The sequence below is a fragment of the Salvelinus alpinus genome, chromosome 20 (genome assembly GCF_045679555.1).
Source record: "Salvelinus alpinus chromosome 20, SLU_Salpinus.1, whole genome shotgun sequence".
Taxonomy (NCBI): domain Eukaryota; kingdom Metazoa; phylum Chordata; class Actinopteri; order Salmoniformes; family Salmonidae; genus Salvelinus; species Salvelinus alpinus.
Genome location: NC_092105.1, coordinates 40,328,037 through 40,614,770, shown reverse-complemented (window position 1 = coordinate 40,614,770; position 286,734 = coordinate 40,328,037). Strand labels below are relative to the sequence as shown.

Below are 286,734 nucleotides of genomic sequence, written 5' to 3'. Positions count from 1 at the left end.
CTTTTGAAAAAAGCTTGGCGTGAGATTTGCTATGTGAATTTCATTGCCCCCTGGCACAAACCCTAGACAGGGGACTGGGGGTCCACCCCCAGGAAGATTTTACTGTTTTAAAGCTAATTTCCTGCAATTCTTCATATTTTAACATGGCTTATGCCTATGACCAGTGTAAAAAAGGATGTGCATTCAGGATGCTTTGAATATTAAATGAACACTCAAAATTCGACAGCTTTATTACTTTGAGATTTTGGGGGGGATGAAATGTAAAGTATGCTAACATTTAAAAAACAATTAATTTCTCAAAATCACCCACATTTCAAGAAAAATCTAAAGAATATCAATATTCAGGGGGTTTATGTCTACTAGTTGAGTACGCTTGCCATCATCGTACTCTACACAGACAAAATATGATGTGTTTACGAGTTGTGAGTCCCTCTACTAAATACTAAAATGTCAACAATTATATCTGATTCCTGGAGCATTTAATATCCAGCGCTTATTTGTATGACTTATTCAAAACTGTCTGTGAATGGCTGCAAAAATACATAGCCTATCAATCAAATGTATTTATAAAGCCCTTCTTCCATCAGCTAATGTCACAAAGTGCTGTACAGAAACCCAGCCTAAAAGTCCAAACAGCAAGCAATGCAGGTGTAGAAGCACGGTGGCTAGGAAAAACTCCCTAGAAAGGCCAGAACCTAGGTTAAACCTAGAGAGGAACCAGGCTATGAGGGGTGGCCAGTCCTCTTCTCTCTGTGTCGGGTGGAGATTATAACAGAACATGGCCAAGATGTTCAAATGTTCATAGATGACCAGCAGGGTAAATTTCTGATTTCAAATTGGGAAAAAGTAGAATAATATAATAAGTGTGGGGAATAACAGTTTTGTTCTTGCTGACAAGCACAGTAATTGCCATATATTTTAGCCCATTGTTAAGAATGAGAATTGTTCTAGTGATCAGACTAAATAAAGTAAATAGCTAATAAAATCTCCTGAAGACTACATGACATAAATCTACCCCTACACTCAACCCAAATTATTTTCTATTTATTGTCCCTCCTCTAGAATCAAATTATACTTTTGGGTTCACAATCTGTTTGACTAAATTATTTGTCATAGTTACAAATCACGTCACCCTACCAAACTTCCCTGCTAAAACATACTCTAGTGCAGGTCTGTCTGTCTTCTGCCTTTTCGTTGTCACAGCCTAAATGGGGGGGGGGGGGGGGGGGGCAGACGTGACAGTACCGGTACAGAGTCAATGTGCAGAGGCACCGGTTAGTCGAGGTAATTGAGGTAATATGTACATGTAGGTAGAGTTATTAAAGTGACTATGCATAGATAATAACAGAGAGTAGCAGCAGTGTTAAAGGGGGGATGGACAATGCAAATAGTCTGGGTAGCCATTTGATTAGACGTTCAGGAGTCTTATGGCTTGGGGGTAGATGTTGTTAAGAAGCCTCTTGGACCTAGACTTGGCGCTCCGGTACCGCTTGCCGTGCGGTAGCAGAGAGAACAGTCTACGACTAGGGTGGCTGGAGTCTTTGACAATTTTTATGGCCTTCCTCCGACACCGCCTGGTATAGAGGTCCTGCATGGCAGGAAGCTTGGCCGCAGTGATGTACTGGGCCATACGCACTACCCTCTGTAGTGCCTTGAGGTCGGAGGCCGAGCAGTTGCCATACCAGGCAGTGATGCAACCAGTCAGGATGCTCTCAATGGTGCAGCTGTAGAACCTTTTGAGGATCTGAGGACCCATGCCAAATCTTTTCAGTCTCCTGAAGGAGAATAGGTTTTGTCGTTCCCTCTTCAAGACTCTCTTGGTGTGCTTGGACCATGATACTTTGTTGGTGATGTGGACCCCAAGGAACTTGAAGCTCTCAACCTGCTCCACTACAGCCCCCTCGATGAGAATGGGGGCGTGCTTGGTCCTCCTTTTCCTGTAATCCACAATCATCTCCTTTGTCTTGATCAAAGGGAGAGGTTGTTGTCCTGGCAGCACTTGACCAGGTCTCTGACCTCCTTCCTATAGGCTGTCTCGTCGTTGTCAGTGATCAGGCCTACCACTGTTGTGTCATCGGCAAACTTTATGATGGTGTTGGAGTCGTGCCTGGCCGTGCAGTCATGAGTGAACAGGGAGTACAGGAGGGGACTGAGCACACACCCCTAAGGGGCCCCTGTGTTGAGGTTCAGCGTGGCGGATGTGTTGTTACCTACCTCCCGCTCGCCACCAGGTCTGCGTCTCACCAAACGGCGTAGTTTAAGAACATTGTGGGTAGTGCTAAAAATAATGACGTTATATCTGAATTGCTACATCTTTATGTACCTTCACCATTGAGTCTCAATGAAACAGTAATGTAGGTTTCTCACTTATGGGTGGCACAAATTGGGATATGGGGGAGGGGAATAGGCAGGGTATATGCTAATTGAATACTGTAGTAAAAACTAGTGTTTTTAAGTCAGTTAAGAACAAATTCTTATTTACAATGATGGCCTACTCCGGCCAAACCCGGACGATGCTGGGCCAATTGTGCACCGCCCTATGCGTCTCCCGATCAAGGCCGGTTGTGATACAGCCCAGGATCGAACCCGGATCTGTAGTGATACCTCTAACACTGTGATGCAGTGCCTTAGACCGCTGCGCCACTCAGGATCCCTTACCTGCAGGGAGGCTCCTGGTAACAAATCTGAGGATCATCTGTCATTCTTTGGCTCTGCCAAGAGTCAATTTGTGTGTGTACATCTAGACCTAGCTACCTACATACATCTATTTCTCCTTCCTTGACATGGCTAGAGAGGAATCCACTCTGCAAAGGATAACCTTATTATTCTCATCTCAATGAATATACTGTCCTCTTTTGGATTTTTATGGTACCACAGTGGACCACAAAGATAATCATTAGTAATAGCAAGTATTGTTTCCCCAATTTAAAAAAAATCAAACAACACAGAGTGACATTGATGTTCTTTATGTTTCATAGCAGCTGAATACTACTCCATCATTGACATCACAACAAGGACAGCTAACTCTGTAAGTATATTGGTCTGTCTATCAATTTACTATATAGGTAAACAGATGTCACCACCATTATGAAGAATTGTATTTTTCAGAAATTGAGAGGCACTGTATATCTTGACCAAGTCTAACAATACAAGATTTGAGTCCATTTTCACCAATGTGGATCCAGGGAGTCCAAGACTATTTACATCGGTCATTGCTGTTCACAGATATTTATACCTAGAAAGCGAGAAATTACACTTGTGAAAGTTGTGACACTTTTCCAGATTATGTCATGATATATAATTCAGTCAAGTTACTGCTGAGTTTAATTGAATGTCTCGTCAACTAATTGTCCATATCCCTCTGCTCTAGGGCTTATGAGACCTCTAAAATGTACCGTGACCAGAAGCTGGGAGGAGCTCTCATTCAAAATAAACAACTGAGGCTTTTGCATCGAGAGGAAGTGTATGACAAAATCAACGGGGTAGGGAATTTATCCAGTGACCAGGTACACATCAATTACTCTAGCTAGTTAATCCTTCAGGAAGTATTTGAAGTAAAAAAGTGTTTGATGCCTTTACAAGGAAACTAACTGTCCTGAATTGTATCTTGTAGGGTAATCTGGGGACCTTTTTCATCACTAATGTTCAGATTGTTTGGCATGCCAATATGAACGAGAGCTTCAACATCAGCATTCCCTACCTTCAAATTGTAAGTGTCGTAAACAAATGAAGTAATCGAAAAACCAGCTGGCATGTCCGGCCTAACAAATTACCTTTTGAGGTATTGAAAGTGATCAACTATTTTCCTTATTGTCACCTCTCTTCCCTGTAGCTTTCCATCAGAATAAGAGACTCAAAGTTTGGCCTAGCTTTAGTGATACAAAGCTCTCAGCAGGTAATTGGGATCATTTCAAATGTAACCGGTAGCATTTTACTTACTGTGTACCATAGAATTACATATAGAACTAGTAGTTTAAAAGCATATATGGTATATTTATGTAGTATCAGCTTTAAAAGATGACAGAAAATACAGAGAAAGTAACTTGGCTTTTGCATGCCATTTACTGTTGTGGCATACTCCTGAATACATATTTTTTTCTTTGTTTGGAGACTGGAGGATATGTGCTTTGATTTAAGATCAACCCGATGGTAAAAGCTTCAAGATTCAGTTAAAGAGATCAACTCACTCCATCTTTGGAGTGGACTATGAGATGGAGAAAAAGGTCATTCTATATTATACTGTACCACACTTTTTCTTATCCCAAAAACAGTTCAATGCGTTATGACTTTGCCATGTTTTAACAAGACATTGAATTATGAATTTGTGTGGCGTGATTCTCCTTCAACTTTTTTCTCTCTCCCAACAACAATTCCAGCCTCAGCCACTGGAGGAGATGACGGTGGACCAGCCGCCTGATGATGTGGAAATTGAGCCCGATGAGCAGACTGATGCTTTCACTGTGTGTGCTTAGACTGTCATCCCTCCTCTGGGAATCCGTTATTTGTTTTCACACTCTGAAAATAGCAGGTTGCTAAGTCATGTTACACAACATACCGCAAACATGGCTTTATGTTGCCTAGTGCCTATCGTGTTTATACAGACTGAGGTGTACTTTGTCAAACAGTTTGAACACATAACCTCCTATTAATGCCATTGTCATAACTGATTTCTATTGTTTGCTTCTAAGGCTTACTTTTCTGATGGTAATAAGCAACAAGACCGGGAACCTATGTTTTCCGAGGAGCTGGGAATTGCAGTTGAGAAGTTGAAGGAGGGGTTCACACTTCGAGGACTGTGGGAAGTTATGGGCTAAAGCATGAACATTGATAGGCGAGTTAGGTGAACATAGTTCCTCAAATCCATCCTTTCTTTTACATGACACAATTGACACACTACAGTTTAAGTTTGAGTTAGAGTGGTATTTTTTACAGGGACAGTGCACATTAATCAACGTTTCAGTAAAAGTGTTGGTTTTAGCCAGACGGTTGTTTATAAGCATTTGTAAAAGTACAAAATATTTGTATATTTACTTATAGGTCTGATGTATATAATAAAGACGTAGACCTGATGCATGTATGGGCAACATGTAAGAAAAATAGTGTGCCATAAATAAATAAAAATCTACATAAGTGTAGTGTTTGTGTAAATGTTTATTTGTTCAATTAAATAGAAATTGTAAAAGAAAATAGTTGAATTGTGTTGTTGTTTAGATGTAATAATTAAAACTATCTAAGTAAAGTAGGCAATTGTTTGACCTTTCTTAGTTTTGAGAATGTCTTAACTGGGTTTTTGAAATGAGTTGAAGACATAATCCAGTGGCATGTGGGGAAAACTGAGTCATTTGTTCTTTGGACAATGATCTAAAGGCTATTTACAAACGTGCCAGAGGAGCTCATGTATTTTACAAATGGTTCATGAGGACAGACTGTTGTATCTGCAGCTGCTCATTGACCCTGCCTATGAGGAAGGTCAGTCCTTCGGGAAATATACTCACATTTAATAATAAAACACGCTCAATGAGTCGCACACAAATAAATCCCCAAAGATTTTCAGGACTAAAAAGGATCATAGTAATTGATATAAATAAAGGTATAATAACAGCTTCAGGGTACTCTGAAGTTCACCATCTTTATTTGAAGTCTTATATACTATTTTACTCCAATCATGACAATCACTGGTAAAACATAAATCATTTTGTAAGTGATAAAGGGGAAAATCCTAATGATTCATACAGGATGTTGCACTTGTAATTGAGTTTGGGGATGTATGCTCCTCACTACACAGAACTGCACCAGTCACTTACAAATGCAGTGTGTGTGAAGTAGTCATATAACAATAACTGTTTGCCAACTACCACTGACAAGGGTCCACAGTTGTTTCTTTCACTCTGTGACAGCTGTGTGATGCGGCCAACCTGAATTCTTCCTCAATGGAGTGAGTGGCTATATTTAGGAGGGCCGTAGTTATATTGAAGGGTCTTCAGACCTGGGGCTCTATACTGCTCAGTCCAGTCGGGACAGTGTGCCGAGTGCTGCATCCTCCACGGTCTTTGTCAAGTCACGTTTCTTTCAGCATGGATCCGAAAGCTGTAAGGGAAGATTTGCGCCTGTTTCAGAGCACCCTGCTCCAGGATGGCCTGAAAGAGCTACTGAACGAGAACAAGTTTATTGACTGCATTCTAAAAGTGGGAGACAGAAGCTTGCCGTGCCATAGACTTATTTTGGCAGCCTGTAGTCCTTATTTCCGAGAGCTTTACTTCTCAGGCGATGCTAAAGAAATAGATAAGGAGGTCGTTCTGGAGAATTTGGACCCCACAATCATGGAGATGATTGTGAATTACATGTATTCAGCAGAGATTGACATCACAGATGACAATGTGCAGGATATCTTTGCTGTGGCAAACCGTTTCCAGATCCCCTCAGTGTTCACAGTGTGTGCGAATTTCCTACAGAAGAAGCTGTCCCCGGGTAACTGTATGGCCATATTCAGAATGGCACTGGTGCTCAACTGCCCCAGACTGGCATTGGCAAGTCGAGACTACATTGCAGATCGTTTTGAAACCCTGGCCAAGGAGGAAGACTTCTTAGAGCTTGCCTCTCATGAGATTTTTGCCATCATAGGAGCGGACTCTCTCAATGTAGAAAAAGAGGAGGTGGTGTTTGAATCCCTGATGAAATGGATTCGAAAAGACAAGGAGAACCGTGTCAAGACTCTAGAAGAGGCCTTTGACTGCATCCGTTTCCGTTTACTCCCAGAGAAGTACTTCAATGAGAAAGTGGAAAAGGATGACATCGTCATGGCTGACCCTGAGCTCCTCAAAAAAACCAAAGTGATCAAAGATGCCTTTGCTGGGAAACTCCCTGAGAGTAAGACAGGAGAGTCAGGGAAGGATGCAGTCAACAGTAAAGAAGGAGAGGATAACAGGTTACCTGGTTACCTGAATGATATCAAGAGAATTGGTATGTATGCCAAAGATCTCGTCTTGATGATCAACGACACTGCTGCAGTGGCCTATGATGGCGTTGAGAATGAATGCTTCCTTGCTGCAATGACTGAGCAGATTCCACGCAACCATGTCAGCCTGACATCAAAGAAAAACGATCTCTTCATCCTGGGAGGCTTGTTTGTCGATGAAGAGGATAAAGACGCTCCATTACAATGCTACTTCTATCAGGTAATACGCTTTGCGTTTTCATTCGCCACAACTGATCGAACTTTAAATCAACACTATTTGTAACACCATGACTTAGCAAGGGGATGATCTTTCACCACCAAACTTTTCTGTCATCGGAAATAGCTTGATTAATGTAACCTTCTAATATCTGGGTATTTTTTTCAGCTGGACATCCTTGCTGCTGATTGGATAGCTCTTCCCCCTATGCCCTCTCCCAGATGTCTGTTCAGTATGGGAGAATTTGACAATCTCATCTTTGTTGTAGCTGGTAAAGATCTACAGTCCAACGAATCTCTTGACTCTGTAATGTGCTATGATGTTGAGTAAGTAGGATGGGTTCATATTCCTATGCTTATTTCCTGTCACTACATGACTAAGGAGCCTGAAACACATTTGATCCTTTCTATCTGTTCCCTAGGAAGCTGAAATGGGCTGAGACCAAAAAGCTACCTCTGAAAATCCATGGTCATAGTGTTGTTTCCCAGAATGGATTGGTGTACTGTATCGGAGGGAAGACGGATGACAAGTAAGCTTGCTCTTTATACAAAACACACCTTGTCATGTCTAATTGTTTGATACTTATACAGTAAAGGCATGCAATAGTAGATCCATGATGTAAAATAAATTTGTGTCATTTTATAATCCTCACTGTGATGTTCCATCCTTGTTTTTATCAAAGCAAAGCCATCAATAAGATGTTTGCGTACAACCACAAGAAATCAGAGTGGAAGGAGGTGGCTGCAATGAAAATGGCAAGATCCATGTTTGGGGCAGTCGTTCACAATGGGAAGATTGTGGTGACTGGAGGGGTCAATGAAGAAGGTCTCACTTCTGCATCTGAAGCATATGACTTTGGAACCAACAAGTATGTGCCTTGACGTTGAAGTCTGTATGATTAGCAACAATGTAACAAAGCCATTCAATTAACAATGATCCCCATTCCAGGTGGGCGCCATTCACAGATTTCCCCCAGGAGAGGAGCTCAGTAAACCTGGTCAGTAGTGGAGGATTGCTGTATGCAGTTGGAGGCTTTACCATTGTGGCGACGGAGGACGACAAAGTTGCCCCAACGGAAATCATTGACATCTGGCAGTAAGTAAACTAGTACCCAAATTGAATCCCATGTACACTGCTGCCGTCTTTAGAGATTGGTCTATATTAAAAGCTCCTTGATAATGTCTAACGGTGAAATGGTGCCATTGCCACAATTGTTCTGTGCCACAATTGTTCTGTGCCAAAGGCATAACGTCAAACTTCTTTTTTCTCCTGTGGCAGGTATGAAGAGGATAAGAAAGAGTGGACCGGGATGCTCAAAGCGATGCGTTATGCCGCAGGGGCCTCCTGTGTGTCTATGCGTCTCAATGCAGCCAAAATGCCCAAATTGTGAACAAGAACACAAGTACTGTACCATCTAAATGTAACATGAAGGACTGCAAAAACAATGTATTTAGATTGACTTTCATCCGGATCCTTCATGATCTGAACGCACCATAATATACTGAACAAAAACATAAAACACAACATGTAAAGTTTTGGTCCCATGTTTCATGAGCTGAAATAAAAGATCCCAGAAATGTTCCATACGCACAAAAAGCTGATTTCTCAAATGTTGTGCACAAATTTGTTTACATCCCTGTTAGTGAGCATTTCTCCTTTGCAAATATAATCCATCACCTGACAGGTGGGGCATATCAAGAAGCTGATTAAACAGCATGGTCATTACACAGGTGCACTTTGTGCTGGGGACAATAAAAGGCCACAATATAATGTGCAGTTTTTTGTATTCGAAGTCATGTGAAAACCATAGATAAGGGCCTAATGAATTTATATGAACTAACTCAGTGAAATCTTTTAAACCTGCCTGTCTTTGTAAAGAAACAGTTTGCACCCTACAGCTTTTTTGTATTTTATTTATGTGGGACAGATTATTTGGATGTATCAAAACAATGCTATTTCTTATTACAAACATTCACTATTGTTTGACAAACGTTACACTTCATATGATACAATCTCTTGGCAGGAGGTGAGATAACTGCATGTCCACTCTAGGATTCGGAGTAGGCAATAAGGAGCACTTGATAAACATCTGATGCTTAACATCAATTGTCAATGATCTGCCTGCAAATATACATTTCCAAAGGCAGACTTTGTCTCTCACATCAGTAGCAAAAGCAATATAACACGTGTCATTGATTCAACATCTAGGTGCTTCAGGAAAGCTCAGTAACTATCTTCTTCCTAAAGTATTCCTTCCATGCATCCTGTGTGGAGAGCTCCATAGAGTTCCATTCAAAATAAGGGATCTGTTTAAATGACATTACCATTAATCAGTGATGTAGAATGTTATATACATTAATTCCACTTTTGAGGACAGACATTTCACACACATACCTGGACAACATGGTATCACAGAATCTCCAGATGTCTTTCTCATCATGGTTTCCCCTTTCATGTGACGAGACGGTTTGTAGAATGATTTGGAATCCAAGAAGTCCACAGCAACACTGAGTAAGTGAAAAATGAAAAAAGTCCTTGTTCAGCACCTATGAAATCCCCTTCAATGTGTTTACCCATGATAACATACATCAGCAACACTTTTTCAACCAAAAGTTCTGAAATCAACCAATCAAGTTTCCTACTGTTGTGCCCCTGGAGGGACCTCACTCCTCTCCTTCCCTACAGAGTCAGAACCCCAGCGGACCTTCACATTGTCAGATATCTGCAGCTGGCTTTGCTCACTGTAGGTCACTGCCTGGTGGTGTCTGTCCAGAACACATTCAAAGTCTAGGGAGATCACAAGAAATACAGCTCACAACTAGAACAGGTGACACATTTGATTACCTTTTGAGTTTAACACCAATCCGCTCTGGACACCAGCCACACAGCCCGATTCAGCTCCGTGAGACACAGGCGGATCCGCATGTTTTGGGCGTCAGGCAGGGCTACCACATAACAGAGAGGTTCTCTTATCCCATTAGCTTTATCTGAAAATGCCGTTTTCAGATAGTAGGGGATACAGGATGCTTGCTTTGTCTTCATTTGGATATTTATAATATAATTATATAACAAACTTTCTAACTGGAAATCCAGCTTGGCAAGGAAATCCACATTGACGGTTTCTCGAATCAGGTCCTCCGGGAAGAAATCACCCACAGGCAGCAGATGGGCTCAAGTACCAGCAGATTGGGGTCAAAGAGACCTGGAGGAAGAAGATCAATTAATTTGTCTGGTCCTTTTGATGAGTTCCAAATACAAAAATGTAACATAAACCACAATCACTTACTGATGAGGTAGGAAGTGCTGAATGCAGATGTCAAACAGCTCATCCACCCTTGCTGGATCATAATTCAGTACAGCAAAGTGCAGCAAGGTGGCATAAAGTTGCTGAGTAGTGAATAGAAAAAAAAAATTCTGGTATGGACTCACATTCTATCCGTCTCTACATACATACAGGCAAAAGAACAGTATTCCCTGATGTGAAATAAAATGTAATGTCTCAAACTACCTTGTTGATGTGCTCCATGGTCACGCTAGCTATGCGGTCCATTAATGGCATACAGAGGTGACTAGTCATGGTCAGAAAAAGGGCCATCTCGGGCACATTGGCCCAGATATCTGGTTCTCCAGCCTCCGGAGCGTAACCATGGTCTCCTCCAGCAGAATCTCCTCAAACCATTCCCCTGACATGTACTTGAGCTCCTCCAACACCAGGTCCAGGCGCTCAGCCTTGCGCAGGCGCTCATTCACGCAGCGGTTCAGTGTCTGCAGCAGACACACATACTTGCTGGGCGTGTTGTGTCGGTAGGACGGGTCATTGCGCACCCACTTAGCGACGGCCATTGCAAAGGTTCATTCAGATTACACTGGAGCAGCACTGCCTCCACCCATGAAATTACGCCTTCGTCGAGTCCAGGTGAAGGTAGCATGGTCACTTCATATGGGTAGACACTGTCCTGCACGTAGCTGTGAGAAAAAGTTGTATTAGCATACTTTGTATAGTATGCAATAAGAATGACCTGCCATACAGGATCATAGTGGGCAGAGATAGATCTTTAGAATAACCACTCACTGAACTAGGATGTTCCTTAATTTAGTGAAGAGCTCTGGACTCTGGTTATGCAGCAGGATCAGGGTTTGTGTGATCCTGGATATCTCAATGGGCTTGAAAACATGTAGGTTCTTGTGGACTACTGACACAAACCTGTAGAGAGATAACTTGCTTTAGTTGTATTGTCTAAATACAACTTTCAGACAAGGCTGTAACAGAGAATTAACTTACTTTGGAGAAGATGCAGGTTTCTACACTGAATCTCCCCCAGTGTCTCTGCCACAGCCAGGGCCTGCTGGCATTAAACTCCTCTGCCTAAAGCAGTGTTGTACTCTCCAGCCTGAAAGAGAAGTACTTATCAATGAGTTAGTGTTCTGCCCTGCCATAGGGCCAAGAGAAACAAACAGCTTGGTGAAGGAGAAAGGGTCTGCGCTTGAGTTCACTAGTTCCATTAGCCTCTGTTTTGCAGCCAGGCTAAGTCACAGTTATTGAAATGGAGTGACTGGTAGAGAATCCTGCAGAGACATGTCCAGAATAATTTTTATGGAATATCAAGGACTTATAGACTACTGGAAGTGATTTTTTTTGTGTACCTCGCATCATCAATTGTGGAGAGTTTTTGATTCAAAATGTCAGTGATCTGACCCATCAGAGGACTGTTCTGCAGATGTTGAGCACTTAGGCATACAGCAAACTTGGACAGTGATGGCATCAAAAATCTGCAAAACAGTGCATTTACATCTGTACACCAGCTCACAACCCCATGTTAACAGATAATGCTTCTGCTGTATTTAATGGAGAATTTTTTTTTTTTTCATGATTTACCTGTATAATCTAAGCCAAGCCTCAGACCAAATGATGAACAAGACAATCATATGGTTCCACATTGAGCCATCAAAGATACAAGGTTGATGTGAAAACGTTTTTTAAAAACATTTCAGGACTGAGATATATACACTTACCCACCTAGCCAACATCTGTACCTGAGAACATTGTAGAGCGTGTCCACCAACGTGAAATCATCCATGAGCTCAATTTTGTTCTCAGCCAGCACCCGGAGAGTCATGAACTCAGGGTGGCTTTTAAAGAACTCACCCGTTCTCAGCATCTGTGGCTTCTCTCTCTGGAACTGCCAGAGCATGCCCATGGCGCAGCCAACATGGTTCACAGTCAGCTTGGCCTTGTTCTTGCCCACCACCTCCAACACTTGGTCTTCACCTTAGCAGATGCAAAGCTGCTCTAGAACCTGGTCCCGGTTCACTGCACCCCCCATGCAGAAACCTGAAAAGTAGAAGCTCCCAGTCACAGCTTGGAGCCGAAACAAGGCCATGGAAGCATAGTTCAAGTGAGAATGGAATGGAATGCCACATCTTCAGAAAGTAACTCCTGCCAAGATCAGGCCCACATAACTTAGAATCCACAGGGAAGGAGAGATGCCTGCATATTCCTTATGTTCCTTTGGTGAAACATCTGTAGAATGAGAGCATCCAAAATATAGCAAAGATAAATACATATCTCCATAAAAAACAAATAATGTGAAATGAAGTACATACCTAAACCATTCATTCATGCATCCAGCAACAATGTCACAAACACAGCTGACTGACAGTGATGGTGTCCTTATTTATATCTAACCAGCATGCCTATACAGTATAATTATAATATTACAAAATAATATTCTTGGCAAATTCTTATCCCTCATCATTGGAAAATCATGGTTTTGATTTATAGCCGATTAAACGCAACGACACGATTTACGAGAGTTGAGAAGCCATTCGTGTGGGCGAACTAGAGCTCCGACGTCACCTCAAATTACGTTTTTATCAAAACCTACTGATTTCAGCACCCAAAGAATAGCCCGAAATTACACACGACATTGTACTATCTACTTGCGGGCTATTCTTTCGGTGCTGAAAACATTCCTTTTTTATTATTTTTTATATATAAACACGTAATTTAATATGACGTTGGAGCTCCAATTCGCCCACACTATTCGCTCCCAACTTCATCGTAAATCATAGAGTTGAGTTTAGTCGGCTAGCCTTAGCAGTGACAATTATAAAAGCGTGTCATGCTATTCACGTAAGGACAGGACAATGTCAACGTCCGTCCTGTTACGAAAACATCTAGCCGTTTAAGCGTTACGCTTCGACCACACCGACAGCGTTATTTGCGCAAAATAGTATGCAGCATCATCTGGAAATGTATGCAACAAAAGTTCAACATTCACCTTCTGAAACCATTTCTGTCAAGCCATTTACACATACAGTTTCACACAGAACGAACTGCAACGCAATGCTGCAAGGCAAACGCAGCGTTTCATTGGAAATTAAAGTAATTATGGTGTACCAAAACGCAATGTCGGTGTGTTCAAAGTGTTGACTGGTGTAAATCTATTTTCGTTTCCGTTTGATCAAATTGTGAATTAGCATACATTTGCATAGTTTCATTAGGGAACACCTACTCTGTGAAATGCATGTGTGCAATAACTAAATTCGCCTTTGCACTCCTAATCAACGCAATTTTTGGCAAAGAGTAAAGACTGCAAAACTTAGTCCACTCTGTTCTTAAAAGATTCTAGTTTTGGGAACAGAAAACTGTATTGAGATCAAAGGTTTCGCCGATGAGAAAATTTGCAGAATTTAGGCCAAAACCATCTCATTCCAGCTTCTCTCACTGGGCTTCCCACTACCCCTCTCACTACCATGTGGTAATGAGTGGAAACACCAAACGAAAGCTTCACATTTATGCATCCGGTGAATTTTTTTCATGTAATTTTATTTATTTTATTGCAGAAAAAACAGTATACGCACAAGAAGTATACAAACAAACAATGATAACATATGCTAAGGTACAACAAATTACAGATTAAACAACGACTTAAAAGAAACACACATATTGATTGTTTTAACAGCTTTCTTATTCGAAGAATGTAGAATGGTCTTAATGTACTGCTCGAATTCCTTATAGAAAACACGGAAGAGTGGTTTTTTATTATTGTATTTACATTGATGAATATGACATTTTGCCATTTTTCCCCCCTTATTATAGTTAAGGAAACCGAGCAGCACATTCTTCCATAAAAAACAAAAGTCATCAAGAATATTAACAATTATAAAACTATGAATATCTTTCCATAATTTCTTTACATGTAGACAATGCTAAAATAAATGCTAAACTGTTTCTGGATGCTCAACACAAAAAGTACAGTTAATGTTAATGTATTTTTGAGTTTCTTCAGGTAATGATTCGCAGGGTAATACTTATGGATCTTTCTGAAAGAGACCTCTTTGACCCTGTTAACAAGCAGGTATATGTGTGGTAATAACCAGACTTTTTCCCAACATATATTATTGGCAAATGTATTCCAGTAAGTTGTGACAAAAGGAATGGATACAATATCCCTTTGAAATAAAGCACCTTATATATCTTTTGTTCTGAGGGAGCAAGGAGAAACACATTTTTCCTATTGGAGAGTCAATTGGATTAAGTGAGGGTAAGTCTGTTACACCTCTAAACAACATGAGAGTTCCAGATGAAATAGCATCAAAGACTATGGCGAACTCTCTACTGGTAACAGGGATATTGTAACGAGATAAACATTCCTCATAATTGAGTAACAATAATCCTGCATTACAAAGTTAACTCGCCAGCAGGATATGATTATTGAACCAGTTCTTAAAAAATAAAGACTTGTTTCTATACAAAATATCCTTATTGTTCCAAATGAAATACCTATGTGGGGGGAAATTATGCTTATATATTAACGACCACTCTAAGAATACTTGTCTATGAAAAGCAGATCATTTTGTAGGAATCTTATCAATGTTATAGTTACAAAGTAACATAAAATTGAAGCCACTGCATCCGGTGAAATATCTGTCTCGTTGTTGTGTCTGTGAAATTTTACCGTAATCCATGATCAAGTCCCTCATTATATTACATGTAATCATTTTCTCCCCTAGTAGTCTATATTGTATGTACTCTACACAAGCAGCAGGTAAACAATAACTGAAGAAAAATGTTCGTTTTTAGTGTTATAAGCAATCATCATAACACCCAAAACCAGCCAGATGTACCAGTAGACTGTCCGCAGGCGTGAAATGTCGTCTTCTGCGCATCTTTTTACCCAAAATGCTTTGACGTTTCCCGTCGCGCCATCTTTAGAAAACATTGTGGAAGAAGCGGTAGCTAAATGAAACTCGATTTCACCTTGTTGAGAATAACTACCGTGAGATATTGGCCAATTGAGCTAATTTGTGTAGGTCAACTCTATGATGTCTACGCTATTGTAAATTATGTCAATTTTAAATAACGTTGAATGAAAGGGAAGACTGAAATCTATCAAACAGTTAATAACGTTAGCGAGCTACTGCTGTTAGCTAGCAGGCCACAATCCGCATGAGCACAAGTAATTCCCTAGCAAGCTTGCTAGTTAGCGTGGACATTTCAGTTTGCATTGTGTTTACTCTAACTAATTATTAACGTTATTCATTCATGTTGATCAAGCTAACTAGTTTTTATTTCCTTTATCTTGCCCAGATTTTGCGCAGCCTGGTTTTTCTGCCAATTAATTGGCTAATACGCTATATTAGCCTGTAGAGATGGGTAGTATGGTTGTATTTGTAAACAACTAGCGGCCTACGCTAACTAGCTAACTAACAGCAAAAAAAACTTGTTTCAGCTATAGAAGTTTGATCATGGGAATCAAGGTTCAGCGTCCACGCTGCTTCTTTGACATTGGCATCAGTAACGTGCTGGGTAAGAAGGCTTAGGTTTTCATTTGGTCTAACCATCCCGTTTATCATATCTCTGAAATGTAGCTAGAGACGCTTTACTAAAATATGCACTGACATGAACATGGTTTATTTTGCAGTTGGCAGAGTTGTGGTAGAATTGTTTTCTGATGTCTGTCCCAAAACATGTGAGAACTTTCGATGCCTCTGCACAGGTAATTTACTTTTTCTTGCCTTGGTCTGACATTAGTGTACCATCTTTAGATTCTGTACATATTGTCATCTCTGTTTTGACTTAAACATTGCTTTCTGTGTAGGCGAGAAAGGAATTGGAAAAGGTACACAAAAACCTCTGCATTACAAAGGATGCCTATTCCACAGAATTGTGAAGGACTTCATGATTCAAGGAGGAGACTTCAGTGAAGGTATATGAAATATGCCTTAGCCTTAACCAAAGACAACAGTGGAAATGTTTTTTGTTGTTGATGATATTCTAATATCTATATTCCTTCTGTAAATCAGGCAATGGAAAGGGAGGGGAATCTATCTATGGAGGATTCTTTGAAGGTAGGACTATTTTACAGATAATTTTGTTAAATATTCTAATCAAAACCATCCTCAAGAACTAATGTCATGTCTGTATCTCAGATGAAAGCTTCTCTGTCAAACATAACAAGGAGTACCTCCTGTCAATGGCAAACAGGGGCAAAGATACCAATGGATCACAGTTTTTCATGTAAGTCTATCAATGTTTACATTTTTTATTGGCCTTGCTAGAATCAGTTGGTCATTCATTCATGAACCTAGCATCTTGAGTGAACCTAACTTACAAAAATATGTTTTACTCTCATTGTAATCTTCTGCTCCATTTTTTTTATTGGTCTACAGAACAACAAAACCCACACCACACTTGGATGGGTAAGTATAACATTTGTACAAGTATTGCAACTTAGTTGACCATTTGTATCTGCTTGAATTGTCTTTTGATAATAAGAGCATGTTATATAAATGGTGATCTGTTCTTTGTTGTTATCACCTGTCATAACTTGCTTATTTTATTCTAGTGTACATGTGGTTTTTGGCCAAGTGATCTCTGGACAAGAGGTCGTTCAGACAATGGAGAGTCAAAAGACAGATGCCGGCAGTAGACCATACTCTGAGGTGAAAGTTATGAACTGTGGCGAGCTCATTCCAAAATCGAAAGGTTTGTAGGATTCCCAAAAATTTGGCAAGTTGTTTTAAGCTTGTTATTGCTTTAGATTGTAGGTCTTGGACTGTCTTATCGTCAGGATCAAAGCTTTTAAAGGTATCCTTAGCGCTCATTAAGTGTCCTCTACTATTTACAGCAAAAAAAGAAGAGAAGAGAAGACAAAAGGCCATCTCCAGTGGCAGCGACAGCTCAAGTGACTCTGACAGTTCTGATGCCTCTTCTGAATCTGCGAGTGACTCTGATAAAGAATCCAAGAAACGGAAGAAGAGGCACAAGAAAGAGTCCAAGAAGAAGGACAAGAAACAGAAGAAGAAAGATAAGAAAGGGTTTGTACTGAAAACTGTTTTAATGTGCTTCATAGCATGATAACTCCCACAACCACCTTCATTAAAGCATAGGTTTGAAGTCTGGTCTGTAATGTCTGTAGGTCTGAGCCCGGCAGTGGTGATGAGAAAGAGGAAGAGGTTACGTCTACGGTACGACCAGAGGAAATCCCTCCTATCCCAGAAAATAAGTTCCTTATGAGGAGAAGTCCTCAGCAGCAAAAAGAAGAGGCTGATGCTGGAAAGGAGAGGGAAAAGGCTAGGGAGAGGGAAAAGCCTAGGGAGAGGTGAGTTCATGGACAAGACAGAACAACATTTCATTCTGAATCTTTACAACTGGGAGCTATATTCATTTAGATACCTTTTTGTTTTGTTGCAGAATGTTTAATTGTCAGTCAGCATTTAAGAGGAGACTTCTGATGACAAGATCAGGCAGGACGATTAAAGGCAGAGGTCCAAGAGTAAGTGCACTATCAAACAAGTACAGTACTATCATACCATTTCTGCAAAACAAGGATCTAGAAAGTGAATGTCAATTTAATCTTTTACTTGCAGCGGTACCGAACTCCGTCACACTCCAGGTCAAGGTCAAGGGATCGTTTCCGACACAGCGAGACTCCTCCACACTGGCGCCAGGAGATGCAGCGTGTACAAAGGGCACCAAGAGCATCCAGTGGAGACCGCTGGATCAAGGGTGACAAGTAAGTCTTACCTTTTTTATTGTTCATATTTGAACGGTGAGTGCTGGACTGATAAGCTGATTTTACCTTTAACAGCCTGATCTAATTACATGGCTTCTCAAGTATTTCCTAATTTCTCCTATTGTCAAAAGGGATCATCAGCCAAGGGCCAGTTATTTAAGTTTTATTCAAAGAGTTAACTTGGATTCTGTGTTTGCTGACTTGTCTCTGTATTTTTGTTGTAGGGGTGACATGACAGAGGTCAGGAATGAGAGTGGCAAAGCTCCAAGAGGAAGAGGGAGGAAGACTTCTGAAACCAAGCATGAAAACACTGCTGAAAACTCCAGTCAAAACAGAGAGAAGGAGAAGAAAGGTCGCTCTCATAGATCCAAGAGCAAAGAAAAGGACCCTAATAAAACTGAAGACAAGCATAACAAACACAAGGCAAAGAAGGCCAAATCTCGAAGCTGCAGTAGGAGCAAAGAGAAAAGTTGTAGGTCCAAAAGCAGAGAGAGGGATCAGAAACATGGCAAAGGTGATGATAAGAGGGGCCGCTCAAGAAGCAAGGACAGAAACCTAAATAAAGAGAGAGCCACAGAGTCTGTAACTCAAGACTGTGATAGAAGTAAAGAACGCGCTAAACCCACTGAGGCTGACATTAAGAACAGAAAGGAGACAAAAGGAAGAAACGGTGAGAAGCTGAGGACAAAGTCTAGAAGCAAGGAGAGGAACTCTGGAAAGAACCGAAACCGATCTAACAGCAGAAGCAGGGACAGGGGGAGACGTGCCTCATCTCGAGACAAAGAGCAAGCACGGGACAGAGAGCGAGGTAGGGAGCGCAGTAAGAGCATGGAAAGACAGCACCACAGAGAGAGGGAGGACAAGAGGAGAGGTAGATCCAAGAGCAGAGAACGGACAAGGAGTCCAGACAAGAATAAGAGCAGGGACTCGCGTAGAGGCAGGCGCTCCAGGAGTAAGAGCAACAATAGAGACCATAGCAAAGACGGTTCATCTCATCAGAGGAAGAACAAAGACAGTGAAGACACTCACAGACGAAGGCGGTCCAAGAGCAGCAACTCAGAGAATAAAGGAAAGGACAGAAGTAGAAAGAGCCCCATCTCCAAGAAGAAAAGGGATGGCAGCCCAGAAAAGGAGTCCTCTCACAAGTCCAAAGATGCAGGGGAAAACCCTGAGCGGAATCAAAAGTCAAAGAGCCAAGAGAAGGATAAAAACCACAGCAAGAAAAAGAAGTACAGCTCCAGCTCAAGTTCTGATGACTGATTAGTCCACTAAATGTTCATTCCTGTCCATCCTTGAACATACAAATTAATGCGCTGATGCCTAATAATGTGTGAGGTTCTGCTGTAGACCTATTTTAGACACTTGTTAGATATCACAACAGACCCAATTCTGGAATATTTGTACAAATTAAGATTTCATAAGATTTGACAGCGGCTAAAAGCCATTTTATGTTTTAGTTATTTTTTTTCCGCTGTCAGGCTAATTTGACAAATGTTGGGAATGTAATGTTTATTAATGGTTGAGTAAGGAAGTGACTGAACAGGTAAGTGTTGGAAGGAACATTTTTGTCAGGTTTTATTAAAAATGTTCTCTTTCAGTCTGGTCTCGTACTGAGGCGACGTATTTCCATTGTGATAATTATAATGGAAGGGATGAGTTTGTCTTTCTGGGCTATATGCCTGACTCAAGTAATATTACATGTATGACTAATCATATGGTTATTTTCAACATTTTGATTGTTTAAATTACCAACAGTCTCATTGTGACAGAACATATTGTAAGTTCAACATATTAAATGGTTTTGTAAAAAAAAAAAAAGACCTTTCCTTTTTAGTATTTTCTCTGATATTTAAGTGGAGATGTCAGAGAAGGCTCAATTTGACTTGAAAGGCAGGTAAGAGTGCAGACATTTTGTGAAATGATTGGGGTGTTAGATGCGTATACCGTTTAGTTCTTTTTTTTTTAACCTGTTTCAGGGAACCAGAACTTTTGTCTTGACCTCAGTCTCAAATTCGTTTTGTATAATTGTATCCATTTTTGTTTGTATTTTATGTTCAGATTTTCACCCATTACATCTTTCAAAATGTTTAAAATTCCTCACCGGAGCAATGTGTAAATACATTGCTGTGAAGTTCCATGTTAGTTCATACTAGGTGTTAAATTCCTGGGCATGACTTTCCTTTAAACTATAAATGAAAACCACTGGCTTTGTAAAAACGGTCCGAATTCAATATTCCCCAATGAACCATGTTTTAAAATAAAAGGATATGGCTAAAATGTTTGTTTTATTGCCTATAGATTGTTTATTATAATGTTTCACAGAAGAGTGACAACTGATACAATAGATATAAAGATAACATTGACACGTCACATTTTAATCTGGGTGAATCATATGTATTAAAATGAAACCGAACTATATATCCTGGTCCCAGATCTGTGCTTTAGCCTCTTGACTATCTTTGTCATGTAGGTACAGATCTAGGACCAGGCTAGAAATTATCAACATTGTTTCCCAATTTGTGCACTAGTTTTGATTGAATTGTGTGTATGTATATTATGTAAAATAACAAAACTAAAAATCAAATTTCAGAGACATTAGTTATACACTCTACATTTCCATATTTCTGAGATGAATCATCTTTGAGCGCTGAAAAGACTGCAATCATCCCACTAGGTCAGTCAAGAACTTGCCTATCAAGTGTGGGTTTTTTGAGTGTGAAATAAATTACAAAATGGGGGTATATCATAAATGCTTAGGAAATGCTGAATTCCATTGGTTTATTGTTTTTCTAATCATGCTTCACCTGACCATGTTACTCTTTTCAACAGACGTTTACCATGTGAATCCAAGTCTTTTCTTGGATTGCTGAATATCACATGTCTCATTCAGCTCTTTGACGTCCTGAGATCTACTGCCGACGTAATTGGGCATCTGGACACCAGTGTCATCTTGAACCAAGTAACTTGGTCTCACTCCTCCAAAGATGGGGCCAAGACCACCTCCAATTCCCTCCCTGGCAGCTTTGCGGAGTGGGTGAATATTTCTCTTGGCCTCGGTGGCTGTATCGATCACATTCTTTGCATACTGCTGGAACTGCTTCTCCTCCACAGCAATGAGCTCTGCATTTTTGGTCTCAAAGTCCTGTTGTTGCTTTCTTATGTGCTGTTCCTTGGCACGTCTTTCAGCCTAAACAGCAAGATTTCAAATGTTAAATGAAATCTTATGTTGCTTCATTAGAAATGTTGCTGTTGCTGACACATTCCACTACGTGTCATTGTGAAAATAGTTGACATACCAAAAATGATCAAGAATTGTAATCATGGAAAGGCAAAGTGCAAATCAAATCCAAGCTCACCATTTGATGAATGTAGACGTCTTGTAAAGTTCTTCCATCCTCTTTCATTTTCAGTGCCTTCAGGTGTTGTTTTTCAATAAATATTCTGTCCGCTTCTTTCTTGGCATAAAGCATGTCAGTGGCTCTCTCGTTGTGTTCTCTTTCCTTCTGCTCCTGTTCTTCTTTCTGAAGAAAAAAACGAAGCCAGTGTCATTGTGATAAGTCGTTTTTTGTAACATATAGGCCGGCATATTCATTGATAAATATTAACTCTGAGTTTAATTTTGTGAGAATAATATTTTGAGCTCCCGATTGTCCCCTTGCTTGTGGTAGGGTGCACATGCTATACCATGGCTTCTCTGTGTGAGGCAATTGAGTTCAGCATAGCCATCCTCTTGTCATCTTTCTCCTTCTGCTGCTGTGCCTGTCTGGCATCCCGTTGAGCAATAGCCTTGGCGATGAGTTCCTCATTGTCCGTCTGCTCTTGCTGTTTTGCAGTTAGTGTTTTCATGATCCCCTCCCTGTGCATTTGGACCTCTCTTAGGAGGGAAAAAAGGCTTATGTCCATGAGACTTCCAGAATTGTAAGACTCCTGTTGACTAGTGATGCCACAGCTATACTAATTTCTTATTGTGGGACTTCAAATGTTTTCTCGAACTGTTTACTTTCTCCTAATATGTCTACTTACCTGAACATCTCTTCCTCTTTGTCTTTCCTCAATTTCCCCATTTTTTGTTTTGCATTTGCAAAAAGCCTCCTGCGCTCCTCCTCCATCTCTTGCTTTTGTGCCTCTATTGCTCTAATGATATCTCTGTTAGAGAGATGCTCCTTTAAATACAAATGCAGGATTAATTAACACACCCCCCTGAATCTTGTGCAATATTGCTCTAGTGAGTGTGACATTTGAACATTGATAACATCCAAATACCTTACCATGTGAGCTTTCATGGTATTTCTCTTCTGCTCCTCTTTCTTTTGCTCCTGCATGCATTGCTCCCACAGAAAAAGCTCTTTTAGTCGCTGGAGTTCCTCTGCCTCTTCCTTGTTTTCCAGTTTCTCCCGTTCTCTATTCATCTCATGTTCTTTTGCCCTAATAGGGGGAAGATACCATTCATCATACTAAACCATTGAGAGCATTCAGTCTATTCTATTTGGACTACATTTAAATTAATTTGACTCCATGGTAGAGTATATGGTAGTCTGTGGTATAGATATTCAATTTCGTTAACTGCTGCCAGGTTGTTAGGTTTCAGTGAGACTTACTGCTGTTTTAAGTCTTCTGCTGTGGCCTGGCTGTCAAGCTTCCTCTGCAAAGCTTTCCGCTGCTCCTTTTGCAAAGCTTCATCCTCTCTACGCTTAATGATATCCATGATTTCCTTGTCCACATCTTTGGAGGTATCCTGCTTTCTCTGCTTCAGTTCTATCTGGGCCTCCCTTTCCTTCAGGACCTCTGTCAGCAAGAGTGCACTCTGGAAGAAATAACAATATTGCATTTATTCAATTTAACTCAGAAGTGCACATTATAAAGAACACAGCACGTCTTCAGATGAAAAAAATAATTGCAGGAGACAATTTTAACTTATAAGAAATACAAACATGAAATCCTTTCACACGATCAGTCTCGTAGTACTGTTGAGTTTTGGCCTTTTCAATAGCTTCTTTCCTCTTTTGCGCCTGATATTTAGCCTCCTCAATATCCATCTGTTTCTTCTCCTCTTCTTCAAGTTCCTCCCGAATCCTCTTTGCCTCCAGTTTCTTTTGTCTTTGTCCCTATGAAGTGAATGGCACATTTTACTCAAGTGGGTTGTGTAGAGGGATTGGGTTAAATGCAGAAGACACATTTCAGTTGAACGCTTTCAGTTGTACAACTGTCTAGGTATCCCCTTTACTTTTATAAATGTTTTGCCTAATGTTTTGTATGAGACTGTGATCCTGAGGCTGCCTGTGTGCACATGCACAGAGTAAGACATGTATAATAGATACCATTATGCATTATGGTGAGAAAAAAAAACGAACAAAGATACTTACAGCTATTGTGTTAGACCAGAATTTCACCACCTCCTTGGACCTCAGGTGCATAGCTTCTCGTTGTTTGGTTGCTTCCTTTAGACTCTCGTTGTATTTATTCCCTTGATTCAAACTACCTTGAATTCGGAGCCATTCGGCTTTGGGCAAAACAGTGACATGTCGAAGATCTGGTGGTTGCATTGCTTTTGTCCCCTCAACTGCTAGCGCTGATAATAGGAGAAATGAAATGGAGAAAAAAAACTATGCTTATGGTATAACAATGTTATGCTGTGGTAGGCTATGCATAGATTTTGCGTAAACATTTTTACACCGAGCAAAATATGCAATATTAGCTACACTACAGTAACGTTACAAACCCATACATGCGTCAAGAGAGCAAATAAACGAATAGGCTATGCAAGTAGTCAAACACACTTGTTTTGCTGGACCCACTCCTTCGACCATACCGGACAACAGTCGCAGTTTCCATTTGGTCTGAATGTATTTTGGTTTCAATCGTATGAATCTAAAAAGAGCATTCAGAGCTCACAGAAAGTTGCATGGAACTTTTCTTGTCTCTAGACAGTTTTACAACGTCGTTGTGTAAAAAATTGTGCCTTTGACGGAATGTTTTCTGTAGAACTGTATCCAGTAACGATGGACACATTTGTTGCAATGTATCCTAGCAACGCTTTGAGGCCGAGACCAGTTGCGGAGACCTGGGAACACACAGAGACCAATCAGAATACGAGTGATCGAAGAACCACTGTCAAGTAAAAAAAAAAATCCATTATCTCCCACCAGATAGTGTCATTTCTACGCGGGAAAATAAAGCAAAGATTGTCTAGACTCAATACAGATGTAATATGAATGGCTTTGGATTCTGAATTGTAGCCTACTCAGATGTTATTTGGTGTAATGTTATTCCGTTTGATTATTATTTCTTTGCTGTTGCAGCAAATGTTTTTCTTAACTTTTTTTAATGGAGAAATGTGGCTTGTGAAATTCCTAGATTAATTACATTTGTTTTACATTTCACACATTTCTGTTGATGGTTACATTGTATTTCATATGATTGCCTACATATCTAGCTATTTGAATTGTCTATACATGTATTCAATACAATACACAGACCACTAGATAAATAATTTCGGCTAAGTGCACAGATCGGCTAACTGCTTAGCCATAGAAAGACGGTAAAAGTAGGCGTGGTGTATCACACAAGCGCTTTATTCGAGGTAATGAACAGAGAAGGGCCTGTCATGTGATAGGCTTAACACATTCAAACACCCCAATTAGACTAGCACAGACTTTGAAAGCTGGCTCACTAAATTTGAACTCATATTCTTGAGAAATCAGCTACAATTATATCACGTTTAGGAAGGGGAGGCTTGCACAGAAATTCAATTGTTCTTCAGTTTTGAATAACATTTTCATTTTAAACTCAGTCAGCAGAATTGTATCACTACTGTACAACATTGCCAGGTGATGATTGTATCGTATTTCTGGTCCGATAAGTTATATCAAAGTCATTTCTGTGGTTACAGCAGACTGAAGATGAAGCGAGACATTTCACTCGCTGTTTAAATCTGGTTCATATCAATAAACTAAGCAGACCAGACCCAGCTGCTAATGCATTGGTGCCACCCCTTAAGCAAACAGGAACTGTGACAATTTTTTTCAATGGTTAACGGCCTGAGTGGGACCTCTTAATTTATCCACCATTGTTGTAGCCTATCTATGCTTCTCTATCTATGGCCTCTCCTTGTTGTTTCAGCATCCACGTCAGAAACTGGAGATGAGAAGAGGCGGGTTTACTTTGAATGGGGCAGTCCTTATCCGAAATGTTCATTCAAAACCAACTGAATTGAGAACTTTTCAGTGTCTGTCCACCAGCAGCTTACGTAAAGGTTCACTCGTCCATCTATCTGGGAAATTGTCCGCAGCTGTTGAGAACAGCAAAATGGCCCCAATATCCATTAAACGCATTTTAATCAGTGAAACTGTTGATCCTTGTTGTAAGAAGATCCTGCAAGAAAATGGAATCCAAGTTACGGAGAAGCAAAACATGAGTAAGGATGACTTGATTGCAGAGATCAAGGTAGGGGCTTACATATTTTCCTAATTTTGCATCCATTACATTTTTGTTGCACGTTGTCTATCTAAAATGTGCAACAATACCATTTCACAGTTGGTATCAAACATAATACGGAAAAAGTATATCGCGTTTGGTCATTGGTTGAATAACCGCGTGTCTCTGAAGTAACACGCAACGATTTCTGCGTTTCAGAAAACATATATTATTTAAATCAATTGCAGTTTAGATGATAAAAGCAAGGTCTTGCTTGTGCGTTACTATCCTCTGGTGTCGATCATTAGTACCGCCTTCTTGGGAATCTGATGCAACTGCGCCAGAGATTTACAGATTTCCCTCGATTGGCCGATTTTAACACCAGGATCACATTTAGACCGGGGCTTTTTATTTTCTCTACCTAGTACTTGCAAAAGTTGGACTATACATCAATTACACCAGCCCAAAGGCTGCTAATCTAATGACACCATGTAATGCCCAAATCAATAATTTCATTGAGTTTGATGCATGCACAAATTACAACTATAAGGTCAATACTAACTACTTCAAACTACTCCAATGAACAACAGATGATTGTCATTTTGTCTGTTCATTCTCTCCAGGACTATGATGGCCTTGTCGTTAGATCTGCAACAAAGGTGACAGCTGATGTCATCAATGCTACTGGTAACCTCCAAATCATTGGAAGAGCTGGGACGGGTGTTGACAACGTGGACGTGGATGCTGCCACTAAAAAGGGCATCATTGTTATGAAGTAAGTGTAATTCGAAATAAGTTGAGTTTATGCATCGGTGTATAGTTTCAATGCAGTTATGTTTTAAATCAAATCACCACAGATCTGTTTTTTCCCTAAACATTAGACTATGGTGTAAATTGTATTTTCTAGTACACCAAGTGGCAACACTATCAGTGCTGCAGAGCTGACATGTACCCTTTTGATGAGCCTCTCAAGGTAAGACACTACAACAGATATGCAGAGGTATTCTGTTTATTTCATTGCTTTGCACGATATAGAAGGTATCCTGACCCCTTGACTTCTTCCACATTTTGTTACGTATTATTCTAAAATGTAGCATTTTTATCTACACACAATACCCCCAAATGACAGCGAAAACAGGTTTAGACATTTTTGCTAATGTATTAAAATTTAAAAAAAACATGCCTTATTTACATAAGTATTCAGACCCTTTGCTATGAGACTTAATTGAGCTCAGGTGCATCCTGTTTCCATTGATAATCCTTGATGTTTCTTCAACTTGATTGGAGTCCACCTGTGGTAAATTCAACTGATTAGACATGATTTGGAAAGTCACACACCTGTCCTAGATAAAGGTCCCACAGTTGACAGTGCATGTCAGATCAAAAACCAAGCCATAAGGTCAAAGGAATTGTCCGTAGAGCTCAGAGACCTGTCGTGGCACACATCTGGGTAAGGGTACCAAAAAATGGCTGCAGCATTGAAGGTCCCCAAGAACAGTGGCCTCCATCATTCTTAAATGGAAAAGGTTTAGAACCACCAAGACTCTTTCTAGAGTTGACTGCCTGGCCAAACTGAACAATTGGGGGAGAAGGGCCTTGGTCAGGGAGTGGACCAAGTACCTGATGGTCACTCTGACAGTGCTCTAGAGTTCCTCTGTGAAGATGAGAGAACCTTCCAGAAGGACAACCATCTCTGCAGCACTCCACCAATCAGGCCTTTACGGTAGTGGCCAGACAGAAGGCACTCCTCAGAAGGCAAATGACAGCCTGCTTGGAATTTGCCAAAAGGCACCTGAAGACTCTGACCATGAGAAACAAGATTCTCTGGTCTGATATAACCAAGATAGCACTATTTTGCCTGAATGCCAAGCGTCTCGTTTGGAGGAAGCCTGGCACCATCCCTACGGTGAAGCACGGTGGTGGTAGCATCATGCTGTGGGGATGTTTTTCAGCGGCAGGGACTAGGAGACTAGTCCGGTTCGAGGGAAAGATGAGCGGCGCAAAGTACAGAGTTCCTTGATGAAAATCTGCTCAGGACCTCAGACTGGGGCAAAGGCTCACCTTCTTTTTTTTTTTTTTTTTTTTTTTTAAATTTTATCCCCTTTTCTCCCCAATTTTCGTGGTATCCAATCGCTAGTAATTACTATCTTGTCTCATCGCTACAACTCCCGTACGGGCTCGGGAGAGACGAAGGTCGAAAGTCATGCGTCCTCCGAAGCACAACCCAACCAAGCCGCACTGCTTCTTAACACAGCGCGCCTCCAACCCGGAAGCCAGCCGCTCCAATGTGTCGGAGGAAACACCGTGCACCCGCCCCCCTCAGTTAGCGCGCACTGCGCCCGGCCCGCCACAGGAGTCGCTGGAGCGCGATGAGACAAGGATATCCCTACCGGCCAAACCCTCCCTAACCCGGACGACGCTAAGCCAATTGTGCGTCGCCCCACGGACCTCCCGGTCGCGGCCGGCTGCGACAGAGCCTGGGCGCGAACCCAGACTCTGGTGGCGCAGCATAGCACTGCGATGCAGTGCTCTAGACCACTGCGCCACCCGGGAGGCCCTAAAGGCTCACCTTCTAACAGGACAATGACCCTAAGCACACAGCCAAGACAACGCAGGAGTGGCTTTGGGACAAGTGGCCCAGCCAGAGCCCGGACCTGAACCCAATCTAAAATCTCTGGCGAGACCTGAAAATGGCTGTACAGCGACGCTCCTCATCCAACCTGACAGAGCTTGAGAAGAATGGGAGAAACTCTCCAAATACAGGTGTGCCAGGCTTGTTGCATCATAACCAAGACTCAAGGCTGTAATCGCTGCCAAAGTTGCTTCAACAAAGTACTGTGTAAAGGGTCTGAATACTTATTTAAATGTGATATTGATGTTTAAATTTAACAAATTTGTTAGTATTGTGTGTAGATTGAGGGATTATTTTTTTCTATCCATGTAAGAATAAAGCTGTAACGTAACAATGTGGAAGAAGTCAAGAGGTCTGAATACTTTCCGAATGCATTGTCCTTCTCATACTTTTACAGAAAAGTTTGATTTAACTCCATTCAAAATCATTATCTTCCTAGACATGTGCCACAAGCAGCCATGTCCATGAAGGCAGGGAACTGGGATCGTAAAAAGGTAGAATATTTTGGCTTCCCTCATTAGGAGTTTCATTTTGACACACAAAGCAATTACTGTCGCGTGGTCTACCCCAGTGTTCAGCCATTCATCACTAATCAAATCTGATCTTTAAATCTGTGGAGTCTCACGCTCCTCAGGGACCTGGATCAAAGTTGTGTTAATGATTTCGCAGTTCATGGGTGCAGAGATGTACGGCAAAATACTTGGAATAGTTGGACTTGGAAGAATTGGAAAGGAAGTTGCCACCAGAATGCAGTCCTTTGGCATGAAGGTCAGTTCAAAATCCTGTGAAAAGCAGAAACAATCTTTCAAAGCTGCCTACTGTAGTATTATCGTCTACATACTAACTGAATTTGCTTTCGATAGACCATCGGCTATGATCCAATCACTCCTCCTGAGGTGACTGCTACCTGGGGGGTGGAGCAGATGTCCCTGGAACAGCTGTGGCCCCAGTGTGATTACATCACCGTCCACACGCCCCTCATGCCTTCTACAGCTGGTGAGTTTTACAGAAGGGTCACCATGTAGTACTGGAGGGTGAAAAGCGCTTTTCCACTTGAGGTAAAGTTGTTTCTCCTAGGTCTACTGAACGACACCTCATTTGCTAAGTGCAAGAAAGGTGTAAAGGTCGTGAACTGTGCACGCGGGGGCATCATCGATGAGGATGCTCTCCTCAGAGCTTTGGAGTCTGGACAGTGTGGAGGGGCTGGCCTCGATGTTTTTGTTGAGGCAAGAATATCACATCACTTAAACCACCCAAACATTAAGTTCCATTTTGGTATTACTTGTCTACCCCTGTATTGACATTCACGAACATCATGGTATTCCCTTCTTTCCCAGGAACCCCCAGAGAACCGTGCCCTGGTGAACCATCCCAATGTGATCAGCTGTCCTCACCTGGGAGCCAGTACAAAGGAGGCCCAGGCACGCTGTGGACAGGACATCGCTCTGCAGATTGTGGACATGGTGATGGGCAAGGGCCTGGTTGGAGCAGTGAGTATAAGGGCACAGGGAGAGACCCAGATGCAGATACGGGAGGCAGATGGTTCGAGTCTCTGATATTTATTGTAATCTAAGGGGAAGGCAAGAGAATCGTCGTGGACAGGTAAAAGATCATAAGGTCAGAGTTCAGGAGGTACAGAGTGGCAGGCATGCTCGAGGTCAGGGCAGGCAGTATGGTCAGGCAGGCGGGTTCAGAGTCGAGGCAGGCAAGGGTAAAAAAACGTGAGGACTAGCAAAAGAGCGACTCGAAAGAGCACAGAAAAACACGCTGCTTGACCGGAATAAATACCCAGGGACTAATGGGGGGGAAGTGAGTTCTTGACTTTTATATTACAGTCAAGCAAATGCCTATTGGTGACCGATTTGTAATGGGTTCTTTCTTTGATGGTTTCACTGTTGCAATAGTTAAAAAAAAACAATGCTTTCAGACCTTTAACAATGTAACCCTCAACTGTTCAAAGTATTGTGATGGTTTCATTGCAAGAATGTATATTCAATATTGAGTCATACTTGGCAACACAATTTGTTTTCCACATTAAGTGTTGTAAAACCGGTTGCCTTAATTGTGAAATTTAACGGGGAAAAACAATGCAGCTCAATACAATAGATCTTGATTATCTTTCCAAAATGAAGCACAAACCACATTTGATTGGTCACATTACATGTGGTGTGTGCACAGGTGAATGCCCAGGTTTTGGCAAGCACATTCTCCCCGGAGTCTCACCAGTGGATCAAACTAGGAGAGGCCATAGGAGTTGTGCTGAAATCATGCACCACCTCTAAACAGCCCTTCAGCCAAGTCCTAATCACAACTCAAGGTAAGCACTGCAAGGCATTAGATTGTCCTTATATCCTTCAATTGCTTCATTTTTTCTGAAACTGCTGAACAGGCTTGATAGATTAAGATTTTGTTGAAAAGCCTGTCAACATTTGATAACCAGTCTTCTCAGATCAGTGATTGGAAGGGAAAGGAGACATTGGAAGCCATTCTGGCATACAGGTATTAGGGGCAGGTTGTGTTGTGCTCTTTGGTTTGTCTCCCTCTTGTGGTATAATCTTGTATATCAAACTGAACATGGTTTCTTTTTGTTATTATCACAAACTAGGAGACTGCTTGAAAGGTTCCTCTGGTTACATGACTTCAGCAGTAATGGTTGGATTACTTACTGATGTGTCCAAGAGTTGCCCCAACCTGGTCAATTCACTGACCCTGGCCAAGGAATCTGGAATCATGGTAAAATGGCCCCCATTGACACTTGGCTAAAGGTCATATTCTGTTAATAACTTGTGTAATAGAGTAATTTATTAATGTTGTCTTGAGTAACATAAGATTATTTATCAGAGTGACTGTTTTTAAATCTCAGGTAACCAGAAATCACAGTGAGGGTCTGACTCAAGGTGCATGTGAGGTTGAGATCTCTGTCAACGGCTCCAGCTACAGAGCTACTGGTTCAGTCCAGGGAGGCGCACTAGTCTTGTTGGAGCTGAACCACAGCGTGTTCCGACAGCCTGTCTCTCTCAGTGGCAACCTGCTGTTCTTAAAGGCTGCGGCTTCTCCTCAGCTCATGCCCTCCGTAACCGGTGAGAAAATCATTTGACATTGTAACCTCACGATTGACTTATCGAGATCATAGGAGCTATACTCTCTATGCAGCGCCAGGTATAGCCCTTTTTTGCTACTTGAATGATACATTTTTTCAGTATGCAATCTTAACCCATACTTTTTCTGCCTTTTCACATCAGGATGTGTTTACACTGAACTAGCACATGACAGCAAGCTTCTCTCCAGCTGTAAATGTCAGATGACCAGAATAACTTAATTTATTTTAAACTGGCTGTCTCCCACTCTTTCCTCAGGTTTGCTGGCCACGGCAGGAGTGGAAATGGAGTCATTCAGTGCCCCTGCAGCTCGTAGTGGAGATCAGTGGTATTGTGTTGGGTTATCCTCTCTATTGGGGGACCTTGGTGCTTTAAAACCTTTAGTGAAAGAAGTAGCACAGCTCTCTGTGTAAATGGCGGTGATAGCATTGTTACAATGCTGAGGGACCAGTAGAGCATTCCAATGTCTAAAAATCTAACCACTGATTACTTAATGAATCAAAATGGTTTCTTGGCTTTTTAACATTGCAATACTTGGTTTACAACACAAACACTTAGAAGTTACTAAAAATGCACCTCTGTCATTTCTATTGTAGAGATGCTGGCTATATGTAGCGTTTAATAAAAGTGTTACATTATTACACTGGTTTATATTTTGTTGTATTCTCTATTTGCCTGTTTTTGGTAAATGTTCTCAATGTAAACACACCAGGAGGAGGGTAGCTGAAATGGGGTAACAAAAAACAACTCCTCTCAACTCGCCAATAAACTCTAATCCATTTGCTGTGCATCCTAGGTTTCTATGGTGACTAGTCTATTACTAGTATTTGGTATTCCCTTGGGTGCAATAAAGATAACATCTGCTATGTTATTGACTACCAGCCTCTTAGTAATTTAGATTAAAAAATATATATATTTAATACATTTTAAACCGTGAAGGTTGAAGTCAAATTTCCATCACTTAGATGATTCTAAATTGCAGTGAGGTTGTAAACCACAATCGGTGTTAGTCAAGGTTTGACGTCGAGCTTGTTCATGGCACCACACTACAGTCTCGTGTTAGACTATGCAATCTAAATCAATATTCGGCTAAAACTGCCATGGCAACGAAGGAGACTGAATGGGAAGTGGTTCTTTGCAGTGGGGGAATTGCTCAATTAAATTTAAATAGGCTGCCAACCATATCGTTGTTTGGTTCACTTGTGGTATTGGAGTCTCCTTGTGCGCATCGATGCTGTCTAGGCTCATTCTCCGTGGTAGGAGAATGCGTGTCCAGGAAATAACTGGAATACTAATAAACTAAAGCCGTCTGCTTGGCTTTATTATATGGGAAGCTGACTGGAGTAACATGGAGCAGGATAACAGACAGCGACTAATTATACACAAGGAGAGAGAAAAAAAATCGGACAGGTGTGCTGCCACCGTCCTGAGCTAATTTAAGGTAACTGTCTGCGAGTCCTTGTCAGAGCCCTCAAACAAAAACACTGCGAGCGCCGGTTTAGTACAGAACGTGCCATTATATGGTGGCGTGAACGAGGGACTGTTGCGTTGAAAATTAATGATTGGAATCAAGTGATTTAGGAATAGGAAGTTGTGTGCTGCTGAATATGACATGATATACTTAATTTCCCGTCCTCGTAGCCTACTCATGCGTGGATAGATATAAATAGCCCTAATGTTTTAGCCTATGTTTGTAATAGTGTGACTGTACAGATGAACGCCTATATATATATATATGCTGTTTAACCTTAATGCTGTAAGACTTTTTCCCCAAATGTTCTCGTCAGGCTTGTTGAATTAATGGGACACCAGAAATAAACACCCCAAAAAGGAAATGCTAGACATTATCTTCATTTTCTAGCCATCATGTCTGACAGAGGAAAATAAAGCTACATTTATGATTTTTGCAGCATCCCCCAGCCGAATGAGCTATTGAATGTGCTGAAAGAATTCTACATAGGTGACATTCACACAGATCACCCTACAATGTGCCACAGGACAAGTATCTCACTGTCACAAGGCAGCTTTGTCAGCTCACCTCTTATTTTAAAGTCATGTTCACAGCTGACATGAAGGCACGGTCAAACAACCTCTTCAAACTGACTGGGATTGATTATGAACTTCTGAGTGCTTTGGTGAACTACATAAACACTTCCAGGGTGAGCATCCCTGAGACAAATGTACAGAGCCTGCTGGAGGCAGCAAACCTACAGTTAAACTCTGAAGACTGCTTGCAAGGACTTCCTTATACGCTTCCTGGATGTGGACAACTGCCTGGGAATGCACTCTTTTGCTGTGCTGCACATCTGCCCTGAGTGGGAGGCACGAAGGGTAATGCTCATACAACAGGAGGAGTTCTTAGAGGTGGACTACGACAGGCTGAGTTCAGTCAACGTATGGAACGATGAAGTTCTCCTAGATGCTGTGGTCAAATGGCTCACCCATGACTTTCTTAACCGTGTTGATCACATTCAGGGCCGACTCTGTTGTATCCATCTTGAGCTGGATGAGATGCACTTCAAGACTGCCCTGGATGGACAGAGACTGTGCTTACTAGGCAATGAGGGAAAAGTAAGGTCATTTATTGTCCACGCTTTGAAGACCAACTGCAAAGAGACTTCAACAAGCAGGAAAAAACTGTCAAGGATGTATGTTATTAGAGGGAACTATTGACATCCACTCTAAAGTCCACATATGGGATCCAATAAGCAACATATGGGTGCAAGGAAAATATATGACTGACCAGATGAGAGCTATATTTGTGACGGGGTTATAAAACCGACTATTGAAGCCCTCGACACAGTTTGAATTTATAATGTGATTTCGATAAGTGCACAGAGGGATGCCCCATGATCACTGCCAGATACTACCACTGTTCTGTTGCTTGACATGGCTGTATCTATGCTACAGGGGGGGAGCTATACAACTTGAGACTGAATTCTATGACCCCTTAAAAAAGAAATGATTCCCTACAGCCAACATGATTCAAAGTATGAAAACATAAATAGAACAACTATACAGAAAGGAGTTTGTTACAATAAGACTCCTAGGCAAACATGTAAGCCTGTGTTGCTCTATTGCACTGTCATTGTGTCTTGAATTTGTCCATTTTACATGGTTGTCTGGGCCACTGATTCTCAGCCATTGACCTGTAAATAGTGATTTAAGTTATTCTGCACATTCAGATAACATGAAAAATATTTCACTGAGTACTAATGAAATCATTGTTTTGTCATGTGTTCCGCTGTTCACTCTTCATGATAAAAGGCTTCCTCTTTGAAAGGTGTAGGAAATGCCACTGCTTGTGTCATAAATGGCACAATATTTGTGACCGGGGGCCACTATGGATCCAGAGGAGGCAGCACCTATGAAAAAAAAATCGGGCCATTGTCACAATAACTCCTCATCCAGCTATGACACATTTCAAAGGAAGTGGACATATATTTTCATTTGTATGGAATATATTTAGTCAGGAAACTGTACTTGGGAGGACAGACTAGGATGAGATCCAGAGAGAGATGAGTGGAGGCAGTTGTCAATGATGGAGAGGATGGAGTGTGGTGCTGTAGTGATCAATGGCTACATCTATGTGAGTGGGGGATATTCCTATTCAAAGGGGACTTATCTGCAGAGCATTGAGAAGTTTGACCCTGAGCTGGACACCTGGGAGGTTGTGGGAAACCTCCCCAGCCCAGCAAGCACACACGGCTGCATTTGGATTTACAGTGTGTTGTGTCTTTCAATGTACTTTTACAACAAACCTCAACTAAATCCCATGGATGCAAGTCCTTTGTGCCATACTAATCATGTGTGACAGGTGCTAAGAATCTTTATACAAAAAGTTACATTATTTAGAGCATCTTTATAACCATTTGGCCAAAAACAAATGTTCAGTGACAAATGACTGCTGCTGGTTTAATATTACAAAAAAAGCACAATTTTCAATCAACTTACATTGAATGGCTTCTAACACACTGGTTCTCATGCACTTTAACACTACCATTTGTGTACTTTTATACTGGTTAACCTGATAAAGCACTGATATGCACAAATGCACCGTTTTTAAACAAATCTCTACACTTGAAGGACACATGTCACCAGGTGGGTATCAACCTTACATCTGAATCTTAGGGTTTGGGCTATGCACAATTAATCAGTTTGCAAATGTGGAGACATCGGATTCTGAATGTTTAAAAAAATAATGAACTAAAACAACTGTTTTGTGGCTGATTGATGCGCTTCATGCACCTGATTTTACTTGATAAATGTAACGTCCATCTACAAGATGATGCACATAGATGTGGTGGTTGTATGTTCATTGATTTTGTAGAGTGTGATGTGTGAATTCTGCCTACTGTCCAAATATTTTCTAACAAATCAATTAACACGTGTAAATAAAAATACAATATTTACCAAAACCTTTGACCGTAAGGTACTTCCGCAGCAGTCAGGTGGCGCTGTAGCCCTGGCTGCAGTGCAGAAAGCAATTTGTTTTGGCCCTCAATGTTCTCCGTAGAACGTGCTTGCTTGCCAACGTGATTTAGCGTAGTGTGGTAGAAAGTCTTCTGGAGAACCAGCATCTCTGCAGGTAGTAGGTCAATTTATCACAGTAAGTAAATCTGTTACAATTTAACAGCGGTAGATATTCATATACAATGCATTGTATTTGGTAAAGAACCCTCCTATCTTGTATTTTTGAGGCCCGTGGAGAAAATAAGCAGTTGATCGCTAGCAAGCTAACGAGGTAGCACACAGTTCATGTAGCCAGAGAGGAAGAGGCGAAGCGAGATAATTTACTCTGCCCAAAATCGGTCCACGAAAATAAGACAACGAAGTGAGAAATTTGTGTGGTCAATAAATGTCGAATTTGGTCAACAACAAATGTAATTGCTAATTTACTACGCGAGGCATATTTGGTAAAATAGAAGTTTCGTAATGGTTAGGTTGTTAATAATCCACTGATCTAAGTGGTCGCACGTGGCATTTCGGCAACTTTGAAAAACGACCTTATATTGGAGGCGTGTGAACAACAGGCAGAACTATCTGCCCTCGTTGGCTAGAATGGACCCAGCTGATCTCGCCGCCTGCCTGCCTCCCATATTTGAGGACATGTATTTCCATTGTTAGAATTGTCACTCGACTATCTTGTCCATATAAGAACATCTTTGATGTAACTACGCGTTGGCCTCACTGTAAACTGCATCATGGTGTAAACTGCCCTTTTAGGTCATGTACTTGTTTGAATTTAGAGGCTGTTACTGTAACTACTAGTAAACGAAAATACTTCATACAGTATGGGCATTATATAATGCTAGCTAGCTTGGTAGGCTGGGTAACATGACTGTCTTTAGCCAGGAGTGAAAACGTGGGTAACGCTTCGATCACACCGACAGTGTTGATGTATTTTGGCACACCAGAATTACATTAATTTCCAATGAAACGCTGCGTTTACGTTGCAGTGCGTTGGGCGTGGTGCGTATGTTGGATTTATCGAACGTATGCGTCAAACTGTATGCGTAGACGGCTTGACAGAAATGGTAGCAGAAGGTGAATGTTGAACTTTTGTTGCGTACATAACTGACTTGCCTAGTTAAATAAAAATGCATATCCAGATGATGCTGCGTACTATTTCTCGCAAAAAAACTGCGGATGTGTTCGAAGCTTAATTAAGCAAAAGCTTTTCTCAATGCATACGTCTTGCGCATGCATGTCCGTTGTGTAATTAGCTGACATGCCTAGTACTTGTATTTAAAGCATTTCCCTTTTGGTTAGTGTTGCTTATTGATTTGTCACATTTTGATCTAATAATTGTGTGACTTATTTTTTTCAGACACATCATGGCAGAAGATCAAGCAATGTCTGAACTTGAGAAGAAGGTGGCACGACAGATTGAGGTATATTGTCATAGCAAAATGTATTCTACTGTAACTGTATAACAAAAGATGGTGGTATTATACTGACAGCTAACCTGGATAATGCTGGTCAACCCTGATTGACATGTTTTTCTTTATCTTCAAAGTACTACTTTGGTGATCACAACCTTCCAAGAGACAAGTTCCTCAAAGAACAGTTGCAGCTCGATGATGGCTGGGTGACCCTGGAGACCATGCTGAAGTTTAACAGGTTTGTGCAATTTACTTTTATTTGCTCAATTGGAATTTGGGACTTAATTCAGCCTGTTATTTTTTTTTTTTTTTTTAGATTAGTTGCTTGCTTATAACATGATTCCTAACTCTCCCCTCTATTTTCAGACTGAAATGCTTGACAACCGATCCCAACGTAATTGTTGAGTCTCTGAAAAAATCCAAGTCTGGCCTTTTGGAAATGAGTGAGGATAAAACAAAAATCAGGAGAATTTCAAGCAAGCCTTTACCAGAACTGAATGACGAGTACAAAGATGCCCTCAAACACAAATCTGTGTACATTGTAAGTTGGGGTTTCCAATATTTGAGATGCCACTGATTGAGATCTTACAGCTGTTTTGGAGAACAAACATGTCAAACATGTTCTATGATCTCCCAGAAAGGTTTTCCATTGGAGACAACGCTTGATGAGATTGAGGGGTGGCTGAAAGGGAAAGGCGTCATAGAAAACATTCAGATGAGACGAAACTTGCAAAAGAAGTTCAAGGTAATGTGGCAGGAGATATTTTTTCCCAGTTAAGGTTGAACTTTTTGTAATAATAACACACAGCATCTCCATCCATTTTCAGGGCTCAGTGTTCCTGACTTTCGACACTGAAGAAGTATCAAAGCAGTTCCTTGAACGCACAGACACCAAATCATTCAAAGAAAATGAAATGATTGTACTCTCAAGGTATGTGGAGGCTTAGCTACCATTGCCAAGTCTCTAAGATGACCTTTTGATACTGGTGAAAAATGTATATTAACTCTGCTCTTGTTTTCAGAGAGGACTACCATGCAAAGAAAGCAGAGGATAGAAAACAGTTGAAAGCGGAGTCAAAGGCTAAAGCTAAACAGTGAGCACATTACTGACACTTAATAATGTTATTTTTGTCTTATGGTAAAGTAAATTGTGCAAAATTAACTGTTTTATAGAGACAAGGACGAAAAACAAAAACATGCAGAGGAAGAGGAAATGGTAAGATCTCTGGAAGTGCAATACTAAATCATTGTATGTTTTAAAGGGGGTCGTCTTCATTAGGACTAAACATTTTGAAACTGGCGTCTGTTCTTATTGGGCTAGTTTGTGTAGTACCCCCTCCAATTCAAGATGATTTTCTCCTGTTCCTATTGAACAGGACCTTTTGTGTGTTGTTTTTCTTCCCTAAACAGGGAGGTTTAAAGTTGCTCACTAGTGGTGCTCTGCTTTATTTTGCATTGTAGAAATCTCTGGACGAGCAGACCGGATGCCTGCTGAAGTTTTCAGGCAACCTTGACAGTGTTTCAAGAGAGGACTTTCACGAGGTGTTCTCAGGTCATGGTCAAATCAAATGGATTGATTTCATCAGGGGTGCCAAAGAGGCAAGAATTCTAATGTAATAAACTATTTGAACCACCCTTCAGTTACACAAATGAAATTGTCATAGGAAATAATGATCATTTATTATTTTAAAGGGTACTATCTTGTTCAGAGTGAGTGCTAAGGAAGCTTTTGATAAGGCCAAAGAAGCAAATGGAGGAAACTTAAAAATTAAAGACAAAGATGTTACGTGGGAGGTGGTGGAGGGAGATGCTGAGAGGGAAACTCTGAAAAAGATCATTGAAGACCAACAGGAATCTCTCAACAAACAAAGAGGCAGAGGTAACTGATTTCAGGGGGGGGGGGGTGTAATATTTCCTGTCTAATCTGATGGAACATTTCCTTTCGCTCTTTACAGGTGGCCGAAAATCAGGTGGGAGAGGGGGGAGAGGAGGACGAAGGGACAGGGGTGGACGTGATGGCAAATCACACTACCAAGGCAGAAAGACCAAATTTGATGATGGTGATAATGATGATGGTAAGAGAGTTATGTTAATCATGCAATATCATAGGATTCTGGTGAGACAAATGTCTCTACCAATCTTCAATGAGAAAATAAACATTGGAACAATTTTTTCCTTTTAACTTCCATTTCTCTAATAGCACCTCCTAGTCCAAAGAAGCGATCACTGGAAGGAGCGGGCAAAGATGCTGATGCTCCAGCTGCAAAGGTTGTCAAAACTCAGAATGGTTCTTAGAAATGATATGTACTGCACATCTCAATGTAATATTGTATTTGAAAAGAAACTAACTGAAAACAGAACAACTTTATTTCATTCCAGTGGAGGCTTCATGAGAACTGTAGAAAGTCCACCTTGATGTCAACTTAGAAAACAATTTATAATGCAAGATTGGAAACGGTAAATTTCTACCCTGAACAATTTTTTTTTAATGGGTTTGTCTTATTTAATATGGATTTAATTTGTTGACTGCATCTGAACATATAATTTCATTTCAACAGGAGTGTATTATGCTTGTTAGTCACCTCCATACAAAGACGTGCATGTCATTAGAAAGTTGTTCATTGCCATTAAATTTTTCCTCAATTATTTTAATCGTGTATACTGTTGAATCCTAAAGCCCAGATCTTGTTCCTTTCTAATTTGCTTTTGTGAATAGCCAATAAAATTTGATTTTTAAAAGTTAGATTCTCGGGCCTATTTTCAAAGCGCATGGCGTCAGACTAATTTAGACTTTTGTCAACATTACCCCTTAACGATTTAGATTTTTGGAACTTGTAGAATGCTGGCAAGTCATATCTTAGCTCTGTCAAGGAGAGAAACACGGGCAGGATTGATTTGTGTACTTGTTCGGCATTTGTTACCTGCTATTACTTCCAAGTTTTACTCCTCCGTCACTTGCTTTCTTCTGTATGTGCTGAAATTCGGCAAAAAGAGAGATTGGACAACCACTTATGACAGAAGTTGATGGAGTAATACACCACGATTGAGTGTTCTGACAACTTACATCTCGTGTTGTTTTGTGACAGGAATATACTGCTGTCATTGCCATAGTTAAAGCGGTCCTCAAACTGCATGTCCATAACTTTTTCTTTTCTTTTCGAGAAAGCGATCAAGGTTTCTCAACTTTTTTTGTTTAATTTGAAGTGAAAACTTGCCTTGGTTGTGTTTGGTACCAAAAGGGGATTCATTATCACAGTGTCATATTCCTTGGCATATCCATGGGCTCTCAGGAAACGCATGTACACTGGATCAGGTCTTAGAATATCTCCAGTGTATTGTCAATGTCAAACCCAACACACAAGGCAAGTGGTTAGATAATACTCCAGTATAACTTTTCTTCAGTTTTATTTTCTTACCCTGCATCAAGCATTGCTGCACCAATGTTAAGAACTCAGCATCCCAAATCTGCAACCAATTTGCCCTTGATGTCATGTGTTGTGGATTGTATAAAGCATATTTATTTTTTATTTAACTAGGCAAGTATGTTAAGAACAATCTTATTTACAATGACGGCCTGGCAAAAGGCCTTCTGCGGGGATGGGGTCCTGGGATTAAAAGAATAAATACAGGACAAAACTACATAAAGAGAGACCTAAGATGACAGCATAGCAAGGCAGCAACATAACATAGCAGCACAAAACATGGTACAAACATTATTGGTCACAGTCAACAGGGTAGAGGCAACAATGCAGCCACAACTGTCATTAAGAGTGTCCGATTGAGTCTTTTAAATGAAGAGATTCAGATAACTGTCCAGTTTGTGTTTGTTGCAGCTCGTTCCAGTCTCTAGCTGCAGCGAATTGAAAAGAGGAGCGACCCAGGGATGTGTGTGCTTTGGGGCCCTTTAACAGAATGTGACTGGCAGAACGGGTGTACATGCTTAGGAGAAATGTAAATTACTTAAGTTAGACAAAGCAATTTCAATTCCAACAAAATTCCAATCTAAGAATTGGAATGCCAACAAATTGGGAAGAGCCAGTAGTGGAGGTTTTGGCAGATCTAAACGTAATGCCGATATGGATGCCTCTGAATTTGACGTTACAGCTTGGCTAATGGGAAAATGCTGCCATACAGTGGATTCGGAAAGTATTCAGACCCCTTTTCCCACATTTTGTTACAGCCTTATTTTAAAATGAATTCAATTGTTTCCCCCCCCCAATCTACCCCATAATGACAAAGCAAAAATAGGCACATTTATTACAAATTAAAAACCTAAATATTACATTTACATAAGTATTCAGACCCTTTACTCAGTACTTTGTTGAAGCACCTTTGGCAGCGATTACAGCCTGGAGTCTTGGTTATGATGCAACAAGCTTAGCACACATGTATTTGGGGAGTTTCTCCCATTCTTCTCTGCAGATCCTCAAGCTCTGTCAGGTTGGATGAGGAGCGACGCTGCACAGCTATTTTCAGATCTCCAGAGATGTTCGATCAGGTTCAAGTCCGGGCTCTGGCTAGGCCACTCAAGGACATTCAGAGACTTGTCCCGAAGCCACTCCTGCGTTGTCTTGGCTGTGTGCTTAGGGTCGTTGTCCTATTGGAAGGTGAACCTAAGCCCGTCTGAGGTCCTGAGCACTCTGGAGCAAGATTATCAAAGATCTCTGTACTTTGCGCCATTCATCTTTACCTCGATCCTGACTAGTCTCCCAGTCGCTGCCGCTGAAAAACAACCCCACAGCATGATGCTGCTACTAACATGCTTCCCTGTAGGGATGATGCCAGGTTTCCTCCAGATATGACGCTTGGCATTCAGGCCAAAGAGTTCAATTTTGGTTTCATCAGACCAGAGACTCTTGTTTCTCATGGTCAAAGTCCTTTAGGTGCCTTTTGGCAAACTCCAAGCGGGCTGTCTTACCTTTTACTGAGGGTTGCTTCCGTCTGGCCACTCTACCATAAAGGCCTGATTGGTGAAGTGCTGCTTAAATGGTTGTCCTTCTGGAAGGTTCTCCCATTTCCACAGAGGAGCTCTGTCAGGGTGACCATCGGGTTCTTGGTCACTTTTCTGACCAAGGCCCTTCTCCCGATTGCTCAGTTTGGCCGAGCGGCCAGCTCTAGGAAGAGCCTTGGTGGTTCCAAACTTCTTCCATTTAAGAATGATGGAGGTGACTGTTCTTGGGAACCTTCAATGCTGCAGACATTTTTTGGTACCCTTCCCCAGATCTGTGTCTCATCACAATCCTGTCTACGGACAATTCCTTCGACCTCATGGCTTGGTATTTGCTCTGACAGGCGTATGCCTTTCCAAATCATGTCCAATCAATTGAATTGACCACAGGTGGATTCCAATCAAGTTGTAGAAACATCTCAAGAATGATCAATGGAAACAGGATGCACCTGAGCTAAATTGAGTCTCATAGCAAATAATCTGAATACTTAAACAGGAATATCTTATTTACTTATTATTTTGTATACATTTGAAAAAATGTCTACACCTGTTTTTGCTTTGTCATTACAGGGTGTGTGTTTGAGATTTTTTATTTAATACATTTTAGAATAAGGCTAATGTAACAAAATGTGGAAAAAGTCAAGGGGCCTGAATACTTTCTGAATGTACTGTATATTTTTCTACTAACCTGGGTCTTACTTTCTTTGTCCCCGATTGGGAAAAAAGTGTATTTTAAATGTCTGTCCAGTTGCAGGTTGTTTAATCTCACGTTGGCAGATTGTGTGAAGACTGATAATCTGCCAGGATTGAATGGAATGTGTGAGATCCGTGCAGCATTAGTTCTGTTTTGGGGGTTTTCGTCACTGGTTATATGAACATATCAGGGCGAAGGCGGGGATTTAAGTTCTTCGCATGTGTGCACCCATGGATCTCTAACACAGAGGATAATCACGCAGCTGACCAAATTACATGAGATTTTACTTCTGGGTTAACAGATCACAGGTGGTTCTACAAAAAAAATGAATTCAGAAAGATTAAATACACAATTTGTATCGAGTGAAATGCCTCTTGCATGTGTGTAGACAAAAGAAAGCGAGCGAGAGGTTTTTCTCAGCCCAAAATCCATCCACAGAAATAAGACCAAAAAGTGAGGAAATTTTGTATGGAGGTCAATAGCTAGGTTTCCATCCAATTGGCGACAGATTTCCATGTGAATATTAAAAAATCTGCATTAAAAAGGTGCCAAACTGAAAATCATGTTTTTCATCAAATTTGTTGTTATTTTGATGAAACCAGTTCATAGTAGGTTGACCCAGGTATGAAAAATGACAAACTGGTACATTGACATAGTTGATCATAAAGTTACTGATTCCTCCCTCCGGTTAAGAGCATTGGTTCAGTAACCAAAAAGTTGCTGGTTCGAATCCCCGAGCAGACTAGGTGAAATCTGTTTGTGCAAAGCACAAACCCGAATTGCTCCTGTAAGTTGCTCTGGATAATATTGCTAAATTACTAAAATGTAATGTAAAATGCTTGGATTCAGGAGGCAGGCATTACTTCTGGCTTTATGCAATGTCACGTAAAGCCGAACATTTTATACAACAATGGTAGCGTATTATAAGCTTAACTACACTGAATAAAAATGTGTTGGTTTCATGGGCTGAAATAAAAGATACTAGAAATGTTCCATACACACAAAAAGCTTTACAAATTTGTTTACATCCCTGTTAGTGAACATTTCTCCTTTGCCTAGACAATCCATCCACCTGACAGGTATGGCATATCAAGAAGCTGATTACACAGGTGCACCTTGTGCTGGGGACAATTTAAGATCCCTAAAATGTGCAGTTGTCACAAAACACAATCCCACAGATGTCTCAAGTTGAGGGAGAGTGCAATTGGCATTCTACCATAAACCGCCTCTGTGCTTTTAGAGAATTTGGCAGTATGTCTAAACAGACTAACAACCGCAGACCATGTGTATGGCGTCATGTGGGCGAGAGGTTTTTGATGTCAATGTTGTGAACAGAGTGCCCATGGTGGTGGTGGAGTTATGGTATGGGCAGGCATAAGCTACGGACAACGAACATAGGTGCATTTTATCGATGGCAATTTTAATGCATATAGATACCATGACGCGATCCTGAGGCCCATTGTCGTGCCATTCATCCGCTGCCATCAACTAATGTTTTGGCATGATAATGCACAGCCTTCTGTCTCAAGGATCTGTACACAATTCCTGGAAGCTGAAAATGTCCCAGTTCGACGTGTACGACAGCGTATTCCAGTTCCCGCCAATAAATAATTAATGATAGACATTTTAGGAAATGTAACATCTACTCTGCACAGCTTCCCAGGCAACCACTGCAGCAGAAATGTTGCGATACAAAATCAGCTATCCCAAGGTAAAGAAGGGGGGGGGGGGTATGCTGTGAAGACAGACCCAACATACTGTAGGTCATAGTTATTCATTTCAGTCACACAAATTCCAATTAAACATTGGAAAGTTTCACAAAACGGTGCACGACCAAATATAGCATATTTCGAATTGAGTACTTCAACACATTGTAGAATAAGTAGATCACTACATCAACAAATGTGATAGCATCATAACTCAGAACAGTAAATAAAAGGAAATTCAATTCACTACCCATTTAAAATATTTCCCTTTTCAAAAACATTACAGGCTACATACATCTCCTCTTCAATGAGGTCAGCATTGATCCAGAGCCGTATGTGGGGAAGCTGTGCGAGCTGTCCATCCCAGGACCCCTGTCTTTCTTGTGTAAGGCCTGACAAGGAGGCCATAGCTGGATTTGTCTCCCGCTTCAATCTTGGCAGTGACTGAAGCTAAGTAGGTGACTGAGGCTTGCTTGTTTGAAGCGGGGTAAATGGGTACGCCTCCTCTCCCGCTCCCCATCAATCTCTGTAGTTGGTTGCATTTCCTAAAGCCTAAGTAATTCACTTTTACTTCATATGATATAGAATTTTTTTACTTTGGTATTGTTTTTTTTCTTCAAGCATTCGGACAGGAGATGAGTGCTAATGTGTATTGCTGCTGTTTGATATTAAATCTAATTTTATTGGTCACATACACATGGTTAGCAGATGTTATTGCGAATGTAGCGAAATCCTTGTGCAAAGTTTCCTAAGGACTAGAAGCGAGGCAGCCCTCCCTGTCGGCGCCATATCCAACAGTCTATGATCATCTCTGTTGACCACGAGAGCATTTTGCAGAGAAAATGAGGTGAGGCATACTACACTGCTCAAAAAAATAAAGGGAACACTTAAACAACACAATGTAACTCCAAGTCAATCACACTTATGTGAAATCAAACTGTCCACTTAGGAAGCAACACTGATTGACAATAAATTTCACATGCTGTTGTGCAAATGGAATAGACAACAGGTGGAAATTATAGGCAATTAGCAAGACACCCCCAATAAAGGAGTGGTTCTGCAGGTGGTGACCACAGACCACTTCTCAGTTCCTATGCTTCCTGGCTGATGTTTTGGTCACTTTTGAATACGGGCGGTGCTTTCACTCTAGTGGTAGCATGAGACGGAGTCTACAACCCACACAAGTGGCTCTGGTAGTGCAGCTCATCCAGGATGGCACATCAATGCGAGCTGTGGCAAGAAGGTTTGCTGTGTCTGTCAGCGTAGTGTCCAGAGCATGGAGGCGCTACCAGGAGACAGGCCAGTACATCAGGAGACGTGGAGGAGGCCGTAGGAGGGCAACAACCCAGCAGCAGGACCGCTACCTCCGCCTTTGTGCAAGGAGGAGCACTGCCAGAGCCCTGCAAAATGACCTCCAGCAGGCCACAAATGTGCATGTGTCTGCTCAAACGGTCAGAAACAGACTCCATGAGGGTGGTATGAGGGCCCGACGTCCACAGGTGGGGGTTGTGCTTACAGCCCAACACCATGCAGGACGTTTGGCATTTGCCAGAGAACACCAAGATTGGCTGTGCATGATGAGTAGGGCACATAAATAACTTTTGCCGTTAAATTCCAATGTACCGAATAAAACATACAAGTTAAATGGATTTCCATCGCATTTAACTCTGATGGTTTTGTCCCCAAAAATGTTTTTGCGTTATAGCGAATGTGGTTTTGGCAAGTGCGCTCTGCCAACAACTTGCAGATACAGTGCAGGTAGGATAGCCTACATGAGGTTATTATGGACAAAAGAGCAAGATCATTTTTATCTGTCAAACAGTAGCCAAGCATCGATCATCACATCTGCAGAATAAGACCCTCTATATTTATTGGAAAGGAGCATCAGTCGCATGCACTTCCACCACCTTGTGAAGTTTATAACTTAGTTTATCTGTAGCCTAATAAACTGCATGCTTTCCCAAGTCATAGCGGGAGGACCACACACACGTGACTCCAAGTTTACTTCGATATGTTTATTATATCAATATTTGCACAAGAAAATGGGTTTCCATCACCATTTCTCACCACTAATTTTACCGACAAAAAGATCCCACCTTGTCTAGCATATTTTGTTTTGTCGACATTTGGAAAGTTTACATACCAAATTTGCTGTTTCCGTCAGGCCTGTTATGACATTTTTTAATGTCCAATCATTCCTATAGAGGACTGCTTTTCTGAGTGCCAATATGACCAACCGGTGGCTTCAAAGCCTGTCGTTGGCCAATACGCAGGATCAGCAATCCAGGGTTTATATATAAATATATATATAAAAATTGGTTAAAATGCCATCTCATGTGGGAGATGTATGTAGATTTATGGTGCTTTCAATACAACTGGTGCTGCGTTCAAAACAACTGGGAACTCTGAAAAATATGACGTGAAATCATGACATCAGGTCAGAAATGGGAGCTCTGTAGAGGCCCGAGTTGGATGATCATTCAAATAAAAATTCCCAGTTGTTTTTAACGCACTGAATCTGGAAGTAGTAGATTTCCCCAGTTCAGTTGTTTAGAACTGAGCATGAGAATGAGAAAAAAACTACGTAAAATCGTGACGTCAGTGATCTACAGGTATGAAAGTCGGAGCTCTAGAAATATGCCCAAGCTATTACACAGATAGAATCTATGGATAATCTTAAAGGAGATCTCCTTTACTTTATTGCCAGTTTACATCAAAATATGAAGCTCAACAAAATATCGCAGAGGGAAAAGACTTCCTGTAGAAAATATCCCTTAATAAACGATTCTTGAATTTATTTTCTAGTAAACTTATGCCATTCACCTGGATATCGCTAACAATTGGAGATATTCCAAAATATGCATTAGTCTGAAGTAAAGATTTTATCCTACTAGGTATAGCTTTTATAACAGTGTCATATTCCTTGCTTGAAACCTCAAAATTGTATATTTTCATAAATTCTCTCTGTGTAAATATATTCCCACTAATACTAACTAATTGGCTGACAAGGACAATGTTTTTTGAGAACCAGAACCAGTTACAGTAAAATAACATCTTGTTTATATGTAATATCGAACCATTATTCCATATAAAACATTTGAGGTGAAAAGTTGTGTTTATACAGCAAAGCCCAGCACATTAAAGCCTGCTTGTGAAAAGCCGCCAATTTCACAGGAAGTTTACCAACAATATAGGGACATTATAGTAAAAAATTAAGCCCTCCGAGCTTCTGAAAAACAAAATGAGGTATAAAATTCCAGAAAATATGAAGATTTTTTTAGTACCTTTTAACCCAGTTGACTTTTGTTATCTGATTAAAGAGAGTGAAGTCTAAGACATTTAGACCGCCATCACAAACCCTGTTGGTGATAACATCTCTTTTAATCTTATTTGGCTTGTTTTTCCATTTGAAGTTATACAATAGCCTATCTAAGGTACAGCAAGTGGATTTGGGAATATCAATAGATGAAAAAAGATAGGATGCACAAAATAGCCCCTCAGCTTTGAAGACTTAAATCCCTCCCTAACCATGAGGATATTTTTTTGTTGTTGACAGATTCAGTTACAGAGTTCAAATTAAAGTCATTCACAGCCTTAAGAATTCTGGTGATCTTTACACCAGATCTTTACAGTATCTTTTTCAGAGATGTTACAATCTGCTGGATTGACAGCTTCTTTCAGAACAAACATCTCACATTTGGAAAGATTTAATACCAAACCTGAGATTTTGGAGAACTGCTTCACAATATCCTATGTTAATCTAGCTTGTGACACATTTTTCAAAAAAAGTGAGGTGTCATCCACCAGTTGGGATATCTTGATCTCTCTGGCCTGGAATGTAATGCCTTCAAATTGACTTGAAAAACTAATGAGCCTAAGATTTGAGATACTAACAAAAATTTAAAAAAAGGTGAGATTGGACAACCTTGTCGTATTCCTTTGTAAACGTTAATCCTTGAGGATGTTCCATGACAGAGTTTGATACAGCTATTGCCACCATTATACAGAGTACTAATAGCATCAACAACAAAAAAATGACCAAACTTCAAAAGCTTAAGACAATCAAAGATAGAATTGTGACTTAAGGTATCAAATTCTTTCTGAAAATCCAAAAATAAGATAACAGGGAAGTCATCCAATAGATCACAATACTCAACCAAGTCTAACACCAACCTCAGGTTATTAGATATATGGCGCCCGTTCATAAACCCTGATTGACATTCATCAAGCAGATCCTTCAAGCAAGACTTTTCGCAAAGATTAAGGCTATAATTTTGTAGTCGTTATTTAGGAGTGTGATTGGACAGCAATTATCAATATTTAAGAGATCCTTGTGTGGTTTAGGTTAAAGAGTAATAACCCCTTGCTTCAGAGAGGCAAGCCTCAAAAGGTTATATATAGCCTCAAAAGGTTTCAAGTAAAAATGGTGCCATTTCTTCAGAGGTTTTGTAAAATTCAGAGGTTAATCCATCACAACCTGGAGATTTGTTATTTTTTCATTGAGCAACCCCATATTGGATGTCCATAATGGATAAATCTTGACAACAAGACCGATTGAATTCTACACTAACCGAGTTAACATCCTCTATAGAATCAAGGAGATCCTTAGTCACTCAAATTGTTATCTAAGGAGTAAAGATTCTCATAAAACTTAGTGGTAAAGTCTGATAACTCTATCCTTTTATTTATTTAACTAGGCAAGTCTGTTAAGAACAATTTCTTATTTACAATGACGGCCTAGGAACAGTGGGCTTAACTGCCTTGTTCAGGGGCAAAACGACAGATTTTTACCTTGTCAGCTCGGGGATTCGATCTAGCAACCTTTCGGTTACTGGCCCAATGCTCAAACCACTAGGCTACCTGCCGTCCCAGTGGTAACCCCATCCTCAGTGGTAATCCCATTAATCTTAAATTTCCGAAATGTGTTGAGTTCCCCTCTCCTCTTTTCCGAATTAAAAAAAGTATACTGTTCTTTTCGCCTTTTTCACGCTATTGTTTTCTGGATTTTATGAAGGCTCCTCTAGCCTTTCCTCATAAAATGTATCTAGTTGATTCTGTAAATCATTCAATTTAGCTTTCTCATTAAGATCAAGATGCTCAATCTCTGTGATATCCGCAATTGTCTTGAGAGTTCAGCTACCTCACATCTCCTTCTTAAAGAAAGACGTTTTCCATAAGTAACACAGGCTGAGAGGATTTGAAATTTCAGCAGTTCCCAATATTTCCCATATTCTGCATTAGATGTAGCTAAACTCCAGTAAACAGAAATTAGATTCTTAATGACATTTTTTAAATCATTATGCAATAACAATGAGTTATTTAATTTCCAATAACCACCAGAGTATTTCTTACCATTACTGCACATTCTTATAGTCAACCATATGACTTCATGATCCGTCAGGACTGCAGGTAGTATTTTTACATCTACAGTGCTGGGCTCAAGACTAGAGGTCGACCGAATCAGGGCCGATTTCAAGTTTTCATAACAATCGGTAATCATAATTTTTGGATGCCGATTGCGGCCGATTACATTGCATTCCACGAGGAAACTGCGTGGCAGGCTGACCACCTGTTACACGAGTACAGCAAGGAGCCAAGGTAAATTGCTAGCTAGCATTAAACTTATCTTGTAAAAAACAATCAATCTTCACATAATCACTAGTTAACTACACATGGTTGATGATATTACTAGGTTAACTATCTTGTCCTGCGTTGCATATAATCAATGTGGTGCTTGTTAATTTATCATCGAATCACAGCCTACTTCGCCAAACGGGTGATTTTAACAAAAGCTCATTCATGAAAAAAGCAATCGTTGCACTAATGTACCTAACCATAAACATCAATGCCTTTCTTAAAATGAATACACAGCAGTATATTTTTTTAAACCTGCATATTTAGTTAAAAGAAATTCATGTTAGCAGGCAATATTAACTAGGGTAATTGTGTCACTTCTCTTGCGTTCATTGCACGCAGAGTCAGGGTATATGCAACAGTTTGGGCCACCTGGCTCGTTGCGAACTAATTTGCCAGAATTTTACATAAAAATGACATAACATTGAAGGTTGTGCAATGTAACAGCAATATTTAGACTTAGGGTTGCCACCCGTTCGATAAAATACGGAACAGTTCCGTATTTCACTGAAAGAATAAACGTTTTGTTTACGAAATTATAGTTTCCGGATTTGACCATATTAATGACCAAAGGCTCGTATTTCTGTGTTTATTATATTATAATTAAGTCTATGATTTGATATTTGATAGCGCAGTCTGACTGAGCGGTGGTAGGCAGCAGCAGGCTCGTAAGCATTCATTCAAACTTTACTGCGTTTTCCAGCAGCTCTTAGCAATGCTTGATTCACAGCGCTGTTTATGACTTCAAGCCTATCAACTCCTGAAATTAGGCTGGTAATACTAAAGTGCCTATTAGAACATCTAATAGTTAAAGGTATATGAAATACAGATGGTATGGAGAGAAATAGTCGACGCCTCATAATTCCTAAAACCTAAACGTTCTTAACTGGGAATATTGAACGACCAGCTTTCATATATATTTTACCTTTATTTAACTAGGCAAGTGAGTTAAGAACAAATTCTTATTTTCAATGACGGCCTAGGAACAGAACTGTCGTTCTGCCCCTGAACAAGGCAGATTTTTTACCTTGTCAGCTCGGGGATTCGATCTTGCAACGCTCTAACCACTAGGCTACCTGCCGCCCCATATGTTCTGAGCAAGGAACTTAAACGTTAGCTTTTTTACATGGCACATATTGCACTTTTACTTTCTTCTCCAACACTGTGTTTTTGCATTATTTAAACCAAATTGAACATGTTTCATTATTTATTTGAGACTAAATAGATTTTATTTATGTATTATATTAAGTTAAAATAAGTGTATATTGTTCATTCAGTATTGTTGTAACTGTCATTATTACAAATATAATATATATAATCAATTCTTGATTGTAGTGAACCATCTCTATTACTCCATGTGTATTGTTTCTCTCTCTCCAGGGTTTTTAACTCTCCATATGTCAATTAAGTCCAGGCTTTGGCAGAAATTCACCAATTTGTTCACACCAATGTTAGGCCTATGGGGCAATCTATCAGTCTCATTAGAATAAACCATATTAAAATCTCCACCAACTATAATCTGACTGAATGGATATTTTCTCAGAAGACTTAAGAATTTCCTCTAGAAGAAAGTTATTTGGAGGACTAGAACAGTATCCATATACATTAAACAACACAAATAATCTGTCCATGTGGTTGATGACCGCTACTAGCCAATGACCAATGGTGTCCACTTGAGTAAACAAACATTTCCCTTTGAAATTGTGTGCTAAAATTGCAACCCCAGCTCAATGATTAGTCCCGTGGGCCAAAAAAATGTCACTGCCCCACTGATTTTTCAAAAAAATTGTTCTCTTTGCATGAATGTGTTTCTTGAACAAATACAAGATCTGCGTTGCAGTCCTTACAAAAAAATAAAAAAAGTTTCTCTCTTCAACAGGTTTCGTATCCCCCTGGCATTGATTGACAAACTTCAAGTCCATATAAACAGAATTGAAAGAAAAAATCCTATGCAATCTCAACTCTACCCTCTCTATAAAAGGTTGCTTCATATATGTATTAACAGAAGTCTTAACTTGTAAACCATAACACCACAATTCAAAACTAGAACGCTCAGGTTGCTGTGGGGAAGGGGCTACCTTGTAAACCTACCGGCAGAACAAATCACCCCGGTCGTATTTCTTTTCCTTCGGCGAAGAAGGCTCCGATTCCCCTGTAGTATCCACCCTTTCCTTGATGTTCTGCCTGTTGGATGAGAGGCCACAACTTTGCCTTTGCTGCAGTCAGGTCCTCACCGAATCTAAATTATCTCTTTCAGAAAGGCGCTTTCCTTTGCTTTCTTCCAAACGGCATCTCTCGCGGTGCGATGGCATCTTGTTTCTTCCCAATACGATCAGCGACATCCATGGCCATATATCAATCGGGGAAGTCCGGTGCCACACGGTTACAGATGTCTCTTACTATGCGCTTCACATTCTCACCCTGGTCCTCCAGGACACCGTAAAGACGTAGCCCCCACCTTCCCCCGTATCGCTCTGCTTCCGATAAGCGTTCTTGCATGTCGGCAATGGTCTTCTCCTGTACAGTGCATTTATCAGAAGTATCAGTGTTTGCAAGTTTAAGCTATTCGATACTCTTGTATGCATGATTCAGAGATGTCAATTATTTTTTGGTGTTTTCACGTATCATTTTCTCCAGACCATCGACTTTTTCGTTTATCTTTGCAGAGACAGCATCGATTATGTTGTTGACCTGGAGTTCGCGCCAAGACAATTATTTATGTGTCTTTTTGGGTGCGGGACTATTGACTGGATTTTCAGAATCAACTGAAAGTTCAAATTCCTAAATGTCTTCTCCTGGGGAGTCAGGTGGCGTTTTTTCTCTGGTGTATGAGTGGTCAGCTAGCAACTGCCGTCTCCTCCCTTTGCTCTTTCGCACATTTTTTTTCTTCCATTTTGCCAAGTTTCAGATCAAATTAGCGGTATACTGAGCGTTGTTCTCTATTGTGTTTACTATAAGCTATACTATAATGTTACATTTAAGTACATTTGAGAGGGGATAAGGTTACTCGGAACAAGCTAAAATCTCGTCTGCACTCGGTAGCTGCTGCCTGTAAATGGAATCCCATAGGTTTTATTTTTTACCTTCTGCTGACCAAGTTTGAGCTAGACTTTAATCAACAAAAGCTGCAACTCACAGCACACCCATCGTCAGAGCCACGGGGAGCATGTACAGAGACAGAGTAACACTTCCGCATTAGTGGGGTCTCAATGAAAACAATCCGAAGTGAAACGGACGCTACGAAAAACTGTACCACTATGAACATCGAGTTTTTGCAATACAAAATATGCATAACATTTTCGTATTCTATACTTAGTCCACTAGTTACTGCCACCATAAAGAGTGTATTGTTATTGGAAGCACTGGAATCGTCTCTAGTAGGATTACTGTAATCGTGGGTTCTGACATTGTCACGGTTGATCAGCTGCCTACGGGACAGCAGTAGCCGAGACTACGACACAGTTAGTCACTTGCCAAACTTGGTGCTGATTGGCAATGAAGTCGCAGGCCAATGTGGTTGATTGACTCCTATGGAACCAACTGAACACTATAGACGCTGAACACAACTCAACACAATGTTATTATCGAAATGTATCGCGAGAAATCACGAGAACGCACCAACAAGACAACAAAAATAAATTTGTGGAAAACAAGCAGAGTGAATGATGGCGGCGTCGCTGGTTCGGCGGGACAAGAATTCTACTGCTGCCCATTTAAAGGCAGATCTTAATTGTACTGACAACACCCCTGGTGTCCGACAACTTCAAGAACTACTTGATTGTGTTCTTAATCCAGAAAAGCCAGCGGCAGACACAGAAGCCCTTGACTGGTGTAAATGTCTAATAGCAGGAGGAGAAGGTTTCGAAGAGTTCTGCAAAACGGTCCGGTCCTATGACAACGCTACTTTATGTGGCTTGGTTTGGACAGCCAATTTTGTGGCATACCGCTGTCGGACCTGTGGCATTTCTCCTTGCATGTCACTTTGTGCAGAATGTTTTAATAACGGCGATCACACAGGCCATGATTTCAACATGTTCAGGAGCCAGGCTGGTGGGGCCTGTGACTGTGGAGACAGTAATGTCATGCGAGAGACTGGGTAAGTCTTTAGGAGCGTTAGCTGGCTGATAGCTAGCTAGCTAACTAGAGTGTAAGTGACAATTTCTAATTAATTGACGAGGCTTAATACGTGGCATTATTTGACTGCAACTGACATTACCATTTCCCCCCCATTTTTAATAATGTGGTATGGCGAGTTAACTAGGTTGGCTAACTAACTAGGCTGTTAATGATGATGGCTAGCTTGCGGGCTAACAGCTAGCTAGCAAAATTCTACGTGGGAGTGTCAATTTGTAAAATATGTAACAGTGCGGTTTTGAAAGGTCCCTCCCTGCCTTTTATAATTGTACTGACATGTATGTTGTCACTGAGCATGCCATTGCTGTGCTTGATAAACCATTGACTGTTAGATTTAGCTACACAACGTAAGAAAAAGTGTTGTCTTTATGGGGCACTAGTTACAGTAATTTGGCTAACTAACAGAACATCAGAGGATAGACTCAACCCCAGCAATCTAGTCAAGTGCACACCGCTTTGAACAATCGCTCTGAACCAGACAGCTATTTTTCCTGTTGTATGGTAGATAACTCCCTACAACAGATGTAGTAATGTAAATACTGTAACTTTTCTGCAACGTTTCTAGGATAATGACACATTTTCCAAGCAGAATAACTTAATCACTTCTTGTGACATGTCATTTCTTCTTTGATCCTTACTCCACAACATTTCTCTGAGTTTACTTTTCTGCTGTTATTTTGTTTGATGGCATAACAGTTTGTTCAAGGCAGCCAGATATACTAGTAGCTTATATTAAAATGCACATTTTGCACTTTCAAAGGAAGATAAAATATACTGCTAGTGTTTGTTAGATAGGTTGTTGAGTAATTGTTCCCAAATACTTACATTTATTTTGGGTACTTCTAAAATCTAGATATATGCATGTGTGTTGTACTCTCAGATTTTGCAATCGGCATCGGTTAAGAACCGGGGAGAATGTCCCCACAGTCCCCAGAGACTTACTACTGATGTCAGAGATGGTCCTGCCTCGCTTCATCATCTGTATCATACAATACCTAAGGGATGGATACACTGAACCAGGTGAGAAAAACAGCATATCTCTGTCTACAGGATACTCCATTTTTTTATTTAACTAGGCAAGTCAGTTAAGAACAAATTCCTATTTACAATAACAGCCTAGCGGGGAACAGTGGGTTAACTGCCTTGTTCAGGAGAAGACCAACATTTTTTTCGATCCAGAACCTTTTGGTTACTGGCCCAATGCTCTAACCACTAGGCTACCTGCCGCCCCATGCTCTAAAGGCACCTTTCATAGCCGATTGCAAATAAACAGCCCTCAGATCAAAATATTTTGAGATATCTTGTTCTTTTACAACTTTATCTCATGTAGGTCATTCTGCTTGTTTTCATGAGCCTATCTGACACACTTCATAACTTTTATCTTATCTTGCTCTCAGACACATCAACTGAGAGGGACCTACAGAAGGTCTTACAGCAGCTGGAACCCCAGATCTCCTTCTTAGAAGAACTTACGAAGATGGGTGGGGCAATGAGAACTGTACTGACAAAGATCCTAACGAATCAGCAAATATTCAAGGACCTGAGCATGGGTAAATATGTATGTTTCTACTCTCTCATTCAGCCCTTGGTTGAATGTTATTCTGACCTATGGTGGGGAAAATGATCAAAATGATAGTTAATCAGTATTGCAGAACTCTATACTGAAGTTGGGCTACTAATGCTTTAATACTTCACGTATGGCATTGGTGTGATGCTAATGAATGTCTAATTAGTTTAATAAATATGTCATGTGTGAATATGCCCTGTAGGTCAAGAGGATAATGTATATGCAAAAATGAACTACGAGAAGTACCTGTCAGCGCTGAGGAACTCATGCCTGGTGTCTGTAGAGGAGAAGGCCCAGTCTGGGGCTGCAGAGCCCACTCTCGGGGCTGAGGCAGGGGCTGGCGCAGGGGCTCTGGGCTTACTGGGTAAGACCTCATCCCCTCTTTAGGAGTTGGAGCTCAAAATAAGTCAAAAATAACATCCCTCTTTATTTATTATGGAAGTAATGTTTCTCAATGACTCATTAAACAAGGGAATAATCAGCTAGTAGCTGCTTTCTGTCTCTGCTCTGTTTTCCTTAGGAGCTGAAGCACCAGCCAGCCCTGATGAGTCCAATAAAGAGGTATGTGAATACGGTATCAGAATAGTTAGTCTCGCTCCTCAGTATTGAAATATAGATGTTGTTATATTGCTTCCTATTGTCTTTTTAAAGGAGGATCAAGATGGGGGGCAATCTGTTGGACAGAGAAAGAGAGTTAAACTTAGTGGCACTGCCAAAGGTAATTCACATAACCTGCCTAACATTCTATTTAATGATGAATAATGCACAGATATTTTATGTGAAAGTCTGCATTACCATGGGACCAGTCAGTTGTGTTATTTTCTTAGATCAATCCATTATGGACTCTCTAAAACACAAATGTTTTCTGGAGGAGTTGCTGTTTTGGACAATAAAGTATGAGTTTCCTCAGAAGATGGTTACTTTTCTACTGAACATGCTGCCAGATCAAGACTACAAGGTATGTTTAATTAGGTTAAGTGTAGTGCATAGATATTCTAATTCCTAAGGTTTATGGTGTATTGGCACTGCTGCATTCTTGCCTAGAGAAGCTGTTACAACAGCAAATGCATAAAATCACCCGCTTGTCATCCTTTTGTAGATCACCTTCACGAAAACATTTGTTCAACATTATGCGTTCATTATGAAGACACTGATGAAAAGCCAGGAGTCAGATACCATGTCCAACCGCATCGTACATATCAGTGTACAGCTGTTCAGCAATGAGGAGCTAGCACGTCATGTCACCGAGGAGTGTCAACTTCTAGACATAATGGTTACTGTCCTCCTCTACATGATGGAGAGTTGCCTTATCAAAAGTGAACTTCAAGGTGAGCTATGTTTGAATGGCCATACTGATGAGTGGATTGTTTCATTCATGAATCTAGTGGGCTTCTCACACTACTGAGCCTCGTGTCCTCTCCCTCTTCTCCTTGTTTTCAGATGAAGAGAACAGCCGCCATGTTGTGGTCAACTGCAGCGAGCCTCTGCTGAAGAACAACACTTACTGGCCTTTAGTTAGCGATTTTATTAATATTCTCTCACACAAAAGTGTAGCAAAAAAATTCCTGGAGGACCACTCACTGCTCATGCTGTGGATGAGCTTTGTGTCCTTCTTTCAAGGTAATTCCTTTAATTTAAGAATATGAATAGCAGTGGTGATTCAGTATTTTCCTCAGTCATTGTCCCAGGTAGAGTAGCTGGTGTGATTTGTAGTGTATTCGTTATCTATGCGAGTCATATACTATCACCTGTCTCTTAATATATCTGCTTAGTCATATGATGCAATGTTAGGCCTCTGGGATTCTCTTCCATTGGTTAGTCACTGCTTTTTTTTTTAGTTGGTCCCTATTTGCTCTAGCTAAGTAAGCATTTAAGGTCTACTACGCCTGTTGTATTTGGCGCATGTGACAAATAAAATCTGATTTGATTTAAAATGCATGTTATGTCACATCCAACTTAACTTTTACACTGCCTGACCAAAAGAGAATAATGGTGCATGTCTCTATTAGAATTATAGTCTGTGTAGCACTCCTGCCATGTGTCCACCAAAACCCTAAAAATAACCCCTAGCCTCAGATACTGTGGACTGGAGTATCCGCTTACTGAGGGAAGGTGCATAGAGCAGAGTGCCACTATGTTATTTTATGCGTATAGACTGCTCTGCCCTTAAGTACATTCTTACAGATTTATCTGGATGTCAACAAAGATGTTTGACAGGCTCACCTGCCTTTGTGTCCCTTAAGCGGCTTTCAGTGAACGACACCACTAATAATGCTTCATGTTACGTGATGACTTGGTGAATGAAACCACTGTAATAATGCTTCGTGTTACGTGATGACTAACCATGAAAGCGCTCCTCTGGTCCTGTAGGTATGAACTTGAATAAGCGGGAGTTGAGTGAGCACGTGGAGTTTGAGTCCCAGACGTACTATGCAGCATTTGCGGCAGAGTTGGAGGCCTGCGCACAACCAATGTGGGGTCTCCTCACACACTGCAAAGTCAAAGTGAGTCCAATATCCCTTGTTCAATTTTATTTTTTATTTTTTTTAGTGTGGATCACGTTTTAGCTATTTGACGTTCCAGTAATATGCATGGAAACCGTTAGGAAAATCATTACACTATGAATAATTGTTTATTTGCAGGAGACACAGGAATACACCAAGACGGTGGTGCGTTACTGCTTGGAGACTCTGCAGATCTGGTTTGATGCCATTGGCTTTGTGGACGAGGTAACTCAGCAAATATGCACAACAGTCAGGATGCATTTGTAAACCAACATTTTCCTTTAGTGTTTATATCTCGTCTCTGTTTCTCTGTAGCCTGCTCCAAATCAAGTGACCTTTCACCTGCCACTGCACCGTTACTACGCCATGTTCCTAAGCAAGGTGTGGCAGATCTACAACCCTTTAAGTTCTGTTCCTGGTGCTTTAAGCCCTCTTTGTAGTGAGTTGTCTGTGTCTATTGTCTCATAGGCAGTGAAGTGCCAGGGGCTTGACCTGGACAGTCTCCTCCCACACCAAGAGATGCTCATGAAGATCATGGTCCATCCACTCCAGATTCAGGTATTGCACCGGTACAGGCCATTACACATGTCTTTGCAATGTCTTGACAATGGCTCAAATATCATAACAGGTTGTGTGGTGAATAACGTCACACAATGTCTGAAAAGGAAAGGCTGACTCGTACCCGAACAGTTGTTAGTGTCTTATAAATATGATAAGGAGGAGGTGACTGGCTATTTTAAAGGGTTCCTATGTGACTACTCTGGAGATTACCTTAATGTGTTGTCGTGATGTGACTACCATTAATGTGATGACTGCTGTTCATCTAATAATTACCTCCTACGTTTAATTATTACTCAAATGAATCATGTAACAATTATTTAGTAATTTGGGGCACCACGGGAAAAGTTTATTTAATGAGTTACCGTTTCCTGAATTAGCTCAAGAATATATCGATATCATACCAGTCATCAATGAATCATTTCCTCATATCAGTCTCTGAACGTCGCATAATCCTTGGATATCTGCACGAACCTTAGCCTAAGTGATGTATCAGCGATACACAAATTGTCTTAATAATTTATTTACTAACTAAACAATCACAGAATTACATAAACACACAAGGTATAGGTTATATTGATTACTAACATAATGTATATGAAAGTCCCTAGTGGACTAACCCGACATGACGGCTTGTTACACAGTTGAAAGGGGGTGGGGAAAGATTATGAGCGGGAGAGACAGAGCCTGGACATATCATACATGCATGTGGATGCTATGCTCATGGTAATATGAATACTTGCACATGAACGACCGCTCATTAGAAAATAATTGCAATGCATATACAGTTGAAGTCGGAAATTTACGTACACTTAGGTTGGAGTCCTTTAACTCATTTTTCAACCACTCCACAAATGTCTTGTTATCAAACTATAGTTATGGCATGTCAGTTAGGACATCTACTTTGTGCATGACACAATTTTTCCAACAATTGTTTACATACAGATTATTTCATTTTATAATTCACTATCACAATTGCAGTGGGTCAGAAGTTTACGTACACTAAGTTGACTGTGCCTTTAAACAGCTTGGACAATTCCAGGAAATGTCCTGGCTTTAGAAGCTTCTGATAGGCTAATTGACATCATTTGAGTCAATTGGAGGTGTACCTGTGGATGTATTTCAAGGCCTACCTTCAAACTCAGTACCTTTTTGCTTGACATCATGGGAAAATCAAAAGAATTCAGCCAAGATCTCAGAAAAGTAATTGTAGATCTCCACAAGTCTGGTTCATCCTTGGGAGCAATTTCCAAATGCCTGAAGGTACCACATTCATCTGTACAAACAATAGTATGCAAGTATAACCACCATGGGACCACGCAGCCGTCATACCGATCAGGAAGGAGACGTGTTCTGTCTCCTAGAGATGAACGTACTTTGGTGCGAAAAGTGCAAATCAATCCCAGAACAACAGCAAAGGACCATGTGAAGATGCTGGAGGAAAAGGGTACAAAAGTATCTATATCCACAGTAGAACAAGTCCTATATCGACATAACCTGAAAGGCCGCTCAGCAATGAAGAAGCCACTGCTCCTAAACCGCCATTAAAAAAAGCCAGACTACGGTTTGCAACTGCACATGGGGACAAAGATCGTACTTTTTGGAGAAATGTCCTCTGGTCTGATGAAACAAAAATAGAACTGTTTGGCCATAATGACCATTGTTATGTTTGGAGGATAAAGGGGAAGGCTTGCAAGCTGAAAATCACCATCCCAACTGCGAAGCACGGGGGTGGCAGCATCATGTTGTGGGGGTGCTTTGCTGCAGGAGGGACTGGTGCACTTCACAAAATACATGGCATCATGAGGCAGGAAAAGTATGTGGATATATTGAAGCTACATCAAGACATCAGTCAGGAAGTTAAAGCTTGGTCGCAAATGGGTCTTCCAAATGGACAATGACCCCAAGCATACTTCCAAAGTTGTGGCAAAATGGCTTAAGGACAACAAAGTCAAGGTATTGCAGTGGCCATCACAAAGTCCTGACCTCAATCCTTCAGAAGATTTTTTGGCAGAACTGAAAAAGCATGTGCGAGCAAGGAGGCCTACAAAACTTGACTCCGTTACACCAGCTCTGTCAGGAGGAATGGGCCAAAATTCACCCAACTTATTGTGGGAAGCTTGTGGAAAGCTACCCTAAACGTTTGAACCAAGTTAAACAATTTAAAGGCAATGCTACCAAATACTAATTGAGTGTATGTACATTTCTGACCCACTGGGAATGTGATGAAAGAAATAAAGTGAAATTATTCTGACATTTCACATTCTTAAAATAAAGTGGTGATCCTAACTGACCTAAGACAGGGAATTTTTACTAGGATTAAATGTTTAAATATATTCGGCTAAGGTGTATGTAAACGACTTCAACTGTATTTACGTGTGGATGTTTCTGTTGAACTCGATCTGTCTATGGGAAGTGGTTAAATTTATGTCTGTTTGTCCACCAAAGGTCACAATGTCCTTTTGTTGTAGGCTTGTTAGATTGGGTACATCAGGTGTGTACCACGTGGTGTTCAGAGGGATCTTTATTTCCCAATGTTCGTTAGAATAGATACCTCAGAGGTACCTATGATGGTGAGAGGAATTTGTCTTCCCTCTTCTTGGTCAATTGTCCTAGACTATGTTACATGCAGAGCTGCAGACTGTGCATGTTTTAATCTAGTCTTCACCTTTGTCACTCGTTAAGAGTTTCAGAGGGTCTTACTATTTTCTGGTCTTGTACGTTTAACCATTTCCAGCCGCGTAGCCACCGCTCCACGCTGTCTGTTCTTGTACGTTTAGTTACGAGTCCTTTTAAGTACACTGGTTGGAAAGGCTATGTCAACATGATGGAACCATGTCTGTGCTCACGTGGGCGTGGTTATTGACTTGGCCCAGGTTTATATGAAAAGCCATTATCTCATTTAGAAGGGTAAAATCTAATTTCTATCTTTTCAAAAGTATTCTTATGCTTAATCATTTCTTTTTTTTACAACATTTAGTAGCAAACCTGATCACTAAAACATGTACACTTTCAGAGTTAGTTATCTTGTTATACATTTTCTGCAAGGTATTTATGATCCGGTTAAGTCACAACCCCCCCCCCCCCCGGTAGGGGTGTGGGTCTGGCGATCTTAAAAAAAATATAAAAAAAATACATTTTACCCCCTTTTCTCCCCAATTTTCATGGTATCCAATCGCTAGTAATTACTATCTTGTCTCATCGCTACAACTCCCGTACGGGCTCGGGAGAGACGAAGGTCGAAAGCCATGCGTCCTCCGAAGCACAACCCAACTGCTTCTTAACACAGCGCGCCTCCAACCCGTAAGCCAGCCGCACCAATGTGTCGGAGGAAACACCGTTCACCTGGCCCCCTCGGGTAGCGCACACTGCGCCCGGCCCGCCACAGGAGTCGCTGGAGCGCGATGAGACAAGGATATCCCTACCGGCCAAACCCTCCCTAACCCGGACGACGCTAGGCCGATTGTGCGTCGCCCCACGGACCTCCCGGTCGCGGCCGGCTGCGACAGAGCCTGGGCGCGAACCCAGAGATTCTGGTGGCGCAGCTGGCGCTGCGATGCAGTGCCCTAGACCACTGCACCACCCGGGAGGCCCCGGTTCTGGCGATCTTTGATCCTCACCAAGGAGAGAGAGCGCTGTAGAGCTGATTCACTGTAACCTGATCGTTTGGCTCCTCACAGGAGAGTCATGACAGTGTGTTCAATGTACTATGCACAGCAGGGATGGGGAAACTTTGATGGGAGTGGGGGCCACTATCTGAACTTGTCATGAAGGGCTGCAGTGGCTTGAGAGTCCACATACCCACATTCATTACCATGCATGCAGTCAGTCGGCCCTAGCTTTTTGGGGTCCCTAAGTGAAATTCTGTTGGACACCTACGACCTTGCGAGCAAAACGTTTTAGCGGCTCCCCTCTTGACAACGGAGAGAATAATAATAAAACATTTTTTTTAAACGTTTTATTTAATTTCCTGCAATTTTGCCATGGAGCATAGAGAACATGTTGCATTTGTAAAGTAAGTTTGCTGCAATTCTACACATTTTGCCATGGGGTGGATAGAAACATTTGCTGGGCTGTCCACACCACTCTCTGTAGCGCCATGCAATCGAGGGTGGTGCAGTTGCCATACCAGGCAGTGATGCAGCCAGTCAAGATGCTGTCAATGGTGCAGCTGTAGAAATTTGAGGGCCCATTTCAAAATCTTTTCAATCTCCTTCACAACGTGCATCATGTTAAGTCCTTAGTGATTTGGACACTGTGGAACTTGAAGCTCTCGACCCGCTCCACTGGGAAGAGTTTGAGGGAGAGGTTGTTGTCCTGTCGGCTGTCTCATTGTCGCTGGTGATCAGGCCTAACACTGTCGTCAGCTAACTTGATTGTGTTGGAGTCGTGCGTGATCACGCATTTGTGGGTGAACGGGGACTACAGAATGGGACTAAGCACACCCCTGTGGGGCCCCAGTGTTGAGGGTCAGCGTGGCGGAGGTGGTGTTGCCTACCCTCACCACCTGGGGTCGGCCCGTCAGGAAGTCCCGGATCCAGTTGCAGAGGGAGGTGTCCAGTCCCGAGGGGACTATGGTGTTGAGCGCTTAGCTGTAGTCACATTCTCAAAAGGCCGCCAGTTGCCCATCCCTTGTATACAGTATGTAGTTAGCATTTTATGTCCCTCGTGTTTTCTTGTAGGCGAGCCTGTCAGAGATTCACAGTAACATGTGGGTAAGAAATGGTCTCCAGATCAAAGGACAGGCTATGACCTACGTGCAGTCTCACTTCTGCAACTCCATGATCGATCCAGACATCTTTCTGCTCCAGGTAAAGACTACTTACCTACTCCTGGTGATCACAACATTATGGACTGTTTTGAATGCCGTATACTCAATTGTATAATTTTCCTTCCCAATCTGTCGACAGGTGTGTGCGTCAAGGCTTGATCCCGACTACTTCATCTCTTCAGTGTTCGAGAGGTATAGTCTGAGCTGTTGTAAAAGTCCTTGCAATTTGTCATTTTTCGCTGAACTTAAATGACCTTGTTTATCATCACCCATTGAAAACTCCAGTTTTGAAAGTCAAGATGTAACAAAACAGAATTTAATAGCAGTAACTAGGGCTGTGGTGGTCATGACATTTTGTCAGCCGGTAATTGTCATGCAAATTCAAATCAAACTTTATTTGCCACATGCGCCGAATGCAACAAGTGTAGACTTTACCGTGAAATGCTTACTTACAAGCCCTTAACCAACAGTGCAGTTCAAGAAGAAGAAAATATTTACCAAGTAGGCTAAAATAAAAATGTATAATAAAAAGTAACACAATAACGAGGATATACAGTGGGGCAAAAAAGTATTTAGTCAGCCACCAATTGTGCAAGTTCTCCCACTTAAAAAGATGAGAGAGGCCTGTAATTTTAATCATAGGTACACTTCAACTATGACAGACAAAATGAGAAAAAAAAATCCAGAAAATCACATTGTAGGATTTAATTTGCAAATTATGGTTCAAACAGGTGCCATTACCTATTGCAGATGCAGTCTTCCCAGCATGGTGCAGGTCTACAATTTTGTTTCTGGTGTCCTTTGACAGCTCTTTGGTCTTGGCCATAGTGGAGTTTGGAGTGTGACTGTTTGAGGTTGAGGACAGGTGTCTTTTATACTGAAAACAAGTTCAAACAGGTGCCATTAATACAGGTAATGAGTGGAGGACAGAGGAGCCTCTTAAAGAAGGTCTGTGAGAGCCAGAAATCTTGCTTGTTTGTAGGTGACCAAATACTTATTTTCCACCATAATTTGCAAATAAATTCATAAAAAATCCTACAATGTGATTTTCTGGATTTCTCATTTCTCATTTTGTCTGTCATAGTTGAAGTGTACCTATGATTAAAATTACAGGCCTCTCTCATCTTTTTAAGTGGGAGAACTTGCACAATTGGTGGCTGACTAAATACTTTTTTGCCCCACTGTATACAGGGGACACCGGTATCGAGTCAGTGTGCAGGGGTACAAGCTCGTCGAGGTAATCTCTACATGTAGGTGGGGGCGAAGTGACTATGCATAGGTAACAAACAAACAGCGAGTAGCAGCAGTGTATTGGGGGGGGGGTGTAAATTGTCCGGTGGCGATTTTTATGTATTGTTTAGCAGTCTAATGGCTTGGGGGTAGAAGCTGTTGAGGAGCCTTTTGGTCCTAAACTTGGCGCTCCAATACCGCTTGCCGTGCGGTAGCAGAGAAAACGATCTATAACTTGGGTGACTGGAGTCTCTGTCAATTTTTGGGCCTTGTCTCTGACACCGCCTATTACATACACCTTAGCCAAATACATTTAAACTCAGTTTCACAATTCCTGACATTTAATCCTAGTAAAAATTCCCTGTCTTAGGTCAGTTAGGATCACTACTTTATTTTAAGAATGTGAAATGTCAGAATAATAGGAGAGTGATTTTATTTCTGCTTTTATTTCTTTCATCACATTCCCAGTGGGTCAGAAGTTTACACACTCAATTAGTATTTGGTAGCATTGTCTTTAAATTGTTTAACTTGGGTCAAACGTTTAGGGTAGCTTCCCACAATAAGTTGGGTGAATTTTGGCCCATTCCTCCTGACAGACCTGGTGTAACTGAGTCAGGTTTCTAGGCCTCCTTGCTCGCACATGCTTTTTCAGTTCTGCCCACACATTTTCTGAAGGATTGAGGTCAGGGCTTTGTGATGGCCACTCCAATACCTTGACTTTGTTGTCCTTAAGCCATTTTGCCACAACTTTGGAAGTATGCTTGGGGTCATTGTCCGTTTTGGAAGACCCATTTGCGACCAAGCATTAACTTCCTGACTGATCTCTTGAGATGTTGCTTCAATATATCCACATACTTTTCCTGCCTCATGATACCATCTATTTTGTGAAGTGCACCAGTCCCTCCTGCAGCAAAGCACCCCCACAACATGATGCTGCCACCCACGTGCTTCGTGGTTGGGATGGTGTTCGGCTTGCAAGCCTCCACCTTTTTCTTCCAAACATAACGATGGTCATTATGGCCAAACAGTTCTATTTTTGTTTCATCAGAGCAGAGGACATTTCTCCAAAAAGTACGATCTTTGTCCCCATGTGCAGTTGCAAACTGTAGTCTGGCTTTTTTTAATGGCGGTTTAGGAGCAGTGGCTTCTTCCTTGCTGAGCGGCCTTTCAGGTTATGTCGATATAGGACTTGTTCTACTGTGGATATAGATACTTTTGTACCCTTTTCCTCCAGCATCTTCACATGGTCCTTTGCTGTTGTTCTGGGATTGATTTGCACTTTTCGCACCAAAGTACGTTCATCTCTAGGAGACAGAACACGTCTCCTTCCTGATCGGTATGACGGCTGCGTGGTCCCATGGTGGTTATACTTGCATACTATTGTTTGTACAGATGAATGTGGTACCTTCAGGCATTTGGAAATTGCTCCCAAGGATGAACCAGACTTGTGGAGATCTACAATTACTTTTCTGAGATCTTGGCTGAATTCTTTTGATTTTCCCATGATGTCAAGCAAAAAGGTACTGAGTTTGAAGGTAGGCCTTGAAATACATCCACAGGTACACCTCCCAATTGACTCAAATGATGTCAATTAGCCTATCAGAAGCTTCTAAAGCCATGACATTTTCTGTAATTTTCCAAGCTGTTTTAAAGGCACAGTCAACTTAGTGTATGTAAACTTCTGACCCACTGGAATTGTGATACAGTGAAATAATCTGTCTGTAAACAATTGTTGGAAAAATTACTTGTCATGCACAAAGTAATGTCCTAACCGACTTGCCAAAACTATAGTTTGTTAGCAAGAAGTTTGTGGAGTGGTTGAAAAACCTAAGTGTATGTCTGACTTCAGCTGTAGGTCCTGGATGGCAGGAAGCTTGGCCTCAGTGATGTACTGGGCCATTTGTACTACCCTCTGTAGCGCCTTACGGTCAGATGCCGAGGAGTTGCCATACCAGGCGGTGATGCAACCGGTCAGGATGCTCTCAATGGTGCATCCTGACCAGTTGAATGGTAATTGACCGTTAATTAGCATCTCCAAGCTGCTGATGCACGCCTTCGGAATGTCTAAATCTATTTAATATACACCATCACAATAAATCCATTATTTATTTTAGGCAGGTCTAAAGAAACATTGTGATATGAATAAAATATATTTCAGAATAACCGAATGAGTCGGCCTACTGTATGTTATCTGGCTATGTGCCATGCAATAGGTTGTAAGCTAGTTCCTTTAGCTGACAAGAAAATGCTTAAGTCCTGTGCCATTATTTTATGTTTTTATTGTAAGAATAATATAATTGAATTTAGCTGAATAAAATGGAAAGGATATTTTTTCCATTCAGGAGTGAGTGTACATTTGAAGTGGCTATGTTGCGTGTAAAAGTGATCATTTGAAACAGGTCCTATATGCTAGATTTTTGAATTTGGAACATTTTGTTGTGAATGATACAAACCTTAATGTCTTAAATCAAAACATATATGGGTTGCATGATGCAGAATGGCCCATTTTTATCAAATGGGTAGGAGCAGGGGGAATAATACGTTATCCGTATGTACTCGAATAACGAATGGAGGCCACTTTCCTGCAGTTTAAATCATACGAGGTAGGCCTAAATATAGTAGCTGCTGGGATCCTCTGTTTAGTGGCAACCATCAACTTTCACATGATTGCACATAGACATGTCTGGGCTTATACGAACACGTCTTTCACTTCATGCATCAACCACTGTTTAAGGAGCATGCAGCCTGCATTCTACTCAAACTCTGTATGCCATGGGATCCAACCATGTTCCTGCAGCTACCCAGTGCTTAATTTGTGAAACGAAGTGAAATCTGTTCGGGAACATCAATAGTAACATGTTTTCACAACACAACAATTCAACTGTTGATAGCCCCTATCTCTGTGTGCTCGAGAAAGGGGAGGAGATGGAAACGCACGGTTTTGAGATTCTGTAGTTTAAGGTGATGTCAGCCAATTACTTGGCTATTCAAATGCAAATTTACTATAATTGTAGGGTAACATGTTGACTAGACTGCTCGCGCTTCTGCCATCACCCACATGTTGATTTTGTTATTTTACCTGAAATGCACAAGGTCCTCTACTCTGATTAATCCACAGATAAAAGGGTAAACTGACTTGCTTCTAGTAAACTCTCCTCCTTCAGGCTTCTTCTTTGGACTTTATATGATGGTTGGCAACCAACTTTAAGGTGCATTACCACCACCAACTGGAGTGTGTACCTCAGTTCATCTTTCAATCACCCACGTGGGTTTATGTTCCTAAAAACCAATGAGATGGGAGAGGTGGGACTTATAGCCCGTCAAGCATCACAAATAGAACCAAGTTCTATTTTAGCACCTGGTTACGCAGACACTCACGAGCATTTTGGGTGCTGTGATTTGAATAACATGTATGTGTACATTTATTTTGCAACGCACGTGACGCAAGCGGTGTGGTCAGCATGTCACTCTATAAGCTGCCCTGCCCAATCAATGAACCAACGGCATTGCCTAGGCCTATATGTTCTCTCCCAACGTTTGGAGTATAGCATAAGGTAACCAGTTCATCCAGTGTGTGTATTATAATAATACAGTCCACACTCAAAGGCGATTTACTAGAATTTGTTTAATTTTGGACTATAGGCTAGATCAGACTTCTTAAATCTTAGGCTATGTATTGTATAACGGCACAATTATTTTAATTCATTTTTCTTTTTTTATCTGTTGTGGACTCATAGCTTATGCCTATGGGTGTTCTACATGAAATGTCTTAAATGCTTTGAATTAATCATCACCTTAATGCTGTCCATTTCGTTGTTTGTCTTTGAAACAACATCCATTTTGTTTTGGCTTTGAAACAACATCCACAATGGCCATGTTTTCTTCTGTTTCAACCTGTTGTTGAACGTCTTACTTCAAATTATCACAGTGAGGTCCCAAAAAAATGGAGCTAAACGGTGTGATTTTAAAAAGCATGATACTGTTTTAACGTTAAATGTTTGTTTTTCGATTGTATTTGCATTGATGTTAGGGAGACAATAGAGCCCTGAATACCAGGTCGTTAGCGAGTTGGGTACTACCAACGCATGTCCAGAGTGTATACGAGGAGATGGCTGTGTCACGTGAAATTTGACTGCTGTCATGACTACCTGTGTGGTGGGAATATGGTCACCGCAACAGCTCTATCAGTAACATGTATTTCATATCCAGATTCAAAGTGGTGGACCTGTTGACCATGGCCTCTGTGCACCAGAATGCAGTACTGGACGGTGAGCAGGAGAGGCCAATGCTGGAGGGAGCCTTGACGTTTCTTGTCATCTTGTCCAGTCTTCGCATTCACTTGGGTAGGTGCAGATGCATTCAGGGGAGAAGGAAATTGTACATGAACGACATTTGGAATATTTGTATCATCCTGACTATATTGGCGTTATCCGTAGATGCATGAATGAATATTTCTCCCTCTCATTGATAGGCATGGCAGATGATGAAATTCTCAGAGCCGAGATGGTCTCCCAACTGTGCATGAACGACCGCACCCACAGTTCACTGTTGGACCTCGTATCCTCACTGCTTTATCAGCCTCTAATTCACAGAATTAATTGAATATCCTAACCCGTGGTCAGTATTTTCTCATTGAGTTTGTAGCTGGCTTTTTAGTCTCTGGATTTTGTAGTGTCAGTGGTTGTCAGTGGTAACTCTTTCTGAATACCCTTGTTTGTTCCCTTGCTAGAATGTGCTAGAATTGGAAAAAGCACCAATAACACTTTGTTTTCACCAGAACCGCCCCCTGTTATTACATGTGAATCTGATTGTGATTGGTTTAATCAATGTAAAATTCCATCTTTTAACACACAGCCAACAGTCTTTGTGTTAACATTTTTTGGGGTCACATTTATTATGCTGCACATTTGCCTAGGTGCATACTTTCCTTAAGTGAATATTCAGATTCCTGAGAATCCCAACCCCAAGAGTGGGATCGTCCCGGGAAGCTGCAGCTTTGAGGAGATGCTGTCTGCTGTGGCTGACTTCAAAGCCCCCGTGTTTGAACCTGGGGGTTCCATGCAGCAGGGCATGTACACACCTAAAGGTAAGTTGTCCCTTTTATCTCATCGCCTGGTGTGAATTCACTAGCTACAGAATGGAAGCAAATGGAACATAACAGGGAGGGACCTCCCGGAGTTTGTCCAATGAACTCGTTTTTCTTTTTTTCTTGCAATTGTTTTTTACTACAGTGCAAAAGTTTTTCTACGATGTGTGACTAATGCTGTCCAAACGCTTTGTTGGATCATCACCAAGCGTGTTGTTTTCCATTTGAACATAATCACAGGTGCTTTTTCACCAGTCTGCCTTGAGAGGGCACTCATGCACCACAGTTGACTATAGTTCTACCCATACAGAACTAGGGACTTGCACAATTCACAAGACTAATTCAAAACAAGGTCCATCTGGAAGACTTTGTTATTGTGATGCCCTTCAGGCAGTTACATCTATACGCTTTGTCTCCCCTGTTACCAAATATAGGGCATTGCCTGCAGAGACCTGTGTATTTTCAAGTCAATGGCTCTTATAAAGCATTGTGCGTTTATGATATCAGATCAGGATTTGTCTCATTAGGTGTCCTATCCTAATATCAGCCCTGTGACTTTGTAGTTTGAGCCATTTTGGCCCAATGTCCAGTTTAAATGGGTTTTTCTAATGGAGACCTCACCTCCTATACGATTTGTTTTGAGGCCATTCTCTGCTGATATGATTCTTCTGTTGGTTGGTAACAATCAGAAGAGCGTTAGTTTTGTCATAGGAGGCATCAGATTGTCTTTGCAACTCCACATTCACTGTCATTGCACATTCCACTTGGGTGGCAACCTAACACCACTTTCTGATAGCTCAGTAGAAGAAAAAAAGAAAGAATGACTTGTATGTCAGTGACTTTTGTTTTAGCGGGTGTTCCTAAAGGATTTCTTTCTGTTTTCCAGAGGAGGTGTGGGAGAAGGAGTTTGACCCCATCATGGTGGTTCTCAGAACAGTCTACCGTCGTGATGTCCAGTCAGCAATGGACAGATACTCAGCATTGTAAGTTAACGGTCACGAAGCTCATCGCCTCCACCTGGAAGTGAATGGTTTATTACATTTTTTCAAAGCATGTGAGTAGTTATGTATTCATAAATAACCATTCAAAACCCTATGTATTTTAACAGTACATTTAGTGTCTTTTTATATAGTTCTGGTTTGTTCAGTTCTGCAGTTGGGATGGTAATGTTTGAACAGCCATGCCAAACTGAGTGGGTGGATGTCATGCCCTGTTGCCCTGTTGAATCCGCTTTTCCCTCCTGCCCTTGAAGAGAGTGGTTAGGCGAACAGTGAGAGGGGGTTTAGGCCAACAATGAAGAGAGTGGTTAGACCAACATAGGGAGGGAAGAGGGGGTTTAGGCCAACATAGTGGTTAGGCCAACATAGTGAAGGGAGGAAAGAGAGTGAAGGGAGGAAAGATAGTGGTTAGGCCAACATAGTGAAGGGAGGAAAGATAGTGGTTAGGCCAACATAGTGAAGGGAGGAAAGAGGGGGTTTAGGCCAACATAATGAAAAGCGGGGTTAGGCTAACATAGTGAAGGGAGGAAAGATAGTGGTTAGGCCAACATAGTGAAGGGAGGAAAGAGGGGGTTTAGGCCAACATAATGAAAAGCGGGGTTAGGCTAACATAGTGAAGGGAGGAAAGAGGGGGTTTAGGCCAACATAGTGAAGGGAGGAAAGATAGTGGTTAGGCCAACATAGTGAAGGGAGGAAAGAGGGGGTTTAGGCTAACATAATGAAAAGCGGGGTTAGGCTAACATAGTGAAGGGAGGAAAGAGGGGGTTTAGGCCAACATAGTGAAGGGAGGAAAGAGGGGGTTTAGGCCAACATAATGAAAAGCGGGGTTAGGCTAACATAGTGAAGGGAGGAAAGAGGGGGTTTAGGCCAACATAATGAAAAGCGGGGTTAGGCTAACATAGTGATAGGGTTGGTTCCAATTAGTTCTCTGTCGAGTAAAATCAATATTTCAAGGCAAACTGTAATAGAATTGAGGAAATCCTTCCCCTGTTAGATTTAGGTTGGACGTCTCCGAAGACAAATGTGATGGTTGGGGTGAAGGAGATAGTGTTAGGTTAATTTCCTGAAGATCTCTTTAAGATGTGAAGTAACTAAATGTACAGAAGTGTACTCCTGGCAGCATTTCTTCATTTGAAATAGCAGTTAAAGGGCAAGCAAAGCAAACATTGGTAATGGATTTAAGTGCTTTTCTTCCTCTGGTCTCTTCAAAACCAAATGTAGGCTATATTGAACAAAGGCAATTTAGATATCCAAGCAATTCTTTCAATGTTGAACAAGAAATACTGATTTCATTTCTGTTTTGGTATTTTTCGATTATCATTTCATCACGTTGAAAGAAACCATTCTGGTACGGAATGTAGTAAACCTGATGTCATGACCACACGATAGCTTATTTCCCACTTGACGCAAGTTGATATTTCCCCAACTCAGTCTGTGACATCAGGCTTATGTTACTGGTTCACACTGTTTGAATATGATGGATTGCCTGTCAGCCAGGCAACGTTTTATATAACCGCAATCCTGTCATGGCTAATAGTGTGACACTTTCAGCCGATTGGCTGTTCCATTGCATAGACTGAAAGATTTTGTGTGGTCAATTACTCTAGATTATTTAGTGTCACATTTATTACCTATGCATTTGTGATGTTGAATGGATATCTATTGAATATTGTTTTCAATTGACTGTATTACTGCATGGAATTGACCTGATTTGTTGTTGTACCCAGCTTGAAACAGTCTGGGATGCACACGACAGGGAATCCATGGCCACCGTACAAAGAGCGGACTCCTCTGCACCCATGTTACAAAGGCCTGGACAGACTGTTGCACTGCAAGACTCTTCACATTGTCATCTTCACTCTGCTTTACAAGGTGACCCTTCCAACTGCTCTCTTCATTCATATTATTCATTGCTTAATTTGTCATGCAAAGAAACACCTGTCCATCAAAATGTAATTGTTTGATATAACTGATGGTGAGATTGCCCTATGATTTGAATTTGGCAGAACTGTAATGTTTTGTTTTAGATCTGGCTGGATCACTCCAACATGTCTGAGCATGTTCTGTGCATGGTGCTCTACCTGATTGAGCTGGGCTTGGACAACCAGGTTCAAGAGGACAAGGAGGAGGAGGTAAGATGTATACTGGCTTGATCACTATCTGACCTTTAGCCACTCGAAGACATTGTTGGTAACATGTCGGGAGTTTAGGTTCTATCTGCATTTTTGTCAAAGTTGTGTTATTGACATAGCCTTGTTCTGGTCAATGTTCTACCTATATGGTACTCTAAATACCCCAATTCATGTTAAGTTCAAAAGAATACTAGATAAAAAAAATAGTTCACACTGTTTTTAAAACCAATGAAGGGTCAGAACTTTAAAACCAATTATCTCAATATTTTTTTTGCAGATAGAACCTTTTATAGTCCCAACTTCTCAATGTGTTATTTTGTTTTTAGTATTATTAAGGGACCATCAAGGTGTTCTCCACATTAATTTGTCTCATGTACTGTGACTAGGAGCCTTGCATTGAGGAGCACTGCCATGACAGCTGGTTCCCAGGCACCAACCTCCTGTCCAACCTGCACCATGTCATCAACTACGTGAGGGTGAGGGTGCCTGAGACTGCCCCCGAGGTGAAGAGGGAGAAGGATCCCCCTCCCAGCACCAGCGCTCAGGCATCCAACTTCGGCCAGGTCAGATAAACATCTGTCTCTACCCTGTCTGCACACCGGGTGGTACTGCCACTACTTCTGTATTCATACTACATTTCATGTTCAGAGTGGGCTCAGAATTGCTTGCCTCAGGGTAGTTAAGGTATAATGTTCATTCAATGCGTTTGGTATATTGGCTGTTTTTGTATTATGTAGCCTGTCATATCCTCTTCCTGATGCGGAGAGGTTGCTCTTTGGCGGGTCATGTTTTAGAAGCATTTTACGTATGTTGGTTTGCCGTACTTTTGCTCCACAGAATTCCAGGCGTCTGACAGGGAATTGGAGAGAGGTAGCTGTTTGCATTGGACTGTTTGTTTGGTCATATTAAGAAGAGGAAGACCTGGTTGATTTCCTCAGGGCCTTGGAGTGTGTTCTGTTCTGACCGTTGTGTGAAAAACCTCATGACTACGTTATTCTCTCCTCTGTTATATTTGTGTGTCTTATGATTTTTAGTCATTGAGGTTGCACTCTGCCTTGGTTTGTTTAGTGCTCTGATGGGGTTTCCCTCTTGACTGCTGAAACTACACTGAACAAAAATATAAACGCAACATGTAAAGTGTTGGTCCCATTTTTCATGAGCTGAAATAAAAGATCCTGGAAATGTTCCATACGTGCACCAAGCTTATTTCTCTCAAATGCTGTGCCCCTGCCCAGTCATGTGAAATCCATAGATTGGGGCCTAATGAATTTATTTAAATTGGCTGATTTCCTTACATGAACTGTAACTCAGCAAAATCTTTGAAATTGTTGCATGTTGTGTTTTTTAAATATTTTTGTTCAGTATAATGTGAGTCTGGGTAAATGCTCTTTAACTGCATGTGACTTTGATTGGTGGCGCTCCGACTGGGCTGTATGATGTATGTTTATTTAACAGTACTCCGGTCCTTTGTCTGGGTAGGTAATCACAAGCGTTTAAACATTTTTCGTTTTTAAAGTTAGGGGTTGAATTTTCTCTCAGCATATGAACTAGCACTCTGCGCTTCTCTTAAAGTCAGCCAAGTTTTTTTGTTTTTTTATTTTTAAGGGGTGTTTAATGTGACTTTGACATGTTTGCTGTGGTAGGTAAGCTACTTTCTAAATGTAATCTGTTACTAGTTACTTGTCAAATTGTAATCACTAACATAACTTTTGGATTACTTTAGAGTTTGGCTAATCTGATTACTTCCCATTAAAGGTCAACTGCCCCTTAGAACCAACTTCTCTGGTTTTAAACGGCCTATGTGGAATTGAAGGAATTGTTCGTAGAGCTCCGAGACCAGATTGTGTCGAGGCACAGATCTAGATCTAGGGAAGGGTATCAAAAAATGTTTGCAGTATTGAAGGTCCCCATGAACAGTGGCCTCCATTCTTAAATGGAAGAAGTTTGGAGCCACCGAGACTCTTAGAGCTGGCCGCCCGGCCAAACTGAGCAATCGGTGGAGAAGGGCCTTGGTCAGGGAGGTGACCATCAACCCGATGGTCACTCTGACAGAGCTCCAGTGTTCCTCTGTGTAGACGGAATAACCTTCCAGAAGTACAACCATCTCTGCAGCACTCTACCAATCAGGCCTTTACAGTAGAGTGGCCAGACGGAAGGCACTCCTCAGAAGGCAAATGACAGCATGCTTGGAGTTTGCCAAACGGCACCTAAAGCACTCTTGGACCATGAGAAACAAGATTCTGAGGTCTGATGAAACCAAGATTGAACTCTTTGGCATAAAAGCCAAGCGTCATGTCTGGAGGAACCCTGGCACCATCCCTAAGGTGAAGCATGGTGGTGGCAGCAGCATCATGCTGTGGTGGTGTTTTCAGCGGCAGGGACTGGGAGACTAGTCAGGATCGAGGGGAAGATGAACGGAGCAAAGTACAGAGAGATCCTTGATGAAAACGTGCTCAGGACCTCAGACTGGGGTGAAGGTTCACCTTCCAACAGGACAACAACCCTAAGCACACTGCCAAGACAATGCAGGAGTGGCTTCGGGACAAGTCTCGATGTCCTTGAGTGGCCCAGCCAGAACCCGGACTTAAACCTGATCGAACATCTCTGGAGAGACTTGAAAATAGCTCTCTGTGACAGAGCTTGAGAGAATGGGAGAAACTCCCCAAATAAAGGTGTGCCAAGCTTGTAGTGTCATACCCAAGAAGACTAGGGTGTAATTGCTGCCAAAAGTGCTTCAACAAAGTACTGAGTAAGGATTCTGAGAACTTACGTGGTATTTATTTTAATACATTTGCTAAAATTCCTAAACCTGTTTTTGCTTTGTCATTATGGGGTAGTGTGTTTCTTTTATATATACACTGCTCAAAAAAATAAAGGGAACACTTAAACAACACAATGTAACTCCAAGTCAATCACACTTCTGTGAAATCAAACTGTCCACTTAGGAAGCAACACTGATTGACAATACATTTCACATGCTGTTGTGCAAATGGAATAGACAAAAGGTGGAAATTATAGGCAATTAGCAAGACACCCCCAATAAAGGAGTGGTTCTGCAGGTGGTGACCACAGACCACTTCTCAGTTCCTATGCTTCCTGGCTGATGTTTTGGTCACTTGAATGCTGGCGGTGCTTTCACTCTAGTGGTAGCATGAGACGGAGTCTACAACCCACACAAGTGGCTCAGCCTTTGTGCAAGGAGCAGCACTGCCAGAGCCCTGCAAAATGACCTCCAGCAGGCCACAAATGTGCATGTGTCTGCTCAAACGGTCAGAAACAGACAGATTTTATTGGGTTAAAATACGCTCATAAATTATATACAGCCATCCACAATCCGTAAGGCGCAAATACCAAAATTAGAGCGCAGCAGTGTGATTCACATAATTTTGCTATGTACAGGTCAATAATAAGTGATATCTGTATCACCAGCAGGCTACACCACTGCTGTCATCCTTATCTCCAATTGGTTATTCAACTTTGATGTATAATCTTTGTTCTTCCAATGGTGCAACTATCTTGGACTTTAGCCTACAAAAGCCTTTTCCTGTTCTTTCCCCGCGATGCATCAAAATGCATTTGGTGTGCCATCATAGTGGTCGCTGACTTGTGGTCACTTGCTCAGGCAGGAAACAAACTTAACTTGTTAATTTATTTATTTTTAATCTTTAAAAAAATGTAAACATCCTTTCTGAATTCAAAAGTAATGCTAGAAGTAATCTAGTTTTTCAAAAGTATCTAATCCGATTACAGTATTTCTGCTGGTTATGTAACGGCTTACATCATCTGCATGTATTTAGTGACCGCCATTATTTGAACTGCAGGTTTGGGAAAGTGTGTGTGTCAGAGATCTGATGTGTTTTTCTGCTGTTGTAGAACGTCCGGGAGGCGCAGGTGTTCAGCCTGGTGGCTGAGCGCAGGAGGAAGTTCCAGGAGATCATCAACCGCAGCAGCACCGAGGCCAGCCAGGTGGTGAGGCCCAAGAGCAGCTCTACGCGCTGGGTCCCGCCCGGCACGCCTCCCCAGCTGGTCACAGAGATCCTGGAGATCCGCGAGAGCATGCTCTCCCTGCTCATCAAGCTGCACCAGAAGCTATCGGCCAAGCAGAACTCTCTGTCGGCCACTTGGCTGGAGGATATGGAAACCAGCAGCCACGCCCACGGGGATGGCATCACTGCCATCGAGCGCGTCCTCACCAAGGCAGCCACGCGCAGCCGCCAGAGCAAGCGCAGCATCCAGGAGATCTGTGGCAAGGTCTCTCCTCCTGTCGCTCCCAAGAAGAACAGCCCCACTGACAAGAAGACCATGGATAAGGACGAGAGGTTTGTTACAGGCTCCCGTCCTGTTTGCAAAACCATGAACACCAACTTATCTGTACCACTTTAAATGAATACAATGTTTAAAAGGTTATTAGCCTTTGAAATGAGTCCCTCTTTTGAAGTTGTTCAAAGGGCTTCTGCAGAGGGATTTTGTATTTTGTAAATCCCCTTCACCCCACTGTGGAGTCTGTTTTGAAATGAAGATGAAGCCGGATTTGGCAGTTCCGCTCACATTCACCGGCCACAACATCCTTATTCTCTTCCCACCACTAAAGATGATGGAATGGGCTATAAGCACTCCATGATGACCTATTTTTGGGTTGACTAGACCCGCAGACGAAGGTAGCATCTCTCGCTCGTGGTGGTGCCAGGGCGACTGTGGGCCAGCCAATGGCAGAGGAAAGCCGAAAGGGGTGCTGCACATTTCTCAGGCGGGCCGTCTGTGCCCCTGAAGCTGTCAGTGGGAATTACTGAGCTGTGGCACTCCTGTCACAATTTGTTTATGTCCTCTTATTAGGAGTCTCTATTTACATTCAACCCTGCTCTCTGGAAGTCTGCACAGGCGCTACAGTCTGCCACATTAGGGAAATAATCACCTTGCCAGCCCTGCACCCAGTCACATACTGTAACCTTATTCAAATCAGACTCTTACTTTGTATGTATTGTGTCCAATGCTACAAAGTTCATCTTATACTTTATACCACGGGTGTTCAACTCTTACCCTACGAGGTCCAGAGCCTGCTTGTTTTATTTTCTATCTGATAATTAATTACACCCGTCAGGTGTCCCAGGTCTAAATCAGACCCTGATTTAGAGGGGAACAATGGAAAAAGGCAGTGGAACTGGCTTCGAGGTCCAGAGTTGAGTTTGAGGGCTTTATAGTATGCCTTTGTGGTAGCGTCTGAGGGGGAAAATGAGCATCTGTGACGGTCAGACAGTCACTCTGGAAATGAGAATGCACTGGTGGGTGAGTAGTGGTGATTTAATGGCTAGTCATTGAGAGAAGGGCTTTCAGTGTTATATAAAACCAAGCGTTTCCACTTACCCACAGAAGCTGTTGCTATAGAGATGGGTTAACCCCTTCAGTGTGTAGAGAATAGGCATTACTCCTGCATCAAAATAATGGAAGTCTGGGCCATATGCCTCGGCACTCTATTTTAAGTACATTTTGATTTGAATAGCGCGATAGGATGTTTATTTGTTTTTGTGTGGTGGTTTCAGACTTTCCACGCTATGCAACACTTTGACAGTTACGTAAAATGGATTGACTGATGTATCATGATGACAATTTTCTATGTAGTCTTCTATGCTAAGTTTATTTTTTCCTGGTCTTTCAGGCGTCAGAGGGCTCGAGAGAGACAGCAGAAGCTACTGGCTGAGTTTGCCTCCAGACAGAAGAGTTTCATGGAAACAGCCATGGATGTCGGTAAGGAGTGACCCGCCCCCCCCCCCCCCCCCTGTTTGGTCCAGCAGCATTTCTCATTCTCAAAGCTTATTCATGTTGTTCCCTCATCTATTAACTATTCTGAATGTTTGGTCAGTTTGTCTAATACACAGGAAAGTTGATTATTCAGAACCTGTCCAAGCTTTTAGATGTACTGATGTATGGTCAGATTTGTTACATGGTGCGCTATTATATTCTAGCACTTGGATACAGGGCCTGGTTCTCTATAACTTTCAAGTGGACTCCACTCACGTTGAGGATGTATTGTGCACACGTTCCATTATAGTCCTTGAAGGAAAGTAAAAAAGATAAAAATACAGCTTTGCTTTTATTTATTTTATTTTTTAATGTCAATGTGGCAAGGTGACACTGGCCACAGCCTCCCTGGTTTCCCCAGGCCTGTTAGGAGCAATGAGAGGAAAGCACTCCTCTGAGACTGGAGCCGTGCTGGTTGAGGGCACTGCGGATCAAAGCACTAATAGTGGGATGGACTCACAGGGACCACCCTGACACAGCGTGATTAGTGGATGAATAATGGTCTCTGATCAGAGGGAGCACTTAGGCAGGGCTACGGATGGGCCTCCGGCTGAGCAGGCTAGGACGCCTTGTGTGCAGGGCTACATCCCAAATGGCATCCTTTCCCCAATATAGTGCACTACTTTTTACCAGAGTCCTATGGGTCCTGGTCAAAAGTAGTGCACTATAAACTAAATAGGGTGCCATTTGGGAATTGTCTCTAATCTCCCTCAGGCTAACTGCTGTCTGGCTGGCTACAAGTTTCACATACACAACATCCACCTCACATACCTCTACTGTATTGGCACAACTAGGGGCAGACAGAGATGCGCATTAACTTCATTGATAATTGTGTTTTCTGATTTTGTCAAAAGATGTAATACAACTAAATGTATTGGCTATATGCTTGAACAATATACATGGAGAATGTGCACTGCCGTTGAAGAAATCTACCACAGCTAAGACTCTTGTGATTTGAGTTAGTACTTTCACTATTTTTCTTATTTTTTTGTAGGTGTCTCGGCTGACATTAGCCCACATTTATTGAACGGATTTAGCTTGTGTTTGTGTCTTATCAGTATAAAGAATGGTCTTGACTTCTCATGGGCTACATTTGTTTCACAGATTTAAATCAAAGGTCACAGATAATATAAATATTTGCACTGGAATTTTTACCAGACAAATTCGTCCAACAGTAAGAGCATCTGTTCAAGCATTAATCTCCCGGTGCTGCTTTTAAATAGAGTTTGTATAGATAGCTGTACCGACAATCACGCTACAATATTGACTGTAGGATTTTACACGTGTGTGTATAGTAGAGAGAAATAGCATAGCAACTTAGCAAGGCGGTAGTCCTGCATAGCAACACGGGTGTCCTTGTCTCCCAGCCCTTCTCCAGCTCTGTGTGTGTGCTGTGTATACTGAGGGCCTGAGGCCTGAGTTGTTCCATTGACATCTAATGCAAACTGTTTATTTCCCCTGGAACACACTGACCTCTCCTGAGATCATATTGCACCCTGAAGCAATAAATCAATTCCAACACGGGTTGACATTTCTACGCAGAATCTACTGTTCAAATTGAACACGGTCTTTAACATTTTAAAACTAATTTCACATCAGTAATTAATCTCTAGCGCCATGCCAATCCCTTGGACAGAGGAAGCAGAGAGCTGAAGTGTGGTTATTGGAAGCATTGATGCTAGGCACAGTCCGATGTTTGTATTCCTTTCCACTACAGTACAGTGAGTGGTGCTCTAATGCACACATTAGGTGAAGTGGTAATGTGCGTACTAATGCAGTGACAAGGTTGTCTGAAAGCCTCCTGTGCTTTTGTCAGTGCCTATCCTATTTACCCACCCTTTCTCATCCTGTATTTGAGAAAATGCTCTTGGGAAAATACATGCTTTTTCACCAAAGTGGAAATGTCGAGACTTGTGTTTGCTTCTCTCTAATAGAACTAGTCATTGATTTGCTCTGAGTTAGTAAAGAACAAGGTAATTGAGCATGGTATTATTTCTAGGCAGGAATGTGAGCATATCTGCCGGTGACCACCTCTAATGGCATTTTATTAGCACCCGGTTTTAGCCGGCCCCAAAGACTGCAGAGTTTCACACCACATTACCCTCCTAAAGTTTTATTTTTAATTTTAATTTTTTGCACATTGCTTGCCAATATCTATTCCAATGTGTCTTCTCGCTTTAAGTTTAATGTCAATTGATCAGAAAATCTGTTAATAATGCAAAATTGCTATCCAGCTCCAACATATCATCTAGATACGATGCATTTTCTGATGAAGCTTTTGAATGTGGTTATTAATCAAGTGTTTTATTAAAGACCCAAGAGTAACTCTTTGTCTGTCAGAATCCCCGGATGCTGAAGCAGCCATGGACCTGGGGGCCTCTGAGGTGATGGAGTCTGAGGTCCTCTATGACTGTGTGATCTGTGGCCAGAGTGGCCCTTCCACTGAGGACCGGCCCACTGGCCTGGTGGTTCTCCTCCAGGCATCGTCAGGTACTACTGCACTGTATCCCCCTCAGTGTGTCACACATCTGAATTAATGGCCTACACCGTCTGCCTTTCTTACCACTGTCCTGATTTGTTGTTCAATTTCAACCACCTACAAATGAACTGGCGATACGGAGTCAAATTAAAGGTAGTGTATTTCATTGATATGAAAATCTACTTCCCCCCCTTAGCACAGCCCTTGCCTGTTAAAAGATACACCGTTATTCATGGAAGCTTAGCACCAGCGTATTGGAAAATCACATTTTAATAGGTAGGTTAGCTGTTGTTTTAATTGGCTCATTTATCATTCATGTTGATCCCTGGCCGAGTTTTCATACTGCCTTTCTATGCCGTGCTGCCGGACAGGATCATTCACTGTCATGAAAATAGACGGGATGTTTGATTAGTAATTAGTTGCGGTTTGGGAACGCTCGCCGCCTCGAGGTCAAAAGAACACCTTATATGATCTGCCACCTGCTATTTCATATTAGCCCTCTCAAAAGACAGTGTAAACACTAAGTGAATTATCTGTCAGATCTTTATTGTCCTTTTCATAGCCTTAATCATTTGAAGCAGATTTTTTTTTTTTCAGGCTGCCACTGATTTACTGAGTGGATGTTTGGGAGATTAGCTGTCATTATCAACTGACGTATCAGTCACTATCCTCTGTTCCTGATGTGGAAAGGGGAAAATATCTGCGTTTGACTACAGGCACGCCTAAAACGTGACGTGTTCTCCAAGCAATCATTGCCCTTGATTTGTTTTATATAAATGTTATGTAGATCTATAAATGGGAATCTGAGAGCTCATTACTCATGCTAATACATTTATAATAAAGCTCATTGTCACTCACTGCGAGCCCCCGTGCTCTGATTTTTGTTTCAGTGCTGGGACACCGATGCAAGAGTGACGAGACGAAGAAACTGCCTACCACTGACGATGAGCACATCTACCCAGCGGACACGTGCGGGGCGGCTCACGACGTCAGACTCGCTCTCATGCAACGCTTCTTCAAAGATGTAGGTGTCTTGACTGACGCACCCAGTCACTTAAACACACACTCTCTCTACCTCGCACCTTCCACCCCCCCACTCTACTTCTCGCTTGTGTCCTTGGCTTGGAACTAGCTAGTAAAGCCTCACTGAAGCGTTTCAATGTAAGCACTACCGTTTTTCTGAAGTCTTTCTCTAAGCCTATTTTATGCACATAAAGAGTGGATTCCCATCATGCATGTTGAACCGTTTCCTCCTGAGCTGGGTTCAGGTGATTCAGCAGCCCAGCCCCCAGCCCAGTGTTCCAGCCTGCCAGTCTGTCAGCAGCTCCAGACTCCAGCAGCCAGAAAACAGAGAGAATTGGTCATGGAGGATTAAGACCTCCTGACAGAGCTTCTCCTCCCTCACTCCTCTACCCCTCTCTGGGAGCTTTGAGGCAGTTAGTCAGCGTGACAAAGAAACACTGCCACAGTCTTCGGGTGTTAGCTGCACTGCTGTTCTGCCATTTCTTGTCACTTTCTCCAGAAAAGGCTCCTCCTGCCTTTTTCGCACATAAAAATGCTGCTGTAGAAATGTAGTTAAATCAACTTCTTGTATATATTTCTGTCAAAGGAGGCTGCTGAGGGAAGGACGGCTAATAATAATGTCCGGAACAGATTGTATGGAAATCATGTGTTCGATGTATTTGATACCATTCAACTCATTCCGCTCTAGCCATTACCACGAGCTCGTCCTCCCCAATTAAGGTGCCACCAACCCCCTGTGGTTTCTATTCTACCGTTATGGAACTTAAGAGACTCTTATTTGTCTTGAGCTGTTCTCTTGTCTGTTTCGCAGAGTTCCTGTCTGCAGTCGGTCTCAATAGGCTGGGATGGGGGTGTATATGTGCAGACCTGTGGACACACCCTGCACATAGACTGCCACAAGTCCTACATGGAGTCTCTGCGGGTAGGGGTATCCTTATGAAAGTATGGATTGACATAAGGGTCATAACATAGGACAGTCCTACCTGCCCTGTTTCCTGTAATAATCACACATATTATTTTTATATATATATATATATTTGTTTTACCCAGAATGACCAGGTGCTGCAGGGCTTCTCTGTGGATAAGGGCGAGTTCACCTGCCCGCTGTGCAGACAGTTTGCCAACAGCGTGCTGCCTTGCCGCCCGGGCCGGAGCACCGAGGTGGTCAGCTGGCACATGCCCACCAACAAGAAGACCGCTGTGCTGGTGAAGGAGGTGGAGGACCTGCAGGAGCAGCTGGGGCTTTTCCCAGTAAGCACCACTGTAAGGCAGAGAGATATACACCGCTTCACCCAAGTCTATCCCCTTGACCCCGATCACGCCATCTTAACACTTCCGGACAAATGAGACTGACGCCAACAGTATTGTAGCTGTTTTGGTGTTACTCCAGTTTGGCCTCAATACATATTTCACCTGTCATCTCCTGCCAAACATTTGCTATGGTTTGTTTCATGTACTCTCCCAATGATTTGCAAATGCATACATGTAGGTGGCCATTTATGTCAATATTACCATAGTCAACAACATTTCAAAATGGAGATCCTGCTTCGTCACTTTGCAACCTTTCCCTTCCAGACGGAGTCCAACCTGAGTAAAGAGATGGAGTCGGTGATCAAGGACATCAAGAACACCACCCAGAGGAAGTACATGGACTATGGCAAGAACCCCGGTTCCCCTGACAACGACTTCCTCTTCATGTACTCTGTGGCCAGGTGAGGGACATGACGCAGTCAAAATGTCACCACAGACTCCTCTGAGATGCTTCAAAATAATGAAACCAAAGAGAAACTCCATTTATCACAGTCATATGGAGAATTTTCCATTTCCAGCTCCATGAGACTAAGTGAAAGTGCACCTGGTAACATATGGTGTGAGTCGTGCAGGCCTGGGAGATGAGCAATGGCCTGTGTTCCCGTGGCTAGTGACCCCTATGCGTGATCCAATCAGACAGGGAGGTCCTCCTCCTACTGCTCTCTTTTATGCAGCCCGCTGACTCTAGTCTTGTGGCCTCTGGCCAAAACACTGGCTACCTGGCCTGTCTGCTCCTCTCCTTTTGTGCTCTGAAAGCCGGCTCCCTGCCTTGCATTACAATGACTGGGCACAGAAAGAGAACTGCAACATTTCCTGAGTTTAGCCTAGTTGTATTTTTGTTTTGTTGCATTTATCCATTGAGCGCACTTCTTCGCTTGAGGGCCGCTTGAAAAGGCTTTTGTACAATATCTGTAGTGTACAGTCGGAGCGTATTGAATTTTAGTCTTTGTACCTGCACCGGATATATAGATTACTTGGTGTTTTTTGAAGTTGCTCGGTAGCTGTGAATGTTTTTTTGATTGGCTTTATTCATACCTCTGATTGTACTGCAGTGTGGGGCTGGAGGTGTCGCTGGAAATTCTTCTAAGCAACATTGGCAGCTTTGTCAGTTGACGCTGCAGTAAAATGGTATTGACTGGTTGGTTCCACCATCCTTTATTACCTCTGACTGTATGGGTTTAACGCTCTGCCGTTCTTCGACTGATTTTTGAGCTCTTTTTCTCCAGAGTACTTATTCACAGTTTTGTTGCTTCTTGTGTTTGGACACGCTCCTCTAAATGACGTTAAATGATGCTTTTATCATCGTCTGAAATTGATAATGCGTTACAGGGACTAGAGAATGGAACTGTCATTTCTATTCTCTCACCATAGGCAAAGGGTTGTGGGATGCCCTTGGCCCCTCCCAGTCTCCTCCCCCTCACCTTTTTCTCTCAACCTGTGCCCTGCAGAGAGAAGTCCTTGCTCCCTGTGTCTGGGTGCCTGTTGGTTTTCACAATTTCAGTGAACAGCGCAAATTGCCTGAGCAGTGGAAAATTCCTCTGTCGGAAGGGCGCTCTTATCAGTAGCAGCCAGATGAAGCTCGGCATGGCTGCATTATCTATGTGAAATTGCTTTTTCTCCCAGGAAGCCCGAGGATTTGCCCCCACCTCCCCAGCCTACGGGAGGAAACGTCCAGTGGCAGGATCAAAACAACCCCTGTTCAGTCTAATTTAAGCGACACCTATCTGCTTTTAATATCAATTTATTCTCTAATGGTCTTACTTTTTTTCTTTATTTGGTGGCAGAAATTGAAATATTAAATGAAATGTGTTTGGATATGCATGGGAAATTCACAGCCGAGATTATACAAGGGAAACTGGATGGAACAGCTTTTATGCCAATGGACTAGCTATTTACATTTTTTGTTATTGATATGAAATAGCTGGTACAAACACAACAGACAATGTCTGCTACATCTTCTATATCTGATATTTCTTATAAAACGGGTAAATAGAGGTTTAGTCAGTAACATCACCAGATATTGGTGATAATTTCGCTAGTTGAGCCCTCCCGTCTTAGGCCGCTACGAGCCCTCCCGTCTTAGGCCGCTACGAGCCCTCCCGTCTTAGGCCGCTACGAGCCCTCCCGTCTTAGGCCGCTACGAGCCCTCCCGTCTTAGGTCGCTACTGCAATAGCAGGTAGATGACATGAAGGAATGTTAATAGTCCACTGTTTTGTCCTGTTTCTGAATGGGGGGGATAAACTCCTGTCAGACTACCTGAGCTAAAAATGGCTGTGAAAATGCCCCAAAATCTTCCTCTTGTCCCACTAAGCCCTAGCAGTTGACTGTGTGTGTACTTAGTAATGGTTGTTTTCCTCAGGACAAACCTGGAGCTGGAGCTGGTGCACCGTGGAGGGAACCTGTGTTCTGGAGGAGCCAGTGCTGCAGCCAAGCGCTCCTGTCTCAGTGAGTACACCACTCCCCTCGCTTCTCACTAGATTAACATGCATGAAGCCTCCTTCCGTCTACTCGGTGCTATATGAAGTGTGTTGCCCTCTACTCGACCACTAAGCTATAGTGTACATCCGAAGTTGACCTTGTGTAAAGCCATTGACCCATGTTTCGTATACCAACAGTTTGAAATATTTTTTTTAGATTCAAAGAGATTAGAATGAAGCATTTTACTCTTTGTTCTTTTACGATAAGGTCCATTGGAATTTAGACTGATTATGGGGACTTGAGGGAATCGGAGGTGGTGGGAAGCCTTGTCCCAACGGCCCTTGTGTAATAAAGTGTCTGAGGTGAGATTGAAGCGGCTCGTCCATGTAACCGTTGGACCGTTGGTAAAGATTGTCGATTTAGCAGTGGTAGGGAAGGAGAGATGAGACTCTTTCTGCCGTCAGGGTAAATGAAGCAGACGAACGTGTCAAGTGCTGTTTTAGTTGATTGTGTGGCAAGGGTGGTCCACTCTGGGGTGGACTGGAAATGAAGACCGAGTGATGTCGCCGTCTTGAGCGGTGTGACTGCCCGCTGTGACAACAATGCCGAAGACAAAGCCTCCGACATTGGTGGTCGATTGGAGGACGACACACACTTATGCTCAGAGGTGCAGACGAAGATGCGAGGTTCTGATTTTTGGATGGTTGACTCAAGATGCCCAAGGTGTTTCTCCTTGGTTCTACTTTGTCTGTCATTTGAACTTGACCTTTTTTGATGTGTTTAACATTATGTTCTATCAGAGCTGAGCCTGGGGATGAGAGCAGTCCATTTTCCTGCTCTGTTTAATTAGTCTGTTTAGTGGCGATAAATTCGTGCTGCTCTCTGCTCTAGTGAGACGCCTGTCATCCTTGAGTGGGGCAAAAGAGATTTCACACTAGAGGACTGTCGTTTTCTGAGCTACATTAACTTGTGTAGCCACGCCGGCGGCCACATTTACTCAGTTGCAGTACATTAGTGTTGCCACTTCGTAGGGAATGGGATATGGAAGGGGGTACAGGGGACATGCGCTAACTACTACAACCCAAGGGGGTTCCTAAGCCCATATCCCACAAGGCACTTATATCGTTTAGCTGATGAGGATGTCATGGGCTGGAGAGTGGAGCCGGCACTCTCTCTCGTGTTAAATCAACTGTGGAGAGTCCACCTTCAAATGGCTCGCCTCTGGTATAGCTGCCATTTTTGAATTAGGCAAGTCTAGTGATGTGGTCTTTACAGTGAAGATGGCCTTCAACGTCCAATGCAATACTGTTATGGTAGGTGTCGGCCTATCACGATGAGATGTGTCCAAGAGAATTTCTCATTTGAAGTGTTTGTCTGCAGGAGGGTGGGTGTTAAAGTAATCTAATCCCAACATAAGTCACACAGCCATTACAAATCTATATCGGAGGGATGACAAGTGCGGGGGTAAAGATCATAGCAAATAGCATGAGCTTTAATAGAAAGCAGAGCCAGATCAATATCTGACGGCAAACTGAATACCTCTCTTTTGGTGCTGTCAGACCGTGTGTCTGTGGGGGGGTACAGAGCACAGGACATCGCAGCAGACTGGGAGAGGAGAACAGGCACATACCAGGCAGGGGCTGACTGATGGAAGAGGTGTTAGCCATGCGAGCAGCAATTGAAGCCTGGTTCCCTGCCAGCTTGAAGGGCATTGGCTGGTGATCCTTCCTACCACAGTGTCACTCTTCACATATCTTCGTCCTCTAGCGGAGGGACTCTAACCCCATCTGACAGACGGAGGGACTGAAGCAGAGTCACTCACCTCCTTCGACCTCTGGGTCATATCCTGCTGCAACCATGTGTCAGCTGTAGAGGGCAGTGTTGCTCTAGTTTGACAGCCGTGTGAGCCAACTCACCCGAAGGTCCACATTGCAGCACTGGAATTCAATGTTTTGCTGCATTACAGCTCTGTCATAACTATCAGAAGAAATATATATATTGGGCTACAGGTCTGTTGGATGTAAAGAACTGTGTTAGTATTTCAGACCACTTGGTTGTTCTTCGTGAGAGAAAGTAGCCAACATGATCGCAGGTCTCTATATTAGGAACATATGGTTTGTTATTGTATGCTTTTACAGGTGTAATTTTGAAATGTAGTTTTTTTTCTCCAAATTTCAAATAGACATTTAACTCTGGTTCTAATGAGCACTACCTTAGTGGGCCATTAAGGAGAAGTAGATGTCATGAGTTTTTTTGGTGTTAATATTAAAGGAGGACATTGTTCCAGGAGGAGATTACATTTTGTGTGTGTGAGAGCGAGAGAAAGGTTTGGCGCTCTTCATGTTCCATTAGTTCCACAGTGAACAGGTGTGACTCCTGAGCAGAGAGGATAGCTGGGAGCGGAGTAGTGCCGTCTATCCATCTGGCCTGTTTTGTCCCAGCCGCTACCCAGTCAAACCATTACGCTCAGTGCAATCAGTTCAAGTCAACTGCATCTGTCATTTTGATACACTCATAGCTTGGTGTTCCAGTAGGCACTGGCCAATGGACATGCAGGTGGCCAGCTACAGTTAGCCGTCTCATATCTGCTCCAGTGTTTTGATCTATCTGGCTGACCATTTAAATCCATGTGTTTTTTTTTTTTTTTTCTGTCTTTCAGATCAGCTTTTCCATGTGCTTGCCATGCACATGCGTCTGTACAGCATTGATTCTGCGTACAATCCCTGGACCAGGTTGACCCAGGTGGCTCAGAGAAGAGACGAGTGAGTGACGGCCATCCTAAAGCTACACTACACAGACATTCGGTACTCTACTCTCACCTCTCCTCGCCCTGCAGGTCCACTACACACACTGAACCCCCCCCCCCCCCCCCCCGAGTCGTGCAGATCCACCTGACATCCCTACACCCCTCTCCTAAGTCCAGTTTACCCTAACAGCCCATTCAACACATACGCAACACACGCACCCTTCCTGTAATCACAGTGCCACTCTCCCCTCACGCTAAACACCACCATCCCCCCCTGGCCCTTGCAGCTTTTCCTCTAGACAAAGAGGAGCCAAAAACCGAGAAGGCACCATGCGTGGTTGCCATAGATACCAATAATTGCTGCATCTGGCAAATTACCGGGTGCTCGTTAGAGAGCGAAACGACCCCGTCACGATCACTGCACCGAGAAACAACCGCACCACACATCTCAGCCCTCCGCTGCCCAGCCTCATCTTTCACAGGTTCAGAGAAACAGAGAAATGTAACAAAGCACAGTCTCCCCTTTATTCATGCTCTCGCTACAGAGCTTGTTTTTGTTGGTCAGACGTGCTCTGTCTTGAACAGTTTGGCTTCCCAGGTTCAGTCTTGAGAGCTATTAGCATCCCAGTCGTATAACACTTAGCACTATTAGGTGACCTAACGACCTCTCTCCCTCCCTGTTAGCGGTGGAAGACAGCTTTTTACACCTGTTACTATTTAAATGCTCCGAGCCAGGCAGGAGTCTCAGAGGAGCAATTTTGTGTTCAAAATCCCTTAGAGATTCGGAAGGCAACTATGTCATTGACACCCTGCCAGTCGTGTTCCTCTATTTAACTAGGACAGAGAACGTCGATGCCCGTGCCTTCCTAGTCTGACTATAACACAATCTGTTTTTCATAACCGCTCTCTTATGTCCATTTATGTGGGATGCCTTACATTTAATTAAGTCTCATTTTCAAAAGACTACATTGCTCATGTGATTTTATTAGTCATCTGGATTTGACTGAGATGTGCAACATATATTTCGTTGTGTGGGCTGTTCACTGTAGGCAGGTCTTTTTTTGAATTTGATGGAATGAAAGCAGATTGCTGCGTCATAAAGGTTTTCTTCTATTGCACGCTAGAATTAACCGGCGAGTGCCTTCAAAATGGAATGTATTATTGTGTAAGTGCACCTCCCTTCATTCGATGTCCCCGGAGGTCTTGAGTGGAGATGGAGGCTCTCTATGGGCAGCCAGATGAAAAGCAGCCATTTTAAATGGAGGTGGCAATCAACAACAATATGTGGCCCGGGTTGCATTATGGAAGTGGGTCAAGGGATATAAGGGAAGATGCTTTGCTTTCTCCCACTGCATTAAAGTGGGGGACTCCTCGAGGGCAATTGGAAGTGTGACGTCATTGCAAGTTAAGTGCACAGCATATTAAGGTCAACCACAGGAGGTTGGTGGCATCTTAATTGGGGTGGACGGGCTCGTGGTGAAGGCTGGAGCGGAATTTGTGGAATGGTATCAAACGCATGGTTTCTGTGTGTTTGATGCCATTCCATTTGCTCCATTCCAGCCATTATTATTAGCTGTCCTGCCCTCAGCAGCCTCCACTGAGTGCAGCGTATACAGTATATTCAAGGGAGGACTTTCTTGGCCCTGAGAAGATAAAGGCAATGGGCATCTACGGTGGGCTCAAAGTATTGGGACAGTGACTCTTTTTTTTGTTTTGGCTCTGTACTCTTTGAAATGATACAAAGTATGCACTTTAACCGCAGTCAGTCAGCTTTAATTTGAGGGTATTTTCATCCATATCGGGTGAACCGTTTAGAAGTTACACCACTTTTTGTGTATATATAGTCCCCCCATTTGAGGGACAAATTCACTTGTGTATTAAATTAGTAAAAAGTTAACTATTTGGTCCCATATTCATAGCACGCAATGACTACCTCAAGCTTGGGACTCTACAAATTTGTAGAGACATGCTATCTTCTCACCATTACAACAACAGGGGGGTTTATGATATTTGTGATTCTAACTTTCTCGCTCATCATTATTCAGGATTATCTGTAGTCATGACAACATCCACATTAATGTAGAAGTGTTATTAAAGATGACAGTCTGCACGTTAACCGCCATAGTCATTTATCATTTCAAATCCAAAGTGCTGGAGTACAGAGCGCAGAAAACAGCAAAAAGAAATCGCTGTCCCAATTTATTTTGCACCTCAATGCATTTTAGCGTGCACATTCTCTCTTACCTGCACCTACCAGTAGTTATTGGGAATAATCAGGGTGGAAATTGACAGAATTGAATGGGTAAACCCAGCTAGGGGTCCACTTAAACAGCGATTGCTAAAAATATATTCTGTTGAACTGGCAAACTGATCTGATGTCTCTGCTCTTTCTATTTGTTAGTCCCATCCAGTCTTGTCCATGTCCTCTTTTGTTTGTCTTTTCCCCCTCCTTTCTCTTTCACTTGTTGCTGCTGTTGTCAAAGTTTTTCATGTACAGTTTATAATACAGTTCTTTGACAGTTGGTGGGGCAAATAGAAGCAGTAAAAGGAATTTGAGTGATTTGCCATTTAAAAGTTATATTATGGTAGATCAAGAAGTTTTCAATTGTTATAGGCTAATGGAGAATTCAAGATGAACAAGTTAAAGGTGTTCAATATAGTAAACAATAATTCTGATTTACTTTAGTAGGATGGATTAGAAAAGTACCAGATACCAGGAGTGGTCTTCCTGAACGAAGCACACTAATAAGCTTGGGCCATAGCGTCTTGCACATACCGGCGCCTACATGCAGTTACGAAAATAGCTCTTATCTTTTGATTAGAAGCTATTTCTGTTCAGTCACTCAGCATCGCTGTTTCTAGCTTCCTACCTGAGGGACAGACTGAGGTGTATTCCCATTGGTTGGAGATGTCTTTGAGCCAAGGTTTGAGGTGCGTTCTGAAAGAGCAACACAGCACAATGTTTTGAATGGACATTTTAATAATAACTGTTCAAAGGATTTACCCACAATTGTATTCAAATTTAAACCGGAAGGTGCATTCCCCCTCCTAATTCATCCCGTCCCGTTTCCACCCATGGGAAAAATAAGATGTTTTCAGACCCCTTGACTTTTTCCACATTTTGTTAGGTTACAGCCGTATACTAAAATGGATAAATCATTTTTTCCCCTCATCGATCTACACACAAATACTCCATAAAGACAAAGCAAAAGCAGGTTTTTAGAAATGTTTGAAAATGTATCTAAAAAAACGGAAATCAGTGAAGTATGTATTCAGACCCTTTTACTTTGTTGTAGCACCTTTGGCTTACAGCCTCGAGTCTTCTTGGGTATGACACTACAAGCTTGGCACACATGTATTTGGGGAGATTCTCCCATTCTCTGCAGATCCTCATCTCAAGCTCTGTCAGGTTGGATGGGAAGCGTCGCTTCACAGCTATTTTCAGGTCTCTCCAGAGATGTTAGATCGGGTTCAAGTCCAGGCTCTGGCTGTGCCGCTCAAGGACATTCAGAGACTTGTCCCGAAGCCACTCCTGCATTGTCTTGGCTGTGTGCTTAGGGTCATTGTCCTGTTAGACTGGGGTGAAGGTTCACCTTCCGAGGTCCTGAGCGCTCTGGAGCAGGTTTTCATCAAGGATCTCTCTGTACTTTGCTCTGAGTTCAATCTTAGTATCATCAGAGTCTTTAGGTGCCGTTTGGCAAACTCCATGAATGGAAACAGGATGCAGCCGAGCTCAATTTCGAGTCTCATACTAAAGGGTCTGAATACTTATGTAAATAAGGTTTTTATTTTTTATAAATTTGCAAACATTTCTAAACCTGTTTTCGCTTTGTCATTATGGGGTATTGTGTGTAGATTGGGGATTTTCTTTCCTTTAATCCATTTTAGAATAAGGCTGTAACGTAACAAAATGTGGAAAGTTAAGGGGTCTGAATGCTGTACCTACCTTGTTTCAATGAATACTTAACTCTTATCTTAATGCGAATGTACTGTATGTTTTTCAATATGTCTTAGTGTTACCTCAGGTGTGTTTTTCTCTACAGCTGCCTGGATGACGAGAGGCCAGAGGTCCCCATGCTGTTCAGAGACTGCCCATCCCTGCTCATCATCTTTGTGTTGACCATGCCACAACCACTACGCAAAGGTGCTGTCACTAACTATCCATCATTTTTTTATTAAAATATATATATATATATTTTTAAATCAGACGATGGACGTGAGGGGAAGGGGAGTTAACGAGGCTACAGAGGGAGGTTTCTCATCGGTTGGGTCAGAAAGACAGACCGTTATCAGTCCTAATCATGACTGAATGTAGGGAGAGTTCTTATCTGTTCTTCCGTTCCCTCTATTTTTGGCTGTAAGGAGCAGAGTGACATCGCCCTGTTTATGGAGGCTGTGCACCCTTCACATGCCCTTCATCTCCAGCTGAGTGCTTCCTGTTTGATCTCCTCCAGGCTCAGCCCTGTGCCCGAGGGGAGGGCCACTACATTGGAGCCCAAATTGCAGCAATCATAGGCCTACTTAATGGGTGCCATGCCATACAAAGCTGTGCTGAACTGAACTGCCTGAATCCATGGACACTGAGGCGGTATGAGGCCTAAAGATCTATCCTAGCATCAAAATGGGGGAGAAATTTAGAATACTCTGAAATATAGGCTATACTTAACTCTGGTAAACAATATACAGTACAATACAATTGTACATGGTGAGTGAAAAAGAGCCTGAGATAGTATTGGTGAGTTGATATAGCTGTGACAGTTTTTTTTTTTCAGAGAAAGCCATTTCACAGCTGTTAGACCTCTTCTCCCTATTGACTGATTAACACCTCCTTACATTGCCCTTCAGTCTGTCGGGGAAAACTGCCCTCAATGTCTTATGCACTTTTAGATGGACTTTGTGTCGTCTTCAATTCCACATTGATTAAGCCAAATAAGCATCATTACGGCCCTCCTTGTGACATGGAGAATTGATTTTTAACACATCACTATGCGAGATGGGTGTGAATGAAGTATTGTTATTATATCCGTGGCATGGAGATGGAGGTCAGGACATGTCTGGGTTTTTCTCTCATTTAGAGGGGATAGGAGGGAGAGGCGGGGGGGGGGGTTCCTAACAGCCTGTATGTCCTTCATGGCAGTAAAGGTTGGTTTTTTTTGGGGGGGGGTTATATGCTGACAAGCAACACAATGGCCAGTCCAGTGGACCTGTCACCACCACCACTTTCCTAAGGAGGGGGAATTGTTTTTCTGTCGGTTCAAATCCAAGACCTGCTCCAAATCCCAGCTCCCACCTGGCGGGCCCGGTGCCCCCTGCTAATTACAAGTCTATTTGATGAGCCTTTATAAACACCGGAGCGTTCCTCTGGAGACCAAACTTAACCTATTGACTTGTCTTCTAGCCCAATAAAAAGGTTTAATCTCCTTTGAAGGCAACCTGATTGTCCAGCTCTTAAAGGTCATTCTAGGCCTCCTTTAAGTAATTCCTTTTACTGTTGAACATAGATGAAACTGCTGTCTATTTAACAAGGTGTTCAAAGTAGTCACTGGGAAGAGATAATGTACTGTATGCCTGTATTAATGTATTGTTCCACTTAGTAATTCGTCTGTGGAGAACACATCTTGGCTGTTGTGATTTCCTGTTTTTGCTGATTGCTTGGATGCTCTATCCATGCCCATAATTATTGTAAAAGGAAAAATGCAAATGAAGGGCGGTAATTTGCATATTCTTCCAAAACGATTAACTTTGTTGCCATCATATTCCTGTTTTTATGATATGCAGATTTTCATCCATGAGTGGTTCTTCGAATGAGAATGGCAACAACTTTAATTATGAATCCATTATTCTTCTCAAAACAATGAAAGTCTGACCAAGACTATGTAGCGCGAGTATCCCAACACTATACATGGGTGTGTCTCCTCTCTCTGTTCCTGCAGAACACTTCATCTGTCTGGTGAGGATGCTGTACAACCTGCAGTACACCCAGGCTCTGGCATCTCTCTCAGCCAAGTTCAGCCCCGAGGAGAGGCAGGCCTGGAGCACGTCTGGAGCTCTCAAGAAGGTAATGGACATATCACCCACCCTCCTCACCGTACTGCTGCCTTGTACTCTACCAAGTTACCTTAGGAAAGTTCCCTTGATTGAGAAGCCAATGCAGGCGGTGTCTCTATACTTTCTACCTGTTATTCCCAGGAACTGTTTACAGCCGTAGCAAATGAGTGTGAATGCAAATAAAGATTAAGCCCTGGCCTAGTTAATTTAAGCAGTTTGGGCTGTAGATGTATCGATCATCATTATCAAGGAGAGAGAGATTACCGGAGAGGGCTGACATTAATTGGCTTTTCATCTTCAGTCTATTAAATCTGTATTAGCAAGTGGCTGGTTGGAATGTAAATGGGCAAACAGCAAAATGCCCACCCTTTTAGTGTTTTCTATCTATTGGGGCGCTGCTGAATGTCTTCCCCCACTCCGTCACGAACAATGCAGCACTGTCATTTAAGACCGCTCGGAAATCCTCATTGTTAACACGGGCCATATTTGGAGGGATGTCGTTGTATTTAAATTGCAGTTGATAAAAAGACGCCAAAGTCTCAACCGAGATCCCGAGCCCAGAGGAAGGAAATCCTGACTCCAAATTCCTCCAGCTATAAATCTAGGACTGAGAACGCCAGGCTAGATAAGACTGGCTGATGGTTTATATTCTCCCACCGTCAACTTGATAAATGCTAGCAGCTTTACTCCATATAGAATATTAGTCAAACCAGTTTAATTTTATCAGAACACACATTCAGTAATGTCTTGGCTCTTATCAACGGTGAAATATTTTATTGCATGAAAATGTGTCCTCGGCTTATTCTGCATAAGATATTATACAGTGCTGCACATTTTTGAGGGGGAAATATGCACACTGCAGCACATCTCAAATACTTGACATTTGACTGCTTGAATATCATGTGAAACGGTTCCAGTGGCACAAGCTGAATTGTTTCAAAGTAGTGTCATTCTATAGTACTCTGTCACCTCTACTTTTTGACTTTTTCTCACACAGAATGCTTTCAATGCCGAGAAGTCCTATGACGCTCTTCTCAGCCATGTCATCGGTGAGCTGTCCAAGGTGAAGACTGTGTATGATGTGAACACTGAAGTGCCGTCTATGGTAAGCCATATAGCGTTTGGGGTTTCAAAACCAAGCTTCCGAACTCTGTGCTTGGCTAGCTCCATCTCTCTTGGTAATCCCCCCCCCTGGTTTTCTCCTCTTTTCTCTTACATGATAAATTGGCCATTACCCAGAACAACAATGCTTTGATATCTGTGCTCTCTGAAGGAGATGTATATCACCCCATTATCAGCCAGCTGTTGAAAGGTTATTGATGAGGCATTACTCCTGTGCTTCCTTCCCCAGCTGAGCTCCAGTGTGTGGTCCCCACACTCCATAGAGTACAGCCTCCAGCAGTTCTGCCTGCCCTACCTCCGCCTCTCCTGTCTCCTGCAGCACCACCTCTTTGGGGACAAACTGTCAGGTTGCCCGGTACTGTTACTGTTCCATATCTCCGTCTGTCTGTCTACCTACCTGCCTGCACCGTAGCAGCTCCAACCCCACGGCTTTAACTAATACTGACCATTTGTTTCTTTTTCAGGAGGTAGAGGAGTTCTCAGGCCTCGCCGGCTGTCTAGGGCTCCTGGCCCCGGCCCTTCAACCATCCAACCCCGTCTACAGTGCCTCGTGTCTTGACTGGACGGTCAACGCTTTCGACCTGATGACTCAATGGTGCTCTGAGGTCACGGGGCTCTCTGACACTCAGGCAAAGAAATCAATAGTAGGTTTGAGGCTGAGCACTTAACGCCACCAATCGTTGTGCTCCATTATAACGTCTCCAAAGCATCAATGGTGGTGTCATTTTGTGTTTCACTATTGTGTTATAAAAGAGTATTGACACCATGTGTGAGCCATGGCATTTCAGGCCCTTTATTTTAGCCAGTGCTGCGTATAGCCCCTCTACTGTATATTCAGTGCTGAATATAGCCCTTGCGAGAGTAATGTTTTTCCCCACCCTGCCTTTGTCACTCGGCACAGACCTTTGCTGCCTTACATCACAAGATGAAACCTCACATCGCTTCACACTGCCATTCTGGATTGTTTCTACCTTTCAACCCACAACATTACACCCTGGAGTTGAAGTGCATACTGAAAAATGTGGCATTTAGGAACTCTTGACAAGTTATTCAGTAGAAGGCTTTAAACTTACTTTAATTTCCTATATTCTTAAATCCCTTTTAGTAACAAGTGGAGAGAGACAATGCCCCAACTGAAATGAATGTACAGTAGCTTAAGTGTTTCTTCGGGGTGATGCTTAAAGGAGCAGGATGAAAGGGCTATGTCATATTTTCTTCAATGTCTAAAGGTTGCCGAGGCGACCTGATGAGTCCGCTGATTAAGACTCTATTGACAGGTTAGAGAGCGCAGAAGAGCACATGGCTAAATGAAAGGGACTTCAGAGTCAGCTCTTGCGGAATTGGTTTTGTTCTTAAGTGATGAGGCAGCTGAAGGGTAGGCCTACCATGGACAAGGCACAATAGTGAGCACCAGCTCCTATGCATCCAAGCTGTTACAATGGATTGCCTAGGTCACAAAGTTGCAGTTCAAAATTGGACTGTTGTGACAAACATGTTTTTTCCCCTCTCCATCCAGACCTTGCTTGTCCAGGATCCACAGTGGGCGTCCCCCCACCTCCTCCACTTACCTGACCACTACAACATCATCTTCCAGTACTACCACAAGAAGGCCTGCACTGCCTGCAAAAAGGTGCCAAAGGACCCAGCACTCTGCCTCGTCTGTGGCGCCTTCGTCTGCCTCAAAGGGTTGTGCTGCAAGCAGCAGGGGATCTGTGAATGTGTTTTGGTGAGTGGCCCTGCTTTTTCGAAGGCCATATTAGACTACAGTGGGGAGAACAAGTATTTGATACACTGCCGATTCTGCAGGTTTTCCTACTTACAAAGCATGTAGAGGTCTGTAATTTTTATCATAGGTACACTTCAACTGTGAGAGACGGAATCTAAAACAAAAATCCTGAAAATCACATTGTATGATTTTTAAGTAATTAATTTGCATTTTATTGCATGACATAAGTATTTGATCACCTACCAACCAGTAAGAATTCCAGCTCTCACAGACCTGTTAGTTTTTCTTTAAGAAGCCCTCCTGTTCTCCACTCATTACCTGTATTAACTGCACCTGTTTGAACTCGTTACCTGTATAAAAGACACCTGTCCACACACTCAATCAAACAGACTCCAACCTCTCCACAATGGCCAAGACCAGAGAGCTGTGTAAGGACATCAGGGATAAAATTGTAGACCTGCACAAGGCTGGGATGGGCTACAGGACAATAGGCAAGCAGCTTGGTGAGAAGGCAACAACTGTTGGCGCAATTATTAGAAAATAGAAGAAAATAGAAGAAGTTCAAGATGATGGTCAATCACCCTCGGTCTGGGGCTCCATGCAAGATCTCACCTCGTGGGGCATCAATGATCATGAGGAAGGTGAGGGATCAGCCCAGAACTACACGGCAGGACCTGGTCAATGACCTGAAGAGAGCTGGGACCACAGTCTCAAAGAAAACCATTAGTAACACACTACGCCGTCATGGATTAAAATCCTGCAGCGTACACAAGGTCCCCCTGCTCAAGCCAGCGCATGTCCAGGCCCGTCTGAAGTTTGCCAATGACCATCTGGATGATCCAGAGGAGGAATGGGAGAAGGTCATGTGGTCTGATGAGACAAAAATAGAGCTTTTTGGTCTAAACTCCACTCGCCGTGTTTGGAAGAAGAAGAAGGATGAGTACAACCCCAAGAACACCATCCCAACCGTGAAGCATGGAGGTGGAAACATCATTCTTTGGGGATGCTTTTCTGCAAAGGGGACAGGACGACTGCACCGTATTGAGGGGAGGATGGATGGGGCCATGTATCGCGAGATCTTGGCCAACAACCTCCTTCCCTCAGTAAGAGCATTGAAGATGGGTCGTAGCTGGGTCTTCCAGCATGACAACGACCCGAAACACACAGCCAGGGCAACTAAGGAGTGGCTCCGTAAGAAGCATCTCAAGGTCCTGGAGTGGCCTAGCCAGTCTCCAGATCTGAACCCAATAGAAAATCTTTGGAGGGAGCTGAAAGTCCGTATTGCCCAGCGACAGCCCCGAAACCTGAAGGATCTGGAGAAGGTCTGTATGGAGGAGTGGGCCAAAATCCCTGCTGCAGTGTGTGCAAACCTGGTCAAGAACTACAGGAAACGTATGATCTCTGTAATTGCAAACAAAGGTTTCTGTACCAAATATTAAGTTCTGCTTTTCTGATGTATCAAATACTTATGTCATGCAATAAAATGCAAATTAATTACTTAAAAATCATACAATGTGATTTTCTGGATTTTTGTTTTAGACTCCGTCTCTCACAGTTGAAGTGTACCTATGATCAAAATTACAGACCTCTACATGCTTTGTAAGTAGGAAAACCTGCAAAATCGGCAGTGTATCAAATACTTGTTCTCCCCACTGTATATCTGAAAAAACAGCATGATTTTCATACCGTGTTTTAAAAGATGTCTTATTCATTGGGTGGCCCGATGTGCTTAATTTTTAGGTCATTGATGGATATTATTGCTTGCTTGCTTGGGTGGTGCTGCTGTGTGTGCAGATGACTGATTAGGTGAAGAGATTGTTTATGTCTGTCTTTAGCACTCTCAACACTGTGGTGCAGCAACAGGCATCTTCCTATTGATCAACGCCTCTGTCATCATCATCATCCGAGGGCATCGCTTCTGCCTGTGGGGCTCTGTTTACCTGGATGCCCACGGAGAGGAGGACCGCGATCTACGGTACGAACACACTCCATAGACACATTGCCGAACACTTCTTCAGTTTCATATCTCACACAATGATCTTGTCAGGTTCTCACTTGAACGGTTGATGTGGTGCGGACTATGCTGATAATTGAAGTGATTTACTTACATTTTTACAATCTTTTTGCAGTCGTGGCAAGCCCCTGTTTCTATGTGTGGAGAGGTATAGAGTGCTGCAGCAACAGTGGGTTTCGCACACCTTCGATCACATTAACAAGCGCTGGGGACCTCACTACAACGGACTGTAAGGTTACCTGAACCCACACCCTGATGGAAAAGAATCTCTTTGACTTATGTGTCTGCCTCTGTTAAACATATAGGAAACTTATCATGTGATATAAGCAAATATGCAGTGAGTGTCACTGCCACAGCTTTGGATTATGTGGATTTTGGTGTACAATCATGCCTAAAGACTAACTGTGTGTGTGTGTGTGTGTGTGTGTGTGTGTGTGTGTGTGTGTGTGTGTGTGTGTGTGTGTGTGTGTGTGTTTATTTAAGTGATTTACTGTGTGAATTTCAACAGGGAGAAACCTGAAAGCAGAACTTTGCCCAGTTAGTTTGGAAGAGGTTTTGAAGACAGACAGTTTTTTTTTCACCAAAAAATACTCAGATTCTGGTGGATATTTGTACACTCTGAATGGCTTACAGGTTGAGTTCGAACTACTCGATATTTGGAGTATATAGAATGACAGATTTGCCCCTGGTAAGGTTAATGATTATCATCTTTGTCACCATGTACGAATTGATGCATATCCCTCATTTTTTGACTTCATACTGCTGGCATGAGTTTAAAGCTCTTGATAAGTATACCAATGTTATTGCAAATTGTGTGCTCAGTGTGTGTGTTGGGACATTCTGGTAGGCGACACAAGTCCGCTCATCAACAAAGAGTTTATTGCAGTTAAGCAAAGGCAATTTTTTTTTACATTCATCCTCAGGTATAATTTTTTTGCTGCAGTTTAAAATTCAACGTTTTTAATATTTTTAATAAATGTTGCTGCTCATTGTTCCAATAAGTAATTTTACCTTTTGTAAAGATTATTTTTGTTTTCTTTTTCTAAGAAATTAAAGTTTTGTTTATGGTAGATGGCTGGCAACAGGTTGTTGATTCCAGCTCGCTGCAAGGTTGAGGGAGACAGTCATCTCTATTGGTCTTTGCAGTCCTGCCTTTCATTATGCCTCCGGCCCGGGTCCCTGAGGAAACTCAATGCCCACTCACCAGTCTGGCCACAGTAGAGTACACAGAAAAGACTGTTGTGGAGTATATCTGTCCAATGTAATTGGCATGCTTTTCCCAAAATCTCCATTGCTCAGAATGTCATGTGCAATGGGATTTTGCTAAAGTTAAATTGAAATATTTTTATTTCAAAGTTATTGTACTGATATGGCTTTCTTTAAGGGAATGGGAATCATTTCATCCTTTGTGCTGGTGAAGAATTTTGCAGTTTTAGAGTACAGTTTCATTTATTTTTTTGGCCTGATTTTCACATTTCCTTAGTTTCTCTGTAAAGTTATAGTAAATGTACATGGGCTCATAATGCAAGATCCCATCTTTAAATAACCATTGGTAAAGACAAGTCATTGGGAAATTGTTGAAGATGATGATAGATGTAATTGTAGGTGGTTTTGCAAAGTGTAATAGCGTTAATCTTAACAAATTTGTCATTCATTTAATCCACACTTGTGGTCCAATGATATCATTTTCTATACTTTCAAATAACAGTTTATTTGTATGCTTTTGATTGCCAAAAGTTATAATTACAGTGTATTTATAAGGAAGACTATTTCCCTATGCCTAAATTTCTCCAAGTTTAAATTATTATCTTAGGTCATGGATGCATTCCAATGTTAGACATCAGACTTCAACCATAATACACAATGTATGCATGCCATTGTTTTTTCAGTCACACTTTAGTCACACTTTTTGAGTTTTGGGTCTTAAATGCTTAGTTTAAATTACAATGTCACCAACTGGATGAGTAGATGGCCTACTTATCCACTTGTGCGTGCAAGATAACGTTTAGTGAAAAACAGCACATTCAAATCCTTGGGTGATTTATTCTGGTGAAAAGTATTTTGTGAATTGCTGGTCCACATCGTGCTCGAAGGAGGAATCTTTTCGGGAATATTTATTTCCATCCACGCATGCTGCTTATCTGTCTACTCTGAGATTCCCTTCCCTCTTTTTTGCCAGTCCCTACTTTGTAGCCTACATGACTGCAACAAAATATCCAATGAGTGATGGGTGTACGTTCTAATTGAAAGTTCTTTGTTCTCCTGTATGAATGAAAATCAGAAGGAATACAGTACATTACTGTAGGTGCTGATTCAGGCTTTCTGAGTTGGATCAGAAAGTGTGACTTGGACATTTATTGCAAATGTAACATATGTTAATAAAATATAAACACACTGACTCGTTTATCTTCATTCTCCATGCTGATGTCATTTAGATTCGATATGGAACAAATATATATCCTATTTTTATTCTCCGGTGGGTTTGTGTTGTCGTTCCATTCAGATGATTAACATAATTGGCCTGCAGCAAAGCCCCTTGTGCTTCCTTTGTCTACTCAGGCCATTAACTATGATTTCTCAGGACCTCAAGTTGAAATTGAGGTTAGCTCCATGGTAACCGTTAAAGATGGACTATGTAAAAAGCACTCAATTTACTGTTTGAAATTAGGAAAACTATTAGAATTTTTGCAGTTTGTGACAAAACAAGCAAGTACAGTGTAGAGAATCATTTTACCATCGCAACAGCGCTGAAATATATTTTCCCATAACCAAAATTATTGTATTTTCAGCTGTTTGAAGCTGGTGCACACAACCTAAAGTAAGCAAAGAAGAATCGTTAAGAACGGTAAGCATAGAAAATGGTGCACATAGCACAGATCTACTGCTGCTTAGACTTGCTTGCATTGAGTGACCGATCTAGAACTACCTTTTCTCTGTGAATTTGTTCGGGTTGCCCAAAAAAGTTAAAATATTGCCTCAGCACTAACATGTACATCCTGCTCTTACAGTCGAGCTGGGAGAAGAAACTAAACTGTCCAAAATGGAAAAGAATAATACACAAATATTCAGCCACATTTGTATTTCATTTTTGTGAAATGTATTGTTAGTGCTTACAATGTTTCCATGTACATGATCACATATGCCTACTACATCACAAGAAGTCAAAACACATACTGTAATCGAAATAAAACAGATTACATCATTGATTAAGATTGATCTACTTCTTGTCACAGTGAATTTTGTCTCTGGGTATTGTTGCAGAAATGTGCAGATAGAACATTGTTCTGGGACTGGGAGCACTATGGATCATTTACTCATTGGTTGCTTTGACTGAATATATGATTTAATGTACAATTTGAAATAAGAATTTGTTCTTAACTGACTTGCCTAGTTAAATAAAATTAAAATAATAAACTTCACCTATACTTTCAGTCTCTGTGGCCTGTGGAAAACATGTCTTTGTAGTTAGAAATAAAGGATGTTGTGCAATTTGGTTTGATATAAAACCACAGACATCTGTGAGAATTAAAGGGAAACTCACGTTTTAAATGAGGAAAAAAACAACTAGGCAGAGTCCTATTCACAATACATCATTGCAAGCCAATGAGGGTATTACATGCCAAATAGGAACTATGAATGACAGCAACATATTATATTGTGCACTGGATGAAAACTGGGTTGAAGTTTCAAAGACAAAAGGCCTCTCAACGTAATGAACAGTACTGTACAAAGCCTCTATGTCATGGCATCATCTCTAATTAGTGGAATTTGTCAGACATGCAGATGATGCCAGCAGGGAATCCTAAGAGTTTCAACATTTGTTAAATATTTAGCTAAACCAAGGCCTTTTTCTAAAATGGAGCTTTTCTCGCACGCTCTGATCACACGAGCACTGAAATACCCGCCACAGGCATCCCTACATTTGAGGAACTTGTTGGTTCCGTGCTTTGGTAAGATCTTATTTGAACCATTTTTTGAATTTGTAAAACATTTTGTATGTGCTATATTACATAAGCCTAAGTAAGACACATACAGAATGTGGAGCAGTAGCTTGCAGAGCAAGTAGGTTAGGGTATATTATTTCCTCTCAATTGCTTATCAAGTTCCTGTTAATAATTAAACCCTTGACGGGTGATTGTGGTTAGTGAGAAAACCGAGAAAATCAGTTCGGATATGTCGCTATGGACGGTAAGATACAGAGAAAGTGTATTAATTGGATGATGCTTGTCTACAATATGCTAAACACGTTTGTCATAGTGTAGTTACAAACGTCGGAATGTCGTTCATTATCTCCGCATTCCTGAGATGGGGATGCCTGCGTTTGAACTGGCCATGTCATGTGTCGCAAATTATCAAATTGAAAGGAAAATGTGTTGTTAGTAGTTTTTTATGGCTGTCAAGATGTTTTATAAGTTCTCATTTGTTTCAGAGTCTTTTCTATCATTTAAAACATTTCCAGGGTTCGGGTTCACAAATGGAAATACTGACGCAGCAAAGACAGGGTAAGGCTTTTATAAAAAATATATTCAAAATACATGACTGCAATATTTTGAAATTAAATGTAAATAGTCTGAAAGGAAATAAAGTTATTTTTTTCTTTAAGCAGCTGTACCAAAAACAAACATATGATTACAGTACCTAGCAAAGAATAAATTGGCTGACATGAAGATTACATAGAGGCTTTAAAGGCCCATTGCAGTCAAAAACGTGATTTTCTTATGTGTTATATACACTGAGTGTACAAAACATTAGGAATACCTGCTCTTTGCATGACATAGACTCACCAGGTGAATCCAGTTGAAAGCTATGATCCCTTATAGATGTAACCTTTTAAATCCAGTGTAGATGAAGGGGAGGAGACAGGTTAAAGAAGGATTTTTAAGCCTTGAGACAATTGAGACCTGGATTGTGTATGTTTGCCATTCAGAGGGTGAATGGGCAAGACAAAAGATTGAAGTGCCTTTGAATGGGGTATGGTAGTAGGTGCCAGGCGCACTGGTTTGTGTCAAGAACTGCGACGCTGCTGTGTTTTTCACGCTCAACCGTTTCCCATGTGTATCAACAATGGTCCACCACCCAAAGGGCATCCAACCAACTTGACAGAACTGTGGGAAGCATTGGTGTCAACGTGGGCCAGCATTCCTGTGGAAAGCGTTTGACACCTTGTAGAGTCCATGTTCCGATGAATTGAGGCTGTTCGGAGGGCAAAAGGTGGTGTAACTCAATATTAGGAAGGTGTTCCTAATGTTTTGTACACTCAGTGTATATTTCCACACTATGAAGTTGGAATAATACTGTGAAAATGATAATGCCCTTTTAGTGTAAGAGCTGTTTGAAAAGTGCGCCTGAAATTTCAGCCTGTTTAGGTGGGACAGAGTTTTGGCCTGCCTGACATCACCAGGCGGTAAATTAGTCAATAGACCAATAAGAAAGAGAGTTCCAAACCTCTCTGCCAATAACAGCAACTTTTTGCTTTTCCCTCCCCACTCAGACCACTCCCAGGCAGTCCTTGCACAATTTTTGCTTGAGAAATTGCTGTTTGCTAAGAAGCTTTTTTTCTTAGGCTTGGCTACTGCCTTTTACAAACTCATGTCGCATATCAACATAAATTATCAAATACAGCACACATGGCATACATGTACAGTATTGACAATAGGGTGTGTCGTTTTTACTCACTGCTCAGGATACATGGAAACACTGAGGAAAATCACCTCAAGGCAAAAGAGTTTTTCCACCTACACGGCAGGATATGGTGAGAGACCAGATCAGATACTCAGTTCTTCCCACTTTGGCTTTCACCACTACATATCATACAGTTAGCCTTAGCCTCCTACTGTACAACCATCCTGAAGTCTCGCCAGTTTACATTCTGTTTCGCTACACGAAACGAGAGTGCAGCGTTCAGGATGGTCATGGATCAGGCTATCATACAGTGTCCTGTAGTATGATATTAGTGTTACATTAGTACCTAGTGTACCAATGGCAGCACAGAAGTACTTACCTGTAAACGATGAGGTTTGAATAGAGGGATGCAACACATTTCATCTCCACCACTGTAATCTCTCCATGACTGTGGTCACTGGTCAGACAAGGTTATTGCAAGGACATGACGATTCAAGTTTGACACGTTGATGGAGGTTTACAGTACTGTAAAGCCCCTTCATATCCCCTTAACAGGGATTAAAGTTGGGAAGAACTGAGTATTTTTGCAACAGACCATGTAAAACTTACCAGTCAGCTTGGGATATAGAGTATGTGTGAGTTAGATTCTCCTCTTACACCTTGCACTCTGGTTCCAGTCCAGTGTGGAAGATGCGTGGATAATTGCAAGATTATGTTATAGTACTTGTAAGATTATATTATAATCTTTGTATTGCATTAGAATGGTTGTTTTATTCGACAGAATAGAGTATTCTGTTGACTATTGTGGGTGTGTGTTCCACTGAGGATGGGCCTCTGAGATAGCACTGACAGAGGAGATTTACGATGTCTTTGGGTAATAAAGCCTAAAGAGCATTCCAGATAGTAAAGGTAATGTTTTTGTGCTATACCGTACCAGGGTGAGATGGGTTCCAGTTTGGAGTAGGAGGGGGCCAGACACTGGTCTTTACAATGAGAACTGTTGACACAGCAGTAACTGTCTGCTATGTTTTATAGATATCTTTCATACAAATCTTAACCTTTGTGAACTGTTCCTAAGATCTGTGGTTCGTCATGTAAGTTGAGAGGGGTGTATCTTGGCTATAAAACATCTTTGTATTCTTCTGTAGTGACTCTCCAAATTAATTTTAGATAGTGAATTGTTGAAAGTCAAAGGCTAAAGCTTAAAGCTCATTAAAGATTAAGTTTAAGTATAACTCTGACTGGTGTGTAGTTTGTAACTCTCCTCATTTGGTAATACAGGAAAATGCCATCTCAAAGGTAATATGTGTTAGTAACTGGTCACATGACCTGTAACTGCCACCATGTCCACACATCACCTGTTTGGTTGTGCCTATGAAGAATCATAGTGATTTGGTGAACCATGCTAAATATACCTATACGGTATATGTATAGTAGCTGATGAAACACATTGTAGAGCTAGAGGGAAATACATTGCATGTTGTATTGTCACATCTACTGGCTCCAATATTGAGTGCATTGTAAACTCCTGGCAAATGCTTTTGGCTTTATCCTTCAATGATGCTGAGTGCACATAAATATGTAATACATTTATAATGTTTTATATACATGATTATGTTGACTGGTGTATCCAACTGCATTGTTTGCATGCATTAACAGCATTGCATTCTTTACGGCGTGTCTTTTATTTTCCACATGTTGTTGACACAGTGTCGTAGACAATGAGTAACCAGAGCCTTGCCATCAGGCAGTTCTGGTGTCCTGTTCTGCGAGAGCGCTCTTTCATTGTCTCCCAGACATTGGTTTATCTCACATCCGTTTGGGAGAACGGTTGTAGGAACATTTTCTCTCTCATTGCTGTGGTGATAAGATATACAGTATTTTGCTGTTAATACACAATAGTCTCAGGGGTCGGGAATATATCAATCTCTCGAATTTGGGTTTATATAAAAACAGGTCACGTTTGGTGTTAATGTATGAATTGTTTGCATGGGGTAGATTCAACAACGTCAGTTCAATTTCAAATCTGATCTATTCATGGTATACTGACAGTTATCTGTATGAAATGGAAGCTGTTGTGGAAGCGAGGCAGCGGTTATCTTTTGTGTTCAGTCTGTGTGATCGTCTTTTATCTCTGTGTTCCCCCTGGGCTTTGTACTCATAGCAACATGACTGCTGGTGTTTGTTGCTCATGTGAAATAAGTCTTGTTTTTGCTGCTAACCATTCAACAAATGAGTACAATGCATTGCAACACAAGTACTACTAAGACATTACACAACTGCACATTAAATCTAGTATTTTAGCCATTTAGAATTTCAATGAAGATCAAGAGTTGTCTGAATCCAAAGTCAAGTATTTTATCAAGAATATGTCAGTGAGGTAGAGTTAATTTACTGATTGGAGACATGTGTGGGTCACGTGACCTCGTAACTATCCAGAACTTCCTGGTTACCTGTGTGCAACCTGAGAGGCTTCATATCTACCTCGTTTATGACTGGATACATCTGGCACCTGAATATTTCAAACTAGATCACATTGCTGATTACTACTGGATGAATTATTGATCGCTGCTGATTAGCATGATTTGGTCAGGGACATGTTGCTAGGGTAGACACAGAGACACACTTTTAGCAGAACGTGATAGGGAATCAACTGTCACAAACAAGGTATGCATGGGCTATTGTAGCTTTTTTTACCAGAAAATATTTTTGAGAGTTCAGTTTGAGATTCAGAGTGGTATACCGTACTGTACGTATGTTATGTAATGTTTGAGGTGAAAGGAGATGTGGGATTTTTGATTAAGGATGGATGATGTTATATTGACATGTTCTCTTTTGTGTTTATCTCAGCGTTCTTGTTATGCTACCAGTGCTTATTGTCAGTGTGATGTTTGACATTCAAAAGGAGACGTTAGAGAGGTGTAAAGGGTTGTGTGTAGCGTGGTATTTCATTTCATTCATAGTGTTATGTGTGTCTTTAGTGATCTGAAGTTTATATGTAAAATCTAAGTTCATACTGTTTTCCTTTTAACAAATGATTTTCAAAAATATATATTTCAGCCACTAATTGAGTATTTTCATGAGAACAGTACCAGCTGGACTGGCAATAGGTTACTAATGCAGATCCGAGGCTTGAGCTTAGTTTTGAAGCACCAGGAGAAAGTTGATATACTAGACTGGGTGTCTGATGCTGCCAGCCACTTTGGTCACACAGCTGCTCTCTAGCAATATGAGCCTACTGTTGTTACAAAAGCCTGGCATAGATGCCTGGGCAACAAGGGAACCACAATGTATTCAATGCACTGAGACTCAAAGATGCTTAGAAACCAAAATGTTTCCGTTCGTTTCGAGTAATCAGTGGCTCAAAAATAGTTTTTTGACCTTGTTGATGCACAAGGCATGTGTGATTTACTGTATTTGAACGGGACTGAGCAGGTAGATACATTTCTGGATGATCGGTGATGATAGCGTTGTTTTTTACTGAAGTCGGACAGTGGGGGAAATGATTAGGCGGTCTTGCCTAATGTTACACTTTCAAAGAAGGCTATTGTCTCCCGCTTGTCCACGCTATGTTTGGTTTCTTTGAGGAAGGACAAATTGAAGGACTTCAGTCACCACTTTGCTCTGCATGTTTATACATCTCCTCAAATTACTGTTATATCCATCTAGTGTCAAGCCATCACTCACCCTGCTCCTATGCCAATTCATTAATCTATCCATGCTGGTGCAGTGGAAGAGAGTCCTGGTGGTCCAAAAATATTTTACTTTTTTTTCACGTGAACCGCTACTCAAAATAAATTCTCCCCCGTCTCCCTCAGGGTCAGTCAACCTCTGTGATACATTGCACTTATGTGACAAACTGAAGGGATGGGAGAACTGAACTCCTCTCACTGAGAATATCAATCATTCAGGGAATACGGAATATATACGGAATATATACATATGTAAATACGTTTTCCTGATCGGTCACATCGTACAACTGCTCACTCAGGTGTGTGTTTTGACACCTCTTGCTTTGCACCATTAACCCATTATATCTGTCATGCTGGTTATGCCCCCACTGTATACACCCCAGAATGATTTATTACAGGCCTAACCCCTCGGCTCTGATAATAGGGATTTATCTTTCATTTATGACACTATGGGGTGGTTTCCCGGACACAGATTAAGATTAAGAATCTCCATTGAAGATGCTTTTTAGTCCAGGATTAGGCTTAATCTGTGTCTGGGGAAACTGCCCCTCATTATGCAGTTACTTAGTATGATTTGAGCTTGACCTGTCCGGATAAAGACACCAAAGTCAGATTTGAAAATGATACAACGGAGAGAAAAAAAAGGAATTGTTTTAGAAAACTCTTTCAGTTTGATTATGTGTGGAGCCTGCGGGGCGGGGTTGGTTCTGCGGTAGACAAAAGCACCAGTCAAGTTAATCTCAGGCCAATCCAATTGATTCTGAAGAGATTGAAGTGATCTTAGTGGCGTGTTCTTGGGCATAGACTGGGTCCCTGTGGTGCGCGCTAATTCGGCGTCCCGGTGCAATGCTGCTTGTTACATGTCCTCCCGGGGATAAGCGAGCGCCATCTGTATGGGTCTTGTTTTACTATGAAACACCTTAGTCGTTTGTGTGCACTGCCCAAGGCTTAATGAGTCAGCAGAAAATAACTGTCCCGATGTAAGTACCGTCGTATGGTTTGTATTTTGCTTTCTCTTCATCAGTTTTAAATCTGTTAAGCGCCTCCCATGGCCAAATGGATGTGTCATTGAGCACAGTCCGTGGTGAAGTAATCTACTGTATAACATAGCAAGCTGTTAGGATCTTTGCTGTTGATATATTGCTAGTGAGAAAGTGTGTTTTGGTGGAGCGTTACATGCACATCAGTGTGGTTAAAGCCATATGCGTGATGTTTTGAAGCTAAGCTTAAAGCTATGGTGACACGTTGCCTGCCATCTTTCCTTGATTAGCAAAGCTTCCCCTAGAGAGGAGAAAGTGTTGGCAGGGATGCATATTTAGTTCCAATGTGTGTACATGAACGAAGCATTTCTCTTGGATCTCTATTATTCAATGTAGGAGATCGCTGTATGGACTATACCCTTACAAGGCCAGTATGATCGGTCTGGAGAGCCTGGCGGATCCATCGGGTGACTGGGACATTGCGGAGACCATCGGTAAAGGAACCTATGGTAAAGTCTACAGAGTGAACAACAGGAAGGATGGGAGTCAGGCAGCAGTCAAAGTCCTGGACCCAATCAATGTAAGTTATTGCAAAAGACATACAATCAATGCATGTGCCACCTTGTGCATGGAGCATACTTGCTATGGATCTAGCAAGTTTAGGTGCTCTCCCGCCTAGAATTGTCAACCCTGACCTGTGACAACACTAAACCAAAAAAATGTATAAAGGAAATCCTCTCTGTTTTTCTTTACTATTGTTTGGCTTGTCTCAGTATACCAGGCATACAAACAGAGTAAGTTTCTTCACTTATTTCCTTGTACCTGCCTACCCCTCCTTCCTCCTGTACCTGTCCCTGTGTTTACTGTTCAGTAGTAGATTCCCCACCTATAGTGGCGTGTCCAGGGGGTGGCCCAGGCTGGCCACGCCCCTCCACTGAAATCTGATTGGCCACCCCGGTGGCCCCCCAGAAATGGTGAGATCTCATAGGTCGTCTGTGAATATATTGACTGACAGCAAGACTCACTCCTCAATCTCACCAGAGAAAGCATCCGAGCGAGCGCAACAGCCCTATGTCTTAGTATGTGTAGCCCATGTATCTGATGCTGTCTGGACATGTCACACTCTTTTTGGCTAGACAAAATCAGATACATGGCCTACATATACTAAGACAGAGGGGCGATTTTTGCCTCACTCCGATGCTTTCTCTGGTGAAATAGATTCAGCCTCTTGTGAATTATGCCTCTTGCGAATTATGCCTCTTGTGAATTAGCCTCTTGTGAATTAGCCTCTTGCGAACATTTTTAAACACGGATAGACACGAAGGAGACATTTCTAAGTTTCTTTCTCTTTTTATTGTAAAACATTTTGGGGATGCCGCCACTTTTTTGGCTGAATGTCATTAAACTTATGGTGTTTGTAATAGAGTTTCCCTTTCCATTCAAATGGCGGGTGCACAGTATTTATTTTAACAGGGAAATGTACCAAACCTAAGCTGAAGCATTTCATGCATTGAACCATCATAATTATATTGAAAAATCCACTTTGATCGATTAAGGTTCAAAATGTTATGGCCCCCTGTAAACTGAGTCTGTGGCCCACCTTGGCCACCCCCATTCAAAATGTTCTAGACACGCCACCTCCCACCTGTTTCCTTTTTCACCTATTTTCACTCCCATTTCTACACCCGCTTTCCACGGTCGTCCTAACCAGTCGCTGTGTCCACCTTCCCCATTATGCATGTGTCGCTACCTTAGTGATGTGCAGTTAGCTGCCAGACCTGTCTGTGGTAAAGATGCCTGGGGCCATGGGCCCTGCAGTTGCGCCATGTTGTGTGTTTGTGAGATTCAGGGCTGAGTGCTTGTTTATGATTGTGTCGGTGCTCCAATCCCTCTTGCGACTCTCTTTGCTACCCCCCTGCTGCAGCTCCCTGCCTGGCCGGTTATGAAGATGCAGCTGCTTCCATGCTCATTCCTCTCCTTGATTAGACCGCTGACAGTATATTTCACACATCCAGGAAGAGGAATTCTGCCTCTGTGACGCTTTCTCTTCACTTCCACTGAGATTTAAACTGATATAGAAGAAGCTCAATTGTCACTTCTGACCAAGAACTAGTTTCCCCTGTGTTTAATGGTTCCAGGCTCTGATTGAAGGTGTTATCGCCTCCTTATAATCTCATTTCAAAATCCCTTTTTCCCTTTTTTTCTTCTTCTAAATGTCAGAAGTGTCAATACAGTTTGTTGTGTGATTTATGACAAATGTCCTCAGTCAAAATGGTGTGTCGCTGATGTAAATGTGTCCTCTTTGACAAAGGATGTTGATGAGGAGATTGAGGCCGAGTACAACATCCTGAGGACCTTGTCCAACCACCCCAACGTGGTCAAGTTCTACGGCATGTTCTACAAGTCAGACGACCTCTCAGGCGGACAGCTCTGGTTGGTTCTAGAGGTGAGATCCCCTGGGTTATTCTGTCTCGCTTATAAAGTAAGACTTTGCCCAGCTTTACAGTCCTGTCAAAAACTCTATGTCTATAATATCTCTGCATCTTCAGCACTACACATATGGAGTTAATCATTAAAGTGCTCATACTGTATGACTTTGTCACGGGAGGAAATATAACCCAGTGGTGTTTGCATGTCAAACATTACAGTCTGCTTGTGCTCAATATAAGTAGCTGCACTTTATCTCTCTCCTGTGTTACATCTCCTCCACTATGATCACGTAGTCTTACAGTTGTTGTCTGTTTGAGAAGTAGAAGGATCACAAACAGTAGGTTTGCTTTATATCACGGGAGTGAAATCCATCACATCAGCTGAGAGGAGGTCACCCTCCTACACTGGGAAAAATGGCATGTTTTAAAAGCTCTGGAAGAAAGAGCCGTGACACCAGTCTAGTTGTATGTGTGGGAGGGATGGCTCTTGTGTAATGAATCATAATCTAGAGTAGTGAGTAATGGAGGAGCCACTGTTCTCCCTCTCTCTGTCTCTGTCTCTCTCTGTCTCTCTTTGTCTGTCTCTGTCTCTCTGTCACTCACTCACACTCTCTCTCTCTCGCTCTCTCTCCCTCTCTCTCTCTCTCTCTCGCTCTCTCTCTCACACAGCTGTGCAACGGGGGCTCAGTCACCGATCTCATCAAAGGCCTGCTCATGCGGGGCCAGCGACTACTGGAGCCCGTTATCGCATACATCTTATACGGCGCCCTCTTGGTGAGATGGCCAACTGCAAAACGCCTAATGACGGAAGGGGGTGGCATCCACACACAGTGGGCAGGGGATTGACTCAGGTGGTGGCGGGGTGTGGGAGTAATAGATTTCCATCCCTTTAAACAGCAGGGGGAGCTCTTTGATATGCATGGCAGTAGACGGCTTTATTTGAAACACATTCAAATTGTACTAATCACAAACCGTTGATAATGGGGTTACTGACGCTTATTAAGCCCCCCTTTGCTTTCCTCCTCCCGCCTGCCAGGGTCTCCAGCATTTACACAACAACCGGATTATCCATCGTGACGTCAAAGGAAACAACATCCTTCTGACCACCAAGGGAGGGGTCAAACTTGTTGACTTTGGTAATGGCTTTTGTTATCTTGTTGTGGGTGCACTTTGGCTAATTGATGGCTTGTAGAAAGAGATACATGCATATTACAGGGAGGCTCTGGGAAGTTGTTTGTTGGCTCTGTTTCTTCTGTCTGGGTCTTCGTTTAACAGATGACTTATCATTAATAGTTGGAAGTTAATCCATGTTTTTTTGTCCACAAAAAAGCCTGTGATATTATTGGTAAAGAGTATAAGATGAATGCAAGCATGTGGAGATCAATGCTTCGATGCAGTCCACATCTTGCTTCCCCCTTACCCTATGTAACATCTTGGTATTTCATGGACCGTAGCTTAACCTAAGGCTAGTTATTGCTAATTTAAATTGCATTATTTGATCCTTTGCATATAAAAAGAAAGCTGTTCTAGCAAATGACTCTGAGTTGCCCCGGGCATGTTTATGTCCTTGTGTGTTGGGAATGAAGTGGACTCCTGCTGATAAAAATCTGTCCCACTTAATTTGAAATTATTATTGCCAGTTTATGTTGGTATGGCAGGTTGCCCCACCAAATGATATGCCATATTGCTATTGATTGATTCACACACACTTTCCCTCTGTAATTCATAATCATGTAATATGCACATAAAGCGTATTAAACAACTGTGAATATGTAATTATAACAGGCTGTAATGTGGTATAACACAAACAATGGTATTTTGCACCAAACGCTGATCCACTGAGAATGAGGTGATTTATTAATTAGCTTGAATTCTATCCAGGTGTCTCTGCTCAGCTGACGAGTGCACGTTTGAGGAGAAACACATCCGTTGGCACTCCCTTTTGGATGGCACCTGAGGTTAGCCTTTTTTTTTACATGCCCAACTAAACCACTTTGCTTGCAATTACATGAGAACACTAAGCGCCAAAATATCCTACATGATGACACCATTGAGTTGCATTAGATGTGCTATGTGGACTGTAGAGCGAGATAGACGAGTGACTATGTACTCTGCTGAGGCTTTTCAATATGTAACACCCCCTTGTCATTGTGCATTCCCCTCCACGCGCCCTGCTCTTGAGGTCGCCCCAAGGTTAATAGCTGGGAGTCTGCTGCCCCAGCTTACTGTTTGGCAGAAATGAGGCATGATGATTGGGCTGGTAGGAGGGGTCCTCAGGGGCAATTAGAATAAAGGAGGCTGTTCATTTTGGTCTCAGTAATGATTTTTGACGGTGAGAGAAGGGAGGTTCAATACTAGCTGCAACGCACCTTATCTGATGAATGCATTTAACTGTACCCTTTTTAAATCAACATTACAATGCGTTTTTCGAACACAGGCAATTATAAAATGACTTGATCGTCTTCTGAATTGTTGCCCAAAGCTCATCGGATTTCAGCTCCACAAAAATTAAAGACTTTTAAGTGTCCATAATGAAGTCAGTACCTCGCTGTTGTAAAGACATTATCGTCATATCATCATGGACAGGAAGAAACATGGCAGCAACTTGCATGAGAAGTGTCCACCTGCTTGTGTCATGCTTGTCCTGCCTGTGTCGTTCCAGGTCATCGCCTGTGAGCAGCAGTATGACTCCACGTATGACGCCCGCTGTGACGTGTGGTCACTGGGCATCACAGCCATAGAGCTGGCTGATGGAGACCCCCCGTTGTCCGAGATGCACCCTGTCAAAGCCCTCTTCAAGATCCCACGGTAAGGCACTAGAGGGCTCCCTCTGCACACGGCTGGCTGGGGCAGACCAGACACGCAGCAGTTGCGCTCTCATAAGAAGCTTTTGATTTTGGCTGGAGGACAATGGTAAACTGAATTTAAGAGTGGATCGTCACAGAGCCCTTTCTCTGAAAAATTATGAAATGCCAAATATGTCAAGAAATTGTAAAGATTCTTAATGTAATTTTGTGTGGTCATGAAATGCAGGATAGACCTGGTATAGATGAATTAAATCAGGAAAACAATTAGCGTTCTACAATCCGTGTTTCCAAGCTACAAGGCTAGATTGGAAACTCAATTGAAAATTGCAGAATGATAAACTGATCAGAACTGATCAAGAGTTAATGGAACAACATTTGGCCTTACCCTTAAATATGTTATTTAATCTAAAAACTCTCCTCTGATGTATTCACAATTTCTGATGAATGATTATTTAAAAGCTCTGATGGTACAAGTGGCTGACCTTTTACTATTGGCACAATCATGTAATTATCTCTCAGTTTGGTGAGGATGTGCCCTTCTGATTGCAATTTGCATTGGTGATTAGCTCCATTCACATTGAGATGAGGCTGTCACCAGCCACCCATCACGGTGTTATCTCCACCCCACCAAACCTGATGAGAAACAAGCAAGCATCGTGTCGCTGTAGTAGTTATGGGAACCACAGCAGCGGTTTATCACACCAAACTCAAGTGAAAGGTAAAACAGGTCACAGCAATTACAGGCTCAGAGGAAGCTGTCCTGGTCAAACGAACGCTCCCGAATCACAGATCCTGAAATAACACTACTGGGTCTGTGGGGAAGCATGCATTCAGTCATCTGATTTGATAGGATGGAACCTTTTCAGTGGGATGTACACCTAAATTCTGTATTGTGCTGAGTTGGTGATTGGCCTGTTTTGGTAGAAGGATGCAGCTATTGATACAGTACCAGAGTAGGTTTTGCATTCTGTGTGAATGATTTGAATTGCCCTTAGATAACATTCACTAGAGGTCATGATAAACAATGGAAGGGCATGTACATTTCTCTTCTGTTATCATTCATCCATTTTTCTTTATCACCTTTTTAATGAAATAATTTGATTTTGTGAGAGATTTGGAATATGAATAGAGTTAGACACGTGCAGCAATCTACCATTGTTAAGACTGGGGTTTCTTTTTCAAAATCAAAATAGATATTTGGCCCTGGCCCATAAATCTTTTGAATTGGGACCTTTGGCTGGGCGGCGCCAGGATAAATCACAGTGCGGGCAGTGCGGGCACCGTGAAATGATTCTGTTAACATGTCATCTGTCTCAAATATATTTTCCCATCAATGCAACAAGGCAGTCAAACTTATAAGGGAAGGTTGTCTGACAGTGTCTGTCTGTTGTATGTGCGTTCTATTTGAAACAGAGGACGTGTTACAAAATGGTGTACCTGTGTGTTACACTTTTATTCTGCACTTTGAGCACAGAAATTATAGTGATACACAATATATTGCTTTAATGAATGTAATGAGGTAGATTTAAGGATTGTATTGAGGTAGATTTAAGGATTGTATTGAGGTAGATTTAATGATTGTAATGAGGCAGAGTTAATGATTGTAATGAGGTAGATTTAAGGATTGATTTGAGGTAGATTTAATGATTGTAATGAGGCAGAGTTAATGATTGTAATGAGGTAGATTTAATTATTGTAATGAGGTAGATTTAATTATTGTAATGAGGTAGATTTAATGATTGTAATGAGGAAGATTTAATGATTGTAATTAGGTGGATTTAATTATTGTAATGAGGTAGATTTAATGACTGTAATGAGGTCGATTTAATGATGTCGATTTAATGATTGTAATGAGATCGATTTAATAATTGTAATGAGGTATATTAAATTGTTGTTTCCTGTGAGTGTTCCACGCATGCTTTAGTTGCTCTTTAAATTGCCATAATCAGTGGCTTCTCCTGATAGAGTATTGTCCTTGGGAATAATAGGTTTTAATAAAAAATCCCACGGACACTAAAACATGCTATATTTAAGCAATAAGGCTCGAGGGGGTGTGGTATATGGCCAATATACCACGGCTAAGGGCTGTTCTCACGCATGACGCAACGCAGAGTGCCTGGATACAGCCCTTAGCCGTGGTATATTGGCCATATACCACAAACTCCCAAGGTGCCTTATTGCTTTTATAAACTGGTTACCAACGTAATTAGAGCAGTAAAAATACATGTTTTGTCTCATACCCGTGGTATAAAATAAAGCCAATCAGCATTCAGGGCTCGAACCACCCAGTTTATAATTCCTTATGACATAAGATTGTATGTCTTTGCACACATTTCTGTATTTCCATCTCACAATCCACTCAATGGCACACTGTATTTATTAATCTGCTGTGTAAATCCCAATATTATTCCTATGAGTAGGACATTACCATGACAAACATGGTCTATATTGGGTATAAGCATTATGAAAAACACAACAGATGTTTTTATGAAATATGGCAATAACTGCATATTCAGTGTCACCATCTAAATCTAGTTGATGCTTCTGTCTGGCTTCACCTACAGTTGAAGTCGGAGGTTTACATACACTTAGGTTGGAGTCATTAAAACTCGTTTTTCAATCACTCCACAAATTTCTTGTTAACAAACTATAGTTTTGGCAAGTCGGTTAGGACATCTACTTTGTGCATGACACAAGTCATTTTTCCAACAATTGTTTACAGACAGATTATTTCACTGTATCACAATTTCAGTGGGTCAGAAGTTTACATACACTAAGTTGACTGTGCCTTTAAACAGCTTGGAAAATTCCAGAAAATTATGTCATGGCTTTAGAAGCTTCTGATTGGCTAATTGATATCATTTGAGTCAATTGGAGGTGTACCTGTGGATGTATTTCAAGGCCTACCTTCAAACTCAGTGCCTCTTTGCTTGACATCACGGGAAAATCAAAAGAAATCAGCCAAGACCTCAGAAAAAAAATTGAGGACCTCAACAAGTCTGGTTCATCCTTGGGAGCAGTTTCCAAATGGCTGAAGGTACCACGTTCATCTGTACAAACAATAGTACGCAAGTATAAACACCATGGGACCACTCAGCCGTCATACCGCTCAGGAAGGAGACGCGTTCAGTCTCCTAGAGATGAACGTACTTTGGTGCAAAAAGTGCAAATCAATCCCAGAACAACAGCAAAGGACCTTGTGAAGATGCTGGAGGAAACAGGTACAAAAGTATATTTATCTACAGTAAAACGAGTCCTATATCGACATAACCTGAAAGGCCACTCAGCAAGGAAGAAGCCACTGCTCCAAAACCGCCATAAAAAAACCAAACTACGGTTTGCAACTGCACATAGGGAAAAATATATTTTTGGAGAAGTGTCCACTGGTCTGATGCTTGCTGCAGGAGGGACTGGTGCACTTCACAAAATAGATGGCATCATGAGGCAGGAACATTATGTGGATATATTGAAGCAACATCTCAAGACATCAGTCATGAAGTTAAAGCTTGGTCACAAATGGGTCTTCCAAATGGACAATGACCCCAAGCATACTTCAAAAGTTGTGGCAAAATGGCTTAAGGACAACAAAGTCAAGGTATTGGAGTGGCCATCACAAAGCCCTGACCTCAAAGCCCTGATCCTATAGAAATTTTATGGGCAGAACTGAAAAAGTGTGTGCGAGCAAGGAGGACTAGAAACCTGACTCAGTTACACCAGCTCTGTCAGGAGGAATGGGCCACAATTCACCCAACTTATTGTGGGAAGCTTGTGGAAGGCACCCGAAACATTTGACCTAAGTTAAGCAATTTAAAGACAATGCTACCAAATACTAATTGAGTGTATGTAAACGTCTGACCCACTGGGAATGTGATGAAAGAAATAAAAGCTGAAATTTAAAAAAAAATCTCTACTATTATTCTGACATTTCACATTCTTAAAATAAAGTGGTGATCCTAACTTACCTAAAACAGGGAATTTATACTAGGATTAAATGTCAGGAATTGGGAAATACTTAATTTAAATGTATTTAGCTAAGGTGTATGTAAACTTCCGACTTCAACTGTATATCCTTTTGTGATGTAGCTGGCAGTATGTGAAACCTGGGTTGAGATCTGAGAGGGTTCTGGTTGTTTTGGCTGGCTCAGGACTATGCCCTTCGCTGTACTACATTATCTCCTCCATGTCATACAGCAGATGGAGTGGCCTTAGGGTGTGGACTCACCGTGTAGATAAAGCAACAGCACCATTAACGTAGCCAGGCCTCTGGGGCCATTGACACTGGGGCTGAATACAGGCAGGACTACTGCAAGCCACGTGATAGAGCTTTAGATTTGTGGTGGGAACTTGCACAGATGGTATTCCTTTCACAGCGACCAGTGTGAAGTGATGAGAGGAGTTCAGATCGCTGTCAGGGAAGCTGCTCTGCTCCTCCACTCCATTCATACCTGCTGCTTGCTCTTTTCCACAGATAGCATCACATAGAAAGAACTGTATTGATTCCAACACCATTGTAAATCACTATTAACAGTAAAGTAAGGCCGGCCCGGGAGCCAATCTGTTGTAGATAGACCTCCAAGAGCCAATCACAGATCCTCCTCTACGGGAAACAGATTATATGCCCTACAGCATATCATGATGAGAAGATTGGATGTGATTTTGCCTGCTTTATAGTATGTCATATATGTGGGGCCCATGGTTATCATGAATGTGGGTAATGGAGCATGTAAAAGGGTAAAGCTGTAAAACGGTTAACTGCAGAATTAATTACGGAAACTTGAGACGATGCTCTCAGATATTCAATATGTGGAAAGGTTAATTGCTTGAGCCAATATTCTCCATGCTGTATTTGCCAAACCCAGAGTAAAGTCCTGTGTAAAGTCATAGGGAAATGTGTATGTATAAAGCCTGTGAAGGTTAAAGGTAATTGGCAAAGAAGTCCAATGCTGTGTTTATTCGCCCAGATCCCAGGGAATATTAGCAAAATACAGTGAACTCCAAAAGTATTGGGACAGTACATATTTTTGTTGTTGTTTTGGCTCTGTAATCCAGTACTTTGGATTTGAAATGATACAATGACTATGAGGTTAAAGTGCGGACTGTCAGCTTTAATTTGAAGGTATTTTCATCCATATCTCATGAACCGTTTAGAGATTACAGCACTTACAGCACACCACAAAAAATCTGTCACTGTCCCAATACTTTTGGAGCTCACTGTATGTAAATGGGCTTGTATCTGTCTGAAGGGAGACGTGAAGTGAGGAAGATAATGGGTGTAAATGATGGGTTGTCAGAGCCAACAAAGGCTAATGAAATCATAGGGCAACCAGTGTTCTGGCAAGAAGCAATACCCCAGCCAAAAGCCACAGGTAATGTAAAGGTTGCAGAGCAGAACAGTCAAATCAAATCATCAAATCAAATTTTATTAGTCACATACACATGGTTAGCAGATGTTAATGCGAGTGTAGCGAAATGCTTGTGCTTCTAGTTCCGACAATGCAGTAATAACCAACAGTAATCTAACCTAACAATTCCACACTACTACCTTACACACACACACAAGTGTAAAGGGATAAAGAATATGTACATAAAGATATATGAATGAGTGGTGGTACAGAACGGCATGGCAGATGCAGTAGATGGTATAGAGTACGGTATATACGTATGAGATGAGTACTGTAGGGTATGTAAACATAAAGTGGCATAGTTTAAAGTGGCTAGTGGTACATGTATTGCATAAAGATGGCAAGATGCAGTAGATGATATAGAGTACAGTATATATACATAAGAGATGGGTAATGTAGGGTATGTAAACATTGTATTAAGTGGCATTGCTTAAAGTGGCTAGTGGTACATTTTTACATAATTTCCATCAATTCCCATTTTTAAAGTGGCTGGAGTTGAGTCAGTATGTTGGCAGCGGCCGCTAAATGTTAGTGGTGGCTGTTTAACAGTCTGATGGCCTTGAGATAGAAGCTGTTTTTCAGTCTCTCGGTCCCTGCTTTGATGCACCTGTACTGACCTCGCCTTCTGGATGATAGCGGGGTGAACAGGCAGTGGCTTGGGTGGTTGTTGTCCTTGATGATCTTTATGGCCTTCCTGTGACATCGGGTGGTGTAGGTGTCCTGGAGGGCAGGTAGTTTGCCCCTGGTGATGCGTTCTGCAGACCTCACTACCCTCTGGAGAGCCTTACGGTTGTGGGCGGAGCAGTTGCCGTACCAGGCGGTGATACAGCCCGACAGGATGCTCTCGATTGTGCATCTGTAGAAGTTTGTGAGTGCTTTTGGTGACAAGCCGAATTTCTTCAGCCTCCTGAGGCTGAGGAGCCTCCTGCTGCGCTGCTGCGCCTTCAAGACTGAAAGACATCGCTACCATTTTTACTGTTTTCTTTTACCAATACTGTTCATCCATTTTGGAATGTATTTGATAAGGGTCAGATTTTGAAATTGACACCTGACCATCAGCAGCACAGTATTCAGGCCTTGGTTCAATGTTAAATGTAAACTTAAGTCTGAGCAGAATGTAAACTGTGATTCTTGTATTGTAATCTTGACATTCAGCCCTGGTAACATTTTGGTGATTTTTATGCACATGAAAGGCTGGGGTTAGGGTTGGGGTTAAGAATTATGCTTACTTTTCTATAAACTGAGACTTTGAGATTGAGATACGTTCATTTCAAAGTTAACTCACACAGCTTTTGGTACGTACTTTTCACAACAATTGTTTGGCATTTTGTATGTGGAAGATTACTATTGGCAATATGTCAACTGGTCAATCCATCATAGTCTCTAAAGCCTTGTTCACATTGGCAGTTTGAAGTGACTTAAATCCTATTTTTTTTGCATATCCGATTTGAATCTGTTCTTTTTCCTGCAGGAAAAAGTTGGAACATCTTATCCTTTGACGCTTTAAAAGCATTCTTACACTATGATTCTGAACATTCAAAGAAACTGGGAAACGTCCATGGCAGGCATTGTTGTTACGTTAGCTTGCTACATAACCTCTTGAGTGATAGGAAGCACGAGCACCAGCACTAATCAGCCTGCACCACTGCTCACACACCCGTCATTACAACTAGCATAGCTAGTGTCAACAAATGACTGCTGTCTGAACACTGATAAATCCGTTTTGGTCACGTCACTTGTAACTTGCTCTTTGGACAGTCAATAATCCAAAACGGATTTGAAAAACAAACTGATTTGAGCATTAAGGCCTGCAGTGTGAACAAGGCTTTAGAATATTGCTGGGTACTGTTTTGTATCTCTCCGTGGGACTTTTTATGACAAACGATCAGTGGTCGTTTTTCAAATGTCTTGTAATGATTTAGAGTCACGCTATGGCTTATAAACGAATGTAGTTACTTCGCCACAATTATTTTTCAACATTGTGTGGTCATTTGTTCTGGAAACTCCTCACTGGTTGTTCTGAGAAATGTAGCAGTAATAGAACACAGGCTGGAAAGGTTTCTGACCTAGTTATGTTATTTTTTTCTCCAAATAATATTGGATTGTTTGTGATTATCCAACAGCTATCTCAGAGAAAATGTATTGTACTGACTACTTGTTTTCCCTCGTTCAATATCCTATTGTTTTTAACATAATCTAATACACATCTGCTGTTTCGACCTCTGAGGTGATAGGATATTGGGGGTGTGACATTGGTTGTGTTTAGAATGGCTCTGTCTGTCTGTTATGCAGTTATTCCATGCAGGCACACTGATGTACCCTCACAGTCTATCCTGTAGAGAGAAATGTTGCAGCACTTTTCCGTGTTCATTCATGTGTGCTCAACAGAACTGCCGGTGCTCTCTGATGATAGATGAGCTGGAGTTTGAGCGGTTGGCCCACAGAAGAAGTATTTCTTGTGTTTCCCGTAGTGCTGCTCTTTAGGCCCTCAAAGTTCAAACACTGCCAGATAGTGTCTTTATTTCATGATGCACTGTGTGTACTCTGGGCTCCCCAACTGGCGGCTATCCTATAAACAAATAAAACCAGAGTGGTTTTATTTGGCCCCCAAATGTATTTATATTTCTTTTTTGGGGGGGGACGCCAGGAAATCAGCTCCAAGCGATTTCAATTTTTTTAAATCTGTTCCCCAGTAATTTCCACACGTAATAGAGAGACACGTGATTGTATACAAATATAAGCAATGTTTGAAATGATTATGTTTTAGTCAAATATTATATCTGTTTGGGCTTCTTGCGATCAATTTGTAGTCTACAAATAATTTGTATTCATGTTCCGGCCCCTCGAACATCCGCTCAAGACTAAATCAGCCTGTGGCTGAATCTAGTTGATTATCCCTGCTATGCTCTATAACATGCTCTATAACTATATCTACTGTATGACATTGGCTGTCAGGATTCATGGAAATTATCTGACTGTTTTTTATATCTATTAGGAAAATGGGAAGAATTATGAGCTCTGCATACAAAGTATCATATTCACGAGCATGCTTTTTTGTCTTTTTCCTGAGCTTAGTAGCAGACTTAGGGCTTCAAAAGTGGAGCTGAGAACCACTGATTTTGACTCAATCCACTTTGACACATGTTTGACAGCACAAGGAGTGCCCCGACCTAAATTTAAATAAGCCAATTGTGTTTACAAAATGAGTCAGTGCTCCCATATATACTGGAAAGAAAAATGCCTGATTTTCGAAGCACAATGAGGGTACTTGACAGTGTTATCACCAATGTGCTGGTGTATTGACTTTGTAATATATAAGCAGTGCAGTGGTACAACATCAAGGCAAGAGCATTGCTGCAGGCTCATATTATATTTTGCATTGAAGCAGTCCATTACTAGGCTTTGATCTGCACTTCAGAAAGGACTGTCTGTCTGACTCTGAGTCTCTATCACAGACGTGCGTGACTTAGTGCTGGGAATAATGACACATTTCCTCATTTAATAGGCTCCCATATGTGTGTAGCATAAAGCTTTGTTATTGATAATGTTTTCTTATCATATAAATTAGAACCATTTGTTCTTGGTTGTTTTTTTGCATGCCTTAGATGTACAAAGCTGGCTCCATTTTAGAAATGAGTTGATGATACTTTGAAAATTAAGTTTGAAAGCTTAAGTATACGAAAGCACCCTATCCAAAATGACAGTATGAGCAAAATCATAACTTTAATCACTATCTTCCCCATTACATTATTTCTTTATTTTCTTTGATGAGCATGTTTTGAACTTGAAGAATGGTAACGCCCTGTTGTTGAGCCTTGGTACTGCCCTGGCTCTGTCCCGATATCATCCACTGAACTAGTCTTGAGGTGCTTGCCTCGTTATAGATGGTCTCTTTAAATGCTGCTGACAGAGGTATTACTGGCTCCCATAACTTTGGCTCCTGCTGGCAGATGCTTCCTGTCAGACAGTTGAGGAGCTGTTATCATTTGTCACTGACTATACTCAGTGACAAATGAGACTGACGCTCCAGTCTCATGAGAACTATCGTGTTTAGGCCAACAACAACACCATCAGTAACTTAAACATTTCAGTTCAATGTAAAAAAAAATAAAAAAATGTTTTAAACAACTGATTTTTGTGTTGTGTGTTCGTTTCAGAAACCCTTCCCCTACGTTACGCAACCCAGAGGAGTGGTGCAGAAGCTTCAGTCACTTCATTGCCCAGTGAGTAACCTGCTCTTTCTATGACAATGAAGTTGCTTCCTGCTGAAATTAATGTGTTCCTCTACACTTACTTACACAGTAAGGAAGTTGTTGGGTCTAATCCAGTGGGAGAATTTATCTATACATGTTTATTTGTGTTTATTTAGTCTTTGAAGTGATTGCAACCAACTGGCTCTAATGCAGTTGGTTAATGGTGATGACAACAAAATATATTCATTGCTACTTTTTAAACAACACAAGCCTATTTGAATGGGTTTCAATGGCGGGACCTCAATCTTTTCCTATTTGGCCAAGGGGGCAGAATGCACTGGTTACGCATTTGATTCTGGGCATCCTTTGATCACTGGAAATGGAAAGGACTAGAAATTGATCTTTTTTTTTAAGATAGATTTTATCAACCCTTTTCTCTTCCTCGCATTTCCTCGGTTTTCATTTGCGTAAATCTGTCACAGGAAAAAACTCATTCTACTGACTTATCAGTTATATCTTCAGGACAAGATAAGTAATCAGTCCCTCCAGTGTGGAAAACAAATCATGTCAACATTGGCCCATAATAGTCTCGCTGAATATACAACCTTAATATCTAGCATGCAGTGCAAATAAATGAGAGAGAAACAAATCTATTTCTTCTGGGGTTATTTGTGGGGGGGAATTTCGTGTTATTATTAGTGGTGGAATAGATTGAAAGGCAGTGGTTATTAATTCATTATTAATAATGGAAACATCAAACAGTACAGCTGTGAACCCATAACCATTAGGGGTAATAGACTCATTTATTTGTGTTAGTCGTGCATTTATCATAGCACCAGGTCTGTCAGAGATGGATTAGAAGCTGTAGCTGAGTCCAATGTAGAGTTGCATGACCTGTACACTACTGCGTTATAATATTGTTAAAGCTTTGCTTGGAATGGATCCCCTGTCATAAGGCCTATCACACAGGCCTTTTTGTTTCATAATGCATGTAGAAAAGCCCTGCTTTAAGATGTTGTACCTTTTGTGTGGCTTGTTATTTAATAATTTGGTGAAGCTGGAGAGCTGAGGAGATGGTTCAAGGCCCACATGAACAGTAACAAATAGTTGGTGCTGTTGTGTTATAGGTACCCTAAAGAAGCTGATTTCTCATTTACAGTGCATTCAGAAAGTATTCATACCCCTTGACTTATTCCACATTTTGTGGTGTTACAGCCTGAATTCAAAATGGATCAAATATATTTTTTCTCTCACCCATAATGACAAAGTGGAAGCGTGTTTTATAAATGTTTGCAAATGTATTGAAAATTAAATAGAGATATCTAATTTGCATAAGTATTCACACCCCTGAGTCAATACTTTGTAGAAACACATTTGGCAGCGATTACAGCTGTGAGTCATTCTGAGTAAGTCTCTAAGAGCTTTCCACACCGGGATTGTGCAACATTTTCCCATTATTCTTTTCAAAATTCTTCAAGCTCTGTCAAATTGGTTGTTGATTATTGCTAGACAACCATTTTCAAGTCTTGCCATAGATTTTCAATTACATTTAAGTCAAAACTATAACTTGGCCACTCAGGAACATTCACTGTCTTCTTGGTAACAACTCCAGTATAGATTTGGCCTTTTGTTTTAAGTTATTGTCCTGCTGAAAAGTGAATTCATCTCCCAGTGTCTAGTAAAAAGCTTTTCCTCTAGGATTTTGCCTGTACTTAGCTCTATTCCATTAGCGATTACAAGCATACCCAGAACATGATGCAGCAACCACTATGCTTGCAAATATGGAGAGTGGTACTTAGTAATGTGTTGTATTGGATTTGCCCCAAACATAACACTTTGTATTCAGGACAAACAGTGAGTTGCTTAGGCTATTTTTTTTTACAGTATTTCTTTCGTGCCTTGTTGCAAACAGGATGCATATATTTTAATATTTATTTTCTGTACAGGCTTCCTTCTTTTCACTCTGTCATTTAGGTTAGTATTGTGGAGTAACTGCAATGTTGTTGATCCATCCTCTGTTTTCTCCTATCACATCCATTAAACTCTAACTGTTTTAAAGTCACCATTTGCCTCATGGAGAAATCCCTGAGCGGTTTCCTTCCTCTCCAACAACTGAGTGTAATTAATAACTTCACCATGCTCAAAGCGTTTTTTTTTTTTTTACCCCTCCATAGGTACCCTTCTTTGCGAGGCATTAGAAAACCTCCCTGGTCTTTGTGGTTGAATCTGTGTTTGAAATTCACTGCTCAACGGAGGGACCTTACAGATAATTGTATGTGTGAGGTACAGAGATGAGGTAGTCATTCAAAAATCCATGCAAATTATTATGTGACTTGTCAAGCATATTTTTACTCCTGAACTTATTTAGGCTTGCCATAACAAAGGGGTTGAATTCTTGTTAACTTAAGACATTTCAGCTTTTCATTTTTAATAAATTTGTAGTTTTGACTTTAATTTGACAAAAGCTGGATCCCTTCTAGCCATAACCTAAGAGAGGGTTGAGGAAGAGGCTTGAAGTGCTGGGCATCTTGTTATGACATGCATTATCTGAAATAGCTATGTCCACATAATTATGCCTACGATGAGCGGCTTCTATGGAGGAACTTTGAATGTCGTTTGAGCTAGCTTGCTAACACTCTTGTGTGTGCAGAGCAGCACCAGAATTGAAAAAACCTCTTACCTTTTTGTAGTTAATAAATCCAACGGGAAACTTAATAACTAGGCCTATAGTATTCTTAAGGGATAGCCCCCTTTTTTTCAATTTTCGCCTAAAATGACATACCAAATCTAACTGCCTGTAGCTCAGGCCCTGAAGCAAGGATATGCATATTCTTGGTACCATTTGAAAGGAAACACTTTGAAGGTTGTGGAAATGGGAATTGAATGTAGGAGAATATAATACAATAGATCTGGTAGAAGAAAATACAAAGAAAAAACCAACCGTTTCTTTTCTACAACCATCTGTGAAATGCAAGAGAAAGGTCCCAGTTCTTGCCATCACTCTGATTGTAATTCCGATGATGTCCACAAGATGGCAGCAGTATATGTGCAAAGTTTCAGATGGATAGCTTGAAGTATGAGCGAACTACATGACATTTAGTGTGAAGTCACCCAGGTATATTTGGGAAAATCGTGAAGGAGACATTTGAATTCATATTACATTTTTCTGCAAGATTATCGTCAAATCTGTATACTTGGACTTTGACTTAACTTTTCCAGTATTAGTAGCCATATTATCAGTTCAAGATTTGCAAAACAACCAGTTTTCATAAATTCATAACTGAATATTCTTATAATTTTTGTCCAAAAGGAAAAGGCATGCTGTCCCACAAGGTTAGTAGCTACATTTTATGACTGATACAGGGTTTCCAGATACTCCCGTAAATCCCAACTCATTGGCTATCTAGCTAGCTTCGTTTGACCCCGATTGGTGCTTATTTGACTAAGTTAGAGTTGTTCAAGTGAAGACTGCCCACGTCATCGGTGTGCCACGAAGGCGTCGCTCTCTGACCAAATATGGTGTCCTATAGGATATACTACACCTCTAATGATATAGTGAAGTCTGGTTACGTTCTAGGATCTCTGAGGAATACATACAAACGTGATTTGTCTGGTTGAAACAACGTTTAGAGTTAGATTTTCACAGATTCCTTTCTTTGCAAATTGAACAAGTGGAAATACAAAATCGATCGTGCATGCTATATGGACCTTATATGAAAATTTCAGAATGTAAGTACACATTTCACCTTCAGAGGTGTATTTATCAAACCTATCGTGGTGAAAAAAGTGTTTTGTTGTTAGGAGCTCTCAAACAATAGCATGACATTTTTTTGCAGTAAAAGCTACTGTAAATTGGACAGTGCAGTTATATTAAAAATTATTTAAGCTTTCAGCCGATATAAGACACTTACAGTGGGGAGAACAAGTATTTGATACACTGCCGATTTTGCAGGTTTTCCTACTTACACAGCATGTAGAGGTCTGTAATTCTTATCATAGGTACACTTCAACTGTGAGAGGCGGAATCTAAAACAAAAATCCAGAAAATCACATTGTATGATTTTTAAGTAATTAATTTGCATTTTATTGCATGACATAAGTATTTGATCACCTACCAACCAGTAAGAATTCCGGCTCTCACAGACCTGTTAGTTTTACTTTAAGAAGCCCTCCTGTTCTCCACTCATTACCTGTATTAACTGCACCTGTTTGAACTCATTACCTGTATAAAAGACACCTGTCCACACACTCAATCAAACAGACTCCAACCTCTCCACAATGGCCAAGACCAGAAAGCTGTGTAAGGACATCAGGGATAAAATTGTAGACCTGCACAAGGCTGGGATGGGCTACAGGACAATAGGCAAGCAGCTTGGTGAGAAGGCAACAACTGTTGGCGCAATTATTAGAAAATGGAAGAAGTTCAAGATGACGGTCAATCACCCTCGGTCTGGGGCTCCATGCAAGATCTCACCTCGTGGGGCATCAATGATCATGAGGAAGGTGAGGGATCAGCCCAGAACTACACGGCAGGACCTGGTCAATGACCTGAAGAGAGCTGGGACCACAGTCTCAAAGAAAACCATTAGTAACACATTACGCCGTCATGGATTAAAATACTGCAGCGCACGCAAGGTCCCCCTGCTCAAGCCAGCGCATGTCCAGGCCCGTCTGAAGTTTGCCAATGACCATCTGGATGATCCAGAGGAGGAATGGGTGAAGGTCATGTGGTCTGATGAGACAAAAATAGAGCTTTTTGGTCTAAACTCCACTCGCCGTGTTTGGAGGAAGAAGAAGGATGAGTACAGCCCCAAGAACACCATCCCAATCGTGAAGCATGGAGGTGGAAACATCATTCTTTGGGGATGCTTTTCTGCAAAGGGGACAGGACGACTGCACCGTATTGAGGGGAGGATGGATGGGGCCATGTATCGCGAGATCTTGGCCAACAACCTCCTTCCCTCAGTAAGAGCATTGAAGATGGGTCGTGGCTGGGTCTTCCAGCATGACAACGACCCGCAACACACAGCCAGGGCAACTAAGGAGTGGCTCCGTAAGAAGCATCTCAAGGTACCGGAGTGGCCTAGCCAGTCTCCAGACCTGAACCCAATAGAAAATCTTTGGAGGGAGCTGAAAGTCCGTATTGCCCAGCGACAGCCCCGAAACCTGAAGGATCTGGAGAAGGTCTGTATGGAGGAGTGGGCCAAAATCCCTGCTGCAGTGTGTGCAAACCTGGTCAAGAACTACAGGAAACGTATGATCTCTGTAATTGCAAACAAAGGTTTCTGTACTAAATATTAAGTTCTGCTTTTCTGATGTATCAAATACTTATGTCATGCAATAAAATGCAAATTAATTACTTAAAAATCATACAATGTGATCTTCTGGATTTTTGTTTTAGATTCCGTCTCTCACAGTTGAAGTGTACCTATGATAAAAATTACAGACCTCTACATGCTTTGTAAGTAGGAAAACCTGCAAAATCGGCAGTGTATCAAATACTTGTTCTCCCCACTGTATATGTACCAACATTTGTTGTTTCTCTAAAAATCTGCAATGGTGACACAAGGCGCTGCATGATTTACAACTGTCCCGTTGAACAGTATGTGTTTCTGTTCCGGAACAGTATGGATCACTTTCTTTATAGATTTTTTTTGGTACATTTTACCCCTTCATCATGTCCAATTGGTAGTTACAGTCTTGTCCCATCACCGTACACCGTACGGACTCGGGAGAGGCGAAGGTCGAGAGCCATGCGTCATCTGAAACACGACCCCGCCAAGCCGCACTGCTTCTTGACACACTGCTCGTTTAACCCGGAAGCCAGCCACACCAATGTGTCTGAGGAAACACCGTACAGCTGGCGACCGAAGTCAGCGTGCATGAGCCCGGCCGCAACAAGGAGTCGCTAGTGCAGGACATCCCAGCCGGCCAAACCCTCCCCTAACCCGAACGACGTTGGGCCAATCGTGCGCCTCCTCATGAGTCTCCCAGTTGCGGCAGGCTGCGACACAGCCCGGGATCGAACCCAGATCTGTAGTAAGGCCTTTAGACCACTGCGCCACTCGGGAGGCCTAGTACGGATTACTTTCGTTCTCGTTTCTGTTTCCGTTTCTGTTTCTTGAAAAATTACATAGGTTTTTGGTTCAAACTTTTGAAAAAGTCAAGGGGTGTGAATACCTTTTGTTTATTGTAAAGATCCTCATTGTTTTCCTTTTTGCCTTCTTTATTGAGAATGCTGACGTCTTTATTGCTTCTCTTAAACTCAGTTAGAGAACATTCTTAGAGAACACAGCTCATACAACCTTTACTTGATTCGTCCCAAAAAATGTAATGAAACATCTTATAGCAGGGTTCCCCAACTGATGGCGATTTTATTTGTCCTCGCCAAGTTTTCTGAGCAAAAACATTAAGCAAGGGGGGTGGGGGACATGAAAGACTGTAAAAACACCAGCAAATCAGCGCCAAGTGATTTACATTTTGGAAACCTGTTCCAGATTGTAAGCAAGGTTTGAAATGATTATGTTTTAGTGAAATATTATATCTGTTTGGGCTTCTTTCCGTCAATTTGCGGTCTACAAATGATTTGTAATGATTTTCCGGCCCACTGACCATCCGCTCAAGAAAACATCGGCCCGCAGCTGTTTATAGTTGATGATCCCTGTCTTATAGTAATGCATCCTCTTCTATTTGACCATTTTCCATATTCAGATACAATGCATTTTATTAGGTGCTTTTTTAATCTTTCTCTCTTTCTCATGAGTATGAGGTAATGGATTGTATGATATCAGATCAGAAATAATCTCCTCAAACAAAGCCCACCAGGCTACAATGTGTGGAGCATGGACAATGTTATCAGGCCTGGCAGGCTGTTTGTGAGGACTCTCCAGCTCCCAGCCAGACCAGTGTGTGTGCGGGTGGGTAGGTAACTACTGTCATTGCTCTCGATAATAAATGCATCACCAGTGTCTGTCCCTGTGCAGCCAAAAGAGCTGCCTTTTATAACAAAGTGGCCTGATGTTTAGCATCCTGGCTGCACAGCTCAGCTAATGGCTGCAGCCTCTGCTTAATGTCCTGACACTAATGAATTCTATGAATGAATTTCCAGAGCATAAAAACTGATAGAAAGAGCGAGCAGAATTTCAGCCTAGATTAGGTAGCAGGAGTCAGATTGGTATTATTCTCTTATCTCTCGCCTGCCTGCATTGTTGTGTTGCAGTACACCAAAACATATTCAGGCGTTTAAGTGTTTAGATTAGGTACGGAATGATGGATATTCTGAATGAAAGGGATAGATACAGAGCGATGACTATTGGTAACGTCTTTTCAGAATAATTTTGTTTTTAAAAAACATACATTTTAAATGGAGTGCTAGGCAGCTGGTTTAAATAGCCTCACCATTTGAAACGGTATCACACCATGTCCATGGACTACATCTTTTACAAATGATTTTACTTACGATATAAAGTTATTTGAACAACAGTGTATTGCCTCTGGATGAAAAATATTTCATATTATTATATCATAATGTAAAGGCAGTAGAATAGTGACATCCCAGCTAACCAAAATTGGTTCTGTGAAAGTTCCCAGAACATTCGTTATGTTGCTGCAAATGTTCTTCTCATAACACAAAAACAGTCCAGTTGTACTGATGATTATACAATGTTTGTATAAAACATACGCCTGATGTTCCCAGAACGTTGCTCTCACATTTTGTTGCAGCAGTATGTTCTAAAACATTACTGGTACATTGTGTTATTACATTACCTGGAAACTTAATGAGAACATTTGGGAAATGTTCTGTGGTAGTTACAGATGTTGTGCACAACATTTTAGTGAATGTTAAGAGAACCATCCAAGGATATGTTATTTAAAACATTTTGAGAATTATTTTTTATTTGTATCAAAAACAATGTTTTGGGGATGTTATCATCCTAATGTTAGATAAAACCCTAACTAGAAGTTAATGGGAATATTAGCTAATGTTCTGGGAATGTTCCCGGTTTGCTGGGATATGACCACTATGACAAAAAGGGGTCTCTGAGTAAACACTGCACAGGGCAGATAGGGGCCATCCAGAAACAGACCTGTTTGCAATGGGGGCCATGGTGATGACCAGACCATGTGGTTCTCAAAGAGGGGACACATTGGTCAGTCACCCAGACACAGAAGCACTGATGAGAAGCTCCATAGAAGCACCCTACTGAACACACTCGTGTCAGAGATAATCCAGAAAAATCCGCTTTGTAAAATGTTCAGGTCATTGTATTTGTGATCAGTGAATTAGTGATCAGAGGGTTCAAACCCCAAAAAAGGTTGTACTTTTACTTTTTATGATGTATTATGATGTTGTAATTGCGTTCTCTCGCTACACAGGTGTCTGATAAAGGATTTTGAGACTCGTCCGTCTGTGACCCACCTCTTGGAACACCCCTTCATTAAGCAGGCCCATGGCAAAGAAATGGCTCTCGGTCAACAGCTGTCCACACTAATCTGCGAGCAACAAGACCTGGGCTGCAAACTCAAGACCAAGTAAGTGTGTCATCTACTCAGAGAAATGCTAACATTCTCAGTTAAAGAATTCTGAAAGAATCCCCTCTGCAGATCTCATTGATGTATCTCTCTGAGATGACATCTGTTAAATCTATCAATCAATGATGTTATGTATCTGTTATTGCTGATTAATTAATCTACATTGGAGAGACAATGCTATGGAGCAAGACAGAGTGAACTGGATGAAATGCTGAGATGAGATGTGTTTTCTCACCAGTGGGTGGCAGGGTTTCATTTCCTTCAACTGTTGTGTCCGTCCAAACTAGTGTAACAGATACACTACGGGACCAAAAGTATGTGGACACCTGCGTCGAACATCTCATTCCAAAATCATGGGCATTAATATGGAGTTGGTCCCCCCTTTGCTGCTATAACAGCCTCCACTCTTCTGGGAAGGCTTTCCACTAGATGTTGGAACATTGCTGCGGGGACTTGCTTCCATTCAGCCACAAGAGCATTACATGCTGACCAGACCGGATACGTCGCGTTGCGAGCATCGCAAAATAAATTTTGAAATCCATGTTATTCAATTACTGCACCCACACTGCTCGCGCGCACCAACGAGCGTCTGCAACGCCAAGGGCTAAAATAGAACTCCTTTCTATTTCTGACGCAGATCGCGCTGCAAGTCCTGCCTCTCCCATCTCCTCATTGGTTTATAGAAGCAGGAACCCACGTGCCATCTCCTCATTGGTTATACCCACGTGGGTGATTGAAAGACAAACTGTTTTGCCGGTAGTCGTGGTAAAACTATGAAAGTTTAGATGCGATCACCAAATAAGTTCAAAGATGAAAAAGCCTGGAAGGAGGAGAGATGACTAGAAACGATTCGGTTGGCCGTTTTATGTGTGGATTAATTGTCGGAGTAGAGGACCTTGTGCAGTTCAGGTAAAATAACAACTCAATGTTTATATCCCAGGACAAATTAGCTAGCAACAGCAAGCTAGCTAAATAGGACAAATTAGCTAGCAAGTGCAAGCTAATTAGTTAAATTGCCATACATGTTTAATGCTTTTCGACCTGTCCCCAAATTAATGTCATTGGTTCAGAGTTTGTTTTGATATTTTAACCTGCGTGTCGTGATCGCGTTTGGTGTAGGGGGACAAAATACATTTATGCAAGATAGCGCACGCGCGCAGCCGGTTTGGGTTCCGTGTTAGTGAGGTCGGGCACTGATGTTGGGTGGTTAGGCCTGGCTCACAGTCGGCAGTCCAATTCATCCCATAGGTGTTCGATGGGATTGAGGTCAGGACTCTGTGCAGGCCAGTCAAGTTCTTCCACACCGATCTCGACAAACCAGTTCTGTATGAACCTTGCTGGGTGCATGGGGGCATTGTCATGCTGAAACAGGAAAGGGCATTCCCCAAACTGTTGCCTCAAAGTTGGAAGCACAGAATCGTCTAGAATGTCATTGTATGCTGTAGCATTAAGATTTCCCTTCACTGGAACTTAGGGGCCTAACCCAAACCATAAATAACAGCCCCAGACCATTATTCCTCCTCCACCAAACTTTACAGTTGGCGCTATGCATTCAGGCAGGTAACATTCTCCTGGCATCCGCCAAATCCAGATTCGTCCGTCAGATTGCTAGATGGTGAAGCGTGATTCATCACTCCAGAGAACGCATTTCCACTGTTCCAGAGTCCAATGGCGTTGAGCTTTACACCACTGCAGCCAACTTTTGGAATTGCGCATGGTGATCTTAGGCTTGTGTGCGGCTGCTTGGCCATGGAAGACCATTTTCTGAAGCTCCCGACGAACAGTTATTGTGCTGACGTTGCTTCCAGAGGTAGTTTGTAACTTGGTAGTGAGTGTTGCAACTGAGGACATGCGATTTTTACGCGCTGTGCGCTTCAGCACCCAGCAGTTCTGTGAGCTTGAGCTCCTAGACGTTTCCACTTCACAATAGCAGCACTTACAGTTGACCAGGTCAGCTCTAGCAGGGCAGAAATTTGATGAACTGACGTTGAAAGTCACTGAACACTTCAGTAAGGCCATTATACTGCCAATATTTGTCTATGGAGATTGCATGGCTGTGTGCTCAATTTTATACACCTGTCATCAATGGGTGTGGCTGAAATATCCGAATCCACTAGTTTGATAAGGGTGTCCACATACTTTTGTATATACAGTGTATGATGTGTAGTCGAAGTTATGAAAATGATGTGATTAAAGAGAAGTTAGGGGAGTGGAACTAATTTGATATGAGTGATTGTGCTGACTCAAAGTTAGATTAAGAAAAGCTTTTTATCCCAATGGATCTTTTAACAGTGTGACAACGAGGAGCATTTAGGACAGAGCAGCCCTCCACCCATATGATTAAACCAATGAGGGAATAAAACACTTTAGTCTCAGATTGATTTACTTGTGGAAAATGCTAACTGTTCAACCTTGCAGGTCACATTATCACTGAATTAAGAATTTTGAATGATTTATATCTGGTATGCCATGAGCTTTTATTAAAAAACTGTTGTTTGTGTTTGCAAAACGATTCTGTTTACCTTGTTATTTCCCAAATGATCTGTTGGGGGAATACTTTTCCGTGTCCCTAAAGAAAAGAGCTAAGTACACGTGCCATTGAATGAGAGAGAGTCTTGATGCCATGCCATGTGTATGTTTACTCCAGAGTGTGTGTGTGGTGAGATGGTGATCTTATGTCCCTGTCCACAGTGAAAGTGCATAATGAGATTAGAGGCTTGAAGGAAAAGGAACTGTGCTTTCCCAGTTTTAGTCACTGGTGCCAAAGATCAGCACACTGCACAGACAGGAGACAGGCAGATTTAAGTAGGTGGAATGGTTTACAACATGTATCATGCTTCGAAGTAAGAGAAGGTAGAAGCTGAGGGCCTGTAATCTTTTTCAGAAGGGATGTCTCTGGGGAAGAAAGTGTTGAGGATTCCATACTACACCGTGCTCCATTGGCAGTTGTGACATTATGTTTCCCTGTTGAACTTCTGTAGGATTTCTACTCAGAATATTTATTAATTATGGATCCAAGGCAGCAGCTACTCTTCCTGGGGTCCAGCAACATTAAGGCAGTCCTACAATTTTAAAAACATTACAATACATTCATAACAGATCTCACGACACACTGTGTGCCCTCAGACCCCTACTCCACTACCACATATCTACAACACAAAATCCATGTGTACGTGTGTGTATAGTGCGTATGTTATCGTGTGTGTATATGCATGTGTCTGTGCCTATGTTGTGATATGTAATCTTCCAAAATAGGAAATCATTGTTCACTCGTAGGATGGATTTACTATTATGTTATTCACTTCATATACACTGAGTGTGTATATGAGAACACCTTCCTAATATTGAGTTGCATCCCCTTTTACCCTCAGAACAGCCTCATTCTTGATACACACGGGAAACTGTTGAGCGTGAAAAACCCAGCAGCGTTGCAGTTCTTGAAACACTCAAACCGATGCGCCGGGCACCTACTACCATACCCCGTTCAAAGGCACTTAAATCTTTTGTCTCGTCATCCTCTGAATGGCACACATACACAATCCATGTCTCAACTGTCTCAAAGCTTAAAAATACTTATTTAACCTGTCTTCTCCCCTTCATCTACACTGATTGAAGTGGATTTAACAAGTGACATCAATAAGGGATCATAGCTTTCACCTGGATTCACCTGGTCAGTCTATGTCATGGAAATGTTTTGTACACTCAGTGTATCTATTATTTATTATCATAGAATAGATACACTCTGTGACTGACATGTTGGTCCATTTCATTGTTCATGTTAGGTTTAGTATCTGAACTTGACTGGAATTTCTGGGTGCAATATTTAAGTGGTGATAACTGTTATTTTAGAGCTTGATGTTTTTGACAAAAGTGCTCTATTCGCTTACATGTGCACACAAATACACACACACACACACACACACACACACACACACACACACACACACACACACACACACACACACACACACACACACACACACACACACACACACATCACCGCAATAGGCCCTTGGGGGTTTGCATAATCCCAATGAGGCAGTTGCCTCCGTGCTGACCTCTGACCGGTAGGCCCCATTGTAGAGTGATAGGTCAAACGGAGATGAAGTGCAATCACAGCCTGTGATAATGGTGGAGATCTCCCTGGGGAACACCCTTATGGGCCAACCGGCAACCCATCTAAATGAATGGATTTTATATCCAGATTAGTATTAGTAATGTATCTGTATTCTTTCGTCACTGTAATGCTTTCTAACCCAGTATTATGTCCTTTACTCCAACAGGCATGAAAGAATCAATACTCGTAAAACACTCATAATAGAGACGAGTCCTGATGATGATCTGGTGAACCTGGAGTTTTTAGATGAGGTAAGATTTCATACTTTGACTTCGTTGTTGTTGGACTAGAGGACAGTATGTGAATCATGTAGGTATTGTACACAGTACCCACTGTATGTGTTCTTCTTCTCCGCAGGAGACCATCATCAAACACCTCTCGAAGAGATATGACGAGCTGCAGATATACACATACGTTGGAGACATCCTCATCGCTCTCAATCCTTTTCAAACTCTAAGCATCTACTCGCCACAGGTTTGTTTGTTACGGCAGTGCCATTGTGTGCCATAATTCCTCTTCACACCTCTGTAAAGACAGAACGGTATTGATATTCTAATGTGGGGTGTCTGTTCACAGTTCTCTAAGCTGTACCATGGGGTGAAGCGAGCAGACAATCCTCCCCACATCTTTGCTACTGCTGATGCAGCATACCAGGGCATGGTGACCTTCTGCAAAGACCAGGTACTTGAGGGGGATACACTTTGTGTGAGGAAGTCCTATTTAGTGTTATGCCGGTTCATATGGATAATGTTATCATTGGCGCTAAACAAAAACATGTTCTTTGTTTAGAGATCTAGTGATGTGCTTGTTAGAGACATCCCGATGACAAAGTTGTTGATGTGTCCTTATGTTTCAGTGCATCATCATCAGTGGAGAGAGTGGAGCTGGGAAGACAGAGAGTGCCCATCTGATTGTCCAGCATCTCACCTTTCTGGGAAAGGTACTGCTTGTTTACAAAAATATCTGGTGCTGTCAGTCCATCATCATGTTCATAAATATTGAACCTCAGTGGAATTCATTATTGAATGGACAGACTGGACACTGATAGATTCAGTCCTACACATTTAGTTTGCGTTGTCTCTGGAGGGAGTTATGCCCCCCCCCCCCCCCCCAAAAAAAAAATATTGACTCTGATTCCAGGCAAACAATCGGACGCTGCGGGAGAAGATCCTCCAGGTGAATCCCCTGGTGGAGGCGTTTGGCAACGCGTGCACGGCCATTAACGACAACTCCAGTCGCTTTGGGAAGTACCTGGAGATGAAGTTTACCCCCACCGGGGCTGTCATGGGGGCCAAGATCTCAGAGTACCTGCTGGAGAAGTCCAGGGTCATCAAACAGGCCACGTAAGAATGGAAAGATGTGCTAGGGATATTATTCATCACAACCGTCATCCTCAATTGAAGTTAACTGGCTAGATGGCTAACCGTTTCTCTTTATGCTCTTAGGGGAGAGAAAAACTTCCACATATTCTACTACATCTATGCCGGTCTGTATCACCAAGAGAAGCTGAAGAAGTACAAATTACCTGACAAGAAACCCCCCAGGTTAGCATTTCATCACTTTACTTGGCTTTGATTTCTTGGCACCTCAATATAGCCTGAATATAGTGAGTTATTTCCTATCACTTGACTAATGCAGAAACTGGCACTGAAAACTGTGTTTCTGTCTAGATATATTGAAAATCAACATGGCAAAGTGATGCAGGACATTGTCTCCAGTAAACTGTACAAGGAGCAGTTTGATGCCATTCAGGACTGTTTCCGCATCATTGGCTTCACTGACGAGGTAGGTACAGTTTCTCTGTTCATTTAAAAGCAAATGTGTGAACATTATTTTTATTTGCCTTGTCTGAGAACATACAGTACCAGTCAAAAGGTTGGACACACCTACTCATTCAAGGGTTTTAGTTTATTTTTTAATATTTTCTACATTGTAGAATAATAGTGAAGACATCAAAACTATGAAATAACACAAATGGAATCATGTAGTAAACAAAAAGGTGTTAAACGCATCAAAATATTTTAGATTTCGCAAGGGAGCCACCCTTTGCCTTGATGACAGCTTTGCACAATGTTGGAGAAGCATTCTAGGTGAAACTGGTTGAGAAAATGCACAAGAACCAGCTTCACCTAGAATGCTTCTCCAACTTTCTTGAAGTAGTTCCTACATATGCTGAGCACTGCTTTTCCTTCACTCTTTTGTGTAGGCCAGGTCATCTGATGCAGCACTCCATCACTCTCCTTTTTGGTCAAATAGCCCTTACAAAGCCTGGAGGTGTGTTGGGACATTGTCCTGTTGAAAAACAAATGTTAGTCCCACTAAGCGCACACCAGATGGGATGGCGTATCGCTGTGGTAGCCATGCTTTTTAAGTGTGCCTTGAATTCTAAATAAATCACAGACAGTGTCACCAGCAAAGCACACCCACACCATCACACCTCCTCCTCCATGCTTCACGGTGGGAACCACACATGTGGAGATCATCCATTCACCTACTCTGCGTCTCACAAAGACACAGCGGTTGGAACAAATATCTCTAATTTGGACTCATCAGACCAAAGGACAGATTTCCACCAGTCTAATGTCCATTGCTTGTGTTTCTTGGCCCAAACTAGTATCTTCTTATGGGTGTCCTTTAGTAGTAGTTTCTTTGAAGCAATTTGACAATGAAGGCCTGATTCATGCCGTCTCCTCTGAGCAGTTGATGTGTCTGTTACTTGAACTCTGTGAATAATTTATTTGGGCTGCAATTTCTGAGGCTGGTAACTCTAATGAACTTATCGTCTGCAGCAGAGGTAACTCTGGGTCTTCCTTTCCTGTGGCGGTCCTCATGAGAGCCAGTTTCATCATAACGCTTGATGGTTTTTGCGACTGCAGAAACTTTAAGTTCTTGAAATGTTCCTGATTGACTGACCTTCATGTCTTAAAGTAATGATGGACTGTCGTTTCTCTTTGCTTATTTGAGCTGTTCTTGCCTTAATATGGACTTGGTCTTTTACCAAATAGGGCTATCTTCTGTATACCACCCCTACCTTGTCACAACACAACTGGCTCAAACGCATTAAGAAGGAAAGAAATTCTTCAAATTAACTTTTAACAAGGCACACCTGTTAATTGAAATGCATTCCAGGTGACTACCTCATGAAGCTGGTTGAGAGAATGCAAAGAGTGTGCAAAGCTGTCATCAAGGCAAAGGGTGGCTACTTTGAAGAATCTAAAATATATTATGATTTCTTTAACACTTTTTTGGTTACTACATGATTCCATTTGTGTTATTTCATAGTGTTGATGTCTTCACTATTATTCTACAATGTAGAAAATAGCAAAAATAAAGAAAAACCCTTGAATGAGTAGTTGTGTCCAAACTTTTGACTGGTACTGTGTCTAAATATCCATAGCATTTCTTCACTCACTGTACACTGATTTCTGTGCTTCCTTTTTTAACAGGAGGTCAATTCTGTATACAGAATTCTCTGCGCCATTTTGAATACAGGAAATATTGAATTCACTGCCATTACTTCCCAACACCAGACTGATAAAAGTGAAGTGCCTAATGTTGAGTCCTTGGAAAATGGTAAGACAACTGTACTTCAGTGTTATTAGCAAACACAATCTTTTTCTTGCTCAGGTTAAGAATTGATAGTAAGATTCCCACCTCTTTTTGTATTTACACAATATGGCTGAATGGTTGTTTCCTTGCTACTCTGTGTGACTGTGACATGAACCTGCCCTGTCCCTCAGCTGCGGCCTTGCTCTGCATCGGCCCTGAGGAGCTCACGGAGGCCCTGACGTCCCACTGTGTGGTGACCCGTGGAGAGACAATCATCCGCACCAATACTGTAGACAAAGCCACTGATGTCCGGGACGCCATGTCCAAGGCTCTGTACGGACGCCTCTTCAGCTGGATAGTCAACCGCATCAATGCCCTCCTGCAGCCTGATATGAATATCTGGTAAGTGTAAGGTATCTTTGTCTTTGGTTGTTGCACTGTGCTTCACACTACCATGTGTGTGGATGCTGCTGCATATTATTAAGCTCTAGTTACCTTTATGTCTGAGTAGAGAACCAACCACGTGGAGTAGAATAGCAATGGACATCACAAGACAAGAAAGGGAGAAAAATAAGTAGAGTAAATGTTTTATGCAGAGTTACGTGCTGAGGAAATAATATTCTGATGATTAAAAAGACTTCAGAGAGACTGTAAAGGGTTGTTCATTGATCCAAAAGAATTCCCTCATAAATGTGAGCGTGGACTGTCAGGGAGTCATCTTCTCTCTCTGAGCTGTAGAAGGCCCACAGGGTCTGTTTCCACTTCAGTCATCTGTACACTCTGTTATTGCCATTAATAACCTGTTAACCAAGACAAAAGGTGACCTCTAATGTCTTGTTAATGAAAGGGATTATGGGAAATGATGTCTCTCGATCTTAGCAATAAAAAGTGAAATCACTCTGTGCGTATGTGTTGTAAGCTCTGTATTTAGTGTAGGCCTAAATGAAGTATTGTGTCAATTGTGTCGATCACAGTTAAATACAGACTTTAGTATCAATCTGTTTGTACAACCCTTGCCAGTAATTAACATTTTATGATTAACTGATCATAGTCAAGGATCTCTGAACATTCAGCACTTTTGTTTAAAAGTTCATTAGGACTCCCCCGTAACAGTAGAATTGGCCATTCAGATCAAAATATTCTGTATTTGGGTTGAACTTGCTTCATCGTTAAAGTTTCATAAGTCAATGTGGTTCACACAGTTCCACACAAGATGAACTTTGTTTGTCTGTCCTGGTTTTCCTCTTTGAAGTGTGGCAGAAAGTGGCATGAATGTGGGAATCCTGGACATCTTTGGATTCGAGAACTTCAAGAAGAACTCCTTTGAGCAACTCTGCATCAACATTGCAAATGAACAGATTCAGTTTTACTTCAACCAACACATTTTTGCCCTGGAACAGGTGAGCCTGCAGATGGGGTGGCTCATGTTTTAGAGAATCTAGATGAATTGTTTCTCTAACTCCAGTAAGTCCATTAACAGTGACAATTGAAGGTATACTAGATTTTGCTGAAAATGTCCTTTTGTTGTGTGTAGTACATGTTGACCATTTTTGTTGAGCATCATTTTGTATATTTAAAGTCGCGTTATAGTATCCCGGCTTGTTCATCAATCACGGAGGAAGTGTCTCTTAATGAAACATTGTAATCCAGCGTTATCTTCTTTATAGCGTTTATATGACGTTAACATAAATGTTTTTCTCCCTTACATACTAGAGATTATAACTTTTTGGGCAACCTGACCAAATTCACATAGAAATCTGTGTTATAAATCTGTCATTCTCATTGAAAGCAAGTCTAACAAGCGGTAGATCTGTTCTATGTGCGCTATTTCTATGCTTCCCGTTCTTAAGTTTCATTTTTGCTTATTTTGCTTTCAGTTTTGTACACCAGCTTCAAACAGCTGAAAATACAATATTTTTGGATATGGAAAATATATTTAATAGCGGTTTAGATGGTACAATGATTCTCTCTCTGCTCTATACTTGCTTGTTTTGTCACATAAACTTAAATTAGGCGAGCTATTAGAATTTTAACAACCAGGAAATGGCGGAGCGATTTCTGCATAGTGCATCTTTAATTGATTTAATTAAGCTTTTTACCCTGGAGTGTGGGAGCTTTTCGTTGTCACTGACAACACTGTATAGACATTAATCAAGAGCACTTTTTGCTCTTGTGTGCTTTTGTCTTAATGTTGGCTCTTTAGCAATTCCTCTCAAGGGAATTAGAGAGAGTTGGTATTTATAAAGTGATCACTTTATTCAGTCTAATGAATAGAGAAGAACTGAACTATATTGGGGTTGTGTTCTGAAACTGTCCTGTATATTTACTTTACCAAGGCTTAACTAGGCATACTTAATTCCTGGTTCTTAACTAGGCAACTTTCCTGCATGATTTGTTACGTAGAAGTATTAGTTGCTTTCGATGTAGCGCTAGTGCTTAGCGGAAAAGGGATTTTTATAATGTGAAAATGGCTTCAATCCAGTGGTACACAGAAGCTGATTATTCTAAGTTAATGATTTAAACATGAGGACGGTTTAGATCCATTGGTTCCACTTTATTAGTAAAATATATATTTAAAATAACTTTTTGATCTAAATTAAGCAGATGCAATAATGTGATATGACTCTGGGTTATTTGCGAATGGAACTAAATTATGAATTAGTACGTGGCTCTATCTGTTATTTCAGAACAGTTCTGTATAATTTCAGCGACTGACTTTAGAAATAGTAACTGGAGTGTTTCTCTGCATCACAGTGGTGCTGTTGCTTAAGGACTGTATATTTTTTTTTATTTTTTTTTAAACAAACATGCACAAATCCTATTTAGCCTAGATTGTTTAATTGGGTTATTTAGTGAAATCATTAACTGTGGAATGTTCTATATTCTGTGTGTTTTAATTAGATGGAGTACCAGAGCGAGGGGGTAGATGCCAGCCTGGTGGAGTATGAGGACAACCGTCCTATCCTGGACATGTTCCTCCAGAAGCCCATGGGCCTGCTCTCTCTGCTGGATGAGGAGAGCCGCTTCCCCCAGGCCACCGACCAGACCCTAGTGGGTAAGACGAATCAAATCCATTTGTATTTGTCACATACACTGATTACAATAGCTGTAGTCTAACTGTGATATGCTTGTTTATGAGCCCTTCCCAGAAATGCAGAGTTTAAAAAATGATCCTAAAAATAGTAACACAAGAGGAATAAATTACACAATAATGGATCTATATACAGTACCAGCACCAGATCAATGTGCAGAAAGAGGTATTTGAGGTAGATATGTACATGAAGGCAGGGTAAAGTGACTAGCCATCAGGATAGATAATAATAAGAGTCAAATTAAGAACGGAGTAGCAGCAGCAAATTATGAGTGTAAATGTGTGTGTTTTGTCGGTATGCGTGAGTCTGTTATGTGTGTGCATATGTAGTGTATGTGAATGTGTGTAGGTTTTATGTGAGTGTCAATGTAGCGTGCGTGTGTTTACATTCGTGAGTGTGTTTACATTCACATTCTTAAAATAAAGTGGTGATCCTAACTGACCTAAGACAGGTCATTTTTACTAGAATTAAATGTCAGGAATTGTGAAAAACTGAGTTTAAAGGTATTTGGCTAAGGTGTATGTAAACTTCCGACTTCAACTGTATATAGCCTTGTGAGACTATATATACACATGGCCTCACAAGCAGACCGATTCAAGTCCATGTGTACTAAAACAACCAAAGTCTTAGAAAGAAGCCTTACGTAGAAGGCTCTGAAAATATCTATGCTGGATCAAGCAGTTTATTTTTTTTTTAATATTATCCACAAAATATGTTTTCTCTTCAGATAAATTTGAGGACAATCTCCGCTACAAGTACTTCTGGAGACCAAAACGTTTTGAGCTCTGCTTTGGAATTCAGCATTATGCTGGCAAGGTATAGATCACCGCAGTATGTATGGATCAGTATGTTTCATTGCTGTTTGCCCACTGATACAGTTGGTTAGGTCGTCTTTTGTCAGGTGTGGTTTGAGTTGACTGTCCCTGTGCTGTCACACAGGTGTTGTACAATGTGAACGGGTTTCTTGAGAAGAACCGAGACACTCTCCCTGCAGACATCGTTGTGGTTCTGAGAACATCAGAGAACAAACTTCTGCAGCAGCTGTTTTCAAGTCCATTGACAAAAACAGGTAGGTGTCAAGACTTGTGATAAAAGTGTTGTAGAATTCATTATCATCAGCAGTTTACTCCTTTGGAGTGGTATTACACTACTGCCGCATATTCCACACAGGAACTTGGAAACTTCCCTTTTTTGTACAAAAAACTAGGTAATCTTCACTCTGTTTACACTGTGGTAGAAAGTTATTGGGGAGCCGATGGCGGTGTTGTGTGAGTGTGTGTTTGTTCCTAGGGTTCATGTCTCCATAAACATTCAGGTATTTTTTTTTTAAAGACTCTCCGGACGCGACAGCGTCCTGGTCCTCCACTCAAATCCCCTCTCTCTCTCTGCGATCCGATACTGTGTGTGAATAAATCTCCAGTCTCCATTATCTCCTGAGAGGCTCAGCTCTCCATGGAGGGCTCTGTTTTTATTTTCACTAAGCTGTCCCTTTTGGTTTCCTGCTGCTTGCTGCTATCTACAGATTGTGCAGCAGCGGGATATTTTTGTGATAAGGTTTCCAAATACCCAGGGGATGAAGAAACGGTATTTAGAGAGCATAAAAGCTACTCTTCTTTCCAGTCTTTTCTGTGCAGTTAACTGAAGGTGGTAATATCTTCGTCAATAGCCGTGGCTGGTGCCCGTGGTCACTTGGCTGAGCCGGAATGCTAATGGATGTGTTCAATTACCAGATGCAGCACTTCATACTTTTCTTAAGTTAAGCCATATTATGACTGCTTTCAGTTATAGTCGAATTAAGAGCAGCTCCAATTTACGATGTGTACCTTGGTTTAGCCTCCATTAGAAATCCATGTGTTAAATCTCTAGGTTTTAATAATGGGAGGTAGTGCAAAAGGTGAGCCCACGGCCATCCTACTCTTTTCTTGATTGCAGAAAAATACACTACCATTTGAACGTTAATTCGGTAGAATGAAACGGGGGGGAGAATTCACTGCACTTTGGTACTCCAAAGTAATGAGTGACAGCAGAGATGTGGTCCACCATTCATGGGTACAGACATAGTGTCAATTAGGCCTAAAAGCCTTTAATTTGGTTCAGCTCATCCGAAGGCTTTCTTGTCTACAGCACAACACACAAGGGACATATTTGCAGCAATGTCTTTGGGTCAAGTGCATAGTAGGTAATAGGTATCAAGTTGGGATTTTCATGATTGACTGCAGTGAAAGTGTTATATTGCTGTGTAGTTGTAATCTAGCCACTGTTGTTGTCGTCTGTTTTTGTTATTTTATTCATATTTTTTATTTAACCTTTATTTAACTAGGCGAGTCAGTTAAGAACAAATTCTTATTTACAATTCCCCGGCCAAAACCGGGCAACGCGGGGCCAATTGTGCGCCGCCCTTTGGGACTCCTAATCACAGCCGGATGTAAAAAACTCTGGATTCGAACCAGGGACTGTAGTGACGCCTCTTGCACTGAGATGCAGTGCCTTAGACCGCTGCGCCACTCGGGAGTTATTAGTGTCTAGTGCGTCAGTTATGGAATCTTCCTCCGTAACTCATCTCTTTTAAAAAATGTCTACAGGGTGCCCTCACTCAATCTTCATCATCCCTCTGATAAAGAGGTCCCGTCTTCTTGACACTTCATGAGGGTAGAGATGATCACATAAGATAACAGCTATGAGACAATCTACTTCTGCTTATCAAGTGGGAAAAGCTTGAGTTCCCTTTTAAGTGAAAAATAGCAGAGGAAGATGATAATTCGATTCTTCAGGGTAAAATCTGGGGGAATTTAATTTGCATTTTAGTTCATATTATAGAGTCAGTGTTATCTGTGAAATTACTGCTATCTGTGGGATCAGATGAAAATCTATTTAACCCGGGTGGTTTAGTTCTATGCTGTCAAATTGTGAATACTGTATCAACCGGATGGCTCTTTTTATGACCACTAGGTGTCAGCCTCGTTGATCCTCATGTTAACTTTTGAGATTAAAGGACATTGATGGGTCTGGAACGAGGCACCACACATAGAGATTACTTGACTATATTTTATCTGTCTTATCAAATGTGAATATCAAATTATAATTCAGAGGCAAGATAACCTAAGCAAGTGACCCTTACTGTTATCAAATGATATCTCGGATACGAAATGATTGAAGATACTGTGAACACTTTACTGCCTGGAACATTACAGTAAATATTACTAATTGGGAATGGGACTGGTCTAGAAATGTTGAAATAAATTGAAATGTTGCATATTGATAAGTAAGATGTGATTACACGCAGAGTTTCTTGAGAGTCGTGCGGAACCAAAAAGTGAAAAGCTTTCCTTGCCAGAATAGTTGGACCACTTGTGCCTAGAATAATCTCATCAGGCGGGGTCCTTGAGGTTTGGGCATGTGGTGGGGTTTTGTCAGAGGAAATGGGATGTATTTGCATGGACAAATTCCTCTAAGCCAGGGTCTTTCCCAGATCCCTCAGATCAGAGTGCTTGAATTGGCTGAGCTGTGTATGGTCCGGTGAGGCCTGGGAGGCCTGCGGTCAGAGGATTTGTATGTATCCTTAGGGTTAGTGTCAGCAGAGCACAGTGCACACAACCATGGCACCTTATGACAGCCCTCACTCTGCCAGACCAGACTGCAGGGCATAGTGATCTAATTCTATTTCTATGGTGCATGGTTCCTCGTATTCATCTACTGTACCTCAGAAGTCAATATATTTCTGCTTTCTCACACCATATTAATATGCATTATGTATTTCACAGGGCTTTTAGTATGTACATACATAAACCATGTTGTATGTACAGTAATAACCCAGTAATATGAACATGACTGGTGTCAGGATCATCTGTGTGCGTTTTGAGTTATTAGGTAGGTATCCTTGGCTTATTGGTGAAAATATGACAAGTAAATTAGTGTGTAATTTATAATTGCCTAACTTGCATATTTTTATTGGATGGGAGAGTAGTCTCTAGTGTGTAGATGGGCACGGATACTAAAACACTATTAACATAATGTATATTTATCTATATTTCTGGGATGTTAGCCATGTATCATTGTAGTCGACTCTTTTTAGTGGCAACCTTAGTTTACTGCAGAGAAAATGCTAATACTGTGTGTAGGGCCGTGTAACTTTCATTGTATATACACAAGCGTACATTTCAAACGTCCTAGAAGAAAGTGATCACAGAGACTGATTTTAATTTCTTGCAAATAATTTTTATTCACATACCAGACAGGGCTGAATGTTCCAATGTTGTGCATACTGTACATCAACAGTAATGTAATGGCTCGAGTTTACTGCACTTAATTCCACTGTGATGTTTGAAATGTACGAAATGAAAGCTACATATTGGTTCAACATTTTCACAACTCCAAGACAGTACAATGTTCCTCTCTTCGTGTTAAGAGTTTCTCTTGTGAAGAACTGACATGTTCCTTCAGCCGTGCAGCATGATGACACATTGTGCTCTTTGTTCTCTGCTAGTAGTCTGGCTTTCATCCCACTGGGTTACATTCATAGGGATACTTTCTGTCGTTATCAATAAAGCGTCAATACGGTGCAGTGTTCGATTTGGCTGCTGGGGGGAAAGGAGACATCCAGCTCCGCTAAAACCATTGTCAACTATGTGCCGTTTTCAATGGTTGGTAAATAAAGGGGGTTGTTAAATAAATTGTTAAATAAATGTATAACTATTTGGCTTTAATATCATCACCTCTTCAAGAGCCTAGTCAGAACTACACATTTCAGATTATTCCACATTTATCTCTATCATCAGAGTCAGTGGCGGTCTGTACCGTTTAAGATTAGGGAGGACGGTTATTTTTTTTATAACCATGGCCTTATTTCTATTACAGCATATTGGATGACTGTCATTCATATTCCATTCACCTAGCTCAATGTAACATCGATAGGTTTAGGCTACTATATGATACTCTGAATTTTCCCTATCATGAGGTTATTACAACCTAGCCTACGAATTAATGTTTATCACTTAGGTGCACAGGTCGAGAGACAAATTGGAGTAATCAAGGTGACAGACAGTGACTCATTCAATACAGCCTTGCACACTCTTGCCTGCATCTAGCTGATCTAGGGTGAAATCATTAGTCCAAACAGTTGGAAACGAGAGTTTCTATTGGACAAGTTCAGGTAGATTTATCCCAGTTTCATTCCGTTTGCTTCTGTTTAAGAAATGTTTTTCTACAGAATCAGCGGAATGAATATACCCCAAATCCCCCCGCACACACAAATCCCCCGCACACACAAATCCCCCGTGAACACAGTTCACTTTCATAGCATCCCTCGTTGTATAATTCCTTCTAGCATCTACGCGCTCTCCTCCTCTTACCTATTCCCTTCACTTGTGGACTTGTGCACAACACAACAGCTGTCTGTGACCAGGTAAAAAAAACTTTCCAAGCCAAACCTTCATATCATAACCGCTAACCGCTACACACAACCTACATTGTTGTCACCATATTAGCTAACATCATAGTCAACATAGCTACTAGAACTAACACGTTAGTAAACCCGCTACAATCACACAGTACAGTGTACAGCAAACAGTTTAGCAATTACAATGGCAGGCCTCTGTGGCAATACATTAATAAAACCGAAAGCTTACCTTGACTTGGACGAGTTCCAGTGTTGGATCGCCTTAGCCAGCTAGCTAACATAAATAGCATTCCTCTCTGTTTGAGCCAGGTGTTTGAGTAAGCTAAATTAGCCAGCTGCATTAGCTAGCTAGGTAATGAAAGTGAAAAAATTACAATGAAATATAGCTCTCTCTCTCTAGCTAGCTGTAGCTTATGCTTTCAGTACTAGATACATTCCCTTTGATTGGGTGGACAACATGTCAGTTCATGCTGCAAGAGCTCTGATAGGTTGAAGGACGTCCTCCGGAAGTCGTCATAATTACTGTGATTCTATGGAACGGTGTGAAAACCATGAACCTCCTAGGTTTTGAATTGAATTCAATGTACCCAGAGGAGGACGGAAAATAGCTGTCCTCCGGCTACACCATGGTGCTACCCCAAAGAGTGCTGTTGAGGCTAATGTGGACCTTCATTGCAAAATTGTTTTAACCTCTCTAGGGTATGTGGGGGACGGTAGCGTCTCACCTCGTCAACAGCCAGTGAAACTGCAGGGCGCCAAATTCAAAACAACAGAAATCCCATAATTAAAATTCCTCAAACATACATGTATTTTACACCATTTTAAAGATACACTTGTTGTAAATCCAGCCACAGTGTTCGATTTCAAAAAGGCTTTACGACGAAAGCAAACCAAACGATTATGTTAGGTCAGAGCCAAGTCACAGAAAAACACAGCCATTTTTCCAGCCAAAGAGAGGAGTCACAAAAAGCAGAAATATAGATCAAATGAATCACTAACCTTTGATGATCTTCATCAGATGACACTCATAGGACTTCATGTTACACAATACATGTATGTTTTGTTCGGTAAAGTTCATATTTTTATCCAAAAATCAGAGTTTACATTGGCGCGTTATGTTCAGTAGTTCCAAAACATCCGGTGATTTTGCAGAGAGCCACATCAATTTACAGAAATACTCATAATAAACATTAATAAAAGATACAACTGTTATGCATGGAATTTTAGATCCACTTCTCCTTAATGCAACCGCTGTGTCAGATTTTTTTTAAACTTTACGGAAAAAGCAAACCATGCAATAATCTGAGTACGGCGCTCAGACGACAAATCAACCCAAAGAGATATCCGCCATGTTGGAGTCAACAGAAGTCAGAAATAGCATTATAAATATTCACTTACCTTTGATGATCTTCATCAGAATGCACTCCCAGGAATCCTAGTTCCACAATAAATGTTTGTTTTGTTCGATAATGTCCATCATTTATGTCCAAATTCCTCCTTGTTGTTCGCGCGTTCAGTACACAATCCAAACTCACGACGTGCGTGCAAGTCCAGCGGAAAGTACGGGCGAAAAGTCCAAAACGTTATATTACAGTCCGTAGAAACATGTCAAACGAAGTATAGAATCAATCTTTAGGATGTTTTTAACATAAATCTTCAACAATGTTCCAACCAGAGAATTCCTTTGTCTTCAGAAATGCAATGGAACTCAAGCTAACTCTCACATGAACACGCATGGTCAGCGCGTGGCACTCTGGGAGAGACCTTACTCAATCCCCTCTCATTTGCCCCCACTTCACAGTAGAAGCATCAAACAGGTTCTAAAGACTGTTGACATCTAGTGGAAGCCTTAAGAAGTGCAACATGACCCCATTTCCACTGTATCTTGGATAAACAAAGAGTTGAAAAACTACAAACCTCAAATTTCCTACTTCCTGGTTGGATTTTTTCTCAGGTTTTTGCCTGCCATATGAGTTCTGTTATACTCACAGACATCATTCAAACAGTTTTAGAAACTTCAGTGTTTTCTATCCAAATATACTAATAATATGCATATCCTAGCATCTGGGCCTGAGTAGCATGCCGTTTACTCTGGGCACGCATTTCATCCGGACGTGAAAATACTGCCCCCTATCCCAAAGAAGTTAATCCGTTATTTGTTAACGTGAATATATTTAGTATAGTTTTATCTAAAGAAAGTTGTATCTTTTTTTTATGTTTCACCATTTAAATAAAAATGTAAATTCACTGAGTAGGATGCCGTAGCGGTGTGTGGGTAAATCACTGGGGAAGCCAAGCCCCCCCCCCCGCCATATTACAACATATGTGTTGTGATAATTGTGTTGTTTGCTCTATAACCTATTAATTCATATGCCTTGCGGCCGTGATATATAGGCCTAAAGGCCGAGACAATAAGAAGACACAGTGGCAGAATAAATTCAACCACACCTTTGTTTCATCACAAAACCGGATAGCAACCTCTGTCCATTGAAGTCGACAAAGCATAGTGCATGTACAGTAACAGTTACATGATCTACAGCATGGTCAAGCAAGATAATGTTTCTGACATTTTCAGACCACGAAACAACTATTGATTTAGAACCACAGAGAGTTACCGTAAGTCGCAAAGAAAACAGGAGCTGCCTCCACTATTCCTGCACCATTTCAACTTCAACAGGTCTACATTATCAAATCACCTCTGCTTAGTCTAATACAGTGACAATTAAACGATACCAAGAACAATTCAGTTCAATCAACGTAAGCTAAATATGATGTGGCTGTCCATGGTTCTGATTTCTGTGTGCGTGCATGCGTGTGTGTGTGTACGTTCATGCAAGTAGAAAAACATGTTGACTCACCCTACTTGTAGAGAAACGGCATCCTCCTCTCTTTCATGTTGACGAATGTAATGGCTCCGAAACAGACGGCCGCTGTTTTACGATCCCGTAACCAATTGTGCTATTGTGTATGTTTTTTCACGTTATTTGTAACTTATTTTGTAGATAATGTTTCTTATGACCGAAAATGACTGAGCTTCTTGATATCAGGGCAGTGACTACTCACCCCGTACTGGAGGAATTCTTCTTCTTCAACGAGTCGGACGGGAAGGATTTACTCCAGACACCCGACAAGGCCCTCATCCCCGTCATTCACAGGAGGAAAAGACGGAGGTATTGTGGACGACGGTCCGGGTGCCTTGTAAGGATCTGTTCCCGAGAGGGTACTCTACCGTTTCCATCGGTCCTATTAGCCAACGTGCAATCAATCGATGATAAAATAGACGAACTACGAGCACTTATATCCTACCAACTGGACATTTAAAAACTGTAATGTCTTATATTTCAGAGCCATGGCGGAACGACGTCATGATTAACATACAGCTGGTTTTAAGCTTTTTCGGCAGGATAAAACAGCGGCCTCTGGTAAGACAAGGGGCGGCGGCCTATGCATATTTGTAAACAATAGCTGGTGCACGAAATCTAAGGAAGTCTCTAGGTTTTGTTCGCCTGAGGTAGAGTATCTCATGATAAGCTGTAGATCACACTATTTACCAGGAGAGTTTACATCTATATTTCTCGTAGCTGTCTATATACCACCACAGACCGATGCTGGCACTAAGACCGCACTCAATGAGCTGTATACGGCCATAAGAAAACAGGAAAACGCTCATAGTGGCCGGGGACTTTAATGCAGGGAAACTCATCAGTTTTACTTAATTTCTATCAGCATGTTAAATGTGCAAGCAAAGGGGGGGGGGGGCTCTAGACCACCTTTACTCCACACACAGAGACGCGTACAAAGCTCTCCCTCGCCCTCCATTTGGCAAATCTGACCATAATTCTATCCTCCTGATTCCTGCTTACAAGCAAAAACTAAAGCAGGAAGCACCAGTGACTCGGTCAATAAGAAAGTGGTCAGATGAAGCAGATGCTAAGCTACAGGACTATTTTGCTAGCACAGACTGGAATATGTTCCGGGATTCTTCCGATGGTATTGAGGAGTACACCACATCAGTCACTGGCTTCATCAATAAGTGCATCGATGACGTCGTCCCCACCGTACATCTATATTTTTCGTAGTTGTCTATATACCACCGTAGACAGATGCTGGCACTAAGACCGCACTCAATGAGCTGTACATACCCCAACCAGAAGCCATGGATTACAGGCAACATCCGCACTGAGCTAAAGGGTGGAGCTGCCGCTTCAAGGAGTGGGACTCTAACCTGGAAACTTATAAGAAATCCCACTATGCCCTCCGACGAACCATCAAACAGGTAAAGCATCAATACAGGACTAAGATTGAATCGTACACACCGGCTCTGACGCTCATCAGATGTGGCAGGGCTTGCAAACTATTACAGACTACAAAGGGAAGCACAGCCACGAGCTGCCTAGTGACACGAACCTACCCGACGAGCTAAATTACTTCTATGCTCGCTTCCTGGCAAGTAACACTTAAACATGCATGAGAGCACCAGCTGTTCCGGACGACTGTGTGATCACGCTCTCCTTAGCAGATGTGAATAAGACCTTTAAACAGGTCAACATTCACAAGGCCGCAGGGCCAGAAGGATTACCAGAACGTGTACTCCGAGCATGCGCTGACCAACTGGCAAGTGTGTTCACTGATATTTTCAACCTGTCCCTGACCGAGTCTGTAATACGCACATGTTTCAAGCAGACCACCATAGTCCCTTTGCCCAAGAACACTAAGGTAACCTGCCTAATTTACTATCGACCCATAGCACTTACGTCTGTAGCCATGAAGTGCTTTGAAAGGCTGGTCATGGCTTACATCAACACCATCATCCCAGAAACCCTAGACCCACTGCAATTTGCGTACCGCCCCACCAGATCCACAGCAATCTCTATTGCACTCAACACTGCCCTTGTCCCACCTGGACAAAAGGAATACCTATGTGAGAATGCTATTCATTGACTACAGCTCAGCATTCAACACCATAGTGCCCTGAAAGCTCATCACTAAGCTAAGGACCCTAGACTATACACCTCCCTCTGCAACTGGATCCTGGACGTCCTGACGGGCCACCCCCAGGTGGTAAGGGTAGGGAACAACACATCTGCCACGCTGATCCTCAACACAGGGGCCCCTCAGGGGTGCGTGCTCAGTCCCCTCCTGTACGCCCTGTTTACTCATGACTGCATGGCCAAGCACGACTCCAATACCATTATCAAGTTTGCCAATTGTGTGTAGATTGATAAGGAAACAAAACAATTGTATCCATTTTAGAATAAGGCTGTAACGTAACAAAATGTGGAAAAAGTCAAGCAGTCTGAATACTTTCCGAAATCACTGTATATACTGTGTCTTGAAAACTTGATAGCTGAGATATCAACAATCCACCCAAAATTTTGTTTTGGGTTGGAATTTTCCTTTAAGTTATACTTTTTTATATTTTCTCTAATCACAGGAATGTTTTTAGTCAGCAGTCAGATTCTGATGACCCTTTTATGCATTGAAATCAACTAACTCTGGGCGTAAAGGGTGCTGGTTATGTGGGGGCGGTATGGCTGCCATAATCTCATTTGCTTGGTTGCTGAGTTGAGTTTCCAGATCACATTTATTCAAAAAAGAGAGCGGGAGAGAAGGGAGATATATCCACGGAGCTTCTGCAAACTCAGCTCTAAGAGGCTGCTCTCTTACAACTTTGATTGTCCCCTGTGTCGACAGCTCGATCCATAGCTTCTGAACTACAAGGCGCGCACTGGCACTCATAAAAGAATGTAGGGAGGTGTCATATTGAACGTGGGATTGCTTTTTAATCCCAGGCACATTGACTATTCTTGTCAATAGAAACCCAATACAACTGCCAGCTTGAGCTTTTTTTCTATAGGATTCTTGCTGGGCTTAATTTTCAAAGTGTACGCACAGATGCCAGGGATGGCTTTTTCTCTTTTCTCCCTCTCCTTCTCCTCACTCTGTGTATCTGTGGCGGCAGCCCATGCCAAGAGCAACACGCGTGAAGCAGAAGCGATCAGTGTGATCCTCCACCACCGCCTGCTCCCTAAGACAGGATGACCTGTTGGGAGATGGACCCCCTTACTTCCTCCTCTCTTCTCACAACACCCCTACAGCCTATAGTGATTAACCCCTTTGGGAATATATATCGTTTTGTACAGTTGTGATGATGACTCCGAACATTGAGAATAGGCACGGTGGGTTTTTAGTAAGAGGATGTTATCTGGTTTTAAAAAGAAAAGGTGCAGGCTTAGTCAGAGAGGTGAATTACCTAAGCAATTGAAAAAATGTTTGGCTGATGGCCCATGCACATTAAAAGGCATAAGCTTACATACTAGACGTAAAACTACATTCCAGGCACATTGCCTTTAAAGTGCAGCGGTGACTTCTTCCCACTCCGTATGTGCTCAGTATGAATACTATGCTAGAATTACCAACGGACAGAAACGCGCTGTTTCTCAATCTGCCATTGACTTCATTACAGTTTTATGATATAAGGATGTTTTTTTTATGCTGGACATCTCAGGTGTTAACATGTTTCAAGAATTCTTTGAGCGGAGAGACAGTTAACCCATGCACTAATCATGTAGTCATAAGTTGATAAGGAACCACAAAATAATGAATTAATAAGAGCCGCCTAGGAATATATGTAGAAAGCAGTAGAAGAGTGTCTGTTTTGAGGCTTAGGTACAACTGTCATAGCTTCCCTCATCATAACACAGCCCCTTCATCTCCCCTTGATGGTGTCATGCAAGTGAGAGGCGTGAAAGCACCGTGACACTCCACGGGCCCGTTCGACACTCAGCCACTAATTCATCATGACAAATGTGCTCAGATGATCTGGCCCAGCAGCACTAATGGGGAGAGGAGAGAGGGCTCTTCATTTGCACAAGACCGACTCCAATTAATCCATCCAGCTTTACTTTGGGCTAATTGCAGCGCGTCCCTGCTTGAGCACTGGGCTACCTGACACCATTTGTCTGTGGGCACCATTCTGAGAGATCCGTCTTTGTGTGTTTTGGCCCGTAAGATGTTTATGTTTCGTCAGTCATAAGATGATGATTTCTGACATTTCTTTTCTTAGCCCTGTTTTAGGTTGTTTACAGTGATTAGGTTGTTTACATGATTGAATAATTTCTGCAATACTGTGCAATTTTTATTTTATTTTTGTTTGAAATTTCCAAATGTAGACTTAAAGATGCACTATGCAGAAATCACTCCGCCATTTCCTGGTTGTTGAAATTCTAATAGCTAATTTCAGTTTAGGTGACAAAGCAAGCAGACATTGTGTAGAGAATCATTGTACCATCTAAACCGCTGTAAAATATATTTTCCATAACCAATAATATTGTATTTTCAGCTGTTTGAAGCTGGTGTACAAAACCGAAAGTAAAAGATTCCAAAACTAAATCTAATAGTGCACATAGAACAGATCTACCACTTGTTAGACTTGCTTTCAATGAGATTTAAAGATCCATAACTCGCCTTTCTAGACTTAAAGACTTAAAGGGATAGTTCAGAATTTTGGCATTTAGACCCTTTATCTACTTCCCTAGCTAGCATGCTGTACCTGAAGACTTCTAGTCTTTGTGCTAAGCTAGTTAGCATTGGCTCACGAAACTCCCTATAACTTCCTTCAAACTGGACACAGATACATAAAAATGGTATCCACTTTGGGGAAGTAGATAAAGGGCTTTTATTGCCTTTGAGCAATATGGCCCGAGGGGTTGTGGTATATTTAAGCAACAAGGCACAAGGGGGTGTGGTATATGGCCAATATACCACGGCTAAGGGCTGTTCTTAGGCACGACGCATCGCAGAGTGCCTGGACACAACCCTTAGCCGTGGTATATTGCTATTATAAACTGGTTACCAACGTAATTAGAGCAGTACAAATACATGTTTTGTCATACCTGTGGTATACAGTCTGATATACCACGGCTGTCAGCCAATCAGCATTCAGGGCTCAAACCACCCAGTTTATAATGGCCAATATACCACCACGAAGGGCTGTTCTTAGACACGACGTGAAGCAATGTGCCTGAATACAGCCCTTAGCTGTAGTATATTAGCTATAGACCACAAAGCCCAGAGGTACCTTAGTGCTATTATAAACTAGTTACCAACATAAATAGAACATTAAACAAGTATTTTTGCATAATACCCATGGTATATTGTCTGATATACACAGGGCTGAAATGCTGTTTCAGCCAATCAGCATCCAGTACCCAAACTACCCAGTTTATAATTTGAATTAGACAAGGGAGAGTTCCTAAACAACATATCGTGAATATTGTTGCTGGATCTTACAGACATATGAACAGTAAAGTGTGTGACTGTCAGACCCTAAAGACAATGTCATTGTTATTACCGTCGATGTAATTACTATATATGCTTTTTGACATCATATGTTGTGGACTGTCCTGACTACAGCTGTGTGAGTGTGATGTGACAAAACATTCCTTTGGCCTGAAATAAAGCCTTTGGCGAGAGCAGGACATTCCTGTTCTAAAGTTAGATGTGATCTGACTTTTAATTAATCCATCACAAATTGATTTCTATCTCTCCAGAGATGCAAAACTGTATGAGTCATATTGTAGAATATAAACTGATTGTTTGTCTTTTGGAACAACAGAATTGTGATCTAACACCATAGTTGTTTTAGGTTGATCATTCTCAGTCATTAACCCTTGAGAATTGACCTAAAGTGTTATATTATAGTGAAAGGAATGACCTCATCTTTGTCTATGGACGTACGGGTCTATATGAAATTAGGACGATTGAGGGCCTCCCGGGTGGCGCAGTGGTCTAGGGCACTGCATCGCAGCGCTAGCTGTGCCACCAGAGACTCTGGGTTTGCGCCCAGGCTCTGTCGCAGCCGGCCGCGACCGGGAGGTCCGTGGGGCGACGCACAATTGGCCTAGCGTCGTCCGGGTTAGGGAGGGTTTGGCCGGTAGGTTTATCCTTGTCTCATCGCCTACCAGCGACTCCTGTGGCGGGCCGGGCGCAGTGCGCGCTAACCAAGGTAGCCAGGTGCACGGTGTTTCCTCCGACACATTGGTGCAGCTGACTTCCGTGTTGGAGGCGCGCTGTGTTAAGAAGCAGTGCGGCTTGGTTGGGTTGTGTTTCGGAGGACGCATGGCTTTTGACCTTCGTCTCTCCCGAGCCCGTACGGGAGTTGTAGCGATGAGACGAGATAGTAATTACTAACAATTGGATACCACGAAATTGGGGAGAAAAGGGGGTAAAAAAATTTAAAAGAAGGAAAAAAAGAAAAATTAAAGAAATTAGGACGATTGTTTGTCTGTCAATTCAGCTTTAGCTTCATCGAAAACAAAGGTTTTCTTCGGAGTGTACACTGCAGCCTGGTTAATACTGCCTCCTGCTTCTGTAGCCATATTTTTCTAAGGTGTGTGCGGCACATCTGTGCAGCTATTGTTTATTCATGGAGTAAACCCTTTGAAATGTGTTAAGATACTTCCCACTCATTATAAAAATCCTGCCACCCATGGATTAGGACTTTGATGTCACCAATCCTGCTTCAAAGGCTTATTTCGCTGCTATTAATCACAGTTTAGCCTCTGAAGATATAGCCAGAGAAAACATTTGGACATCTTGTGCAGAAACTTTGAAATGTTTCAGACTGTCTTGCATATGCTCGGGTCATATCCTCTCGTCTGTCTGGGAGTGACTGTAGCACTGCAGTGAGATCCAGCTCAGACTGGTGAGGTCCTAAACTGCCCTTTCTGTCTACCTAAAGGGTTACCCAACATACTGTTCCACAATGGAACTGGCCTGCTCTCAAGAGACATGCTTGTTGAAAGCAGCAGTTAACGTGATTTGCTGGGCATGGACTCTACAAGGTGTCGAAAGCGTTCCTCAGGGATGCTGGCCCATGTTGACTCCAATGCTTCCCACAGTTGTGTCAAGTTGGCCGGATGTCCCTTGGTGTGGTGGAACATTCTTGATACAAATGGGGAACTGTGTGAAAAACCCAGTTCTTGATGCAAACTGGTGCGCCTGGCACCTACAGTATCATACCCCGTTCAAAGGCACCTAAATCTTTTGTCTTGCCCATTCACCCTCTGAATGGCACACATACACAATCCATGTCTCAATTGTCTCAAGGCTTAAAAATCATTCTTTAACCTGTCTCCTCCCATTCAGCTACACTGATTTGGGATCATAGTTCACCTGGTCAGTCTTATGTCATAGAAAGAGTATGTGGGATTGTATTGACTTGTTTCTTTGCTGTGTTGGTTTGAATAGGTAATCTGGCCACTTCCAGGGCGAGAGTCACTGCTGCCTCAAGGTCACTGCCACCCCAGCTCAGCTCAGGACGCAACAAGGTGGGCTCTCTCTCCCTTAAAGGGATACTTCAAGATTCTACATCCCCAGAGTCAGATGAACTCGTGGATACAATTTTTTGTCTTTGTGTGCATTTTGAAGGAAGTTGAGCATTGGCTCTCAAAATTAACTTTCTTCATACTGGATGCAGAGACCTAAAAATGCTGTCCATGAGTTCATCTGGCTCTGGGGAAGTATCCCAAAGTATCCTTTAAACCCTTTTAAGGGCTATTATTTCATCCAAGTTGAGACCATATCACTCTTTCGGCTCTATATTTGGCTGGCATTAAAGCAGCGCTAGTGTTAAACTTACGTTAGTTTGCAATGTCATCATGTAAAAACTGGCACACTGGCATTTTTTTAGCTCTAACACCAGATTCGGCAATTTACCCGTCTTACATCAGCTCGCTTGCTCTCAGATGGGAGGGGTGGAAATATTGTAGGTGTGTCCTTAAAAACATGATCCAAAATGCTAATTTCAGGCAGCGCTGGTCAGGATGTTTAAGACCAACCAAAAGCTGGTTTTAGTGGTAACACAGTTGGTTATGGCATGAATTTTGACAGCGGAAATGCAGCTTATCCAGCCGTGACACACACAGCCCATATGCACATGGGACAAGATGTGCTTTTGGTGCCTGGATACTTCATATTTAGAAACATAAAACAGTCATGTTTTTTCCCCATTTCGATTTATTTGATTAAAAACCAAGCATAGCCCCCCCCCCCCTCTCAATGAAGGCTGTTTTCTTTTTGTCCTTGCCAATTTAATCAAGTAGGCTAGTCAAGACCATTTATAAAGTGTTTGGCTCGCGAGACCACTTGGAGATAAATCTTAATCAGGAAAGCTTTATTAAAAGATCATGTTTGAGAGGAGCAAAACAGCGAGCTGACATTCCCTTTTTAACAGTGAGCTGACATTCCCCAACTGTTTGGTTTTCGTTTAATTGTATTTTTTGAAAAACGTATTAGAATGATTCACTGTACTGGTTTTATGGTGAGAACGTCCGTGGCACGCATGCAATGCAACTTCTGGAGAAGTGTAAATGCGATCTGTAAGATGGTTCCAATATGTATATAAAACATTATAAACTACATGACCAAAAGTATGTGGACACCTGCTCGTCGAACGTCGCATTCCCAAATCAAATTGTATTCGTCACATACACATGGATAGCAGATGTTATTGCGCGTGTAGCGATATGCTTGTGCTTCTAGTTCCGACAGTGCAGCAATATCTAAAAAGTTATCTAACAATTCCACAACAACTACCTAATACACACAAATTAACTTAAGGAACACCTGTTAATTGAAATGTATTCCAGGTAACTACCTCAGAAGCTGGTTGAGAGAATGCCAAGAGTGTTGAAAGCTGTCATCAAGGCAAAGGGTGGCTATTTGAAGAATCTCAAATATTAAATATATTTTCATTTGTTTAACACGTTTTTGTTTACTACATGATTCCATATGTGTTATTTTATAGTTTTGATGTCTTCACAATTATTCTATAATGTAGAGACAGGTGCAGGAATGCGTAATATTTTTTTTTATTAAGCCCAAATTACGGCGTGCCGTGTAAAGTCACGGGGACGAAGACCAAGCAAACATGAAACAAAACACAGGGTAGAAACCAAAAACAAAAGAGCGAGGAGTATCTCGAATAAATAACACACGCGCACAATGTTTAACACACGGGACGAGACCTGTAATCATCTGCGCAATCTACAATGGCACGAAAGCCAAAACACACAGCACAGGTACTCACACGCACCAACGGACATTGTAACAATAATCGACAGACAATGGAAAGTGCACACTTATACAAATACTAATCAGTGGGAATAGGGGACAGGTATGCGTGATGAATGTTCCGGAGGGATCTGTGACAGTACCCCCCGACGCGCTGCACTAGCAGCGCAACGACACCGGCCTCGAGGACGATCACAGGAACGCAGTGCGGCTCGCTCAGGACCCAATGCAGCTGCCGAAGTTGCGTCGTCGTCGGACGGGCCAGTTGCCGCTGCCAAAGTTGGACGGACCAGTAGCATTGGCGTCGGACGGACCGGTAGTGGTGGCGTCGGACAGGCCAATTGTGGCTGCTGAAGTGGCGTCGTCGGACGGACCCATTGTGGCGACGTCGGACGGCCCAGTTGCAGGTGCCGAAGTTGCGGCGCCGGACGGACCAGTCGCAGCGTCGTCAGACGGGCCATTCCCGCTGTCTCCCTTAATGGTCGATTATTCTGTCAACGTTGGTAAAAGGGATCGGGAGACAGGCGCAGGAATGCGTAATAGTTTTTTAAATTATATCCAAAATTACCCGTAACAAAAACAAAGGGTTGAAACCCAAACAAAAGAGCGAGAGGTACCTCGAATAAATACTAACGCGCACAATGATTAACGCACAGGACGAGACCCGTAATCATCTGCGCAATCTATAAGGGCACGAAAGCCCAAAACACACAGCACAGGTACTCACACGCACCAACGGACATTGTCACAATAATGGACCGACAACGGAAAACAAAGAGTACTTATACAAGTACTAATCAGTGGGAATAGGGGACAGGTGTGCGTGATGAAAGTTCCGGAGGGATTTGTGACAGGAGTGTATATATTCTTATTCCATTCCTTTACTTAGATTTGTGGAATTTCTTTCCTTCTTAATGCGTTTGAGCCAATCAGTTGTGTTGTGACAAGGTAGGGGGGTATACAGAAGATAGCCCTATTTTGTAAAAGACCAAGACCATATTATGGCAAGAACAGCTCAAATAAGCAAAGAGAAACGACAGTCCATCATTACTTTTAGACATGAAGGTCAGTCAATCCGGAACATTTCAAGAACTTTTAAAGTTTCTTCAAGTGCAGTCGCAAAAACCATCAAGCGCTATGATGAAACTGGCTCTTATGAGGGACACCACAGGAATGGCAGACCCAGAGTTATCTCTGCTGCAGAGGATAAGTTAATTAGAGTTACCAGCCTCAGAAATTGCAGCCCAAATAAATTCTTCACTGACACATCTCAACATCAACTGTTCAGAGGAGACTGTATGAATCAGGCCTTCGTGGTCGAATTGCTGCAAAGAAACCACTACCAAAGGACACCAATAAGAAGAAGAGACTTGCTTGGGCCAAGAAACATGAGCAATGGACATTAGACCGGTGGAAGTTTGTCCTTTGGTCTGGAGTCCAAACTTGAGATTTTGGTTCCAACCGCCGTGTCTTTGTGAGATGCCGTGTGGGTGAACGGATGATCTCCGCATGTGTATTTCCCACCGTGAAGCATGGGGGTGCTTTGCTGGTGACACTGTCTGTGAATTATTTAGAATTCAAGGCACACTTGACCAGCATGGCTACCACAGCATTCTGCAGCAATACGCCATCCCATCTGGTTTGGGCTTAGTGGGACTATCATTTGTTTTGCAACAGGACAATGACCCAACACACCTCCAGGCTGTGTAAGGGCTGTTTGACCAAGAAGGAGAGTGATGGAGTGCTGCATCAGATGACCTGGCCTCCACAATCCCCCGAACTCAAACAAATTGAGATGGTTTGGCATCAGTCGGACCGCAGAGTGAAGGAAAAGCTTCCATCGAGTGCTCAGGATATGTGGGAACTCCTTCAAGACTGTTGGAAAAGCATTCCAGGTGAAGTTGGTTGAGAGAATGCCAAGAGTGTGCTAAGCTGTTATCAAGGCAAAGGATGGCTATTTGAAGAATCTCAAATATTAAATATATTTTGATTTGTTTAACACTTTTTTTGTTACTAGATGATTACATATGTGTTATTTCATAGTTTTGATGTCTTCACTATTATTCTACAATGTAGAAAATAGTAAAAATTTTGAAGTACCCTTGAATGAGTAGGTGTTCTAAAACTTTGACCGGTAGTGTACATATAAATATATGGATGAGCAATGACAGAGCGGCATAGGCAAGATGCAATAGATGGTATGAAATACAGTATATACCTAAACTCAGCAAAAAAAGAAACGTCCCTTTTTCAGGACCCTGTCTTTCAAAGAAGATTTGTAAAAATCCCATGCTTGTTCAATAAACCATAAACAATTAATGAACATGCAAAAGTAACAGTCAGTATCTAGTGTGGCCACTAGCTGCATTAAGTACTGCAGTGCATCTCCTCCTCATGGACTGCACCAGATGGAACCATAAACAATTAAACAATTAAGAACATGCACCTGTGGAACGGTCGTTAAGACACTAACAGCTTACAGACGGTAGGCAATTAAGGTCACAGTTATGAAACTTAGGACACTAAAGAGGCCTTTCTACTGACTCTGAAAAACACCAAAAGAAAGATGCCCAGGGTCCCTGTTCATCTGCGTGAATGTGCCTTAGGCATGCTGCAAGGAGGCATGAGGACTGCAGATGTGGCATGGGAAATAAGTTGCAATGTCCGTACAGTGAGACGCCTAAGACAGTACTATAGAGAGACAGGACGGACAGCTGATCGTCCTCACAGTGGCAGACCGCATGTAACAACACCTGCACAGGATCGGTACATCTGAACATCACACCTACGGGACAGGTACAGGATGGCAACAACAACTGCCCGAGTTACACTAGGAAGACACAATCTCTCCATCAGTGCTCAGACTGTCCGCAATAGGCTGAGAGAGGCTGGACTGAGGCCTTGTAGGCCTGTTGTAAGGAAGGTCCTCACCAGACATCACCAGCAACAACGTCGCCTATGGGCACAAACCCACCGTTGCTGGACCAGACAGGACTGGCAAAAAGTGCTCTTTACTGACGAGTCGCGGTTTTGTCTCACCAGGGGCGATGGTCGGATTCGCGTTTATTGTCGAAGGAATGTGCGTTACAACAAGGCCTGTACTCTGGAGCGGGATCAATTTGGAGGTGGAGGGTCCGTCATGGTCTGGGGTGGTGTGTCACAGCATCATCAGACTGAGCTTGTTGTCATTGCAGGCAATCTCAACACTGCGTTACAGGGAAGACATCCTCCTCCCAAATGTGGTACCCTTCCTGCAGGCTCATCCTGACATGACCCTCCAGCATTACAATGCCATCAGCCATACTGCTCGTTCTGTGCGTGATTTCCTGCAAGACAGGAATGTCAGTGTTCTGCCATGGCCAGTGAAGAGCCCGGATCTCAATCCCATTGAGCCCGTCTGGGACCTGTTGGATCGGAGGGTGAGGGCTAGGGCCATTCCCCCCAGAAATGTCCGGGAACTTTCAGGTGCCTTGCTGGAAGAGTGGGATAACATCTCACAGCAAGAACTGGCACATCTGGTGCCGTCCATGAGGAGGAGATGCACTGCAGTACTTAATGCAGCTGGTGGCCACACCAGATACTGACTGTTACTTTTGATTTTAGCCCCCCCTTTGTTCAAGGACACATTATTCCATTTCTGTTAGTCACATGAATCTTATGTTCATACAAATATTTACTCATGTTAAGTTTGCAGAAAATAAACGCAGCTGACAGTGAGAGGACAATGTGGACTGCAAACAGGTTCAAGTTAACATATTTAGCAAAGATGGGATAGGTCTACTGTAATTTTTTAAATTTTGTTTCTGTAAGCTGTTTAATTAACAAACTTTAATGGACTAACATTGGAATTGGAGTTGATTTCAAGGCAGTACATAAAATACCTTAAATACACAACTCAAAGCAACCACATATTTAGCTATGGAGCACGTTCTGATTGTCCAGTTAGGGGCCAAGCCTCGACACACCCACAACTTGTTTATTCATCAAAACCCAGCCCTTGTGCGCCAACGCCAGCAACTGCGCCGATAATTGTGTTTGTGAAAATAGCTCAAATATTTCTGACACATCACCCGAACCAAAAGCACTACCGCCCAACACTAAGATTGACGATTATGTTAGGTTTGTTAAAATAGAGCCCTGTGTATGAGTTCACAGGAATTACATCAAAAACAAACTGTAGAAACCAAACACAACATAGCATTCCCTTGTGACTGGCTATCCTCACTGTCTTGCTCGTGGTGCTGTCTATCTCCACGCTGTCTGGTAGTATTGTTCAGATTCAGGCAGTTGTGACTGACATTGTATTTACTTGAGCTGTTAGTCCATTGTAGCAGCTTTCGAGATCGTTGAAAACGATTTGAATCGTTTGAACATTGAGAACGATTTGAGTCTAAGTGCACCATGCTCTACCCTTAACTGGGATCCCCCTGACACTATAAAGATGCATCGTTAAAAGGGGGCATATCTCAGTGTTTTACCCCATCAACAGCTTTTAGGAAGGAGGCTTTAAATGATGACTGCTGGTACGGATTTCTCGCACAATTCCTATTATAAAGAACAACATGTTGAATGGTAGACGTTTGATGGAACATCGTGTTACAGGCCTCTAGCCAAAATGAGGCCACAGTTAGGCCATAAACAATTACATCCTGCTGCAGCCCTATGAAAGGGTTATCTGGTTTTATATCTTCCCTATTAACTAGTGTAGTGAACATAATATATAATAAATAATCATGCTATATGCCATTTAGCAGATGCTTTTATCCAAAGCTCTGGGCTCCCGAGTGGCGCAGCAGTCTAAGGCACTGCATCTCAGTGCTAGAGGCGTCACTATAGACCCTGGTTCGATTCTAGGCTGTCTCACAACCGGCCGTGATTGGGAATCCCATAGGGCGGCGCACAATTGGCCCAGTGGGGTCCGGGTTAGGTTTTGGCTGGGGTAGGCCGTCATTGTACATAAGAATTTGTTCTTAACTGACTTTACTGACTTAGTGTATCATAAAAGTAATTATAAGAAAAATACTCTGTTGCTCTATTCATCTCTCACTGTCTGAACTAACCTCTTTTAAAGGGCGCATGCAGTAAAATCATAATGTCCTGTTAAGATTTTGTCAATTAAGAAATTAAGAAATGACTCACATTATGATTTTTGGTGTTATACCCCTTAAGGGTGATTTCAGATTCTTTACTTCTTGTCTATCCTCTTATCGTTTCCTTTCATTCCATGTTTCTCAACAACACCTTCCTGTATTCAGTCTCCCAAATACTTATTGAAGGTAAGAACAGCCTATGGTTGTTGTTTTTTCCTTCTACCTTATCTTGCATGACTTTCTTATTTTTCTCAGTTAATATTTTTAACAACATTTCTACTGTTTCCAATGGTTGGCTACTGGTATCATGTGGAGGGGTTAAATTTCTCTGTGGTTTAACATTGTGACATTTTCATACACTCTTTGTAAAGCATCAAACCACCTTATGAGCTACACTACTATACTTACTCTGTGTAAAGAAAGTACATGGTAACGATGAGTCAAACTCTGAAATATGATTGATGTAAAATGCATGTTCTCCTTTGCCCAATCAAAATCTGTGGAAAGTTCTAAACAGTTAATAGATGAGAAGCTGGTAAAAGTTATCATTGCAAACAAATGGTTGAACTAGTGCAGACGTATGGACGGCCCTTGTTAAAATACATGGGCAGAAGTAGTTGAACAGAAAGGGGATGATTGCTGGTACTTCTGTCTGAACAGCGTTCAACATAGACACTGTCAAGACATCCAATTACTACATGAAGTTGTTCAGAAAATGTTTGACATACCTTTCCCCCTGTGCTAAGATGAAATAAAGTATTAAGATATGCACTTTGCTGTGTAGACTTACTATAAAATATTGATTGCGTCATTCATTTTTATGAAGCCATGAAGTGTGAGGGCCATTAGAATGCTTATATTGTGTCCTCGTTAATCCGTTGTTAGAAGGACTATCTGGTTTGAGATGGCAGGCCTCATTATACAGTGCAGCGCTAGCTGCAATTCTCCCATGCCCCTCAGCTGTACACATCCATTCTCTACACTGTTGGCTTTAAGTGTTTATGGTGCTGCTACCCTTCCCAGGCAGCACAGTACAAGCAACAATGTACTGTATTCATGTCCATCCCATTGGGAGGAAGGAATTAATGGGACAGCTTGTGTTTAGGTGGACACCATGGAGATGATGCGACACCCTGAGGAAACCACCAACATGAGGAGACAGACAGTGGCCTCCTACTTCCGGGTATGTATCACCATCACCACACCCAACCATTCCGTTTCGGCATTGTTTTTCAGTGACCTCTAATACAGTACAAAAATAGAAAAGGGTTTTAATTTCTGGGTTGATTTCTATCAAGGAGTGAAGAGCGTGTTAGTAAAAATATTGTTTTGCTGACACAATAACAAAACAGCATCAGCACGGAATCTGTGAATTCCGCGATGACAGTAGGAAGTAATGCATAATGCAAAGAATAATCCCTGTTAACTTCTTTGCTCCGCCCCCGTCGCCTTGCTTTGTCTCCTCACTGCGTTGGCAGTACTCCCTGATGGATCTGCTGTCTAAGATGGTGGTGGGTCAACCCCACTTTGTGCGCTGCATAAAGCCCAACGATGACAGACAGGCACTACGCTTCTTTAAGGAGAGGGTGATGGTGCAGCTGCGCTACACCGGGATCCTGGAGACAGTGAACATCCGCCGCCAGGGCTACTCCCACCGCATCCTGTTCGAAGAGTTTGTTAACAGGTAACAACTGCAGTGAGTCCGTGTGCCTCGGCGCTAGATGTGCACGCCGAGTGCCGACACAACCCCAGTGGTAGAGCAGAACACGTGCACTGTGTGTGCTACATCACACAGAACACGGCTTCCTTAATTAGATGGGAGTTAAAACTTGAGCACAGCAATAGGCTCACTAATTGGCAGTCATTAGTGATAGCGTAAGACTACATCCTGTACAACTCACTTAACTGGGTGGGTTCAACTCTCTTAACTGGGTGGGTTCAACTCTCTTAACTGGGTGGGTTCAACTCTCTTAACTGGGTGGGTTCAACTCTCTTAACTGGGTGGGTTCAACTCTCTTAACTGGGTGGGTTCAACTCTCTTAACTGCGTGGGTTCAACTCTCTTAACTGCGTGGGTTCAACTCTCTTAACTGCGTGGGTTCAACTCTCTTAACTGGGTGGGTTCAACTCTCTTAACTGGGTGGGTTCAACTCTCTTAACTGGGTGGGTTCAACTCTCTTAACTGCGTGGGTTCAACTCTCTTAACTGCGTGGGTTCAACTCTCTTAACTGCGTGGGTTCAACTCTCTTAACTGCGTGGGTTCAACTCTCTTAACTGCGTGGGTTCAACTCTCTTAACTGCGTGGGTTCAACTCTCTTAACTGCGTGGGTTCAACTCTCTTAACTGCGTGGGTTCAACTCTCTTAACTGCGTGAGTTCAACTCTCTTAACTGCGTGGGTTCAACTCTCTTAACTGCGTGGGTTCAACTCACTTAACTGCGTGGGTTCAACTCTCTTAACTTGGTGGGTTCACTTCACGGGACTTGGAAATAAGGGCACAATTCAAACAGAGAGGAACTCTGAGGCTGACCATAGACATTTTAATTAATCTTTCTTTACTATTCATTAAGGGTTTATTTTTATGCTCAGTGTCTTGGACACAGTCCATATCTGAGATAGAACCCCATTATTCCCCAGGTGGGTAATGAAGTAATGAAGAAATTGGGTTAGATACAGGATATTAGATAAGGTTTTTATGTGTTTTTCAAATGCCTGGCAACATCTGCCAGTGTGAGAATAATAAGAATTCCATCTATTGAAAAAAACAAGGATTTAAACCTTCCTCGACCCATCAAGAATAAAATACATACTCAAACTAGGTCCTTGGGAAAACGTAGGAAACCTACGTTTGATCAATTATCCTTTGAAAAATATTCCAGGCACCTCCAATGGGGTGCTTTAATATGATGTACAATTTAATTAGCTTGGGCTTGTGCTTGTGGCCTGTGTAAAAAGCAGTGGGACGGCTGGTTAGTTTCGCTGCTCTAGGGGAGCTTTTAAAAGATTGTGTGTTTAATTTAGCCGGATTTCAAGCAGGAAACCTTGAATGACCACATGTCGTTCTTCTGCCTGTCCCAATTCTCCGACATTGTTGGTGAGGCTATTTTAGTTGAGGGTTCACTTAGTTTGGTGTTAAAGGTGAGAGTGCATCACCTGACAATCGCCTGTTAACCCTCAGATAGAATGAATGTGTACGTGTAGGTGTGTGTGAGGAGGGGGGATTCTCATTTAGCAGTGTTTAAAGCTACTGTCTTGTTGTGTTACTAGATTGATTTGACCTATCTATTGTTTGGAGTATAGGAAACCATATCCTGACATGTCCCTGGCTTTCAACCTTGCCATTGAATCTATCCCATCCAAGCCAGGCAGAAATAATTCTGACAGACTCAATAGTTAAACTGCACCTTTAGTGCAAAACTGATTTAAATTTGTGCTCTCATATCAAAGACTCGTCTGATGTTGCGAAGGAGTGTGCTTTGTATTTACCATCAAAGAAAGAACAGGTATCAACAGGAATTAGAATGAAAGGCTGTAGGATGAGGTGGGGGGTGGGGGGGGGGTTCAAAGACGATTTTCTTCCATCTCCATTGTTGTTTTTCTTTTCTTTGACCAACACCAGAACACAAGGAATGAACCAGCAGTTTGGGAGCCTTGATGTCCCTGAACAAACAGTTATATCAGCTCTGTCCTATGCGGGTGTTTTATAAACTGTGACAGGCGGGACAGTCAAGGGCCTTAGACAATGAAGTAGAGACATGCACTGGACCTGATTAACACAGATGGGCGTCATCTGTGTGGTGATTGAAATAAGAGCGCATAGTCCATTCAGAAAAGCTCAGACAATAGGCCTCTGTTAGTGACTCATGCCTCAGCGAGCCTCGTTTTCTTTGTGCACTGATCCACGGATGGCGATTGAATTAATTTTGATATAAATATATTTGGATGTTGTATGAAAGGCACGTTTCTGAACTGTCTGAAAACACGGGAATCACAGCAAAAAAATCTGATTACATATGATAAAAGTCAGATATCTTTCCCTCTCCCCGCTTTTATAGGTATTACTACCTTGCTTTCCGGGCTCACCAGATGCCTGACACCAGCAAAGAAAATGCCGTTGCCATACTGGAGCGGGCCAAACTAGAGAACTGGGTCTTAGGGAAGACAAAGGTAAAGTGATGATGATTAGCCAGGGGAAATTATAGTGATTCTTGTTTCAAAACATACGGATGGCATCGCAACTTTCTCCATGGATTGAGGTGCTTCGATGTTAAGCTCCCTGGGTGTACTGTATGTCAGGTGTTCCTGAAGTACTACCATGTGGAGCAGCTGAACCTGCTGCTGAGAGAGCTGATAGCACGGGTGATGGTGATGCAGGCCTACACCAAGGGCTGGCTGGGGGCGAGGCGCTACCGCAGAGAGAAGGAGAAGAGGAACCGTGGGGCCATCGTCATCCAGTCAGGTAGCCATCCACCTGGCCTAATCTGGAGGACTATACTTCATAAAAGAGATTAGTTTGATAACCACAGTGTGACCCATATAGGCCAAAAGAGCAATGCTTCAGAGTAGATAATAAGACCTCTGAGAGTTCATTGCCACCTGGTTGTGTTCTGTTTTGAAGTGGGGTCTCATGTTGTATGTGCCGACTATATTGTTTGACTGAGGTTGATCAGTAGCTTATTTCTCTCTGTAGCCTGGAGGGGCCACACTACCCGGCAGAACTTCAAGCGAACCAGAAAGGAGAGGGAAGACGCGGCTGTTTGCATACAATCAGGTAAAGCATGGCAGATGTGGTTGAATTGTTCTCAGAAGTACTCAACACACTAAATAGGGCACTTCTGAAAATGTCATGTACTTCTATATCCAAATTATGTGCTTTGGAGTTTTTCTTTATATATTTTTAAGAGAAAATGAATAAAGGTCTGAAAACCTTATGGTTTGATGAAATACCTTTTTGATCTCAATAATCAGCCCATGAAACCGTAATAATTAATTAATAATGTATAAGGAAAGGCTTTTGAAAGTTTGGGCAGCATTTGGTCCCCATGATTCAGAAGAACAGTGCATATTGAGATCCTTTTTTTCCTTTCATCTCTTTCCCAGTAAAGGCAAGAGAGGGGGGTTATCCCTTCTGTTTCCTCACAACTTCCTCTGTCAAATTCCCAGTCTATTACACTGCTCTCACATACCAGAAACAAGATGCCTTTTTATACTGTCAACCTTTTCATCTGAAATGTAAATTAATTCGTACTCAGTGTGCCTTGACGAAGATCAAAGTGGGCACATTAACCTTTGCGGGCCTCCCCCACTCCTTTGAGCCTCTCATTGGAGGACAAGGGACGGTGCCAAGAGGGGCAGGGGAGAGGAGGGGTAGAGGAGGGCTGGGGGGGTGGAGACTTGGCATTGTTTTATGTGGCTCTACTAAGAGCTGCCCTCATCTGGCACACGGAGCATATCAGTCGCCTGCACACCTTGTGTAAATGTCCTCCATTAAAACCCTTGTAAATAACGCTGTGGAATAGGTAAACAGGTTTTTTGGTGTGAGAAAAGCCCTGCTGTCGGCCCTCGCTCTTTATCTCTTTGTAGAACTCCACATTGACGTGTTTGTGTGTGGGCGGGCGGGCTGAGGAGAAGGCCAAACCTGACATAAGTGGGGCCTCAGCCCCCCGACGGAACACTCCAACACGCTCACATTGTGTGTTCACTGCAGCTTATAGCCTTTGAGGTGGGCCGCATTTGCATTTTTTAAATAAACAGATGCCTTTCAAATGTATGAGTCTGGTGGCTCCTCAGATCTCAGCAGGACCTGGGGGGCATGCTAACCATCGATCAGATTAGACCATGGAAAATAGAGCTGCTCAACAATGTACTTCCAACATTCTTTTTCACTGTGTGTAATTTTACAACTAAAACACAAAGCACTTTGACTGAATAGCGTGGCATGCTCTGTTTAGTGCCATCCATTAGGGTCCCCTTTTGTCATCACATATTGTTTTGAAAGTGAATCCCTCCTTTTTGGATTGATGGAAAAATGGATGCACTTTTGTACCACTAACTGGTAGAATTTTTTACACTTGGATAACATCTTTGTTTACTAAATTGTAAGATACAAGGCTTTGTTAGTTGCCAGTCAGTAATTGCCCAAGCCACACTAATGAGTGTTCTTTAAACTATTCCAAATAACATCTTGTGTCCTTTTTCTTTGTCTTATCTAGTTTAAGTTGTGCAGTTAAGCATAGCTTAATACGCTGAAATTAATTTAAATCCCAGATAATAATGCATTGATGGAAGTCATATTACTGTATCCACAGCATACAGGGGCCACCGAGTGCGTAAAGACCATGGAATCCAGAGGCACAGATCTCACCCAGGGGCAGGAGGCCACACTGACAGGAACGAGTATTTTGGGTCAGTTTCTTCATCCCTTTACCAGTGTTATATTTGATCTAAAACAGTTAGCTATGTTTTTGTCAGTGTGTGATTGTGTTGATGTATCCATTAGGCCCTAATGATAAGGATGCTCCAAAGTCTAGCCACAGACAGCAGGGTTCAGCTATCTCCATAGGGATGATATTCTGTGTTTTTGTATGTTTGTTTGTGGTTTACTGTAGTTTTTTAGTGTTAAGTGTCTCTGAAGGCCATTAGATCTGAGCCTGGTGTGCACCACTGCCAAGCTCGTTCTCAAGTTGTTACAGAAGGACCTCCGGTAGAGACCACAGTCATGGGGCAAAGGGGTTTGCATACCAGTCACTCAACTTGAGCTCTACTACACAGACCTCTTTCCTCCCCTCGTTAATGTACTGTTGTTTCAACCACTAGAGGAAGCTCCTCCTATTGCACCACCTCTCCTTTTTATAAATGTAATAAATAACTTTCCACCAAGATAGTGCACTTGTCTGACCGCAAACGGGGCTGGGCTCTGAGCTGGTCTCCAGATGTAAGAGCTGAACGCAGTTTGTGTTTACTCAGCGTATGGGCAGGCCAGTCATTAAGGAAGTATGTGTGAAGCAGGAGAGCAGCAGCTGAACAGCAGTACACATGGTGTCTGGCCAGTCCTGCTCACAAGTCCAACCGAGCTGACTGTCGCACCACTCTCCTTCAACACTTGTTCTTTCATTCAAGACCACTATTGATTCTCTCTTATTTGGAATATTATTGGTTTATTCCATCATCTTCAAATGTTAAGGGTATTATATATATATTTTTTAAGAAAGTAAATACATAGGCAGTACTTGGGTTTGGAAGTATATTGCCAACTGATGCACAGATCCCCCATTTTGTTGGAGAAGCTGAAATCTTTATTAATTTCTGCTTTTATTGAATTTGTCGGTCAAGGGCGGCAATGCATCTCTCCAGACTCAAAGACTAGATTTCCACATCTGAAAATGTTATGCTTGTTGTATACCCGGGCTGAGAAGTTTTTCTTCTGGGAATTTTTTCTCCGTGTTTACAATCATATTCCTTGGTGAGAAAACTTCAAACCTCAACTTAACAATTCTGTTTAATCAGTGTTGGAATCACTCCATATAGATTTATTTTGACGAGATCTGGCCCATTTTCCCCTTTTTAAGATCTGTGGGCTCTTACCTACACGCTGTTACTTTCCCCTTTTATATCACTCAGTGCCTTGCACACTGCCTACGTTTGTGTCTATCTCCAAAGGTTTCTATTGCATCACACTGCCCAACCTGAATAATATTCCCCAGCTCTGTTCTGTTGCTCTACTGTGTGTTCAGTCGTGTGTCTATATGTCATATGAAAGAGAGACAAGATGAAGGATGGTAAATCTTACGTAATAGTTTGTATATCATTATCTATATTGTACCATGTGAAATCTATTGTGATAGGTGGTTTAGGATCAGTCCTCTAAACTCTCTTTTTCACCTTTGTAGGTATGATGGCAGAAACACTTCCAATGATCACAGAGAGAAGGTAAGTTTTTATCAGAGAAATGAATATTTTAGCATAATACTGTACTTCTACAAAGCCCCTTGAACATAGATTATTCATTAGTTTTTTGAGTCCTTGAGACAAAAGACTTCTCTTGCTCCAAACTCCATCTCAATAGAGAGACAGGGTGGTACAGGAATGGGAGAATCAAAAGGCTGGAAATTCGCGGCTGAGAATAAATGCTTGCTGTTCCCGGAGGTGATTTGTCTTTGCGCTTCTCTTTCTACAGATGTTAGACCCCTTTTTGGTAAAGACCTGAGGTTCTTTGGTAGCACTTTGATATCCTGCTCGAATTCAATATGTGAAATAGAAGAGCCACTCCGTGACTAGGAGCACATCACAGTCTTTGAAGTCTGATCCAATTTTTGCTGCTCACCATTTGATGTTGAAAGGATGAAATGAGGAAAACGCAGTAACTCTGCTGAGCATATGTAAGATTTAAAAAGCAAAATCCTTTGGAGGATGTACTTAGAAATGTTAAGCAGATTAATACTTTCCTATAGCTCTTTTATTCAAAGGTAATTTCTTTATATGAGAGGTCTGTCTGTGTTGTTATTTTCAACCTCACAATTAAGTCAGTGTGCTGCTATTTGCAGGGAGGTAGGGGTAATAGCGGGGCCTATGCGATTGCATTAGCATGTGATTAACATTGCAAAACACATTCATGGGTTGTGTCTGCCAAAACAGTAAATTAAAAATAAATGAATTTGAATCCAGTATGACTAAGAAACAATAATAAATAGGCGGCCTGCTTTTACTTGTGTCTTTCTGTCTGTCTGTGTATTTTGTGTTTCCATTGACAGTACTCTTCTGGCTGTGTTTATGCTTCTTCTTTAAAGGTTGCTCCCGACCGCCATGATAAACAACTGAGAAATGACAGCAGAGACAAAGTCAGAGAAGACACAGTAGTGAAGCCTTGCAGAGAGACAGGCAGCCTGCGAGACACACAGTGTAAACAAGGTAAGCCCGAGCACAGAGCTGAAGGGTGCAGGTAATTACGTAAGGAGACAGGAGAAATCCAGCTTTAATTGATAAAGTGCCATTTTTAATTCAGGAACCCTTTCATCCCTACCAATCCTTCCTGCCTTTTTTTGTTGACAACAAAGGGAGAAAGAATTATGAGTGATATTTATATGGTATTTTAACCTGGGTCAACTGGTCATAAACGACGTCTCAACGCAAGGGTTTTAGAAGTGGAGCTATAGCACTTCAAAGCCTCATTCTCCCACACGCCAAGCCCTTTGCTAAAGATCTCATCAATGGCGCTAATAGACACCCATAGTAACGGTGACAAGAAAATACACAAACCCTGATTTGTTGAACATATGTTTGGTTTGCTTTTTGCCCAAGGCGCTGAATTCCATTAATTCATGCTGCCTGGGAGGCTGAGTGGGTGGTTGAGAAGGGGGCTGCTGATTACGGCCGTCACCCAGCCCACCACTAGCCTGCCTGGGTAATGGGGGCCCGGCCCTTCATTAATGTTATTACGAGACTGAGGTAAGAGACGGAGGTGGAATACCGTTTAGCTGCACGACCGGGAGATTACGTGGATTAGACATGATAATATAACACAGACAGGGCTCTCCAGCGGGCGCGGGATTAGTGTCAGCATGCCACAGCAGGTCTGGGTTAGATAGCAGCTAATTCGGTAATGCTGGATACAGGTGACCCCCGCTCTGAAGCATCACTGCCGCTGACAAGGGACTGCTTTTAAGAATTTATGATGTGTGAATATGAAGGGAAATGCTGGAAGGAATAGCAGTTTGAGTTTAATTTCATTCATTGAAATATGCATTTAAAGTGTTTCCCCCACTGTAGTTCCCTGGTTTATACTAGCAAAAATAATTAAGCAGTTATGCCATTATAAATTGGGAAAATATTCATTATAACTAGCTAGGTCTATTAATGAGGTTTGAAACTCTCTTCTCCTGAGAGCAGGGTAGCTGGTTTTGGGGCAAAATGCTAAATGCTGTGATAAAAACATTTTCATTTTCCGTAAGCCATGGGCTTTCATAATGCTTCACTTGTGTTGTGTGTAGAGGTCACATAGACTTTCAGGTATTCATCATCTCTTTCCTCCACGTTTATATTCTGAGGTCTGCTTATGGCTCAAGTTGCTTTCAGGAAACCATATTTGAATACGTTGAGGGAGGCCACGGGCTCAGGCACCCAGGGTACACTTTGATCCCTGCAGATCTGAGGCCTTTTTTATCCTGAGGTTGAGCGAGTCATGGAAGCCTGGCCCTGCCAGATGTTTGGAGACCAGGCTTCTTCCTGTGTCTCATCCTGCCGACGCCCCTGGTGAACACTTATATTCTGGGGCTGAGGTGAACCTGGAGTGTTTCAGGACACCAACAGAGAAAGTTGAAAATTAGCCCAGGAAATTCAAATCCGCTTTGCGTTTGGCCAAAAGAGCTGTGGCACGACCCGGAACCTCTCTGCGTTTGATGGACGCTAAGTCCCTTCTAAGTAATTTGACTGAGCTCAGCTGTGGTGTGTGGTCCAGGACAGCCCCATTTGTGAAGTCAATACAGGAGGAGATTACCCTTAGTTTCAAAGATGTCTGTTTCAGTGTATGTTTAACACAGGGCTAAGGGACTATCCTCCAGCTTTAGCCAGATACCTGCAGTGCTGTCTTTTGTGGAAGGAAGAAGGAAAGAGAGAATTAAAGCACTCCACAGACGCAGCCCTTCTTTACATCCCACTGGGCACAAACTGGTTGAATCAACGTTGTTTCAATGTAATATGTCAACGTATTGTAATATGGAATCTATGTGGAAAATACATTGGATTGCAGAAAGTCATCACCATTATGTCATTATGGTAAAAAAAAACATTTCTACATAGACAAAACTTGTATATAATATGTTGAATTTGTACCTTTGAAACAACGTCAGATCTTCAACGTTATATCCACTATCAGAAGAAAAAAACAGTAGACTGGGCAGCACATCCTACTGGAGAGTTGATTTATTTATAGCAGGGATGGGCAACTTTGATGGGGGTGGGGGCAACTAAAAATCTGAACTCATCATGAGGGGCTGCAGTGACTTGCGGGCCTGCGTACCCACATCCATACCCATACATGCTGTCAGAACCCGTCCTAGTCTTTTGGGTGAAATTTTGTTGTGGAAACCCCTTGCGAGCAAAACATTTTAGCAGCACCCCTCTTGACAGTGGAGACATTCCTGCAATTCTACACATTTTACCATGGGGTGTAGAGAATAATAGTAATAATTTCATGTAATTCTACTCATTTTGCCATGGCACGGAGAGAAAATTGTGCAGTTTTACAGTGTATTTCCTGCAATTCTACAGATTTTGCCATAGGGTGGAAATCTTTTGGGGAAGTTTTTAATATACAGTGGGGAGAACAAGTATTTGATACACTGCCGATTTTGCAGGTTTTCCTACTTACAAAGCATGTAGAGGTCTGTAATTTTTATCATAGGTACACTTCAACTGTGAGAGACGGAATCTAAAACAGAAATCCAGAAAATCACATTGTATGATTTTTAAGTAATTAATTTGCATTTTATTGCATGACATAAATATTTGATCACCTACCAACCAGTAAGAATTCCGGCTCTCACAGACCTGTTAGTTTTTCTTTAAGAAACCCTCCTGTTCTTCTCTCATTACCTGTATTAACTGCACCTGTTTGAACTCGTTACCTGTATAAAAGACACCTGTCCACACACTCAATCAAACAGACTCCAACCTCTCCACAATGGCCAAGACCAGAGAGCTGTGTAAGGACATCGGGGATAAAATTGTAGACCTGCACAAGGCTGGGATGGGCTACAGGACAATAGGCTAGCAGCTTGGTGAGAAGGCAACAACTGTTGGCGAAATTATTAGAAAATGGAAGAAGTTCAAGATGACGGTCAATCACCCTCGGTCTGGGGCTCCATGCAAGATCTCATCTCGTGGGGCATCAATGATCATGAGGAAGGTGAGGGATCAGCCCAGAACTACACGGCAGGACCTGGTCAATGACCTGAAGAGAGCTGGGACCACAGTCTCAAAGAAAACTATTAGTAACACACTACGCCGTCATAGATTAAAATCCTGCAGCGCACGCAAGGTCCCCCTGCTCAAGCCAGCGCATGTCCAGGCCCGTCTGAAGTTTGCCAATGACCATCTGGATGATCCAGAGGAGGAATGGGAGAAGGTCATGTGGTCTGATGAGACAAAAATATAGCTTTTTGGTCTAAACTCCACTCGCCGTGTTTGGAGGAAGAAGAAGTATGAGTACAACCCCAAGAACACCATCCCAACCGTGAAGCATGGAGGTGGAAACATCATTCTTTGGGGATGCTTTTCTGCAAAGGGGACAGGACTGCACCGTATTGAGGGGGAGGATGGATGGGGCCATGTATCGCGAGATCTTGGCCAACAACCTCCTTCCCTCAGTAAGAGCATTGAAGATGGGTCGTGGCTGGGTCTTCCAGCATGACAACGACCCGAAAGACACAGCCAGGGCAACTAAGGAGTGGCTCCGTAAGAAGCATCTCAAGGTCCTGGAGTGGCCTAGCCAGTCTCCAGACCTGAACCCAATAGAAAATCTTTGGAGGGAGCTGAAAGTCCGTATTGCCCAGCGACAGCCCCGAAACCTGAAGGATCTGGAGAAGGTCTGTATGGAGGAGTGGGACAAAATCCCTGCTGCAGTGTGTGCAAACCTGGTCAAGAACTACAGGAAACGTATGATCTCTGTAATTGCAAACAAAGGTTTCTGTACCAAATATTAAGTTCTGCTCTTCTGATGTATCAAATACTTATGCCATGCAATAAAATGCAAATTAATTACTTAAAAATCATACAATGTGATTTTCTGGATTTTTGTTTTAGATTCCGTCTCTCGCAGTTGAAGTGTACCTATGATAAAAAAATTACAGACCTCTACATGCTTTGTAAGTAGGAAAACCTGCAAAATCGGCAGTGTATTAAATACTTGTTCTCCCCACTGTAATATCTAAGAGTGACTGACAAAATCATTGGGGCTGGTAATTTGACCATGATTACTACAAGTTTAGATACCTGGCTAGACTAACTTTCCAATCTAAAAATTGTTAGCTGACATGGGCTAGTTGAGTGACTGCCAGTAGCTAGGTTTCCATCCAATTGGCGACAGATTTTAATGCAAATTTTCCAAAATCTGCATAACGAACTTGCAGATAAAAATCAGTGCGTGATGATGTAGCGCACACAACATTTACTTTTAAACTTAAATTTTCATGTACCGAATAAGAATCTAAAGTTTATTGTGCTTCCATTGCATTTTCAACTCTACCTTTTTCTGGCACCACTCCGCCAGGGCCCTCACCTCCTCCCTGTAGGCTGTCTTGTCATCGTTGGTAATCAGACCTACCATTGTTGTGCAAACTTGATGATTGAGTTGAAGATGTGTGTGGCCAACCAGTCATGGGTGAACAGGGAGTACTGGAGGGGGCTGAGCACACACCCTTGTGGGGCCGCCTGTGTTGAGGATCAGCGCAGTAGAGGTGTTGTTATCTACCTTCACCACTTAGGGGCAGCCTGTCAGGAAGTCCAGGACCAAGTTGCACAGGGTGGGATTCAGACCCTGGGCCCCAAACTTAATGATGAGCTTGGACGGTACTATCGTGTTGAAGACTGAGATGTAGTTAAAGAACAGCATTTTTACATAAGTATTCCTCTTGTCCAGATGGGTTAGGGCAGTGGGCAGTGCGATGGCGATTGTGTCATCCGTGGATCTATTGAGGCGGAATGCAAATTGCAGTGGGTCTAGGGTGTTGGGTAAGGGGGTGGTGATATGATCCTTAAGTAGTTTCTCAAAGCACTTCATGATGACAGACATGAGTGCTACGGGGCGATAGTCCTTTAGTTCAGTTACTTTTGCTTTCTTGGGTACAGGAATAATGGTGGACATCTTGAAGCAAGTGGCGTCAACAGACTGGGATAGGGAGAGATTGAATACTCCAGCCAGCTGGTCTGCGCATGCTCTGAGGACGCAGCTAGTGATGCCATCTGTGCCTGTAGCTTTGCGAGGGTTAAAAAGCTTAAATATCTTACTCACGTCAGCCACGCAGAACGAGAGCTCACAGTCTAGGGAAGTGGTGGTGGCCCGCGTCGACGGCACTGTGTTTTCCTCTAAGTGAGTGAAGATGGTGTTTAGCTTGTCCGGGAGCAAGACGTCGGTGTCCGCATCGTGGCTTCTTTTCCCTTTATAATCCGTGATTGTTTGGAGTCCCTGCCACATACGTCTCGTGTCTGAGCCTTTGAATTGCCGCTACACTTTGTCTCTGTACTAACATTTTGCCTGTTTGATTGCCTATGAAGGGTATAACTGGACTGTTTCTACTCCGTATTCCCAGTCATCTTGCCGTGGTTAAATGCGGTGGTTTGTGCTTTCAGTTTTGCGCAAATGCTGCCATCTATCCACGATATTTGGTTTGGATAGGTTTTAATTGTCACAGTGGGAACAACATCCCCTATACACTTCATGATGAACTCAGTCACTGTGTCAGTGTATACGTCAATGTTATTCTCAGAGGTAACCCGGAACATATCCCAGTCCACGTGATCAAAACGATCTTGAAGCATGGATTCCGATTGGTCAAACCAGCATTGAACAGTCGTTACCAAGGGTACTTCCTGTTTGAGTTTCTGCCTATAGAAAAGGAGGAGCGGGATAGAGGCGTGATCTGATTTGCTGAAGGGAGGGCAAGGGAGGGCCTTGTAGCCGTCCCGGAAGGGAGAGTAGCAATAGTCGTGAGTTTTTGAAGCGCGAGTGGCGCAGGCACTCGTTGATACTTTGTGTTAAAAGTCTGGTAGAGTTTTACTAAGATTTGCTTTATTAAAGTCCCCAGCTTGTGGCCTCAGGATATGTGGTTTCCAGTTTGCACAAAGTTCAGTGTAGTTCCTTTGGAGTTGTCGTGGTATCGGTTTGAGGGGGAATATACATGGCTGTGATGAGGACCAAAGGGAATTCTCTCGGGAGGTAATGCGGTCGGCATTTGATTGTGAGATATTCTAGGTTGAGTTAACAAAAGGGCTTGAGTTCCTATATGTTACCACAATCACACCATGAGTAGTTAATCATCAAACATACACCTCCGCCTTTCTTTTCCTGGAAAGTTCTTTATTCCTGTCTGTGCGATGTACTGAGAAACCAGCTGGCTGTATGTATGGGTACAGTATATCCGGAGAGAGTCATCATTTTCGTGAAACAGAGTATGTTACAGTCTCTGATGTCTCCCTGGTAGGAGATTCTCGACTTGAGCACGTCTACTTTATTTTCCAGTGACTGAACGTAAGCCGCCCTGTAAAGTTCATCAGAAACTATTTCATCTGTAGCCTAATAAACTGCATGGTTTCCCGAGTCGTAGTGGGAGGACCACACACCATATCACCAAGTTTACTTCCTTATGATGGTTATTATATCAATATTTGTGCAAAGGGGTTTCCACTAACATTTCTCTCATTATTAATTTTAACGACACAAAAGATCACACCATGTCGAACGAACAAATTATCTGTCAGCATTAACACCATTTTTTAAAACCTTTATTTAACTAGGCAGGTCAGGTAAGAACAAATTCTTATTTTCAATGACAGCCTAGGAACAGTGCCTTGTTCAGGGGCAGATCGACAGATTTTTACCTTGTCAGCTCGGGGATTCGATCTTGAAACCTTTCGGTTACTAGTCCAACGCTCTAACCACTAGGCTACCTGCCGCCCCAAAATGCATACTATTTTACCGCAACTTCCTGTTTCCATCCCAGCTGGCGTAATTTGTTTTTATACATTATGACTTTACTCACATAGAAACTGGATGGAAACGTGGTTAGTGACTGACATAACAAGAAAAACCGCTGAAGCACAACCAAATTTTGAAATTGCACCTTGTGTATTCTACTATTCTAACTCTCAGTATTAAGTAGAGACCCCTATCTGAGTTAACCCCCCCTGTTGTCAACCTAACACAAATCGAAATTACTTTTGTAATGAGGCTATTTTACAAACTAATGTAACAGTTTTTATTCAACCTTAAAATGAGTAACTCATCCATGGCCACATTTTGAGGTTACTGTAACTATAAAAGTATTATTATGTAATCAAGTGTGCATGTTCAGCATAGCATGCAAAGGTCGCAGGTCTGTGGCGATTTTCACAGAACTTCAAACAGTACTTTTAATGTAATCTCAACTACAATCCTGGTAATTTGGTTGTGCTATTAGACGAAATACAGTGATAACACATTAAGTTGTTGTATAAATATGAAATATCTGACATTGTATTCCCATTTGAACTTTGTTGTGCTTTTAAATGGTTGAAAGTGCAGTGATAACACATTGGGAACTCAACAAACTTCTGACTGTCTTTCTGAGTGGGTGAAGAAAGGTTGAAATCTCATCGATCAACGTCTCAACCAAAAATTACCCACATTTCCATGATGAAATAATGTGGTTTGTGTCAAAGCTTGACACACAAAAGTGTCAACCTTTGATTTGCAGCATTTTGTCACCAAGAAAGTTCAGTGAGGTGCATCCACCAAACATTCATGTAAACAGAACACTTACAGTATGTAACTTCTCTCCCTGTCTCACTAGCCTGAATATTAATACAATATGAATAATAATTCAAAATGAGTCAAGCAGACGAAGGCTCTGCGAGCAATGCGGCGATATGATCAGAGTGCTGTTTACGCTCCTCAGTGTGGTAAACAGGCTGGTGCCGAGGATCAGTCAGAGGCTGACTTTATGGTTTATGAAAGCTGAGCTACTTATGTTAACAGGCTTTTTGAAGATTATAGTCCTGGTAAACATACATGTCAGAAGTGAAACAGTGATAAAGAGGAGTCACAACACAGAGACCAATTACCGCTGCGTCTAGAAAGACACTTAACCTGGTCTTTTGATGAGTAGGGAAGAAGAAGGAAAGGAAAAGAGGAAGGCTCAGTACCTTCGAGGTTATTGTTCTGTACCTCGACTCTACAGATGTAGCATCTTCATTTGAGCCAGTTTGCTACAGCAGGAAAAGAATCCTGCAACAACAGAAAATGTTAATTATTATGTGAATTATAATTAATGGACATTTTTTGTAGGGGTTGATACATTTTTTGTTAGGGCAAACCAAGTCCGACATTTTAAAGTGGAAATTACAAACTTTAGAAGCCTTTTTAAACCTTGAATATACTACAAGTTTGCATTTCCTGCAGTGCAGGAAAATTCTCAGCAACAAAATAATGAAGATCCTACATCTGTATAGGGTGTACTAGTCTAGTCATTGTGCCTTGATTTGGTTGGCACCCTGAGCTGTGCTGCAGCTGTGAGTGGTCAATGGGAACACGGCATTAGGACATGGAATTACCCAGTTGCAATGTTCTAAAACCCACGTTTACTGATCCATCCCACTTTCCTACCGTCCAACTTGCTCATTACCAGCAACTCTGACACCACTTACCACATGTCCTCCCACTAGCTGAGCAACCACGACGCCCTACTCCCCCAGTCCAGCCCCTACCCTCACCAACACCACCATATCAACATACATCTGCAAGACAAATGATCCACCCTCTCCGTGTTCCTCAGACAAATACTCTCCCTCCCTCTCTCACTGTCTCTCAACCTTTTTGATTTATCTGTCTGTCTCCACCCATCATAGAGGCTGAAATTACAGGTGCGTCGCAGAGGTAGCTGAAATTTGGAGTGGATAGGAAGACTCAACTTAACGGAAGGAAGGAGGACTCTTGTCTGCCACTACCTACCATAATCCTCTTAATGTCAGTGAGAGTAGTTAACAGGATGTACTTCCAAACTACTCATCATCACAATTTCTACAGAATAATCTTTTCAAACGTACCTGTAGTATATGAAGGTATAAGATTATATTGTAACTTTTCTTTTAGTATCGTACAAGTGGCTTGGGTTATTTGGAACGTTTTGTAATGCCAGAACTTTTAAAGGCCCCGTGCAGTCGCAAAAATTATTTTCCCGTGTTTTATGTATATCTCCACACTATGAGGTTGGATTAATACTGTATAATAATACTAATTCCCTTTTAGTGTAAAAGCTGTTTGAAAAGACCGCCTGAAATGTCAGCCTGTTTTGGTGGGATGGAGTTTTGGCCTGCCTGGTGACATCATCAGGTGGTAAATTCAACAATAGACCAAAAGAAAGAGAGTTCCAAACCTCTCTGCCATTAACAGCTAGTTTTCAGTTTTCTCCTCCCAACTCAGACCTTGTCCCAGATATAGTCCTAGCAAAATTCTTGCTGGAGAAATTGCTCTTTGCTAAGAAGCTATTTATATTTTACGATTTTGATTTGAAAACAGTCACAGTAAGGTACATAATTGTTACCCAGAAATTATTTGATATTGAGATACCTTTAAGATATCCTGTTTTTTTAAAGTTGTTGTCCTTTAGTTGTTGATCTTTAGAAGTGGTTATAAGAATGTATATTATCCATCACAGTACATTTCAGTTGCTTGGTTCACTTGCAACATACCAACATGTACTCACTGCTCAATCTGGAAGGCTGTAATGATACATTATACAGAGGTCTGACAAATTATTGACTTCCAAAAAACTGTGGGATTTTCCCAGCACATGAAGATTTGTTCAGAAGTCAAGCCCCAAATCTGCCGTCAGTGGAAATGATTGATTTCAGTGTGAAAAATTGAAAATTGGTTGTAAGTAATAACATCCTCTGCCTGCATTAGTTAAAAACAGATGCAGGAAATGCCCTTTGGACCATTATCTGGAAAACCTTGTGATTTTCCTAGTGTGCCTTATAATTCAAAGCACATGGTTTACCAAATTAAGACATTGGTAATAAATCACAGTAGTCCTGAAAAGCTCTCGACCTCCTATTGAAGTTTGACTAGAGTTAGCTATCTATTCAGGGACTTTCTGTTAGCAATAAACAGTGTGTGTGTGCGTGCGTGCGTGCATGTGAGGGTTTGTGAGGGAAAAAGAGAGGTATGGGCTGCACATGTCTTATTTAGACATCAAAGGACTCCACTGATGATTTTTCATTATAATCCATGCCTTTTGGTGCTTCGGCTCCCTCCATCTGAATAAACAAAGCCCAAGTGGATAACTGGGGTCTGGGAGAAGTCAGGTGATCACAGCACATGATTCAGGAAGTAAATCGATACATCTCTTTAATTTATTCGGCTAAAATCCCATTTAGCAGCTCTTCAATGTTGTTTCTGAGGAGCATTCTGATTTTCAAGGGATTTAAAACTGGTATTTAGACATGTATTACGAATCATCTGAACCTCTTTGAAAATGAAAGAAAGTACCTATCTAAAAAATGATTCTCATCCTTTTTATCTGGAGATGCAAGCATGTACAAAATGTAAGTCTGTTGCAAACTCTGCTGGAATTTGTTAATCTTCTGTATTCTCTGATCATTATTCCTCACCGCAAACATCAGATGGTGCCCACTATTATCATATAGCAAGCCTAGTGTGAGCCACTGTCTGACCTCTTCCCAGACCTACCTGGGTCCAAAATGCTCTCGTGCCAGAAGCCCGTTTGGCAGCCTCAGTGTCTGTAAGATATCTGCGGCAACAACATTCCTCTGGGGCTGGCCTGGATCAAATGGCAGTGATTTCCCAAACAGGCGGAGATGGGAAGCCTGACCCTTTCTCAGATCTGCTACACGCTTTAATCGCTGCGGGTCATGCTGGATAAATGGGGATGTTGGAACTGAGAGTTGTGTTTCTGACTCCTAGACTGCACAGACACACAGGGATCCAGCTGTATATCAGAGCAGCCAAGTTACAATCATTCACTCAGGATGGAGGGTCTAATGTGAATATAGAAAACATCTCACCTCAGACCCCAAACATAAATCTCCTCCATTCAGTCGTGTAGTGCTGTGATGAATCGTTGCTTTGCCATGAACATCTGATGTCCTTAGTTTGTTTGTTTTAAAGGAAAGGGCCATGCCTGACTGAACAGACCTTGTGAAATAACAAGATTGCATGTCAGCTAACTAGCTATCTCTAGCATGACTACTCTTAGTTTTAAAAAATTTCTTAACAACATATTTTGTTCCAGTGATAAACAGTTCGAGCTGCTATATAGTTACATTATTCTGCAGTATGATTACATTATGAAACTTTGTTCAAGGACGTCATTATTCTTGATTGAGTGCTTTGATGCTGTTTCAGGGGAATTAGAAATTTGCTTATCAAACCCATTTCAGACATCATTAAAATAACATATTTTTTGTAAAAACCTAAGGTGCATAATACACCAAACCGCAATCCCCACACCAATAGTGCCATGCTCCAACCAGCTGAGCTAATGGTTGTTTAGATACATTTCAGAATGGTATTTGCACAGGAGGTTGACTAGTACGCCTACTACACATTCAGAATCAAACCATGAAGGAAACAGTGTCCTAAGGGCATTTTGTCAATTCCCGGCTGCCAATTGCTAATCTAAATGTATTCGACACCTCAAGTTAGAATTATATGACAAACAGTATAAGTCAAAAGTAGCATAGGGTTCTCTTTCAGTTATTAATTTCGATATCTCAGATGTGAGATACCTACTCTCTTGGAAGTACCTTTCAAAAGCGTCTGTTGGAGACAGACAGGTAGAGTGGAGAATGAGGTGAGACCCTCACTTCCATAAAAGGAGCCACTCTCCCTCCCTCTGGTTATTCTCACTTCTCTTCCTCATATCGACTGAATACCTGTTTGCCTTCTTATCTGCTCACAAGTAAACCGTGAAGGATATCGCTGCTGAGCGTAGGTCTTCAGACCCTGTTGAGAGGTTGAGTACTAACGGGAAGGTTTTTGTTTTCGAGTAGAAATTCCTTTTCTACTTTTCAGTCTCCATTGGTAGTTGGCGTCATTGCTAGCTATTGGGACTGGGTTAGCCCACGCTGCAAGGCTTAGGTTAACTTGGCTAGTATCTAATGTTAATGGCGTACCAAACTAGCTAGTTAGGAGCCTTGCAGCTAACAGCTAGCAATATTGAGCAACAAATAACGCTATAGCCACGAGGCTAGCTAGCAGCTACCTCGTGGTGAAGGTGTGCCGTGGCTAGCTCAGTGCTGGCTGAAAGAAACCGTGTGACCGAGCTAGCCTTCAGCCATGAAAGCTGAGAGAATCATTCTAGTTAACACAACCTTGACTTTTTCCACATTTTGTTGTGTTACACCCTGAATTTCAAATTGATTGTATTTAGTTTTTTTTGTCGCTGGCCTACATAATACTCCATAATATCAAAATGGAATTATGTTTTTAGACATTTTTACAATAAAATATGAAAAGCTGTAATGTCTTGAGTCAATAAGTATCCAAACCCATTTGTTATGCATCCTAAATAAGTTCAGCAGTAGAAATGTGCTTAACAAGTCGCATAATAAGTTGCATGGACTCACTCTGTGTGCAATGTGGTGGCATATTTCTGCTTTATCAATGAGGAGAGTTACAAACTACACACACCAGTCAGAGTTATACTTAAACTACATTTTTTTTAAATAAGAGCTTTGCAATAGCCTTTTTGACTTTCAATGATGCGCTATCTCTAATGAAACATTTAAAAAATACCTTTTTAGGCTCTTTAGGTTTTATCACCCAAAGACATCGTAAATCTTCTCTGTCAGTGCACATACACACACAATAGTTAACAGAATATTCTATTCTGTCGAATAAAACAACCATTATAATGCAATACAAGCATTATAACATAATCTTGCAATTTTCCACGACAGCAATAATAGTGTTAAACATCATTTTTTTATGACTACCTCGTCTCTGTTTTCCAATGCCTCGCAAAGAAGAGCACCTATTGGTAGATGGGTAAAAATTAAAAATCAAGCAGACACTGAATATCCCTTTGAGCATGGGGAAGTTATTAATTACACTTTGGATTGTGTATCAACACACCCAGTCACTACAAAATACAGGGTTCTTCCCAATTCAGTTGTCGGAGAAGAAGGAAACTGCTCAGGGATTTCACCATGAGGCCATTGGTGACTTTATAACAGTTACGGAGTTTAATGGCAGTGATAGGAGAGAACTGAGGATAAATCAACATTGTATTTACTCCACAATACTAACCTAATTGACAGAGTGAAAAGAAGGAAGCCTGTACAGAATAGACTCACAGTTGTAATCGCTGCTGAAGGTGATTCTAACATGTATTGACTCAGGGGTGTGAATAAATGTATGTAAATTAGAATTTCTGTATTTATTTTTCAATATATTTGCAAAAAAACATTGTTTGCACTTTGTCATTATGGTGTATTGTGTGTAGATTGGTGAGAGAAAACCCCCAGTTTTTATCCATTTTGAATTCAGGCTGTAACACAACAGAACCTGCAATAAGTCAGGCAGTATGAATACTTTCTGAAGGCACTGTAGGTTAAACTAGACGAGAGAACAGAGCTAGCAATGCTATCGTGTTGCTGGTAGGGTATACTAGTGAGGTTGGCTTGCTTAGAGGCAAGGCTCCTAACTAGCTAGCTTGGTACGCTATTTATATAAGATACTATTTGCTAGCCACAAGCCGCAGGGCTTCTAACTTGCTAGCCTACGCCGTCTACACGTTGTTCTTGCAACAAGCATTGCTCGGTCCCCTAACAAGCCTTGTCCCTCGCAATGGCGAATGCTATCCCGCCCCGGGACAAGCCTAGCACTTGAACCCCCACGTTCTTGTGCTTGCGGCTCCATGATTGCTGGGAAAGATGTCCACCCTCTATGCATCAATTGTTTGGCTAATGAACATGCTCAGAAGGCTCTCGAGTCCTGTGATCACTGCAGACTGCTATCCCTCCTAGGTCGGCCAACCTAGGGCGCAGCCCTGGCAGCTGAGGATGGTGTCCAGGGCCAACGACTCTCTGCCTTACCCTCTCTCTTCGGGTTTAATGGTCGCTACTCCTTCCCCTCTCAGAGTTTTGCAGCAGTGGCAAGGCAGAGCTGCATTAAGACAAAACCCTATTATCTGTGCAGCAGCTCACTTTTGTGACCCTACTCACATGAAAAAATGGAGGACACACTTTTTTCCCCCCCCTGAGGCTCTCTCCCCCCCCGCCACCTTCTGAGGTTTTCAGCCAGGGACAGAAGTCAGCGTGTCAGCTTTCCCTCCAGCATCACGACACACGGAGCAGGACAGAAATCTGTCTCACCATCCACTGTGGCACTGTTTTCCCCGTGCCTATGACCTTTTGCCTCTGACTGATATGGCGCAAGCTATCACAGTCAAGCCAGTTATGGTATGCTGTGCTCCGCCAAAGGATGCCCGCTACTTTGTACAAGACAGGGAAACCCTAACCATTCTGCTGCCCCATTCTATGATTGGACAGAATTCCAGTGTTCACTTGAAAACCCCCTCAGCCCTTTTTAGTACTCTGAGCAGTGATGTAAAGTACTTAAGTAAAAATAATTTAAAGTACTACTTAGGTAGTCTTTTGGGGTATCTGTATTTTACTTTACTATATATATTTTTGACTACTTTTACTTTTACTTCACTGCATTCCTAAAGAAAAAATGTTCTTTTTACTCCATACATTTTCCTTGACACCCACATTTTGAATGCTTAGCAGGAAAGGAAAATCGTCCATTTCACACACTTATCAATTGAACATCCCTGGTCATCTCTACTGCCTCTGATCTGGCAGACTCACTATCCCCCAAAAATGTAAAATAATAATAATCGTGCAGTCTGGTTTGCTTAATATAAGGAATTTGAAATTATTTATACTTTTACCTTTGATACTTAAGTATATTTTAGCAATTACATTTACTTTTGATACCTACAGTATATTTAAAGCCAAATACTTTTAGACTTTTACTCAAGTAATATTTTACTGGGTGACTTTCACTTTTACTTTAGTCATTTTCTGTTAATTAAGGTATCTTTGCTTTTAATCAAGTATGACAATTGGGTACTTTTTCCACCACGGATTCTGAGGGGCGTTTTTTCCTCTGCTTGGCAAAGACTACTTGGCTCTGTTATGAAGAACACTCTCCATTGAGCTAGAGATCAGTCAGTGTAGTAATTCCTTACTTTACTGTCTGGATGAAAAGGGTACTCCCGAGGCCACAAAGCTTCGGCTTTCCTCGTCCTTTTTTTTACTGCGATTGGTTCACGGAACCGGGCCACTGCTTGCTCTGCCTCCCCATCTTAGGGGAGTGAGTAGCTGGCTAACAACTCTTGACCACCCATGGAGCAGGGCCAAGACATACCAGTTTTGTAGCTGTCCTACTGCCCAGTATAAGGAATACTGCGCTGCCGGTGTTTCCTTCTTCCTCTGGCTATATTACCTGACATCTTCCTTCATGGTGCTGGCTGCTCTGTTCTGAGAGAGAGAGCTTCCCGCATCTATCCAGACTAGGGTTACAAAGGTTCAGAAACTTTCCAGGAAAGTTTCCATGGGAAGTTAAGCCCTGGAATTTGGGGAATTTTGCTTAAATTCATCAAAAAAGTTAGCTTATAAGAGTGAACCTTTTTTTTGTGGGATACATATAATGCAATTCTAGGTATTGTAGCATATTTTGGTTAAACTATCCCCAATTCAATGGAATTGCAACCCTCTACATGCACAGTGCATTCTTCCATCACATGTGCAGTGCACTCTTCCATCACTCTTCCATCACAGCTGATTCTCAAGATCTTGCACACTAAGGAGATGCTATTTAGCCCACACAACTACACTGTCTGAGCCAAGGACTACATGCTTTCTGGTAAGTTTTGATTACAGTACTGGGTGGGGTGAATATATTTTATATGACATACATGATTTTTTGTTTACTAGTAAATAGCAGCCTACAGCAAAGTGTGTTTAAATAATTGTAACTTGTTAACAATTTCTGCTAGTTAGTTTTTGCTACCATGTGGGTTTTAGCTTTCTTGAGCCTGCAAACTGAGGAGTGTTAATTCACCTGTTTCCGTTTAATCTAACTGCTTAACTATTTATCTGTACGTGGAATTGCATTTGTTGTTTTTTTTACTCATTTTGTTCTAGTCTTTACAGGAAAATGCCACGGGCGCTATCTGATGTGTGGAGACATTTCACGGCAGCTAATGTAGAAGGAAAAGCTGTGTACATTTGCAAATACTGTGCCAAATCATATGTGAAGAATGCAACAAAGATGCAGAATCATCTGGCCAAGTGCATAATGTTCCCTCAGCGCTCACAACAAGCAACCTCTGACAAAAGTCCCTCTACTTCTATTTGAGGTGAAAGTGATGAATGAGATACCTTATCGATAGCAACAGCTCATGGTCCCCCTGAAATCCGATTTTTTTTTACTCAATGGAGGAACGCAGTCAGAGAAATGCTGATGAATGTCTTGCTCTAGCTGTGTATGCAACTGGTTCACCTCTGATGCTCACAGGCAATGTGTATTGGAAGAGATTTCTGAATGTTCTTCGCCCAGCATACACCCCTCCAACCAGACATGCTTTATCTACTCATTTGCTGGATGCAGAGTTCAACAGAGTTTAAGTGAAGGTCAAGCAAATCGTAGAGAAAGCAGACTGTATTGCAATCATCCCTGATGGGTGGTCGAATGTTCGTGGGCAAGGAATAATTAACTACATCATCTCCACCCCTCAACCAGTATTCTACAAGAGCACAGACACAAGGGACAACAGACACACCGGTCTCTACATTGCAGATGAGCTGAAGGCAGTCATCAATGACCTTGGACCATAGAAGGTATTTGCACTGGTGACAGACAATGCTGCAAACATGAAGGCTGCTTGGTCTAAAATGGAGGAGTCCATTGAATCTGCTCCTAACGGTTATCATGGCACTGAAAACAATGGATACACTCCACAAGAGAGCCATGGAAATGGTTAGGTATGTGGAGGGTCATCAAGTTATAGCAGCAATCTACCTTACCAAGCAAAGTGAGAAGAATAAGAGCACCACATTGAAGCTGCCCAGCAACACCCGTTGGGGTGGTGTTGTCATCGTGTTTGACAGTCTCCTGGAGGGGAAGGAGTCTCCAAGAAATGGCCATATCACAGTCTGCCGATATGGACAACCCAATCAAGAGGATCCTCCTGGATAATGTATTTTGGGAGAGAGTGGTAAGCAGCCTGAAACTCCTGAAACCAATAGCAGTAGCCATTGCACGGATTGAGGGAGACAATGCCATCCTGTCTGAAATACATCAAAAAGTGTGAGACTTCTGCCTGAAGCCCATACACACCGCAGTGTACATGTTGGACCCCAAGTATGCTGGCAAGAGCATCCTGTCTGGTGCAGAGATCAACAAGGCCTATGGTGTCATCACTTCCGTGTCTCACCACCTTGGCCTGGATGAGGGCAAGGTTCTTGGCATTCTAGCGAAGTACACTTCCAAGCAAGGGCTTTGGGATGGAGATGCAATATGGCAGTCGTGCCAACATCAGCCATCTGGTGGAAGGTACTTTGTGGATCTGAGGCTCTTTCCCCTGTTGCCGCCATCATCTTCCAAATCCCATCGACATCAGCCACCTCAGAGCGCAACTGGTCCTTGTTTGGGAACACACACACCAAAGCACGCAACAGGCTGACCAATACATGGGTTGAAAAATTGGTGGCCATCTGGACAAATTTGAGGCTTTTTGAGCCTGACAACAAGCCATCCTCAACAAGGTTGGAAAGTGACAGTGAAGATGAGGGCTCAGAGTCTGATGTTCAAGAGGTGGACATTGAGGAGGTCCAGGGAGAAGACATGGAAGCCTGAGAGGAAGAGAACCTAAGTTTTAGTTTCTAGACTATCATTTTACAGATGTATGTTGAACACGTTTTTGGGAGATGCGATGGATTATTGGGGATCATTCAATATTCCCTTTTGTTGTTCAGTGAAATCAACCCATGTGAAGAGTCAACTCATTTAATTAAAGTCTCCATATGATATGGTAAATATATCCAATGCAAAAAAACATCTACATTTAAATGGTATTAATATTAATTTGCATATATTTCTGTTAATTCACATATATTCTTGTTAATTCCCATATATTCCCGTTAATTCCCATGGAAAGTTTCCACCTCAAGATATTCCCCAAAATGTGCAACCCTAATCCAGACTGATTTACTGCAGCCTGGTATAAGTGACGACCCTATAGGTGAAAAAAATGCACCCCATGATAAAATGTGTAAAATTGCAGGAAATAAGCTTTAAATCTGAATAATTCTCTCCATCAACAAGAGGGGTGTGAACAGTTTGTGTCATGAACAGTGCTTGTGCCCTTAGAAATAGACGTGGAGCCTCCCGAGTGGCGCAGTGGTCTAAGGCACTGCATCTGGGTTCGAGTCCAGGCTCTGTCGCAGCCGGCCGTGACCGGGAGGCCCATGGGGCGGCGCACAATTGGCCCAGCGTCGTCCAGGTTAGGGAGGGTTTGGCCGGCAGGGATATCCTTGTCTCATCGCGCACTAGCGACTCCTGTTGCTGGCCGGGCGCAGTGCACGCTGACACGGTAGCCAGGTGTACGGTGTTTCCTCCGACACATTGGTGCGGCTGGCTTCCGGTTTGGATGGGCATTGTGTCAAGAAGCAGTGTGGCTTGGTTGGGTTGTGTTTCGGAGGACGCATGGCTCTCGACCTTCGCTTCTCCCGAGTCCATACGGGAGTTGCAGTGATGAGACATGACTGTAACTACTACCAATTGGATACCACGAAATTGGGGAGAAAAAAGGGGTGACTTTTTAAAATATATATAAGAAATTGACGTGACGCGTGCACGCACACGCAGGTGGGTGTGGGATGTTCCCCAATGCTGGGGGGGCCCCGAGTGAAAAGGTTTGGGAACCCCTGCCCGAGTGAACTCGGATGCTTTAGTTTTCTGGGCATAGCCAATGAGAGAGAATGAAAAAAGGAAAGAGACAGGCCCGCAACTCTTGGAAAAGAGTGCCAGCCCATTTTGTACGCTCTATGTTTTACAGTTGGTGCGTTTTTGTCATGGAGAAGTTGTGTGACTAGACAGATTGTTCCTCCCTACACTCTGTTTTCCATGGTCCTATGTGCTTTGCAGGACTTTTTCCCCCATTGTTGCACCTTGGAGCCTATGGCTTTTCACGTATTGCCTTCCCTAGAAGGGCGCCCTAGTTGTCGTCCAGTAGGTGCAGTTCGCATCAACTTTGATTGTAGGAGTGCTCGGGCAATGGTGTCATGCTCTTCGCTCATTGGGCAAAGAGGGTGGGCTGTTCTCTTTTCAATGATATCCTGCCGGATCATGGGGACCATAATATTGATTTATAAGGGCGAGGGTGAAAGCCTTCGAAGGGGCCTGGAAGGGCTCGCTAGTACAGAGAGCATCCTCTGGTTTTTGGGGCATTTCTCATTCAACTGAGATTGTATGCATCCTGTATTGGGCTTCCCCTTACTTTGTTATGAGGTTTTTCCCCGTTGGGTTGTCTCTGCACCTTTTCGGCACCTCCAAGATGCTGATGTTGTGACTACTCTGGTATCGGAGAGCATGTTTTGTGATACGGGAATTGGCCATATACCCACATGTGAGATATCAAAACTAATAATTGAAAGAGAACTTAAGGTTACTTGCGTAACCCCGGTTCTCTGATATTGTGAGTGAGGTATCTCACCACATTCCTCTGCTCGCATGAGCGTGAGGAAGAGAAACATGCTTGAGAATAACCAGAGGGCGGGAAAGTGGCTCCTTTAATGGAAGTGAGGGTCTCCCCTCATTCTCCACTCTAACTGTCTGTCTCCAACAGACGCTTTTGATAGGTACTTCCAAGAGAGTAGGCGGTCCTAGCGAACCTCCATGTGAGATATCTCACTCGGGGTTACGGGGTTACGAAAGGAACCTTAAGTTTTGTTTTTAAATGAAGAAGGTTGATTCTCTCCACCCTGTTTATATATCTATAAACAACAGCATCGTAGAGAAATTGTGCCCTGACTCTTTGGGACAAGAAATCTTTCTGACTGCTCCCTGATAAATAAAATATCTACATTAGAAGTGCAGACATATAGAAATGACAGCATCTCCATGGGCATTTTCAAGGTTGTGTGAATTTAGTAAATCTACGCTGGTTTGAATAACATCAAGAAAGCAGAAGGAGCGGAGGAAAAAACTTGAGCTTTGATGTATAGTATTGAGATGTGATGAGGTCTGTTCAAAGTGAGTACAAAGTAGTGTTAAGCTGCAAAAAGTAAATGCAGCTTTAGTCAAGGTTGGGAAGCTGAAGTAACAGGAGATGATGAAGGAATGTCCTGTCTCACCCAAAACGAAGGGTAGAAGATGAAACGCTGTCTGGCATTAAAAATAGATGCTTCGTTGTAAAGGTGTCTGAGTTTTAAAAAACGTTGTTTTTTTTACTCTGAAATCTTGAAACTTAGTCATAGAGTTGTAGAAAATATTTAAATTGTTTTATGTTTGATTAATCAGGTGATTGTGTAAGCTGGGTCATTATCTATTGCAAAAGCCTACCATGTTATATCACCATCTATGGTATTATGAATAATAAATAGTAACAATCATGTGGCTTTGAACATGAAAAGAAAACATGAAATTGGCAATGCTACAGTCTTCTGCTTCAAGAAGTGGATCTGAGTTTGAGTCATTGATCTGCTCATGCCATATTGGCATAGTTAGCTCTGAGAGCTTGGTTTTCCTCGAGTCCCATAGAGGGGAAGACAACCCCATTGACATGACTGTGGGAATATTTGCTTTTCACCTCGTCTTTTACAGCTTTTATGATTTGTATGCCTTTATGATTTGTTGTGAGGTTTGTTACCTCATTGTGTTTTGTTCCAGTGCAATCTGAATGCATCTCAGTGTCCATTGGGGATGTTACCACACTGTGTATCAGTGCGGGAGTGTTGTTGCTGTGCTGTTTCTCAGTGATTTGTCTCTGTTGCAGGTCCAGTGCTCAAGCTGCAGCAGCGAACCCCTCGCCGGCGGGGCCAGCAGCCCAAACTGCTGAACAGCCCTGAAGACAGTCTCTATTACAACCAGCTAAATGTGAGTTCAAAGTGGCGATAAAGTCCTTTGTCTGACTTTGGTTCCAGATGATAATACAATTAAATCTACCTGTGCCAGACCCTCGAGCCCCACCCCCACGCTTCTCTGCCTCTTGTCTTGAACATGTGCTTATGTTCTTTATCTGTTGCTTTCATGTCAGGATGTCTGCCTTCACGGTGAATAATTGATGTGGTTTATCAAAGCTGAGCAAGATGCATGCTTCATCAGGCTCACTTGAGCCCTTTGATCCCAAAAAATTATGCTTCTGATATTATCAGCATCTGCTCGCATTCAACACAAAATCACTTTGAATTAAAAATGAATGACTCTCTGCTCATCTTTCTGACTGTGCTCTTGGCCCTTTCCACAGAGAACTCTGGATTACCAGGGGAGCAAGAGGAAGCCGAGAAAACTTGGGTAAATAACTGCTTTCCTACTTACAGCAACTCTAAACAGAGCAGGCCCTTTGTGGAATAGAAGAATCCAGAAATGGATTTTGTTTTCCTATCATGTAAATGGAGTGCTGAAAATAACAGAGCTTTTTACAAGCTCCTTTGTGTCGTTAGAGAGGGCTACATATTAAGGCTTTGTCAGCATGCTAATTTTAATTGCTGATGGTCTGACTTGTATTTGTAAATGAAAGCCTGGTTTATAGTCTACCAGGTTAACTCCTCACTGCCTTATCTTTGTTAGATATCATTGCTCTTATTTAAGTGAAATGTTATGCTTTTTCTGGTCAGAGGCATCTTAGAAGAGCAGTCTATTTTCCCTCATACCCTCCCTGTCTTGAACGTCACAGCCAAATCAAAGTACTGGATGGAGAGGATGAGTACTACAAATTACTGTCAACGGTGGAATCAATCCCTGAGGAAGACTATTTGACCGGGCCCCCTCCCACCCTGTCAAGAGGGCCACTCGTCAGTCAGAGCTGAGTCTTACAACCCCTGTCAACCGGTACGAGATAAAGAGCACTAGCCAGACACATACTGAAATAACATTTCCTCCATATGCACCATGTATAACAAGGGCCAGTGATGTACAAGAGACCAGAGTAAATGTCTATTAGTTTAAAATAATGACAAATGATGCTCCCCTTGTATGTGTGTATTTGGATGAACGCAAACTCCACAGTTAAGATTGTTGAATATAGTTCTGCTACCATGTTTTCATTAGCAGTTCCTTGTACATTGCCACCTCCCCCACACACCTCTCAATTTAGGCAGATAGGCTCCAGTAATGTAGGGATTAGTTATGGTGTCGTTCAATCGTCTTCAGGCTTGTTTTTCTATCTGGTTCACACAAGAGACTCATCTTAGGAAAAATATTTGTCTTTCAAAATCCTGACAAATGGTACATGAAAATGACACTGCTGTTTAGTGGCAGAGAAAAATATATATTGAATCATGTTTTTTTTCTATAAAGTTTCATTGTCACTGAACGTTAACAATAGACCAAGACTCCATTAACACCAAGCTCGGGCCAAATTAGAGCTCAGATGGAAATCTGGCATGGAACCAGACTCTGAGAACAAGACAGATGCCCATCATCCTCAGTCAGTGCAGTGTTCATAAAGTTGTAATAATTTAATGGTCACTGAATCAATTCTCTGTTCACTGTTGTATAATAAAGTACGTGTTACAATTCAAGTCTCCTTGCTGAAATGCTGCATTGAGAGCATAGAGATATCACGTGAAAAGTCAATGTTATACTTTGACCATTTTGCAGTTAATTCTTCAATAATGGTTGCAACATATGATTATCATTATACCAAGGAGTGAGTGGTATATGCTGTGTACTAGAACCTCTAAAACATTTCCTGTCTAAAAGCAGACAGCGAGCTAGTCGTAACTCTGAATTTCACCCAAAGTATAGAAATTTCCTTTTAAGATGTGTCGGAAATGCAGGGCTGGCAAGTTGATCTGTAGTGGTTTTTTCCCCCCTGATTTGCATATCATTTACTGCATCTCCTTTTGTTGACACCCCAGGGCTCAAGCTGAGATTTTGATCTTAATAGGAAGAGTAGGGTGGTATGACTGAAGATCCCTTGTACTCAGCGGGGAAAACATTAGAGCTCTGTCTAGATAGCAGGACCAGCCACAGACAGTACAGGGTTTACTCTGGTTTCAGAAGCTTTAGGTGGCCATCGGAGAGGAAGACTACATACCGTAAGGGTCAGGACTAAGTCGAGTTGCATTCAGGTTTTGTGGGATTACCAAACGTTTAACAGTTAGCTTACACGTTGTGTCTTTCTTTCACATTGTGAGACATACTATTCTTATATGTACTAATAATGTTATTCATGCCTGCGTAAATAGTGAATTGAAAGAGTATTGGCTATTAATAAGTCAGAATCCAGTCTTGATTAGTGGCAGCTATAGAAACGAGTTTACTCTTGTCGGACCAAATTTCAAGTACCAATAAGATCTGCTTAGTTCCTCTAATGGTCAAAGATAAAAACATACTTTTTGATTCAATTTGTAAATCTCTTCTACCAGAGAAGTTAAAAATGAGATGCCCTTTGAGATTGAAACTTTGGCTGAATAAAGTATGTCAAAGTAAGGGAATGTACAACAGTGTACTAAGTCTGAGACTCAATCTCAGAATTTTACCACAAATACTGACATTAAATGAATAGTTGATATTATTTATTTAAAAAAATATTTTATTATTTAAGACATATTGGTACATTGTATTACAGTATTTTTGTCACGCCCTGATCTGTTTTCACCTGTTCCTGTGATTGTCTCCACCCCCTAAGGTGTCACTTATTTTCCCCAGTGTATTTATCCCTGTGTTTCCTGTCTCTCTGTGCCAGTTCGTCTTGTATGTTTAGTCAAGTCAACCAGCGTGTACTTCCTGTACTCCTTTTGCTATTCTCCTTTTTCTAGTCCTCCCGGTTTTGACCCTTGCCTGTTTCTGGAGTCTGTACACGCCTGCCTGACCATTCTGCCTGCCTTGACCACGAGCCTGTCTGCCACTCTGTACCTCCTGGACTCTGATCTGGTTTTGACCTTTTTGCCTGTCCACGACCATTCTCTTGCCTACCCCTTTGGATTATTAAACATTGTAAGACTCCAACCATCTGCCTCCTGTGTCTGCATTTGAGTCTCGCCTTGTGCCTTGATAGTGTGAACTGGCCATGACAGACCCAGCAGACTTGGACCAGCTTCGCCACGTTGTCTCCCTGCAGGGAGCCACCATTAGGAGACATGAAGAGTTGGTACAGGGCCTTTTGGATGGCCTCAGGTCCTTGACGGAACGCCACGACCATGGGTTAAAGGCTATTATGGAGCAATTCAGGGAGTTAGCTCAGAGGCTGCCTGCCTCCTCTGAAAAACTCCAATCACCCAGTAATTTTTACCCTATCTGTGGTGAGTTTGTACAGCCTATGCCGACTCCCTGTGAACCCCGCTTACCTCCTCCACAGCGATATGCGGGGAATTCTGGTACCTACCAGGTTTTCTTTCTCAGTGCTCGCTTATTTTTTAGCTACAGCCATCTTCGTTTCCTTCAGACAGATTGAAGATAGCGTATATTATTACGCTAATGTCGGGAAGGGCGCTCTCCTGGGCTACGGCAGTTTGGGAGCAACAATCTGCCATTTGTGGTCATCTGGAGGAATTCATGGCAGAAGTGAGAAAGGTATTTGAGTCTCCGGTTTGTCCCGGAAACCGGTTTCCGGGTGAATGGCGGCCAGTAATCTGCTTGACTTATGTCAAAACTCCCATAGTGTGGCAGACTACGCGGTTGATTTTCGCACGTTGGCCGCCGAGAGTGCCTGGAATCTGGAGTCTCTTTTCAATACTTTTTTGCGCAGATTATCTGAGGAGGTAAAGGATGAGCTACCTGCTCGGCAATTGCCGATGGATCTCGACTCCCTTATCGCCCTTACCATTAAAATTGAGTGAAAGGAGGTCTGGTCTCGGGCACACTCGTACACCCGCTATGGCGCGTTCACCTCCAAGGAAATTCGGAAGTTTCCGAAGGCAGCTCTTCCGAGAAGATTCGAAGCCACCTGAGCCCCCTCGGGAATCTACGACGGGTGAGTTGGATACTCCTCAGCCTATGCAATTGGGAAGAGCTAGGTTATCAGTTGGGGAACGCTCACGAAGGATGAATTGCTGTCTCTGCTATCCCCACAGAATACCATGACCATCTGGAAGTGTTCAGTAAGGCACGTGCTACTTCCCTTCCCCCGCACCGTCCTTATGATTGTACCATTGATCTTCTCCCAGGCACTACACCACCTCGGGGTCGATTGTATTCTCTGTCTGGACCAGAGACCAAAGATATGGAGGAGTTCATAGAGGACACTCTGGCCACTGGGGCCGTCCGTCCGTCTGCATCTCCTGCTGGCGCAGACGTTTTTCTTTGTGGAGAAGAAGGACAAGACCCTGCGTCCGTGCATTGACTACCAGGGACTTAATGACATTACTATCAAGAATCGTTACCCCCGACCTCTCCTCGGCGTTTGAACCTCTCCAGGAGGCCACCATATTTTCCAAGTTGGACCTTCGAAATGCCTACCACCTGGTTCAGATACGCAAGGGGATGAGTGGAAGACTGCCTTCAGCACAGCCAGTGGATATTATGAGTACCAGGTCATGCCATTTGGACTCACCAGCGCCCCCGCTGTTTTCCAAGCTTTGGTCAATGATGTGCTTCGGGACATGCTAAACCGGTTTGTGTACCTTGACGACATCCAGTTTTTTTCCCGATCTGCACAAGAACATGTTCTTCATGTCAGGCAGGTCCTTCAGCTCCTCCTGGAGAACCAACTGTTCGTGAAAGCCGAGAAGTGTGAGTTCCACCGCTCTGCAATCACCTTTCTGGAATATGTCATTGCTGAGGGCAATGTTCAGATGGATCCTGGAAAGGTGAAAGCAGTGGTGGATTGGCCTCAACCAACGTCCAGGGTGCAGTTGCAATGGTTTCTTGGGTTTGCAAACTTCTACTGCCGTTTCATTCGGGACTACAGCACACTGGCGGCCCCCCTCTCGGCACTCACCTCTCCCAAGATACCGTTTAAATGTTCTCCAGCTGTCGACAAAGCCTTTGTGGACCTGAAGCATCGGTTCACAACAGCACCCATCCTCATCCATCCGGAGCCCTCGCGCAATTTGTGGTGGAAGTGGATGCTTCGGATGTTGGAGTGGGGGCCATCCTGTCCCAGCAATCTGCCCAGGACCAGAAGCTTCATCCCTGTGCCTTCCTGTCCCATCGTCTCAATCCTGCTGAATGGAACTACGATGTTGGCAACCGAGAACTCCTGGTGGTGAAGATAGCGTTGGAAGAGTGGAGGCACTGGCTGGAAGGAGCAGAACAGCCATTCCTGGTCCTGACCGACCATAAAAACTTGGAATATCTCCGTACAGCCAAGCGCCTCAACTCCAGGCAGGCGTGGTGGGCCCTCCTGTTCACCAGATTTAACTTCACCATCTCCTACCGCCCAGGGTCAAAAATGTGAAGCCTGATGCCCTCTCCCGCCTATACAGTTCCTCTGCCACACCCTCGACCTCTGAAACCATTCTCCCTACCTCATGCCTTGCTGCCACTGCGGATTGGGGTATTGAGAACCTGGTCCGCTAGGCACAACTCTCCCAGCCTGGACCTGAAGGGGACCCGGCTAACCGGCTGTTTGTCCCTAATCCTGTCCGGTCTCGGGTCCTGGAATGGGCTCATTCCTCCAGGCTGACCTGTCATCCAGGGTCCCGTCGTACACTAGTCTTCCTCCGACAACGTTTCTGGTGGCCCACAATGGTTCCTGATGTCTCTGCCTTCGTCGCAGCATGCACAGTGTGTGCTCAGAACAAGACTCCACGGCAAGCTCCTTCTGGCTTCCTTCAGTCACTACCGGTCCCTCATAGTCCCTGGTCTCATATATCTCTGGACTTTGTCACTGGTCTCCCTCCATATGATGGCAACACTGTCAAACCTGACGGTAGTCGATTGGTTCTCCAAGACCGCCCATTTCATCCCTCTCCCCAAACTATCTTCGGCCAAGGAGACGGCCTAGCTTATGGTGCAGCATGTCTTCCGGATCTATGGACTCCCGGTAGACATGGTCTCCGATCGGGGTACTCAGTTCTCATCTCATTTCTGGAAGGCATTCTGCAACCTTATTGGGTCGTCGGCCAGCCTGTCATCCGGATTCCATCTCCAAACTAACGGTCAGTCGGAGCGAGCCAACCAAGACCTGGGGGGGGGATATTGTCACGCCTTGATCTGTTTCACCTGTTCCTATGATTGTCTCCACCCCCTCTAGGCGTCGCTTATTTTCCACAGTATATTTATCCTTGTGTTTCCTGTCTCTCTGTGCCAGTTCGTCTTGTATGTTTAGTCAAGTCAACCAGCGTGTTTTTCCCATACTCCTTTTGCTATTCTCCTTTTTTCTAGTCCTCCCGGTTTTGACCCTTGCCTGTTTCTGGAGTCTGTACCCGCCTGCCTGACCATTCTGCCTGCCTTGACCACGAGCGTATCTGCCACTCTGTACCTCCTGGACTCTGATCTGGTTTTGACCTTTTTGCCTGTCCACAACCATTCTCTTGCCTAACCCTTTGGATTACATTGTAAGACTCCAACCATCTGCCTCCTGTGTCTGCATCTGGGTCTCGCCTTGTGCTTTGGTAATTTTACATTTCAACACTGCGCTGAGAGTATTTCATATGGAAATTGCAAGAAAAATACCCCAAGAATCATTGGCCTCAGTATAATGTGGCTTTGGCGATTGTGCAGTTAGTTCAAAAGCACTTCACCTCCGGTTGTGCAGCAGCGGATCCAGCAGTAATTATAATACTAGTTGTGCATTACCCCTTACTGGGGATATTTTGTTCCTCTGAAGACCGGCTGAAATAGGTCACCACAGCACCCAATAGAGCGTCTTAAAAGTACACTGAATCAATTAAGTGTGATCGTGCTCCCTTGATTATTTTGGCCCTGTTTAACCATGGAGAGGAATTTCAAATAGGCTTACTAGTTTTAATAACAAGGTTGGACTGTGGTAACATATGGTGCTGTAAGTGGGTGTTACTTTCCCTCTTTCTCTCTGCCAAATCAAGTCCCTGGCTGATTGTCTGCCTGAGCATATGAGAGGAGGTGAGCTGTGGATGTAACAAGCTTGGGTACTTGATTATGTGTCATATGGTAAACGATGTTACACCGATTGTTCTTAGCTTAGAATATGCCTGCCAAAGTAGCCGTGGTGGTGTTGGACGGAGAGGTGGACACCAACCAGACTCTGTGTGTGTGTGTGTGTGTGTGTGTGTGTGTGTGTGTGTGTGTGTGTGTGTGTGTGTGTGTGTGTGTGTGTGTGTGTGTGTGTGTGTGTGTGTGTGTGTGTGTGTGTGTGTGTGTGTGTGTGTGTGTGTGTGTGTGTGTGTGTGTGTGTGTGTCAGGTAAAGGCTTGAGGTCTGCCACCTGTTTTGTTTATTACCTCTTCATAAAACCCAGCTCCCTTTTGTTTTTCCCTCATTAAATCTGCCTGCATCTGGTGGAACAGAGGATTCCTTTAATGTGGTTAACATTACCACTGATGTTATTCTTGCCATTTTAACTATTTGCTCCAAACACAGGGCTCCTGAGTAGCGCGGTGGTCTAAGACACTGCATCTCAGTGCTAGATGCGTCACTACAGACCCTGTTTCGATTTCGATTCCAGTATCACAACCGGCCGTGATTGGGTGTCCCATAGGGCGGCGCACAATTGTCCCAGCGTCGTCCGGGTTAGGGTTTGGCTGGGGTAGGCCGTCATTGTAAATAACAATTTGTTCTTAACTTACTTGCCTAATTAAATAAAGTTGTTTTTAAACCTACAGCCAGCCTACAAACATTCATATCAACTAAGTCTCATACTACCACCACCTATCTGATATCTCATGCTACAGCCTTTACAAATTATGAAAAGCTTTTATTTTCCACAGCAGGCACATTTACCTTTTTTCCTAATAGTGATGTCTTACTAATAGTGATGTCTTACTTCAAAGAGCAAACACGATTAAGCCAACATTGTCCTGTTTCTATATCCTTTGAGTTCAAAGGGAGAGTTTTTGAATATCAATGTTTCTTCAGCAGTCTTTGCAGACACACTCTGGTTTAATTAAGTTTATGTGCTTTTGATATACAGATGTTTCGCTTTGCATTAAAGAATTTCAACAGGGACCCAAGTAGACATATGGTAATAATTTGAATATGATCATGCATTTCTATCTTAAGTTACAGCTTATGTCAGGGATTTTAATTTGTCATTTTTGTGTGTTTTTTGGTGATATTGTTTTCTTCTACTTTGGTGGGGTGGGGGTGCATTGTGGACTGAACAGGGGCGTTAAAGTCTTACCTTACTCGATGATGCTCTTAGCAAGCTAATGATTGAAGAAATGGGCAGGCATGAATGTCAAACAGATGTCAGATGTGTTGAGGGTTCTGTGCAAAAGAACATTCCCTGAAGAGTGCATTAATAAAGAAACTGGTTGAGCCAGGGAGAGAGAATACAGAGTAAAGAGGGATAGAGGGAAGAAGGAGATAAAAGAGTCTGTTGAGTACGCACATCAAAGGCCTCTTAATGACAAGGGACGCCATTAGAGTTACAGTGGCTTTTGTTTCAGCTTCCTCACACCTGCAATTTGTTGAGGGCATTCTATGCACAGTTGAGATGCTCACATTTGCATGAATAGAAAATGCATGAATAGAAAATGTATGCGTGATGGGATAGAGAGGACCTTTCCTGGAAAGTTTCCCCCTGTAATTTGGGTAGCTAATGACCGGTTCTCCTCAGAATACTTTTATTTGAGAAACGTGCCCTCTACATTTGTACCCGTATACAGGTTGAAAATTGCAGATTTTTGGCACTGATAAGCGCCTAAATTGGAAAGCAGTGGCTATACAGTAACATGCTATACATGATGTCAGAGCTCAGGGTCTCCGCTTCACAGCTCTGTGTGGGTTTTGACTGACAGCCGCCGTTAACTTGAGAGCCATCCTCCTGCTAATTGTGCAACTTTTGCAAATGTTTTGTTGTCTTAGTTGGGGAAATGCTGTACATTTTGAGGACTATATGTATTTGAAAACATGAGACGTTGAGGATTAGAATAAATACTGCTATGATGTCATATAAGCGATCCAAACATGTCCAAACGTTCACTTCACATTTCCATATCATAAAACTCATGTAATACAGTGTCAACATGTATGATCATTATGTTTGATGTACAAGATGACATGGCGTTATACCCTGGGTTGTCCTGAACAGAATGAGCCTATGTTTGTTGTAATGTGAAGAAAATTTGCAGTGGACCACGCATGTGAATGCCATCATGACTCCATTCTAAGCGCACCAAAAATCTGCTTCTCTGAAATGCCTTGTGAAAGCCTAACAATGTAAAATCATATTTTATCATTTAGCTAGTCATGTTGGCAAATGGAACAAGCTTTCAAATTATGCCCACCTGACCCAAATTGCGGGTTATAAAGGACTGTTTTTGGATTGCTTAAACAACAACAGTAATTGTGTGACGGCGGGGATGCAGGGTTGTGTTCCAAACAAAACAACTACAAGTGTGCTTGCTCTAGTTCCTCAACGGCACAGCTAGGAGAGCCCCCCAAAAAGCACCTTATAGTTGAAGACTCTTCTTTGAGCCATACGAATGTATTAAAATAACTTAGGAAATGTGTACACTTTGGAGAGTTGTGTGGCCACTTGGAAACCCCAGTTTGACCTCTCACTCAAACCCTTATCATTTTTTTGTCTTATGTTGCACCTACCCCAAATTATCCAATAATATTCTTATCATGTTATTGGATGTATCTAGAGTATTTTCAGTTTTTGTTATTAACAAATGCAGCAAAAAGTACAGTACATGTAAAATGCACATAAAATCAACAGTGTAATGTTTGGAAACAGTCTTGTCTCGGGTGAGGTGTTGTGTCCTCACCTTTAGTCTAATCATTTTCCCATAATCTCCAAATTGTTCCCATTTAATTGCAACCATGGTTATGCATATGATTTTTATATTTCTTTTGTAATTAACATTTCAATTTAGCCCTATCCATATAGGCCAATTCTCACGAGTGTAAGGGGTTTTAAGCTAGCAATGGAATATACAAAACAGCGTAAGGAAACAACATTCATCCTGTATCCTACAAAATGTGTTTACCTAAAAAGTTGTTGTGTTGGAATGGGGCTTGACAAATCAGAGCATGAAATTCTGATTAGCCTCTCTCAGTTTGTGGACTGAACAGGGCACAAGCAGACTTGGCATGGCCAAAGGTGTAACCTGTTTTGTTTTGCCTCGGCACTGCTCGCCCAGATGGTGTGACCAGCTGCCATAGAATAAACGCTTGGCGGGAAACAGTGTGAGAATCACTGCGGCCTTGTTGTAGTTTGGGAGGCAAAATGGGGAAATCTGTCTTTCTGCCACCGCCAAGAGGAATAGGATCATATCACCTGGTGCTTCATGAAATAACCTAATTTTACTGTAGATCACATTCTCATCAGATGCATCCATGACTTGACTGGTTGAAATGTAGGCTTTTATAAGAATAAATGTCAATTTCTTAAGACACAAGATATAGTATAACCCATATACAGTACCAGTCAAAGGTTTGGAGAAACATACTCATTCCAGGGTTTTTCTTATTTTTTATTTTTTTCTTCTACATTGTAGAATTATTTTGAAGACAACAAAACGGTGAAATAACACATATGTAATCATGTCCAACTCATCCCAAACCATCTCAATTGGATTGAGGTCGGGTGATTGTGGAGGCCAGGTCATCTGATTCAGCACTACATCACTCTCCTTCTTGGTCAAGTAGCCCTTACACAGCCTGGAGGTGTGTTGTGTCATTGTCTTGTTGAAAAACAAATGATAGTCTTACTAAGCACAAATTAGATGGGATGGTGTATCACTGCAGAATGCTGTGGTAGCCATGCTGGTTAAGTGTGCCTTGAATTCTAAATAAATCACCGTGTCACCAGCAAAGCACCCCCACACCATAACACCTCCTCCTCCATGCTTCACGGTGGGAACTACACAAGCGGAGACATCTGTTCACCTACTCTGCGTCTCACAAAGACACGGCGGTTGGATCCAGAAATCTCAAATTTGGACTCATCAGACTAAAGGACAGATTTCCACCGGTCTAATGTCCATCGTTCGTGTTTCTTGGCCCAAGCAAGTCTCTTCTTCTTACTGGTGTCCTTTAGTAGTGGTTTCTTTACAGCAATTTGACCATGAAGGCCTGATTCACGCAGTCTCCTCTGAACAGTTGATGTTGAGATGTGTCTCTTACTTGAACTCTGTGAAGCATTTATTTGCAAATGTAACTCTGGGTCTTCCTTTCCTGTGGCGGTCCTCATGAGAGCCAGTTTCATCATAGCGCTTGATGTTTTTTGCGACTGCACTTGAAGAAACTTTAAAAGTTCTTGAAATGTTCCGTTTTGGCTGACCTTCATGTCTTAAAATGATGATTAACTGTCATTTCTCTTTGCTTATTTGAGCTGTTCTTGCCTTAATATGGACTTGGTCTTTTACCAAATAGGGGTTTCTTTTGTATACCAACCCTACCATGTCACAACACAACTGGCTCAAACGCATTAAGAAGGAAAGAAATTCCACAAATGAACTTTTAACAAGGCACACCTGTTAATTGAAATACATTCCAGGTGACTACCTCATGAAGCTGGTTGAGAGAATGCAAAGAGTGTGCAAAGCTGTCATCAAGGCAAAGGGTGGAACAAGGCACACCTGTTAATTGAAATGCATTCCAGGTGACTACCTCACGAAGCTGGTTGAGAGAATGCCAAGAGTGTGCAAAGCTGTCATCAAGGCAAAAGGTGGCTACTTTGAAGAATCTCAAATATAAAATGCATGATTCCATATGTGTTATTTCATAGTTTTGATGTCTTCACTAGCATTCTACAATGTAGAAAATCGTAACAATAAAGAAATAACCTTGAATGAGTGGGTGTGTCCAAACTTTTGGCTGGTGTTGTATATAAGTAAGAACATTACACAATGTTTCTACATTGTGAAGTTAGACAAGCTAGTCTTTCTACATGTTGTATTGGCTTGACCACATGTCAATCTGCTCATATCTGAGTAGTGAGAACTTTCACACGCAGTAAGTTAGTCTGCAAGATGTGCTCTTGTCCCTGGCTGGCATATCACTCAGCCTAATTGCCTCCTGATATGATATCTCTGTTCCTCATCCTTCCTGGCAGATCAGGCTGTGACCCTGAGAATTATTATGGGAGGGCTGGATTACCACACACAGGGTGGGCTGAGTAGGTGAAATGACCTGTCCCTCCTTCCTTGACCTCGGGCCAGCCTGCACATTGCCATGGCTTTGCTTTTGAAAATGCAGAGATCCTCTGCTGCATAGGTTGGGGGAGAAACAAGAGTTGTATCGCATTGCAGGCAAAATCTTGAATATTAGTGAGACCAAAGTTGGAGCTCTCCTATGTTGGGGGCTGTGAACAATGGCAGCTTTCTGTCAGAGAGCAACTTCAAAGGTCTGCTGAGTGACTGCTCTGAGTTATACTTTGTTGTAGATCACTGAGGAAATTCACAGATGTTTTCTCATAGGAGACGCCATTATAGCGGCTCAAGTATCCAGTAGCCTCGAGCGCCTCTCTTGCTTTCTCCCTCTCAGCCCCCCTCTCTCTGTCTCTCATGTCTCTCGTGTGAGACAGATGTGGAACCTGTTTTCTCTCCAACTGTCCAGAGAATATGAATAGTTAAAAAGGGGTTCATGTTGTGGCATTACCCCCCGAACTCCCTCACAGCTGCAGTTCTAACTGTCAATGTGTTCAATGCTATGAGACCCGGATGCAACTACACTTTCACTTACTCCACATATTTGCAATTTTGGAGGGAATACTTGTTCCTGAAATGTGAAACATGCCCTATGAATAACAGTGAATAGTCAAAAACGTTGTATATAGATGGAATAAGCCATTGTGTCTATAAGCCATTGTGCCTGGAAATGACCCCTCTGTTCTCTGTTGAAAAAGCATTTCAGTGTTTAATTTCCAGGTCTTAATTCTCTGGACTTGAATTCAACTATGTTCAAGTAATACAAAAGGAATGTATGACATATTGTAAACTGGCTTGGTCTCTCTTTCTTTTACAGATTGCCTTCTTTAAACCTGACGTCAACCAAAAAGACCTGTATATTTTGTCAGACTTGAATTGTACTGTATATTGTAGTAATGACCGTGGATGATTTATTTTCCTGTAAGTGGATGTGAAAGCTGTTCTTTTCTTAAGTGATTGTGTGTTTACGTCTCTGCATTTTGACTAGCAATATGAATTGCCCCCAAAAAAGTGACTGTGAAGGCCATGATCAAAAGTCTTCATTGATGTCACTTATCCAAAAAAATGAAATTGATATAAAATTGTAAATAGCATGGTTTATCAAACAACTCATTCTAAATAATTTACCTTAAGTCACCTTTAGTGTAATGGCTGGCTTTAATTGCTGTTATTTTTTGTATGTATTCCACTCTATACAGTATAATGTCAAATAGCAGCTTATTGTAAATGTGTAATTCACCCCCAATGTGGAATCAGTTGTAGCCAGTAGTACTTGCAGATTGGCATTTTTTGGTGAACTCGCTGCATACTGATTTTACATGTACATGTTCTCACTATCTTTCTTTGTATCGACATTGTTTTGTACCATTCTAATAAAGTGATTAAAACAAATTAAAGATACAACATTACTCAAATCTTTGCCTTTTGTTTGAACTGTCAGTAGGCCTACCACACAGGCATCTACCCAGGTCACATGTACAGTACAAGATGCATTCATACACTAGTACACTAATAGAATTCATGTAAAAACAATAATGCACTTGCTCTTCCACAAACCATGTTCTAACTTCATATTAGCTAGCAAACACCAGTTCTATGGCCGTCTCTCTTGTAGTTCATATAGTTTAGTGGTGAGATTATTTTTGGAAAATGAAGATTGCTGTGCACTATATTATGCAGCAATAATGTGCGTAGGAAATTACATCCTTATTGACATGTTGTGTAACTTGATCTTCATTGACCATAGTTGTAAATACGATTCATTTAGGCATCAGGCCTAAACTAATTTCATATATTCAGTGTAGCTTCCCCACTCTTGCAAGCAAGCGGCCTATGGCTTTGCAGAGAAACAGGGTTTCTGCGTGGCCCAACAGGACTCCCCCTTTCCCCCATGACTGTGTGTAGAGCCGTGGGAGAGAACCGGAACATTAATCCCTTCAAAGGAACAGATCTCATTCTAAATCAGCCACTCCAAAGTATTTGAGAGGACAGTGATTGTTTCTGCAGGGAAGCCTGATAATGATCACTGCGTTGATATAGAAGAAAACTTCCATTGCTCTACAGTTGAGGTTGACTAGACTACAACATTTTTACAAATGTTTTTGAAACAATTTTCAGTGTTGTATTTTGTTGTTACTTAATGAGATGGTTTATAATTCTTATTAGAAAATATATTCCTTTATAACAACATATTTAATCTATTTCCAAACACTTTCTGTCATTCTGAAGGCACTAAGGTCTTATATGCTTATGTTGTTGCAACCTGGTCTCAGAGCATTTCGTGTTATTATATACGTAAATTCGAGACACTCCATTTAGTATGATATGTTACGGTTCGTATGTTTACATAAGACAGATGATTATAAGGCGAAGGTCTAGCAACCCAAAGGTCGCAAGTTAGAATCTCATCACAGACAACTTTTGCATTTAGCTAATTAGCAACTAGGGGAAAGTTGTGAGTTCGAATCACATCACAGACAATTTTAGCTAATTAGCAACTTTTAAACTACTTACTACTTTTTAACTACTTTGCAACTACTTACCATGTTAACTAACCCAAACCCTAAACTTAACCCTTCACCTAACCCTAACCTTAACCCTTTTAGCTAACCCTAACCTCAACCCTTTAACCTAACTCCTAAACTTAACCCTAACAACTAAAACCTAGCCTAGTTAATATATCGTAACATATCACACGTTTGCAAATTCATAACATATCATACGTTCTGCAAATTCGTTACATATTGTATGTTTTTCAAATTCATAACTTATAATGCAACTTATAATTGCAAATCGTAACATATAACTCGTTTTGCAAATTCGTAACATATAATACGAATTGTAATTCGTAACATATCATACGAAATGGGATATGGACATCCACAAATGAATACATACCATATGAAATGTAACATATCAAACTACACTGAACAAAAATATAAAACGCGGGGCCTCCCGGGTGGCGCAGTGGTCTAGGGCACTGCATCGCAGTGCTAGCTGCGCCACCAGAGTCTCTGGGTTCGCGCCCAGGCTCTGTCGCAGCCGGCCGCGACCGGGAGGTCCGTGCGGCGGCGCACAATTGGCCTAGCGTTGTCCGGGTTAGGGAGGGTTTGGCCGGTAAGGATATCCTTGTCTCATCGCGCTCCAGCGACTCCTGTGGCGGGCCGGGCACAGTGCGCGCTAACCAAGGGGGCTAGGTGCACGGTGTTTCCTCCGACACATTGGTGCGGCTGGCTTCCGGGTTGGAGGCGCGCTGTGTTAAGAAGCAGTGCGGCTTGGTTGGGTTGTGCTTCGGAGGACGCATGGCTTTCGACCTTCGTCTCTCCTGAGCCCGTACGGGAGTTGTAGCGATGAGACAAGATAGTAATTACTAGCGATTGGATACCACGAAAATTGGGGAGAAAAGGGGATAAAAAAATAATAATAATTAAAAAATATATATATATAAAACGCTACATGCAACAATTTCAAAGATTTTACTGAGTTACAGTTAATTTAAGGAAATCAGTCAATTTAAATAAATTCAGTAGGCCCTAATCTATGGATTTCACATGACTGGGAATACAGATATGCATCTGTTGGTCACAGATAACTTTTTTTAAAGGTATTTAGTGTGACCACCATTTGCCCCATGCAGCGTGACACATCTCCTTCGCATAGAGTTGATCAGGCTGTTGTAGTGGCCTGTGGAATGTTGTACTACTCCTCTTCAATGGCTGTACGAAGTTGCTGGATATTACACTGTCATACACGTCAATCCAAAGCATCCCAAACATGCTCAATGGGTGTCATGTCTTGTGAGAATGCAGGCCATGGAAGAACTGGGGTATTTTCAGCTTCCAGGAATTTGTACAGATCCTTGCGACATGGGGCTGTACATTATCATGCTGAAACATAAGGTGATGATGGTGGATGAATGGCACGACAATGGGCCTCAGGATCTCATCATGGTATCTCTGTGCATTCAAATTGCCATTGATAAAATGCAATTGTCTTCATTGTCCTTAGCTTATGCCTGCCCATACAATAACCCCACTGCCACCATGGGGCACTCTGTTAACAACGTTGACATCAACGCTGTGTGCCATCTGCCTGGTACAGGTGAGCATTTTCCTACTGAAGTCGGTTGCGATGCCAAACTGCAATCAGGACAAGAACCTGGTGAGGACGACGAGCATGCAGATGAGCTTTCCTGAGACAGTTTCTGACAGTTTGTGCAGAAATTATTTGGTTGTGCAAATTCACAGTTTCATCAGCTGTTCGGGTGGCTGGTCTCAGATGATCCCGCAGGTGAAGAAGCTGAATGTGGAGGTCCTGAGCTGGCATTGTTACACGTGGTCTGTGGTTGTGAGACCAGTTGTACTGCCAAATTCTCTAAAACGACGTTGGAGGCGGTTTATGGTATAGAAATTAACATTCAATTCTCTGGCAACAGCTCCGGTGGACATTCCTGCAGTCAGCATGCCAATTGCACGCTCGCTCCTAACTTGAGACAACTGTAGCATTGTGTTAAGTGACAAAACTGCACATTTTAGAGTGGCATTTTTCTTGTCCCCAGCACAATGTGCACATGTGTAATGATCATGCTGTTTAATCAGCTTCTTGATATGCCACACCTGTCAGGTGGATGGATTATTTTGGCTAAGGAGAAATGCTCACTAACAGGGATGTAAACAAATTTGTGCACAAAATTTGAGGGAAATATGCTTTATGTGCCTCTGGGAAATTTCTGGTATCTTTTATTTCAGCTCATGAAATATCGGACCAACACTTTACATGTTGCATTTTTTTTCTACAGTTTCTCGGATTTACGTACAGAATAATACGAAATGATCTGAGACCAGGTTGGTCCTTGGCCATGAGAGCCCAACAAGCTCAAGGCAGAGATGCAGGCAGGGGGTTTCAGAATTGTTTACACTTTCTTGCGGATGGGAACTCCTCCTTCCTTCCCAGGTCTCTGAAACTGGCACAACTTTTTAGATAACACACATAGAGACATCACCCTCTCTATCTGCCACTTTTGACACCTGGATCAATTGAGGGCTATCTAAATAGGTTATGGTTAATACTCTGGTAGTTAAATAAATGAAGTGCTACAATAGTTGCATTTCGTTACTGAAAGTAGCCTATGGGATATAGTTGTTAGGCTACTGCTTCTATCACTTTCAACTTATCCATAGCCAATTTTGCCACTAGTGCGTAAAAGTCACTTTACACACTAGAACGCAAATGACACCACTATGGGCTTTTGAGGTTAACTATCAAAGAATGAAAGAAGTGAAGTGATATTGACATTGACATGTCTGTAAGCAGGCCAGGGTATAAACTGTAATCTTCTTCCAAGACATGTTGTAGTCTGCCAGTTGACATGTGTTTGATTAATAAACTATCAGGAGCATTTTAGTTCCATGGAAACACATTATCAACGTCATAATTGTTTGTTATAATAAAAAAGTATTTAATTTATATTTAGAAAAAACGACATTAACTTTGTGTTGAGACTTGATTTGCACTCATTAGCTACTCCTCTTGAAGTTATCAAACAGCTATGCGCCAGGAGATCTCCAGAGATAACAATGTTACATTGTCACATAGGGTCGTGCTACAAATCCTTAATTACAAAAAGAGGATCAGATGACTACAGCATCCAATACCAGGGTCTCCAGGCGGCATGGGGGTCTTTGATCAAGAAAATCCAATTATTTGTGTATATACATTTCCCACATAGTGATTACTTCATTAATTGTCCCGCCTTTATCTCCTCCCTTCCCATCCCCCCTAATAATCAGCTCTTTTATCCAGACCAACAAACACACCATAGGAGCTTTGTGGATTCAAAGGATTTGCTTTCCCCTCTCATAGAGCCGCTATTCTTTGATGATTGGGCAGCGGCAAACTTCAAAGTAATAAATCTTATTTCTGACTGGCTGGCGGCCCACCAAAGTCCTTATCAAATTCTAAGAAGTGATCCCTCACTCTCCAGATAGTCCAAGGATATCTCGAGGAGAGGAAGTATTGAGAGTGAAGACTTTACCACGTCAAGACATTTTTCTACGGTTTTACATTTATCTCAATTAGTTTTGATATTGTGATCTGTTTTTAACAAAAAGAAAGAGGACGTTTACCATGGCAGCAGTGGCTGTACTGCGGAATGAAACACTCCAGGCTTTTCTTCAGGTTTGTTAAAAACTTTTGGCTCTCGTTGTGGTTTTATTTGTCCTTCTCAAAATATTATTGTATGTATACGGTAGTTTTAAAAAATAGTTTAGACCGCGCGTAGTGTTAGTTATTACGCGTGTGCGCATAATGCGAATTTGAACCTGTTTCATCTATAAAAACGTATTGTATAATAACGGAAATGTGGCTGTTTGATTTACTGTATGTGGCGAATAATAACGGATTCAATGATTATGTTACAACTATATGTTTGTATTGTAGTCATTTTGCTGGAGTGAGTGCATTAAAACTAATATTAGGCAAATCAATGTCGTTTTAATTACCGGAGTGTCAATTTTTTTTTCAGTACAGTTACAACTCTAGTTTAGAGCCAAGTCAACACATAATTAATCATTATTTGCTTTACTTATATGCAGGACCGCACTCCTAACTCTTCTCCAGAAAACTGTAAGCACTCTCCACTGGCGCTCTTAGCTGCCACTTGTAACCGGATCGGACACCACCACGGATCAAGTCCGGCGGATTTCCTCCAGGTTCCTTATGACACTACTTTAGGCTCGCCATCGCGAATTTTTCATCCTTGGAGTAACGAGGGAAATCCTCAAAGCACTCTCTCTAGCAATTCTACTTTTGGACTATCATCTAAATCCCAGCTCCACATTCAAAGTTCATTTACTTCCCACCACGAGCTCCCTCTCACCCCTCCAGCGGATCCTTCATATCCTTATGACTTTTCTCCAGTGAATATGTTACCGTGCTCAATGCAGTCGTTACAGTCCTCGTGCCCACCCACCTACGTCCCTGCTGTATCTTACGCAGCGCCAACTGCCATGCCAGGTTTCGTTACGGGACATTCTGGCCTTGTGCACCAGCAACAGAGGCAGTTGTCCCCTAGCCCAGGGGAGGATATTCCGTGGTGGAGTCTCCAACAGGGAAACCACGTCAGTCATCACCACTCAATCACCACTCAATCCCTTGGTCACCACCGTTTCCAGCTGCAGAGGGGCTTGGTGATGGGGCATACAGACTTCGCGCAGTATCAGACTCAAATCGCTGCCCTCCTTCACACCAAGTCCCCCCTCGCAACAGCCCGAAGATGTCGGCGATGCAGGTGTCCAAACTGTCAGTCCTCCACCTCAAACGATGAGCCCGGCAAGAAAAAGCAACACATCTGTCACATACCAGGGTGCGGGAAAGTTTATGGCAAAACTTCCCATCTCAAAGCGCACTTGAGGTGGCACTCGGGAGAGCGTCCATTTGTTTGTAACTGGCTTTTCTGTGGCAAGAGTTTCACCAGGTCTGATGAGCTGCAGAGACACCTGAGGACACATACTGGGGAGAAGCGCTTTGTTTGTCCAGACTGTTGCAAGAGGTTCATGAGGAGTGACCATTTGGCAAAACATGTCAAAACTCACCAAAACAAAAAAACCAAGTGTCATGAGAAGACGTTTGATCATCACGTGAAAAGGGAAGATATGAGGAACATGTAGTAGCCACCATTAGAGTCAATTTGATATCATAATCAAGATAGTGCAATATAAGTCCTTTACTTAGTTGAAGTACAAACTGACATTTCCATTATTTTTGGTTACTTTGTTTTTTCTTACGTACTGAAAAACAATTTCTCTAACATTGCAGGTCTGTTTAGGATGATTTTTGTTGTTGTATATATGACATCTGTCTCAAAGTTATCATGGGATCCTGGAGAACTTACTTTAATACCCCAATGGGCTAGTATTCAATGTCTATAAACCATATCAAGAAAGACAAGTTTCAGCTTGTGTTTAGATCATTGTCTTCGGTGGAAGATTTCACTTTCTTGTAAATAATATTTAATAGCTTTTGTTGAATGAAAGTGTCCGTTTTCGCTCCATGTGGGGTGTTTTAGCATGCTCTTGAAAAGATATGCTATTGTTGATATGACCCAAATACTGTGTGAGAATAAAAAAAATATACAAATGTCCCATATCAGAATTAGTCTCATTTAATTTTTCCTAACATATTACCTGAAAAGAATATATATATCCTACAACTTCCTCGCTGTTTCAATATGTTTTGTGTTGTAGTCATGACAAAGCAAACGTTATATTGCTACACACACTATACTATAGTCCTGTGTAAGGACTTGCGCTTTGATTAACCTCCGTTTACCATAGTCCGGACCATTCACTCATTGCTGCTGCTTAGACTGAGAATGTATATTAATAATAGGAAAAGTTGTATGCCATAATTGTAACTGAGAAGTTGGCCAAACCGATGATAAAATAGTGAATTATGGAATTTTACCATCAACATTCATCATTTGAAGGAATATAAAACGATTAATTTCAAGTAATATGGAAAACCACACAAATTGAAATCTAGAAGATTCATTTAGGCAAATATGGTTCATTTAGGCAAATCAAGTTGCTCCTGCCTAAGGATTCCACCTGACCTTGATCAGTGATGTTGGCACATAGAGCTTGTAAAACCATAGGTTCTCTAAGTTGTTATTTGTGATAATGAAACTGGTCATAAACATCACATACAGCAGTGTGCATCAGCCTACATGATCATGTCAGCACTAATCAGCTAGAATCATACTATCTCTGCAGATAAGGTGTCCAACTACAACTAAAATGAAAAGTTAGTGTATGTATGTTTAATTGTTATGACATAATGAACATAATTGTATTCAGCAACACAGATGGCTTTCAGAACATACGAGCTAGCTAGCTTCTTCTTGTGACTGTTATGTCAAGAAAAAAATACTTAAAAAAATGTCACCTAAAGATGTACATTTTCGGTGACCCTCCAGATGAACAGAATAATTATTGCCCAAGACCAGTGCTTTTCCTGAGACCCAGTAGGAATGTATATCCACCAGTTGTTCCCAACCCAGTACATGAGAAGTACTGTGTGAAATAACCAGTCAGTATATTGTTCATATATTATTGGGCTGCAATAGAGATGATATTGAAATGGTACCATTTTACAGTGAAAAAGTTGATCTGAAGAGGAATTTAATATTTAAATTGGAGGTGTTATGAGCACCATATTGTTCTTTAAAGCTTTTCTTCTGCTGTAGATTTCTTTAGAGAAATACATTTAGTTTACTTGGAAGTCTCACACATATTTAAGTTCAAAATCTAAACTAAAGTAAGGCATTGATTAGACTGTAGGTACTGTGTCACCAAACAATCATAAATATTGTCACACAAAAAGAATAAGCCATTGCAGGGCTCCTCTGAGAGCAGTGAAGCACAGCTCCAAGCCCATAAACCTTGACATATCAGAAAAAACTCTCAGAGCCATGACGGACCTCTGTCATATGAACTCCGGGCTTGAGGCCCTACTGAAACCAATGCAGTGGCCAGGTTTTGGGATCAGTTAAAAGGGACGGCCTTTTCCCCTGCAGCTACAGCGCATGTTTGAAATAATATGCAGTCTAAATAAGTCTCTACTTAAATCATCCTGTAAACATCGAAATGTTGGACACATGAATGCAAATGGGTATTCTTGAGCCACAAGCATATTGAGGTTTTTCAACTTGGCCTATGCCTGAGATCCAGTAACTCAGTGTTTGATTGAATAGGGACCTTAAAACCCAGTACTTGAGAAAATTCATATCTAAACACTTAATGAGATTGAGTGCTTCATCCAGCTTTCCCACAGGACTTCTCCACATTCCACGGACAAACAATAGTCATCTACAGTACATTCATCACACAAAAGAGGGGAGGGAAGAGGAGCGGTTATTGTGAACCAAATACATCGGTGGTGATCATTGAAAGGAGTTTTCACCATTTGAACTTTTAAGTCTTGATCCAAATTTCATTATCCTATTATGAAGCAATGACTTCTAAGGATGCGTTGAACACATCCATGGAGGCTCCTAATGGCAGACAAAGGCTTTGTTGGCCACTGATTGGCTTTAAACGTCCAAGATAGCCATGATTATAATAACTGTGGAATTATAGAGATTGTTGGGGGGGGGGGGGGGGTGCATGCACGCACTGTAAAAATAAAGATCTAGTTGTTTCAACTAAATATTATTAAGTAACTGGTTTTAGGCTGGGTTTCTGTATAAGCACTTTGTGATACCTGCTGATGGAAAAGGGGCTTTCTAAATTCATTTGATTTGACATCCTTTTTTTGTTTACTCAACCTTTTGGTCAAAGTGTTACCTGAACTTAACATTTTTAGTTGGCCCAAACTTAGCTCCAACATGAGAAAACGCAGGCAAAATTTCAGTCGACTTAAAATTATGTTTGCACAAATGCCTCGTGTTCATTCAACTAGAAATTATTATTTGGCCTAAAAAAAGGTTGTGGAACTAGTTACGCACACACAGTGCTTTTAACATACATTCTTTTTAACTTACATATTGACATACATGATTACATTGTGCTTGTTTATTTACACAGTATTTCATATGCAGCATGTCCTCGCCTGGGATTAGAACTCACAACCTCTTGGTTCACAACATTCCAATCTTCCTGCTACACTAGGTTTGTGGGTGTTCTTTTACTGTATGGCTGTAAATACAAAGCCTACTCACTCCATTAAGTTCAATTGTATTGTTAGAATATACTATTAGAGTCTGTCTGGTTGTGCAGAGTTATTAACTTCCAATACTTAAGATGATTGTTTGTACAATTACAACACATCCTTAGATTTGATCAAATAGTTAATCATATTGTTTTGATGTTCTGTATCTCTTGACTTCACCTGACATATAGAGGTATACATTTACATCAGTGCAGTTGCTTGTAAAATGTAATTTAGGGAGTGCTAATCTAGGCCTTATTGCAGAGAGATTCATCTCTACGATCCGATGAGATCCTGGAGCCTGCTGGTTTTCTGTTCTACCTGATAATGAATTGCACACACTTGGTGTCCCAGCTCTAAATCAGTCCCTGATTAGAGGGGAACAATGAACATATGCAGTGGAACTGGCTTGGAGGTCTAGAGTTGAGTTTGAGGGCCCTATTGGTTTGGTAAAGAGGCTGGTAATCTTGTTTTGTTAAGGGGTCTTGGGGATCTGACCATGGGCGTCATATCAGCTGGAGATGGAATGGATCAGTTGTGCCAGACCCCTGGTGATAGGATGGGAAGTAGAAAGTACTGGTCTCCAAAACACCCTAAAAAAAAAAATCTTCACCCTATGTAACTATACATGTGTCTGATATCCTGGTAGTAGTAGTAGCTTTGGTCTTGGTGGGATAGCTCAGAGTGTGGAGTGTGGTGGAGACTGGTGGAGTCTCCTCATGATGGTGGCGCAATATACCTCCTGAGGGCCTGTAAAACAGAGAGATGATGTGAGGTGGGGTGCAGAAACCAGGAAGACATGAGTGACAGGTAGATGTCGATGTATATATGCAGTGATTGGTTAGGGGGAGGAGTTAAGTGTGGTACTTGCTTGTGATCTTGAGCTATATTGAACTCATGACTGATTAATTAGGACAGCAGCAGAATCTGAAAGAGGACAAGTTTTGTACCACAGGGACCCACCATGAGTCTACAATGACAGGAAGCTGAGCCAAGGCTGAGGTTGAAATAAGTGAAAAGACACAACACTTAACTTCCAACTATTTTAACAAGTGGCTATGAACATGTACACATGACCTGTTAGCTCGTTTTCAGGAATCACCACCACACCACAGCAATTAGGATGTATTACTGTGTAATGTATTGGAAGTGATTTAAACACATAAGGGGTAATTTTCAGGGTTACACCGTGACCACCTGGATCTCTGTCATAACCCAACAGAGGGACCGACTGTAAAGCCATGGGGGCATTGGAAAGATAGAGCCTACTTTCTCCCTTATCTCTAATTAGCATGTTATTGAACACGTTATCTTGATAGCTGTTGACTTATCATTGATTAGGTTGTGCTTGCAAAGATGAAAGGTAGTCCTTATTGAGGTGTAATGTAGCAATGTCTTATACTGTGAAACACCAACCATAGTAAAGCCACGTGAGATTGACTTAATTCCACTAATTTAATCATCTCAACACTCTTTCCCTCCAAAACATCTAGCGCAGCCATTTACCAATATTACAAATCTTCAATAATCTATAGTATCCCCAAATTCAATGTTGCACATTAGATATCAACGCTGCAGGTGGATAAGTGAATTTCTAATAAGCCATGTGCAATACACTCATACAATATAATGGTGTATTAGACCAATCCGTTTACTAAACAACATTTCAGTGACAGTGTCTTCAGTCGCGGTACTTTTTAGTTCTAACACGTGGATGTCACCATAATGCCTTATTTATTCCTCTAAGGATCTTCTTTCAATCTTTACTCCATTATCCAATTGCTTTTAACTCAATAAAGAAATAAAGGTTTCTTTTTCATTGTTTGATCATAATTCCTCAGATTTTAACTAGCTTTTTTTGTGAGTCATTTACATTTTTATAAGAAAATTAAAGGATATAAGAAAATTAAAGGATTGTGTTTTTGCATATTTTAATTGGCTTTTAAGGAAAGAGGGTGCAGGGTATTTAACCGTGCAAAATTCTTAAATTGGATTCTAACTTTGACTTATTCTAGTAGGATAGGAAAAAAAATGTATGATAGAGAGAGAATTTCATGCCATTTTGATGAAAAGGGATCTAAAAAAGTCAGTACGTGACATTGTCTCACATCAAAACATATCAATTGCATGGTACATACAGTGCCTTCAGAAAGTATTCATACCCCTTGACTTATTCAACTTTTTGTTGTTGAAGCCTGAATTCAAAATGGATTACATAGATTTTTTCTCACCCATCTGCACACAATATCCCATAATGACAAAGTGAAAATATGTAGAAATGTTTGCTAATTTATTGAAAAAGAAATACAGAAATATCTAATTTACATAAGTATTCACACCCCTGAGTCAATACATGTTAGAATCACCTTTGGCAGCGATTACAGCTGTGAGTCTTTCTGGGTAAGTCTCTAAGAGCTTTGCATACCTGGATTGTACAATATTTGCACACTATTCTTTTTACAATTCTTCAAGCTCTGTCAAGTTGGTTGTTGATCATTGCTAGATAGCCATTTTCAAGTCTAGCAATAGACTTTCAAGCCGATTTAAGTCAAAACTGTAACTAGGCCACTCAGGAACATTCAATGTCGTGGTAAGCAACTCCAGTGTACATTTAGCCTTGTGTTTTAGGTAAATGCCCTGCTGAAATGTGAATTTGTCTCTCAGTGTCTGATGGAAAACAGACTGAACCAGGTTTTCCTCTAGGATTTTTCCTGTCCTTAGCTCTATTCTGTTTCTTTTTATCAACAAAAAAGCTCCCTAGTCCTTTCCAATGACAAGCATGCCATAACATGATGCAGCCACCAAAATATAAAGAGTGGTACTCAGTGATGTGTTGTGTTGGATTTGCCCCAATCATTTTTTACAGTTTTACTTTAGTGCCTTATTGCAAACAGGATGCATGGTATGGAATATTTTTTATTCTGTACAGACTTCTTTCTTTTCACTCTGTCATGTAGGTTAGTATTGTTGAGTAACTAAAATGTTGTTGACCCATCCTCAGTTTTCTCCTATCACAGCCATTAAACTCTGTAACTGTTTTAAAGTCACCATTGGCCTCATGGTGAAATCCCTGAGCGGTTTCCTTCCTCTCCGGCAACTGAGTTAGGAAGGACACCTGTATCTTTGTAGTGACTTGGTGTATTGATACACCATCCAAAGAGTAATTAATGACTTCATCATGCTCAAAGGGATATTCAATGCTTCATTTTAAATTTTTACCCATCTGCCAATAGGTGGCCTTCTTTGTGAGACATTGGAAAACCTCCCTGGTCTTTGTGGTTGAATCTGTGTTTGAAATTCACTGCTCGACTGGTGGACATTACAGATAATTATTGTATCTGTGGTGTACAGAGATGTAGTCATTCAAAAATCATGTTAAACATGATTATTGCACACAGAGGGAGTCAATGCAACTTATTATGTGACTTATTAAACACATTTTTACTCCTTAACTTATCTAGACTTGACATAAAAAAAGGGTTTGAATACTTATTTTAATTCATAACTTTTACATTATGAGGTATTGTGTGTAGGCCAGTGACACAAAATCTCAAATGAATCAATTTTAAATTCAGGCTGTAACACAGCAAAATGTGCACAAAGTCAAGGAGTGAATACTTTATGAAGGCACTGTATATCAATAAAAGTATATAACCTTGTATAACCTTTTTTCCCCAGATGAATGTATTGGTTTTATTCTACACAAAGACCTACACATTCAGAGTCCTATGAATAAAACATAACCTTGAGAATCACGGTTATATCAAAACAACATATTTTGTGACACTGGTTTGAAAAGTTGTGTAAATGCTTGCATTATGCCAACATCAGCGTGTACATCCAAATTGTTTATGGCTTCTTCTCTATCCAAAGGATGCCACATTAGCAGAGCGAAGACATGAATGATTGCTGTGGCAAAGACGTTGATGCAGATGACTGTTGTGACACCATTGACACCCTCTGACAGCTAAGGGGAATCCTCTGACAGCTGCTCCTTCAGAGGAAGAAGGAAGAGAGAGAAGGATCCTACTTCCACATTCAGAAACAGTGAAGCACTCAAGTAAAGATGGCAGCAGTGTCATGGTGCCACTAGCTCTGTGACTGGGCTAGAGGTGAAAAGTGCATCATCAATTATAAACCAGGGGATAGATGACCATGATAGCACGAGGTTCAAGTAGGGAAAATAATTCTAAATGTGTTTTGCATCTCATCACAAACAAGGCACAGCATCACATAAGCCTTAGTCAGCTGGGTTAACACAAGCCTGCCACTTTTAGCTTGAGTGACCATACCGAGTCAGGGCGTCTCAACTGAAAGAGAGCAAGCACACTTTACAGGGAAGTGTCCCTATCACTACCCAAGGACATTGGGGTCTGCTTCAGAGGGAAGAGTGTCCCCTAGGCCCTCTGACACTTCCAGAACCATCTGGTCTTTCATCCAGGTAATAGTAGATCTATCAACCCAGGATAGCGCAATTCTGTTTTGCAGATGAAAGACGTCATGGTCGTTTGACTGAATGCCAATGGCGGCTCTAACCTGATGTCCAAACCTCTCCACTGCTTTAGCCGTTTTTTCACTGAAATGGAACAAACATTTTTGTTATCAACATTGAGCCTTTTCTCTAATAGGCCTAGTCTAGCTTTTGATGAGTGACGACATTATCAATAATAGAGACTCATTTATGAACGGTACTGCCTAGATGTGTTTTTAATGCTCACATTCCCCTTAAATGCTTTACAATAGTGTTTCCCTCAGCATTCTGTGGGCAATCTCTCCGTGGTTATAATAGTTTCAAGGTGGTTTCAACACTGGGGTTTGAGGTTGGTCTGGTTTCAATGGTAGGAGGAAGCGCCATCTCCTGGAGACTGCTGTTAATAAGATCTATGCAACGCGATAAAGAGGACTGCATCCTTCACTTTCCTTTGGATGTCAATGAAGATCTGACGTCTGATTCTTAACGACTGTCACTTGATTAATTATGATAAATGTATCAAAACAGATTAATCACAAACATGATACATTGGGATATTCAGGATCACATTGGCAGTATGTTGCCAATCACAATGATTTGAAAAATAGCCCAAATAGAGTTTGCCATAACAGGTCTGACAGCGTCAACTAGAAACCGTTGGAGGAGCTGTCCAGGTGCTGAAAACTCCATAGAAGCTCAGCCAAGGTCCGCTGAGGTCACATGGGCTCAAGTGGGCTTAAAGGCGCTGCGTGGTCTGACGTCTGCATTGGCCGTGCAGCATTTTACCGTGCTAGGCTCCTGCAGAAGTCAGGGCATTCATACTTCTTGCGCTTCGCGGAGCAGCGCAGAGCTGTTGAGCAGAGCTGTTCCGAAGGAAGTTGTCAATGAAGTGTGTTTATATTTATACGGGACCTCCCGCCCCCACCTACGGTCAACCAACCATGTCAATGTGGAGCTATATGGCGCTATACGGAGCAAAAATTTGCGAGGTGCACGCCAATGTGTAATGGACCTCAATTTGGCCTCTCCTGTCAAATAACTTGCATACAGGGAGGGACCAGAACATCTGGTCACAATGTGGACACGACACAGTGGATGGATAAGAGACACCTTTTAATAGCATGTGTAGCACAGGAGGCTGCTGAGGGGAGGACGGCTCATAATAATGTCCTGAACAGAGCGAATAGAATGGCATCAAACACATGGTTTCTTTGATACCATTCCACTCATTCTGCTCCAGCCATTACCATGAGCCCATCCTACCCAATTAAGGTGCCACCAACCTCCTGTGATGTGTAGACACATGTCTGAAAATGTGAGCACAATCAGAATATGGCCAAGATTAGGACATAGGACACATATTAGAACCAGGCTTCAGAGTCAGACATTTTGAATGGCTTTACTTATTGACCTTACGGCCAAACGTAATACTTTGACCTTACTTATTGATTATGCAAGATACTAGATGAAGATAAAAATTCCATGTGCCCAGTATTTATATGAATGATAGTTTATGATGACGAATTTATATTTTAATTGATTGAAGGATTAAACCTGTAGTCTATAGCCTAGTCTATGAATAGCTTGTTCCTTCGAATCTTATTCTTGCGCACTGGGCCTATTCTTGTTCCATTCCATTGCACCCATGTAGCTTTGGTATGTAGCAAATCTGATTAATGTGTTGGTTTATTATTAGATTCGTGAAGTATTTGCGGTGGCCCACTTCATTTGTGTGGAGTTCTGGGAGGAATCATTGATGATTCATTACTGCCACCTTGTGGATTTTGTTTCAACCTTTACGCACTGACTTTGAATTTCACTGTTTCTTTACCAAAAAACATAAGATAAATGTTGCGCTTTCATCTTAAAATTCGGAAGAAAAGAAGACATTATAACTTTGGCCAAAATAGCCTACTTGTCTATACATTTCGTTATTGATAATATATTTATTGTAGCCTACATCGAAAAACTGATGAAGCCATACACGCTGAGATTTCAACAAAACATTTTAATCCCACAGAAGAAGACCAACAATAACCTAAAAGGAGATGGTTCTTCTGATTATGGTTCCCTACTATTCCGATTTCACAAGAACAAGCCAAGGACCTCTCTCCTCCCCCCTCCTTCATCCCATATGAGCGTAATGTGTTGCATAGGCTCAAACTTCCCAAATCCAGGTTCGTGACCGGGATTCCAAATCAGTTTCCAAATCGAGGTATATACCCTCAAAGGCTATCAAACACTTACCAAAAGTCACGTTATAGCTGAAAGCGCCACTATTCTGTGTACATTTGCAAACAAAGCGGATCTGTTCGATATTGGGGGAGAATGTTCAGCACCAGAGGAGGTATTGGTGTGACTCATGCGTGCGTAGTAACGAATAAATAGTCAATGCACGCGGCTCTAAATATCAGCAAATCAAACGTAGGCTACTTCTCTAAAAAGGTCACCGTGGATGGGATTTTGTAGACAACTGATATTCAAAACCCTGTTTTTCTTGAAGTGACAAAAGCGCACCAGACGTTGCGTTGCGTTGCCAAAGGACTTTATTTCACCATCGTCCTATAGTTTCTTTTTGGGGCTCTACTTGGTCACCTGTACCCACCCTCAGCACGGTAAGATGGTTTTTAACAGGGATTGTTATCTAACAAGAGCTGGATAAGTGTGCTTTGTTCATTAAAGCTTTATGATACATTGCCGTTTGAGAAGCTCAAACAGGTGTTTTAACATCTGTTATAAACGATTTGTAAGATAGACACAGAGAACAATACAAGCTATGCATAGTATTTGTTTGCTGATATTAAAGTTATTGATTGATACAATTGTGGTATCATTAAACTACTGTTCTTTGAGCTTTGACGGAGGGTTTTTCATTGCATGGGCATGCTTTTCCCTTGAAGTGACATTGACCTGGATAAGGGTCATCACTATTTACAAATCAACCTCTTAATTGAGGAGTCACTATCCTGTTTGTCAATCAATTATGTAAACATAGCATATTTTTTGTCATTATTATAAAATGAATACTTCATTTACCTGAGGTTTGACAGTTCACCTAACTTGCCTATGTGATAAATCACCAGATTAGCTGTTATGGCATAGTTGATCATTTATCAAGGCTAATTCAGTATTTTCACTTTCAATACATGATGTTTTAGGGTTAAACTATTTGTTGCCCAACTGCCCGGGTTACCTTCCTATCATCAAAGGCAGATACATATACAACTCTCTGAAAACAAAGAAATGCACTTGCAGTGATGCCTCATCATCCACATTGACAGCAGAGATCAGGTTGTAGAGTGGATTGGTGAGAATTAATGAGCATCATTGTCGATGTTGATTTGATAAAGCCTAATGAAATGTATTGTATTTATAGCCAATAAGTTATTTAGCATTTTTTTCTCTCATATCTGTAGCCTATGGATTCAGGAAAAAATCATGTGCACTGCAGCCTCAGCCAACCTGTTCATTGATGTTTGAGAATAATTGTAGGCTACTCTGGCTGCCAGACGATGTCGTAGACATGTCTGTCGTGTCCTGTCTCCTTGCTTATTCGTAGTTGTGGATATTTTTGTCAGCGTTTGAATGAGGGATCGATCTTAAAATATCCTATTCATACATTTAAAATAGCCTAGATAGGCATGTCATTATTTATATATTTTAAGGCTCAGAGACAGCTATTCTTTTTACTCTCCTTGCAGTGAATGTGACTTTTCATCTTGAATAAAATAAGTGAGGTTTCGCAGAAAGTGACAGCGAGCTTTGGAGTGAGGACATTTGTACTGTATCTTAGGAGTGATGGCGGCGTCTGCACCTTCCTCGTCTGGCAACGAACCGGATCCCAACTCGACAAATTTACGACCACCAGGCTCAAGTAGGTCCATCACAGATAAAACGCTATTTCACTTGTGCTATATACTTTGTGGGCAATGCCATTAATCATTTCCATGGAGGAAAAAAACTGTACCATTCTAAATGCCTCCCACGCAACAAATCACCGCATCATTGCATGTGCAGCAGACCTCCCGGCATCTGCTTGATAGACGGATCTTGCTGTCAAAATAGGTGATGTCCTCTAAAAACATGAACTGAAGCAATTAGAAAATACTAATGGCTAGACTAGTACCATCCTGTCGGTATTGATAAATGCAAAAATCCCAAAAGAATTTAACATAATCTTCCCAAAAAATATACAGCCTTCTTGAATTATTATTCTGCTGTTATAAACCTATTATTATTATTATTATTATTATTATTATTATTATTATTATTATTGCCTTCCATAAAGAGACTATAGTAGGCTATACTTTTCAGTGTATTTATTCCGTCGTGGTTGAATAAAAAGTGAGAGTGAATTTAATGCTAATTTATTATGTGCAAAGTGGCGTTAATTGTAGCCACACTAAATTGGCCCTAAGGCATGTGTTCAAGCACCTTATTGTACCTTCAGCTGAGGGGGGATGTAGAGATGTAAGCGGCCAACAGCTCTGCCTCAATACTTTTTATTATCCAAGAGCTATTGAAGACAAACATAACTAACCTATAGCCTAGGTTACATTCCAATGAGTTGTCCAAGCACATTCATATTTTGATGCGAAGCTCGCCACCAATGTCCTATTTTTCTCACATATCATAAAGCTCTGATTTGATATTGACTACACTCCAATGTAAATTATGCATTTGCAAAGGTAAAAGATGAAACCACGAAATGTTATTTTGAAGTCAGGTCAGATTTAAATGTAGAAAAACTGCACCTCCGTTTTTCTCACCAGAAACGGGATTCAATCAGGGCTGAATTTGCTTGCTTTGGGCTTGATGGTGTGCCAAAGCCATTAGACTGTTGTCATGCCAGTATTAGGCTACATCTATTAATGTGCAACTTCAATTGTGTCTGTATCTCTTTTGACATCAATGCATGACTTACGCGAAAATCCGAATTATGCTCGTGGATCTCAAGTTTATTCCACTCATAATTGGCATAATTATTTGGCATTACACACGTCTTATTTCAGATATTTCTGTTGCCTTTGCATTTGCCTTCGTGGGTGTAACATTGGCGTAGATTTGGTCCAGATATATTTGATTTGTGATCCTAAGCAGCGGTTAAACGTCATTCTGTGTGGAGCTGCCTGTCCCTTCCACTGGCCGCTTTTCCAGTGGAAGGGACACAGACACACACCAACTCCCCACCTCCCCAATTTAATCCCTGGAAGTCCTTGATAGCGACGTAATGCTCAGCCCTTTTTGTCACTGGCCAATGTCTGGTGATGCATGTCTGATCTTTTCAGCATCTTCTCACCCAATTAGGTCCTTAGCACAGTCAGAAATGGCTAAATCGTGGAATGTTCAGCTGAAATGCCACGTTATAGGCCTATGGCCATAGTGGTATCATTGGGATGGAGCAGATGATTTACAACACACACAGATACACAGATGTTAATTGATAGTCGTATGCATTGTTTTATCCAACATGCTTCAATATTTTCTCATCCATCACTTTGAGTTTGGGAGTATTTTTGCAGAAATAATATGCACTTCAGGCCTAATGTAAGGGCCTTCTCAATAGTTTCCCAAAATTATTTTAGGCTATGACGCTTGGTGTGGAGTTGCTCACGGATGTTCTAGAAAATTGGGAATGAAGATATGTGGTAAGTTTACTATTTTCATGTCATTTATTTTCGTGGACCTCATAATACATGTTCATGTAGGCTTTTGTTGTTATGTGTCTTTTAGAATGCAACTAGTCCTACGTCAAAATAATTAACAGAAGAAATATCATCGGTTACATAGTGTAGGCTACGTTGCATTTTTTATGTGTTTCTCAACGTCGAGCAAGCAGACCATTCTGATATCTGATGAATAGGCTATTAGCCATACTGTTTTGGGCTAATACACAAAGACTGTGCAGCCTGGGCGGCTGTGATTACTTGCTCTTTGAATGCCTTCTGCCCCTTTTCTTCTTTCTCTGGTCGCATGAGTGGGTTTTCATGCAGAAAGAATCAAAATGGCCATATTGATTATTACCACTGAATTTATAGTAACAAACCTGTTTTTTAATCAATATTAAAATCAGTTTGAAAAACAGCTATTGGTCCAGCTATTGGTCCAAAAAGAACTATAGGTCTACGTTGGCACGTCCCAAAATGGAATATGAGCTCTCTTTAGCCTTGGGTATGTTTTCAATGTGGGTGTTTTCTTTCCTTGCTTTAAAAAATATATAGAATTCTTAATAAAATCGTACTATTGCGCCCTCTTATGGCCTACCTGGAAAAACATATACGTTTGCCAATGCTTAATGACCTTCGAATAAACAAATAGCCGGCTAAATTATGCAACCCCCTTTTCATTATTTTTAGGTAATTTCGACTGAAACATGAACATGTACAGTTGATTTTACTACATTCATTGTAGTTATCCACAAGTAAGATAGCCTATCTTTATATTTGCTGAGCCAAATCTTAATGTCGTATTATACGCACCTGCCTTTGTCTTTTTCTCAACATATATCGGTAGCCTCTGAGCTGGTGTCATTTATTAAAGAGCTATATTTGGTGGAATGATATGTATCGGTCCTTATCATGATGCGAGTCCATCAGAAGAGAAAAGATTACTCTCATCATGATAGTCATCTTTTCTGCTCCAGGGAATTCAAATCGCAATTCGTCAAGGTTCTGTTTTGCAGAGATAGCAGGACTACTGTCAGTCTTCTCCACAATACGCTCCGATTAAGTGGAAGCAAAATGCATTAACCCTATCTGATATGGCCAAGCGTTGAGTCTATTGCGCCATCAGGGCCAATCAAAGACCAACAGTATAGACCTATTTTAATTTTACCAGGCAAGTCATTTAAGAATACATTTTTATTTACAATTACGGCCCTATGGCCCTCCCAATCACGGCCGGATATGACAGATTCGAACCAGGGTGACGCCACTTGCACTGAGGTGCCTTAGACCGCTGCGCCACTCGGGAGCCCTACGCAAAGGAAAGGATAAATCAAGTTTCATGTTTCAATCCGATATTTACGCGATTTTTACGTTTTGGTTTTATCTGATATAGGCCTAAAGGCCCGTTTTCCACTTTTCATCTGTGTTTATTAAGTGCAATGATATTGGTCTAAAAACAACATCAAAAGCTTGACCTAGTGAAATGTTGGATTTATGCTTATTCGGGGTATAATCTAACATATCCTTTCTGAATATGAAATAATAGAATTATCTACAATTAGTCTATATTGAAAACGAAATAAAATAAATTAACAGTAAAAATACATCAAACTATCATCTCTTGATACACTTTTATGTACTTTTATTTATTACTCTAAAAGGGTGTGGGATATGGCATATCGTTGAGTTTCACATCTTGTAGGCCTAGCTAGTTTATCTGAAATATTGCGTTGTTGATTGTAAAATAAGATCATAAATAAGATCACATTGCAGGAATTTGTATTACTAATAATCTTAGCAGAAGATTTGGAATAGGTGTTCTTTTTTTCGAGGGCCAACCTAGAAATACATTTTTGAAAAACAAAAAAATCGGTATTCGTTAAATAAGATTTGAGTTAATGTGGTGTCCTCCACAGGTCTATGAGCAGATAGGCTATAAAATGTCCCATATATCATCACAGCCCAGTCCAACTATTAGGTCTGACTTCAGGCTTTAAGGACATCGGTTCACTTCATTGTGTGCTCTTCCCTGCTTACTGAAGTGGAATCTGTCGGAGGGAATTAATACGAATTTACAGCTACACGAAATGACGGCTATTTGTTTTTGCTTGACTGGCTTTTGGTGCTGCTGTCACTGGGCTCAACCTCCCACTGACTCTTCTTCCCATAAAAAGGCTTCCCGGGACAGGATGGGAATTTTCTCAAAACCAACCCACACCACGTCATTGTCAGCTCAATCAGTGAGAGACATTTAGGCATGTGTTTTGAGTAAAAAGGGTGTCATCAAAATGTTTGGGATTGGGAGTGATGATAGTAATCACTCATTTCAATCCTCTGCCCTTTGCAACAATTTAGGATTTTTGCAGAAGAACAACAACCTCGAGGAGAAGATTAGTTCCTTCAAGGAAAGATCGTCTAAGGACCTGCTGGATAACAGCGACAGGGATTCGCGTTTCAGACGCACCGAGACGGACTTTTCCAATCTATTTGCTAGAGGTAGATGTCCGGATTATTTTCATTATGGGAAATGTAGGCCTATGAATAAAAATTATGTAGGGAACTTGTTGATGTTCGTTTTGCTCAGTTGTTTTACATGGAACATGAGTCAATTTAAAATCTTAAATGTTGTTACTGATGCAAAGATTAGCCTGATTTGATCTGGTTTGAAAATACCAAATCTTTATAATCAGTCTGAATCTCTGGGATTTCTTTCAATTTAGTCATGTTTGATGATAAAATGTCTTTAAAAAAAACACTTTTTGTGGAAAATAATATAACCCTAAATCATTAGGTTGTTAGTAATTTAAATTGAATTGATTGCTATGCCTATTTGAAATCAATATTCACCATTTGGTTTACCATAATGACCGGCTAGATCAAGTTGTAATAGCTGTAAAATAGCATAGGCTACTCAGGGATACTCACTGGAGAAATACCAAAAAGGGTCATTCATTTGTTGCTGAAAATGACATTCTAATTTATATAATTTATACCAGCTTTAGAGAGGAAAACCAAAGAAATAGTTTACAAGATGTGAAGTATAATGAAGTCATGACACATTGTACAGAAGATTGTGAAAGTAAGCTCTTAAAAACATCCTCAAGTGATGAAGGATGCAAACAAAAGTGACAAATTTATTTTTCGAAAATGAGAAAAACACAAATATTGTTGACATGCTTCAATTTCTCACCCTAGATTTATTACCAGCTAAAAATGGAGAGGAGCCAACTATGCAGTTTTTGTTGGAGGTGGTGGATATTCTCACAAACTACGTCCGGAAGACCTTCGACAGATCCACCAAGGTCCTGGACTTCCACCACCCCCACCAGCTGCTGGAAGGCATGGAGGGCTTCAACCTGGAGCTATCTGACCAACCTGAATCTCTGGAGCAGATCCTGGTGGACTGTAGGGATACCCTGAAATATGGAGTGAGAACAGGTGAGGACAGAGGATACAGAGGCATAAAGCATGGCTAACCCCCCAGCACAATCAATATCTCTCATTTGTCTACAATGTGGTTTAATGATTACAGATAAGCCCATAGTTGAATGATGAAGCTTTCATGAGAAATGTATTAAAGACAAATGGTGTTGTCTCCCTCCCAGGTCACCCCAGGTTTTTCAATCAGCTATCTACTGGCTTAGACATCATTGGCTTGTCAGGAGAATGGCTCACCTCCACTGCAAACACTAACATGTGAGTGGGCTTTATCTCCCCACAGTTATTACACATTTGTTATAATACATTTATACATGTTTATTATTGAAAGTCACAGGAACTTTACATTTTGTAAATATGTGTATAGTATTAAAGTAGTCCTGTCAATTCTGTAAACAATGTGCCTAAACAAAGGATCTTAGTAAGAGTTGCATAACATAGTTTTTGTTTTAGGCTGGGATTGTGATAAGAGGTTGAAGGATCAAATTTGGCAGAGAGTGGATTTCGTTTGGTTTAAGGTATGTCTGGCGTTGAAGAAAAATGACAATTCCTACCATTTCAAATGGCCTCAGAAGATTTCGTGTGGAAGATGAAGATCAGTGGAAGTGACATATTTAGGGCCCTTCATAAGCTTCTAAGTGAAAGATCCCAAGGATGCTCTTACAGACTGCCTTTTAAGCAAGTAAAAAGTGAGAGTTGTGAGTTCACTATCTGTTTGCTTTATTATTGTTGTTGACCAACGCTGTGGCTGTAGTCAGATAATACAGTCCTGCAGGCAAACTAAATTGCATATTGATTAGCATTCAACGTTATATTGGGTGGTTGTTTTATGGAATGCTCTTTGCCTCAGAGATAATGGTTCCACAACAGAATGAGATATGCCCCTGAGATCTTCTGCGCAAATGTGAACAATAGACATTGTCATTCAATATTGCTTTTCCCGCGGGGAAGGAAATCTGTAAGAGACAGCATGGTGATACACCAGGTGCCCAGGGACTTGTCCAAGAGAAAAGTTGATGCTTCGTTGGCCATGGACTATTGTTGACCAGTACACACAGATTACCAGCTGAGGCTGCCAGGTCAGTTAAGGCACCGGTCAGAGTGTATCAGCTGCTGTACAATGCTGATCTTGTCTATGATGTCAGCCTGGGAACCCGTCACAGCATTGTAAAATCATCATTACAAAAAAAAACACACGATATGAAAAATATTGTGTTGTGAACATTGATAAAACATTGCATTTCTGAGTGGTAATAACCAGAGTAATCTGTGTGGTCATGGTCAATTTCCATCATTTTTTGGCCTAAACACAGCACATAAATACAAGCTCACCACCAAGGCTGGTCTTCTTCATGTCAGGGGTTCAATTATTCATTTTGCCTGGCCCCGGACTTAATTAAAAGTTCAACACATGGCCTGGCTGACTTGACCTTCTATGTATTGTAATCCTCAATGGATGTATCCCTCTTTGCCCCCAGTGTTTTGAAGAGTGTTTAGTTGGTCCAGCTCATGGGATTGATATGGTGTCGAAGATCTCCTGGTGAGAGTGTTGCCACCCTGCGTATGCTATATATCAACACTACTGTGGATGAGTTGAATCAGAGGGTTGGCTCTGACTGCATACATATTTGTTATTTGCATTAGCTAATTACTCCATCATCATTAATTACCCCTGACACGTATTGATTGCCACTAATAGGTTGACAATCACGTCCCAGGGTTATCATCAGGATTACTCTACATAAGTGAGCGAGTGCAAATTCATTTGGGACAATAGCTCCGGACTATTTTTAAACATTTCTGCTGGATATGATGAGCCAGAGAACAAAACAAAACAAGTGCTGTGTGTATGGCACAGTGTGATACACTGCATTGCCCCACTAATGCATTGACTCATTGCATGAATAGACAGGCAGTGTAATGAGAAGAGCATTGGGCAGGACATAGTGAAGATAGATGAGTTAGATGGGGATCCATTTCATTCTACATTGATATTGCACTACCCTGGAGGAAGTTTCTAATGATATGGATACAATCCTTTGATGTTGTAATTGTGATTGCATTGAATAAACATGATTGTAATGATATAATTCCTATTCTAAAGGAGAAACGACCATTCTTCCATCATTACTCTCTGAGAGACGGGCCATGAGGGTAATATACTGTTTTAATTAAAAACACATTCAAAACAAGCTCAGTGGAAGCTGGCCTCAAGACAAACCTCAGACACAAAGGCAATGACGCTCTGATTGTGTTGCATCACGTTTCCTAGCCTCTTCTTCTTGCGAACTCAGAGACAGGCGTTCCCTCTTGGTGGAATATTCTTAATGGACTTCACACTGTGTGACATTGATGTTCTTTCTCATCCCACTGCAACAAATGGTATCCGTAATACAGTGTAACAGAGCTATCACTGAATCGTGACGGCGTTAAAAGTATTAAGCGTGTTCCATTATTTTCTCTGGCTTCAACGTAGCATTGCTCAATATACACAATAAGAAACTTATGTAATGATAATTCAACAAAACAACACCATTTAAATCTATTTTGCACAAAGAAAAATAGACAAAATAATCTACAATTATTGGCCTTCATCACAATGGTGATGCATGGTGATGCCTTATCCTGGGATTCTGCCACCTGCCTTCATTGATTCTGTTTATGTCAATATAGACAATGTAGATATGAGAAACAAATGACAATATGAGAGTTCAAGGCCAGCGATAGAATGGATTTCTATTGGTAGTGGGTAACTGGAGACAGGTGCTCTGTATTTCAGGTTCACCTATGAGATCGCCCCAGTCTTCGTGCTCATGGAACAGCTGACGCTGAAGAAGATGAGGGAGATCATTGGCTGGCCTGATGGAGAGGGCGATGGGATATTCTCACCAGGTGAGTGCGAAGCCAATTCTGATGAACGGTTATGAATTCAGCCATGCCTTGAGAATCTGAGATGGGAATTAACCTACCGTTACAGATGAATATTCCTTACACAAGCCTTCAGATAATCGAATGCAGTTTAGTGAAAGATTGTATGCAACGTTTGTGCAGGTGGAGCGATATCCAACATGTACAGTGTGATGATCGCCCGCTACAAGTTCTTCCCTGAAGTCAAGACCAAAGGCATGACTGCTGCCCCCAGACTGGTGCTCTTCACCTCTGAGCATGTAAATCTCATCCTAACATCTGAGCAGAACATTAATTTCCACCACACAACAGGTCTCCAGTCTCATAAGCAGTATTGTATTACCAAGACAAAGTCTTATTGTTATTTATTGTCACTGCTTGATTGACCCTGTCTATTCTGTAGAAAGGGTTTATGGCATGCCTGATTCAAAGCAACACAACAAATACAACCATTGGACAATACATCAGCTGACTATATGCCAGAGCTCAGCTGATAGGTTCGTAGTCTAATGTCATGCTCATGTGTTTTGTCAGAGCCACTACTCTATAAAGAAAGCCAGTGCTGCTCTGGGCTTTGGAACAGAAAACCTGATCCTGTTGAGCACAGATGAGAGGTTTGTGGAGCCACGTCCAATACACTGCACTGAATAAAACAACCCAGTGAGAACATCCCTTTGACATGTCTTGTTTGCTTCTCTAGAGGGAGAGTCATTCCCGCTGATTTGGAAGCCAAGGTCATCGATGCCAAGGCGAGGGTGAGTTTTCAAACTGTCAGCCAATCAACTTCAAACTGTGGATTTGTGTCCCCTGAAGACATGAAACACCTTCCGTGTGTTTCTGCACAATGATGCGATGCACTGACACTGAATTCTAATGAGAACAGCTGCCTAATATGAATCTAGTCATCTGAATACTCCGGTCGTCAGGTAATCTTACATGTTTACAAAATAAAAACATGTCTACTTTCATTTTAGGGTTAGTACTTATGCCTCAAGTATTATCTTACCCACTGCCACTAGCTCCAAAGCACAGTCTCCTGAAGCTAGTTCCGTTACAGGAGAGAGGTGATAGCAGGCTGTCTGCAATGGACGTGCAGTTCTGGTGTTACAAAGGCTTGCCAAGAGAAATAGTCCAATGTCATTTAAATCTGCTCTAACCCATTCATATTATGTCAAAGATTACAGAAACAGAATGCAACAATTTCAATTCACTCCAATAATACAAGACTCCATATTCATTCTCATGGTGTGTGCTTGCAGGGTTGTGTCCCAATGTTCGTGAATGCTACAGCTGGTTCCACAGTGTATGGAGCATTCGATCCCATCCACGAGATTGCAGACATCTGCGAGAAATACAACATGTGGTTACATGTGGATGTAAGTGCGTCTTCCTACTATGAATACAGTAAGGTTCGGGTGATGTAGATCATTTCAGGGTTAATTGCAACACATTTCAATGGTCGGCTGAGCTTTAGTTTGAACATACAGTGGGGAGAACAAGTATTTGATACACTGCCGATTTTGCAGGTTTTCCTACTTACAAAGCATGTAGAGGTCTGTAATTTTTATCATAGGTACACTTCAACTATGAGAGACGGAATCTAAAACAAAAATCCAGAAAATCACATTGTATGATTTTTAAGTAATTAATTTGCATTTTATTGCATGACATAAGTATTTGATACATCAGAAAAGCAGAACTTAATATTTGGTACAGAAACCTTTGTTTGCAATTACAGAGATCATACGTTTCCTGTAGTTCTTGACTAGGTTTGCACACACTGCAGCAGGGATTTTGGCCCACTCTTCCCTACAGATCTTCTCCAGATCCTTCAGGTTTCGGGGCTGTCGCTGGGCAATACGGACTTTCAGCTCCCTCCAAAGATTTTCTATTGGGTTCAGGTCTGGAGACTGGCTAGGCCACTCCAGGACCTTGAGATGCTTCTTACGGAGCCACTCCTTAGTTGCCATGGCTGTGTGCTTCGTGTCGTTGTCATGCTGGAAGACCCAGCCACGACCCATCTTCAATGCTCTTACTGAGGGAAGGAGGTTGTTGGCCAAGATCTCGCGATACATGGCCCCATCCATCCTCCCCTCAATACGGTGCAGTCGTCCTGTCCCCTTTGCAGAAAAGCATCCCCAAAGAATGATGTTTCCACCTCCATGCTTCACGGTTGGGATGGTGTTCTTGGGGTTGTACTCATACTTCTTCTTCCTCCAAACACGGCGAGTGGAGTTAGACCAAAAAGCTCTATTTTTGTCTCATCAGACCACATGACCTTCTCCCATTCCTCCTCTGGATCATCCAGATGGTCATTGGCAAACTTCAGACGGGCCTGGACATGCACTGGCTTAAGCAGGGGGACCTTGCGTGCGCTGCAGGATTTTAATCCATGACGGCGTAGTGTGTTACTAATGGTTTTCTTTGAGACTGTGGTCCCAGCTCTCTTCAGGTCATTGACCAGGTCCTGCCGTGTAGTTCTGGGCTGATCCCTCACCTTCCTCATGATCATTGATGCCCCACGAGGTGAAATCTTGCATGGAGCCCCAGACCGAGGGTGATTGACCGTCATCTTGAACTTCTTCCATTTTCTAATAATTGCGCCAACAGTTGTTTCCTTCTCACCAAGCTGCTTGCCTATTGTCCTGTAGCCCATCCCAGCCTTGTGCAGGTCTACAATTTTATCCCTGATGTCCTTACACAGCTCTCTGGTCTTGGCCATTGTGGAGAGGTTGGAATCTGTTTGATTGAGTGTGTGGACAGGTGTCTTTTATACAGGTAACGAGTTCAAACAGGTGCAGTTAATACAGGTAATGAGTGGAGAACAGGAGGGCTTCTTAAAGAAAAACTAACAGGTCTGTGAGAGCCGGAATTCTTACTGGTTGGTAGGTGATCAAATACTTATGTCATGCAATAAAATGCAAATTAATTATTTTAAAATCATACAATGTGATTTTCTGGATTTTTGTTTTAGATTCCGTCTCTCACAGTTGAAGTGTACCTATGATAAAAATGACAGACCTCTACATGCTTTGTAAGTAGGAAAACCTGCAAAATCGGCAGTGTATCAAATACTTGTTCTCCCCACTGTATAAGCCACTTGCGTGTCTAATCCTTATCCTCAAAACAAACTGTTGTCTTTGTTCAGGGTGCGTGGGGAGGAGGCCTACTGATGTCCAGGAAGCACAGGCACAAGCTGTGTGGCGTAGAGAGGTAGGCTACAGCCCTGAGAAGATATCCTTTTTAAACCAATCACACACACTCATTGATGGGGACTGTGGCCTGTCTTACAGTCTGTGTTCCATGTTTGCAGGGCCAACTCGGTCACCTGGAACCCTCACAAGATGATGGGTGTGCCACTGCAGTGCTCTGCCATTCTGGTCAGAGAGAGGGTAAGAGCAATACTGATAGATGGGTTATCATCCCTTATGAATGCCACGAAACCACACTTAAGTTAAGTCAGAGGTCACAGAGAGTTGGCTACTATTCTTATGAATATAGCCCAGTTTGAAGGCACCGTTGAACTTGAAGTCTCTGCCTTTCGTCCTTGTCCGTTAACCACACCATTGATCTTTACAGGGAGTTTTATCAGGCTGCAACTCCATGTGTGCTGGCTACCTCTTCCAACCAGACAAACAGTACGATGTATCGTACGACACGGGGGACAAGGCCATCCAGTGTGGACGACATGTAGATATCTTCAAATTCTGGCTCATGTGGAAAGCGAAGGTAATGTGCACAAATCTCTCCAAGCTCTTATTGCAATACTTAAATCAGGCTTTAAAGCGTTAGCATGGAACAGGGATTGATCTTGGATGCTGATCTCGGCTCCTGGAACAGAAAACGGGTAGTTCTTGACATGAATGATCTGTCTATGTTTTGTGTATTTCCACTCCAACAGGGAACAATAGGGTTTGAACAGCACATCGACAAGTGTTTGGACCTCTCGCATTATCTCTACACTAAAATAAAGGGTCGCGAGGGCTATCAGATGGTGTTCGATGGAGAGGTGAGATTTTTCTCCCTTCATTTACTACTTGGTTCTGTTTCCAAAAACAGCAATATCTTTTAATGGATTACCCTAATAGAGCGTGAGAGGAATTACATATCTGATTAATATGAACTCATTAACTGAGATGCCCAATAGTATTCTGAGCAACACAATGTAGTGAGGCAGGCCAACTCTCCTCCCTGTCTGCCTGTAGAGGTGGTGCTAGGCTTTAGAATCCCCAGTTGAACTCCTTGTGGATTTATGAACTTGCCTTGCAGAGCCTCAGATCTCAATTTGGTCTCTTAGTGAGGTTGGCTACTTCTTCTTTAGACACTCCATTGAGTAAAGACACGGACAAACAATGTTGCTGTTTTCTTTCCACAGCCCCAGCACACGAATGTCTGCTTCTGGTACCTTCCGCCAGGCATTCGTGACATGCCCGATGGTCAGGAGAAGAGGGAGAAGTTGCATAAGGTAAGGAGTAAAGGACTCGTCAGCTTCGGCCCATGAAGACTATATTCTGTATTCAGATGAGACAGCACTGACCTACTGTACATTTCTCTGAATTGTCCTTGCCTCTAAACCAGGTGGCCCCCAAGATCAAGGCGTTGATGATGGAGTCTGGAACCACTATGGTGGGCTACCAGCCTCAGGGAGACAAGGTCAACTTCTTCCGCATGGTCATCTCCAATCCTGCCGCCACCAGGTCAGATATCGACTTCTTGACCGATGAGATTGAGAGACTGGGGCAGGACTTGTAATGGCCACACCCATTAGGAGGATGTTGCCCTTTGACCTTTCGTTCTCAGCTTTGTCATGTCCAGCTCTAAAAAGACCCTGAGCTACACTGAACTTCATATTCCTGTTGTCTCTTGACCAATCATGTAGGACTTTGAATCTTCAGCTGCTTGTAGGTCTTTTTAGACCACAGGTAACCTTCAGAATAATAAATGTGGGTCTCATATGTTTCCTGTCTGTTCTGTCTTTTAGCAGTGACTATGCCATTGTTAGATTTAACTATTGTACAGTATAGCCTATGTAAGAGAATACATATTCACATACTGAGTGACCTTGAGGGACCTTTTCAGTAGAGACAGAGGACAATGCAAGGGACCTCATGGCATAGATATGTACAGTATTGTAATATACAGTACCAGTCGAAAGTTTGAAGACACCTACTCATTCCAGGAGTTTTCTTTATTATTACTATTTTCTATGTTGTAGAATAGTAGTGAAGACATCAAAAGTATGAAATAACACATATGTAATCATGTAGGAACCAAAAAAGTGTTAAACAAATCAAAATATATTTTATATTTGAGATTCTTCAAAGTAGCCACCCTTTGCCTTGATGACAGCTTTGCACACTCTTGGCAATCTCTCAACCAGCTTCATGCTTTTCCAACAGTCTTGAAGGAGTTCCCACATATGCTGAGCACTTGTTGGCTGCTTTTCCTTCACTCTGCGGTCCAACTCATCCCAAACCATCTCAATTGGGTTGAGGTTGGATGATTGTGGAGGCCATGTCATCTGATGCAGCACTCCATCACTCTCCTTCTTGGTCAAATAGCCCTTAGACAGCCTGGAGGTGTGTTGGGTCATTGTCCTGTTGAAAACAAATGATTGTCCCACTATGCGCAAACCAGATGGGATGGCGTATTGCTATAAAATGCTGTGGTAGCCATGCTGGTTAAGTGTGCCTTGAATTCTAAATAAATCACAGACAGTGTCACCAGCAAGCACCCCCACACCATCACAACTCTTCCTCCGTGCTTCACGGTGGGAACCACACATGCGGAGATCATCCGTTTACCTACTCTGCGTCTCACAAAGAACCAAAAATCTCAAATTTGGACTCATCAGACCAAAGGACAGATTTCCACCGGTCTAATGTCCATTGCTCATGTTTCTTGGCCCAAGCAAGTCTCTTTTTCTTATTGGTGTCCTTTAGTAGTGGTTTCTTTGCAGCAATTCGACCATGAAGGCCTGATTCATGCAGTCTCCTCTAAACAGTTGATGTTGAGATGTGTCTGTTACTTGAACTCTGCATTTATATGGGCTGCAATCTGAGGTGCAGTTAACTCTAATGAACTTATCCTCTGCAGCAGAGGTCTCCTTTCCTGTGCCGATCCTCATGAGAGCCAGTTTCATCATAGCGCTTGATGGTTTTTGTGATTGCACTTGAAGAAATGTTCAAAGTTCTTGTCATTTTCCGTACTGACTGACCTTCATGTCTTAAAGTAATGATGGACTGTTGTTTCTCTTTGCTTATTGGTCTTTTATCAAATAGGGCTATCTTCTGTATACCACCCCTACCTTGTCACAACACAACTGATTGGCTCAAACGCATTAAGAAGGAAAGAAGTTCCACAAATTAACTTTTAACAAGGTACACCTGATAATTGAAATGCATTCCAGTTGACTACCTCATGAAGCTGGTTGAGAGAATGTCAAGAGTGTGCAAAGCTGTCATCAAGGCAAAGGGTGGCTACTTTGAAGAATCTCAAATATAAAATATATTTTGATTTGTTTAACACTTTTTTGGTGACTACATGATTCCATATGTGTTATTTCATAGTTTTGATATCTTCACAATTATTCTACTATGTAGAAAATAGTAAAAATAAAGAAGAAAAAAAAGAAGAAAAACCCTTGAATGATTAGCTGCATCCAAACTTGAATGGTACTGTATATATATTATAATGTACTGAATATTGGTGCTGTGTGTTGTCCATGTAGTTATTAAGCCAGGTGCACTGTATGCAACACCACATTGTATCTGGTTTTCCCCTTTCATATTAAGTAGAGGAAATATGTAACAGTCATTGTAACAGGTACTGTATTCTATTGCTGCGTTTTTAGAGCTAATGAATTTTGTGGAGATTGTGTATAGTATTGTTACATTGCTTTTGTGGCAAATATATGTCCTAGTTTTTCAGTAACACATGTTCAAATGATTATAAAAACCACTAAATATAAGTATTTAATAGATTAATCACTTTATTTATATTGTTATCTATTCCATTTGTAATGTGTCCTTACTTGTATTTTGAAACGCTACTGTGTTTTGAATAAGCATATTAAAGGTATTTTAGTGTATTTGTGAACCAAAGAAGGGTATACTTACAAATATATATAAATAAATCCCTTAATATAACCAATAGATGGATTAAGATATTTATATAAGAATATGTAACTCAGTCACCACCCTTAACCTTAGTGCAATCTTTGTTGTGTAACTGTGATATGTCATTGTGAATCACATTGACTGAATGTTATAGTGTCACATGACTAGCTGTGGGAGGGAAGCTGAGCTCTGGCAGCAAATTTGCTGGTTCTTTAGGGCTCTATTCAATCTGTATCGCTGAAGAGTTGCAGATTGCGCAATAGAAATTGAAAGGTAATTTCCCGTTGAGCCGACATATGTAGCGTTTACCGTGAATGCAGTCTCCACTATAATGCGGGAACATTGCCTTTAAATTGAAATCACGCTGTAATGCTAAGCTTCCACGATACGGATTCAATAAAGCCCTTATTTAGTGAGAAGCACAATGCTAAACCATCTGCGGAAAATTTTTATCGTAGGGACAAAGGATTGTTTGTATTTTAACAGTGATGCATTGACTGTTTTGAAGCATTTCACTTAATGAAGGGGGCCATTTAATTAAATATAGAATCTTTCAAATCTATAAACTATGTCATGGATTTTCTGGTCTTTATATGACCCATGTGTGGACAATATTATCCCGTAAGAGACCAATTGTTTGTCATTGAGATGTTGACAAAACAAACGCACAGTCATGATGATGAGTTTGTTTCTGTGATAAGATTGATTGAATACATTCCTCGGTGAGTCGGATGGAGATCCCCTGTCAAGGTAGCCACTTTAGCCTCATACTAAGTACAGAACATTACTGTCTTATTGACAGCACCAATAAAAGTCTCAGCTTTAACAAATTTTTTGGGGCATTTTTTTGCAGTTATTATTAATGAGGTCCAATGATCATCTGCAATGAATAAATGTGTGGCTATGAGTCCGGTCGACGAGTGAAATGGCTTGCTGTTTTTAATTCCGTACAGTGTGCAGTAATATTCCCTCTGGGGTCCTGTGTTGGGTGGCTGAATAATAAAAAGGCTTTTGGTGACAGACCTGCCTTTATGGACGCGGGTCAGCCATGGGGAACAGCAATGATGTGAGAGAAATTTTGAGATGATTTACCTCAGAAGACCCTCTGCCTTTGCCACCCACCTTTCATTCATCGTCAGAGGCAACAGAATGCAATTATCTCAACGGTACACTGGCATGTTCAAATACTCCGCATTTACAACATATTAATATTTCTGATAGCCCAGAAATGGAAGGTGCAGTATCAAAGTCCAGTATGGGCGGTAGAAATGAGCAATTAATGTATTGTTTTTTTCAACCATGGCCTGTGAACTGATTAGCCCCTCACTCCCCCAGGCCAAAGATCTAGTATGAGCAAATGTCTATGTATTTCCAGTGCCTTGTCCAAATTCTCCAAAGAGCCTATGTGATTATCATTCCCCATTCCTCAAATTAATCACCCTGGAGGGGAGTTTTATTGGCTGATCATCTCACAGCTGAGCTTTCACGAGACCCCGCTGTGTACTCCACTCCTCTCATTACTCATACTTTGAAGATATTTATCATAAAACGCATCACACTGTGCTTCCTTTACATTTTTTATCTCTCAGAGAAGCCAATTTCAAGGCTCTGCCTGGGTGCATTTTATCTGAATCCAGTCGTACAGGAGCGGAGTGTTTGAGCGGTGCTAGGCCAGCAACTACCTACCCCCCACCCTTCACTGTCGTGATCATTATGGACTTGATGTCATTGGATGTTTCGTAGAGTTACACAAAATACAGGATTGGATAAATCACAGTCTTAAGGGGGTAACAGAAATCAAAAACCTTATTTTCTTTGAATCGAAGTGTGTTAAACAAAGTGGTTAGTTGTTTGCATCAGCAATGGTGATAATATTGTCCGGGCTTAATTGAACTGATGCATAATTACAGAGCTAATTTGGAAGCAGGTGTCTGAGGCTCTTGAAATAATTGAAAGTAAATGAAAATGAAGGAGCCAGATTGAACTGCAGTACCTGAACCAGCTTTTGTATCTCCCAATAATTGGCTCCTTTAGCTGTCACAGTCCAGTGACTAAGCAGAGACGAATGGCCTCCCACCGTAAGTTATATTCTCAACCTACACTGGAACATAAATATCAGTGCTTGTCCTTCCACACAATGCTAAATGTATCATCTCCAGAGCTATTTTAGCATTCCCAAGATTGTTTGAACAGAATGTCTGTCCATTTTGACTGAAACGTGTAAGAGAAATATGTTCTAATTTGCATTGTCTTGTCTTCACACCCTTTATAATGTACACTTTGGAATAGCTCTCTGATATATATGGAACATAACATTCATAATGAATTGAATTTCACATTGCTCCATCACCTTAACCAACAATCAGTAAGCCCATCAATCGCAATTACAAGCATTATTAAACTTTGAACAAGTCCAAAGCAGGCGTTTGAAAATAACAAGCATGGCTGATTTCCTCTCCATTTTCTCAGTCTCTGGGGGTAGACTGTCTATGAACACCAGACTGTGAAATGCCTGCTGTCTGACTCGCTGACCACCCTCCATTTCACACCATCCACAACTTAAGATTCTCTGTGTCCAACACACTGCCTATGAGGAGATGGTGGTCCTAAAGAGGCTTAGTTTTCATGTCCAACAGAAAATGAACCAATCTAACTTAAAGGCCCAGTGCAGTCAAAATTAAGTTTTCCCTATTTTTTGTATCATATTGTACAACAGCTGATTAAACTAACACTGTAAAAGTGTGAAGAAATTTGAGCAGTGTTATATTTCTTGATAGTTACCTGTTGAAAATACAATCTAGTTTTCAGATTACATATCCCTCCCCCGTCCCCTCCCCACTCAGGCCACTCTGAGACAGTCCTAGCAGAATTCTTGCTTGAGAAATATATTTTTGCTTAACAGCTATTTTTGTTTCTTTTTTAAAATGTTAGTGGAAAACTATTACAGTAAGGTACGTAATTCTTACCCAGAAATGATATTGAGATAAAAACGGTTGCATTGGGCTTTTAATGTAGCTGAACCTCTGGTCTCCAAGTGGTTTTTATTTGTTAAATAAATAATTTCCTGATAGTTATGGTATTGGTTGCATGTGCTTGTTATACAATCTTTCCATTGATTTTGTGAGATATTGATTTGTGCTTCAGGTCTGAGATGCAGTATCTTTCCTCCTAACCATAGCACAGTGAGTTTCATCTCAACTGGTATCTCTGCACCTCCAGTGTCCTCATATGATCACTCAGGTCCTAGACGTTCTCCCCACAATGGGGTTCTCCCCCTATCCCCTCTCAGCTGTAAAGCTCTCCTCTCATATATATCCATGAGTCTAGTCATTGGGTTCCTGATGTGCCAGATCTATCTTCCACCTCCGGGAATCACTGCCACATTAGGCTCCTGATAGATACTGACGTTCCCATTGTGCGCGGCTAGTCTAATGAAATGGTGATGATGATGATGATGATATTGATGGAGGCTCATTGCCACACAACCCCCTTTTGTCTGTCTCTCTCTAGCAAACGCACACACACACACACACACACACACACACACACACACACACACACACACACACACACACACACACACACACACACACACACACACACACACACACACACACACACACACACACACACACACACACACACACACACACATATATATCTTGGCCAAGTGGAGAGGAGTGTATTATTTAAATCAACATAGTTTATTCATTAAATCTTTAGCAGATATACAAACATGGCAGTAACTCTCTAAAGGGTGTTTTAGCAGTGATGGTAACACTGACATTAATTGTCAAACCGGTGGCCTGGGCCTTTCACTCCTAAAGCAATGATAATAGTTCACAATTATCTAAATAGCCTCCTCTTATTGACCTCGTGGTTCACTCCCAGTGCAAGGGTTGATCTGTCTTGGGAGAAAGCAAAAATGTATAAATGGAAGAATTAACAATGCATCAACAGCAACTTGCTCATCTCTCCGGCTATAACGTCTGAACTCCTAATGGGGCTCTTGTTAAAGTTGAAAGACTGCTAGTAAATGTCTGTCTTGGACAGTTTCTAAAGGCAATTAGTGTTTGCCAAGAGCAATTACACTGCAACCGGGCCTTGCATGCTGATTACCATCATGTGCTTTAAAGAAACAAGACGACCCACGGAATGGGACAGTAATGCAGTGCTCAGCCTCACTCTAATTGTTAAATGTTAATTGTTAATTGTTTCTAACATGAGGAGGGCTGACATTTCCAGGGTACTGCACGTATACTGACTACAAGCCATGAACTGACCTGGCAGGGAACATCGTGTCAGTGGTTGAAATGAAAATAATAAACAGTCTGTGTGATAAACATTTCACCAGCAGGTACCTGTACTGAACTGTCAGCTAAACCCCCCCCCCCCCCCCCTCTCTCTCTCTGAGGAGCACTTTATCTCTGCCTCCCAGCACAGTATGTCTGTGAGATTATACAGCTCCTCTAACCACAGGCTCCCTTTATTTTGACAGTTTTCTCTACCCAGGGATAATGACCTGTCACAGAGGATTCATTAAGTTTGTCATTAAAATACAAACCCGCTGCAGTGCACAATTCTATTCATTTTTGCACTCGGCTTGATTATGACTGCAATCACTAAGCTTTGTCAGAATACATTTGGAAGGCTCTCATTAGCTTTCCAACTGGACTACAAGCAGAGAGCCAAAGACAGACAGGAAGGAGATCGTGGTTGGCGAGCACAGCTCTGGAAGGTCCATCCGCCATCATGACAGGCCGGAGCCAGGCCAGGCCAGGCAGTTGGTGTGGTCAGCATGGCAATCCAGAAAAGACACAGCTGTTTGCCATGTGGTGCACGCTGAAGGATCCAGCACGTTGACTGCCAAGTTTAACCCAGACGGGTAATGTTTTTGCTCTGCTCTAAAGAGTATTTTAAACATTGCCATAATGTTAAATATTGGTAATCTTCTCTATGTACATACTAATTTTATTGCCCAGATTGTTGCCAGTTCATAAGTAAAATATACTCATTTATTTTACAGGCTTCAGTGTTTAGCATTAGCGAGTTTTGACATTCCCAAACGAATTTGGTACTTCTTCAGTAATATACACCATAAAATGTTGACTCTCACAAAACGTTCAAGTCCGTGTCCTAAAAACTCCCCAGAGTATATTTTATAGTGCTGTAAAAATATATTTTCATGTATACTAAGAATAGTAGATTCCCTAGTCCAGACTTGCATTGTAAATTACTTGGAGGACTGAATGGATATAAATCCGTGACAGCCACATAGAGCGGCCCTGAGAGGAGTGATGATTGCAGGGACTTAAGGTGTCAGCAAGCTGCGAGTGAAATACTGAGTTTATTTATTTACTTCTAGTAGGATAGCGTCACTGTAGACAGAAAATTCTTCAGTGATTAAAAGTGAAAAGGACAACAATTTTAAGGTCACAAATGTAATACTGTAGCAAAATATATTATTAATCATATGTATAAATCAAACATTATTACCATAGTACTGAATTAAATTGTAAATTCAGTATGAACATACAAGCACACATATTGTATACATTTATGACCAGGAATGCAGATTAAGCATTTAATTCTTACAGTTTGTTATCAGAGTCATTGCTACATAAGCCATGGTGGTGATATTTCAACATACTACTCATAGGACGCTAGTATGATTCTTGTCCTCCCAGCCTTGAAAGCATTATCGACAGAGACCATTTTCAACATAATGTTAAAGGACGAGGGCAGATAATGACTATTTCTTTCTAGTCTATGATGGGTGTAATCCTTTGAAGTGGGGGTAATTTGGCCTCAAAACCAGAGCATAAAGGTATCCTTCCGCTGGGGAGATTATTATCCCAGTATGATGCATTTTCCCCCTTACAATAGCGTAAGGCCAGTAAGATGGAACTTTTACAACCACAGTTTGTAGAGGCCTAGCCTAACATACAGTACAGAAAGCAATATACTTGAATCCTTTCATATATCTCCTTCTTTATAAGAGAAATAATAGGCTAAGCTTAATTTTAAAGTTAATATATTTGCTTAATCAATACCGGTATATTACTATATGTTTTACAAAACAAATAAAGGTAATTGATATATAAGTTATAGAAGGTTTAATATTGATTAGTAGGCCCAATCTCTGACATTGAGAGATTCACTTCACTGTCCAAGCAACCCTGTACATTTGGGGTATGGCTATACGGCCCCCCACATTGGTTGATTCATCTCAGCTGTTTTATTGTATCACCACAATCCATGCTCATCTGTTTGTTCAATTTCACACCACAACAAGAGTGGAAACAGTTGTTTACCTGTAGAATTTCACTCCAACATATAGGCTCCTCGGTAATTTTGTCCACTGCAAGAGGCTGCTGTGGAAAGCTACTCTAGATCAGAGTATGCCCATATCAAGTTGATCACATGGACATTCAGACTAAAAGGACTGTTCATGATTGATGAGTGTAAGCATAACTCTGAACAACTTTATTTCAAATTATATGATAAAACTTGCATCCCAAAGATATTCAATTATCTATTCATTAACTCAATGAGTCCCACTGTGACGCCAATGCAATTTGGGCTACTAACCCCTTTTCAACACCATTAGTCTGTGTGATTAACAGGGGCTGAGCTAGAGCATATTTGTGAGACAAGGGCAGATCCCGAAGGGGCCCGGAGCCGGGTCTTTTTACGAAAACGTTTGTAGAGTCCGAGCTACAAACTATTAAAAGCTATTAATGAAAAGCTGAGACTCTCAAAAACACACACGTAACATGTTTTACTCTATGATGCTCACAAGCTACACAAGAGTTGTTAGAAGGTAAGGGGAGATCATAGAAGATCATAGGAAATCCAAGGACATAGTGTCTATAATTAAGTGATAATGCCCGGGAAGCCAGTGCTTGGAGGATATATTGGCACGGGTGTTGTTAGGCCCGAGATGAAGTTGACATATTTTCATTAAAGGTTAACTAAGGTTAATACCCAAGGTGGCTGGTCATTCGTTCTATCGGTACGGTTACCAGAGATGCAACCCAGTCGTTCGTTCTAAATGTTCCATTGCCATACTGGCTGTCAATGTTCTTATCTCTTGCTTGCTAGCTAGCAAATTACGGCTAACTTACAGTTACGTCAAACAGTGTAGCGAGAATAACAACAAAGTAGCTGCATTTGTTTAAGCTGATTTATAGTGACATGTACAGTGCATTCAGAAAGTATTCAGAACCCTTGACTTTTTTCACATTTTGTTACATTACAGCTTTATTCTAAAATGTATTATATAGTTTTTTCCCCCTCATCAATCTACACACAATACCCCATAATGACAATGCAAAAACAGGTTTTTAGAAATGTTTGCTAATTTATTAAAAATTAAAAACAGAAGTATGACATTTACATAAGTATTCAGCCCCTTTACTCAGCACTTTGTCGAAGCACCTTCGGCAGCAATTACAGCCTTGAGTCTTCTGACGCTACGAGCTTGATTTGGTGAGTTTATCCCATTCTTCTCTGCAGATCCTCTCAAGCTCTGTCAGGTTGGATGGGGAGCGTTGCTGAACAGCTATTATCAGGTCTCTCCAGAGATGTTCAATCGGGTTCAAGTCCGAACTCTGGCTGGGCCACTCAAGGACATTCAGAAACTTGTCCCGAAGCCACTCCTGCATTGTCTTGGCTGTGTGCTTAGGGTCCTGAGCGCTCTGGAGCAGGTTTTCATCAAGGATCTCTCTGTAGGACTCCCGAGTGGGGCAGCAGTCTAAGGCACTGATCAGTGCTAGAGGCATCACTACAGATCCGGGTTCGATCCCGGGCTGTGTCGCAGCCGGCCGCGACCGGGAGACTCATGAGGTGGCGCACGACTGGCCCAGCGTCGTCCGGGTTAGGGGAGGGTTTGGCTGGCTTGGATGTCCTTGTCCCATCACGCTCTAGTGACTCCTTGTGGCGGCCGGGCGCATGCACGCTGGCTTCGTGTCGACAGCTGTACAGTGTTTCCTCCGACACATTGGTGCGGCTGGCTCCCGTGTTAAGCGAGCAGTGTGTCAAGAAGCAGTTCGGCTTGGCGGGTCGTGTTTCTGAGGACGCATGGCTCTCGACCTTCACCTCTCCCAAGTCCGCAAGACTGTAACTACCAATTCGATATCACGAAATTGGGGAGAAAAAGGTGTAAAAACAATATTTTAAAAATAAAGGATCTCTCTGTACTTTGCTCCGTTCATCTTTGCCTCGATCCTGACTAGTCTCCCAGTCCCTGCCTCTGAAAAATGGGGCCAGGTTTCCTCCAGACGTGACACTTGGCATTCGGGCCAAAGAGTTCAATCTTTGTTTCATCAGACCAGAGAATCTTGTTGTCTGAGAGTCTTTAGGTGCCTTTTGGCTAACTCCAAGCGGGCTATCATGTGCCTTTTACTGAGGAGTGGCTTCCGTCTGGCCACTCTACCATAAAGGTCTGATTGGTGGAGTCCTGGATTCATACCAGGGTGTCTGTAGTGACGCCTCTAGCACTGAGATGCAGTGCCTTGGGCTCCCGAGTGGCGCAGTAGTCTAAGAATAATGGAGAACACTGTGTTCTTGGGGACCTTCAATGCTGCAGACATTTTTTTGGTGCCCTTCCCCAGATCTGTGCCTTGACACAATCCTGTCTTGGAGCTCTACGGACAATTCATTCGACCTCATGGCTTGGTTTTTGCTCTGACATGCACTGTCAACTGTGGGACCTTATATAGACAAGTGTGTGCCTTTCCAAATCATGTCCAATCAATTGAATGTACCACAGGTAGACGCCAATCAAGTTGTAGAAACATCTTACAGATGATCAATAGAAACAGGATGCACCTGAACAGTCTGCTGTTCCCACATGCTTCAAGAGGGCCACCATTGTTCCTGTTCCCAAGAAAGCTAAGGTAACTGAGCTAAACGACTATCATACTGTAGCGCTCACTTCCATCATTATGAAGTGCTTTAAAAGAATAGTCAAGGATCATATCGCCTTCACCCTACCTGACACCCTAGAGCCACTCCAATTTGCTTACCGCCCCAATAGGTCCACAGACGACGCAATCGAAACCACACTGCACGCTGCCCTAACCCATCTGGACAAGAGGAATACCTATGTAAGAATGCTGTTCATCGATTACAGCTCAGCATTTAAACCATAGTACCCTCCAAACTCGTCATTAAGCTCGAGACCCTGGGTCTCAACCCCGCCCTGTGCAACTGGGTCCTGGACTTTCTGACGGGCCGCCCCCAGGTGGTGAGGGTAGGAAACAACATCTCCACCCCACTGATCCTCAACACTGGGGCCCCACAAGGGTGTGTTCTCAGCCCCCTCCTGTACTCCCTGTTCACCCATGACTGCGTGGCCATGCACACCTCCAAACTCAATCATCAAGTTTGCAGACGACACTATAGTGGTAGGCTTGATTATCAACAACGACGAGACGGCCTACAGGGAGGAGGTGAGGGCCCTCGGAGTGTGGTGTCAGGAAAATAACCTCACACTCAACGTCAACAAAACAAAGGAGATGATCGTGGACTTCAGGAAACAGCAGAGGGAGCAGCTCCCTATCCACATCAGTAGTGGAGAAGGTGGAAAGTTTTAAGTTCCTCGGCGTACACATCACGGACAAACTGAAATGGTCCACCCACACAGACAGCGTGGTGAAGAAGGCGCAACAGCGCCTCTTCAACTCGAGGCTGAAGAAATTTGGCTTGTCACCAAAAACACTCACAAACTTTTACAGATGCACAATCGAGAGCATCCTGTCGGGCTGTATCACCGCCTGGTACGGCAACTGCTCCGCCCACAACCGTAAGGCTCTCCAGAGGGTAGTGAGGTCTGCACAACGCATCACCAGGGGCAAACTACCTGCCCTCCAGGACACCTACACCATCCGATGTCACAGGAAGGCCAAAAATATCATCAAGGACAACAACCACCCGAGCCACTGCCTGTTCACCCCGCTATCATCCAGAAGGCGATGTCAGTACAGGTGCATCAAAGCTGGGACCTAGAGACTGAAAAACAGCTTCTATCTCAAGGCCATCAGACTGTTAAACAGCCACACTAACATTGAGTGGCTTCTGCCAACATACAGACTCAATCTCTAGCCACTTTTATAACTAACATTTGGATGTAATAAATGTATCAATGTAAACAATGCCACTTTATATAATGTTTACATACCCTACATTACTCATCTCATGTGTATATACTGTACTCTATACCATCTACTGCATTTTGCCTGTGCTGTTTGGCCATCACTCATCCATATATTTATATGTACATATTCTTAATCATTCCTTTACACTTGTGTGTATAAGGTAGTTGTTGTGAAATTGTTAGATTACTTGTTAGATATTACTGCATGGTCGGAACTAGAAGCACAAGCATTTCGCTACACTCGCATTAACATCTGCTAACCATGTGTATGTGACCAATAAAATTTGATTTGATTGGATTTGATAATGAGGTGTGATTTCGCCTGGCCTAGAAAATGTGCTCTCTCCTCAGGATACTGCTGTTCAGAGGAGCTAGCCAACAATACAGCTAACACAATCACTTTAAATTTAAGCTGGAAATACTGCAAACTAGCTGCACTTTGTTTGTTTTGACTTTTTTTCAATTTACCTTTTTTTGTATATATTCATAAAAATTATGCCAGCTGATTCATGATTTAGACTGGCTGAGAAACACTGCCTGTCTGTCTCGTTCCGACTCCCGACACATTCACTTTTACTCTGGGACAGCTGGAGATCTAATTTGAATATTGAAACAATGTTGCAAATGTCGGAGAGACAGACAGCAAGGTTAATTCAAATCTCCGCTGTTGAAAACTAAATGTTAGTCTAAAAGAAATGTGAGATTATGTCTAGATACTTTTTATAGTGGAGAAGCTTATAAATTGCCTGGCTGGGCTGATGAGGTAGTGGATTGCGCAGTCAGATGGAACAGAGAAAATTGGCATTTTAATGTCATAGACTAGACACTGGCTGGAATGTGGTTTTAACCAATCAGCATTCAGGATTAGACCCACCCATTGTATAATACTGTAATGAACTCACATAATTTCTGTCACAAACTCCAAACAGTTGTCACTAGTCCGATATTAATTTCCCACTGAGCAAATAATTACTGTACTTACAGCCTTCATATAAATACATTTTATCAGATTCTGCAGCTTCAAAGGAGCCAATGAGAATGTGTGGCATGTTCTGGTGAGTGAATTTTTATCAGGTTTTTGCTTTGGTGGACCTTATTTATTTAATTGACATGTCAATAAAACTCCTGAATGTCAAATGATGTTGTGTTCTACTTATAGCCCTGGCTTTCCTGAAAATGGTAAAACAATTAATTGTGAGGCTAAATATGAGGGCTTGATGATAAATGAAAGTCAGATAAATGAAAAGCTGTTTTTTTGCTGGGGTCTCAGGACTGATAGGGTTAATCTGTTTGTGCAAGCGACTTCCTTACAGTTTACCTCAGCCTCCTCCACTCCTGTTCTAAAATGATAGCAATATGCCATACTCCTTCCAGTGATTGTATTAGACAGCACCATCCAGCACCTATGGCATCAACAAAGATGTTGTTGTTTTCATTTACAATGTTTGGTTGTTGCCCCAATGGACAAAGGCACTGATACAGTTTGTTGAGGAAAACACATTACATTTATGTCGTCTATCATCCAATTGTTCAACATTAAATTCATTTTTCATCATACGTAAAGCCTGGAACACGATGGATTACGTGAGACAGATTAATAAGGCTCCTGTTTGTGATGATTCCCCAATCATGAGCTAGACACCATAGCATACACTGCTTTCATCAGCTCCACTCTCATTCTAAAACATATCAAATAGCCAATTCAGGGTCATTTAACCTTCTATTACCCTTAACATTAACCGTTTTTTCTTTAAAGGGACCTTAAGTATCCTTAAAATAAGAGCATATAAAATTGCATAAATGCATAGCACAGATTCTAAACACCGAGTCACAATATCGCGAGACTTCCGGGAACGCTTGCGAAACAGACCAAGACCAGGCCGGGGATTGGGTAGTCAATTAGAGAAAAAAATATATATATAAAAAACACACTGAACACATATGGTAGAGGAAAGATACAAGGTTTTAGTATTTAAAAAATATATATTTTAGATGATGCCAGAAACGCTCTCTTACAGTGTTCCGGAAGGGTGGCTATGTAGGCAATCTTGATTTTAGCATCATCCCGGAACCTGGGGAAAGTGTTAGCTACTGTGTCTAGCCAGCTACACTGATTTATTCACCAGAATAATATCCAGGGTTTGAGGAGACATGGGGGGTGCACAGAGCATCGAAATACCTGGAGGAGGATCCGAAGGTTATCACGTCCTCAGAGTATGGATCTTTAGTAGCATGCTAAACCACGAGCTGTAACTGGGCTAGTTGATGATGGGAACGTAACACATAAATACTTGTCATGAGTGTGAATGACGATAATGTTGTTGCAGTCATCAGGTTGTTGTAGAATTGTCAGTGTGTAATTTATGTGCTCCATGTGAGTAATTCACCACGTTTGTCGTTCAGAAAAAAACGGTGTAGTCTAACCAATTAAACAGAGCAATGTCTGACGAGTGAAATTGTGCAAGCTGAGTTGGATAGCTAGTTAGTTAGTTAACTAGTACCAGGTCGTCGCTTGACTCGAGCAACCGGTCTGTCAATGTGCATGACGGGGGTGGGATGTCGTTTCAATTCAGAACACATTTGCAAAGGGCATTGCACCTGTGTGTTGGCTGTAAAAGTGTGGTCATTTAATTTTTAAAGGCAATATGAATATCATGTTATTTATGCCATGCGCAAAAATCCTGTCTCAATTTGCAGGTGCAAGAGAATTCCCCTGGGCATCGTGCAGGATTGGAACCATTCTTTGACTTTATTATTTCCATCAGTGACACAAGATTGGTAAACTGTCATTTCTCAAATTATCTACATCCTGAAGCTGTCAGATCCCATTGCAGCTCAACTATTTTCAAAGCCATGGTTACAAGACAACCTATAGGTGGACTAACTTTGTTTACAGGTGATGATGCACTTTAATTAACATCTGTACATTTTTGTCAGAACAAAGATGATGACACATTAAAAGACTTGCTGAAGGTGAATGTGGAGAAACCCGTCAAGATGCTGGTATACAGCAGCAAGACGATTGAGCTGAGGGAGGCAACAGTCACACCCAACAACATGTGGGGAGGCCAGGGGCTGCTGGGTGTCAGCATCCGATTCTGCAGCTTTGAAGGAGCCAATGAGAATGTGTGGCATGTTCTGGTGAGTGAATCGCCTTAGCGTTTAGAGCTGCACATATGAATAACTGGAAATGTGTTGATGTGAAGACTTGCAGTGACCCGATATACAGTGCTGTGAAAATGTATTTGCCTTAATAATTTCTCTATTTTTGCAAACATTTTTAAGCTCGTTTTTAAGTTCGGCCACAACATCTCAATTGGGATAAGGTCTGGATTTTGACTAGGCCATTTCAAATTTGTTGCTTTTTATTCATTTTCATGTAGACTTGAGTGTGTGTTTTGGATCATTGTCTTGCTGTATGACCCAGCTGCCCTTCAGCTTCAGCTCACAGATGAATAGCTGATATTCTCCTGTAGAATTCTCTGATACAGAGCAAAATTCATGGTTCCTTCTATTAAGGCAAGTCGTCCAGGTCCTGAGGCAGCAAAGCATCCCCAAACCATCACACTACCACCACCATGCTTGACCATTGCTAGGTTGTTTGAGGTTCAAACTGTGGAATGCAGTGTTTTGTTTTCGGCAGGCATAATTGGACCCATGTCGTCCAAAAAGTTGACTGAAGTTTGCCAAAAAGCACAAGGAAGCACCTGGATGGTTCAAGACTCTTGGAAGAATGTTCTATGAACAGATGATTCAAAAGTATAACTTTTTGGACAACAAATTTGAAGTTTTGGAATGGCCTAGTCAAAATACAGACCTAATCTCAATTGAGATGTGGCAGAACTTGAAATGAGCAGTTCATGCTTGAAAACCCACGAATGTCGCTTAGTTAAAGCAGTTCTGCATGCAAGAGTGGGCCAAAATTCCTCCACAGTGATGTGAGAGACTGATCAACAACTACAGGAAGCATTTGGTTGTAGTCATTGCAGTTTAAGGTGGCACAACCAGTTATTGAGTGTAAGGGGGCAATTACTTTTTCACAGAGGCATTGGGTGTTGCACTTTGTTTATGAAATAAACGAAGTATGTCATTGTTGTTATTTGTTTACTCAGGTTCCCTTTATCTAATATTAGGTTTTGGTTGAAGATCTGATAACACACAGTATCAAAATATGCGAAAGTAGAGAAAATTAGAAAGGGGACAAATACTTTTTCACGGCACACTGTGTTTACAATTTCGGTCTGTATTCTATTTCTTGTCCCTAGGAAGTGGAGCCAAACTCTCCTGCAGCCATGGCTGGTTTGAGACCACACACTGACTACATCATAGGTGCAGACACTGTCATGAACGAGGTGTGTGGGATGCCTTTCTTTAGTGTCATTTCAATGATGTTTTCCCTACACTAAGCTGTTAATGTAGTGTTTGACTATGGTTTTTGTCTGGACTTTTCCCCACAGTCTGAGGATCTCTTCTCCCTCATTGAGACGCATGAAGGGAAAGGGCTTAAGTTGTATGTGTATAACACTGACACGGACAACTGTCGGGATGTGGTTATCATTCCAAACTTTGAATGGGGTGGAGAGGGCAGGTATGGCATTGACGTTTTGTTAATTCATTTAGCTGAAATGCCTATAGGCTGGCCCATAGCACACATACTCTCTGTGCCCTTCTTCAGCCTAGGCTGTGGGATTGGCTATGGCTACCTGCACAGGATACCCACACATACATTTGAAGAGGGTAAGAACATCAGTTTCCCTGGACATATTCCAAGTGAACCAGTTTCCCCACTTAAGGATGGCTTCACAGAGGTAAGACATTTTTTGTAAATGACCTACTTCTTTTCACTCCCAACACGTGAAGGAATGAGAATATTCTACAGCACTGGGTGTTGATCCCAGTTTTCATTTGTTCCTCAGGTACAGCTCTCTGCTGTCAGTTCTCAATCTGCAGTGCCTTCTGCTCCAACTGGGTTGGAACAAAATCTCTTTGACCTGTCAGTTAGCTCAGCTCCTCTCACTGTCCCGAGCACTCTTCAAACGGGTATGCTAGGTATCACTACTTTTCATTGAGACGCATATTGCTTACAGACTTGATATCACCAAGTAAGAGATGAGTTATTAACAATGGATTGTATCTTTGTCCAAGGAGTACCTACTGTGCCAATGTTGCCTAGCCAAGTCAGCCTCCTGGCACTATACCTCCAGTCATCCCTGCTACCACATTACCAGGTCATTGTTGGACACGGTTCTAGTTTGGGAACAATATGATGCATGTATTATGTTTATGTGGCTTGGTGTATTTCATTGTGTTCATATGTCCTGCACAGGTCTAATGTCGTTACCCGGAGGCCTACCTCCCCTTTACAAACTGGCAAATTTAAATGTCACTTTACCAGACTTGGGCACTGTGTCATTACCAGGTATTGGAGGGATGCCACCAGCAGGTAATGTTTTCAAGATTCTTTGATGGTTTTTAAGATGTAGTTTTATGGATATTTGTATACTACTGTTAGTAATATTCCTGTATTGCTGTAACTTTCCACCTGTCTCCTCAGGTTTCCCTCCATTGGCCCCTCTTCCTCCCCATGCTCAACTCCCAGCTGCCTCTGGTCCCAGGGGTAACTCTGCCTCCATCTGAGTTCACTCTCCCACCTAGCTCCGCAAACGGCAATCTCCTATGAGCAGACACCCTCATCCTGGACGCAACAGCCTCCTCCAGAGCCCCAGTGGTCAGTGACACATTGACAGAAACACTCCTCCCTACACCAGCGGCTTCCTCTGAACCTAGAGAAGCACCAGTGACTTGACTCCTCCTAGCAGAGAACCATTTACCGACAAGATCTACTGTATTTAAAACTCAACAAGGAAAGAAACACTCCGTTGTACTCCTGAAACTATGGCGGCATCCCCTATTATCCACCCTTTTCCAGAAGTGTGTGTATATTTGCACATTTCTTGTTATGGATTTACAAGCATTGGATTGGTGTAATCATTGGCTGGAGAAGTTTCCACCATTGTTAAATCCATGATGGGGAGTGTAGACTCTGGAAAAAGGGTGGAGAATCGGGATGCAGCCTTGGTGGCTGAAACAACAGCAAGGGTCTTCGGAAGAACGATGGGCGGTCAGAAATGTGAGAATTATTATGTGAGAGATCTGCTTTAGCCTGTTGTAATGCAGAATCATGTCTTTATTTTTGCTGTATAAAAAAGTACTAAAACATATGAGTTAAAGTGTGTAATTGAGACATCCCTTTCTTGAATAAATTTATTTATTTTTCTCGTCTGCAGAATTGACTTCTCATACTTCCACCTCAGTTCTGTAGTTCTTTGGTTGGTGTAAAAATTGTGCTTTACTGCTGAAAACCACAGGGTGTCAGTGTAGGAATGGGAATACTCATCCTGTCTTCTATCCTCAACCCATCATGGGAAAGTCAGAGGTACCGCCCCGCTGACCTTCTCCAGTGGGTTTTGAGGAGAGAGGATGTAGTTGAGATTTTCCCACAATGTACCTTGAGCAGATTCCTTTGCAATGGGATAGATTCATTTTGCACTTACTATTACCAAGTTGGTGCATCTTGGCTACAAAAAAGTTAATTATACCTCAAACTTCACATATTTGCTGTCAATGTATTTTTCCAAATTTCTGTATAAACCAAGTATTCCCATTCAGTGTTACATGGAAATTGGTATGATTCACTCTTTGTCGGCCTGCTGCATGTTAATTGTATTGAGCCCTTCAAGTATTTAGATGGTCAGTGGAACAGAATATATTGGTGCAACAGCTGATCAAGAATGCTGATGTTAACGTTGCCCTTCAGTTCCATCCCGTCACTGGCTCCCAGTTGCTGCTAGCATCAGATCTAAAGCATGCCTACTCCACTGGGCAGTGAAAGAAACTCAATCATACACGCAAATAATTAGACTGGGTCACTGTCTGGTCAGCAGGCTCTTCTGGCACTGTCTTAGCGGTCCTGTCTGACCCCAACGACAAGGAACACCTATCTTTCCTTCTCAATGATCCCCAATATTGTCAGGAAGCCAAATATACATTGTTGAGGTGTTTACTCTGGGCTACGTCTACAATTCCAGCAGAATCAACAAGTTAATCTTTACAAGTACAGGAAATGCAATTGACCAAAAGCACAGGTTTGGGAGTACAGCTATTTTCCTTTGGCACAATTGAGAAAAGGTAGCCAGACAAGCTAGTGCATTTGGAAAGTATTCAGACCCCTTGACTTTTTCTAAACACAATACCCCATAACGACAAAGTGATAACAGGTTTTGGGATTTCTTTTGCAAGTAAAAAATTAAAACAGAAATAACTTATTTACATAAGTATAGACCCTTTGCTATGAGACTCAATTGAGCTCAGGTGCATCCTGTTTCCATTGATAATCCTTGAGAGGTTTCTACAACTTGATTTGAGTCCACTTGTGGTAAATTCAACTAATTGGACATGATTTGGAAAGGAACACATCTGTGTAGGTAAGGTCCCACAGTTGACAGTGCATGTCAGAGCAAAAACCAAGCCATGAGGTCGAAGGAATTGTCCATAGAACTCAGACACAGGATTGTGTCGAGGCACAGATCTGCACCAAAACATTTCTGCAGCATTGAAGGTCCCCAAGAACACAGTGGCCTCCATCTTTCCTAATTGGAAGAAGTTTGGAACCACTAAAACTCTTCCTAGAGCTGGCCGCCCAGCCAAACTGAGCAATTGGTGGAGAACGTCACTGACAGAGCTCCTCTGTGGTGGAAGAACCTTCCAGAAGGACAACCATCTTTGCAGTACTCCACCAATCAGCCCTTTATGGTAGTGGCCGGACGGAAGCCGCTCCTCAGTAAAAAAGGTACATGACAGCCCGCTTGGAGTTTGCCAAGACACCTAAAGGACTCAGACCATGAGAAACAAGATTCTCTGGTCTGATGAAAGAGAACTCTTTGGCATTCATTGGAGGAAGCTTGGCACCATCCCTACGGTGAAGTATGGTGGTGGCAGCTTCATGCTGTGGGGATGTTTTCAGCAGCAGGGACTGGGAGACTAGTCAGGAGAGGGAAAGATGTACAGAGAGATCCTTGATTAAAGGTCCTGAGTGCTCTGGAGCAGGTTCAGGCTGGGGTGAAGGTTCACCTTCTAACAGGACAACAACAACCCTAAGCACACAGCCAAGACAATGCAGGAGTGGCTTCTGAATGTCCTTGAGCAGCCCAGCCAGAGCCTGGACTTGAATCCGATCGAACATCTCTAGAGACCTGAAAATAGCTGTGCAGCGACACTCCCCCATCAAACCTGACAAAACTTGAGGATCTGCAGAGAAGAATGGGAGAAGCTTGAAATACAGGTGCCAAGCGTGTTGCATCGTAACAAAGACTTGAGGCTGTAATCGCTGCCAAAGGTGCTTCAACAAAGTACTGAGTAAAGTGTCTAGATACTTATGCAAATGTGATAGTTTATTTATAATACATTTGCAAACATTTCTAAAAACCTGTTCTTGCTTTGTCATTATGGGGGTTGTGTGTAGATCGATGAGTGGGGGGGTGAATTAATACATTTTAGATTAAGGCTGTAACGTAAAAGAGAAAGTCAAGGGGTCGGAATACTTTCAGAATGCACTGTATGTAATTTAAGATGGGACTGGAATTGTTTGTAACTTATTACATTTACATTTAAGTCATTTAGCAGACGCTCTTATCCAGAGCGACTTACAAATTGGTGCATTCACCTTATGATATCCAGTGGAACAACCACTTTACAATAGTGCATCTAACTCTTTTAAGGGGGGGGGGGGGGTTAGAAGGATTACTTTATCCTATCCTAGGTATTCCTTAAAGAGGTGTGTCAGGACTACACTGACTGAAAAGGCCCAACTTCATCCACCCATCAAAACATACAAGTCACAGAACACTGGAGAGCTCCTCCCATCGTAGTCTCCAAAATAAATCCATTGTATAGCATGCTGTGATTCCCTGGTATTTATCATCGTCATCATTTATTGTTTTTACAGAACTGTACATTTTGTACCCAGAGTGGAACATACAGCCCTAAAAATTAAGAGCAACATCAAAAGCAGCAAAAATTTAAAACAAATCGAGAAAAAAATAATAAAGTACAAGAGAAGTTGTTAAAGGTCCAATGCAGCCATTTTTATCTCAATATCAAGTCATTTCTGGGTAACAAATAAGTACCGTACTGTGATTTTTAATAGAAAACATGATCAGAAACAAAACATAGCAATTTCTGAAGCAAAGAATTGATAGTGGTCTGAGTGGGGAAGGGAAAAAGTGAAAACTAGCTGTTATTAGCAGTGAGGTTTGGAACTCTTTCTTATTGATCTATAAACTAATTTACTGCCTGGAGATGTCAGCAGGCAGGCGAAAACTCAATCCCACCACACAGGCAAACATTTCAGGTGGTCTTGTCAAACAGCTCTTAAACTAAAGGGCATCATCATAATTATCACAATTTCACAGTATTATTCCAACCTCAGTGTGGTAATGTGTATACAAAACAAAGGGAAAAATCACTGCACTGGGCCTTTAAACATTTGTACAGAATGGTACAGCTGCAGTTCGAAATCTGAAAATCGTTTTCTGTACAGCAAATATACATGTACTCTCAAAGAAATTCATTAAAATCTTCCTGCATAGGATTCTGTACATTGACATTTGGTTATTTTGTGCATTCAACATTAGTATGCTGCCTGGGCCTAAATGACAGATCCCACATATGCTAAAAATTACATTCTCATGGCTAATTGAACAACTCAAAACCCAACACTTTCTGAAAATAAAAAACATACAGCCAAATTGATGGTGAAATCATTAAAGACCTACAAAAAAAAAAAAAAACGACTGTCCACTCCTAGAAGTTAAATCACCCCGGCAGGACCATGTTCATTCTTCGAAACGGCGGGCTGCCAGGTATCCCTTAGGCCCTGTAAGGCTTCCACCAGCAAGTGTCCAGTCACATTTATTCAAGTACTGTCTGTAGCAGTGCTCTATTCAACCTTCACAAGGTAATATACTCATGTTCTTTTAAACATCCGTTCATTAATAAGTCTTTAGTAAACACCCATTTGAAATCCAGCACAGTCCAGGCAAAGGCCAAATTCAACACCATTCAGTCTGCAGGGTCCAAATGCCTTCCATACACCGCTGGTTGGCAGGCAGCTCCTCTCCCACACACCTGGTCCTGTGGGGGAGAGGGCTCTGCAGGCGTGGTGGTGCAGCCAGTCAGTCAGTGGGGGGAGAGGGCTCTGCAGGCGTGGTGGTGCAGCCAGTCAGTCAGTGGGGGGAGAGGGCTCTGCAGGCGTGGTGGTGCAGCCAGTCAGTCAGTGGGGGGAGAGGGCTCTGCAGGCGTGGTGGTGCAGCCAGTCAGTCAGTGGGGGGAGAGGACTCTGCAGGCGTGGGTGGGGGGAGAGGGCTCTGCAGGCGTGGGTGGGGGGAGAGGGCTCTGCAGGCGTGGGTGGGGGGAGAGGGCTCTGCAGGCGTGGTGGTGCAGCCAGTCAGTCAGTGGGGGGAGAGGGCTCTGCAGGCGTGGTGGTGCAGCCAGTCAGTCAGTGGGGGGAGAGGGCTCTGCAGGCGTGGTGGTGCAGCCAGTCAGTCAGTCAGTGGGGGGAGAGGGCTCTGCAGGCGTGGTGGTGCAGCCAGTCAGTCAGTCAGTGGGGGGAGAGGGCTCTGCAGGCGTGGTGGTGCAGCCAGTCAGTCAGTGGGGGGAGAGGGCTCTGCAGGCGTGGGTGGGGGGGAGAGGGCTCTGCAGGCGTGGGTGGGGGGAGAGGGCTCTGCAGGCGTGGTGGTGCAGCCAGTCAGTCAGTGCACAGCCGGCCCTCAGTATGAGATGATGCTGGAGGAGGCAGGTCCTGAGCCACCAGCGCCCAGCTGCAGATTCCCTGAAGAGCTGGACCTCCTCATGTGAGGGAGCAGGTAGGAATCCCTTCCCAGTTGGTGAACATCAAACCGGTCCTCCTTCCTGTATGCCAAGCAACGCCTTATAAAGGCCTTGGGGAATAAAGGAGACATCATTCAAAAGACAGCACTCAGAACCAATTAAATGAAACATTGGAGCAAGACGCTGAGTATGATGGCGATCATGACTTATGGCTGGACAGAAATGCATCTCAAAAGGGGCTGTAATGTCAGTCTCTTATATGAACACTAGAGGTCTCAACAAAAGCAATGTTTATACAGGAATTGCTTAATCATAAAACAATCCCAAAGTATTAAATAGAAGTGACAGTTGCAGTCAGATGGTAATATCCAGAACAACTTTTCCCACAGACCTTTGCTTCATTACTGGCAACAGGCTTGACAGGAAACTGAACTTCGGTTGCTTTAAGAATTGTGTTCTCCTGCAGGATATCCTGCTGAGACTGATTGTGACCAAATGGCTGAAAGATAAAAAAAAATAAGGCGACGAGTTAAGTGTTGTGAAAATAAGTTATTTTAGTCGATAAAGCCAGTTCTCTAACACTTACTTTTCTTCCATATAAACACTGGAAAAAGATGATGCCAACAGACCACACGTCCACCTTGTTGGAGATCTTTGGAGGTTCTTTGCCAACAACAAAACACTCAGGAGGCAAGTACCTTTGAGAGAACACAAAACAAAATCTGTCCATAAGTCTAGCATCATATCATCAAAATCATGTGCTGGTCCTGATACAGAGCCTTCAGAAAGTATTCGTACACCTTGACTTATTCTAAAGTTGTGTTACAGCCCGAATTCAAAATATATCTCACCCATCTACACACAATACCCCATAATGACAAAGTGAAAACATGTTTAGACATTTTTGCTAACTTATTGAAAATTAAATACAGAAATCACATTTACATAAGTATTCACACCACTGAGTCAATACTTATGTAGAAGCACCTTTGGTGGCAATTACAGCATTGAGTCACCTTGGTTAGATCTATCAGCTTTGTACATCTAGATGTGGGGATTTTCTCCCATTCTTCCATGCAGATTTTCTAAATCTCTGTTAAGTTAGATGGGGAGCAGCAATCTTCAAGTGTTTCCACACATTTTTAAATGAGATTCAAGTCTGGGCCACTCAAGTACTTTCACAATCTTGTTCTGAAACCATTCCAGTGTTGCTTTGGCTGTATGCTCGGAGTCATTGTCCTGTTGGAACGCAAATCTAAAGGTAATTTGCACTCTGAAGCAGGTTCTCATCAAGGATTTCTCTGTATTTGGCTCCATTTCCTCTATCCCTACCAGTCTCCCAGTCCCTGCTGCTGAAAAGCATCCCAATGCTGCCACCACAATGCTTCACGGTAGGGATGGTGTTAGATGGGTGATGAGCTGTGCCTGACACAGCACAGACACAGCACTTTGCATTCAGGCTAAAGAGTTACATTTGTCTCATCAGACCACAGAATCTTTTGTCTTATGCTCGGAGTCGTACACGTGCTATTTTGCAAACCCCAGGCATGCTGTCATGTGCTTTTTTCTCAGGAATAGCTTCCGTCTGGCCACTATCCCATAAAGACCAGATTGGTGAAGTGCTGTAGAGACTGTCGTCCTTCAGGTTCTCCCATCTCAGCTAAGGAACTCTGTAGTTCTGTCAGAGTAGTCAATGGGTTCTTAGTCACCTCCCCGACAAAGGTCCTCCTTGCCCGGTTGCTGAGTTTGGTTGGCCAGCCAGCTCTAGGCCGAGATTGGGTAGTTCCATATTTGTCGTCTTTTCCCAAATGATGGTGACCACTGTGGTAATAGGAAACTTAACACTCTAGAAATTGTTTTATACCCATCCCCAGATATATGCCTCATCACAATTCTATCTCAGAGAACTACTGACAGTTCTTTGGGCTTCATGGTAGAATTTCTGCTCTGACATGCACTGTCAACTGCGGGACCTTACATAGACAGGTGTGTTTCTTTCTAAATCATGTCCATACAATTTGGCCACCGGTGGACTCCAATCAAGTTGGAATGACATGTCAAGGATGATCAAAGGAAATTGGATGCACCCAAGCTCAAATTGGAATGTCAAAGGAAAGGGGTGTGAATACTTATGTAAATTACATATTTCTGTATTTAAATTTGCCAAAAAAATCCCTTTGTTTTACCATCGTCATTATGGGGTATCATGAGATGGGTGAGAGAAAAAAAAAATCTACTTAATCCATTTTGAATTCAGGCTGTACCAAAACAAAATGTGGAATAGGTCAAGGGGTGTGAATACTTTGAAGGCACACTGCATATTTATCCATATATGGTGGCAGTTCACTACCAGTAGGTCCCTGCTCCTTGTGAGGTCAGGTCCATGCCATCTGCACCGTAGCTGTCGTCATCCATGATTTTGGACAAACCGAAGTCTGTGATTTTAATTTCCCCACAAGCTGTGCCATCCACAAGCAGGATGTTACCTTGAAATTGGAACAGAACAAATGAGCACATAGCCTCAGAGAACATGGGATCTCTTTACAGATGGAAAGGTAATCATACTATCCCTGCAGTGTGTGAAGTGTGTCTGTTCACCTGGCTTGAGGTCATAGTGGATTATGGGGGGCTTGATTTCGTTCAGGTATCGGAGAGCATTCACAATCTGCATGACAATGGAGCGGGCCTCCTTTTCTGACATTAGCTTGTGCTGCTTCAAGTAGAAGTCCAGGTCATTTCCTTCACAGTACTCCAAAACTGTGCAAAACCTGTGAGGGCAATGTGTAAAAGGCAGTGATGAGAGGATGTCATGAGAACATATCGTCAGTACAATGAGGAAGGGTCACTTACGTGTCTGTGTCCAGTGAGAAGTAGTCATACAGCTTGACGATTCTGGGGTGGTCCAGCTGCTTGTGTATTCTGTACTCTCGACAGGCGTGTCTGCAACAAGGTGAGCGGTGTTACAATGGGCAACCAAATGAATGAATCAAGACAGTAGGGGCGCAGAGGTGGAGGTATGACTGATTGATTGGCTAACCCAGACACAAAGCTTACGGACTCGAACAACCAAAGGCTTAAAGCCAGCGAATTACACATAAAACTGTGCCATTGTTACAGTAATTCATAAAACTGACTCTGCTTTTCTAAAATTATCTAAAGCAGAGCAATGCTTTTTAAAAACTTACTTTTCACAGTGTTGATGAACAGAACATGGCGAAAGTGGCAATTATTTAATGTTGAACATACTTGTGATAGTTCTCTTTTTTCTCCTCCCTCCAGTTCTTGTTGAGCTGGTGAATTTTCACAGCAGCATACCGTTGCTCAATCAAGTCAAACGCCTATAATAAACAAACAGAAAAGTTCTGACTGGTCTATTCAAACAAAGACTTGCAGAGGCAACTGATGACACATGAAAACTCCGATAGACTCACCTTGTAAACTTCACTAAAGCCTCCTCTTCCCAGAAGATGCAGAAGTAGATACCTCTCGTTCAAAGTCGGATGGTCTTTGAATCTTTAGCAGGAGAAAGAAAAAAGAAGAAAAAGGTAACCAACTCATTACAAACGAAGTCAAATGGTAGGACTTCCACCAACACAAAAACTAGTAATCCCTATAAAGACATTAAATCAGACCTTGTTACTGAAATGCTAGTCAGTGAAAAACTGGCTCATTTTACCTCAAGTTGCAGAATGGAAAACTGACATCCAGAATGATTTGTAACATACTGTGAAAAACACCATGACATGGCCATTACTGCCTCACTGAACAATCTATGGTTGTCGTCACAGAGATTCATTCCAGTGATCAGACTCACTGTGAACTGTCCTCATTATTTATTCTCTTAAGTTCCCGAATGTGAAGGTTCCGTACTCTCTCCAAACGCTCCAACTCCGCCTGGATTTCAGCTTCTTCCTGTAATGATTCACACAAACAGACATAAAAAGGAACATCAGAGGACTGACTACAAGGAGAGGGGAGCGCATCAAAACCCACTTCTACACCGAGGCTGACAAGTCATTTTAAAAACTAACGGTTGACGTGGTAGAAAGTCTGTCTAGGGAAATCCGTCTGATGCTTAATCCCTAGGAAAACTAATAGTTCAATATACTATAAGGTTTGTAGAAAAGAATAGTCCACAGAATCTCTAGGTAGTCAAACTAATAGTGGTTCTATATCCGGATGTCTTATCCCCATTTCATTGTCTTGATGAACAATGTGACATGAAACAATGAAAGGTCAGCTCGTGTTGCCTGGCCCTGCCAGGTTGGGCATCTACACACTGACCTTTTTGAGATGCCCGAGTCGCAGTTTGTAAATCTCCTCCTGCTCATGGTACTCTGCTAGAGTCAACCTTTGGAATGAACCAACAAAATAAACGACTAATGAAGGCAACAGGATCAGGCATACATGTTCATAGATATCTAGCGTCTTGTGTGTTTAGGCTTAGCCACAAGTAAGGAGGACAAGGGCACTCACAGCTGAGGTAGGCTGGGCTTGAGAAAGGGATCGTTCTCCGCTCCGTTCACTGCCTTGGTTTTGCGTTGCTTTGGCTCAGAGTTTGTGGTTGGTGCTTGGGAGTTGCTGGAGGATGGGGGTTTCCTCTTTGCTAGGAGTTTTCTCTGCTTCTCGATTTCCTCCCTCTGTTGGTTTATCCACTCTTGCTGTCTGCAGATAATGTTATATGCAATCAATACCATTTCCGCTAAGCTTGTGTTTAACCCTGGCTAAGGCTTTAGAATAAAAAGGAAAATTATACATTTTAGTACTAATTCTACAGATGTCTTTGATACCTGGTTGAAAGAGAAATACATGTAGCTTGCCAACCATACCATAGTTGAAAGTCAAGTTGACCTGGAGTCTAAGGTACTCACTTGACTAGGTTTTGGAAGGCAAAGCCATCTGTCCACTGCTCTGTGAAGGAGGCTCCATGTCGTACAGTGGTAAAATGGCCTAACCGTAGTCTGTCCTGCATACTCTTCTCCCGGCACGCCTGCTTTTCCTGGGTGCTCTAAGCAACATATACACAATGTCAAACATCACAGACTGATACGCAATACCAGATCACTCATACGGAAATGCAAAAGCCAGACATGCCGGGCTTTAGACGTTCCACTTTGAAGTGAAAGTACCTTTTCTATGAGCAACTTCTTGCTCATGGTGATGCATTTATTTAAGCGTTCTTTGTACTTTTCAAGTAATTTCTGTTGTTCATCTATCTGTCTCCTGAGATCACAGTTTGCCTACGGAGAAACACACATTAGGTTAATCATTACAATTCTAACACCTAGGACATCTAAACAGAATTAAGACTGTCAGTCTAGCATGGATAACATGCATTTTTGTATGTACTTGAGTCCACTGGCAGCACACCGAGCTGTGTTTTAATTGATCTGTGTTCAGTTGTGCTTGAGTAATATATCCCTGACACTTAAAGTTCTTAAGTCCCTCATTGAGTTTATGCTGAGGTTTTGTTTGTGCTCATTAGACAGCTTTTCTTACCCTAAGCAAATCATCTATTCTGCCTTCTTTTTTCTCAAGGTCCAGGTTATTGTTACTTTCAAGGGCAGCCAACTTGAGCCCCGTCAGGTCAGTCTGCAACAAAAACAAATAGAACAAATTCTTAAAATGCTCCAACACAATGTCAGTTATTCAAAAAGTGCTAAATACACATACTAATGGTTGTCATCCTCACCTGCACACATTTGACTGCTAACTGCTTAGGATGCATCACATGGTCCCCAAAAGACAGACTCGTAGGAGATGAGCTGTTTTGCATAATCTGAAACACAAGGGACAACAATTGTTTGCATATCTAATTGTCCCATCAATATTACTTATAAACATTGACTGTTTAAAATAGGCCGGTCTGGCTCTGGGCTCTTCTGGCCTGGACAAGGATACTTACCTTCTTCTGTTTCAAATGGCAACAAGCGGTAAATTAATTGAAGTGGATATAGGGTAACTTACACTGGAACCCTGCGCGGTGTGGGAATGTGAGTTCTGGGGTGAGCGGATCACTGGGGGGAGACCTCTCACAGGACTGGACCCGTTCCCTCCTTGGAACTGGAGAAAGAGAGGCCACCAGTGTGAGTACCATCATTGCCTGCCACTTGGCAAAAACAGAGGCACAGAAAGCCTCCTTTATGTTAGGTTCTGTTTACTGCCTCTGAGTGAAATGGAGCTTCATTGATATTCTCCAAAACAGAACACCTCTCAGATGAACACCAAACGTGGTGCTCCAGCACACAGGGACATTAAAAGTAGAACTTAAATTTAAAAAACATTTAGCATGCTCCCAACTCATGTAACTTACATCAAAATAATCACTAATTTTGGGTCCTCGCACGATAGACTTCCCTGTGAGAGAGAAAATACATTTACCATTGACTTTCATTTATAAATTATGGCCATCATACAGCAGTGACTATATGTACCCGGAGTATAACAGAAACAGCTTAAGGGAAGTTACCTTGGCTGCTCTCTGATTGGATATCAGGTTTCCTTTTTCTTCCTCTGGATGATTCAGAGTGTTTCTTTTCAGGAGTCTGTCCAAAAAAAAAAAGATTTTAACCAATAACCACCATCATCTGGTAGGTTGTACAAGTACAGTTACTTTGATTCCTTGAAATGTCAAGATGAGGATGTAATGACTGTTTTGAAAAACAAAAGCGTTGTGAATATACTGTAGCAGCAGCAAAATGCCTAACCTACAGCCTGCTAGGGAGTTCCTGAATGTAGGTGAACTGACCGACCACTGCTGTCTACCGCCCAGCAGATGACAAATGAAGGGGAACATAGCCTAGTATTCCAAATACAATGGCGTACCTACCGAATATGCAGGAGAGCTCCCCCTTTTCACATCGGAGCTCTGCAAACACAAGAGGGGTACAGAGAATGAGTTCAATGTAATGAAAAACATAACTAATATCGTTTATAATTAGCCTGTTTTGACAGATTCATTGTATTGGAAACCTTAAGACTGTAATGAAATAATTTCAACAGTTGAGAGAGGATGTTTATCTACGGCCAATGCAGCCCGTTGGCAGTTTTGGGCCACAGGCTGTGAGAAATAAAGATTAGAAAAGCGACTACAGCAGGTAACTGTGGCACAAAGATTAACTAGCCTTTTCTTTTTTTTCTCCCCAAGTTCGTGGTATGCAATTGTTAGTAGTTACTGTCTTGTCTCATCGCTACAACTCCCGTACGGGCTCGAGAGAGACGAAGGTCGAGAGCCATGCGTCCCCCGAAACACAACCCAACCAAGCCGCACTGCTTAACACAGCGCGCATCCAACCCGGAAGCCAGCCGCACCAATATGTCGGAGGAAACACCGCAACACCTAGCGACCTGGTCAGCGCGCACTGCGCCCGGCCCGCCACAGGAGTCGCTAGTGCACGATGAGACAAGGATATCCCTACCGGCTAACCCGGACGACGCTAGGCCAATTGTGCGTCGCCCCATGGACCTCCCGGTCGCGGCCGGCCGCGACAGAGCCTGGGCTCGAATCCAGAATCTCTGGTGGCACAGCTAGCACTACGATGCAGTGCCTTAGCCTCCCGGGTGGCGCAGTGGTCTAAGTAGCCTTTTCTAATGTCTGATTCAAATCTCAATGACAGAGTATACACACACTGCCCAATTCTGAACTTTTGACCAATCACAGATCTTTTTCAGAACTGATTTGATTGGTCAAAATACCAATTAGTTAAAAATGGACTGCCTGTGTAAACGAAGCCTTCAGGAAATAAACTTATGAGGAAAAAAAACAAGATCTCCCAATAACAAGGAATAATCATGATCAACTAATTTAATTAATTACCAACCAACAAGATAACATGAGGATTTTTTCTGCCCTACAAAAGAAAAACATTAAAATGTTTAAACTGAGAAAACCCAAACTAAATCAAAAAGGAGTAGCCCACTTCAACCGTGACATTTATGCAAAACCCCAGGACCAGGACAGAGCCTTGTGCAGAGAATCTGCTGACAGGTGCTAGTCTGATTGAGTGTGTCAACAGTGCATCATTAGGGAGTGTATGACGTATGGTAGCATCTGTGTGGGTGACATCTGTGCAGATTCAGCAGCAGAGGAGGCCAGAGAGGATTTATTCTGCCTCCTCTCCACCCCTAGATCATGCTCACACATAGGCCTCCATCAGTGACTTATTAAACCAGTCAAACTGTACAGAAGGGAAGGGAGCAGACAGTCACCTGCACAGTCGGGTTGCTAGTATACACACACACTCCACTGCAGTGGTTCAGGCTTCTTTATTCCACACAATGTTGGAGCCCACCACCCCACACAAACAGGCTGCGACACTGGAGCCCCTCCCAAGTTGGAAGCCATTTGTGTTTTGCCTTCATTAGCGTAGAGCTGTGCTGCCAAACACAGGAAAACAGCGTGGAGGGAGGTACAGACACAGCATGACGCCTGTGATCAGGCTGCCCTGGCACAGACCGTGTTTGTACAGAGAGGCATGATGCGTCACAAGAAGGCAGTTTAATTACAACAAGATTCCGCACATTTTTATTCTCTCTAGAGCTAGCTCCATCTTAGGTTGCGTCTGACATTTTCACCAGTGACAGAGGATCATGAGGGTCCAGCTTCTCTCCCTCTGTGGGATCTCCCTGCTCACACCAACCAGCCCACATCTAACATCCAATCAAAACATAGGTTTAATCCAAACAAAGGATGGAATGTCAGACAAAAAAAACAGAAAAGCCTTGGAAACCAGTTATATTGTCTGACAAGAGCCTGTTCAAACAAACATATACATTGATTCATTATATAATGTTTAATTACAACTGTAAGAACACCATGTTAAGAAACATACCTCTGACTCTTTGTCACTGGAGGACCCCAGGCTTCCAAAACTTTGATTTGAAGAGTCATTGTTCATCATGCCCTGAAAATCAAAAAACAGAAGTACTTCATAACATTCTTCTGAAAAGAAACCATGACAACTATTTACTTTATTTTTGTTACACAAAATAAGCCTAACAGACAAATAGACTAGCTGAAAACATGCAGCCAAGTGTATGGGGATCAGGGGTTTGAGGCAAGTGCACACACTTTGGTTCCCCCGCTGGTGCTGCCAGTGCTGCCCCCGGTACTGCCCCCAGTGCCAGTGACCGTGCCCATGAAGCGAGCCTCCAGCAGCTCCTGTCTCCGGGGGTCCAGGCTGTGCAGCTCCTCCATGGTGCCTGGAAGAGAAGAGAAACACCGTCACAGAATATTAACCACTTATTGCCTACTCCTCCTTACATCCCTCAGTCATCGCTGCAGAGTAGACCTGACTGCATCATGATCATCACTTCTATGTCAGGCTTTATTTGAAACGTTTAAGTAGGACATTTTATGAATGGTGACCATTAGAGTAGGATGCCAAGCCTCAAAAAAGGCTATACAGTCAATCATATCTCACAGCTGTTAGAAAAGGCTTTCCCACTCACAGCTGTCCCCTTGTGTTCGTTCTGAAGGTGAAATGTTATTGAGGCAATGCAGTCCAAATGGAAGTGTCTTGAGTTGTGTTTGTGTTCTACAGTCTTGTATGGGGGGGGGGGGGGGGGGTCACTGGGACAGGCAATGTAACATCACAATTTTTATGTTGCACCTTACTGAACTCTATCTTAATGTATAGCCTACTCAGTATCCTTACATCTACATATTCATTTAGGCCTATAAAAGGAAAACCAGAATGTCTGGCTCTTTTTACAATTTCTTCATGACAAAATTGAGACAAACTACAGAAAGCACAGTGAAGTCCACCACCATCTGAAAACTGTTGCATTTCATTGACTTGATCTGAAGCTTCGACCATAACTGAGACCAGGTATACAGCTAATTCAGACACAGGGATACTTCAGGATTTTGGCAATGAAGCCCTTTATCTACTTCCCCAGAGTCCAATGAACTCGTGGATACCATGTTTAGGTCTCTGCATGCAGTTTGAAGAAAGTTGCCAACTAGCGTTAGCGCAATTGCTAAATTGCGTTAGCGAAATTAAGAAGTCTACGGTAACTGCTAGCATGCTAGTAGATACAGTACCATAGACTTCCAGTCATTGCGCCAAAACTAGTTAGCACTGGCTCGCAAAATTTTCTTCAAGGGATGCAAATTTCGGCCAATTTCGTTGCCGATTAACCAACCCCTATTAACAAACAGTTAAATTCGTTCCAAACAGTAAAATGACACCGTTCTAAAAAGACGCATCTGATGCGAGCCGTTTCCTGTGACAGAGATGAACATCTCCGTTCGAAACTTTGAGGGAAAATGTAAACATGCAACAACGAGGATGGGTTGTTCATACGACTACGATTGTGCCTTTGGCTTCCGGACAACTAAATAAAGTTGATATGAAAACCAGTACTGCGAGAAAGTCTGAATCTCAGCTGTTTCATGCTGCTCCTCCCTCTCCCACTGCTCCCTGCATCAGTAATTTTTTGTTGTTGCATGGGCTGCATCTCAATCCACCGAATGGCAGCCTTTCGAATCTGCGGTGGAAGGTGGCCGAGCTGTTTGTCAGACCACGAGACGCCTCGAAAAATTGAAACCGTCTATATCATCCGAACAGTTTGGCATACTAACTAATATGACCACTCAATGGAAAGATGAGCCCCTCACTAACACAGCGATGTTCTTGGTTTTACTCGGTAGTAGTCGGTACCGACTACTACCAACTTGTTTGTAGCGTCCAGTTTGGGCTACACACTAATATGACCCGTCTATGGAAAGGTGAGAATCTCACAAACATGTCTGTTGTTTTGCTCTAGGACACCCACGAGTCTCACACGGCTCGTCTGAAGGTAGGCCGGGATCAGTACAAAAAAAATAAAAAAATAATAAATGAATGGAAGTATACCAAACATTAGGAAAAACAGTGCATCTGGCACCTACTACGATACCCAGTTCAAATGCAATTAAATATTTTGTCTTCCCCATTCACCTTCTGAATGGCACACATACACAATTCATGTCTCTAGGATTCAAAAATCTTTCTTTTGACCAGTCTCCTCCCCTTCATCTACACTGGTTGAAGTGGATTTACCAAATGACATCAATAAGGGATCACAGCTTTCAGGGCCTACAATTAACACCAGCCATGTTGGCGGGTGGTCAGGGCTCCACAGAGTGAGCATTTCACTTCCATTTATCAAAAGTTGACACCTACTCAATCCACAGTTTTTCTATCTATTTTTACTATTTCCTACATTGTAGAATAATAGTGAAGACATCAGAACTATGAAATAACACTTGGAATCAGAACAGACTAGTAGCTGTCCACACACCAACATACTTTTGGGTCTTGTAGTATCAATGTTTAAGTTTCAACTGCTAGGGAAAAGAAGAAAAAGAAAAGCTGCTACTGGTCATACTCAATTTCACAGGCACATATGACTAGTCACGTTACCACGTTAACTTCCCGCACTTAAAGGGGCAGGTGAATTTCTCTCAACTGTAATATTTTTGTGAAGACTTCAGTCACAAAATGTATGAAATTAAATATACCACATTATCTTACTAGTAGTACATTTATGGTTTTAGGAATATTACAAAGCACACTCATCTGCTTTTGTGTTTTGTTGGTGTAATTGCAAAAAAAACTATATTTTGTTTGTTAAAATCTGAGTGGGTGGTAGATTTTTCATCGCGCACTAGCGACTCCTGTGGCAGGCCGGGCGCAGTGCACGCTAACCAGGTCGCCAGGTGCACGGTGTTTCCTCCGACACATTGGTGCGGCTGGCTTCCGGGTTGGATGCACGCTGTGTTAAGAAGCAGTTGGGTTGGTTGGGTTGTGTTTCGGAGGACGCATGGCTTTCGACCTTCGTCTCTCCCGAGCCCGTACGGGAGTTGTAGCGATGAGACAAGATAGTAACTACTAACAATTGGATACCACGAAATTGGGGATAGAAGGGGGTAAAAAAAAAGAAAATAAGTAGTGATGCACCGATATGACATTTTTTTAAATAAAAGGTGATGATAAGCAGAAATAAGGGAGTACTATCTCATAGTAGTATATGTGAGTTTCTCTTTCAAACAATCCCCAGGCCTTGTACACAGCTAATAGCTAATAGCTTCATCCAAAGCAAGCAACCCTATCAGTAGCTAGCTAAGTAACAGTACAGATGAAAAATGATCAGGCCTACTGTACATCTTACTGTAGAAATGATTGTTGAAAACAAGTCTAGGTTGGAACCGTTGCTGTTAAAATACAACTCATCATTTTTAAACTGAACATCTACTGAGAAAGCAGTAGATGTTCTGGTCCTGTTTGTCACCAAATACTTATGTCAATCAGGGTTCTCAACTCTGGATTACTTAAACAAGTTCAGAAACAGTCTCAATGCTGAGCATGACCTCAGTGATACACTGTCAGAAACTGAGCCCAGAATAGACCTGCTTGTTGAAACACCTCTAATTAGGACTGTGTGTGTGTGTGTGTGTGTGTGTTTTAACGGTCTACATTCGTGTGCTTGTTTAAAACAAAATATATAATTTCAATTTAACTAGGCAAGTCAGTTAAGAACAAATCATTATTTACAATGACGGCCTACCCCGGCCAAACCTGGACGACGCTGGGATAATTGTGCACAGCCCTATTAGACTTCCAAACACGGCCGGAGGTGATACAGCCTGGATCAGTTTATTCCAGTTCAGAATAAATAAAAAACGGACTATTTTAACAGCAACAGCTCCAACCTTGACTTTCTTTCGACAATAATTTCTACAGTAAGAAGTACAGTAGGCCTGATCATTTCTCATCTGTACTGTTACTTAGTGCAACCCTATCAAAAAGCCTGCGTGTCTGTTCTGTTATCAGTTTGTTCCAGTTCAGAATGAAAATTATTTATTGCATTTTAAACAGCAACAGTTCCAACCTAGACAGATGTCAGCGTTTTTAAATGGGGGAAAATAAACATGAATAGCTATTTATATGGCCATTTCATTTCATTGTTATTTGTTTTTGTCTATATTGCATTTTTTAGGCATAAGGGCAATGAAATGTACCAATATTTACATATAGTTGCATATGTTCCTAAGCTTGGATCCCAGGAAAAACACAGAATTTCTCATTTGGGTCCCAGGCTAAAAAAGTTTAAGAACCCCTGATCTAAAGTCACACTGTTGCTACCGCCTGTAAAAGCTCAGTCCAGTTCAAAGTGAATGATGGCTGGCCCTTGTGGCAAATGGCTTATTTGCATAAAGGACCTACTGTAGCTCTGGTTGGCTATGGCACACCGGTCTGTAGACTCCCATCCTGGACGAGGCCGATGTTTAGGTTTTATTTACTCCATTGTCTATTAATTGTCCAAACGCACAGCCTGCTTTTCCACTATATTGCTATAGAATTTTCACATTTACAGAATGTTTGGGAACGACAGTATGAAAACGACCAAATAAGTACTCGCTTGTCAGAAAATGTAAAAAAGTTGTCATTCTTCCTGGAGGTTAAAAGGGGTCCTAAAATTCCAAATCAAACAACTAAATGTTCTTAGTAACAGCTTAGACTCTTAAGGATTAACTGTAAGGTAACATCAGGATTGACTAGGAATCCTGAAAACCTTCAGAATACGCTTGAAGATTTGTCCTGAGGAATACCCCAACCATAAAAGGTTGCAGAGAATCTGTTAAAAGGCATTATCAACGAGCTATCCACTTAGTTATAACTAAAAGATGTGATAAAGCAAAACTAATGAGGATTGTTCCCTTGTCACGTACAAAATAACAGCTGAAAGCAATTTCCTGAAGTCTGAAATGTTTAATAGGCAAAATGTCTGGTTACTTCATGTCTGAACAGAGAAAGGGAGATGTAATGTCCTAAATTTATACTCAAGATAACATTTTATAAACACTAAAATAGCTTAATCCCAGTACGTGGCTGACCACATTCTGCATGGTGAGTGTTCAAGGCAAACCAAACATGACACTAGGTGCTCTATATGAAGACACTTGTGTAATATATAAGTATGTGGACAGCCCTTCAAATTATTGGATTAGGCTACTTCAACCATACCCGTTGCGGACAGGTGTATAAAATCAAGCACACAGCCATACAATCTCCATAGACAAACATTGGCAGTAGAATGGCATTACTGAAGAGCTCAGTGACTTTCAACGTAGCAGTCATAGGATGCCACCTTTCCAACAAGTTAGTTTGTCAAATTTCTGCCCTGCTAGAGCTGCCCCGGTCAACTGTAAGTGCTGTTATTGTGAAGTCAAAACATCTAGGAGCAACAACGGCTCATTCGCAAAGTGATAAGCCACAAGCTCACAGAACGAAACCACCTAAAAGTCATCTTTCCTCGGTTGCAACACTCACTACAGAGTTCCAAACTGCCTCTGGAAGCCACGTCAGCACAAGAACTGTTTGTAGGGAGCTTCATGAAATGGGTTTCCATGGTCGAGCAGCTGCACACAAGCCTAAGATCACCATGTGCAATGCCAAGCGTCGGCTGGAGTGATGTAAAGCTGTCATTGGACTCTGGAGCAGTGGAACCACGTTCTCTGGAGTGATGAACCACGCTTCACCATCTGGCAGGCCAACGGACAAATCTGGGTTTTGCGAATGCCAAGAGAGTGCTACCTGCCCCAATGCATAGTGCCAACTGTAAATTTTGGTGGAGAAGGAATAAATGGTTCGGGCAAGGCCCCTTAATCTTAAAGCTACAGCATACAATGACATTCTAGACGATTCTGTGCTTCCTACTTTGTGGCAACAGTTTGGGGAAGGCCCTTCAGCATGACAATGCCCCCGTGTACAAAGCGAGGTCCATACAGAAATGGTTTGAGATAGTCATGGATGAACTTGACTGGCCTGCACAGATCCCTGACCTCAACCCCGTCGAACACTTTAGTGATGAATTGGAACTCCGACTGGGAGCCAGGCCTAATCGCCCAACATCAGTGCCCGACCTCACTAATGCTCGTGGCTGAATGGAAGCAAGTCCCCGCAGCAATGTTCCAACATCTAGTGGAAAGCCTTCCCAGAAGAGTGGAGACTGTTATAGCAGCAAAATGTTGGGACCAACACCATATTAATGCCCATGATTTTGGAACGAGACGGTCGACAAGCAGCTGTCCACATACTTTTGGGTCATGTAGTGTATGAGTTTCGATAATAGCCTATGCTAGATCTTTATCATTTCACATGTAAACAAGGATTTAAACTAGTAGGCTACATCCTAGACAGAGAATAGGATTGGACTGTCTCCCTATGGGAGACAGCTGACATGGCCTTTCTCTAACAAGCGCTCCATTTTGTATCAACAAAGGGCTATGAGGTCTCTTAACACCTGTTCAGTCAGTGCATCATGTCTGCTGCAACACTTCCTCTGTCAGAGCACAGATAGGACTAATGCCAGAGAGACACTGATTATTTACATATATCTTACCAAATGCAATGTCGGTCAAAAGTGAATCTACATCTCGGGTACTGCCATAAATCTTCTGAATTCTGCTCAACTATCCAGTAAAGTTAAAGACAGGGTGGAGGAAACGTCTAAATAAAGGCAAAGCCCTAGATGTATATCCTTTACAGACACCAGGTTTCCTCGGAGCAGTCAGTGTGTACATTACAAGCCCCTTTACTCTGGCCAGTACAGTTCATGGTGGTTTCCCACCAGCTTGTGGTTTACAGCACCCACAGACAAGACGACAGTTCCTCCACCTCGTCTAATATGAGCCTGGAGAACAATGCAGGTCTGTCTCCAAGACAATTCCCACAAGTGTAGTAGGCCCAAGGGACCTGGGCCTGGCTGTTTCACTTGGCTTTGACAGAGAGCACCAACGTATCAGAGCTGGAACAGAGAAAAAAACATGTACATCAAATTCTTCTCTGGCAGTTCTCTTAAAATCAAACACCCTTACGTCAACCTATCAAATAAACTACAAAATAGGTTGTTCTGAAAAAAATGTATGCGAGAGCTAGACTGTCTAAAATTAGGCCAGATAATGGTTCCCCTACATTGATCGCTCATTAGTGCTACTGTTTTTAAAGTGCTGCCACCAGTGACATGGCAATTGTAATTTGTTCCCTGTACTGGCTTCATATCAAAATCCAAAATAACCATCTGGATACCCATCGTTCCAATCCACTTTCCTCACCTACAATTTCAAATTCCCCTGAGAAACGGAACACTCCTGTTCATCTTACAAAAATGTCCACTGCAAGAAAAATATTTAATTGCCTAATTGTATAGCTCATATCATATACGTGCTACCATTCTATGACGTCAACTACCCTGTAATCTATATTAGAGTTTCCTTTTCATCTGCAGTCTGTGGATGCTGCAACACCAGATGCAGGCAGTCTCTCTAAAGTGAAATATGCAAAAGAAAGAAAAAAGACAACACCCTGGGGACAAAGGATCAGATACCACAGCAGGTTCCAAGACACCCAAGATGGATGCCCCTTAAGCTCATTTGTGGAGTAGAGGTGAAATAACTGTGGTGCACTTGGGCTCTAGAGAATCAATGTACAAACCCAGAACAGTGCAGTGCAACAATGCTATGCATCTCCTTTTGGAAAGATGAATTTGATTTAATATAATTGTATGTAACAGCTGCCCAAGTGGAACTTGTGAAATAAGGTATTTTGTATTTTTCACCAATATTGTAATAAGCAGCAGTTATGCACAACAATAACATTTTATAGTTAATCAAAAGTTGAAAGAATGTGACAAAATGAAAAACCAGCCATCATTTACAATATAGCCTAACAAAAACAAGCGAGGTTAAGGTGATGGAGTGCGGTAATGTTATGGCTTGCCAGTAGATATTTCAGTGCAACATGAAGTAACTTGAGAAATGTCATGTAACAAGGATGATGTAACACAGTAAATAATACTCGACTTAAATGCCAAATATCATTATCTACTTCAGATAGCCTAATGATTTTAGGGTTGAAATGAAGCACACAGACAGGTGCTAGAGAAAACACCCCTCTAACTGTTTTGAACCAACTCGTAACCTGGAAAAGCTTAATCGACAAGATCTAGATTGTCACTTTCATTTCTTTATGATGGTCTGAAGAACCAGGCTACTAGACACGGCTCTCACTTTACAGCAGCATCTCAGTGCATGCTCTCATACGAATCACCATTAACTTGGTAGTAAACACACCACAAAAACTATGGTCCTCTTCAAATAAAAGCATAATATTGCGTTGAGCGCACTTGATCTACAAGCGTTTTCATATTTTAAAAAGCCAGGAAAGCGTGGAGTGTAAGCCCTCTCTCTTTGGCAAGAAGGGATGATTTCCTAGACATTCTGCATAAATAAGTAGCCAATACATTCCAAGCAACCAAATTCAAGCCCCTGCACAGGCCAGTGGTTGAACCCTTAGAATGCTGTGGATGTCATTTGAGCTCCATGCTGTGCAACATAGTGTCCACCTGTTGACGACAGATACTTGGACAGTCATTCAAAAATCCAGTTAGCATAAGACTACGCCTATAGCTTAGATTCGGATCAAAATAAGTGGCACAATTTGTACACAGTTTGTATAAATCCACCAGAAAATATATTCTGGGTTACAATACTTTGACAACTCAACTATAGGCTAACTAGAGGATGCAGTTAATCTACTCATATTTCAACACTAAATGTTTTCCCATGCATGTAGGTCTTAACGTCTAATTAGGTAGTGAACAGAGTAAGTTTAGTACGCATTAGACAATTGTACTACTTTGATGCAGTTTAGTCTACTTTCTTCACATCAGTGGCCTTCTATACTAAGGGGTACTGTACTCAGTATTGTTAGGGTTACAAACAAACAAACTAAAAACATAGCCACCTAAGGAATGTGACCAACTAGCACAATGTCTAGAAATCAGTTATTCACTGCTGACAGAACATTTGCTCTAAATACATTACATGACCAAACATATGTGGACACCTGGTCGTCAAACATCTCATTCCAAAATTCTGGGCATTAATATGGAGTTGGTCCCCCCTTTGCTGCTATAACAGCTTCCACTCTTCTGGAAGGCTTTCCACTAGATGTTGGAACATTGCTGCGGGAACTTGCTTCAATTCAGCCACGAGCATTAGTGAGGTCGGGCACTGATGTTTGGCAATTAGGCCACGCTCACAGTTGGCATTCCAATTCATCCCAAAGGTGTTTGATGGGTTTGAGGTCAGGGCTCTGCAGTCCAGTCCTTCCACACTGATCTCGACAAACCATTTCTGTATGTACCTCGCTTTGTGCACGGGGGCATTGTCATGCTGAAACAGGAAAAGGCCTTCACCAAACTGTTGCCACAAAGTTGATAGCACAGAATCGTCTAGAATGTCATAGCGTAGCCCTAACCATGAAAAACAGCCCCAGACCATTATTCCTCCCCCACCAAACTTTACAGTTGGCACAATGGATTGGGGCAGTTAGCCTTCTTCTGGCATCCGCCAAACCCAGATTCGTCCGTTGGCTTCCAGCATGCTTCATCACGCCAGAGAACCCGTTTCCACTGCTCCAGAGTCTAATTGCAGGTGGGGGGGGGGGGGGGGGGGTTGTTTGAATTTAGAAAACACTCAGTTAAAATGTAATAATTTTGCTCCATGAAAGTATCCAGCATGTACACTGCCATCTTGTCCATTTCATATCTTCTCTCATTGAGACAGATGGGTGTCCACCCCAAATTGCTGCATATCATCGCACTCACCTGTCTCGATCAATGAGGGAAGATTTGAAAATAGACATGATTGTGGCATACACATTGGCACGCCAGTCTCCTTTCCACATCATTTAACACCTGATTTACTTAACAAAATGCACATCAATAGGTAGTCCAGGTAAGTCATGACATGGCACAAGGGGGGCTTTCTTTGTTCTCTATTGCTCCTTAAGCAAAGGGGAGGCCGATGACATAACCTCCCATAAAACCAACTCCATTAATGCCCTATTCCTTGAAGTTGGCAGTCGTGCCTAAAGAAAAACATTTTTTTTACCCTTTCGTGTGTGTACTTTCCTGTATTTATCCTTGGGATATCGCTTTTCAACAGGAAATGTTCAAAAACGCACTGGAGGATGTCTTTAAGGCCGTCAAATAATCCGTGCTAGGCCAAACAGTACCTAACATGTAATGGCTAATGAGCATCACATTAGCCCGCTACATCGCCTCAACATCTAGACTTGTGTCGGAAGTAATACACTGCCCAATTACAAACTATTGCCACCGTCCTGTCCACGCAAGCCATTGAAAATACATGGTGTGCCCTCATTAGCATAGTAATAGTTGGATACCTAATTTAGTCAATGAGTGCAATACAATTATAACCCCCAGTTTCTGAATCTGATATGGTCAATTGTACATTGTGTTTCCACAGCACAGTGTACCTAGCTGGTTACTGCAATAAAAAGGTGTCATCCCGACTTCATGTCAAAGGAAAGGAGGGTCGCCAGACATGCATTAGCTAGCTATGATATGTTGTTGAGATATATATTTGTATATAATTTCATACAGTCCACAGAATTCCGTTTAGATCTGGCAATACTGAATCCATAGGTCCACCATGTCATCTCTCGACCCTGATTTAAATCTGACATATTAGCTTGCTGTCAAGCAAATACAACATTCAACAACCGATAATAGCTAGCTAGCTAACGCTGTCAACGTAGCTAGCCGGTGGAGACAGCTAGCTAGCAGTATGTAGTTATTAAACTACCTAGCTATATTAGCTAGCTACCTTAGCTGGATAGCAAATTCTCTAGTGTTGATAGGCTACTACAGTACTGTAGTCGGTTAGCCAACTAGCTAACTACTCCACTTCAGCATGTAAACATCTACAATCTTCACTTATATTGCAAACAAAGAACACATGTATCAGTAGTTTAGGTACTGTGGCTAATGTTAAAACTAGTTAACGTTCCACATGTTATTTCTCATGGACATTTGAAGACACCACCAGCAAACACTCGTCTGTAATGGCTAGCTAGCAGGCTGCTGCACACCATGGCTTCGGTGTTACTCAGTTGCAATTCATTTCAAGATGACTCTTAACACGTACGACAAAACGACACACAAAACATGTAACTAGCAAATACTTTTGTTTCAATAATATTATTTTTACCTCCCTTGGCCTTCACCCCTGCCGTGATATGTTGCTGAGAAAGGGACGTGGAGATCTGGGACCAAGATGGCGTCCCCTCCAAACTTCCACTGTTACTTTGGACACTCATCAAGCTACTTTTTGAAACGACAAAGCAAACAAACACCGCTGTCAGTGGCAGTGAAATCTTGTGATTTTTTTAAAACCTGGCAATATTTAGACAGAAGTCCAGGTGCCATCGGTAACCTCATAACATGTTGGAATGTAACATTTTTGGACACAACCACATTAAGATCTCTGCGGTGGATCTTTAAGTTTCATTTGTAAAATTAACTTAATAAACTACCTTACATCAAACGTCACGCATCGTGTGCAAACATTATCGCGAGGTTCATGCTCCTAGGCAAAAATGTCACTAGTGGAAAAAGCCATCCAAATTGTGTGAACCAGAATATAGTAATTTATATACTGTATTATCAGTGTACATTTAATTTAGAAATTGATACAGCAGTACATAGACATGCACACACATGATAAAATATGTAATACAACAAACATAGCCGCGGGAACAGCACCCTGAAAAATCTTGAAGCAAAGAATATATATATATATATATATATATATATATATATATATATATATATATATGTATTATCTTTTTTTTCTCACAAAACTAGTGCACTGTGCCTTTACTAGTCCTGTATTAGCGGACTGATATATAACCATCTATAACAGGAATCATCTACTAGATTCAGCAATTTTTTCTTGAGCGGATGGTCAGGGGGCTGGAACATAATTACAAATAATTTGTAGACTGCAAATTGACCTCAATCATTTTGTTATATTTTTTTATTTAACCTTTATTTAACTAGTCAATAAGCCATAACATATATAATATTTCACTAAAACAATCATTTCACACCTTGCTAACATTGCTATAATATCACATATCGCTCTATTATGTGTGGGAATACTTTGGAACATATTTCGAAATTAGATCACTAGGAGCTGATTTGCTGGTGTTTTTACAGTATTTTATGTCCAACATTTAAAAATAAAAAAAACTTGGGGGCCAAATAAAATCCCCCACAGTCCGAATTTGAGTATCTGTTAAACAAATATAAATGAGGTCCCAAGCACTTTTAGCACTATGAAATACCTAAAAGTATTTTTTTTGCATGGAGTTAGAAAATAAGCAAACATAAAAGCACACAATAATAGCTACTGAATCATTTTTATTCAATACCACACAATATTTTACAAAAAATCTTTAATACTAAATAAAGAACACATTTAATGGAAAAAAATCTATTTGGTAAGCACGTTTCTTTGGTGAAAGAGTTGCATCCCACTGGGCACAAACTGGCTGAAAGTGTTCACAGCTCCAATACAGATGTGTTGGTCATTACTGAGACTTAACCTTTTTTCTGGGGCGGCAGGTACCCTAGTGGTAAGACCATTAGGCCAGTAACCGAAAGGTTGCTAGATCAAATCCCTGAGCTGACAAGGTAAAAATCTGTCGTTCTGCTCCTGAACAAGGCAGTTAACCCACTGTTCCTAGGCTGTCATTGTAAATAAGAATTTCTTCTTAACTAACTTGCCTAGTTAAATAAAGGTTAAATAAATAAATACAAATACAACCTTTCTGGTTATAACCTTTTTTGTCAAGACAGATCTTCCAAAGTTGGGGGAGTGGCAATCTTTACCAAGGATCACCTTCAGTGCTCAGTTGTCTCCACCAAGTCTGTCCCTAAACAATTTGATTTGGCATTAAACTTTCAAATAGCTCTTTGTCGACTGTTGCTGGGTGTTATTGTCCTCCATCAGCACCGACCTGTACCCTACCTGCCCTAAACTCTCTCCTGGCCCTTTACACTAAGTTTGAATTTGCTCTGCTAGGTGACCTAAACTGGGATATGCTTAAACCACCTGACCAAGTCTTAAAGCAATGGAACTCCCTAAATCTTTCTCATATTATTACCAATCCCACAAGGTATGACTCCAAATACCCGGAAAAGGCTACTCTCCTCGATGTTATCCTCACAAATAATCAGTCTGGTGTTTTCTGTAATGACCTTAGTGATCACTGTTTTACAGCCTGTGTTTGTAATGGCTGCTCAGTGAAACGACCTGTCCTAATTTGTCATAGACGCTTGCTAAAAAACTTTAATGAGCAAGCCTTCCTTCATGACCTAGCCTCTGTAAATTGGTATAGAATCAGATTGATCCCCTCTGTCGAAGACGCTTATTCCTTCTTTTTCTATATTTTCAGTGGTATTGTTAACAAACACTCCCCCATAAAGAAAATG

General features: G+C 41.9%; 9 protein-coding genes and 3 pseudogenes across 17 annotated transcripts; 9 read left to right on the top strand and 3 right to left on the bottom strand.

Moving 5' to 3' along the window:
• Positions 1–5,980: 5,980 nt before the first annotated feature.
• On the top strand, positions 5,981–8,768 carry LOC139546896 (kelch-like protein 41a). Its single transcript, XM_071355819.1, has 6 exons — positions 5,981–7,175; positions 7,341–7,498; positions 7,594–7,701; positions 7,855–8,040; positions 8,121–8,267; positions 8,451–8,768. Exons 1-6 carry the CDS (start codon positions 6,075–6,077, stop codon positions 8,560–8,562), a joined length of 1,812 nt encoding a protein of 603 aa, XP_071211920.1. The 5' UTR covers positions 5,981–6,074; the 3' UTR covers positions 8,563–8,768.
• Positions 8,769–9,067: 299 nt separating this feature from the next.
• On the bottom strand, positions 9,068–11,525 carry LOC139547119 (FAST kinase domain-containing protein 1, mitochondrial-like; annotated as a pseudogene).
• Positions 11,526–15,295: 3,770 nt separating this feature from the next.
• On the top strand, positions 15,296–31,977 carry LOC139547118 (peptidyl-prolyl cis-trans isomerase G-like). Its single transcript, XM_071356157.1, has 26 exons — positions 15,296–15,484; positions 15,908–15,984; positions 16,100–16,174; positions 16,277–16,384; positions 16,482–16,526; positions 16,608–16,695; positions 16,848–16,877; positions 17,024–17,163; positions 17,306–17,495; positions 17,597–17,779; positions 17,872–17,953; positions 18,048–18,193; positions 18,418–19,450; positions 21,084–21,227; positions 25,235–25,636; positions 26,230–26,381; positions 26,514–26,579; positions 28,678–28,732; positions 28,908–29,006; positions 29,102–29,234; positions 29,316–29,464; positions 29,576–29,728; positions 30,417–30,555; positions 30,844–30,971; positions 31,102–31,318; positions 31,595–31,977. Exons 2-26 carry the CDS (start codon positions 15,924–15,926, stop codon positions 31,747–31,749), a joined length of 4,173 nt encoding a protein of 1,390 aa, XP_071212258.1. The 5' UTR covers positions 15,296–15,484; positions 15,908–15,923; the 3' UTR covers positions 31,750–31,977.
• LOC139546894 (cilia- and flagella- associated protein 210-like) lies at positions 20,001–24,279 on the bottom strand. The gene is made up of 9 exons (XM_071355815.1): positions 23,971–24,279; positions 23,557–23,762; positions 23,125–23,298; positions 22,792–22,997; positions 22,462–22,618; positions 22,217–22,356; positions 21,878–22,067; positions 21,550–21,714; positions 20,001–21,380 (listed from the first exon to the last, which is right to left on the bottom strand). The coding sequence occupies exons 1-9, from the start codon at positions 24,023–24,025 to the stop codon at positions 21,027–21,029; spliced, it is 1,647 nt and encodes a 548-aa protein (XP_071211916.1). The 5' UTR covers positions 24,026–24,279; the 3' UTR covers positions 20,001–21,026.
• LOC139547117 (kelch-like protein 23 pseudogene) lies at positions 31,750–34,340 on the top strand (annotated as a pseudogene).
• Positions 34,341–35,752: 1,412 nt separating this feature from the next.
• On the top strand, positions 35,753–39,964 carry LOC139546895 (lupus La protein homolog B-like). Of its 2 annotated transcripts, none has more exons than XM_071355817.1 (12): positions 35,753–35,945; positions 37,167–37,230; positions 37,356–37,459; positions 37,588–37,762; positions 37,859–37,966; positions 38,049–38,152; positions 38,244–38,315; positions 38,395–38,437; positions 38,683–38,820; positions 38,914–39,100; positions 39,177–39,296; positions 39,422–39,964. In XM_071355817.1, the coding sequence occupies exons 2-12, from the start codon at positions 37,174–37,176 to the stop codon at positions 39,514–39,516; spliced, it is 1,203 nt and encodes a 400-aa protein (XP_071211918.1). In that variant the 5' UTR covers positions 35,753–35,945; positions 37,167–37,173; the 3' UTR covers positions 39,517–39,964. The 2 variants fall into 2 exon arrangements, with proteins under 2 accessions (XP_071211918.1, XP_071211917.1); XM_071355816.1 differs by lacking the exon at positions 35,753–35,945 and adding an exon at positions 36,801–36,883.
• Positions 39,965–52,589: 12,625 nt separating this feature from the next.
• On the top strand, positions 52,590–102,265 carry LOC139546892 (E3 ubiquitin-protein ligase ubr3). 2 transcript variants are annotated; one of them, XM_071355814.1, is made up of 39 exons: positions 52,590–54,299; positions 55,218–55,357; positions 55,735–55,887; positions 56,107–56,268; positions 56,425–56,465; positions 56,556–56,622; positions 56,732–56,862; positions 57,004–57,232; positions 57,345–57,524; positions 58,275–58,408; positions 58,547–58,633; positions 58,724–58,789; positions 58,877–58,966; positions 63,649–63,777; positions 63,877–63,929; positions 69,177–69,310; positions 69,439–69,524; positions 69,912–70,053; positions 70,940–71,036; positions 72,779–72,923; positions 73,079–73,183; positions 73,570–73,746; positions 77,057–77,502; positions 78,837–78,925; positions 81,320–81,469; positions 82,349–82,482; positions 83,293–83,403; positions 83,532–83,732; positions 84,057–84,193; positions 86,153–86,238; positions 88,871–88,973; positions 93,001–93,101; positions 94,891–95,015; positions 96,003–96,110; positions 96,357–96,482; positions 96,592–96,771; positions 97,644–97,853; positions 99,689–99,828; positions 99,983–102,265. In XM_071355814.1, the coding sequence occupies exons 1-39, from the start codon at positions 53,866–53,868 to the stop codon at positions 100,098–100,100; spliced, it is 5,547 nt and encodes a 1,848-aa protein (XP_071211915.1). In that variant the 5' UTR covers positions 52,590–53,865; the 3' UTR covers positions 100,101–102,265. The 2 variants fall into 2 exon arrangements, with proteins under 2 accessions (XP_071211915.1, XP_071211914.1); XM_071355813.1 differs by having other exon boundaries at positions 83,532–83,744.
• Positions 102,266–103,559: 1,294 nt separating this feature from the next.
• On the top strand, positions 103,560–210,437 carry myo3b (myosin IIIB). Of its 3 annotated transcripts, XM_071355798.1 has the most exons (38): positions 103,986–104,055; positions 104,327–104,369; positions 110,558–110,741; positions 110,935–110,955; positions 112,473–112,607; positions 113,260–113,364; positions 113,627–113,726; positions 114,472–114,548; positions 115,253–115,398; positions 124,957–125,022; positions 133,369–133,524; positions 137,808–137,892; positions 137,999–138,115; positions 138,218–138,322; positions 138,498–138,581; positions 138,782–138,984; positions 139,087–139,185; positions 139,312–139,426; positions 141,088–141,214; positions 141,382–141,592; positions 142,443–142,590; positions 144,092–144,245; positions 145,010–145,098; positions 145,222–145,351; positions 159,929–160,008; positions 167,008–167,028; positions 167,948–168,025; positions 168,321–168,526; positions 170,896–171,007; positions 171,137–171,299; positions 171,531–171,611; positions 173,149–173,245; positions 174,730–174,769; positions 175,627–175,747; positions 196,618–196,718; positions 197,089–197,135; positions 197,518–197,672; positions 209,846–210,437. In XM_071355798.1, exons 1-37 carry the CDS (start codon positions 104,049–104,051, stop codon positions 197,648–197,650), a joined length of 3,987 nt encoding a protein of 1,328 aa, XP_071211899.1. In that variant the 5' UTR covers positions 103,986–104,048; the 3' UTR covers positions 197,651–197,672; positions 209,846–210,437. The 3 variants fall into 3 exon arrangements, with proteins under 3 accessions (XP_071211897.1, XP_071211898.1, XP_071211899.1); XM_071355796.1 differs by lacking the exons at positions 103,986–104,055; positions 110,935–110,955 and adding an exon at positions 103,560–103,817; XM_071355797.1 differs by lacking the exons at positions 103,986–104,055; positions 110,935–110,955; positions 167,008–167,028 and adding an exon at positions 103,561–103,817.
• A 4,400-nt stretch (positions 210,438–214,837) lies between these two features.
• Positions 214,838–217,171, top strand: LOC139546880 (transcription factor Sp5-like). The gene is made up of 2 exons (XM_071355795.1): positions 214,838–215,205; positions 215,622–217,171. The coding sequence occupies exons 1-2, from the start codon at positions 215,155–215,157 to the stop codon at positions 216,693–216,695; spliced, it is 1,125 nt and encodes a 374-aa protein (XP_071211896.1). The 5' UTR covers positions 214,838–215,154; the 3' UTR covers positions 216,696–217,171.
• A 9,113-nt stretch (positions 217,172–226,284) lies between these two features.
• LOC139546879 (glutamate decarboxylase 1-like) lies at positions 226,285–244,261 on the top strand. Of its 5 annotated transcripts, none has more exons than XM_071355790.1 (17): positions 226,287–226,821; positions 227,953–228,080; positions 229,792–229,854; positions 232,228–232,368; positions 233,068–233,310; positions 233,478–233,568; positions 236,090–236,202; positions 236,362–236,477; positions 236,752–236,831; positions 236,918–236,972; positions 237,477–237,593; positions 239,366–239,430; positions 239,531–239,609; positions 239,797–239,946; positions 240,119–240,226; positions 240,593–240,682; positions 240,796–244,261. In XM_071355790.1, the coding sequence occupies exons 2-17, from the start codon at positions 228,005–228,007 to the stop codon at positions 240,967–240,969; spliced, it is 1,761 nt and encodes a 586-aa protein (XP_071211891.1). In that variant the 5' UTR covers positions 226,287–226,821; positions 227,953–228,004; the 3' UTR covers positions 240,970–244,261. The 5 variants fall into 5 exon arrangements, with proteins under 5 accessions (XP_071211892.1, XP_071211893.1, XP_071211891.1 ...); XM_071355788.1 differs by having other exon boundaries at positions 226,288–226,821; positions 227,908–228,080; XM_071355789.1 differs by having other exon boundaries at positions 226,289–226,821; positions 228,000–228,080.
• Positions 244,262–255,435: 11,174 nt separating this feature from the next.
• Positions 255,436–259,776, top strand: LOC139546878 (Golgi reassembly-stacking protein 2-like; annotated as a pseudogene).
• Positions 259,777–262,451: 2,675 nt separating this feature from the next.
• tlk1a (tousled-like kinase 1a) lies at positions 262,452–284,790 on the bottom strand. Its single transcript, XM_071355787.1, has 22 exons — positions 284,447–284,790; positions 273,452–273,582; positions 273,213–273,284; positions 271,211–271,249; positions 270,851–270,926; positions 270,695–270,738; positions 270,349–270,444; positions 270,074–270,160; positions 269,881–269,973; positions 269,511–269,621; positions 269,253–269,389; positions 268,858–269,046; positions 268,666–268,732; positions 268,196–268,293; positions 267,813–267,894; positions 267,628–267,719; positions 267,232–267,321; positions 266,980–267,149; positions 266,732–266,867; positions 264,968–265,079; positions 264,773–264,880; positions 262,452–264,491 (listed from the first exon to the last, which is right to left on the bottom strand). The coding sequence occupies exons 1-22, from the start codon at positions 284,553–284,555 to the stop codon at positions 264,321–264,323; spliced, it is 2,310 nt and encodes a 769-aa protein (XP_071211888.1). The 5' UTR covers positions 284,556–284,790; the 3' UTR covers positions 262,452–264,320.
• Between the last annotated feature and the right edge of the window lie 1,944 nt (positions 284,791–286,734).

What these genes read in the sequence shown, in the direction of transcription:
- LOC139546896 (XM_071355819.1), top strand. Translation starts at nt 6,075, where the DNA reads ATGGATCCGAAAGCTGTAAGGGAAGATTTGCGCCTGTTTCAGAGCACC. An exon ending in GTAATGTGCTATGATGTTGA is followed by an intron (nt 7,499 to 7,593) that starts GTAAGTAGGATG and finishes TCTGTTCCCTAG; the next exon opens with GAAGCTGAAATGGGCTGAGA. An exon ending in TATGACTTTGGAACCAACAA is followed by an intron (nt 8,041 to 8,120) that starts GTATGTGCCTTG and finishes TCCCCATTCCAG; the next exon opens with GTGGGCGCCATTCACAGATT.
- LOC139547118 (XM_071356157.1), top strand. Translation starts at nt 15,924, where the DNA reads ATGGGAATCAAGGTTCAGCGTCCACGCTGCTTCTTTGACATTGGCATC. An exon ending in GGAACTGGGATCGTAAAAAG is followed by an intron (nt 28,733 to 28,907) that starts GTAGAATATTTT and finishes ATGATTTCGCAG; the next exon opens with TTCATGGGTGCAGAGATGTA. An exon ending in AGTCCTAATCACAACTCAAG is followed by an intron (nt 30,556 to 30,843) that starts GTAAGCACTGCA and finishes ATCACAAACTAG; the next exon opens with GAGACTGCTTGAAAGGTTCC.
- LOC139546894 (XM_071355815.1), bottom strand. Translation starts at nt 24,025, where the DNA reads ATGGAAACTGCGACTGTTGTCCGGTATGGTCGAAGGAGTGGGTCCAGC. An exon ending in AAAGAGGAAGAGATGTTCAG is followed by an intron (nt 22,068 to 22,216) that starts GTAAGTAGACAT and finishes TTCCCTCCTAAG; the next exon opens with AGAGGTCCAAATGCACAGGG. An exon ending in ACGTCTACATTCATCAAATG is followed by an intron (nt 21,381 to 21,549) that starts GTGAGCTTGGAT and finishes CTTGCTGTTTAG; the next exon opens with GCTGAAAGACGTGCCAAGGA.
- LOC139546895 (XM_071355816.1), top strand. Translation starts at nt 36,849, where the DNA reads ATGCGTAGACGGCTTGACAGAAATGGTAGCAGAAG. An exon ending in AGGTGGCACGACAGATTGAG is followed by an intron (nt 37,231 to 37,355) that starts GTATATTGTCAT and finishes TTATCTTCAAAG; the next exon opens with TACTACTTTGGTGATCACAA. An exon ending in ACTTGCAAAAGAAGTTCAAG is followed by an intron (nt 37,967 to 38,048) that starts GTAATGTGGCAG and finishes ATCCATTTTCAG; the next exon opens with GGCTCAGTGTTCCTGACTTT.
- LOC139546892 (XM_071355813.1), top strand. Translation starts at nt 53,866, where the DNA reads ATGATGGCGGCGTCGCTGGTTCGGCGGGACAAGAATTCTACTGCTGCC. An exon ending in ACTTAGTGGCACTGCCAAAG is followed by an intron (nt 56,623 to 56,731) that starts GTAATTCACATA and finishes TTATTTTCTTAG; the next exon opens with ATCAATCCATTATGGACTCT. An exon ending in ATCTCTTCAGTGTTCGAGAG is followed by an intron (nt 63,930 to 69,176) that starts GTATAGTCTGAG and finishes TTTCATATCCAG; the next exon opens with ATTCAAAGTGGTGGACCTGT.
- myo3b (XM_071355796.1), top strand. Translation starts at nt 103,724, where the DNA reads ATGGAGCTTTTCTCGCACGCTCTGATCACACGAGCACTGAAATACCCG. An exon ending in TTCAGTCACTTCATTGCCCA is followed by an intron (nt 125,023 to 133,368) that starts GTGAGTAACCTG and finishes CTCGCTACACAG; the next exon opens with GTGTCTGATAAAGGATTTTG. An exon ending in CCTGACAAGAAACCCCCCAG is followed by an intron (nt 139,186 to 139,311) that starts GTTAGCATTTCA and finishes GTTTCTGTCTAG; the next exon opens with ATATATTGAAAATCAACATG.
- LOC139546880 (XM_071355795.1), top strand. Translation starts at nt 215,155, where the DNA reads ATGGCAGCAGTGGCTGTACTGCGGAATGAAACACTCCAGGCTTTTCTT. An exon ending in CACTCCAGGCTTTTCTTCAG is followed by an intron (nt 215,206 to 215,621) that starts GTTTGTTAAAAA and finishes ACTTATATGCAG; the next exon opens with GACCGCACTCCTAACTCTTC.
- LOC139546879 (XM_071355790.1), top strand. Translation starts at nt 228,005, where the DNA reads ATGGCGGCGTCTGCACCTTCCTCGTCTGGCAACGAACCGGATCCCAAC. An exon ending in TTCCAATCTATTTGCTAGAG is followed by an intron (nt 232,369 to 233,067) that starts GTAGATGTCCGG and finishes TTCTCACCCTAG; the next exon opens with ATTTATTACCAGCTAAAAAT. An exon ending in GGCTCATGTGGAAAGCGAAG is followed by an intron (nt 239,947 to 240,118) that starts GTAATGTGCACA and finishes CCACTCCAACAG; the next exon opens with GGAACAATAGGGTTTGAACA.
- tlk1a (XM_071355787.1), bottom strand. Translation starts at nt 284,555, where the DNA reads ATGAGTGTCCAAAGTAACAGTGGAAGTTTGGAGGGGACGCCATCTTGG. An exon ending in CCAATCAGAGAGCAGCCAAG is followed by an intron (nt 270,739 to 270,850) that starts GTAACTTCCCTT and finishes TCTCTCTCACAG; the next exon opens with GGAAGTCTATCGTGCGAGGA. An exon ending in TTGCCAGTAATGAAGCAAAG is followed by an intron (nt 264,492 to 264,772) that starts GTCTGTGGGAAA and finishes TTATTCCCCAAG; the next exon opens with GCCTTTATAAGGCGTTGCTT.